Source organism: Drosophila virilis, unplaced genomic scaffold (genome assembly GCF_030788295.1).
Source record: "Drosophila virilis strain 15010-1051.87 unplaced genomic scaffold, Dvir_AGI_RSII-ME tig00001170, whole genome shotgun sequence".
Lineage (NCBI taxonomy): Eukaryota > Metazoa > Arthropoda > Insecta > Diptera > Drosophilidae > Drosophila > Drosophila virilis.
In genome coordinates, this window is record NW_027212828.1 from 338,732 (window position 1) to 627,089 (window position 288,358).

General features: G+C 37.5%; 6 protein-coding genes and 3 long non-coding RNA genes across 26 annotated transcripts in view; 5 read left to right on the forward strand and 4 right to left on the reverse strand.

Moving 5' to 3' along the window:
• Window positions 1–24,388: 24,388 nt before the first annotated feature.
• LOC138911520 (uncharacterized) lies at window positions 24,389–29,878 on the reverse strand. Its single transcript, XR_011417149.1, has 4 exons — window positions 29,634–29,878; window positions 24,833–25,002; window positions 24,594–24,772; window positions 24,389–24,539 (listed from the first exon to the last, which is right to left on the reverse strand). It is a non-coding gene; the product is annotated as an uncharacterized lncRNA (long non-coding RNA).
• A 12,675-nt stretch (window positions 29,879–42,553) lies between these two features.
• Window positions 42,554–226,917, reverse strand: stac (C2 and C2B_Munc13-like domain-containing protein staccato). 5 transcript variants are annotated; one of them, XM_015168274.3, is made up of 15 exons: window positions 226,714–226,885; window positions 172,671–172,938; window positions 128,098–128,438; window positions 127,843–127,890; window positions 125,745–125,904; window positions 80,811–81,622; window positions 66,698–66,912; window positions 66,359–66,639; window positions 66,204–66,294; window positions 66,076–66,149; window positions 48,352–48,717; window positions 48,038–48,298; window positions 43,106–43,275; window positions 42,867–43,045; window positions 42,554–42,812 (listed from the first exon to the last, which is right to left on the reverse strand). In XM_015168274.3, exons 1-15 carry the CDS (start codon window positions 226,794–226,796, stop codon window positions 42,721–42,723), a joined length of 3,441 nt encoding a protein of 1,146 aa, XP_015023760.1. In that variant the 5' UTR covers window positions 226,797–226,885; the 3' UTR covers window positions 42,554–42,720. The 5 variants fall into 5 exon arrangements, with proteins under 5 accessions (XP_015023760.1, XP_015023762.1, XP_070066908.1 ...); XM_015168276.3 differs by lacking the exon at window positions 226,714–226,885 and adding an exon at window positions 180,070–180,285; XM_070210807.1 differs by lacking the exon at window positions 226,714–226,885 and having other exon boundaries at window positions 128,098–128,452; window positions 172,671–172,810.
• LOC26531920 (uncharacterized) lies at window positions 182,269–198,239 on the forward strand. 7 transcript variants are annotated; one of them, XR_011417112.1, is made up of 4 exons: window positions 182,269–182,772; window positions 190,667–190,951; window positions 197,729–197,790; window positions 197,885–198,239. XR_011417112.1 is itself a non-coding variant. In XM_032440819.2 (3 exons), the coding sequence occupies exons 1-3, from the start codon at window positions 190,867–190,869 to the stop codon at window positions 198,057–198,059; spliced, it is 303 nt and encodes a 100-aa protein (XP_032296710.1). In that variant the 5' UTR covers window positions 190,010–190,866; the 3' UTR covers window positions 198,060–198,239. The 7 variants fall into 7 exon arrangements, 1 of the variants encoding a protein (XP_032296710.1); XR_011417111.1 differs by lacking the exon at window positions 182,269–182,772 and having other exon boundaries at window positions 189,945–190,951; XM_032440819.2 differs by lacking the exon at window positions 182,269–182,772 and having other exon boundaries at window positions 190,010–190,951; window positions 197,729–197,771.
• A 12,190-nt stretch (window positions 226,918–239,107) lies between the features above and the next one.
• Window positions 239,108–243,762, forward strand: LOC116652322 (uncharacterized). Its single transcript, XR_004305298.2, has 2 exons — window positions 239,108–239,515; window positions 239,580–243,762. It is a non-coding gene; the product is annotated as an uncharacterized lncRNA (long non-coding RNA).
• On the reverse strand, window positions 242,502–265,294 carry Ythdf (YTH domain-containing family protein). Of its 2 annotated transcripts, XM_002060173.3 has the most exons (10): window positions 265,134–265,294; window positions 265,030–265,076; window positions 264,796–264,814; window positions 264,481–264,576; window positions 264,313–264,420; window positions 245,184–245,302; window positions 244,515–244,664; window positions 243,837–244,447; window positions 242,812–243,775; window positions 242,502–242,736 (listed from the first exon to the last, which is right to left on the reverse strand). In XM_002060173.3, the coding sequence occupies exons 2-10, from the start codon at window positions 265,045–265,047 to the stop codon at window positions 242,698–242,700; spliced, it is 2,124 nt and encodes a 707-aa protein (XP_002060209.2). In that variant the 5' UTR covers window positions 265,048–265,076; window positions 265,134–265,294; the 3' UTR covers window positions 242,502–242,697. The 2 variants fall into 2 exon arrangements, with proteins under 2 accessions (XP_002060209.2, XP_070066910.1); XM_070210809.1 differs by lacking the exons at window positions 264,313–264,420; window positions 264,481–264,576 and having other exon boundaries at window positions 265,134–265,288.
• On the forward strand, window positions 251,350–252,428 carry LOC6636749 (purine nucleoside phosphorylase). Its single transcript, XM_002060174.4, has 2 exons — window positions 251,350–252,282; window positions 252,338–252,428. The coding sequence occupies exons 1-2, from the start codon at window positions 251,467–251,469 to the stop codon at window positions 252,380–252,382; spliced, it is 861 nt and encodes a 286-aa protein (XP_002060210.2). The 5' UTR covers window positions 251,350–251,466; the 3' UTR covers window positions 252,383–252,428.
• LOC138911492 (uncharacterized) lies at window positions 263,829–264,400 on the forward strand. Its single transcript, XR_011417114.1, has 2 exons — window positions 263,829–264,067; window positions 264,146–264,400. It is a non-coding gene; the product is annotated as an uncharacterized lncRNA (long non-coding RNA).
• A 10,005-nt stretch (window positions 265,295–275,299) lies between the features above and the next one.
• On the forward strand, window positions 275,300–276,310 carry bai (Transmembrane emp24 domain-containing protein bai). Of its 2 annotated transcripts, none has more exons than XM_002060175.4 (5): window positions 275,300–275,554; window positions 275,610–275,730; window positions 275,783–275,853; window positions 275,918–276,044; window positions 276,103–276,310. In XM_002060175.4, the coding sequence occupies exons 1-5, from the start codon at window positions 275,375–275,377 to the stop codon at window positions 276,222–276,224; spliced, it is 621 nt and encodes a 206-aa protein (XP_002060211.1). In that variant the 5' UTR covers window positions 275,300–275,374; the 3' UTR covers window positions 276,225–276,310. The 2 variants fall into 2 exon arrangements, with proteins under 2 accessions (XP_002060211.1, XP_032296676.1); XM_032440785.2 differs by having other exon boundaries at window positions 275,305–275,383.
• 5PtaseI (inositol polyphosphate-5-phosphatase A) overlaps window positions 276,052–288,358 on the reverse strand; it is a 14,531-nt gene continuing 2,224 nt past the window's right edge. Inside the window, exons 4-9 of one of the 6 annotated variants that reach the window (XM_032440781.2) lie at window positions 287,449–287,621; window positions 282,277–282,364; window positions 282,059–282,214; window positions 281,756–281,995; window positions 278,565–278,601; window positions 276,052–276,670 (exon numbers count right to left, since the gene is read on the reverse strand). In XM_032440781.2, the coding sequence (XP_032296672.1) occupies window positions 276,414–276,670; window positions 278,565–278,601; window positions 281,756–281,995; window positions 282,059–282,214; window positions 282,277–282,364; window positions 287,449–287,621 (951 nt within the window). In that variant the 3' untranslated portion in view covers window positions 276,052–276,413. The other 5 variants (XM_032440782.2, XM_032440783.2, XM_032440780.2 and 2 more) reach the window with 5 other exon arrangements.

Genomic DNA, 288,358 nt, shown 5'->3' on the forward strand with positions numbered 1-288,358 from the left:
TTTTATCAATGAAGATCATTCGATACTCTCACTCTCGAGTATTAATGTAATGTGCGTTTCAGGCTTGGTGTCTGTATTGTGTTTGTGCAAATTGCAAATGTATGTAACAGGCAGAAGAAAGGATCTCCGACCCCATAAAGTATATATATTCTTGATCAGCAACAATAGCCGAGTCGATCTAGCCATGCCCGTCCGTTCGTATGTATGAACGCAAGGATCACAGAACATATAAGAGCTATAAACTTGAAATATTAAATGTAGGTGCTCCTAGTGCCTGCGCAGATCGAGTTTGTTTCCGATAATCGATAACTTACTCCGTTTTCCAAGCAATCGATAAGAATCGATATCGATATCCTGTTTTTTGGGCAATTTTGGTAAATAATAAGAGCTAGAGTTCCCAAACTTGACATATAGCTTCTAAAATAGAATATATATATGCATTTGATGTTGGAAGAAGAGGGTTCCGGTTATCCCCTAATCGGCAGCCTCTGACTAGAACCTCTTACTTGTTTTTTTTTTTTGGTAGTGTGGCTGTTTAGTAGAATCGACAGCCAGTAATGCAGTCAGTTGCGAGTTCGAACCCTGCCAAGGGAACTTTTTTTTTAAATTTATTTAGTGTTGTAATAAGAGGATTCAGGGTATTCCCTAGTCGGGAGCTTCCGACTAGAACCTCTTACATGTTGGTTTTGGTTTTGGTATCTGGGTGTTGCTGCCGTCTTCGGCGGATATTTGCTCAAAATGGCGTGGAGGTCCGGACTGGGGAGATCCGGGGTAGCCGGGGTACATACAAAATCATCTGGTTTTTTACGTTGTGTAGGCGCGATTTCTTTGTTAAGCAGTGGGGCGGACTTTGTTAGTGTCACTGTCACTGTAATTGTTCGCTTTTTGCCTGTGATGCGTTGAACAAACAAATAAATGTTTTAATAAAAGTTTCTCGCGGATTTTCGTTATAGGACTTTATTTTAGTTATTTGAATATTTAAGAAGCACAAAATCAATTAATTAATTATGGTTTATTAAACACTAGGCCGATACGCCGTAGTAAGTGAGTAAATTTAAGTGCAATGTGCCTCAGTGAAAGCTGATGTGCCTCAGTGAAAGCCGAATTAAAAACTAAATTTACAAAAGATTGATCAAAAATACCTAAGCTATTGTGTGCTTTTCAAAACGGCCGCTAGAATGCTTAGCTTGCGAATCGTGTGCTGCCGTCGTGCAAGACCATCCGGCCCAGAGCTTTATCAGCATCTGTTATTGGTGTTATATTGCATTTTGCTGCCCCTGTTAGATCGTACGAACATCCGGCCCAGTGCTATATCAGGATCAGGAGCTGGTGTCGTTGGCCTCTGTTAAGTGTTCCCCTTTTAACTTAAGGCCGCCCCCGGCCGCTCCTATCTCCGCGATCACCTTCTTAATCTTCTTGGCCGACGTACTTTTTTTAGTGAACCGACGGTAGGTGACTACGATGCAAATTTTTGTGCAACACACACCACCCAACAAGAAGGCTATTACTACGCTGTCGACGGTTCCAACTTCGTCCTTGATTTCCTTGATGATCTCCAGGTTACGTTCATTAAAGCGATGAAGGTAAGGGAGACTCAGCACGTTTTGGTGGCCGGTGACGACCAGAAGGGGAGATGTCGCGATGCCGGGGAGCTTACTCTGGACGTTGTTGCGATTCAAGTACTTAGTTTCGTTGATCGGATCCCAATTATTGAACGTGATTAGATTCGTTCCGTGAACCCAAGTCTCAGTACCGTTGTTAGTGCAAAATTTATCAGGACGGTTATTGATGATCAGAATTCCGTCATCGACCCATGTGATCGGCTGTATTTGGCAGTTTGCCAAGCCACCAACATGCAGCTCTCTGGCACAAGAGCTGGTCGGTGAAAGTTGACAAAAGGTTCCTCTCGGCTTGGAAGTGCAATTCTTAAGGTTAACCACTTGATCTCCGCACTCAGCTATAATGTCGTCAATTTGTAGCACAGCATTCTCATGTGCAACTGGATACACCATTACCTTTCTGCAAGCCATTTTGATTTTCGAGAACTTAATGATAAAGTGAAGGGCATTAACAGATTGTATGACTTTCACGGATGCAACGGACATAAGGTCAGCTATTGAAGTACCTGTGGGTTCATCGATCCAAACAGATTTCAAATCTGCGTGATCTAATATATGTGGGCTTATGATATTAATTATTGCAAGGGTAACAGCGAGAAAAAAATTCTACATTTCCATCAGCAACATTCTATTCCGAGCTAAAAGAGTTTCGTATAAATGACCGGAATTTAGCTGATTCTTTTTTGCAGCTTTTAGTAATGTGTTGACACTTGTAGTGAGTTGGTTGATATGTCCTGAACTTTTGTGTCTGTTAAAATCTAAACTTCTTGCCACCCTATGGTGCACGCCAAGAGCTTTTAATAGATCTCTGAGCTGGGACGCATCTACGCTTAGAAGCTTTCTCATGTGTGACTGCGGAAACATTTCACATAGCTCCATTGTTTCGCTTACCATTATCTCGTACCCAGAGATGTTTGCTGTGTGCCTGACGAAATTGAATTCCTCCCAGACCAGAACTTTGCCTCAACAGTGTGAATATACTTGGCGTGTGAATAATTATTCACACGCGCTGCCGCACTTGCAAAAAATAGAAATAGAAGAAACCCGAAGACAGACAAAACGGACCAAGCTATTACGTGTCTTTCTAAAGGTAATACCAAGTGGCGTAAATATTAAAACTTAAAGGTGAAGCCTAGTGGCTCAAATGTTGAAACTTATAGTTAAATTCAAGATTCATAGAATCGATGTATTATTTGAGCTCTTGCCCTACTTAAGGTTGTCCTTGTGGACCACCCTCCCTCCAATGAGAACGGTCGTGCCAAGTTCTGCCTCTACGATCCGTTCTTCACATAAGGTTAGTTTATTGCAAAGCCGCGTTTTTCTTACTAGCACTTTTTCGCCTACTTCAAAGACTCTGTTCTGTCGTTGATGACTGAATGTATTTTGCCTGTTATACTCAATCGTAGCTAGTATTATGACTTCGGCTGAGTCACTGATGTTTCTCTCCAGCTTGAGGCAACGTTCAAGCTCGGCTAGAGTGCTATGGAAGCGCTCGACTTGGCCATTGGAGGTGCTATGCAGCGGCGGCGCATTAACAATATGGATTCCATAGTTGTTTAACAACAGGGTCTTTATCGTTTGAGAATTCATCGAAGGCTCGATGTCGCAATAAATTGTTCTGGCTCGTGGAAAGAAATTCATGAGCTGGAGTAGTGGAGCCTTTCAGTCCCCGATAGTGCGCGACTGAATTGGTTATTTGACATCAAATTTCGAGAACTTATCAACACAGGTCAAAAAAAAATTTGTTGTCCGTGGAAAAAATATCAATGTGTAGAAATTCGCCAGGAGTCTCAGGGATTGGAGTTTCTTACAGCTCCTGTCTTTTCGGGTGCCTATCGTATTTGGCTGCTGAGCAGATTCTACAATTTTCCGCAATTTCCTTAGCCAACTTCGTCATTTTAGGGAAATAGTATTCTAATAACACTTGCTTAACATTTTCTTGAGCTGCTCAACGAGATTTTCTCTTTTCTCTCGTCAACGTTGAAGACATATTCAACTCGGTTTTAACAGTGCCAGAACCTTGTGCCTGGTAACATGCGAACTAAGCCATCCTGCACCTGTGCTAGCGTGTACAGGTTGCAAAAGAGGGCATTAACAGCATTTGGAAAAATCAAGCCAAAGAGAGCGATCAGTGAAGCTCACTTTATTACGTCCCTTGTCCTCGAAAAGAATGAAGTTGCGTTTGGTGAGGACGTGTGCCTCTTCAATAATAATTTGATTTTGGAAACAAATAAATGGCTTTTCGGTTGACTCAATTGTATAGGTCAACGACAGCTCACTGTGGACTGTGGCTGCGCAGAAATTAGTATTCAGCTCGTCAAGAGTGTTGAGCTCTTGTCGCGATAGCGCATCAGCAACTAAATTCTCCTTGTCTGGCTTATAACATATTCGCGCAGTCGCTTCCCCAATGCGCTCCTTCCATCTTTTAATTTTAGTGTTCGGGTTTGACTCAGAAACGGCAAATGTTAAGGGTTGGTGGTCCGAGAAAATGTTGATGTCTTTTACCCCATATAAGTAGTAATGTAGCTTGCTAAGGGCCCAAAGTATAGCCAAAAGTTCCCGCTCATAGGTGGCGTAGCTCACCTCCGGGAGTTTCAATGTTCTGGAAATCATTGAGATGGAGGGACCCTCTTGAGAAAGCACCTATGCCGTAAGCTTAAGCGTCTCTCGTTAGATTAAACGGCTTCTTAAGGTCAGGGTATCATGAGGTTTTCTGATGACAAAATGTTTCGTAGCTTTTGTTATGTTTGCTTACTTAATATTGAAGCAAAGTCTTTGATGAAACACCTATAGTAACTGGCCAGTCCTAAACATGATTTGATCTCGAATATATTAATTGGTTTTTGAAACTCCAGAATCGCTTGGACTTTTTCTGGATCCGTTGTACTTCCATTACTGGTTAGCTTGCCTGGTACAGTCTCTTTAAAACCCACTCTACACGTTTGACATGAGAATTTTCGTCCTTTGAGAAGACGATGACATCGTCAACATAGACTTAGCTAGATTTCCCAATTTGCTTTCGCAGTTCTTCGTCAACAGTTCTTTGCAAGATGCCGGCCGCATTCTTCAACCCAAAGGGAAGTCGACAAAATTCGTACTTCCCCCCGTTAACTGCAACGGCTCTGATAGCGTGATCTGATGAATTTTATGTTCAATGTCGAAAAGTATTTGCCTTTGCCAAGATTCCCCAAAATCATTGAAATGTTAGGCATAGGGTATCTGTCTGCGATGGTTTTCTCGTTAAGTTTGCGAAAATCCATTACGAGGCGCATATTCTTGTTGCCAAACTTGTCCGTCCCCTTCTTGTCCGCCACATGGGTTGTTTTAGGGGAAACAAATTTTTTGATGATACCGTTCTTCAGAAGGCTTTGAATCTTTTTATTAACGAATTCCGCTGATCCCATGGGATAGGGGTACAGTCGGAAATAAATAGTGGCCACCACTGATGTGTTATAGGGAAGTGCTTCTTCCGGATCCGCGAAGGCCTTATGTTTGCTTTTTAGCATTTTTTGGAATGCATCGGGCGCGTCGGCGCAGTCAACATTGGTAAAGTTAACATCCGCGCACCTGTGGAATTCGATTTGTTCAGTTTCTGCGCCACATTTGAGTTAGCCAGAAGAAAGACAAAGCGACACTCCTGCTTGCGTGAGCAAGTCGAGCCCCATAATTCCATCAAATGTGAACACGTCTGGGAGTAAGAAAAATGTGGCAGTTTTGCCGAACAGAGATATAAGGCACTTAGGAGTGATTTTCGTGGTGCCGTGAATAGAATGGGTAGAGAATTAAGAATTTACTGGGCACACACCTATTAGATTTTTATGTGGCCTGATATAATTGTTGGAGCGCCTGTGTCGATGAAAAATCTAATCTGGATCCTTGTTAATCTCCTACTAATGTGGGGCAGCAGGGAGCTTCACCTAAAAAATTGAGAGTGTTTGAGTCATAGCCGCTACCATTGTCGTCGGCAATTTGATGTTCTGTTGCTCCTGCAGAGCTAGCATACGAACCTGACTCTTGATCAGGCTCGTGAGCTGTGTGATTGACTCTCTGCCTTCTCTGTCCGCTTAAACGCCCACGCGTGACCGTTCTTTTGTAGGCTTGAGGAGCGCTAGAGTTAACGTAGGCTGGCCTGCAATGGTTGTTGAATTTTTGACACAAATGGAGCGACGTCCATTGGTTCCTCTGACCCGCCACCTTTTTCCACCTGCCACTCTGCTGTTCAAATTGACTTTCTTGCTATTTCTGTTGTTTAGTGAAGTGAGGATTTTTGGAGCCGCTGGGTTGCGTACCTCTCATGGTTTGCCTCTACCTCTTGCGCTAGAACTAGGGCCGACGGCAAGTCCTTACGCTTTCCTGCGAACGGCACATCCGTCAGGCTAAGCTTTAGGCCTGAGACAAAAACACGCAACGCATCATCTCTGAACGTCGTACAGAGCCCTTGTGAAATGCTTGGTTCGTAGGACATGTTGACCTGATTGGTGAGTAGAGTAATCGTTTTCCCAACCTCGTCATAGTGTAGTTAAATTGTTAATGAGCCCTGTCTTAGGGTGCTCATCTCTTGCTCTATGAGGTGAATGCCTCTCTTATGGCTGTATGTGAAATCGAGACGTTTTATTATGGCATCAAAATTCATTACTGTGCCTAACTGACCCAAAACGCCGTCAGCTGCCCTTGTAATTTTGGTCTTAATAATACGTACGTTCCTGACACCCCCGTAAATTCTGGTTAGCATTTAACGGCGTCAGATATTCTACCTGCCAATTCTTCTATCCAAGCGTTTAAGGAAGCCTTCAGTTCTGCATTTCTTTGTTTCAATACTGCGCTCTGTGCTTCTAAGGCGGAGGCCACTGCGGCCTGCACCAAAGCCCTAGGCTGCTAAGGCTCCATTCCTATTTTACCCCTGTTGTAAGCGATTTTTTGCGGGACTGCTTCCCTATCTAAGGTGGTGCAGTCATCTGACTCAGATCCCCTCGCAGAGCGGTCCCTCGCTGAAGTCTATGGGTGTTGGTTTACTTCGCTGCCCCAGCCTTGCTCGCTGGTTTGGTGACAAGACGATGCCCGAAGAGCTCCAGCGGCTTCGGAGAATTAAATGGCTTTTTATTGAGCTTCTGCCGCTGATGTAAATTTATATAGGTCAGGCACAGCTTTTATTGTTTGCACTGGTAGGTTGGGTATTGCTTTTGCACAGCGCGAAGTGCGAATTATAGAACAAAATGGTCCGAAAAAAGTTGGGCGCCAATTATTATTTAAATAAAAGGTCCTCGCGGATTTTCGTTATAGGACTTTTTTTTCGTTATTTGATTATTTAAGAAACACAAAATCAATTAATTAATTATGGTTTATAAAAAACTAGGACGGACGATACACCGTAGTGAGTGAGTTAATTTAAGCGCGAAGTCGCTGGGTCGATGTGCATCAGTGAAAGCCGAATTAAAAACTAAATTTACAAAATATTGATAAAAATGACCTAAACTATTATATGCTTTTCACAACGGCCGCTAGAATGTTTAGCTTGCGCCTAGTGCGCTGCCGTCGTGCAAGAACATCCGGCCCAGAGCTATGCCAGCGTCTGTGGCTGGTGTTATATTGCATTTTGCTGACCCCTGTTAGATCGTAAGAACATCCGGCCCAGTGCTATATCAGCATCTCGAGTGTCGTTGGTGTCGTTGACCTCTGTTAACTTACACACATACGGGAGAGCACAAAAAACACAACCGACAAGGTAACTCGGAAATCCAGCAAATCCTTTTGAGCAACCAGCAGTAAAAATACTGGAAATTAACCTAAGTCTTGGTAGTCTTATTAAAGTACATAATCTAAATCCTAAGGAATAATATATTTAATTCAAATATTTGTTAAAATTAAATAACAAATATCACAGGAATCGAACAGGGAACAATAGAGTCAATTGGACAATCGTCAACTAACCTCCTCTTTGATTACTTCTTAATCATTCACAATTTCCTTATAGTCCATAATGAATTCATAAATTTCCGAACCATGCGAAGGAATTCTGGGTCAGACTTCATTCGAAAATTAAATTGTATAATAGATTATCAACTTGATAAATTTATCATAAAATCAAAGTCACTTAATCAAATCATATACCACTATTGCATAATGATATTGACAATTCAATATTATTACCAGCTAGATCAGATGTAATGAGAAAAATGTCTGGCTACCACCAAATAGAACTAGATAAAAAATCTAGAAATATAACGTCATTTTCAACGAGCACTGGCTCTTATCGACTCACGCGGTTGCCATATGGTCTTAACGTCGCATCGGATTCATTTGTGCGAAGGGTGACACTCGTATTTTCAGGCTTAGAGCCTTCATCTATATGGATGACCTAGTAGTTATCGGCTGCTCAGACCAGCATTAAACCAGCATTAAAATTAAACCCAGAGAAATGCGCGTTTTTCATTCACCAGGTAACATTCCTTGGGCATAAGTTCACAGACCAAGGCATCCAACCATATAAAAAAAAATGATGTATTAAATAACTATCTAAAACTAAAACTAACAAATCCTTCTAAGTTCTGTAAATATTACGGGCGATTTATTCACAATGTTGCACAATAGATTGTGCAAAAAGAATGTACTCCTTGGGAAAATTCGACTCAGAACAATTTTTTCAAGGCTTAATTCAGAAGCCGGATTACATAAATTTTCCAACATACAGTTGTCACCAATGAACAAATTTTCGAATTTGTATCATTAAATGAATTTAAATATATAAGCAATAAATATTAAAATATATAACAATTAAGAGGTTCTAGTCGGGAGCTCCCGACTAGGGGAGGGTATCCCCTCTTCTTCCAACATCAAATGCATATACATATTTAATTTTAGAAGCTATATGTCAAGTTTGGTGACTCTAGCTCTCATGATTTACAAAAATTGCCCAAAAAACAGGATATCGATATCGATTCTTATCGATTGCTTGGAAACAAAGCAGGTTATCGATAATCGGAAACAAACTCGATCTACGATCCTTGCGTTCATATATACGGACGGACGGACGGACAGACAGACGGACATGGCTAGATCGACTCGGCTATTGATACTGATCAAGAATATATATACTTTATGGAGTCGGAGGTGCTTCCTTCTGCCTATTTCATACATTTGCATTTTGCACAAATAGAATAAATACTTTTACCCATTTTCAGTGGGTTCTGGGTATAAATATATCTATATCTAAGGTTTTGAAGCGAACAGGGTTCCGAATAAAAAACATTTCAAAAACCTCACTGAAAATAGTCGTGCTGTTTTTCATAACATTTTTCACCTCAGCAAATGTGCAAAGTATCCCAAGAAAGTATCCGTCGTCTTATCGGTCCAAGAATGGATACAATTGCAGCTCTCACTGCGTTTGGGACATTTTGAATTAGTGGAAGGCAACGGAAGTAACTCTTGCGTTGAGGGCAAGTAATCAGCAGACAAAGGACTGCTGCTAATAAGCGTTTCTCTAGCTAAGTATCCGAACAAGTACGAGAAGTAGCAAGTAATGAAGAAACGCGAAAACCTTTCGCACAGCGCAAAAATATTCGATCCAAAAGGATGGCTATCTCCTTTTGTTATCCGTTCCAAGCTTTTTATGCAATAAATGGTAAGATCGTGTCAATTTTACCAAAATTTTCCAAAAAAACGTGATTTCGAGATCGATTTTATCGGTTGCTTGGAAACGGAGTAAGTAATCGATTATCGGAAACAAAGTCGATCTGCGCAAGCACTAGGAGCACCAACATCAAAAACTTTAAGTCTCTAGCTCTTTTAGGTTCTGAGACCCCTGCGTTCATACATACGGACGGACAGACAGACGGACATGGCTAGATCGACACGCCTATTGAAAGTGATCAAGAATATATACTCTATGGGATTCTGCCTGTTACATACATTTGCATTTTGCACAAATACAATATACTCTTTTAAACCATTTTCAATGGGTTCAGGGTATAAAAAATGTACTTTCCCCGGTAGGGCTCAAACTCGCGACAGACCGCACCACTTAATATGCCTCTACTCAGCAGCCACACCAATAATTAAGTTCTTATGATAAAAAAGGAACTAAAATAGCATTACAAAAAATAGTCGCAATTACCATGCTGTAAGAATGCGAAGCAGACGGGCATGAATATGTGTGGGTACATGTATACAGAAATTCTTAAAGATGCTCCTTTATTCAATTGCGGAGTTGCATATAACTTTGGTTTTTTTTTAACCGATCTTTATAAAATCTTCTACAGTATTTTTTATTGTATCATAGAATATTTGTGTCGGACGGATGGACAGACGGACGGACAGACAGGCGGACATGGCTTAATCGACTCGGCTATTGATGCTGATCAAAAATATATATACTTAATGGGGTCGGAGATGCTTCCTTCTGCCTGTTACATACATTTGGATTTTGCACAAACACAATACACGCGTATAGCCATTTTTAATGGGTTCAGGGTATAATCATCGAAAAAGTTTCGATTTTCGCACCGATCTCTATTATGAAAAAAAGCGTGATGTAAGCTTTTTCCATTTAGTCGATTTGGGTCAAAATTTTGGATTTCCTATTTTTGATGCGAGTCGTTAGAGCTGATCCTTACGAGTCAAAAGTGGTATGAAATTGAAAAATCTGACATTATTTGACGGAAATATTTCAAAAAATCATCAAAAAGGTTGAATTTCCGAACGAATCAGTTTTTTGTCAACAGCATTTTTCAACCCATCGATGATTAGTCTGTTTAAATGCCAATTGATGGTAGGGATCCGTACGCATTCAAAAAGGTGTAACATTTTAAAATCAGACATTATTTACCCGAGATATTAAAAAATCGTCGAGAAAGTTTCGATTTTCGCACCGACCTCGATTTTGAAAAAATCGTGATGATTTGGAAGGTCATATCTCCGCGCGGAGTTCTCTCGTTTTGGAACATCATATCTCCGCGCGGATCTATTAACCGAGATATTGAAAAAATCATCGAAAATGTTTCGATTTGCGCACCGACCTCGATTTTGAAAAAAAAAAAAAAAAAAGTGATGTAACCCATTTTTAATGTTATATGTTTGGGCACAAAAGCATTTCGTAATAACCACGAGTTTAAATTTATTTTGCAAACGAATATATTTTTATTACAATTTTTTTCGTTTAATATACCGAGTCGATATAGTCAAGTCCGTCTGTTTGTTTCTATTCAAACTAGTCTCGCAGCTTTAAGACTATCGTTATTCATATTTCCATACATATGTACATCGAAAAAGATTACTATATCATGTACCTACCATATATAAATGCCGAAAATTAAGTTAAAAGATTGTTTGTATTTCATGATATCTTTAGGAAGGCATTTACTAGCCTTAATTTAAAAGCATAAAAAATCAATCTATGAAATATAGTTTATCATAGCACTAGCGGGTATTGCCGGCCTTGCCCGTGGATCTGCGCCGCAGATTCTATACCCTTGCAGACCCAACCTTTTCATAATGCCCGTATCTAAGAAGCACAGGAAAAATAGTTAATGCCGAGTTTGGTCAAGATATCTTGATAAACAAAGAAGGTTATTTAACAAAAATATATGATATAGTAGTCTGCGATAAATACGATTTTACTAAAACGACAGGAGCATAGTGAAATCTTTAAATGCCGTGTTTAATCAAAATATCTTGAATGACAAAAAAAGTTTTCCATACAACAACTTTATTTTCGACCGATCGTTCCTATGGCAGCTATATGATATAGTGTTCCGATCTTAATAGGATTTTGCATATATATGAGGAGCATAGTAAGACTTATAAATGCCGAGCTTGGTCAAAATATCTTAATAAGCAAAATGTTCTTTCATACAAAAACTTAATTTTCGACCTATCGTTCCTATGTCAGCTATTGTTTTGGTTTTGACATAGGTGCGTGCAACAGAAAGAGGGACTTATGCAAAGTTTCATTAAGATAGCTTTTAAAGTGGGAGGATAGTTCGCATAGAAACAGACAGACGGACATGGCTATATCGAGTTGGTTGTTGATGCTGATAAAGAATATATATACTTTATGGGTTCGGAGATTTCTCCTTCTATGCGTTACACATTTCACGAAAAAATTTTAATACCCTCTGTAAGGGTATAAAAAGCATCGTAAAAAGAACCAAATGTTGGAATCAGAGGTTTTCGCCGTTATTAGTCTTGTGGTGAGAATCTTGGGGACGAATAAAAAACTTACGTTTGCAGATAATGACTTTAAAAATGAGTTTGAAACCGATAATAAACTAAAACTTTAATATAAATCTTCTCGCAAAATTTCCTCAGTTTCGGGTGGAATTTTCTTAATCGCTAAGATACGTTTGCATTAAGTTATTATGTAGAGCTTTGAAAATAATTTTGATGTAAATCGAACATAACTTAAAACTTCGCCCAAAAATGTTGTTGAAAAGCTTGGAATTTGTGAAAAGATATAAAGTTTTTTGGAAATAAATTTGAGCACGAAAAGTGATCCACCAAATCTTTGACCCCCATTGCCACCAAGAAAGAATGGATTTTTCGAAAAGTATGAGCCACTTTAAATGAACTTGAACAAAGATCTTTCAAATTGAGTTTAAGGGCGTTTGGATGGTAAGCAAAAAAGTTTCATACAAATGCTTTTCGCGGTTCTTCACAGTTGGGGTTTGAATTTCCCGAAACCCCGTCTTAACGCGCACCTTTATCACATCAGGCAACCACAGTGAAAATTTCAGCTTCCTATCTCTTACAGAATGGACTGTGCGTTGATTACCAATAAGTATAACTTTCTTGAAACTTCGTTGTTAAATACGAAAAATAATTTTAGTCGTGTTTATCACTTTTCGTAAAATCCAAAGCTTTCTCGGAGGAAAGCGCGATTGAAAGATATTTTGGGCCATGTCTTAAGTTTTGTCCGATTTGCTTAAAGCATATTTTCCAAGCTCTTCATAAGAAATGAATTAATACGTGTTCCAGCGATTTCGGAAATTCCATCCACAACAGCGGTTAATTGGAGAAAAACGGTTGTGTAAACATTTTCTGATTACCTTCTGTTCGGCTTCAGAAACATAGTTAAGGATCTTTGTTAAAACTCATCTGGTTGATTTGTCCCACGCTTTGGAAAATCCATCCCTCCTTGGTGGAAATTGGGGTCAATGAAAAATCATTTGAGACCTGTTTCACACTTTTCGCAGAATCCAAACTTCCTCGGTGCGATTGCGATTCAGAGGTCTTTTGTTCGAAGTTTTAAGTTCTGTCTGGCATGCTTCAAACTTATTTTCGAACCCCATATAAGAAATTAATGAATACCATTTTCAGCAATTTGGGAATTTACACCTACAATTAATTGGCGAAAAACGGTTTTATCAAAGTTTCTTGCTTACCATCCAAATAGCTTCCAAATCATTTGCAAAGATCCTTGTAATAAATTATTTAATACGTTAATGGGTGGCAAATGCGGGCTAAAGGTTTAAGATTCTCACCGCAAGCAAATATGGGCAAGACCATTTAGTCCATCACTTGATTCATGACTCCATGACTTGCACTCTTGACTCTCTAATTTCTGCGAGAGTTTCTAATTGTTTTTTATTACAACTTCAATTTGATCAATTTTATTTCAGATCTGCCTGGGATGTCTTTGTCCAAGAATTATAAGTTTTTCTGGCACTTTAGCCCTTTGCACTTTTCGCGGCATTGAAAATCTACGAACTGTAGGGCTTTTGCTGGTTATGCGCCAATTAAGAAAAGTTATTTCCTTTTTTTTCCTGGTGCGGCTGTTGAGTAGAGTCAACAGAAAGTACATCTGTCAGTTGCGAGTTCGAACCCAGCCAAGGGAACTTTTTTTTTTAATTTATTTGATGTTGGAATAAGGGGGTTCAGGGTATTCCCTAGTCGGGTTCTCCCGACTAGAACCTCTTACTTGTTCACTTTGTATTAAGCGGCTAGCGACGACGCAAATCACTCTTATCTCGTATGCTCGCTATATCGGATCTCTTATCGATCGCTTCGCTAAAAATTGTAAATTTTCGCATATTGCCAATACGCTCGCTACAAGCATATAAATAAATCAACCCGTTGCATGGACTTATAAGAAAAAGCGGAATTTGTATAACATCCTTAACTTCTCGCTTTTAAGTGCTAATAAAAAAGCTTGTGAGCCCAATAAATTGGTGACCCCGACGTGATCTTTCTATTTAAAATTATATTGTTGCATAAAATTATTTAAATTAAAATTTAGCTAGTTGTTACTAGTTTCGGCAAAAATAAAAAACCGCTCTTATATATCTATATATATATACATCATATATACATCTACATACAGACGCGTTGGCCCTCGCTATCTGCATTTTACTTGTGTTTTGATTGGACTAACTGTTGCGCGCGCATAAGAGTACAGTGCTGACAACAACCCAACGGTCATCGAACTTTCGTGTGCAGTTTTAATTTGGTTTTTCTTTACCTTTTTCGTTTTCTTTGGTTGCTATTGAATGTTCTAGTGCTGACTCCCTGGCCAAGCCTACAACCAGGGTGTCATTTTTAAGACGCAAGTTGGCTTGCCGCCAATCAAATTGCCAACGTTTTCAGAAGGTTATACGAACTGGTTAGATTTTATCAACGTTCACAACTTAAATCGAAAATCATCGCGAACTCACAAACATTGAAAAAATCAAGCATTTGCGGCCCTGCTTGAAGGACTCTGCGCTGAATACCGTTCGGTCATTGGAAATATCAGAGGCTATTTATTCCAAAGCATTCAATTTATTACCAACAAAATTTGATAACCGTCGATTAGTATTTCAGGCACACATGGTTGAACTGCTGGGGGTCAAGAAGGTAGAGAATGGCTCCGCTCGCATGCTTCGTGAATTGTCGGTTAAGTTTAATGTCCTTATCCTTGTTCAGGTGCTACTGCAAAAACTGGATCCTACTACGCAGGCGAAGTGGGAAGAGAAACTGGATAATACCGCCTTTGCAAATTTAATTCCATCATGGGCACAAATTGCCACGTTTTTGGAGCAACGCTGCAGAACCCCAGAGAGTGTGGATTATGCTATGGGAACATATAAGCCGAGCTCTCAGGTGGGCGAACACATAAAAACAAACTCCAGTAGGACATCACTCATTGCTACTAACTCATTGGCTGCTGTTTGCGTATTTTGTAATGGTGAACAGCATAATATATGGCAATGCCCAAGATTTGGCAATTTGTCTCCAGAGATGCGTCTCAAGATGCAAAACGATTATCTTTATGCCTCAACTGACTTAAAAGGGGACATCTTTTACGAATATGCAATTCCGGAACTTGTCGCAGATGTGGCTCCAAACACCACACACTTCTGCATTTAGACGTTTTTCATTCGATTCCTCACTCTGTCAGTCCTACTGCAGCTTCTTCAGTCCCCACCTCTACCTGTATTGGATGGTGAGACACAGCTACATTCAATTACATCCCGATTCGCTCAACAGCTTCAGTTGAAGAAAAGTCCATCTTCAGCCACAGTTGCTGACCTGGGAAACGCCCCATTCGCTACTGATGGAGGCACTGTGACCGTCAATCTACAACCTCAAACGTCAGAGTATTCTGCAATTATCATAGCCGTTGTAGCTTCCATCGCTACACCGCCAACCAAGCACCGCCCTTAATACAACTAATTGGAATGTGCCTGGAAATATTCGCCTCGCTGATCCTTGGTTTTACAAGCCACAGCGAGTTGACTTATTATTCGGAGCTGGTCTTTTCTACGAGCTTAATGGGTGTTGGGCGAATAAAACTGCTACCGCGATTGCCTTTTCTGCAGAAGATACGCTTTAGATGGAGAGTTGCAGGTGGCGGTTCCCAGCAAGGCGGTACCTCTCTTTTGGCTCTTCGTCTGATACCCGAACTGATTCTGATGGCCGAACCGATAAGTTAATTCAACGATTTTGGAAAGTAGACAGTTTTCTAGACCCTGTTGCTAAAACAACAATGGAAGAGATTGACTGTGAGGAGCATTTTGTTCAAACTCACTCTGGGTCAATTAGGTTAATCTTATCAACAGACATTTCGCATATTTATATCGCTTGAGAGAAAGTTGCATCGTCATCCCAACCTTAAGTCCCAGTATTGCGCGTTCATTCAAGAGTATATGGAGCTTGGACATATGACTTTTGTCCCTCCAGAGTCGTTACGTTTATGGAATAAAGGAACAAAGCACGAGCACCAAACTTCGTGTCCTGTTTGATAGTGCAGCTGTCACTAACATTGGATGTTCGCTGAATGAAGTGTTGATGGCTGGGCCCCTCATACAACCGAAGCTGTTAAACATTTTGATGCGATTTCGCACGTTGCCTGTTGCCCTTACTGGAGACATTGGCAAGATGAATCGCTGTGTCAGAGTTACGGTCCCAGATAACTACCTACAATGCATCTTGTAGCGAGATTCTATTGTTTCTGAAAAAAGCGTCTTCAAGTTGGATACAGTTACGTTTGGCACAAAACCAGCTTCCTTTCTTGCCGTTCGAGCAATGCAGCAATTGGCAGTCGACGAGCAATATTCATTTCCAATTCCAAAATGCTTCGACGCGTTTGCTATGTAGATGATATCTGGCGGTGGCTCGGTCCAAGAGGCAATCGACGTATTAAATCAAATCCTATCTAAAGGTTGCTTTGAACTCAGAAAATGCTGCTCGACACACTCTGCAGTGCTAAAAAGGCATTCCTGACAAGGATAAGCACTCGTTTTTAAAATTTAGCGATGGAAGCGACATTACCAAAGCTTGGGCCTTGCGTGGGATCCTTCAACTGATAAATTAATGTTTTCTCTCACTCCTGCCAGTCAGACGCTTAAAACTTGCAAGAGATCTGTTCTGTCCACTATAACTCGTTTTTACGATCCACTAGGGTTAATTGGACCAGTCATCGTGTAGGCCAAAATCTTTATGGAGTTTCTTTGGAAGAAAAACTTGGATTGGGATGAGAGTCTTCCAACTTCTCTAAATACTGCTTGGCAGGAACTTTGCCAAATGTTCAGGAATGTCCAATTATCAACCTTCCGTCGGTTGGTTTGCAATACAATGTGCGATATAGAGGTTCACGGTTTCTGTGACACCAGCATTACCGCTTGCATTTATGTGGTTTCAAAGGGACATCATTCGAGTTCACACTCATTTTGCTCTAAATCACGAGTAGTTTCACTTAAATCTCGTACGGTACCAAAACTCGAGCTTTGTGGCGCACTTTTGTTAGCCCAATTGATGCAGTAAATGCTTGAAATGAAACTATTTACCGGCACATTCCATTGTTGGTCAGATTCATCAATATGTCTATCATGGATCCGAGATGAATCGTCGAAGTTCAACGTATTCGTTGCAAATCGGTGCAAATATGTCAATTCCTTTTCTGCTATTCAACGAGTATATGCCTATGTGTACAAGTTTATCCATCTTATTCGGCGCCCAGGACTTTTGATCTCCTACATACATTTTGGATCCTTCGTACTTTTACGTAACTTTTAAAGGGGCTCTCTTTGGGATGATATAAAGAACGTGCAACCAACGGGCGTGGTCGCTCGTTCCAGTATGAGTTGGTGGGCGCCTCGAAAAGTCAACCCTCCCTTATGTGGCCAGTCATCCTATTAAACTGCCTAGACAACATCCAGTTACCATCGCCATTGTCACTCACTTTCATGAGCGGAATCTACATGCTGTATCACGAACCTTGTTGGGAGCAATTCGTCTGCAATATTGGCCGATTGGTGGCCGCAAAACAGTGTTCAGCATTGTAATCAAATGCTTCAGATGTTTCCAGAACAAACCCCGCTTGGTGGAGCACGTAATTTCTAATCTTCCAAAGGAGCGATTTTTGAATTTCGAACGTTTGAAACATCTGGTGTAGACTTTTGCGGACCATTCTTCTACAAGCGTGACACTCAAAACAAAGCTAATTTAAAATGCTACATGAGCGTATTTATTTGCTTCGCCACGAAAGCCATTTATTTGGAGTCGGTCAACGATCTGTCTACGTGTGCATTTTTCAATGCTCTAAAGCGCTTTATATACACTCGTGGCAAGCCACGTCAGATTTGGTCTGACAATGTCACCAACTTTGTTGGTGCTAGAAATGAGCTGTAAAAGCTAAAAATCTATTCTTCAGTGGCTGTCATCAAGAGGCTGTGCTCCAGTTTTGTTTGGCGGGCACAATTGACTGGAGCTTCATTCCACCGTGCTCCCCTCACTTGGTGTCCTTTGGGAGGCGGCGATAAAAACTGAAAAACATCACTTCTCTCGGGTTGTGGGATCAACTGTTCTGGGATTCGAAGAGCTTCGTATCACACATAACGGCAGTCATTAATTCCAGACCTCTGCTTCCAATTTCAGAAGATCCAGAAAATCTTGTCCGGTGTCCGGCGGAATTTTTATGACATCGTTAACGTCCCGCTATTCAGTGCTTATTAAAAAGCTTGTTAGCCCAACATATATTTTTAATTTGATTTAAATGGTTTAGGTAATTGCTTTATTTTTATTTAATGTATCTGTTTGGCTACGCAGCCAAAACAGCTGGAGGTACCTCGCAACTGATGAGAGCAGCATCTAAATTTATCTTATAGTACTCGCTCTGCAAAGCAAGTGCCTTAATTTTACTCTTAAGATTGCATTTACATAAAGCTGGCACTCTTTGCTGTAACGATCGCTTTCTTGCCCTAGCATTACTTATGCGAAGGCCTCGATGCTGCGCATTGAGTTAGTCAAGTTCGTTCGCTTCATGCATTTGGTACACATCGGCCACTTGCATTACTCAAAACTATAACTACTCAATTGTCGCCTCACTTAAATTGGAACGTACCAATTCGGGTCTACCTGCCTTTCGTAACTTTAAACAAATATAAAAATAAATTGGAACACATGTAATAAAATAATGTTATTTATTTCCATTTGTGAATGCTATTGAAAAAGCTCAATAGCTCAATAGTATCTTAATGTTAATTGTTTTTTGTTTTAGTGCCCTGAAGAAGGTTGCCGAAGTGCTGCCGAAATATATTGGTTAGATTGAGACAAAATTGAAACTTAGAGCCAGATAAACAAAATATTATAAAATGGAAAGGTCGCCAAACACAACATTAAATACCAACGGCCTTACAACGAGCATGACAACGAGCATAAGTTATGCAAAAAAGAACTAAGTACAAAGTCTTCAGAAAAACCAATAACAAATTTCATAATAAATTAGTTAAGTTTGTTGAATTCAGTTAAATTACTTAAAATTCCTTTTAAATTCAGGAAATCAAACCCTAACCTAATTTAATTAAGTACCTTACAAAACAATTTCCCATTCTGACAACTCTCAACAAAATCCACCCTGACATTACTAAGGCATTAGCTAGACACACACACTTTTACCATACAATAATATTAAGCCTATTTATAAAACACAAACAAACCAAACAGCAAAAATAAACATAGAACAATTAATGACCACAGATGACTTCAAATCGTTTTTTGAGCGCGAGAAGAACATAGAAAACAAAAGAACACAAAACTGAAGAAAACACAAGAGACGAAACACGACAAGATACGGAATAAACGAAACCTCGACTTAGCGGACAACAAGACGCAAACAGAATGGTTTTTAAATAAAACGCAAACAAAAAGCATTCCCGCAGAACATATGAACGCTTCTTGCGAAAGGCCCAAAACTCGCTCTCCCGATAAATAAGAATGAATTAAATCTCTTAAAATACATTGCGGAGAAGAGTTGGTACAGACGATAATCGAAAAAGACACAAGAGTCGGCACTAAATTCTCTTTATTAGTTAAGGAATGCAAAACGAAGAACAACCAAAGCACAAGGGTTCGAGCAATACTGGGCACAGTGAAACAGACACGTAAATTCTTACAATAAAATAAGAATATCAAATTAATATCTTCTGACAAGGGTAACAAAGCAGTAGCAATGGATAGCGACGACTTTAATAAAAAAATGACAAATATTTTAAATGACTTTTGTGCGTATAGAACATTAGGATGGGATCCAACATCAAGATTGCAGACAAAACTTCTGACAAAATATGTAGATGACCTTTTTGCTGCTACTTAGCCACTTTGGTAAACAGTGGGGACAACGCAATCAAAATTAAGTGGTATATGAAACCCAGCCTCTGGACGAATACTTAACCTACATTTGGATTTCGCACAATATCCATCCATTTTTAATGGGTACAGGGTATAATCACCGAAAAAGTTTCGATTTTCGCACCGACCTCTATTTTGAAAAAAAAAGAGCGTGACGTAACCTCTTGCCATTTTGTCGGTTTGGGTCAAAATTTTGGATTTCCTTTTTTTGATGCCAATCGTTAGAACTGATCCTTAAGAGTCAAAAATGGTTTAAGTTTTCAAAATCGGACATCATCAAAAAGATTGAATTTACGAACGAATCCGCTTTTTGTCGACAACATTTTTCAACCCATCGATGATTAATTTGTTTAAATGCCAATTGATGGTAGGGATCCGTACGCATTCAAAAAAGTGTAACATTTTAAAATCAGACATTATTTACCCGAGATATTAAAAAAAATCATCGAAAACGTTTCGATTTTCGCACCGACCTCGATTATGAAAAAAATCGTGATGATTTGGAATGTCATATCTCCGCGCGTATTTCTCTCGTTTTGGAACATCATATCTTCGCGCGGAGCTATTAACCGAGATATTAAGAAAATCGTCGAAAAAGATCCCTGCGTTCATACATACGGACGGACGGACGGACAGGCAGACGGACATGGCTAGATCGACTTGGATATTGATGCTGATCAAGAGTATATATACTTTATGGGGTCGGAGATGCTTCCTTCTACCTGTTACATATATTTGGATTTTGCACAAATATAATATACCCTTATACCCATTTTTAATGGGTTCAGGGTATAATCACCGATAAAATTTTGATTTGCGCACCGACCTCGATTTTGAAAAAAAAACAGTGATGTAACCCCTTGCCATTTCGTCGATTGGGGTCAACATTTTGGATTTCCTTTTTTTGATGCCAATCAATAGAACTGATCCTTACGAGTCAAAAATGGTATGAAATTGCAAAATCTGACATTATTTGACGGAAATATTTCAAAAAATCATCAAAAAGTTCAATTTACGAACGAATCGGTTTTTTGTCTAAAACATTTTTTTTTAACAAAACGATGTTTAATTTGCTTGAATGCCAATTGATGGTAGGGATCCGTACGCATTCAAAAAGGTGTATATTTTAAAATCAGACATTATTTACCCGAGATATAAAATAAAAAATCATCGAAAAAGTTTCGATTTTCGCACCGACCTCTATGTTGAAAAAAAAAAAAAAGTGATGTAACCCCTTGCCATTTTGTCGATTTGGGCCAAAATTTTGGATTTTTTTTTTTTTTTTTTGATGCCAATCAATAAAACTGATCCTTACGAGTCAAAAATGGTATAAAATTCCAAAATCGGACATTATTTGACGGGCATATTCCAAAAAATCATCAAAAAGGTTGAATTTACTAACGAATCGGTTTTTTGTCAACAACATTTTTCAACCCATCGATGATTTATTTGTTTAAATGCCAATTAATGGTAGGGATCCGTACGCATTCAAAAAGGTATACGATTTTAAAATCAGACATTGAATTAAGCACTTATGATAAAATAAGAAACTTAAATAGCATTACAGAAAAAAGTCGCAATAACCATGCTGTTAAAATGCGAAGCAGACGCGCATGAATGTGTGTTTGTACATGTATGCAGAAATTCTTAAAGATGCTGATCTATTCAATTGCGGAGTTGCATATAACTTTAGTTTCTTTTTAACCGATCTTTATGAAATTTTCGACAGTATATCTTATTGTATCATAAAATATTCGTGTATACTGAAAAAGTCAATTGCGCTTAAATTTTGGCTTTAATTGGTTGGCAATAAAAGTTGGGTTATTAACTTTATTTATAGCTCTTTGGAATTAGCGGGGAGGTGGCGATGGGTATAAAATGAAAGATACTTGACAATGTCAAGTTGCGTCGTTAAGTTCAGACCAAGTTCGATTGAACGGGTCTTTAAAATGAACTACTGAAGTTATTCAGTTGAGCAGAATCACTAACCAAACAACATATAGACTGGACATCACGTACAAACAACGTTGTCACAAAAAGTATCGGAGGCATCTGGTCCCAACTCGCGAGTAAGGGAGTGAGATATACATATGATGTATTTTTGAACCGCTTACTCTAAAGGAAAGGGCTTGGCGCACTCTCTTCCATATGATTTGTGCGATAGAACGGCAACGCTGTTAACTTTAATCTCGCTCGCACTTACTCTCACCTCTCAATGCTCTCTCTATGTTTAGGGATCGTTTAAGTGTGTGTGTGTTTGTGTATTTGTCCGACAAGCAAAACTGCGCACAAATTCAATTTTTCTCAAATGCTGAGGCATTTCTACCCTTTTGAAGGCACGGCTAATATGAAATAGAGAAAGGGTTTGCCACGTCGATGCGAAATTCTTGCATTTTAGCTCGCTATCGTTGGTAAGGGTACCCAAGCGTTGACATGTGTGCACTTAAAATATTTTGGACTCGCTATTCACGCATACTTGCATATTTTGTATATGAATAGAAGCATTTATGCGCTTGTGTGCCTGTTGCTTGCCTGCCTACCTGTCCCCGATGCAAATTTAACAAGATTTTAGGATTTTAGTTAAATAGCAAGAACCAGAAACTTCTTTCAAGGATTTTAAATTGGCTGCAGAGACGGAAAACGTAGAGACAACAGCAATTTAAGGAAATGTCTAATAAAATCTGTATGGATGTAACATAGTAACAAAGAATTCACAAAGAAAGAACCATCCGATGTTGTAAAGTTAACAAACTTTATAAAAGAAAATATAAGTATTTGCCCAAAGCATTTACAGTTCAGATCATCTATTGTCAGAAGCACATTAACCCGAAAAGTAACCGAAATGAGGGGAGTAAATGTAAATGTAGAAGAATCTGACAGTAAAAAGGAAACAGAAGTAGTCACTTTCAGGAAATCTATACCAAATATGTTTTTACTCATCAATGCATACACATAATAAAATGTATAACAACAGCCAGGATCGTATTGAATCTGTTCAGAAGCAATTTCTGCTTTTTGCCTTACGAGGTTTAAATTGGGACCCTAATCTTCGGTTGCCGTCCTACTACAGCAGACTACTTCTTCTCAACCTGCCGTTGTTAACCAACCGTAGGACAATTCTCGGTGTTGTCCTTCTACATAAGTTGATTATTGGCGACATAGATTCTCCTTTTCTGCTAGGGCGTCTTCAATTCTCTGTTCCGGCTAGACCAACCAGAAATTATCGCCCCTTATTACTATCTACGTGCACAACAGATTACGCTATGCACAATCCTTTTCGCGTGCTATGTAAAAATTAAAATAGTTTGCATTACGTTTTCTCTACCGAACTGTCTCTACCCCTAATAAAATCGTTGCTTTCAGGATACCTTCGGGAAGTCGTTCACCATTCCCAGCTATGAGCAGGGGCATAGCTTGCCGGACAGGCTGAAAAATTTTCCCCCACCGGGTCGGTGATTTTCCATTACTTTTCTCTTTGTCCTTTCTACTTAACACTCTTTATATAACTTACATTGCTTTACTTTATTAACAATCTTCTTACTTTCTTTTTTCCTATTTATTGTATTTTCTTTATTAATATAGCAAATTAAGATTATTTTTAATTTTACTTGAGATCACTTTCTTCCTACTTACAACCATCTGCTTAGATGTAGGCTCTAATAGCGCCACTGACAAAATTAGCTGTGAAAAGAGGCACAGCTGGCCGGACTGGCAAATAAAACACCTCCATCGGTCGGTGATGCTATTTAGAAAATTGTATCCTTTAAATAGGCTTTTAGCATATAATTCTATTGAACAATCTTTTGAATAATGAGGAAGACACTCGTTTTGTCGACCATTAATAAATAAATAAATAAATAAATAAATAATACACACCCTCTATCTCTTTTAATCATGCTCTTCTGCGATAGAGAGATACATATAAAAATATCTATATCTAATGTTTTGAAGCAGACAGAGTTCCGAACAAAGAACATTTTTAATACCTTTCTGAAAACGGTTGTGCTATTTTTCATAACATATTTCACCCCACTAAATGTGCAAAGTCTCCCAAGAAATTATCCTTCGTCTTATCGGTCCAAGAATGGATGCAAGTTGCAGCTCTCACTGGATACAGGACATTTTGAATTCGAGGAAGGCAACGAGTGTCGACATGAATCTATTGCGGCTTCTTATAAATCGAACATCATAGCATAATACGCGAAATGATCGAATGTCATTTTAGTGTACGTTTGTCCAGCCCAGTCTCCGTACAAGTACGAAAAGTGGAAAATAGGGAAGTATTTGCTAAACGCGAAAACCTTTTGCACACCGCAAAAATATTCGATCCAACAGGATGGCTATCTCCCTCTGTTATTTGTACCAAACTGTTTATGCAATAAATACTAAGATCGTGTACGAGTAGAATATAGTATATATCGATGAACCATTCAATATTTATTGAAAAGTTGTAATCTTAAAAAATTATCTGTAAAACTTATAAACGAATCTGCTAATCTGTTTAATATTCGTCAAAATAAAAAAAAAACAATGCTTAATGTTACCTTTGTTTAAGGTCTGGCCTTTGGTAAAGTCTTTTATATTAATATTGTTTCAAAATATATTTTTATAAATGCGTATGTCTAGTTAAAATAGACTTTTTACTCAAGTATGCGAAAATATATAAATAATACCATAATAACATTTCCAAATAACAAGTCGTTGACTAGACATTCGTCAGTATCGAGAATTAAGAATTTGATTTGCTCTTTAACTTTTTCAGAAAATCCTTTGCTTGCTTATCACCTTGTCTATGCTCCAGAGCACGCAATGCCATGGAATCTTGAAAAAATTAAATATGTTAGCATTTTGAACTTGTAGAAAATAACTGTTTACCTGTGATATCTGGTCTACATAGGCTCATAATAATTTGCTCGCCATTAGATGCTGTGAGATCTGCAAACGTTATATAACATTCTGCTATATATTGACTTGTCATTCCAAATAAATCCTTATCCTTAACACTAAATAAAATCAAGCTATCTTCCATCAGGCGTTGATCCGAATTCAAATTACTAACATATATAAATAATAATTCATATATATGAAGTGATCCAATAGAAAGATTTACTTACAAGTTAAATTGTTCGTCATAGAGTGGAAAGCAATTTTTATTATGAACGGCCGTTTTTACTGGTGTAAGCCCATTAAATCGACCAGTAGGCATTATGTAGACTTTAACAAATGAATCACATAGTCCGTTTTTATCCATAGAAACTAAGTTGCGAGCATTTAATATTTTGAGCTGAAATTTAATGAAAATGGGTAAAAAGGGTATACTGGATCTGTGCAAATATAACACGCAAAACGAAGCAAATAATAACTCCAATTGGCACTACAGACAGCTTTGAGGATGTTTCCGACATGCGATCAAGATCAACTATGCAACATACAAGTTATTAAGAAAAACGTTTGTTCATATTGACAAGCCACGGGACAGTAAGCGCCTAACGTACGTTCTCAAAAAATAATTATAGAATTGCAATTGCAATTGTATTATATATGTGTGCCGCTATTTTTATTATTTGTATACCCTGAACCCATTTAAAATGGGTATAAAGCGTCTAATGTATATGTGCAAATGTATGTATGTCCGTCTGTCCATATGTATGAACGCAAGGATCTCAGAACCTAAAGGAGATAGAGACTTGAAATTTGAGCTGTAGTGCCCGCGCAGATCGAATTTGCTTCTGACCATGTTATCGAATCTACGCATATGTTAAGGTCGATCTGAAAAGCTAGACATTTGTTGTCGTGAACGTACATTGCACAAGAAAATCAACCTTATGTAACTTTGGCGGCGGTAGGGGGTGATATAACGTGTTATGTGCGCTACATACGGAAATATTAACTTCTCAAAGTTTAATCCTTATAAGAGTTCGGTTCATGATTAAATTGTCTGGTTGCTTTGCTTAGCTCGCCGAATGGAATGTGGGATCTAATGGTAAATAATATTCATGGTCAAGACTGGTGCTTATAAAGGTCTAAGAGAAATCGGAAGGATGACATAACTGAGTTTACACACTCCATTTTCCGTCTCTATAAATGGCATGATCCCCGCGTGTGATATTTTTGCAATTGTTCCTTTTGTTACAGTTACATTTTATAACTCCGCCATGACTTTTTCTTCCACACCACTATGCCTCTAATAAAATTTACTTCGCTATATCAAGTACACTTAGTTTAATTATTATATCGACGATATCTCAGCAAATAATAATAAACAATCTTTGCTTCTTTAAAATTGAAGAGATATTTCAGTTTTAAAATGTATGTGCTAGAGGAGCATACAACTTATTGCTGCTCATTGGGTTGTTTGTCCAATATATTCAATATACAATATATGTGAGAGTATTAAGTATTACGCACAGCGAGGCATCCAATTTAAAAAGATCCCATCCAATGCTGTTGGTACCTAGTGTTGCCACACTACCTAAGAACTAATTTCTATTTCGACTAAATTTGACTTAGATAAGAGAAAAGAAAAAAAAACAGTTGAGGCTTTCAGACTGCTAATGTAGACAAATCTAATTTCTTTTTCTACAATGCAGCAATTTCAATACAATGTAATTTTATTTTTATGGTGTTGTTATATGTAATCTTGGTATTTTGAGAGAATTAGAAATAAGGTTGCCTTAACGACAGGTAACTAAATCTGTAATGGCCAGTTATAGTTATTATAAACAGTTCAGAAACAGTCTGAACGAAAGTATCTGTATGCCTCTAAGCTTATGAATTATTAGCAAATTTATTAGTATTTTAGTATCATTGACAATACTAAATAATATAATAATATTAGGAAATTAATATTTGTAATTTAAGATAAAGGAATTAGACTATGAGACGGAATAGAAGTAGAACTCAGATTAGAAAACGGCGCGCGCGGAGTCCGAGTCCAAAATAATTTCCTGCAGTCGAAGTTGAAAGTTTTTCAAGTACTAATAAGGCAGAAGGTCAATAAGCTAATAACATAGAGGAATATCTTTTAAAGAGTTCTTATGATTAATCATAATACAATATTGAGATAGATTGCCAATATGCAGCGGAATTTAGTGGAAGCGTTACGCGTAGAAAGAACTAGACTTTCGTTGAAAAAGTTTAATAACCATCTTAAATTGCCACAATTGCTCGGAATATCGAATATTAGAGAAAATTTGTGTACTGTTAAGAAGCAAGAGCCAGAAGCTCCTTAAAAGAATTTAAAATTGGCTATTACTCGCAAGACAAAAAGAGAATTTTAAATTGATGCGTGTTATGGGGAGAAAATAGCAATTTAAGGAAATTTCTGTTGAAATCTTTATGAATGTAATATAGTAATAAAGAATTAACGACTGAAAGAATCAGCAGGTGTTGTAACGTTAACAAAGTTTTTAAAAGAAAATATAATTGTTCGCCCAAAGCATTTACAGTTCAGATATTCTTTTGTCTGAAGCACAATAACCCGAAAAGCAGATTGCTAGTAAACAAAATAGAAATACGTAAAATAAGCTTAACATTATCACCCACCCAGACAAAATGAAGTTTATGCAGAATACGATTGTATGTTAGAGTAAACGAGGAAAGTAATTCTCCTAGTCCTATGGTATTTGTCTGAAACGCTTGTATTGATTCTCATTGCTTAAAGGTTAAAATGGATTACTTAGTCGATTGAAAGATTTGTACGTCATTTCAAGTATATATCTAAAAAAAAGTGATTTTGCAAACCACAATAATACCCTGAAACTAATACCTTATTGTTTGAGAGTAAGCTTTGTCAATAAAAATCGAGAAAGAAAGGCTAATACCCTTTCTCGTACCTAAGAAACACAGGGAAAACAGGTAATGCCAAGTTTGGTCAAGATATCTTGATAAACAAAAAGGTTTTTTATAAAAAATCTAGTTTTCGACCGATCGTTGCTATGGCAGCTATATGAGATGGTTGTCCGAACTCAATAGGATTTTGCATATTTATAGGGAGCATAGTCAATCTAATAAATGGTGAGTTTGGTCAAGATATCTTGATAAACAACATTTTTTTTCATACAACAACTTAATTTTCGACCGACCGTTCCTATGGCAGCTATATGACATAGTGGTCCGATCCAGCTGGTTTTGGCATATGTGCTGCGTGCAGCAAAATATGGGTTTTCTACAAAGTTTAAGCTTTTAAACTGAGAGACTTATTCGCATAGAAACAGACAGACGTACAGACGGACATGGCTACATCGGCTGTTGATGCTGATCAAGAATATATATACTTTATGGGGTCGGAGATGTCTCCTTCTATGCGTTGCTAATATCACGACAAAATTAAAATACCCTCTGAAAGGGTATAAATAAATACTGTCTCTGAGAAGGTTGAAGATTTCTCAACATGACTGAATATTATAGCCAGTTAATCCAGCATAATGGGCTGCGACGCGTTGCAGGCATTAGGTGCCGTTCTAACGTTATGTGATATAACCGACAAAGAGCACTCTATAGTGTACGTTTCTCAGAAATTCAGCAAGTAAACGGTTCTAGTCGGAACTCCCGACTAGGAAATACCCTAAACCCTCCTATTCCAACAGCAAATAAATTTAAAAAAATAGTTTCCTTGGCAGGGTTCGAACTCGCAACTGACCGCATTACTTGCTGTCGACTCTACTCAACAGCCACACCAGCAAAAAAAAAAATACTTTCCCCGGAAGGGCTTGAACTCGCGACAGACCGCACCACTTGCTATGCCTCTACTCAACAGCCACATCAATAACTAAGTATTATTGTGAAAAAATGAATGATAATCGCAGCAATCGCAATCGTAATGCTGTTGATAGATTTCGAAACAAACACCGAAGATTGTATGTGTGTGTGTACATGTATATAGAAATTCTTGGCATGTGCGGTCTATCCAGTTACGCAGGAAAACACAACTTTAGTTTTTGCTTAACTGATCTTTTTCTACAGTAAATCTTACTGTACCATAGAACATTAGTATATTCTCAATAAGTCAATTGCATTTAAATTGAAGCTTAAATTTGTTGGCAATATAAGTTGGGTTATTAACTTGATTTATAGCTGTAGGCTGGTAGCGGGGAGGTGGCGATAGGTATAAAATAAAAGATTTTTGACATATATAATATACTAGAAGCAACATATTATGTTTGGTGACTCTATCTCTTATTTTATACCTAATTTGCTCACAAAACAGAATGTCGATATCGATTTTTAACGATTGCGTGGAAACGGAGTAAGTTACCGATTATCGGAAACAAACTCGATCTGCGCAGGTACTAGAAGGACCTACATCTAAAATTCTCTAGTTCCTATAGGTTCTGAGATCCTTGCGTTCATAATACGGACAAACGGACAGACCGACAGATTGACAGACAAACAGACGGATAGACATGGCTAGATCGACTGCCGAGTCGATGCTGATCAAGAATATATGTACTTTATGGGGTCGGAGATGCTTTTTTCTGCCTGTTATATACATTTGCATTTTGCACAAATACAATATACCCTTATACCCATTATTAACGGGCTCAGAGTATAAAAAGGACAATTCCAAAAAATCACCCACGGGGATTGGCGTTGCTTTGACCAGATAAATTTGTTATGTCATCCAACTGAGCAAATATGTTGTGTATAATAAGGTTCTTCCATGTTTCTTTTAACACTTTTTAATCACCCTTCTTGACACGTATATTTGTTATTTATTGTTAATAATATTGTTTTGCCACGAGTTTGTTTACCTTAAAACCCATACCCCTTCCGGCGAGCTACGCAAAGTAACCAGACGTGTGAAGCATGAAGCGAACACTCATACAGATTAAACCTTGAGAAGTTAAGTTGTCGATATCGATAACCTTTCGAGGGATCTCATCATAGTCAAGCACACCTCAAGTTTATACTTACTAATAATCCAGAATCTGTAAATTGTCCGGTAATTGTAAGTTGCCCGAAATGTGCTGTGGATTGTTCTCTTTGATTTCTATACTGGTCTAGATAATATGGTGGATAAGATCAGCAGTTTCGAGAGCATGGAGGTCTAGTATGCTTTCAATCTCTGATAAAATTTTAACATCTGATGTTTTTGCGTCTCCAATTTTGAAGCAAGATATCATAGTGCGGAGAGTGTCCCTCAAGTTTTGAAAAGGATAAGCACTTGTTTTTAGAATTTAGCGATGGAAGCGACATTACCAAAGCTTGGGCCTTGCGTGGGATCCTTCAACTAAATTAATGTTTTTTCTCACTCCTGCCTGTCAGACGCTAAAAACTTGCAAGAGATCTGTTCTGTCCACTATAACTCGTTTTTACGATCCACTAGGGTTAATTGGACCAGTCATCGTGTAGGCCAAAATCTTTATGGAGTTTCTTTGGAAGAAAAACTTGGATTGGGATGAGAGTCTTCCAACTTCTCTAAATACTGCTTGGCAGGAACTTTGCCAAATGTTCAGGAATGTCCAATTATCAACCTTCCGTCGGTTGGTTTGCAATACAATGTGCGATATAGAGGTTCACGGTTTCTGTGACACCAGCATTACCGCTTGCATTTATGTGGTTTCAAAGGGACATCATTCGAGTTCACACTCATTTTGCTCTAAATCACGAGTAGTTTCACTTAAATCTCGTACGGTACCAAAACTCGAGCTTTGTGGCGCACTTTTGTTAGCCCAATTGATGCAGTAAATGCTTGAAATGAAACTATTTACCGGCACATTCCATTGTTGGTCAGATTCATCAATATGTCTATCATGGATCCGAGATGAATCGTCGAAGTTCAACGTATTCGTTGCAAATCGGTGCAAATATGTCAATTCCTTTTCTGCTATTCAACGAGTATATGCCTATGTGTACAAGTTTATCCATCTTATTCGGCGCCCAGGACTTTTGATCTCCTACATACATTTTGGATCCTTCGCACTTTTACGTAACGTTTAAAGGGGCTCTCTTTAGGATGATATAAAGAACGTGCAACCAACGGGCGTGGTCGCTAGTTCCAGTATGAGTTGGTGGGCGCCTCGAAAAGTCAACCCTCCCTTATGTGGCCAGTCATCCTATTAAACTGCCTAGACAACATCCAGTTACCATCGCCATTGTCACTCACTTTCATGAGCGGAATCTACATGCTGTATCACGAACCTTGTTGGGAGCAATTCGTCTGCAATATTGGCCGATTGGTGGCCGCAAAACAGTGTTCAGCATTGTAATCAAATGCATCAGATGTTTCCAGAACAAACCCCGCTTGGTGGAGCACGTAATTTCTAATCTTCCAAAGGAGCGATTTGTTGAATTTCGAACGTTTGAAACATCTGGTGTGGACTTTTGCGAACCATTCTTCTACAAGCGTGACACTCAAAACAAAGCTAATTTAAAATGCTACATGAGCGTATTTATTTGCTTCGCCACGAAAGCCATTTATTTGGAGTCGGTCAACGATCTGTCTACGTGTGCATTTTTCAATACTCTAAAGCGCTTTATATACACTCGTGGCAAGCCACGTCAGATTTGGTCTGACAATGTCACCAACTTTGTTGGTGCTAGAAATGAGCTGTAAAAGCTAAAAATCTATTCTTCAGTAGCTGTCATCAAGAGGCTGTGCTCCAGTTTTGTTTGGCGGGCACAATTGACTGGAGCTTCATTCCACCGTGCTCCCCTCACTTGGTGTCCTTTGGGAGGCGGCGATAAAAACTGAAAAACATCACTTCTCTCGGGTTGTGGGATCAACTGTTCTGGGATTCGAAGAGCTTCGTATCACACATAACGGCAGTCATTAATTCCAGACCACTGCTTCCAATTTCAGAAGATCCAGAAAATCTTGTCCGGTGTCCGGCGGAATTTTTATGACATCGTTAACGTCCCGCTATTCAGTGCTAATTAAAAAGCTTGTTAGCCCAACATATATTTTTAATTTGATTTAAATGGTTTAGGTAATTGCTTTATTTTTATTTAATGTATCTGTCTGGCTACGCAGCCAAAACAGCTGGAGGTACCTCGCAACTGATGAGAGCAGCATCTAAATTTATCTTATAGTACTCGCTCTGCAAAGCAAGTGCCTTAATTTTACTCTTAAGATTGCATTTACGTAAAGCTGGCACTCTTTGCTGTAACGATCGCTTTCTTGCCCTAGCATTACTTATGCGAAGGCCTCGATGCTGCGCATTGAGTTAGTCAAGTTCGTTCGCTTCATGCATTTGGTACACATCGGCCACTTGCATTACTCAAAACTATAACTACTCAATTGTCGCCTCACTTAAATTGGAACGTACCAATTCGGGTCTACCTGCCTTTCGTAACTTTAAACAAATATAAAAATAAATTGGAACACATGTAATAAAATAATGTTATTTATTTCCATTTGTGAATGCTATTGAAAAAGCTCAATAGCTCAACAGTATCTTTATGAAGGTTGCCGAAGTGCTGCCGAAATATATTGGTTAGATTGAGACAAAATTGAAACGCAACTTGGGTTTGAATAAATAAGCCCCGGACTTAGAGCCAGATAAACAAAATATTATAAAATGGAAAAGTCGCCAAACACAACATTAAATACCAACGGCCTTACAACGAGCATGACAACGAGCATAAGTTATGCAAAAAAGAACTAAGTACAAAGTCTTCAGAAAAACCAATAACAAATTTCATAATAAATTAGTTAAGTTTGTTGAATTCAGTTAAATTACTTAAAATTCCTTTTAAATTCAGGAAATCAAACCCTAACCTAATTTAATTAAGTACCTTACAAAACAATTGCCCATTCTGACAACTCTCAACAAAATCCACCCTGACATTACTAAGGCATTAGCTAGACACACACACTTTTACCATACAATAATATTAAGCCTATTTATAAAACACAATCAAACCAAACAGCAAAAATAAACATAGAACAATTAATGACCACAGATGACTTCAAATCGTTTTTTGAGCGCGAGAAGAACATAGAAAACAAAAGAACACAAAACTGAAGAAAACACAAGAGACGAAACACGACAAGATACGAAATAAACGAAACCTCGACTTAGCGGACAACAAGACGCAAACAGAATGGTTTTTAAACAAAACGCAAACAAAAAGCATTCCCGCAGAACATATGAACGCTTCTTGCGAAAGGCCCAAAACTCGCTCTCCCGATAAATAAGAAAGAATTAAATCTCTTAAAATACATTGCGGAGAAGAGTTGGTACAGACGATAATCGAAAAAGACACAAGAGTCGGCACTAAATTCTCTTTATTAGTTAAGGAAGGCAAAACGAAGAACAACCAAAGCACAAGGGTTCTAGCAATACTGGGCAAAGTGAAACAGACACGTAAATTCTTACAAGAAAATAAAAATATCAAATTAATATCTTCTGACAAGGGTAACAAAGCAGTAGCAATGGATAGCGACGACTTTAATAAAAATATGACAAATATTTTAAATGACTTATGTGCGTATAGAACATTAGGATGGGATCCAACATCAAGATTGCAGACAAAACTTCTGACAAAATATGTAGATGACCTTTTTGCTGCTACTTAGCCACTTTGGTAAACAGTGGGGACAACGCAATCAAAATTAAGTGGTATATGAAACCCAGCCTCTGGACGAATACTTAACCTACATTTGGATTTCGCACAATATCCATCCATTTTTAATGGGTACAGGGTATAATCACCGAAAAAGTTTCGATTTTCGCACCGACCTCTATTTTGAAAAAAAAAGAGCGTGACGTAACCTCTTGCCATTTTGTCGGTTTGGGTCAAAATTTTGGATTTCCTTTTTTTGATGCCAATCGTTAGAACTGATCCTTAAGAGTCAAAAATGGTTTAAGTTTTCAAAATCGGACATCATCAAAAAGATTGAATTTACGAACGAATCCGCTTTTTGTCGACAACATTTTTCAACCCATCGATGATTAATTTGTTTAAATGCCAATTGATGGTAGGGATCCGTACGCATTCAAAAAAGTGTAACATTTTAAAATCAGACATTATTTATTAGATATTAAAAAAAATCATCGAAAACGTTTCGATTTTCGCACCGACCTCGATTATGAAAAAAATCGTGATGATTTGGAATGTCATATCTCCGCGCGGAGCTATTAACCGAGATATTAAGAAAATCGTCGAAAAAGATCCCTGCGTTCATACATACGGACGGACGGACAGGCAGACGGACATGGCTAGATCGACTTGGATATTGATGCTGATCAAGAGTATATATACTTTATGGGGTCGGAGATGCTTCCTTCTGCCTGTTACATACATTTGGATTTTGCACAAATATAATATACCCTTATACCCATTTTTAATGGGTTCAGGGTATAATCACCGATAAAGTTTTGATTTGCGCACCGACCTGGATTTTGAAAAAAAAAAAAAGTGATGTAACCCCTTGCCATTTCGTCGATTGGGGTCAACATTTTGGATTTCCTTTTTTTGATGCCAATCAATAGAACTGATCCTTACGAGTCAAAAATGGTATGAAATTGCAAAATCTGACATTATTTGACGGAAATATTTCAAAAAATCATCAAAAAGTTCAATTTACGAACGAAACGGTTTTTTGTCTAAAACATTTTTTTTAACAAAACTATGTTTAATTTGCTTGAATGCCAATTGATGGTAGGGATCCGTACGCATTCAAAAAGGTGTATCATTTTAAAATCAGACATTATTTACCCGAGATATAAAATAAAAAATCATCGAAAAAGTTTCGATTTTCGCACCGACCTCTATTTAAAAAAAAAAAAAAGTGATGTAACCCCTTGCCATTTTGTCGATTTGGGTCAAAATTTTGGATTTCCTTTTTTGATGCCAATCAATAAAACTGATCCTTACGAGTCAAAAATGGTATAAAATTCCAAAATCGGACATTATTTGACGGACATATTCCAAAAAATCATCAAACAGGTTGAATTTACTAACGAATCGGTTTTTTATCAACAACATTTTTCAACCCATCGATGATTTATTTGTTTAAATGCCAATTAATGGTAGGGATCCGTACGCATTCAAAAAGGTATACGATTTTAAAATCAGACATTGAATTAAGCACTTATGATAAAATAAGAAACTTAAATAGCATTACAGAAAAAAGTCGCAAAAACCATGCTGTTAAAATGCGAAGCAGACGCGCATGAATGTGTGTTTGTACATGTATGCAGAAATTCTTAAAGATGCTGATCTATTCAATTGCGGAGTTGCATATAACTTTAGTTTCTTTTTAACCGATCTTTATGAAATTTTCGACAGTATATCTTATTGTATCATAAAATATTCGTGTATACTGAAAAAGTCAATTGCGCTTAAATTTTGGCTTTAATTGGTTGGCAATAAAAGTTGGGTTATTAACTTTATTTATAGCTCTTTGGAATTAGCGGGGAGGTGGCGATGGGTATAAAATGAAAGATACTTGACAATGTCAAGTTGCGTCGTTAAGTTCAGACCAAGTTCGATTGAACGGGTCTTTAAAATGAACTACTGAAGTTATTCAGTTGAGCAGAATCACTAACCAAACAACATATAGACTGGACATCACATACAAATAACGTTGTCGCAAAAAGTATCGGAGGCATCTGGTCCCAACTCGCGAGTAAGGGAGTGAGATATACATATGATGTATTTTTGAACCGCTTACTCTACAGGAAAGTGCTTAGCGCACTCTCTTCCATATGATTTGTGCGATAGAACGGCAACGCTGTTAACTTTAATCTTACTCGCACTTACTCTCACCTCTCAATGCTCTCTTTATGTTTAGGGATCGTTTAAATGTGTGTGTGTTGTGTATTTGTCCGACAAGCAAAACTGCGCACAAATTCAATTTTTCTCAAATGCTGAGGCATTTCTACCCTTTTGAAGGCACGGCTAATATGAAATAGAGAAAGGGTTTGCCACGTCGATGCGAAATTCTTGCATTTTAGCTCGCTATCGTTGGTAAGGAGACCCAAGCGTTGACATGTGTGCACTTAAAATATTTTGGACTCGCTATTCACGCATACTTGCATATTTTGTATATGAATAGAAGCATTTATGCGCTTGTGTGCCTGTTGCTTGCCTGCCTGCCTGTCCCCGATGCAAATTTAACAAGATTTTAGGATATCGGATTTTGGACCTCTACACATAGACACACACATACAAATGTCTGTGAATGGGCTGATCATGGGAGCAAAAGAAAATACATTATTGTCACGCGTCTGACGCGCGCACTTCTCTTTAATGATTTTGATGAATAAAATTTGAGTAAAAATAAAAATCTTTAAAATATTTAAATATACCAAATTAAGATAAAGAAATAAGATAAGATAAAGAAATTAGACTATGAGACGGAATAGAAGTAAAACTCAGATTAGATGAAGGCACGGGCGGAGTCCGAGTCCAAATTAATTGCCTGCAGTCGAAGTTGAAAGTTTTTCAAGTCCTAATAAGGCAGAAGGTCAAGAAGCTAATAACATAGAGGAATATCTTTTAAATAGTTCTTATGATTAATCATAATACAATATTGAGATAGATTACCAATATGCAGCGGAATTTAGTGGAAGCAGTACGCGTAGGAAGAGCTAGACTTTCGTTAAAAAAGTTTAATAACCATCTTAAATTGCCACAATTACTCGGAATCTCGATTATAAGGGAAAAAGTGGTTTACTGTTAACAAGCAAGAACCAGAAACTTCTTTCAAGGATTTTAAATTGGCTGGAGAGACAGAAAACGTAGAGACAACAGCAATTTAAGGAAATGTCTGATAAAATCTGTATGGATGTAACATAGTAACAAGGAATTCACAAAGAAAGAACCATCCGATGTTGTAAAGTTAACAAACTTTATAAAAGAAAATATAAGTGTTCGCCCAAAGCATTTACAGTTCAGATCATCATCTCAACCTTCCGTCGTTAACCAACAGTAGGACAATTCTCGGTGTTGTCCTTCTACATAAGTTGATTATTGACATAGATTCTCCTCTACTGCTAGGGCGTCTTCAATTCTCTGTTCCGGCTAGACCAACCAGAAATTATCGCTCTTTATTACTATCTACGTGCACAACAGATTAGGCTATGCACAATCCTTTTCGCGTGCTATGTAAAAATTATAATAGTTTGCATCACGTTTTCTCTACCGAACTGTCTCTACCCCTAATAAAATCGTTGCTTTCAGGATACCTTCGGGAAGTCGCTCACCATTCCCAGCTATGAGCAGGGGCATAGCTTGCCGGACAGGCTGAAAAATTTTCCCCCACCGGGTCGGTGATTTTCCATTACTTTTCTCTTTGTCCTATCTACTTAACACTCTTTATCTAACTTACATTGCTTTACTTTATTAACAATCTTCTTACTTTCTTTTTTCCTATTTATTGTATTTTCTTTATTAATATAGCAAATTAAGATTATTTTTAATTTTACTTGAGATCACTTTCTTCCTACTTACAACCTTCTGCTTAGATGTAGGCTCTAATAGCGCCACTGACAAAATTAGCTGTGAAAAGGGGCACAGCTGGCCGGACTGGCAAATTAAACACCTCCATCGGTCGGTGATGCTATTTAGAAAATTGTATCCTTTAACTAGGCTTTTAGCATATAATTCTATTATACAATCTTTTGAATAATGAGGAAGACACTCGTTTTGTCGACCATTAATAAATAAATAAATAAATAATACACACCCTCTATCTCTTTTAATCATGCTCTTCTGCGATAGAGAGATACATATAAAAATATCTATATCTAATGTTTTGAAGCAGACAGAGTTCCGAACAAAGAACATTTTTAATACCTTTCTGAAAACGGTTGTGCTATTTTTCATAACATATTTCACCCCACTAAATGTGCAAAGTCTCCCAAGAAATTATCCTTCGTCTTATCGGTCCAAGAATGGATGCAAGTTGCAGCTCTCACTGGATACAGGACATTTTGAATTCGAGGAAGGCAACGAGTGTCGACATGAATCTATTGCGGCTTCTTATAAATCGAACATCATAGCATAATACGCGAAATGATCGAATGTCATTTTAGTGTACGTTTGTCCAGCCCAGTCTCCGTACAAGTACGAAAAGTGGAAAATAGGGAAGTATTTGCTAAACGCGAAAACCTTTTGCACACCGCAAAAATATTCGATCCAACAGGATGGCTATCTCCCTCTGTTATTTGTACCAAACTGTTTATGCAATAAATACTAAGATCGTGTACGAGTAGAATATAGTATATATCAATGAACCATTCAATATTTATTGAAAAGTTGTAATCTTACAAAATTTTCTGTAAAACTTATAAACGAATCTGCTAATCTGTTTAATAATCGTCAAAATAAAAAAAAAACAATGCTTAATGTTACCTTTGTTTAAGGTCTGGCCTTTGGTAAATTCTTTTATATTAATATTTATTAATATTGTTTCAAAATATATTTTTATAAATGCGTATGTCTAGTTAAAATAGACTTTTTACTCAAGTATGCGAAAATATATAAATAATACCATAATAACATTTCTAAATAACAAGTCGTTGACTAGACATTCGTCGGTATCGAGAATTAAGAATTTGATTCGCTCTTTAACTTTTTCAGAAAATCCTTTGCTTGCTTATCACCTTGTCTATGCTCCAGAGCACGCAATGGAATCTTGAAAAAATTAAATATGTTAGCATTTTGAACTTGTAGAAAATAACTGTTTACCTGTGATATCTGGTCTAGATAGGCTCATAATAATTTGCTCGCCCTTAGATGCTGTGAGATCTGCAAACGTTATATAACATTCTGCTATATATTGACTTGTCATTCCAAATAAATCCTTATCCTTAACACTAAATAAAACCAAGCTATCTTCCATCACGCGTTGATCCGAATTCAAATTACTAACATATATAAATAATAATTCATATATATGAAGTGATCCAATAGAAAGATTTACTTACAAGTTAAATTGTTCGTCATAGAGTGGAAAGCAATTTTTATTATGAACGGCCGTTTTTACTGGTGTAAGCCCATTAAATCGACCAGTAGGCATTATGTAGACTTTAATAAATGAATCACATAGTCCGTTTTTATTCATAGAAACTAAGTTGCGAGCATTTAATATTTTGAGCTGAAATGTAATGAAAATGGGTAAAAAGGGTATACTGGATCTGTGCAAATATAACACGCAAAACGAAGCAAATAATAACTCCAATTGGCACTACAGACAGCTTTGAGGATGTTTCCGACATGCGATCAAGATCAACTATGCAACATACAAGTTATTAAGGAAAACGTTTGTTCATATTGACAAGCCACGGGACAGTAAGCGCCTAACGTACGTTCTCAAAAAATAATTATAGAATTGCAATTGCAATTGTATTATATATGTGTGCCGCTATTTTTATTATTTGTATACCCTGAACCCATTTAAAATGGGTATAAAGCGTCTAATGTATATGTGCAAATGTATGTATGTCCGTCTGTCCATATGTATGAACGCAAGGATCTCAGAACCTAAAGGAGATAGAGACTTGAAATTTGAGCTGTAGTGCCCGCGCAGATCGAATTTGCTTCTGACCATGTTATCGAATCTACGCATATGTTAAGGTCGATCTGAAAAGCTAGACATTTGTTGTCGTGAACGTACATTGCACAAGAAAATCAACCTTATGTAACTTTGGCGGCGGTAGGGGGTGATATAACGTGTTATGTGCGCTACATACGGAAATATTAACTTCTCAAAGTTTAATCCTTGTGAGAGTTCGGTTCATGATTAAATTGTCTGGTTGCTTTGCTTAGCTCGCCGAATGGAATGTGGGATCTAATGGTAAATAATATTCATGGTCAAGACTGGTGCTTATAAAGGTCTAAGAGAAATCGGAAGGATGACATAACTGAGTTTACACACTCCATTTTCCGTCTCTATAAATGGCATGATCCCCGCGTGTGATATTTTTGGAATTGTTCCTTTTGTTACAGTTACATTTTATAGCTCCGCCATGACTTTTTCTTCCACACCACTATGCCTCTAATAAAATTTACTTCAAGTACACTAAGTTTAATTATTATATCGACGATATCTCAGCAAATAATAATAAACAATCTTTGCTTCTTAAAAATTGAACAGATATTTCTGTTTTAAAATGTATGTGCTAGAGGAGCATACAACTTATTGCTGCTCATTGGATTGTTTGTCCAATATATTCAATATACAATATATGTGAGAGTATTAAGTATTACGCACAGCGAGGCATCCAATTTAAAAAGATCCCATCCAATGCTGTTGGTACCTAGTGTTGCCACACTACCTAAGAACTAATTTCTATTTCGACTAAATTTGACTTAGATAAGAGAATAGAAAAAAAAACAGTTGAGGCTTTCAGACTGCTAATATAGACAAATCTAATTTCTTTTTCTACAATGCAGCAATTTCAGTACAATGTAATTTTATTTTTATGGTGTTGTTATATGAAATCTTGGTATTTTGAGAGAATTAGAAATAAGAAATAACGACAGGTAACTAAATCTTTAATGGCCAGTTATAGTTATTATAAACAGTTCAGAATCAGTCTGAACGAAAGTATCTGTTTGCCTCTAAGCTTATGAATTATTAGCAAATTTATTAGTATTTTAGTATCATTGACAATACTAAATAATATAATAATATTAGGAAATTAATATTTGTAATTTAAGATAAAGAAATTAGACTATGAGACGTAATAGAAGTAGAACTCAGATTAGAAAACGGAGCGCGGGGAGTCGGAGTCCAAAATAATTTTATGCAGTCGAAGTAGAAAGTTCTCCAAGCCCTAATAAGGCAGAAAGTCAAGAAGCTAATAGCAAAGAGGAATATCTTTAAAGAGTTCTTATGATTAATCATAATACAATATTGAGATAGATTACCAATATGCAGCGAAATTTAGTGGAAGCGTTACTCGTAGAAAGAACTAGACTTTCGTTAAAAAAGTTTAATAACCATCTTAAATTGCCACAATTACTCGGAATCTCGATTATAAGGGAAAAAGTGGTTTACTGCTAAATAGCAAGAACCAGAAACTTCTTTCAAGGATTTTAAATTGGCTGGAGAGACGGAAAACGTAGAGACAACAGCAATTTAAGGAAATGTCTAATAAAATCTGTATGGATGTAACATAGTAACAAAGAATTCACAAAGAAAGAACCATCCGATGTTGTAAAGTTAACAAACTTTATAAAAGAAAATATAAGTGTTTGCCCAAAGCATTTACAGTTCAGATCATCTATTGTCAGAAGCACATTAACCCGAAAAGTAACCGAAATGAGGGGAGTAAATGTAAATGTAGAAGAATCTGACAGTAAAAAGGAAACAGAAGTAGTCACTTTCAGGAAATCTATACAAAATATGTTTTTACTCATCAATGCATACACATAATAAAATGTATAACAACAGCCAGGATCGTATTGAATCTGTTCAGAAGCAATTTCTGCTTTTTGCCTTACGAGGTTTAAATTGGGACCCTAATCTTCTGTTGCCGTCCTACTCCATTGGCGACATAGATTCTCCTCTTCTGCTAGGGCGTCTTCAATTTTCTGTTCCGGCTAGACCAACCAGAAATTATCGCCCCTTATTACTATCTAATGCACAACAAATTACGCTATGAACAATCCTTTTCGCGTGCTATGTAAAAATTAAAATAGTTTGCATTACGTTTTCTCTACCGAACTGTCTCTACCCCTAATAAAATCGTTGCCTTCAGGATACCTTCGGGAAGTCGTTCACCATTCCCAGCTATGAGCAGGGGCATAGCTTGACGGACAGGCTGAAAAATTTTCCCCCAAAAAAAATTTTCGGTGATTTTCCATTACTTTTCTCTTTGTCCTATCTACTTAACACTTTTTATCTAACTTACATTGATTTACTTTATTAACAATCTTCTTACTTTCTTTTTTCCTATTTATTGTATTTTCTTTATTAATATAGCAAATTAAGATTATTTTTAATTTTACTTGAGATCACTTTTTTCTTACTTACAAACTTCTGCTTAGATGTAGGCTCTAATAGCGTCACTGACAAAATTAGCTGTGAAAAGGGGCACAGCTGGCCGGACTGGCAAATAAAACACCTCCATCGGTCGGTGATGCTATTTAGAAAATTGTATCCTTTAAATAGGCTTTTAGCATATAATTCTATTATACAATCTTTTGAATAATGAGGAAGAGACTCGTTTTGTCGACCATTAATAAATAAATAAATAAATAATACACACCCTCTATCTCTTTTAATCATGCTCTTCTGCGATAGAGCGATACATATAAAAATATCTATATCTAATGTTTTGAAGCAGACAGAGTTCCGAACAAAGAACATTTTTAATACCTTACTGAAAACGGTTGTGCTATTTTTTATAACATATTTCACCCCACTAAATGTGCAAAGTCTCCCAAGAAATTATCCTTCGTCTTATCGGTCCAAGAATGGATGCAAGTTGCAGCTCTCACTGGATACAGGACATTTTGAATTCGAGGAAGGCAACGAGTGTCGACATGAATCTATTGCAGCTTCTTATAAAGCGAACATCATAGCATAATACGCGAAATGATCGAATGTCATTTTAGTGTACGTTTGTCTAGCCCAATCTCCGTACAAGTACGAAAAGTGGAAAATAGGGAAGTATTTACTAAACGCGAAAAACTTTGCAAACCGCTAAAATTTTCGATCCAACAAGATGGCTATCTCCCTTTGTTATTTCTACCAAACTTTTTATGCAATAAATACTAAGATCGTGTACGAGTAGAATATAGTATATATCGATGAACCATTCAATATTTATTGAAAAGTTGTAATCTTAAAAAATTATCTGTAAAACTTATAAACGAGTCTGCTAATCTGTTTAATAATCGTCGCCCTTGTTTAAGGTCTGGCCTTTGGTAAATTCTTTTATATTCATATTTATTAATATTGTTTCAAAATATATTTATATAAATGCGTATGTCTAGTTAAAATGGACTTTTTACTCAAGTTTGCGAAAATATATAAATAATACCATAATAACATTTGTAAATAACAAGTCGTTGACTAGACATTCGTCAGTATCGAGAATTAAGAATTTGATTTGCTCTTTAACTTTTTCAGAAAATCCTTTGCTTGCTTATCACCTTGTCTATGCTCCAGAGCACGCAATGCCATGGAATCTTGAAAAAATTAAATATGTTAGCATTTTGAACTTGTAGAAAATAACTGTTTACCTGTGATATCTGGTCTACATAGGCTCATAATAATTTGCTCGCCATTAGATGCTGTGAGATCTGCAAACGTTATATAACATTCTGCTATATATTGACTTGTCATTCCAAATAAATCCTTATCCTTTACACTAAATAAAATCAAGCTATCTTCCATCAGGCGTTGATCCGAATTCAAATTACTAACATATATAAATAATAATTCATATATATGAAGTGATCCAATAGAAAGATTTACTTACAAGTTAAATTGTTCGTCATAGAGTGGAAAGCAATTTTTATTATGAACGGCCGTTTTTACTGGTGTAAGCCCATTAAATCGACCAGTAGGCATCATGTAGACTTTAACAAATGAATCACATAGTCCGTTTTTATCCATAGAAACTAAGTTGCGAGCATTTAATATTTTGAGCTGAAATTTAATGAAAATGGGTAAAAAGGGTATACTGGATCTGTGCAAATATAACACGCAAAACGAAGCAAATAATAACTCCAATTGGCACTACAGACAGCTTTAAGGATGTTTCCGAAATGCGATCAAGATCAACTATGCAACATACAAGTTATTAAGGAAAACGTTTGTTCATATTGACAAGCCACGGGAGAGTAACCGCCTAACGTACGTTCTCAAAAAATAATTATAGAATTGCAATTGCAATTGTATTATATATGTGTGCCGCTATTTTTATTATTTGTATACCCTGAACCCATTTAAAATGGGTATAAGGCGTCTAATATATATGTGCAAATGTATGTATGTCCGTCTGTCCGTATGTATGAACGCAAGAGAGTTCAGTTCATGATTAAATTGTCTGGTTGCTTTGCTTAGCTCGCCGAATGGAATGTGGGATCTAATGGTAAATAATATTCATGGTCAAGACTGGTGCTTATAAAGGTCTAAGAGAAATCGGAAGGATGACATAACTGAGTTTACACACTCCATTTTCCGTCTCTATAAATGGCATGATCCCCGCGTGTGATATTTTTGGAATTGTTCCTTTTGTTACAGTTACATTTTATAACTCCGCCATGACTTTTTCTTCCACACCACTATATCAAGTACACTAAGTTTAATTATTATATCGACGATATCTCAGCAAATAATAATAAACAACCTTTGCTTCTTAAAAATTGAACAGATATTTCAGTTTTAAAATGTATGTGCTAGAGGAGTATTTAACTTATTGCTGCTCATTGGATTGTTTGTCCAATATATTCAATATACAATATATGTGAGAGTATTAAGTATTACGCACAGCGAGGCATCCAATTTAAAAAGATCCCATCCAATGCTGTTGGTACCTAGTGTTGCCACACTACCTAAGAACTAATTTCTATTTCGACTAAATTTGACTTAGATAAGAGAAAAGAAAAAAAAAACAGTTGAGGCTTTCAGACTGCTAATATAGACAAATCTAATTTCTTTTTCTACAATGCAGCAATTTCAATACAATGTAATTTTATTTTTATGGTGTTGTTATATGAAATCTTGGTATTTTGAGAGAATTAGAAATAAGGTTGCCTTAACGACAGGTAACTAAATCTGTAATGGCCAGTTATAGTTATTATAAACAGTTCAGAATGAGTCTGAACGAAAGTATCTGTATGCCTCTAAGCTTATGAACTATTAGCAAATTTATTAGTATTTTAGTATCATTGACAATACTAAATAATATAATAATATTAGGAAATTAATATTTGTAATTTAAGATAAAGAAATTAGACTATGAGACGGAATAGAAGTAGAACTCAGATTAGAAAACGGCGCGCGCGGAGTCCGAGTCCAAAATAATTTCCTGCAGTCAAAGTAGAAAGTTTTCCAAGCCCTAATAAGGCAGAAGGTCAAAAAGCTAATAACATATAGGAATATCTTTTAAAGAGTTCTTATGATTAATCATAATACAATATTGAGATAGATTACCAATATGCAGCGGAATTTAGTGGAAGCGTTACGCGTAGAAAGAACTAGACTTTCGTTAAAAAAGTTTAATAACCATCTTAAATTGCCACAATTGCTCGGAATCTCGATTATTAGAGAAAATTTGTGTACTTTTAAGAAGCAAGAGCCAGAAGCTCCTTAAAACAATTTAAAATTGGCTATTACTCGCAAGCTTGGAGAGACAAAAAGAGAATTTTAAATTGATGCGTGTTATGGGGAGAAAATAGCAATTTAAGAAAATTTCTGTTGAAATCTTTATGAATGTAATAAAGTAATAAAGAATTAACGACTGAAAGAATCAGCAGGTGTTGTAACACTTACAAACTTTTTAAAAGAAAATATATTTGTTCGCCCAAAGCATTTACAGTTCAGATCTTCTTTTGTCTGAAGCACAATAACCCGAAAAGCATATTGCTAGTAAACAAAATAGAAATACGTGAATTTAATAAGAATGAATTGCATTCGTTACGTTAAGAGAAGAGTAGAGAAATATATAAGAAAATAGTAAATTTACGAATGGAATAAGAAACTAATATAAGCAGTAAGGTGAATGTTAACAGATCCTATGACAAAATTCAGACAGCTTTCTGACGATATGGTTTATTAGACTCAGGAGCATCCGTTAGTGTATTAGGAGAAAACTGTTTTGAAAGAATTGAAAGAATTGAAAGAATTATAACGGAAAAATATTAAAATAAAACATATTATTATATATATGATGAAACATATTATTTTATTAACCACCAAGTTTAAAAAAAAAAAGTTTAGTTATTTAATTTTTTATTTCTGAATTAGAAGTGCAGCCGCAAAGAGTGTCAATGATTAAAAGCAAATCGATATCGTTTACTCAAACTAAGCAACTTAGGAAATCAATGACAAATTGCCATCGTACCAATTTAGGTATCCATCATATTGATAAGGGTTTATTAGAACCACTTAAGCTTAAGCATTATCACCCACCCAGACAAAATGAAGTTTATGCAGAATACGATTGTATGTTAGAGTAAACGAGGAAAGTAATTCTCCTAGTCCTATGGTATTTGTCTGAAACGCTTGTATTGATTCTCATTGCTTAAAGGTTAAAATGGATTACTTAGTCGATTGAAAGATTTGAACGTCATTTCAAGTATATATATAAAAAAAAAGTGATTTTGCAAACCACAATAATACCCTGAAACTAATATCTTATTGTTTGAGAGTAAGCTTTGTCAACAAAAATCGAGAAAGAAAGGCTAATACCCTTGCAAGCCCACTATTTTCATAATGCTTATAGTGCTTTCTCGTACCTAAGAAACACAGGGAAAATAGGTAATGCCAAGTTTGATCAAGATATCTTGATAAACAAAAAGGTTTTTTATAAAAAATCTAGTTTTCGACCGATCGTTGCTATGGCAGCTATATGAGATGGTTGTCCGAACTCAATAGGATTTTGCATATTTATAGGGAGCATAGTCAATCTAATAAATGGTGAGTTTGGTCAAGATATCTTGATAAACAACATTTTTTTTCATACAACAACTTAATTTTCGACCGACCGTTCCTATGGCAGCTATATGACATAGTGGTCCGATCCAGCTGGTTTTGGCATATGTGCTGCGTGCAGCAAAATATGGGTTTTCTACAAAGTTTAAGCTTTTAAACTGAGAGACTTATTCGCATAGAAACAGACAGACGTACAGACGGACATGGCTACATCGGCTGTTGATGCTGATCAAGAATATATATACTTTATGGGGTCGGAGATGTCTCCTTCTATGCGTTGCTAATATCACGACAAAATTAAAATACCCTCTGAAAGGGTATAAATAAATACTGTCTCTGAGAAGGTTGAAGATTTCTCAACATGACTGAATATTATAGCCAGTTAATCCAGCATAATGGGCTGCGACGCGTTGCAGGCATTAGGTGCCGTTCTAACGTTATGTGATATAAACGACAAAGAGCACTCTATAGTTTACGTTTCTCAGAAATTCAGCAAGTAAACGGTTCTAGTCGGAACTCCCGACTAGGAAATACCCTAAACCCTCCTATTCCAACAGCAAATAAATTTAAAAAAATAGTTTCCTTGGCAGGGTTCGAACTTGCAACTGACCGCATTACTTGCTGTCGACTCTACTCAACAGCCACACCAGCAAAAAAAAAATACTTTCCCCGGAAGGGCTTGAACTCGCGACAGACCGCATCACTTGCTATGCCTATACTCAACAGCCACATCAATAACTAAGTATTATTGTGAAAAAATGAATAATAATCGCAGCAATCGCAATCGTAATGCTGTTGATAGATTTCGAAACAAACACCGAAGAATGTATGTGTGTGTGTACATGTATACAGAAATTCTTGGCATGTGCGGTCCATCCAGTTACGCAGGAAAACACAACTTTAGTTTTTTCTTAACTGATCTTTTTCGATTCTTGACATATATAATATACTAGAGGCAACATATTATGTTTGGTGACTCTATCTCTTATTTTATACCCAATTTGCTCACAAAACAGGATGTCTATATCGATTTTTAACGATTGCGTGGAAACGGAGTAAGTTACCGATTATCGGAAACAAACTCGATCTGCGCAGGTACTAGAAGGACCTACATCTAAAATTCTCTAGTTCCTATAGGTTCTGAGATCCTTGCGTTCATAATACGGACAAACGGACAGACCGACAGATTGACAGACAGACAGACGGATAGACATGGCTAGACCGACTGCCGAGTCGATGCTGATCAAGAATATATGTACTTTATGGGGTCGGAGATGCTTTTTTCTGCCTGTTATATACATTTGCATTTTGCACAAATACAATATACCCTTATACCCATTATTAACGGGCTCAGAGTATAAAAAGGACAATTCCAAAAAATCACCCTCGGGGATTGGCGTTGCTTTGACCAGATAAATTCGTAGGGACCGAAAATTGAGTGTGTAAGCTAAGTTATGTCATCTAACTGAGCAAATATGTTGTGTATAATGAGGTTCTTCCATGTTTCTTTTAACACTTTTTATCACCCTTCTTGACACGTATATTTGTTATTTATTGTTAATAATATTGTTTAGCCACGAGTTTGTTTACTTTAAAACCCATACCCCATCCGGCGAGCTACGCAAAGTAGCCAGACGTGTGAAGCATGAAGCGAACACTCATACGGATTAAACCTTGAGAAGTTAAGTTGTCGATATTGATAACCTTTCGAGGGATCTCATCATAGTCAAGCACACCTCAAGTTTATACTTACTAATAATCCAGAATCTGTAAATTGTCCGGTAATTGTAAGTTGCCCGAAATGTGCTGTGGATTGTTCTCTTTGATTTCTATACCGGTCTAGATAATATTGGTGGATAAGATCAGCAGTTTCGAGAGCATGGAGGTCTAGTATGCTTTCAATCTCTGATAAAATTTTAACATCTGATGTTTTTGCGTCTCCAATTTTGAAGCAAGATATCATAGTGCGGAGAGTGTCCCTCAAGTTTTGAAAAAATGCTGGCGGTCGGCGTTTCTAAAATGAAAATGCATATTATAAGATCCTAGACGGTTTTGATCTATACTCACATCGAGATTAGACTGAATAAGGTCATATATTATTATCGACAATTCTCCCCAAATACCGTCCAAAATTCTGCCAAAGTTGACTTCATTAAGAGTATCATAAAGCGTCGTTAATGACCGTTCTAAGTACATCATCAGCCTTTCCATAGAATTTGAGTCTTTATGGAGTACTTCTGCCCCTTCTGTTAAGAATCTACGTATAGATGGAGACATCTTGCGGGCAACATGTTCTATCATTTCAACAATTTGATTACGCTGTGTATCGAGGGCATTATCAATTACAGCTTTTATCGTGTCGGAGCACCGTTCAGCTTCCAGATTGGTTCTGTATTCTCCTATTCTTCGAATCACATCATCAGCACCCAGTTCCTAAAAAATATATTAATAAGATTTTATTAATAAATTGATTAATATATTAATATTTAAAATTGTTTTAATTTATTAAAAAATAAATAAATATCGATTATTACTAGATTTTCTATTTATTTTTTTTAAAGTATTAATAACAAAACAAGTAAGAGGTTCTAGGCCGGGAGCTCCCGACTAGGGGATAACCTGAACCCTCTGATTCCAACATCAAACAAATTGAAAAAAAATAGTTCCCTTGGCAGGGTTCGAACTCGCAACTGACCGCATTACTTGCTGTCGACTCTACTCAACAGCCGCACCAGGAAAAAAAGAATTCTTTCCCCGGTAGGGCTCGAATTCGCGACAGACCGCACCACTTGCTATGCCTCTACTCAGCAGCCACACAAATAAATAAGTACTTATGATAAAAAGGAGCTAAAATAGCATTACAGAAAAATATCACAATTACCATGCTGTTAGAATGCGAAGCAGACGCGCATAATATGTGTGTGTGTACATGTAAACAGAAATTCTTAAAAAAATTCAATTGTGCAGTTGCATATAACTTTGGCTTTTTCTTAACCGATCTTTATGAAATTTTCTACAGTATATCTTATTGTACCATAGAATATTTGGTTGGCAATAAAAGTTGGGTTATTAACTTGATTTATAGCTCTTCGGAAGTAGCGGGGAGGTGACGGTAGGTATAAAATGAAAGATACTTGATATATCACGATACTAATGACCATAATTCGAACAGGGGACTAGGTCAAGGCCAAAGGCATCGCAAAGTGCATCCGTTTTGCTCACGTGCTAATCTCCTCCTCTGGGCGAATCGAGTAAGTAATATTCAACGCTCTCATATTTTTCCCACATTTCCGCAATTAGAGCAGTAGAACAGTGAGATCGGCGTTGCCACCTCCGCAATTTCCGCCATCCTAAGGCGATTCAGGATATTCGTCGATATCCCGATTCTGACTATCGACTGCCCTTGAGCCTCCCCATGCAAGACTACAGTCGGCAAGCTGGCTCAGCATAAGCAACAGAGCACAGAACTGAACATATCGGTGTGTCGGCACCATGATTGCAACTCTTAGCCAATGCGCAGACTACTAAGTGCAAGAGCTACACGTTAACTTGTAGAAGAAAAAAATCATAAACTTCTATAATAAAGCAGAGACACATCTAAGGCTCCGAAATCCGCCAACAAATTGAAAGAAATACACGTATATGCAGATTTCAAAGAAATTGTTATTAAAACTAAGATACCTTTTACACCCAGCTATTCAATTACGCTTTCCCGATTATCAAAATATTATTCAGAACATAATCACTGAGTGTGAGGCATGCATTGAAACAACAACAACAAAGAAATTCCAAGATCAATCAAGTTGATCTTATAACTTTACTTTATTAACAATTTTCTTACTTTCTTTTTTCCTATTTATTGTATTTTCTTTATTAATATAGCAAATTAAGATTATTTTTAATTTCACTTGAGATCACTTTTTTCCTACTTACAACCTTCTGCTTAGATGTAGGCTCTAATAGCGTCACTGACAAAATTAGCTGTGAAAAGGGGCACAGCTGGCCGGACTGGCAAATAAAACACCTCCATCGGTCGGTGATGCTATTTAGAAAATTGTATCCTTTAACTAGGCTTTTAGCATATAATTATATTGTACAATTTTGAATAATGAGGAAGACACTCGTTTTGTCGACCATTAATAAATAAATAAATAAAATAATAAATAAAATAAAATAAATAAGTATTTGATCCCAGACACAGATCTAAGCCTCCTTGAAGAAAACAGATCATATGGAGCAGAGAGACGAAAAACACTTTAAGCACACAAACAAACAGGGAAAGGAACATAAATTATTATTTATTCAAATGTAATAAGAAGAAAATATTTAGAAGTAAATAACGTACCAGTAAATTACGAATATCATTATTTGTCCGTTTACATAACCAACACAGAAATAACGTATAACAATTAATTTAAAAAAAAAAACTGAATAATAAGATAATCTTGCACAAATCTATAATTCAAAAGAAAACCTTAATAGAGAAATAAATGGCTTAAGAAAAGCAAAGATATGTATAGGGTCCTTCGTGCAAGGATCGTCAAACTCCGCTAAATGAAACTTCGATAAATGAAACCCAACATTATTCTGGCCTTATTGACCATGAGCAACGAATTTAGGTTTATGAGCAAGAATGACACCTAGATCATTAAGTTCATTAGTGGTTGTGTTGACACGCTCGAGTGTTAAGATATAAATAGTGTAAGAAACCATTTTAGGAGGGCTTGTATCGAGCCCTTTTTATACCCTTGCAGAGGGTATTATAATTTTGTCGTGAAATGGTTCACGCATAGAAGAAGACATCTCCGACCCCATATATTCTTGATCAGCATCAACAGTCGATATAGCCATGTCCGTCTGACCGTCTGTATGTCTGTCTGTTTCTATGCGAACTAGTCTCTCAGCTTTAAAGCTATCTTAATGAAACTTTGCAGAAGTCCCTCTTTTTGTTGCACGCAGCACATATGTCAAAACCAGGATCGGACCACTGTATCATTTAGCTGCCATAGGAACGATTGGTCGAAAGTAGGGCTGTTGTATAAAAAAACATTTTGTTTTTCAAGATATCTTGACCAAGCTCGATATTTATTAAATATTACTTTACTCCTCATATACACGCAAAATCCTATTAATATCGGACTACTATATCATATAGCTGCCATAGGAACGATCGGTCGAAAATTAAGTTTTTGTATGAAAAAACATTTTGTTTTTCAAGATATCTTGATTAAACTCGGCATTTATTAGTTTTACTTTACTCTTCATATATGTGCGAAATCCAATTAATATCGGATCACTATATCATATAGCTGCCATTGGACTGATCGGTCGAAAATTAAGTTTTTGTATAAATAACATTTTGTTTTTCAAGATATCTTGACCAAACTCGGCATTTATTAGTTTTACTTTACTCCTCATACATATGCAAAATCCTATTAAGATCGGACCACTATATCATATAGCTCTTTTTCTATTGTACTGTAATTTTGTTCATGATCGTTTAACGTTCTACTTGAGAAACTAATTGGCTTGTTATCTTGTGACAACACAGCTCCTATTGCAAAATTACTTGCGTCGGTTGTTACCTGAAACTTTTTATTAAAGTCTGGACATACTAATATTGGGTCGTTTATAATTTATATTTTTAATTTTTCAAAGGCTTTATTGTATTCAACATTTTTGATATCAATTTTTGCCGCTTTCTTTAGGTAAAGAGTCATGGGTTTTGCAATTTTTGCAAAATCTGGAATGAACTTTCGATAATAACCACATAATCCTAGAAATGATTTAATTTCCTTTGATGTTTTTGGCAAAGGAAATTCTTGTATTGCTTTTACTTTCAATTTGTTTGGCCGTATGCCTTCTGGACTTATAATATGGCCTAAGAATTCTGTTTCCTTTTTTAAAAACTCGCACTTATCTAATTGAAGTTTCAAATTTGCCGGTCTTAATTTTTCAAAAACTTTATTTATTGAATTTAAATGTTCTTCAAGTGATGTGGAGAAGACAATAATGTCGTCCAAATAAACAAGACAATGCTTGTTAATTAAATCACGAAGAACGTGATTCATGCACCTTTGGAATGTTGCTGGTGCATTTTTAAGTCCAAATGGCATTCGAGTATACTCGTAATGTCCGTATTTGGTAGAAAATGCTGTTTTATTAATTGAGTTCCTGTCCATCTCAATCTGATGGAAACCTTTTGCTAAATCTATTGTTGTAAAGTATGAACATCTTCCTAATTTTCCCAAAATCTCGTCCATGTTTGGAATGGGGAATTTATCATTGATTGTAATGTCGTTTAATCCTCTGTAATCGACCACTAATCTAAATTTTGCCTTTCCTGAGGCGTCTGCCTTTTTTGGTACGATCCATAAGGGACTACAATAAGGCGACTGGCTATGCCGAATAATACCTTGGGTAAGCATATCTTTAATTTGCTTTTCGACTTCTTGTTCGAAAGCGAAAGGGTAACCGTATGTTTTCTTGTAAATTGGATTTTCATGATGTGTATTAACTTTTAACTTCTATCCAATCCTTGCCGTTAAGTTCAATTACATTTGCAAATTTTGAATATAAATCAATACATATTAAATAGCTGTGGTTTTTTATTGAATAAATGTCTACTACGTAAGTTTCTCTACAGTTTTCTACTTCTGGTGTAATTTTAAATTTACAAGATGTGTTCCTGTGATCAATTTCAGCTAGATTACAAACTTCACATTCGTTAATTATGTTTTGGATTAAATTTTGATAGTCTGGGTAATAATATGTTTCTTTGAAAAGTCTGACCATCTTTTCGATGCCTGGATGTAAAAGTTTCTTGTGGTTGCTAACTATTATTTCTTTAAATTCTGCATAGCTCCTAATGTCTTTCAGTTTAAAATTTGTTCGTAATATTCGAGTTGTTTTGGGGTTCATTATTTCTTTAAAGGCTTGTTGTATTATCTCAAAATCGGAATCGTATTCAATGTATAATACGCTTGAATTTTTGCAAAAATGTTTTATCAATATCTGTTTAGCTTTTTCAATGTTTAAGTTTAAATATTCGATTTTTATTCCTAATTTTTTAAAATATGGTGCAACTTCTATTTGCTCGGTATCACTTCTAATCATTTCTATTTGTCTTCTAAAATAGTTTAATGGTTTTTCTGTTAAATGTATTAAATTTTCATTATCTTCTTCAGCGCTATGTGCTGTAGCTTGTGTGTTAATATCTTGTTCGCCTAGCATATTTTCTTCAATTTTGATGCGTGATAAAGCATCTGCTACGTGGTTTAATTTTCCTTCTAAGTATTTAATACGCCAACGTTGTAATTTCATGTTGGGTTCTTTAATGTTGTTTAGCCAAAAGAGTGGCTTATGATCGCTTAAAATGTCAAATGGTCTGCCATATAAATATGGGCGAAAATATTTTACTGCCCACACTATTGCTAAAAGCTCTTTTTCTATTGTACTGTAATTTTGTTCATGATCGTTTAACGTTCTACTTGAGAAACTAATTGGCCTGTGATCTTGTATTCAACATTTTTGATATCAATTTTTGCCGCTTTCTTTAGGTAAAGAGTCATGGGTTTTGCAATTTTTGCAAAATCTGGAATGAACTTTCGATAATAACCACATAAACCTAGAAATGATTTAATTTCCTTTGATGTTTTTGGCAAAGGAAATTCTTGTATTGCTTTTACTTTCAATTTGTTTGGCCGTATGCCTTCTGGACTTATAATATGGCCTAAGAATTCTGTTTCCTTTTTTAAAAACTCGCACTTATCTAATTGAAGTTTCAAATTTGCCTGTCTTAATTTTTCAAAAACTTTATTTATTGAATTTAAATATTCTTCAAGTGATGTGGAGAAGACAATAATGTCGTCCAAATAAACAAGACAATGCTTGTTAATTAAATCACGAATAACGTGATTCATGCACCTTTGGAATGTTGCTGGTGCATTTTTAAGTCCAAATGGCATTCGAGTATACTCGTAATGTCCGTATTTGGTAGAAAATGCTGTTTTATTAATTGAGTTCTTGTCCATCTCAATCTGATGGAAACCTTTTGCTAAATCTATTGTTGTAAAGTATGAACATCTTCCTAATTTTCCCAAAATCTCGTCCATGTTTGGAATGGGGAATTTATCATTGATTGTAATGTCGTTTAATCCTCTGTAATCGACGACTAATCTAAATTTTGCCTCTCCTGAGGCGTCTGCCTTTTTTGGTACGATCCATAAGGGACTACAATAAGGCGACTGGCTATGCCGAATAATACCTTGGGTAAGCATATCTTTAATTTGCTTTTCGACTTCTTGTTCGAAAGCGAAAGGGTAACCGTATGGTTTCTTGTAAATTGGATTTTCATGATGTGTATTATTTTCGTGCTTAACAATGCTCGTGAAGGTCAAATTGTCACTTTCTCGATATTGAATGTCACTGAAATTTTTCAGTAATTTTAATAGTTTTGATTTTTCTTCAACGTTTAGATGATCAACTCGGTAATCTTCTCCCGATGTTTTTTCATTACTTATTGCGTAATTAATTTCTAGTGTATAACTTTCTGGCTTTAAATATGCTTCGAAGTTTTTTTCTGAATTTGGATCCCAACCTAATTTCTTCTGATTGAACGATCTCTCGCTAATTATTATTCTGTCATGAGCGTAGTCAATTATGGCGTTGCTTGCCTTTAATAAATTTCTGCCTAAAAGTATATCATAATAAGGTGAATAATCATGTATGTAAAATATCTGATCTTGCCTAAAGAGTTTATTAGGTGCAGTGGATACATAATGGTTTAAGTTTGATATCCCTGTCATGGTTCTAATCGAAGTAGTTAAGGAAGTTTTCCCTCATCATATTTATTGACGACCCAGTGTCAATGAAACAACTGTAGCGTCTGTTATTAATTTTAATTTCTATGTACTGGCTTGTCCCGAGGCTCCAATTGGAAAATTTTCGTCTTTTATTTCATTATTCTGAAACACCTCATATTGGTTGTTCTGACAACCATACTCTTCTTGAACATAGTTACCCTGATAGTTTTCGGATTGTTGATAATTTTCATCAACCTGCATTTTTTGGGAACCACTAGTATTTTCTCGTATACGCTTGTACGGTTGATTTGGTATATATCTACCTTGAGAAATATTTTGATTTATGGGGTTATTTATTTGTGCTTGTTGTAAATTCTGTTTGAATTCTTGAGAACATGAGAGCCTTCTGGTTGCTCCATTTTTTTTATTTATTTTTTTTTTGTTTGTGTCACGAAATTCACTTTGTTGCAACGACCGAATTGGATTTATACGTTGCTTGAATTGTTTTCACACGTTCAGTTCTTTTGCGGATAGCGAATTTTGGAGTTGAAATATATTCGATTTAGTTGTAATACTGTGCACAATTACACTTGTTGATCAGAGAAGACACCAGTTGTATGGATAAGGCTCTCTTTAATTGATCGTATCACTCACAAACTTTAATTTATTTCTTTTCACAAAATGCTATCCTACCGGCTGCGCCAATAACGTAGTTATAAGTTTGGAAATAAAAAACTATATTTCCCGACCGTGAATCTGTATCGGTTTATTATGTTGAATATCTGGAGTAAGACTGAGCTAACAAAATTGGCTTACGCTATATTTAAAGCTAAATAATAATTGGAGTACGTGACTTTTTGCAAAGGGACAGCGGCTGCAGCTTGTTTATGCTAGCGCCTTTCTGTTGATCAGTTTTTGTTTATAAATGATTGTTGACAATATGTGAGCTTGGCTGCAGAAGGCATTCTGCTCTTAGGATTTTTGCTGCTGTTAGCGTTATTTGAATTCGGATGCAGAAGGCATGTTATTGTTATGATTATTCAGTTTGTAAACACACAATGGGTTATGCCATGCAATTAGCTTATGAATAACAGTGGTTCAAAATGCTGTTGTTGTGAATATGTCACTATATATATTATATTATAAAAGCTATATGTCAAATTTGGTGACTCTAGCTCTGATTATTTACCAAAATTGCTCAAAAAACATGATATCAATATCGATTTTTATCGATTGCTTGGAAACGGAGTAATTTATCGATTATCGGAAACAAACTCGATCAGGCACTTGGATCACCTACATCTAAAATATCAGTACTTTATGCGATCGGAGATGCTTCCTTCTGCCGGCTCATACATTTGCATTTTGCACAAACACAATTTACCCTTTTACCCATTTTTAATGGGTTCAGGGTAAAAGAGATTAAAATTGAAACATTTCAAAGTTATGAAATAGGTGATTTAAGCGATTGGCCGATTTGAACTTTAGGCGCTCCGAGGGTGAGCGCACTTATGTATGAGTACACCCGCTCTCTCCCAAGACAATATAAACACTAAAATGAGTAACGCGAATGCGTCGCAAAATTTCTAGCCTGGCCTTTCGTCTGGCCTTTGAGGCTCCGTACGGCATGCCTGCCGACTGGTTGTTCCTTCTCCAAAGACCAGACGAACGAATGCCGAAGTCGCGGCCTGCTGATGCTGACACGAGCTACGTTAGTTAGTCGAGTTAGTCGCCAGCCTGCCTTCAGCAAAGCTGGTGGATGCTGCTTTGCGTCGCTTCGTTTTCGAAGTACATTGAGCGAAAAAGTTTAGAGCTTACGATCGACGCAAAGTGCTTGTGCTTTATCCATGAAATGCATGCTTTATTTAAATGATATATTACCCTAGATATTAACGATTAATTTTACAGGAAAATTTAACAACCTTTACAATATTTACACAAGGCGCTTCTTGCGCAATAACTATGTTAAGAAAATAGCAAACATAGATTGATTTCACTTTTCTTTTTGCGCAGTGTATGCTCGAGAAAAGTTCTTGTCTCAGCCAATAGCGAGTGTGCACCTTTGGTTGCATGCGTGAATTATACATGCATAAGAACTTTAAAGTATGTATGTATGTGTTGTTATTCACTGCTCTGGCTTTAGCTGGCACGAAATTAAATTTCTTAGTTTTCTAGCGCAGATCATGACCTATCCCAAATTTTTGTTGATATATGAATGCATTTTGTGTACTGAGGTTGGCTCCGCAGAATATATGTATTTCTAAGTCGAAGCAAATATTTACATAATTTCTTTAAGTTAAATTAATATTAGTTTTATTCTCCAATTAAGAAATAAAAGAGTGCTAAATAATACAATTACAATTTACAATTTACAATTACAATTTCAAGTCGACTCGTAGGTCATATTTAGTTATGACCCTATTATAATTATAATAACCTCCTCGCGGTGTTCCCTGCGTAGTTTGTTCTTTATAATTCAAACAAAAAATAATAATAAAAAAAAAAAATTAATTAAATGTATCTTTGAAAACAACAAATTTGCACTTTTATTTTACTTTATAATTTAATTAATAATTTCAAATATAAAAAATTACATAAATATTTGCATCGCCTTAAAAATACATATTTTGTACGGAGCCAACCTCAGTCTACGAAATGCATTCATATATCAACAGAAATTTTGGGTAGGTCGTGATCTGAGCTAAAAAACTAAGAAAATTGTTTCTTTGCCAGCCAGAGACTTTGCCAGAGCAGTGGATAACAACACATTCAAATATGCTGTTATGTATGTATATTCACACGCATACAAACATAATTGCTTGCACGGCCCTCATAGAGCCGAAGCTGAGAGCAAATTCTATTTTTAGCTTTTTCGTTCTCTCGGCTGTGAGGAGCGCAATGCTACAAATTTCGTTTTCGTTCTCAATTTTCGAAAAATCAAGCTGCATAGTAGCATTTTGTTGTATGGCGTTACTCGCCTTAGTGTTTATATTGTCTTTGCTCTCTCTATCTCTCTCTCTCTCTCTCTCTCTCTCTCTCTCTCTCTCTCTCTCTTTGTAGCTGTGTACTTATAACAGCATAGCCATATATGTATCCATAGGTATCCAAGTATATCCAAGTACATTATATTGGCTTTGCATACATTTATTTTAAATAAATAAGCATATTGGCACTAACATTCTTTAGTTTCAGAAAAATATATTATTACAATTTATTCATTAATTAATTACTGGAGAAATCGACTCTTCTGTGTTGACCAACATATTAACTGTCTCTAACTGGTATGTACGATTGTGGACGTGGATAGTAGGCAGCAGAAGCGTAGAGTGCTACATGCCAGCATTGACCAGAATAATGAAGAGCGACACTCAGGTCGCACCAAACAGTGTACAATCCGTAATGGATAGCATGCAGTCAGGGACTGCAACAAGTTTAATTACGCCTCTCCGTTAAATAAGTGGATACGTGTAAAAAGGTAACAGCCTTGTTTCTCGGCCAACGACTCCAAGTGGATGCCGGAAGAGGCATCATCCCTTAATCACAATACATCGCAACCTGCAGGTAATATAGTGATGAATACTGGACCAGCGTATCCGCACACAAGGGCACCGCAGCTGGTCGATGGTCAATTGACGCAAAAAAGGAATTTAAGTTGTGTCGATTCGGATGGAGATCGCCTACTATTCTGCATATTGCCAGTGACATTGCAAGGGGCCATTTAGCGGATCGATACGTATGCGCTGCTCAACGAGCCTCGTCTGTAACGATAATCGACAACGATGCAGCGACGTGATGTGTTACAGTGCACGACTTCCAATTATCGCGGGGCGATGGACCATGCGCATCTTGTACTTCCAATGCAAACCATAGGGACCATATTCCGCAGCCACCGAACTTGAATGGGTGGTTTGAACGGCAACGCCATCAATATTATGTCTCCTATGAGTGTCACAGGAGGATGCAATCCAAAAGATGGTAAGTGACTATTTTGATATAAAGAGCTTCGGTTTGAAGCATACGCCACCAGTCGCAGGCAGCGACGATGCACAAGCTCAGAAGATACTCGAAGACACCACTGTGAAAATAGGGAAACGTTACCAGACAGGTTCGTTATGGAACCATGATAATGTTGATTGGTCAACATTGAGAGAAAGATGAAGCTTAACGATCAGCTTAAACGAGCCTATATGAAAATTATGGACGATTATGTTCAAAAGGGATATGCTCGACGATTGAATCATGAGGTTGGTTTAGCCAACAGCGACAAATTTTTGTATCTGCCGGCCTTTGGAATTGAAAATCTAAAAAGGCCCGGCCAGATAAGATTAGTGTTCGACGCGGCAGCAAAGGTCGGTGACATTTACTTGAATTCGGCATTATCCAAGAGGCCGCAGCGCTACAAGTCACTGCCGGCTGTTCTTCCATTTTCTGAAGGTGCCGTTGGCGTTTGTGGAGACATCCGAGAGATATTCCATCAAGTGTTAATTCGACCGCAGGATAGATGTGCCCAGCGATTCCAGTGACGAAACGGCGATGATCGCCGGGAGCCTGACATTTATGAGATGAGTGTAATGACGTTTGGAGCTGAATGCTCGCCAAGCGCCGCGCACTATGTGAAGACCTTTATTGCGCTGCAGTTTCAGGATTCAGATCCTGGTGCGGTTAAAGCTATTCGTGAATATCACTATGTGGGCGTCTATTTGGACAGTATTGAAAATGAAGGCGACGCTTTCGCCATATCAACAAGAACAAAAGAAATATATGCAAATGCTGGATTTGAATTAAGTCAATTAACTTCTAGTTCGCCAACTGTAGCTGACGCCCTGAGGCAACATGTGGCTGCTAGAAGCATCGGATGGGGCAAAGCTAAAGAAAAGATTCTGCTAATGTGTTGAATGAGAGCCATGGATGAATACAAATTTAACATTTGCATTTTGCACAAACACAATATACCCTTTTACCCATTTTTAATGGGTTCAGGGTTAAAGAGATTTAAATTGAAACATTTCAAAATTATGAAATAGCTGATTTAAGCGATTGGCCGATTTGAAGTTTAGGCGCTCCGAGAGTGAGCGCACTTATGTATGAGTACACCCGCTCTCTCTTTAAAGACAATATAAACACTAAAATGAGTAACGCGAATGCGTCGCAAAATTTCTAGCCTGGCCTTTGAGGCTTCGTACGGCATGCCTGCCGACTGGTTGTTCCTTCTCCAAAGAACAGACGAACGAATGCCGAAGTCGCGGATTGCTGATGCTGACACGAGCTACGTTAGTTAGTCGAGTTAGTCGCCAGCCTGCCTTCAGCAAAGCTGGTGGATGCTGCTTTGCGTCGCTTCGTTTTCGAAGTACATTGAGCGAAAGAGTTTAGATCTTACGATCGACGCAAAGTGCTTGTGCTTTATCCATGAAATGCATGCTTTATTTAAATGATATATTACCCTAGATATTAACGATGAATTTTACTGGAAAATTTAAGAACTTATACATATAATTTTTACAGGCGCTTCTTGCGCAATAACTAGCAAACATAGATTGATTTCACTTTTCTTTTTGCGCAGTGTATGCTCGAGAAAAGTTCTTGTCTCAGCCAATAGCGAGTGTGCACCTTTGGTTGCATGCGTGAATTATACATGCATAAGAACTTTAAAGTATGTATGTATGTGTTGTTATTCACTGCTCTGGCTTTAGCTGGCACGAAATTAAATTTCTTAGTTTTCTAGCGCAGATGATGACCTATCCCAAATTTTTGTTGATATATGAATGCATTTTGTGTACTGAGGTTGGCTTCGCAGAATATATGTATTTCTAAGTCGATGCAAATATTTACGTAATTTCTTTAAGTTAAATTAATATTAGTTTTATTCTCCAATTAAGAAATAAAAGAGTGCTAAATAATACAATTACAATTTACAATTTACAATTACAATTTCAAGTCGACTCGTAGGTCATATTTAGTTATGACCCTATTATAATTATAATAACCTCCTCGCGGTGTTCCCTGCGTAGTTTGTTCTTTATAATTCAAACAAAAAATAATAATAAAAAAAAAAAATTAATTAAATGTATCTTTGAAAACAACAAATTTGCACTTTTATTTCCTTAATTTATTATGTATTACTCAAAAATAATAATAATTTAATTAATAATTTCAAATATAAAAAATTACATAAATATTTGCATCGCCTTAAAAATACATATTTTGTACGGAGCCAACCTCAGTCTACGAAATGCATTCATATATCAATAGAAATTTTGGGTAGGTCGTGATCTGAGCTAAAAAACTAAGAAGATTGTTTCTTTGCCAGCCAGAGACTTTGCCAGAGCAGTGGATAACAACACATTCAAATATGCTGTTATGTATGTATATTCACACGCATACAAACATAATTGCTTGCACGGCCCTCATAGAGCCGAAGCTGAGAGCAAATTCTATTTTTAGCTTTTTCGTTCTCTCGGCTGTGAGAGCGCAATGCTACAAATTTCGTTTTCGTTCTCAATTTTCGAAAAATCAAGCTGCATAGTAGCATTTTGTTGTATGGCGTTACTCGTCTTAGTGTTTATATTGTCTTTGCTCTCTCTATCTCTCTCTCTCTCTCTCTCTCTCTCTCTCTCTTTGTAGCTGTGTATTTATAACAGCATAGCCATATATGTATCCATAGGTATCCAAGTATATCCAGGTACATTACATTGGCTTTGCATACATTTATTTTAAATAAATAAGCATATTGGCACTAACATTCTTTAGTTTCAGAAAAATATATTATTACAATTTATTCATTAATTAATTACTGGAGAAATCGACTCTTCTGTGTTGACCAACATATTAACTGTCTCTAACTGGTATGTACGATTGTGGACGTGGATAGTAGGCAGCAGAAGCGTAGAGTGCTACATGCCAGCATTGACCAGAATAATGAAGAGCGACACTCAGGTCGCACCAAACAGTGTACAATCCGTAATGGATAGCATGCGGTCAGGGACTGCAACAAGTTTAATTACGCCTCTCCGTTAAATAAGTGGATACGTGTAAAAAGGTAACAGCCTTGTTTCTCGGCCAACGCCTCCAAGTGGATGCCGGAAGAGGCATCATCCCTTAATCACAATACATCGCAACCTGCAGGTAATATAGTGATGAATACTGGACCAGCGTATCCGCACACAAGGGCACCGCAGCTGGTCGATGGTCAATTGACGCAAAAAAGGAATTTAAGTTGTGTCGATTCGGATGGAGATCGCCTACTATTCTGCATATTGCCAGTGACATTGCAAGGGGCCATTTAGCGGATCGATACGTATGCGCTCCTCAACGAGCCTCGTCTGTAACGATAATCGACAACGATGCAGGGACGTGATGTGTTACAGTGCACGACTTCCAATTATCGCGGGGCGATGGACCATGCGCATCTTGTATTTCCAATGCAAACCATTGGGACCATATTCCGCAGCCACCGAACTTGAATGGGTGGTTTGAACGGCAACGCCATCAATATTATGTCTCCTATGAGTGTCACAGGAGGATGCAATCCAAAAGATGGTAAGTGACTATTTTGATATAAAGAGCTTCGGTTTGAAGCATACGCCACCAGTCGCAGGCACCGACGATGCACAAGCTCAGAAGATACTCGAAGACACCACTGTGAAAATAGGGAAACGTTACCAGACAGGTTCGTTATGAAACCATGATAATGTTGATTGGTCAACATTGAGAGAAAGGTGAAGCTTAACGATCAGTTTAATCGAGCCTATATGAAAATTATGGAGGATTATGTTCAAAAGGGATATGCTCGACGATTGAATCATGAGGTCGGTTTAGCCAACAGCGACAAATTTTTGTATCTGCCGGCCTTTGGAATTGAAAATCTAAAAAGGCCCGGCCAGATAAGACTAGTGTTCGACGCGGCAGCAAAGGTCGGTGACATTTACTTGAATTCGGCATTATCCAAGAGGCCGCAGCGCTACAAGTCACTCCCGGCTGTTCTTCCATTTTCTGAAGGTGCCGTTGGCGTTTGTGGAGACATCCGAGAGATATTCCATCAAGTGTTAATTCGACCGCAGGATAGATGTGCCCAGCGATTTCAGTGACGAAACGGCGATGATCGCCGGGAGCCTGACATTTATGAGATGAGTGTAATGACGTTTGGAGCTGAATGCTCGCCAAGCGCCGCGCACTATGTGAAGACCTTTATTGCGCTGCAGTTTCAGGATTCAGATCCTGGTGCGGTTAAAGCTATTCGTGAATATCACTATGTGGGCGTCTATTTGGACAGTATTGAAAATGAAGGCGACGCTGTCGCCATATCAACAAGAACAAAAGAAATATATGCAATTGCTGGATTTGAATTATGTCAATTAACTTCTAGTTCGCCAACTGTAGCTGACGCCCTGAGGCAACATGTGGCTGCTAGAAGCATCGGATGGGGCAAAGCTAAAGAAAAGATTCTGGTAATGTGTTGAGTGCCAGCCATGGATGATTTCAAATTTAACAAGTAGTACCACAAAGTACCCCGATGTGTGCTAAGTTTGGAGCGAGTCCCTAGAAGAGGGAATTCTTGAGCTTTAGCATGCCAACAGTTGATCTATTGGGATTTTTTTTATTTTTTATTTTAGCTGTCTAATGATAACTGGAAAGTTAAAAATGCGTGAGATCTGGCGACGAAATGTGTAGTAGGATGCACGCTTACCATATGTGATCGCCCGCGCCTTTAATAAATGGTTTCATAACAAGAACAACTTGAAAAGATTTCGAAGCTCGTGCCATTACTTTGAACCCATACTTGTGCGGGTAGTACAACTGCATGTTTTCGACGCTAGCCAGTCAGCATTTGCAGCTGTGGCTTACTTAGAGGTCAGCGAGGTATGCGTCGTATGTACCGAGACGAAATGCCCCCCAATGAAAATGATGTCAATTCCACGAGTGGAATTGCAAGCAGCCGTGTTAGAAAAGAGACTAATGGACACTGTCAAAATGGAACGCAGTATAGCGATCAGCGATGCTATGCTATGGGCTGACTCCAAAACTGTGATGCATTGGATAGGCAGCACCCACGGTCACGATGGTTAGGCAGGCCAACATTTTTGGGGTATGCTGGCCGCACCCCAAACCGGGCACGGAATACTGATCCTGCGATGATGAAGAAGAGATGCCGAATGAATTCGCCTTAGTTGCAGCATTTCAGAGATTCTCTAGCTACAGTCGGCTGGTGAGGACGACGACTTGGGCTCTAAGGTTCATGCGCTGGTGCTGTGGACAGAAGACTAAGCTTGAGAGATTCGGCCTCACCACTACGGAGTGTGAGGACGATGAGAGCTTGCTGATACGGCGAGCGTAAGCGAAGCGTTCCCTGACGAGCTTTGAGCATCGTACAATAGAGAATGATTCGGTCATCTAAGCGACATAAGAGGGCTGGCGCCGACCTGCGTGCGTATGGCAGGAACGATGTCGTACTGTGTATACCGCATAGTGAGAGAAGACTAATAATTTTTTCACACCGGCATGCACTACTACGTGAGAATGAAGCATCAAAAAGTGGATGCACCGATAGGCGACATAAGAGGCAGATTTTGGATAACAAAGCTGCGTTGACTATTGCATACAGTAATATCTAGATGTACCGTGTGCAAGCTACGTAGAGCGCAGCTAGCGCCACATAATAGATACTTTACCAGAGGACAGACTGGAGGCCAATGGATGGCCTTTTAAGTTCACGGGTCCGGACTAATTTGGACTTTTTGTGGCGTTCGGACGTCGAAAGGACGTGTCTGACAGCAAGGGCCATACATTTGAAGTTGGCACATTAACTACCAACTGATTCCTCCATAATCGTGATCAGGAACTTTCTTTGCCAACGCCGGCCTGTACTGAGGTTGTCCAATTACAAAATAACTTTGTTGGGGCCAACAGAGAAGCCAAAAGGATCATAGATGTATTCGAGCCAGAGAAGATTAAGGGTGAGCTATATTCATTGAATTGATCTTTAACTGCCGAACGAACCGAGCTAAAGAAGGAGCCTGGGAAAAGCTGGTGCAATATGTCAGGGGAGGGAATAAGCAACACGTATTGGAGAGTTTAATGATTGAGAATGGTGTGAATTCATGCCCGTTTACTCACTTGTCGGTGTCTACGGACCAGGAAGTCTTCTAATACCGAACGATCGTCTCAAGGGAGTAGCCAATCTGCCTGACCCCTATCCACGAACAGCCGAACGAAAGATGCGCGTCAAGGAAGCAGTGGCGCATAGCGAGGCTATTACGGACCGCTTTTGGAAACGGTGCATCTTGGAGTACCTGCCTACACTTGTGCGACGCGTGAAATGGTGTGTGGGCCTTAAGCCGATGCGCCATTGTGATGCGTTGTTTATATGAGACCCGAAGGAGAAAGGACTGCGGTAAGATTCTGAGTAAATATATATCTAAGTTCTAACCTATGTTATCCGTTCAGAATAAAACACGTGCACCAGCACGTTTTGCATTACGCTGTCTCTATTAAAATCGGAGTAACATGGCCATGGGCCAGGCGTAAACCTACAATATTAAAATTTCAACTCCACCTTCGCTTGACGTTCGACATATGCAAAATAACCCACCACATCAAACAACAAAATTATAATATAAAATATAAATCTTTCAGCAGGCGCAAAGGGTCTACCAAAAAATCGAAGGCAGCGCCAACCCATTGAAGAAAATATCTCTGCCTCGCGAAAAACGCCGGGATTTAATTGTGCGCACATCGACACAATACATACATATGTATGTTTGAATACATTGAAAAGATATGCAGGGAGAAAAAATCTGGCGGTGAGGCAAGCACTTATGGGGCTAATTAAAAATTCTTGATTCGATTATTTTAATATTTAAAGCATCTATATATTGTATGCACTACGTATACCTATCTCTTTAAATAAATGTAGGATGATGAATTTCATATATTGCTACCATTCTCTCGCATTTTCTTTATCGTATTTTATTTTAATGTATTTTAATCATACCTTTATAAATGAGGGTAAGCTCTGGCGGATGTAGTCCATGTTGTTAATAGCCAAACACCACTCTTGCGATAAAACTAAAAAAAAATTTTAAAACTATTGAAAAGAAAAGTTGTATCGTATTTACTTACTAAACATTTCCTCATTATCTTCTAACTTGGTTATGGTTTCTACACGGCGTGACATCCGTTGTGCATAGAAAACGCAACATCGGCATATATCCTTTTAAAGAAGGGTATTTGAAAAATGTATGACATATTATTTAAGAGTGTAGTCATCAACTTACATTTACAATTTTCGCTACAAATGTATACGATCCTTCTATTTCTGGCCAGTCCAATTGTTGCCAAAATATTTTAATCTGATAAAAAATGGCCAAAGTGTCTACTGCAGATGAACTATACTTAACCGTTTCATCGACAGCATGGAGTTGGTCTAAGTCTATAGCTTTCTGAATGCGATTAAGGGCCTTTATTATTGAAATATCAAGCCAATGTGTTACACCCCTTTCAAACCATTGATAAAATTCAGTCATCTCCAATTTACAGTTGGGACATAGTGATTGCCCTATGAAACCAAAAATGAAATTATGATAACCATGCAGATACTTTTTTAAACTCTTTACCCAGAATATTGTATCGTTTGAGAACCAAATAAACTTCAAATAACGTAGTTCCCATATTAACATCATCAATATTTGGTAAGTATTCAAACTGATCATCAGGAACATCTAACATTTGAATGTTTGTACACACGTCTATTACATTAGTTTTACATATCTCCACCAGTTTTGAATCATAAAACAGAAATAGTGTAGTGGAATAGTTAACACGAATTTTGCTGAAAGACAAAACAGACATTAAATGTATTAATAATTTTAGAAGTTAAACCGTTGTTTTAAAATTATCATTTTAAATGGCTATGAGTGTCAGTAGCTCAAAAACCAGGCGTGCCATAACTTGCACGAAACATTTTTAAGATACTACTGCAACTGTATATGAACTATAATTTTTTCATGAAATGTGTAACATATATAAATAAAGAAATAATGTAAAGAAATAAAATATAAATATTTGATTGATTGGCTTGAGGTCCAGAGTTTTTATTCAAGACCATTTATCTTTAAATTTCACCGATATATTTCGTACGCATTAGAAATGTTACACATAATAAACATACCCAATATCAAAAACGCACTCCGAAAATTGTACAGACATTTATTGAACTGCTAAATAGTTTCAGACGTGTAAAACAATGTATGTTTTGAATTGTTTAAGTAATTGTTTGATTTAATTTAATTTTTTTTACCCTTGCAGAGGGCATTACAAATAAGGAGACATCTCCGACACCATAAGGCATACATATTCTTGATCAGCATCAACCGCCGTGTCGATATAGCCATGTCCGTCTGTCTATTTCTATGCGAATAAGTCTCTCAGTTTTAAAGCTATTTTAATGAAACTTTCGAGAAGTCCCTCTTTCTGTTGCACGCAGCACATAGGTCAAAACCGACTGGTTCGAACCACTATACTATATAGCTGCCAAAGGAACGATCGGTCGAAAATTAAGTTGTTGTATAAAACAACATTTATTTCAAGATATCTTGACCAAACTAGGCATTTATTAGTTTTACTATGCTCCTCATATATATGCAAAATCCTATTAAGATCGGAAAACTATATCATATAGCTGCTATAGGAATGCTCGGTCGAAAATTAAGTTTTTGTATGAAAACCATATTTGTTTATCAAGATATCTTGACCAAAGTCGGCTTCTATAAGTTTTACGATGCTCCTCATATATATGCAAAAACCTACCGTAATCGGGCGACATTATCATATAGCTGCAATAGCAATGATCGGTCGAAAACTATGTTTTTGATTAAAATCTTTTTTGTTTATCAAGATATCTTGATCAGCATCACCAGCCGAATTGATACAGCCATACACGTCCATGTTTCCATCTCAACTTTAAATTGTAAAAAAAAAGGTTCAATGTCTTTGGAAAGTTCCACTTGTCCCATACTTACTTGGTGTTGTCCCTATTTGGCCGTCTTCAGCCGTGTCACATATTACAGCCAATATCTGGTTTTTGCCTTCTGTTACGATATTGTCGTTCTGTTACGAGCTGCAGGATGGAGTCACTGTACGCAGCAGCGAAGATACTCCTTTCTACATAGGTATTAACTATACTTTTCATTGCAAAATGTTATTCGTTATTTAAGATGGATTCAAGATTCCATTTCACTTTGTGCTCTGTAGCTTGTAATGTCTTATTGTATAAGAGACATTAAGGAGGTTTGTGGTCCTTCGGTTAGGTTTATTGCAAAAGAAAAAAACCGTTGATTTAATCGAATGCCCTCAAGGATTTGATTTAGACCGGAAATATACATTTCTGTTATCTCGCGCGTGCTAAGTTTTTAGCCTGAGCTGTTTTTTAAGCTACGACCCTTCCTTCAGAAACTCCAGCTTCTGCGATTAGGGCGCTCTACAATGTGGCTAGACTCGGAAGGTTCACGATTAATCTGTATAGGTAAACCGCTTCTTTTACTTGCACTTTTTTTTAATTTGTTTTCTTTCTCAACGGGAGAAAAAATATAAAGACTATTTTAATTGAAATAACTGTATTTGTTTCTCTTAACAACAGCGACGGATAACCAGAGGCAAAGTGGAGCCCCGATTAATTTTATAAGTATAATGTGCATGTATTTTGTATTTTGTGTTTGAGGGCAACGAATGTAATTTTAGTGGTGTTCGCGAAAATATGTGCTTAGCAATGATCTGCAATACATAAGTTGGTTATTATTAACCCAGCTTGAAGCATATGAACATGAGATAAACTAATATTTTTTTTTTAATAAAATCGGCAGATGTAAAAGCTGTGGCACAACGCAAAAGACCCGCGAATACCTATTCAAATGGCCGTCCAATACTTATGTCTGTAACAATGAAAACATAGCAACGGCGATAAAAAGATACCCAATATTAGTCTTTATTTATAAAATTACTTTTTAAATGCAGTTTGCAATTATATTTTGCCATGCAAAATCTCACTCTTTGATCGATTTTTCTAATAGCAATCGGATCGTGATAATATTTGATTCATATATAAGCATACTGATACTCACAAATGCCAAGTTTTGGTCAAGATAGCTTGATAAATGTTATTTATAGAAGAACCTACTTGCAGCTATATATTACACTGTTGAGAATTCTTTTATAAGATCCCTTATGTAATATAGACAGGGGCTTGGGAAATTCCGTCTACAAGAGTGGGAACATTGCATAAACACATTTTTCAAAGAATCCTCTTCGGTAAAAACGGGGCACTTTATTAAAATTCGTTCGAGACGCCTTTCACACTTTTCGCATATTTCAATACTATTGGATGGAAATTCTGGCTAAAGATGCGATGTTGTGTGTCCCTTTAGGTAATCATCTTGGACCCTTACTATTTACTCTGTTTATAAATGATCGTCCCTCAATTACATCTCAGGCCCGTGTACTTATACATACACTAGTCCCCTACATCAATCTCCTCTACAAGATGATTTTAACGCTATGTATCTTTGGTTATCGACCAATCAATTGCATCTTAATTGTTAAAAGTGTAAGTTTATGACCTTCAATCGTACTCCACCTTCCGAGGTTTAAATTGTAACCTTAATTTTCGGTTACCATCCTACTCCTGCAGGATGCTTTATCTCAATATTCTGTCTCGGTGTTGTCTTCCTACATAAGTTGATTGTTAGCGATAAAGATTCTCCTTTTCTGTTAGGGCGTCTTCAATTCTTTGTTTCGTTTACCCCAACCAGAAATTATCGCCCCTTATTTCTACCTACGTGCACAACAGATTACGCTATGCACAACTCTTTTCGTGTACTATGTAAAATTTTAAATAGTTTCTCTACCCTAATAAAATCGTTGCTTTTCAAATACCTGCGGGGAATCACAGCAATGAGTAGGGGCACAGCTTCCCGGACAAGCTTTTAATTTCTCCCACCGGGTCGTTGATTTCCCATCACTATCTCTTTATTCTATTTACTTATATGTCTTGTTTAAATTTTCTGACTTTATTAACAAGTAAGAGGTTCTAGTCGGGAGCTCTCGACTAGGGGACACCCTGAACCAAAGACAATATAAACACTAAGATGAATAACGCCCATACATTTTAATGCGACGCAAAATTTCTAGCCTGGCCTTTCATCTGGCATTTGAGGCTTCGTATGGAATGTCTGCCGACTGGTTGTTCATTCTCCAAGGACCAGACGAACGAATGCCGAAGTCGCGGCTTGCTGATGCTGACACGAGCTACGAAGTTAGTCACCAGCCTGCCTTCAGCAAAGCTGGTCGATGCTGCTTTGCGTCGCTTCGTTTTCGAAGTACATTGAGCGAAAAAGTTTAGATCTTACGATCGACGCAAAGTGCTTGTGCTTTATCCATGAAATGCATGCTTTATTTAAATGATATATTACCCTAGATATTAACGATGAATTTTACTGGAAAATTTAAGAACTTATACATATAATTTTTACAGGCGCTTCTTGCGCAATAACTATGTTAAGAAAATAGCAAACATAGATTGATTTCACTTTTCTTTTTGGATGCTCGAGAAAAGTTCTTGTCTCAGCCAATAGCGAGCGTGCACCTTTGGTTGCATGCGTGAATTATACATGCATAAGAACTTTAAAGTATGTATGTATGTGTTGTTATTCACTGCTCTGGCTTTAGCTGGCAAGAAATTAATTTTGTTAGTTTTCTAGCGCAGATCATGACCTATCCCAAATTTTTGTTGATATATGAATGCATTTTGTGTACTGAGGTTGGCTTCGCAAAAAATATGTATTTCTAAGTCGCTGCATATATTTACATAATTTCTTTTAATTAAATTAATAATATTTTTATTCTCCAATTAAAAAATAAAAGAGTGCTAAAATATACAATTGCATTTCAAGTCGACTCGAAGGTCATATTTAGTTATAACCCCATAATTATATTGGCCTACTCGCGGTGTTCCCTGCGTACTTTGTTCTTTATAATTCGAACAACAAAAAAATAAAATAAAACGAGAAAGAATGGCTATCTTCGGCACGCCAAAGATCTAATACTCTTGCAGACCCAACCTTTGCATAATGCTCATAGTGCTTTACCCCTATCTAAGAAGTACCGGGAAAATATTAAATGCCGAGTTTGATCAAGATATCTTGATAAACAAAATGTTTTTTCATACAACTTAATATTCGAGCGATCGTTCCTATGGCAGCTATATGATATAGTGGTCCGATCTTAATAGGATTTTGCATATATATGAGGAGCATAGTAAAACTAATAAATGCTTGGTTAAGATATCTTGAAAAACAAAATGTTTTTTCATAAAAAAACCTAATTTTTCGACCGATCATTCCTATATCAGCTATATGATATAGTGGTCTGATCTTAATAGGATTTTGCACATATATGAGGTTAGAGTAAAACTAATAAATGCCGAGTTTGGTCAAGATATCTTGTTTTTTCATACAAAAACTTAATTTTCGACCGATCGTTCCTATGGCAGCTATATGATATAGTGGTCCGATCTTAAAAGGACTTTGCATATATATGAGGAGTAAAGTAAAACTAATAAATGCCGAGTTTGGTCAAGATATTTTGAAAAACAAAATATTTTTTCATCCAAAAGCTTAATTTTCGACCGATCATTCCTATGGCAGCTATATGATATAGTGATCCGATATTAATTGGATTTCGCACATATATGAAGAGTAAAGTAAAACTAATAAATGCCGAGTTTAATCAAGATATCTTGAAAAACAAAATGTTTTTTCATACAAAAACTTAATTTTCGACCGATCGTTCCTATGGCAGCTATATGATATAGTGGTCCGATCTTAATAGGATTTTGCATATATATGAGGAGAAAAGTAAAACTAATAAATGCCGAGTTTGATAAACAAAATGTTTTTTCATACAAAAACTTAATTTTCGACCGATCAGTCCAATGGCAGCTATATGATATAGTGGTCCGATCTTGATAGGATTTTGCATATATATGAAGAGTAAAGTAAAACTAATAAATGCCGAGCTTGGTCAAGATATTTTGAAAAACAAAATATTTTTTCATCCAAAAGCTTAATTTTCGACCGATCATTCCTATGGCAGCTATATGATATAGTGATCCGATATTAATTGGATTTCGCACATATATGAAGAGTAAAGTAAAACAAATAAATGCCGAGTTTAATCAAGATATCTTGAAAAACAAAATGTTTTTTCATACAAAAACTTAATTTTCGACCGATCGTTCCTATGGCAGCTATATGATATAGTGGTCCGATCTTAATAGGATTTTGCATATATATGAGGAGAAAAGTAAAACTAATAAATGCCGAGTTTGATAAACAAAATGTTTTTTCATACAAAAACTTAATTTTCGACCGATTGTTCCTATGGCAGCTATATGATATAGTGGTCCGATCCAGCTGGTTTTCACATATGTGCTGCATGCAGCAGAAAGAGGGAGTTCTGCAAAGTTTCATTAAGATAACTTTAAAACTGAGGGACTAGTTCGCATAGAAACAGACAGACGGACAGACGGACATGGCAATATCGACTCGGCTGTTGATGCTGATTAAGAATATATATACTTTATAGGGTCGGAGATGTCTCCTTCTATGCGTTATACATTTCACGACAAAACTATAATACCCTCTGCAAGGGTATAAAAAATAAAAATTAATTAAATGTATCTTTGAAAACAACAAATTTGCACTTTTACTTCCTTAATTTATTTTGTATTGTACTTAAAAATAATACTAATTTAATTAATAATTTCAAATATAAAAAATTACATCAATATTTGCATCGACTTAAAAATACAAATTTTTTTGTACGGAGCCAACCTCCGTACACAAAATGCATTCATATATCAACAGAAATTTTGGGTAGGTCGTGATCTGCTAAAAATCTAAGAAAATTGTTTCTTTGCTGCCAGAGACTTTGCCAGAGCAGTGGATAACAACACATTCAAATATGCTGTTACGTATGTATATTCACACGCATACATAATTGCTTGCACGGCCCTCATAGAGCCGAAGCTGAGAGCAAATTCTATTTTTAGATTTTTCGTTCTCTCGGCTGTGAGAGCGCAATACTACAGATTTCGTTTTCGTTCTCAATTTTCAAAAAATCAAGCTGCATAGTAGCATTTTGTTGTATGGCGTTACTCATCTTAGTGTTTATATTGTCTTTGCCTGAACCCTCTTCTTCCAATATCAAATGCATATATATATATTCTATTTTAGAAGCTATATGTCAAGTTTGAGGACTCTAGCTCTTATTATTTACCAAAATAGCCCAACAAACAGGATATCGATATCGATTTTTATCGATTGCTTGAAAGCGGAGTAAGTTATCGATTATCGGAAATAAACTCAATCTGCGCAGGCCCTAGGAGCACCCTTGCGTATACATACGGACAGACGGACAGACAAACAGACGGACATGGCTAGATCGACTCGGCTATTGGGGCTGATCAAGAATATATATACTTTATGGGGTCGGAGATGCTTCCTTCTGTCTGTTACATACATTTGGATTTTGCACAAATGCAATTTACCCTCATACCACTAACCAAACAATGTATAGACATACCAAATGGCACTTTTAATCGAAACAAGAAAAATCGACCCAAAAAGTTATCATATACACATGCCAGCGATCAGGTATCCTTACCCCTACAACAAGCATGGAAAATAGCAATTTTGCACATGAACAGGCCAAACCCTTTAATAATTTCACACAACTGCTTACTTGAAAGCGTGTGCGTCAATTTTTGGTCTTTTCTTAAATTCTTCGACAAGCCGACGATGAATTACCCTTGCAGAAATACGACTTAGATATTTTTGCATTTTAAGCAAAATAAGTCCCTACAGTAAACAGAAAATAAATATAAATATTTCATTGCGGTCAATTAATTGTGTATTAAATAAAATTTGATCAAATTCTTCTCATCATGCCTGACTGGACGAAGAAATACATGATAGAGCATTTAAATGTGAGTGCCTATTGCTACCACAGGCACAAAAGGCACACAATTGAAGAAATAACATCTGGCTCGTGACAAACGCCGCGATCTACTTGTGCGCACATCCACACAACACAAACGTTCATATGAACGTTTGTAGGTCTCGGGGTTTTGTGGGAAGCTATGCAGGGAGAAAGAGATGAATCCAAGTGCGTGAAGCAATGAGTGAGAGCAAGCCACATGCATACACATATATGTTTTTGGGCTGTAAGGATTTAAAAATGGCATACATACATATATTAAGAAAACGCATCAGCCGCGACGTTGTGCGCTGAGCGAGATGCGGCTTCACACTGAACGTTCGGCTTTTGAGGCCGGCGTTCAGCCGCCACTCTCAGCAGTCTTACTCTGTCTGGCCACACTAAAATGGTCGCAGCTACCATTGGGGTCGCCTCGTTTCGATTTTTCTTGTTTCGATAAAAAGTGCCATTTGGTATGTCTATACATTGTACGGTTAGTGCTTATACCCATTTTTAATGGGTTCAGGGTATAATAACTGCTTCATCCTTTTTTTGCTATTGTGTTTTTTTAATATAGTAAATAAAGATTCATTCTGGATTCTGCAGCAGTCGCATGACCAAATATTCATACAAATATAAAGAGGGGGTGGACACTTAGTTTGGTGAAACAGCTGTTCCTTGTAAACAAGGTTGGCAAGCCACTTTAACACATATCGGAGCTGTAAATGCATTAAACTTCAAATTCTATATCTCACACACTTGTTCTTTTGTTGTTGATCGAAGCGAAGTGAAGAAATATTTCTGAGCCACATAACCAAATAACTTTATGACATATAAATTCGACAAATAAAACTTCTTATAATGTGTTGTTGTTTTCTTTTTCGATTTTCTTTAATTTGTGGCTAATTTTCAAAACAGTTACTGAAAAACATTAGCAGCTCCACCATTAGCGGCCCCGGCGAGATTTAATATTGTGAGATTTAATAAGATTGAGATTTAATAAGTGCATATAAGCAAGTTAAATATATATTGCCGAATTAAAAAAATAAATAAACGGCCAGTCTTCACGTGCATCATAAATTATTGTGACTTCTTATATTTAGGCAACTGCAGAACGCCTATGCTAATAAAATTCGCATATACATAGGCGTCGCTAGTTAACTTTCGCGCTCTCTCTTCTTTACAGTCATCCGCTGGCTGAACTGCACAATTCTTCGCTATGTTTTTATGTGTGTTGCTCTTTAGCCAAATAGTTTTGTTGTTTCGATTTAGTGATTGTGAAAAATAAATCATCCAAGGCGAGGATACAAGTGATATGTAGGCGAACAGGGTGTTTTTTTTAAGCGCACAGCGGCTGCATTGTTCGAGCGAACAAACTTAGTCTGCCTTTAATGCTGCGCATAATTCGCAAACTTTTAATGAAATTTGCAGCATTTTAGGCGATAATTTTGACGAGGTGGTAGCCATGGTTGAAGCTTGCGTTCGCGTAAATATTCAGTGACGTCAATCTAATGCCTCGTCCCATTTAACCTTTATTCGTCATGAAGATTTATAAAGCCCGTGATCGTGGCCAACAGAATGCGCTGCCCGAGCTTAAACTATCTACGCTTTCCCCTGAGTGTTCGGATTTCATCGCGTTATGTGAGTCAGTCGTCGATGAGGTTATTAACAAGTTGCTGTATCACCGCTCATGTTTGTCTGGCGCTGCGTTGGATCCTGTTCGGTCGTTGGAGTTTTCCGGTTCCAATTATGATATTGCGATATTCTAAATAAAAGATTTTGTAACAAACGTCTTTTTCTCCAGGAGCACGAAAATGAGATTCTTGGGCTAAAGAAGGTAGATTCGGAGTCGGCTTCAAAACTGCGTGAGTTCTGTGACAAGCTGCTTCAAAAATTGGACACAGACCAAATGGGAGGAGACCGCACGTAATTAGAAAGCCCAGACAGCCGATGAGTTCTTCGCATTTCTGAAAAGAAGTCACAAGCCTTAGATTATTCAGCCACCTTGGATGCTCTTGTGACTCTAACAATTACTAATAGTCGGCCTAGCTTCATCATCGACATATCGGATTTGGAAATCTCCTTGAACATAAGGCTTGCTGATCCTGCGTTTAACAAGCCACAGAACGGGTCGATCTCTCATTAGAGCGAGTCTTTTCTACGAGCTTTTGTCTGTTGAGCAAATTATGTTTTTGCAAGGACTATCTCTTCTGGTTCGTGACCGGTGGTTTTGAGAGACAGTGAAGTACCTTGTTATTAACTGCTGGCCTTACTCCTAATAACCACGCTGGTCAGTTAAGCGCTCCAATGGGTGATTTGGTTCGGGGTTTTTGGGAATTTGAAAGCTTGGAAGAGCCAGGAAGGAAGAGTTTAAATGTAAGCAGCACTTTGCCAACAACTGCGATTGACTTTGAAGCGGAGTGCATAGCTGCTAGGAGACTCCTATGGCCAGGCTTATCGTCGGTTTCTCAATTGGAAGCGAGGTCACCAAGGTCCTTGGTCTTGCATGGGATCTAGTGATCGACCATTTGCTATTTTAATTTTCTGTTCTGGGGAGCGAGCACTATGGGAGCGAAGCTGTTGGCTAATCTGATGCATAAAGTCAAGGGCACAGGCATCATCGTCAGCCTTTCAAATTCAGTGTTTTCGTGGCAAATCGTGTGGCTGCCATATAAGAACTTAACGCCATTATGTTTCGAAGGGCAGAAATCCAGCTAACATTCTTTCTAGAGTCACAGTTCCCGATGTCCTAGGCTAAATGTTTCAAGGACTATCATATCTATTAGATGTTCACTAAAAAGGCGATGTCTTGTCTTCCTGATAACATAAGCCATTATGGACTCACTGTTGCAGATATGCATTACGGCACTCGGACTCTTCTTGTTAGGAAGATTCTTTCTCTCGGAAATGTGGAAAAATCCAGCTCCATTGCATCTCTTGCACCATTTCTGGATGACGGTGAATTCCTCCGAGTGAGTGCCGGCTTACCCATTCGTCTCTGGACTATGATGCACAACTATGGTGCACAAAAAAAGTTGCAAAAAACTTTAGCAACTCAAGCACTATGTGTTTTCTCTACTAACACACTTCTTCTTAAAAAAAAAAACTCTCTGTTCCGAGAAGGAGGCGACTAGGCCAGTGGAAGGTTTCGTCGACAGGTGCGTATACATCTAATCTGATGTATCGATTTTTGATTCTGTCTGGTAGGGAATGTGCGACGTTATGCAGAACTGAAAACTTTCTTCAAATGATGGCATACGCCATTTCATTTCAGTAGTTGTACAGCTGGTGATTTTAGTCGTCAAATGCTTCGACGATACATAGACTGAATAAGCTTATACACGTAAAACATTTTAAGTATTTTTATCCATTCCTCTTGAATGGCCTTGATTAGATCGTTTTTGTTAATTGGCCTCTGTTTCCTATTCGCTTCTTTAAAAAAGCCCACAAATTTTTAATTGGGTTTAGGTCAGCACTCAGGGCAGCGGTTTCAATGACATTGTTGCAATTGTACTGCAGCCAAGTCCTTTGGGGGGTCTACGAAACCAAACTTTATTGCGCTCCTTGACACTTCATTCTTTAGAATGTCCAAAAAAGTCTCTTTCGTCATCATATCATTGAAAATGCACAGTTAGTATTATATTTTTTGTTCCAGAGCAGTTTTGGGCTTCCTCCAAACATTGCTGGGTCCGCTATGATAGTATAATATTCTTTTTGTCTCATCACCAAAAATAACGTCAACCCAGTACCATTGGCAATAGAACAATTAAGCAGTCTCTGAATATTAAATGCAGACAGTAATGACATCTTTCTGGGTATTTCAAGCAGTACCTGTCCATTTTTAAAACTTTACAAACTGTCTATTGGATCACTGTTTTCTTGCAATCATTTTTAAGTCCGATGATAATAATCAAATAATAAATTGTTTGCAGAGTTTCGTTGTATTTTAATAAATACAGGACATTATCGATAACAAATAGTTTTCGGCAATTACTATTGTGAATGTGCAAGCACTAACCATACAATGTATGGTGGTGCAAGTGTGTGATAGACTCGTATTAAAAACCGTATGTGTGCGAATACCATTCGCACAGCTGATGTGAAATATGGCCTCGACCATTTGAATGAATGAGAATTGAGTAATATATAAAAAAAGCTGAATTGACACCTTGAGCTTTTTTTTACCGTTTTAAAAAACACGAGACAGATCGGGTTGATCCGCAAACACAAAATTAAACCCAAAAAAACAGCTCATTTACCATAGGAAGCAACAACGAATCACTTGCAAGACAATAACAGTGCGCACGAAACCCAATTTGTTCTTCATCTTCCGTTTTGATCAACAAGAGGTTTGGGAGCCATGATGAGAACATAGGAAACATAGTGCAAAGAAAAGGGACAAATAATGTAACTGTGTTCTTTGCGGATTTGCCTGTCGTTTCTATAAGCCAGATGTTAGAAACAACATCAGCAAAATTTGGGTACCAATGTTGTTGTTGCAGAACCGAGTCTCGACGCAAGTAGGTAGATAAAAGGTATGAAAATTTGAATCCCAGCAGGCCATGGCATTCAAATCAAAGGGTTACGCGCACGGGGCACCATCATATATTATGAAGTCACATTTCATAGAATTGTATTTCTTGTGATGATTAGTACACATTTCTAACTTTATAACGTACATTTAAATATCTTATGAATGTGGTATTTTAACGTATATAATAAGCTTTGGACTGTGACGTAACATGTGCAACAGAACGTTGCAATCTTCTTAAATTTATAGATTTCCCTTGGCTTAGCAGATTTGCACCAACATATGAGAGATGAGACACAAATTGATACCCTTTTTTATAAGAATGGTATATAATTTATAAAGAAAACAACTATTATTGATTGTACCCATACTTGCACACTAAATAGGAATCAAATGTATATATAAGAAGGTTTGTGATAATTGGTTATATTGCTTATGAATAGTTTAAATACCCTATTCTGAGAAAAGGTGCCTTGCTGGTCGAAAAATGACGAATTATAAAAATCTGCCGATCTGCGTGCAAGATGAAAGCGATTGGTAAAGAATAAGACATGACTTATTCTTGAGTTAGAAGAGTTGCAGAAGCTAATATTATAGGCTGTAGCCTCAAACAAGAAAGGGATAGAAAGGGCAGATTTTGTGGTGTGCTTTTTTTATTGACAAGTCGTTTGTTTTGAAAATGTTTGTTGTTGGTTCTTATGGAAATGTTGTGTTGTGTTGTGTTTGCAATTTGATTTTGTAACCTCGTTTTGGCTCATGATGTATTTCGAAAAAGAGCTTTTGATCCAAACGCCTGTTCTTCCTGTTCTTATTTCTTTATTCTAAGAATTAATTGGCAGCGCAATATTTGCCTAATTTTATTTTTGTCTGTATTTTATATTTTTGTGTTTTGAGTTTTGGAATTTGTTGCCTTATTGAAAAATACTTACAATAATAAATTATATATGCAAAAAAGTTAAGAAAAATAGTTTAGGTTGGTAAAATATATGAAAGCTTAAGAAAGAATTTGTGTGATGTTTTTCATTTTGCAAAAAATAACTTGAGCTGCAAATATTCCTACTATCTCTATATATAAAACTGTTTGTCCTGACTGACTGACTGAAATTTTTACTGTAGTTGTTACCTTCTGTGATGAAGGTGCACGTTAAGACGGGGTTTTGGGAAATTCCACCCGCAAGTATGGAAAAATCGCGAAAAACGTTTGTATGAAACTTTTTTGTTTACCATCCGATTTGCCTCAAACTTAATATCAAAGTTCTTTGTTCAAATTAATTTGATGGTGTTTCATTCCAAAAATGTATTTCTCTTTGGTGAAAATGAAAAATATGATAAATCATTTGAGACGTGTTTCACATTTTTCACAAAATCTAAACTCCTTCGGTAGAAATGCGATTTAAAGATTTTTTGGGCGAAGTTTTAAGTGGTGTCCGATTTGCTTCATACTTATTATTAAAGGTCTACATAACATAACTTAATGAATTCGTGTTCCAGCAATTTGGAAAAATTCCACCCACAACAGTGGTTAATTAGCGAAAAGCGTTGGTCTGAAACTGTTAAACTGTTGCTAAAATTCATTATAGAGGTGTTTTACACTTTTCGAAAAATCCATTCCTCCTTGGTGGAAATGGGATAGGGGTGTTTCACACTTTTCGAAAAATCCATTCCACCTTGGTGAAAATGGGAGACAAAGATTCGGTGGGTGGCCTTTTTGCCTTCAAATTCGTTTGCATGGATCTACATAAAGAATCACTTGAGACTTGTTTCACATTTTTTGCAAAATCTAAGCTCCTTCGAAAAGTGCATTTTAAAGTAATTTTTTGAGAATTATAAGGTGTGTCCGATTTGCATCAAACTTATTTTCAAAGCTCAATATAAAAATATAATGAAATTCCACTCGGAACAGTGGTGACATGGCGAAAAACGTTTGTATGAGAGTAGTTTGTTTACTGTCCGCTCAGTTTCAAAGCTATTCGAGAACATTGGTTTTATAACATAAGTGCAACGGGCAATGCCGGGCTATACCCGCTAGTTTCATATATTTATACAAACTAATTTTTTACCCATGTACAAATCAATAAAATGCTTGCATCTTATAGTCAAACGATGATTTTTAAAGTAGCCTTTAACACTTATATATTATATTTAATAAAATTAGTATTCATACTTACTGGTAAAACAATTTATCAAAATATTCCATCGCACGTTGTAAATCTGTTCGAACCATTTGTATTATTTTAATGACATTTTGCAATTTATTTTCATCGGATCCACTGTCTTTCGTTAGATTGCTGCCTTCAATAATATGTTCCATCCACTCTTTCGCTCCACTATTTATTGCATCAACGATAGCGGTATCGATGTTGCATGATGCGTTAGAATCCATCCAGCCATAGACTGATTTAGGGAATATTTCAACTGTTGCTGGCACTTCAAAAGTTTTCAGTTTCGATAGAATATCTAATACTTCAGAGAGTGCTTTTAGTATTTTGTTATCACTGATGTTTCTGGAGCGTAGTTGCCGTAATACCGAAAAGCAAGATGGCAGCAGCCTTTTTGCACCTTCCCAAAATATTTTAAGGTCCTCAGAGTCTTTTTGTAAACAGTTAATTACTGAAATTAAAACGTCGAGTATAGAATTGAAGAGTACAAAACTAAGCTTGTGAGTCTCATGAACAGTACTATATGCATGCCATTGACAAAGTGCACAATCGAAGGAAGAGAGTCCACCTTGAACAGCGTGTTGAGTTCTAATAGCTTCGGCCATGGAGCTAAATTTACCGCTCCACCAATAGTTGGCCACTTGGGATGTATCCAACTCATGCATGAGTAACAATTTTAAAAGGTGTTTATGTTCTTGGATAGCTACATTTTTATTTTTTTCGGCACTTATCGCAATGTTCACTAAAACAGATCCGCGACTCTTTGTTTTATTTCCTTTTTCCAGATTATACCAAACTGTGAGTCCAGAAACTGGAATAGACTTTAAAAATGTAAAATTATAAGGGAGTGAAATTATGTCATAATAACTCATATTTGTCTAATTGAAAATTGGTCAAAAGAGGTTTAAAGAACTGATGCAACATATATTTACATCAGTTCCTTAGAGCAGGCAGAAGGATGGAAGACCAAACCCTTTAATTATATTTACTATTGATATTGTATGTCCCTCGAAAGCGTCGAGCCACTCCTATAATATATTTAGATGCAGCATCTAGATGCGACATATTTACCCGTAACATCATTTTTGCATTGGGGCGCAGGAGAGAGTAGTAGTAGAACTCGTTGTATATAAAAAGCCTCATACGAACAGATAAAACAGGTAAAAGTTTCTAGTCAGGAGCTCCCGACTAGGGAATGCCCTAAGCGCTCTTATTCCAACACTAAATGCAGTTCACGCAACGCGCTCGTTTGAAGTAATACACATAAATTAAAAAAAAAAACTGCCCTTAGCAAGGTTCGAACTCGCAACTGACCTCAATACTTGCTGACGACTCTACTATAGAGACAAACCAGCAAAAATCAAGGAAGAGATTCTAGTCGAGAGATCCCGACTAGGGAATACACTGAATCCTCTTAATACAACACCAAATAAATAAAAAAAAAATACTTAAGAGGTTCTAGTCGGGAGCTCCCGACTACGGAATACCCTGAACCCTCGCATTCCAACACCAAACTAATTTAAAACAAGTAAGAGGTTCTAGTCAGGAGCTCCCGACTAGGGGATACCCTGAACCCTCTTCTTCCAACATCAAATGCATATAAATATTCCATTTTAGAAGCTATATGTCAACTTTGGGGACTCTAGCTCTTATTATTTACCAAAACGTAAAGTATTCATATTTCGGTTGAAATAATGATTTTGAGTATAAGTAAATATTTTTAAATTTTAATCCATTTGGACTCTCTATTAAGCTGATCATTAAATTATTTTTTCCGCAATTAGATGGGCCTACAATTAATCCTCTAATTGAGTTTGGTAATATTAGTTTTACTGGGCGAAAAATCAATATTTCTCACTTCTATAATCTTTTTTTGCTTCTTTAAATGCATATTTAATGATTTTATTCTCGCAAATGAATATGATTCACTGCTATACCTTCAACGATTAAGTATCAATTAAAATGCCCATTTATTTTTATAAAAGATTCAGTCTTAAGCCAAACGCCTATTGTGGAGGTAGTCTAGCTAAGAAAATAATTAATAGCCTTCCGATTGAATTACATTTGCCTGGCTATCAATTCTGTGGACCAGGCACGAAACTAAAAGAGCGCCCACAGCGTGGTGATAGAGGTATTAACCCATTAGACGCAGCTTGCAGGGAGCACGATATAGCATATTCAGAAAACAAAGAATTAGCTAAACGGCATATAACTGATATAAAGTTAGCTAATAAGGCTTGGGAGAGAGTCAAAGCGTCTGATAGCAACATTGGAGAAAAGCCTGCTGCATATTTTGTTACGAACGCAATGAAAACAAAAAAAAACATTAGGTATGGGTATCACTAGAAGAAAAAGAAGAAACGTAAAAAAGAGAGGTAATAAGAAAAGAGCAACAATTTGCTCAAAAAAGAAAAGATTTATGCAAGCGGTTAAAGCAGCTGATAAGCTATTGAAAAGGGAAAGATGTTGAGAGTGCAATTAAAATAGCTCGGATATATACACAAATATATACACAAATCGATTGGTTCAACAATAAATAATGAAATAGCAATTCCTCGAGTGATAAGCGTTCCCAAAGTTTGCGGCTTCTTACCGCTAATACCCATCTTAACAGCCCTAGGAGCACTTGGTGGACTTCCATCGGGTGGGGCATCTATTGCAAAAACAATCACAATCGCTAAAAATGCCAGACAACAATTAGAGGAAAATAAACGGCATAACCGCTCAATGGAAGCTTTTGCGTTAAGCAAGGAATTTTATCTAAAACCTTATCGAACGGGCTACGGAATAACAACTAATCATTCTGAAAAAAACTACTAAGTCAGCTACCCAATAAACCTCTCTCAAATATTGATGTAATGAAATTTTCTCGTAGGCATATTCCATATTTCAGAGGTGTTTTTATGAGAGATTCCCTCCCCAAAAATAAGTGGAACAATTAAGAGGTTCTATCCGGGAGCTCCCGACTAAGGGATACCCTGAACCCTCTTCTTCCAACATCAAATGCATATAAATTCTATTTTAGAAGCTATATGTCAAGTTTGGTGACTCTAGCTCTTATTATTTACCAAAATGGCCCAAAAAACAGGATATCGAAATCAATTTTTATCGACTGCTTAGAAACGGAGTAAGTTATCGATTATCGGAAAAAAACTCGATCTGCGCGGGAACTAGGAGCAGCTACATCTAAATTTCCGTCCGTCCGTATGTATGAACGCAAGGATCTCAGAACCTATAAGAGACTTGACATTTTAGTCGTCACCAAGTAATGCGGTCAAATGCGAGCTCGAACCTTGCTATGGGAAGTTTTTTTTTTTTCATTTATATATTTCATTCATCATGCTTCCTTCTGCCTGTTACATACATTTAGATTTTGCACAAATATAATATACCCTTCTACCCATTTTTAATGGGTTCAGGGTATAATCACCGAAAAAGTTTCGATTTTCGCACCGACCTCTATTTTGAAAAAAAGCGTGGTGCCATTTTGTCGATTTGGGTCAAAATTTTGGATTTCCTTTTTTTTATGACAATCGATACAACTGATCCTTACGAGTCAAAAATGGTATAAAATTCCAAAATCGGACATTATTTGACGGAAATATTCCAAACAATCATAAAAAAGGTGGACTTGTTGTTGACTGGTTGACTGTAAACGATGCTTAATTTGCTTGAATGCCAATTGATTGTAGGGATTCGTATAAAATTTTAAAAGCAGACATTGAATTAAGCACGTATGATAAAAAAGGAACTTAAATAGCATTACAGAAAAAAGTCGCAATAACCTTGCTGTTAAAATGCGAAGCAGACGCGCATGAATGTGTGTTTGTACATGTATGCAGAAATTCTTAAGGATGGTGCTCTATTCAATTGCGCGGTTGCAAATAACTTTGGTTTTTTTTTAACCGATCTTAATGAAATCTACAGTATATCGTATTGTATCATAGAATATTTGTTTATACTGAAAAGGTCATTTGCAAATAAATTTTGGCTTAAATTGGTTGGAAATAAAAGTTGGGTTATTAACTTGATTTATAGCTCTGGGGTGGTAGCGGAGAGGTGGCCATAGGTATAAAATGAAAGATACTTGACAAATATATAATATTTTAGAAGCAACATATCATGTTTCGTTACTCTAGCTCTTATTAATTACCAAAATTACCCAAAAAACAGAATAGCGATATCGATTTTTATCGATTGCTTGGAAACGAAGTAAGTTATCAATTATCGGAATTAAACTCGATCTGCGCAGGTACCAGGAGCACCTACATCTAATATTTCAAGTCTTTAGCTCCTATATAGGTTCTGAGATCCTTGCGATATATATAGATCTGAGATACATACGGACAGACAGACGGACATGGCTAGATCGACTCGGCAATTGATGCTGTTCAAGAATATATATACTTTATGGGGTCGGAGATGCTTTCTTTTGCCTATTACATACATTTGGATTTTGCACAAATACAATATACCCTTATAGGCATTTTTTATGGGTTCAGGGTATAATAAAATGTAAGTGGGCCATCATTTGGCACAAACTTTTTCAATTTGCGTGATTTATTGGAAATAAAATCCAAAAACACATAGGTGAGAAATATTAAAATTGCAGTAATTGTGTTCCCAACTTACCTGGAGTAACACAATTTTGCATCCATCAGCAATTTGCAATAAACTCTCCTCTGTCAGCATTCATTTAATTTACTGTTGTTAATTTCCCCTTGAAATTGTGTTGTTATTATTGTTGACTGTATAGTTCATGAACAGCTCGTTTCTCAGGTACAGAGACCGCTCTGCGAGGGGTTCTGGGTCAGACGAGTCCACCTTAGATAGAGAAGCAGTCCCGCAAAAAAATGCTGATAACAGTTGTAAAATAGGAATGGAGCCTGAGCAGCTTAGGGCTTTGGTGCAAGCCGCAGTGGCCTCCGCCTTAAAAGCAAAGAGCGCAGTATTGAAGCAAGGAGACGCAGAACTGAAGGCTTACTTAATCGCTCGGATACAAGAATTGGCAGGTAGAATATCTGCCAGTAGTAAAAAAACATCGCCGGTCCAGGCATTTAAGACGGTGAAAATCAGGAACGACGATCAACGTAATGAATGGACGCCGTTAAATGCTTACTGGAATTTACGGGGGTGTCAAAGACGTACGCATCTTGGAGACAAGCTTCGATAGCGGCATACAACATTTACAAGCCATACGACGGCAGCTCACGCCACTACAAGGCGGTCGTTATTATTAAGACCAAAATTAGAGGGGCAGCTGACGGCGTTTTGGGTCAGTTGGGCACAGTAATGAATTTTGATTCCATAATAAACCGTCTCGTTTTCACATACAGGGATAAGAGAGGCATTCATGTCATAGAGCAAGAGATGAGCACCCTTAGAATGGGCTCACTATCTATTTTACAATACTATGACGAGGTTGAGAAAAAGCTTGCTCTTCTCACCAATAAGGTCAACATGTCCTACAAACCAAGCATGGCACAAGGGCTCTGTACGAAGTTGTTTCAGGCCGAAAGCGTAGCCTCACGGATGTCTTGTTCAAGGCAAAGCCTAAGGACCTGCCGTCGGCACTAGCTCAAGGGCAAGAGATAGAGGCGAACCATGAGAGGTACCCCTTTGCTCCTAGCTTCGCTAAAGGGCAAGATGATAGGGAACGATAAGTGACCCCCAGGCCGCAGGTCCTTCAGCAAGATAGGGGTCAACAGCAGGGGGATCCGCAACACAGCGGCTCCAAAAATCCTTACTTCACTAAACAACAGAAACAGCAACAAAGTCAATTTGAGCAACAGAGTGGCAGGTGGAACAAAGGTGGCGGGTCACAGGAACCAATGGACGTCGATCCATTTGTGTCAAAAATTCTACAACCATCGCCAGCACCAGCCCACGTTTACTCTAGCGCTCCTCAAGCCTACAAAAAACGGCCACGTCTGGGCCTTTAAGCGGACAGAGGAGGCAGAGAGTCAATCACACAGCTCACGAGCCTGATCAAGATTCAGGTTCGTATGCTGGCTCTGCAGCAGCAGCAGAACATCAAATAGCCGACGACGATGGTAGCGGGATTAACTCAAACACTCTCAATTTTTAAGGGGAAGCTCCCTACTGCCCCACATCAGTAGGAGAGAAACAGGGATCCAGATTAGATTTCTCATCGACACAGGCGCTCCAACAATCATATCAGGCCACATAAAAATCTGAAAGGTGTGTGCCCAGTAAATTCTTCCTTCTCTACCCATTCTATACACGGCACAACGAAAATCACTCATAAGTGCCTCGTATCTCTGTTCCGCAAAATTGCCACATTTTTCTCACGCAAGTAGGAGTGTCGCTTTGTCTTTTTTCTGGTCAACTCAAATGTGGCGCAGAAACTGAACAAATCGAATTCCACAGGTGCGCGGATATTAACTTTACCAATGCTGACAGCGCCGACGCGCCCGATGCTGTTAAAGATGCATTCCTAAAAATGATAAAAAGCAATCATAAGGCCTTCGCGGATCCGGAAGAAGCACTACCCTATAACACATCAGTGCTGGCCACTATCAGGACGACTGATGAACAACCAGTTTATTTCCGACTGTACCCCTATCTCATGGGAGCAGCGGAATTCCTTAATAAAAATATTCAAAGCCATCTGAAGAACGGTATCATCAAAAAATCTGTTTTCCCCTACAACAACCCCATTTGGGTGGTGGACAAGAAGGGGACGGACAAGTTTGGCAACAAGAATATGCACCTCGTAATGGATTTTCGCAAACTTATCGAGAAAACCATCGCAGACTGATACCCTATGCCTAACATTCCAATGATTTTAGGGAATCTTGGCAAAGGTAAATACTTTTCGACATTGAACCTAAAATCCGGCTATCATCAGATCACGCTTGCGGAGCCTTTGCAGTTAACGGGGGAAAGTACGAATTTTGTCGACTTTGGGTTGAAGAATGCAGCCAGCATCTTCCAAAGAACCGTTACGACGTACTGCGTGAGCAAATTGGAAAATCAAGCTATGTCTATGTTGACGATGTCATCGTCTTCTCAAAGGACGAAAATTCTCATGTCAAACATGTAGAGTGGGTTTTAAAGAGACTGCACGAGGCAAATATGAGAATCTCCAAGAAAAATTGCGTTTTTTTAAGAAAAGCGTAGGTTTTATTGGATTCGTTGTAACCAGTAATGGAGCTACAACGGATCCTGAAAAAATCAAAGCTATTCAGGAGTTCCCGGAACCAAAGAATATATTCGAGATAAGATCATTTTCAGGATTGGCCAGTTACTATAGGTGTTTCATCAAAGACTTTGCCTCAATAGCAAAACGGTTTTCTGATCGTGCGCTATCGCGACAACATCGCAACGCTCTTGACGAGCTGAATACTAATTCCTGCGCAGCCACAGTCCACAGTGAGCTGTCGTTGACCTATAAAATTGAGTCAACCGAAAAGCCACTTAATTGTTTCCAAAATCAAATCGTTATTGAAGAGGCACGCGTCCTCACGAAACGCAATATCATTCTTTTCGAGGACACAAGGCGTAATACAGTGAGCTTCACTGATCGCACTCTTTGATTTGATTCATTCAAATGCATTTAATGCCCTCTTTTGGAACCTGCACACGCTAGCACAGGTGTAGGATGGCTTAGTTCGCATGTTACCAGGCACAAGGCTCTGGCACTGCAAAAACCGAGTTGGATATAGCTCAAGAATATGTTAAGCAAGTGTTATCAGAATACTATTTCCCTAAAATGGCGAAGTTGGCTAAGGAAATTGCGGAAAGTTGTAGAATCTGCTCAGCAGGGAAATACGATAGGTACCTGAAAAGACAGGAGCTGGGAGAAATCTGATCCCTGAGACTCCTGGCGAATTTCTACACATTGATATTTTTTCCATGAACAACAAATTTGACCTGTGTTCATAAGTTCTCTAAATTTTCAGTCAAACAACCAATACAGTCGCGCACTATCGGGGACTTAAAAGTTCCACTACTCCAGCTCATGAATTTCTTTGCACGAGCCAGAACAATTTATTGTGACATCAAGCCTTCGATGAATTCGCAAACGATAAAGATCCTGTTGTTAAACAATTACGGAGTCCATATTGTAAATGCGCCGCTGCTGCATAGCACATCCAATGGCCAAGTCAAGCGCTTCCATAGCACTCTAGCCGAGCTTGAACGTTGCCTCAAGCTGCAGAGAAACATCAGTGACTCGGGCTAGACTGAACCAGCGACAGAAAAGAGTCTTTAAAGTAGGCGAAAAAGTCCTAGCAAAAAAAAAAACGCAGGCTTTGCAATAAACTCACGCTCTTATGTGAAGAACAGATCGTAGAGGCAGAACTTGGCACGACCGTTTTCATTGGAGGGAGGGTGGTCCACAAGGACAACCTTAAGTAGGACGAGAGTTGAAATAAAACATCGATTCTATGAATCTTGAATTTAACTATAAGTTTCAACATTTGAGCCACTAGGCTTCACCTTCAAGTTTTAATATTTACGTCACTTGGCATTACCCTTAGAAAGACACGTAATAGTTTGGACCGTTTTGTCTGTCTTCGGCAGGTTCGGGTTTCTGCTATTTCTATTTTTTGCAAGTGCGGCAGCGCGTGTGACTAATTACTTACACGCCAAGTATATTCCCATTGTTGAGGGCAAAGTTCTGATCTGGGAGGAATTCAATTTCGTCAGGCGCACAGCAAACATCTCTGGGTACGAGAAAATGGTAAGCGAAACAATGGAGCTATGTGAAATGTTTCCGCAGTCACACATGAGAAAGCTTCTAAGCGTAGATGCGTCCCAGCTCAGAGATCTGTTAAAAGTTCTTGGCGTGCACCACAGGGTGGAAAGAAGTTTAGATTTCTTGGGCACAGCCCTCAAAGTAGTTGCGGGGACACCTGACACCAGTGACTTCGAGAAGATCAAATTCACTGAGTTATAGTTGGTGAGCTATAACAACAGACAGGTAGCTATCAACATAAAAGTTCAGGAACATATCAATCACTACAAGGGTCAACACATAACTAAAAGCTGCAAAAAAGAATCAGATAGATTCCGGGCATTTATACGAAACTCTTTTAGCTCGGAATAGAATGTTGCTGATGGAAATGCAGAATTTGATGCTCGCTGTTACCCTTGCAAAAATTAATATCATAAGCCCAAATATATTAGATCACGCAGATTTGAAATCTGTTTGGATCGATGAACCCACAGGTACTTCAATAGCTGACCTTATGTCCGTTGCGTCCGTGAAAGTATTACAATCTGTTAATGCCTTTCACTTTATCATTTAGTTCTCGAAAATCAAAATGCCTTGCAGAAAGGTAATGCTGTATCCAGTTGCACATGACAATGCTGTGCTACAAATTGAGAGATTGACAAGGTGATCGTGGAGATAGGAGCGGCCGGGGGCGGCCTTAAGTTAAATGGGGGAAAGTTAACAGAGGCCAACGACACCAGCTCGAGATGCTAATATAGCTCTGGGCCGGATATTCTTGCACGACGGCAGCGCACGAAGCTAAGCATTCTAGCGGCCGTTGTAAAAAGCACACAATAGCTTAGGTAATTTTAATCAATCTTTTGTAAATTTAACTTTAATCCGGCTTTCACTGAGGCACATCGGCCCAGTGAATTCGCGCATAAATGAACTCGCTCGCTACGGCGTATCGGCCTAGTGTTTTATAAATAATACTCAAGTAAGAGGTTCTAGTCGGGAGCTCCCGACTAGGGGATACCCTGCGTCGATTGACTATGTCTGAGGGGTAGGTCCTATTCGCCTCCCTGACAGGTTCCTTGTTAGACTGTGTTGGTTATCTCGGTGACACGCTTCTCGAATGTAAGTCGTCTGTCGAGAGTTACATCAAGGCATTTAAGTTCATAGGTCCTGCCGACTGATAAGAGCTACTTCCTTTGCCGTGGGCATGTCGTGTGTGAAGAGGCTATAGAGTGTGGGACCCAAAACATTACCTTGTGGGACTGCCGCTCTTATGCATTTAGTGTGAGAGACTATGCCATCCTTTACTACTTGTCCTCTCGTTTAGGAAGCTGGCAATGATGTTTAAAAGCTGCGGTTTTAATTTTTCCTTTATCTTTAAGAGGAGACCTGCGTTCCTTACTTCGCCGAAGGCTTGCTGGATGTCGAGGTATGCAGCCACCATATACTCCTTCCTGCGAAAGCCATTCAAGGTGGAAAAGACGACTCAATGTAGGGGTACAACCTTCGTCTTGGGAAATCTGTTTACGATGAACTATACGTTATACTATTCAACATCAAGAAGATCACACTCGTCATTATAAACCAAGTAAGAGGTTCCTGAACCCTCTTCTTCCAACATCAAATGCATATATATATTCTATTTTAGAAGCTATATGTCAAGTTTCGGGACTCTAGCTCTTATTTTTTACCAAAATTGCCCAAAAAACAGGATATCGATATCGGAGTAAGTTATCGATTATCGGAAACAAACTCGATCTGCGCAGGCACTAGGAGCACCTACATCTAACATTTCAATAGTTCTTATATGTTCTGAGGTCCTTGCGTTCATACATACGGACGGACGGAAGCACGGACGGACAGATGACGGACATGGCTAGATCGACTCGGCTATTGATGCTGATCAAGAGTATATATACTTTATGGGGTCGGAGATGCTTCCTTCTGCCTGTTACATACATTTGGATTCGGCACAACTACAATATACCCATTTTTAATGGGTGCAGGGTATAACCATCGAAAAAGTTTCGGTTTTCGCACCGACCTCTTTTTTGAAAAAAAGCGTGATGTAACCCCTTGCCATTTTGTCGATTTGGGTCAAAATTTTGGGTTTCCTTTTTTTGATGGCAATCGATACAACTGATGCTTACGACTCAAAAATGGTATGAAATTCCAAAATCGGACATTATTTGACGGACATATTCCAAAAAATCATCAATAAGGTTGAATTTACGAACGAATCGGTTTTTTGTCAACAACATTTTTCAAACCATCGATGATTAATTTGTTTAAATGCCAATTAATGGTGGGGATCCGTACGCATTCAAAAAGGTATAACATTTTAAAATCAGACATTGAATGAAGCACTTATGATAGAAAAGGAACTTAAATAGCATTACAGAAAAAGGTCGCAATAACCATGCTCAATTGTGCAGTTCCATATAACTTTGGTTTTTTTTTAACCGATCTTTATGAAATCTTCTACAGTATCTCTTATTGTATCAGAGAATATTTGTGTATACTGTAAAGGCCATTGCCAATAAATTTTGGCTTAAATTGATTGGCAATAAAAGTTGGGTTTTTAACTTGATTTATAGCTCTGGAGTGGTAGCGGAGAGGTGGCGATAGGTATAAAATTAAAGATACTTGACAAATACATAATATTTTAGGAGCAACATATCATGTTTCGTGACTTTAGCTCTTATTAGTTATCAAAATTGCCCAAAAGCAGGATATCGATATCGATTCTTATCGATTGCTTGGAAACGGAGTAAGTTACCGATTATCGTTACATTAAGTTATATTAACTCGATCTGCGCAGGCACTAGGAGCACCTACATCTAAAATTTCAAGTCTATTATATGTTCTGAGATCCTTGCGTTCATACATTGGGACGGACGGACGGACAGACGGACGGACATGGCTAGATCGACTCGGCTATTGATGCTGATCAAGAATATATATACTTTGTGGGGTCGGAGATGTTTCCTTGCGCCTGTTACATACATTTGTATTGTGCACAAATACAATATACCCTTATACCCATTTTTAATGGTTTCAGGGTATAAAAAGTTAGCCGGAAAAGAATGGACTGTCGAACATATTAACCCATTTTAGAATTAAATCTGAGTACTCTAGACGAACTCAAAAAGGAATTGGAAGCTAAATTGATGAAAGAGAATCAGGGATAAGTAAATGCAATAATATGCGTTACACATTTCACGAAAAAATTATGATACCCTCTGTAAGGGTATAAAAAGAGTTAGTTCTTCTTAAGTGAAATGCCACGATGTGGGTCGCTACATATCAACCCTAGATTTCACTTTGTCCCTTTTGTCAAGCATTTGCTGAGAAGTTTTACACTCTTTTTATTATCTGAAGTTATGGTATTAAATTAGCGGTATGGGTACCTCCTGATTTGCATATAGAAGACATGATTAATCGGTATATTCTTAAATATAGAAAAATACTACCATTTTATAAGAATTTACGCCTGCTTCCCACATAACTCATTTCGAAGTTGCAATTGGCCGAGGAAAAAAACTGTATGGATGATCCACGTTTGACAAAGAACAATTTATTTATTTGTTAACCAATGCTGGTAGCTTCCAGGTTATCTTAAATTAAAAAACTTTACGTTTTATTAATTACCTTATAATTAAACAGAAAACTTGAATCTAACTGAAAATGTAAATAAAATAGTTTTTAAGAAAGAATTCCAGAAGCTTATGTTTAATCAAAACACTATTAGTTTAAAAATCGAAATGCATTTCAGTTGGAAGATTGTAATTAATCTTCTAATGATCTACTTATAGGCTCCTTTCTTCATCAGCAGTTCTATGAGTTTCCACACTGAAAATTGTCTCACAACGATCTTCTACACTAAAGTAGCCGTGTGCTAGAAAGGCCGGGTAGTCAATAATTCCTACAGTTAAATTGATTAAAAAAAGCAGCGTCGCTATCATTCTTCCATCTTACAGAGATAAATGATATATGTTATAATATATATATGTCGAAGGTGGTATGTACCAAAAAGAGAATCAATTAATAATTGTGATAAGACAGCACCATAATATTGTAAGTGGTGTATATGTACGCAAAAAATAAAAAAGAGAAGAACAAATTGTATCCTAGTCTTGTGTGGTGAATTCGTATCACTCAGAACTCGGTGAGAGAGAGAGAGCCATTCTTACTCTTCCTCGCTGAGTGTGGCCCGTACATAGTGTTGGTGTGCATGCAGCTCTTTGGCGGCCGATTCGTGTAAGGTCACGAAGAAAGCGTTGCAAGAAGTAAAAGCGGTTATATCTGGAATTCGTTACGTCGCAAGAACGAAAAGTGGTTATCACTGGCTTTCGCTGCTTTGCAATAACGAAAAGCGGTTACCGCTGGTTTTCGTGGATATTCGTTGAGATGCGAGGAAAAGAATTTATTTGCACAGACGAAAGTAAATAATCGGAGCGAGTACGAGCAAAGTCCCAAAAACTTTGAACTGCTTGAATTTTATCTGGTATCAAATAATTTTTTATTGCCTCCAAAACCTTTTTCATCGGCTTTAATACCGCCTTTGAAGATTTCGAACCCAAAATATTTAATACGGTCTAGCATAAAATCACATTTATCCATGTTTACGATTATTTTATTATCCCTTATCATGTACGAAAATATGTTATTAATAAATCCTTGAAATACTTGAGAGACTGTTTTCAATCCCATGGTCATTCTTAAAAATTCAAATTGTCCTAAAGGGGTCACGAAAGATGTGTATTTTACAGATACCTTCTCAACAAAAAAGTGAAAATCGCCGTTTTCAAATGAAGCTTAGTAAAAATGGTTTTGCCTACAAGCCTATTTGACAAGTCGTCGATTAAAGGCAATGGATAATTGTCTTCAATCGTGATTATTTAGTCTTCTGAAGTCAATACACATTCTTAAATCTCCAGTTTTTTTCTTAACTAAAACAATTGCAGAAGCATATTCGAAGCTACTGGGTGTAATGATGCCTTCTTTAAGGTATTCGTCTACAATTATTTGCAATTTCTCTTTTTCTGTGTACGATAATTGTCTAGGCGAGCAACTAAATGGCTTCGCTTTCTCGACTGTAATCTTTATTTCGTATCTAATTGTAGGGCTGTCTGGTCTCTTAGCATTTATGTATGTAGCATCCAGCATCTGTATACATTTTTTTCTTAATGCATACCCTACCTGCTCTCCAATGCTATAAAGCTTTTCACTAGCTTCTGTATCTGAAACATTTGTAACATTTTTATTTCAAAATCCTCTTTTTAAATTGGAAAATTATCTGTACTAATTGTGTCGTCCTTTGTTTCTTTCTTCTTTTCTAACGATGTATCTAACAGTTTTTTATCTAACGATCTACCGTCCACACTCCCTGTTATTGATTCGTCACCTAACAATTCGTCGTTGACTGCTAGCAATTTATCTTCTAACAATTTACTTTTTAACAATTTATCTTCTAATAATTTACTCTCTAACAATTTATCTTCTAACAATTTGTCTTCTAACAATTCATTTCCTAACAATTTATCTTCTAGCAATTTATCTTCTAACAATTTATTTTTCGTTCATTTTTCTGCTGTCTTTTGCTTTCAATTAATTTTTCCTCTAAAATATACGCGTGACTGCTCATTTACTTTGCTTTCAGTACACTCATGAAATCATTTTCAAGGTTTTTAGGTCTATGTCTAAGTTACAATTTTCCATAAAACCTCTCCCCATTACCACCCCCACCTCATAGACTGGTAAGACACCACTATTAAATTAAAATAAATTTTAATTGCTTCTTTTAAAATATAACATAAAGTGTTTCCATCTGTATTTAGCTGGATTTCACTTAGCCCGAAATATTTAATTGTAAGTGGTTGGAGTTCTACCCCTTTGGGGACATAACCTTTGTTGATAAATGATATAGGGCTGCCCGAGTCTATAAGGCGAGATCAGCGATATCATTAAAAAAAATCCTATACGTCTTACATAATTGTGAGCTCCTTCTTTGCCTGCCCTTGACTAAATCTCTGGGCATTGGGCCCCCATGATTAATTGCACCCCAACCGTAACATGAAGCTTGTGCTCTTTTTGGCTTTAGTCTGCCAGATTGCCAAAATTGTGGAGCTTTGCCTGTATTCGCAAATACTCCGACTGAATGCCTTCGATGACGCCATCCAAAAGCTCCTCGTCGTCCATGTTCAGATCTCGAGCCAATATTGGCTTGGCGTCAATGTACAACGCAAATTTTTCATCACACTGCCAAATTCGTGTTTTAAATTTATGTCGAAAATCGACTTTTGATAATTTGCCGCCAAACGCAACATTGTCCAGCAGTTGAAGCCCATTTGCCGTTTCCTCTTGCTGTGTGGCGTGCTTGCCTAATTTCGCAACAAAAATGTTCGCTGGCGTCGTTACGGCGGGCGTCGCGATCGCTGTCGTCGCCGTGTTCCCTATAACGGTACATTCGCTACTGGCGCTGGATTCGTCTGCTCCGCTTTGCGCGTTGCTGTCGTTTTCCGCTACCTACTGTTGTTTGCCCGCACGGTTATTGCTAACGCTTTGTGTGCGTAAATGCGCTAGTATATTTTGGACAGCCATTATTTCTGCGCGCAAGTTTTTAAGGACACTCCGTGCCCTTGAAGATCTTTTCTTGCTGCTGCAGAGAAAATTTTCTTGAGCTGGTAAGTTGCTGCTAGCCAACTTCTCGTCGTCTAATTCGTCCATCCTGGGAGCACTGCTGCACTCATTTGTTGGCACTGAGCCAAGTCGTGCCAACAACTCGGTTTTTGAGCCCTGGGTCGGCTGGCACAGAATTACTAACCATTTTTCAAGGTAGCCACCGTCACATCAATAATGCTTATCTCCATATCGCGTGTTTCAGTATCCCACTTCTGAGATTTGTAGGAGCTGTTACAATTCAAAAGTCTATAACTTCAGCAAGTCCAAAACGCGTCCACTTTATTTGCTTCTCTGCTAAAGACCTTCTCCAAGCCCTTTTATAATTGTTAAAACAGCTAACTATCGATAGGAAGTGCAGCTGCACTGTTGTGGCGCTAGTAGCCTGGTACAATGTTTACTTTACTATAGGTTTTAAATTTATCTTCATTTTTTTTATTTATAAATAAACAGAGACTTTTCTTACGAATATTTCTTTATTTAACGTCTTACGTTTTTGGCTTCTGAATAGCTAAATTATAAATAAATATTACTCCAAACCTAATTTTAATTCTAAAGAGGGGTGATAAATAATTAGAAATTTGATGGAGTATAATGGCGCCCGACCACCAGAAGCCCAGATAATGCATTTGCATTTTTTTAGAAAATACTATTCAACAGACATAAAAGTGTTGTAAAACATTGCGGGAAGCACAATGGGCATAGTAACAACTTTACATCACCGATGTGTGTATGAGCTACGAAGCAAAGTTTTAAGGTTAAGGGTTACAGACATGCTAAGATAGTGTTATAATATAGCAACATAAATGTCGCTTTGGAATTACTATGATTCTCTAAACAATTTTAGGAATTGGGAAATGCCTTGATAGGCTTTGACCTTATAACTACCGGTTTAAATTGCATTACATTCATTAGGCAGGTAAAGAACTATAAACAGGCAACACAAGGAGTTGTCAGATTGGCTTACAGAACCCCTTCAATTGGAGCCCTCTCAGGCTTATAGCAGAAATAAAACGCTTCAAAAATCTTAGAGAAATTTTTAACGGAGTCTTGTGACTATGAGATTACCCTAGTCAATGGAAATGTGCCTAAACTACTATTAACTCTAAGCCCAAAAATAATGGACAAGGCTGTGGAATAGTATAATCAATTGAGTCTGCCAGTGTCCTTTTCACACTTCGGCTCAACATCTGTCCAGGTGTATTTTTCTATACCCCAAACTAAAAATTAACGATATCTTGGAATTACACTACACAAATGTCCAAATTGTGATCTGACATTGAAAAGGAAATAAACTAAACCTAGCCTATCCCTAATTTATCTCCTTCACTATATCTTTAACATTAGCATCTAAGATATGTATATTCGCCTTGCCACGTTACTTTCATTAGCGCGTAAAGATGGGGTCATGCAAGGAACAGAAAGAGCAATCATCTGGTTTTACTAAGGAAAATGAGCTGCTGCGGTCGGACTTTAGTCCCAATATCACAACAAAGTTGGCGACAATACTTTACAGCAACTCTTTCATCGTCTCTGCGGTCTGATCATGTTGATATTTTGGCGCATTCACAACTTGGACCTGAGACTCACCTCAATTTTGCTTGAGCTGGTTACTGCTGCTAGCACCATTTTGATGGCCACCGCCTACAAGAACATCAATTTTCTTTATTATCTATATAGCTGTCTATCTAGCTATCATGTGAATTGGGGTCCATAAAGTCCATAAAGAGAAAGTACACAAACGATATCTGATAATTTCATCCATAAAGTTTTTGTGCTGGAATCATCAAAATCAATTTGACATGCCTGTTGCCCTATTAAATAATCCATAACGAGTATTTATATTCACCGTAATCATATTATATATTTGGCAGTAGCGCATAGTAAAAAGGACAAATCTGCATTTGCGAAGACCCATTGCTACTGCTTCTCTCTGTCTGCAAACCACACTTAAATGTATAGCTTTAATAAAATCATAAGCTGTAGAAACAGAACCATCCGCAATTTAGTTTACCTTTATCATGTTATAAATACTTACATTTGTACTAAATTGATGAATGGCATCAACCGCTTGTTGACAAATATTTTAATTTGTATTTAATAGATGAATGGCATCAACCGCTTATTGACAATTGTTAATATAATATCTTTCATGTTTCCATTAGTAATAATGCAGCACCACTGGGGAAACATTTAGGCGCCGCCCCACAATGTTTCATCAAAAAAATTTTGTTTAACGTCAATTTACCTTGGATGCATTATATAAGTCCCTCAATCGGACCCAGATTGAATTACTGGCAAGGAAAATATGGCATGAAAGAGTTACGAAAAAAGCGTTACCTGTTGGGACACACAATTGTATTTAAGCATAAGTTGAAGCATGGATTATAAAATCTACAAATGAACGCTTGACTCATCAGTCAAGCCAACTTAGGCCAACTGTAGGGGGAGCTTATTTGCCGAAACTCAATTCGACAATAATACTTTATGACCCTATGATTTCCAAATACGTCGCCTTCCCCATTTTATAAAATAGTTTTGAAACCTATAGCCTTAAGTCTCAAGCCCATAACGAAAATCATCGTAAGCAACAGGGTCAGCTCTAATTAGACAGGTCTTTTTGTCAAAACTTAAATTAGCTAATTCTTCGAAAAAATCTAGAAGGTAAGACCAACGGTTCTCTTCATTTAGTTTCTGCTGTCGAAAAGGGTACAAACAGGTCGCAAGACCAATCTGAATAATGAACAATGTGAATCTGACCCCAGGACCAATAACTATTCTTTGCATGACGATATTGTTTCCTGTTTCCTGGCTTACTGAATTAATATCTTCTAGACTATTTTGCGCATTTATAGAGACATGAGCAGAGCTATTCGTCAGACGAAAAGATCGACAACAACTGTTCATTAAGAGTAATTTAATACTTTCTGTAAAGCCCTCGGTATTGACTAAAAATGTACATCCTAGTTTTCAGTTAAACCCCCTCGGAAGGGTTTCAGATAAATCTCATTAAACCCCCTCGGAAGAGAAGAAACTGCGTTAGACAGATGGTGGTTCATTGACCACTTAGCCCTTTATTGCATTTTGTCGGCCATATCCGTTAGACTTAATGATCAAAAACAAACGAGTGGAGAAATAAACCTTTCTTCTAAAGCCAAGAAGCCTTTCAAACCATCCGGTAGATCTGGAAAATTATGTTATGGAATGCCGTGACTACATGTTTTCCGAAAACTATATTTGTAATTGACAGAATGTTGACTATGGAATATTGACTATGGGCATTAAATATCTGAGATTGCTTCTGCACTAACACCTCACAACAAAATTTGGTCCACTTGATGTAATAAACCATAACGTTTGCAACAAAGGCAAACCTGATCGGGACCGCTGCAAACCAAGCACCTCGTTTTGCACTTTTATTAATGCTCAATTATGTTAAAATGACAAACATCACACTCTGGGATTCCATTAGCAAGTGTCAGTTGTCGTATGTCATATGAATAGTAAAAGTAAATACAAATAAAAGGACAGCTGAATGATCGGTTTGATTTGATTTACATGACCGCCGCAAAGCTTTTCGTCCAAAGTCAAATAATACGGCCTCGAAGTATTTAATGGACTCTTTGTGGGACTTGGGTATCTTTAAGAGAGTGATTGACGTGTGTGCTCTAAGATTTTTATATATTTTCGCGTTTTAATCCTGCTTTTCATTTCTAAATGTTTCATTTTTGGTGCTTTATTGAAAAAGTTATCTGCTGTGAAGCGTAAGCCTGTTAATTTTTACAATTGTAAAACGCGGCGTCCGTATTGTTGTTTATGCCTGCTTTGATTCTTTTATTTTGGTGCTCCCCTATGCATACACTTGTTTGTGCGTGTGTTCGCTGCTGCGTATTTCTGCTTGTGAATCGCGCTGTTGTAACTTTTGCTTATCTTTAAACGCCGGTACAAATTATGTCATATTGTAAGTAGGCTGATGATTCTGCACTGCCGCAATTTATTATTTGCTGGCTGTGTGAAAAGATGATGCATGCTAAATGTGCAGAACTGACTGGGTGTGATTGCGGCAAGATCGCTGCAATTGCCAAAATGCATCGACAAGCAAATTGACTTCTCCAGAGTGTATAATTCTGTGAAAAATCAATTCTTAAAACTGAATGACGTGCCTAAGCAGCTTTCGAGTAATTTTGACACCAGTTTTAGCAAATACAAATTCGAGTCTCCAACCAATCGCCAGTTGGAGCCTCCATTTTTGCAGTTTCCTCTGTCTGTCCAGACACCTACGTTTCTATTGTTTCTGCCTAGCAACTTGGATTCATCTCCAATTTTGTCATTACAACAAAATTACAGGGGTATTGCAAAACTGTCCGCTATTCCTAAATTAAAAAAAAAAAAAATCACTTCGAATTTGCACCATTTCTGAAAATCAGTTGTTTCCCCTGTTCAACAAGGATTCGTAAAGAATCGGGCAACAACCACCAATCTATTAGAGTTTACCTCCTTGCAAAATGCAAACTGATGTCATGTTCACTGACTTCAGTAAGCCGCTTGTCTCCATGACATTTTACTTTTTATACCCTGAACCCATTGAAAATACATCTACACACACACATTCATGCGCGTCTGCTTCGCATTCTAACAACATGGTAATTGCGACTTTTTTCTATAATGCTAATTTAGTTCCTTTTTTATCATAAGAACTTAATAATTGGTGTGGCTGCTGAGTAGAGGCATACCACGTGGCGCGGTCTGTCGCGCGTTCGAGCCCTAACGGGGAAAGTTTTTTTTTTTTTTTTGCTTGTGTGGCTGTTGAGTAGAGTCGACAGCAAGTAACGCGGTCAGTTGCGAGTTCGAACCCTGCCAAGGGAACTTTTTTTTTAAATTTATTTGGTGTTGGAATAAGAGGGTTCAGGGTATTCCCTAGTCGGGAGCTCCCGACTAGAACCTCTTGCTAGTTTAACTTGATCGAATAGGTTTCCCTCAGTCGGCTGAGGTTGACTACCTCTAAACAGGTTCAGGTTACTAGTGTTACTCAAGGTAGTCATCTTTGACCTTTACTTTATCATCATTTTACACCTATCGCCACTTCTCCGCTACCACCAAACTTTTATTGCCAACCAATTTAAGTCACAATTTATTTGCAAATGACTTTTTCAGTATACACAAATATTCTATGATACAATAAGATATACTGTAGAAGATTTCATAAAGATCGGTTTAAAAAAAAAAAACAAAGTTATATGCAATTGCACAATTGAATAGAACAGCATCTTTAAGAATTTCTGTATACATGTACAAACACACATTCATGCGCGTCTGCTTCGCATTTTAACTGCATGGTTATTGCGACTTTTTTCTGTAATGCTATTTAATTTCCTTTTTTTATCATATGTGCTTAATTCAATGTCTGATTTTAAAATGTTATACCTTTTTTAATGCGTACGGATCCCTACCATCAATTGGCATTCAAGCAAATTAAACATAGTTTTGTTAAAAAAAATGTTGTAGACAAAAAACCGATTCATTCGTAAAGTCAACCTGTTTGATGATTTTCTCAGGATCAGTTGTATCGATTCGCATCAAAAAAAAGGAAATCCAAAATTTTGACCCAAATCGACAAAATGGCAAGGGGTTACATCAGGTTTTTTTTTTTAAATCGAGGTCGGTGCGAAAATCTAAACTTTTTCGATGATTTTTTTTAAATATCTCGGGTAAATAATGTCTGATTTTAAAATGTTACACCTTTTTGAATGTTGTTGACAAAAAACCGATTCGTTCGTAAATGCAACCTTTTTGATGATTTTTTGGAATATTTCCGTCAAATAATGTCCGATTTTGAAATTTTATACCATTTGTGACTCGCAAGGATCAGTTCTAACGATTGGCATCAAAAAAAAAAGGAAATCCAAAATTTTGACCCAAATCGACAAAATGGCAAGGTGCTACATCACGCTTTTTTTTTCAAAATAGAGGTCGGTGCGAAAATCGAAACTTTTTCGATGATTATACCCTGAACCCATTAAAAATGGGTATAAGGGTATATTGTATTTGTGCAAAATCCAAATGTATGTAACAGGCAGAAGGAAGCATCTCCGACCCCATAAATTATATATATTCTTGATCAGCATCAATAGCCGAGTTGATCTAGACATGTCCGTCTGTCCGTCTGCCTGTCTGTCCGTATGTATGAACGCAAGGATCTCAGAACCTATAAGAGCTATTGAATTGTTATCGCAGATCGAGCTTGACATTTGCTGAGCAAATTGGGTAAATATAAAGATATAGAGTTACCAAAGTGATATTATATATATATATATTTTTTATATATTTCAAGTATCTTTTATTTTATACATATGGCCACCTCCTCGCTACCACCATCGAGCTATACAGCAAGTTAATAACCCAACTTGTATTGCCAACCAAGTTAAGTCACAATTAAAATGCAATTGACTTTTTGAGAATACACAAATATTCTATGGTACAATAAGATATACTGTCGAAAATTTCATTAAGATCGGTATTTGTTTTGTTTTTCGGTATTTTGACTGTGCACATGTTTCCGAGAATTTCTGTATACATGTACACACACACATTAATGCGCGTCTGCTTCGAATTCTATCAACAACATTGTAATTGCAATTGTATTGATTTCTGTGCTGCTATTAAAGTTTTTTTATCACTGAGACTTAATTACTGGTGTAGCTCTTGAGTAGAGGCGGTGGCATGTGGTGTGGTATGTCACGAGTTAGAGCCCTGCCAAGAAAACATTTTTTTAAATATATCTTTCGTACAACAAAAGAGCGCGTAGCGCGAGCTGCATTTGGTGCTGGAAGAAGAGGGGTCAGGGTATCCCTTGTCGGGAGCTCCCGACAAGAACCTCTTTCTTGTTGATTCTAAGCTTTGGTTCAATCTTTACATAGATAATAAGGCAAAAGGTGTACTTGGATTCATTAAGCGATGGTCTAAAGATTTTACCGGTCATTTTTTTAATGAAACCATGTACATCTCTCTTGGGAGTCTAATTTTCGGTTGCCATCCTACTCCTGCAGGGTGCTTCTTCTTAATCTTCCGTCGATAACCAACCGAATGGCAATTCTCGATTCCGTCTTTCTTCATAAGTTGATTGTTGGCGATATAGATTCTCCTTTTCAAGGGGCGTATTCAATTCTTTGTTCCGCTTAGACCACCCGGGAATTATCGCCCCTTATTTCTATCTACGTGCACAAACGACTACGCTATGCACAATGCTTTTCGCGTGCTATGTAAAATATACAATAGTCTGCATCACGTTTTCTCTACCCCTAATAATATCGTTGCTTCCACTATACCTTCGGGAAGTCACTGACCATTCCCAGCTATGAGCAGAGGTATAGCTTGCCGGACTGGCTGTACATTTTTCTCAACTGGGTGGGCGATGTTACATTACTGTCTCTCTATCCTATCTACTTAACACTCTTTATATCTAGCATAAATTTCTCTACTTTATTAACTATCTTACTTTCTGTTTGCAAATTGAGATTATTTTTACTTTTACTTAAGAGCACTTTTTCATGCTTACACCCTTCTTCTCAGCTGTAGTCTCTAATAACATTTCTGAAAAAATTAGGTGTTAAAAGGGGCAAATGTTTAACTTTTTCCGATTTGCTTAAAACTTTTTTTCAAAGCTCTATATAACTTAATGAATACGTGCTTCATTGAATTGGGAAGTTCCACTCACAACAGTGGTTAATTAGCGAAAAACTGGTTGGATGAAAAGTTTTTGTTTACCATACGGCTTTAAAATCATTTTAGATGATCTTTGTGATAGTTTATTTGATACGTTCTTGGATGCCAAAGGCTGATCAAAGGTCAATAATGAAAGTTTATTATACATTTTCAAGATTCTCACCGCTCAAAATCATAGCCACACACCTAAACCACAAAATTATAATAACAGAACGCAGAAGCCAAAAGCAATACAAAAATTCTCAATACCTACAACAATGAAGGGAATCAAATCATTTTAGGAATTCCAAACTGTGCAAAAATAGCGAAACCAATGACAGCAAAATTGAAAAAGGTGCAGTCATAAACACAAAAGATAAACACTACATCGAAGCGTTCACACACAGATCCCAAGACTATAAACCAATTTGCTATGCCAGCAGAACAATAAACGAAAATGAAATCAACAGTGACAGCAGTCAAAAGGAAATTTTAGATCTTGTTATATATACATATAGATATGAGAAACACGCTGACATCTGGTCCAAATTAGCGAGCAAGAGAGAAATACATATAATTTGTATGGCAGAACAGAATCGCTGTCAGGAAACTGCTTTGGCTTACTCTCTTCATATGATTTTTACGATAGAGCGGCATCGTTGTTTTTTCTTGCTTACTCTCAATGCTCTTTCATTATCCTATGTACCGTTGTACTGTCTATGTGTGTACAAGCAACAATGCACACAAATTCAATTTCTCTTAAATGTCGGAGGCATTTCGTCCGTTATAAAGGGTCAAGCTTTATACAATAATTAAGACTCGAAGATCATGTGTCTGTAATCGGCATATTATGGGCCAAAACGAAAATTTTTATTATTGACACGCGTTTAGAGCTGTGTATAAAACTCGAAATTCAGAAATCACAAAAACTTCAAATCTTGTCAAATTTGCAAGGGGCTAGCAGGCAGGCAACCAATTGGCTCATTTGGTTTAAGGAATCACCTCTAGTAAGATCAAAAACCACAACCCCATTCAAGAAAACAGGAAATCTCAGATAAGTATAACAGATGATAAGTATTTTGAAGAAATCGATAGAGGTAGAAAAATAACACACTACAAATCTTAATTTACGTAGGAAAAATTTAATCTAAGTAAATATACAAATTCCAGATTAAACGAACGTCAAACCCAAGAAAACCAAACTTAATACTATCAGCGCACTTATAATATTTTTCATAACCAAAATCGTCCGAGAAGTCAAACCCCAAAGTATAGAAATAAACCCGACCCAAGTTAAGAATGGCTACCTAATATTTAAAACGAAGTTAGTCGCCTTCAGTAAAGCTGGTCGATGGTACCGTCGCTAGCGTTGCTTCGTTTTCGAAGTACATTGAACGAAAAAGTTTTGAACTTACGATCGACGCAAAGTACTTTTGCTTAATCCATGAATGCATGCATTATTTAAAATGATACATGATATTGTATCTTCTTAGTATCTAGGGTATAGATACCAACAAAAAATGTATTCAGGTAAATTTAAGAATAAATTAATTTTTTTACAAAGCTGATCTTGTGACACAACAATAAATACAATAAATACAAATAAAAGGACAGCTGAATGATCGGTTTGATTTGATTTACATGACCGCCGCAAAGTTTTTCGTCCAAAGTCAAATAATACGCCCTCGAAGTATTTAATGGACTCTTTGTGGGACTTGGGTATCTTTAAGAGAGTGATTGACGTGTGTGCTCTAAGATTTTTATATATTTTCGCGTTTTAATCCTGCTTTTTATTTCTAAATGTTTCATTTTTGGTGCTTTATTGAAAAAGTTATCTGCTGTGAAGCGTAAGCCTGTTAATTTTTACAATTGTAAAACGCGGCGTCCGTATTGTTGTTTATGCCTGCTTTGATTCTTTTATTTTGGTGCTCCCCTATGCATACACTTGTTTGTGCGTGTGTTCGCTGCTGCGTATTTCTGCTTGTGAATCGCGCTGTTGTAACTTTTGCTTATCTTTAAACGCCGGTACAAATTATGTCATATTGTAAGTAGGCTGATGATTCTGCACTGCCGCAATTTATTATTTGCTGGCTGTGTGAAAAGATGATGCATGCTAAATGTGCAGAACTGACTGGGTGTGATTGCGGCAAGATCGCTGCAATTGCCAAAATGCATCAACAAGCAAATTGACTTCTCCAGAGTGTATAATTCTGTGAAAAATCAATTCTTAAAACTGAATAACGTGCCTAAGCAGCTTTCGAGTAATTTTGACACCAGTTTTAACAAATACAAATTCGAGTCTCCAACCAATCGCCAGTTGGAGCCTCCATTTTTGCAGTTTCCTCTGTCTGTCCAGACACCTACGTTTCTATTGTTTCTGCCTAGCAACTTGGATTCATCTCCAATTTTGTCATTACAACAAAATTACAGGGGTATTGCAAAACTGTCCGCTATTCCTAAATTAAAAAAAAAAATCACTTCGAATTTGCACCATTTCTGAAAATCAGTTGTTTCCCCTGTTCAACAAGGATTCGTAAAGAATCGGGCAACAACGACCAATCTATTAGAGTTTACCTCCTTGCAAAATGCAAACTGATGTCATGTTCACTGACTTCAGTAAGCCGCTTGTCTCCATGACATTTTACTTTTTATACCCTGAACCTATTAAAAATACATCTACACACACACATTCATGCCCGTCTGCTTCGCATTCTAACAACATGGTAATTGCGACTTTTTTCTATAATGCTAATTTAGTTCCTTTTTTATCATAAGAACTTAATAATTGGTGTGGCTGCTGAGTAGAGGCATACCACGTGGCGCGGTCTGTCGCGCGTTCGAGCCCTAACGGGGAAAGTTTTTTTTTTTTTTTTTGCTTGTGTGGCTGTTGAGTAGAGTCGACAGCAAGTAACGCGGTCAGTTGCGAGTTCGAACCCTGCCAAGGGAACTTTTTTTTTAAATTTATTTGGTGTTGGAATAAGAGGGTTCAGGGTATTCCCTAGTCGGGAGCTCCCGACTAGAACCTCTTGCTAGTTTAACTTGATCGAATAGGTTTCCCTCAGTCGGCTGAGGTTGACTACCTCTAAACAGGTTCAGGTTACTAGTGTTACTCAAGGGAGTCATCTGTGACCTTTACTGTTTACTCTTTTTATACCCTGAACCCATTAAATCATCATTTTACACCTATCGCCACCTCTCCGCTACCACCAAACTTTTATTGCCAACCAATTTAAGCCAAAATTTATTTGCAAATGACTTTTTCAGTATACACAAATATTCTATGATACAATAAGATATACTGTAGAAGATTTCATAAAGATCGGTTTAAAAAAAAAAAACAAAGTTATATGCAATTTCACAATTGAATAGAACAGCATCTTTAAGAATTTCTGTATACATGTACAAACACACATTCATGCGCGTCTGCTTCGCATTTTAACTGCATGGTTATTGCGACTTTTTTCTGTAATGCTATTTAATTTCCTTTTTTTATCATAAGTGCTTAATTCAATGTCTGATTTTAAAATCGTATACCTTTTTTAATGCGTACGGATCCCTACCATCAATTGGCATTCAAGCAAATTAAACATCGTTTTGTTAAAAAAAATGTTGTAGACAAAAAACCGATTCGTTCGTAAAGTCAACCTGTTTGATGATTTTCTGGAATATTTCCGTCAAATAATGTCCGATTTTGGAATTTTATACCATTTTTGACTCGTAAGGATCAGTTGTATCGATTCGCATAAAAAAAAAGGAAATCCAAAATTTTGACCCAAATCGACAAAATGACAAGGGGTTACATCAGGTTTTTTTTTTCAAAATCGAGGTCGGTGCGAAAATCTAAACTTTTTCGATGATTTTTTTTTAATATCTCGGGTAAATAATGTCTGATTTTAAAATGTTACACCTTTTTGAATGTTGTTGACAAAAAACCGATTCGTTCGTAAATGCAACCTTTTTGATGATTTTTTGGAATATTTCCGTCAAATAATGTCCGATTTTGAAATTTTATACCATTTGTGACTCGCAAGGATCAGTTCTAACGATTGGCATCAAAAAAAAAAGGAAATCCAAAATTTTGACCCAAATCGACAAAATGGCAAGGTGCTACATCACGCTTTTTTTTTCAAAATAGAGGTCGGTGCGAAAATCGAAACTTTTTCGATGATTATACCCTGAACCCATTAAAAATGGGTATAAGGGTATATTGTATTTGTGCAAAATCCAAATGTATGTAACAGGCAGAAGGAAGCATCTCCGACCCCATAAATTATATATATTCTTGATCAGCATCAATAGCCGAGTTGATCTAGACATGTCCGTCTGTCCGTCTGCCTGTCTGTCCGTATGTATGAACGCAAGGATCTCAGAACCTATACGAGCTATTGAAATGTTATCGCAGATCGAGCTTGACATTTGCTGAGCAAATTGGGTAAATATAAAGATATAGAGTTACCAAAGTGATATTATATATATATATATTTTTTATATATTTCAAGTATCTTTTATTTTATACATATGGCCACCTCCTCGCTACCACCAACGAGCTATACAGCAAGTTAATAACCCAACTTGTATTGCCAACCAAGTTAAGTCACAATTAAAATGCAATTGACTTTTTGAGAATACACAAATATTCTATGGTACAATAAGATATACTGTCGAAAATTTCATTAAGATCGGTATTTGTTTTGTTTTTCGGTATTTTGACTGTGCACATGTTTCCGAGAATTTCTGTATACATGTACACACACACATTAATGCGCGTCTGCTTCGAATTCTATCAACAACATTGTAATTGCAATTGTATTGATTTCTGTGCTGCTATTAAAGTTTTTTTTATCACTGAGACTTAATTACTGGTGTAGCTCTTGAGTAGAGGCGGTGGCATGTGGTGTGGTATGTCACGAGTTAGAGCCCTGCCAAGAAAACATTTTTTTAAATATATCTTTCGTACAACAAAAGAGCGCGTAGCGCGAGCTGCATTTGGTGCTGGAAGAAGAGGGGTCAGGGTATCCCTTGTCGGGAGCTCCCGACAAGAACCTCTTTCTTGTTGATTCTAAGCTTTGGTTCAATCTTTACATAGATAATAAGGCAAAAGGTGTACTTGGATTCATTAAGCGATGGTCTAAAGATTTTACCGGTCATTTTTTTAATGAAACCATGTACATCTCTCTTGGGAGTCTAATTTTCGGTTGCAATCCTACTCCTGCAGGGTGCTTCTTCTTAATCTTCCGTCGATAACCAACCGAATGGCAATTCTCGATTCCGTCTTTCTTCATAAGTTGATTGTTGGCGATATAGATTCTCCTTTTCAAGGGGCGTATTCAATTCTTTGTTCCGCTTAGACCACCCGGGAATTATCGCCCCTTATTTCTATCTACGTGCACAAACGACTACGCTATGCACAATGCTTTTCGCGTGCTATGTAAAATATACAATAGTCTGCATCACGTTTTCTCTACCCCTAATAATATCGTTGCTTCCACTATACCTTCGGGAAGTCACTGACCATTCCCAGCTATGAGCAGAGGTATAGCTTGCCGGACTGGCTGTACATTTTTCTCAACTGGGTGGGCGATGTTACATTACTGTCTCTCTATCCTATCTACTTAACACTCTTTATATCTAGCATAAATTTCTCTACTTTATTAACTATCTTACTTTCTGTTTGCAAATTGAGATTATTTTTACTTTTACTTAAGAGCACTTTTTCATGCTTACACCCTTCTTCTCAGCTGTAGTCTCTAATAACATTTCTGAAAAAATTAGGTGTTAAAAGGGGCAAATGTTTAACTTTTTCCGATTTGCTTAAAACTTTTTTTCAAAGCTCTATATAAGAACTTAATGAATACGTGCTTCATTGAATTGGGAAGTTCCACTCACAACAGTGGTTAATTAGCGAAAAACTGGTTGGATGAAAAGTTTTTGTTTACCATACGGCTTTAAAATCATTTTAGATGATCTTTGTGATAGTTTATTTGATACGTTCTTGGATGCCAAAGGCTGATCAAAGGTCAATAATGAAAGTTTATTATACATTTTCAAGATTCTCACCGCTCAAAATCATAGCCACACACCTAAACCACAAAATTATAATAACAGAACGCAGAAGCCAAAAGCAATACAAAAATTCTCAATACCTACAACAATGAAGGGAATCAAATCATTTTAGGAATTCCAAACTGTGCAAAAATAGCGAAACCAATGACAGCAAAATTGAAAAAGGTGCAGTCATAAACACAAAAGATAAACACTACATCGAAGCGTTCACACACAGATCCCAAGACTATAAACCAATTTGCTATGCCAGCAGAACAATAAACGAAAATGAAATCAACAGTGACAGCAGTCAAAAGGAAATTTTAGATCTTGTTATATATACATATAGATATGAGAAACACGCTGACATCTGGTCCAAATTAGCGAGCAAGAGAGAAATACATATAATTTGTATGGCAGAACAGAATCGCTGTCAGGAAACTGCTTTGGCTTACTCTCTTCATATGATTTTTACGATAGAGCGGCATCGTTGTTTTTTCTTGCTTACTCTCAATGCTCTTTCATTATCCTATGTACCGTTGTACTGTCTATGTGTGTACAAGCAACAATGCACACAAATTCAATTTCTCTTAAATGTCGGAGGCATTTCGTCCGTTATAAAGGGTCAAGCTTTATACAATAATTAAGACTCGAAGATCATGTGTCTGTAATCGGCATATTATGGGCCAAAACGAAAATTTTTATTATTGACACGCGTTTAGAGCTGTGTATAAAACTCGAAATTCAGAAATCACAAAAACTTCAACTCTTGTCAAATTTGCAAGGGGCTAGCAGGCAGGCAACCAATTGGCTCATTTGGTTTAAGGAATCACCTCTAGTAAGATCAAAAACCACAACCCCATTCAAGAAAACAGGAAATCTCAGATAAGTATAACAGATGATAAGTATTTTGAAGAAATCGATAGAGGTAGAAAAATAACACACTACAAATCTTAATTTACGTAGGAAAAATTTAATCTAAGTAAATATACAAATTCCAGATTAAACGAACGTCAAACCCAAGAAAACCAAACTTAATACTATCAGCGCACTTATAATATTTTTCATAACCAAAATCGTCCGAGAAGTCAAACCCCAAAGTATAGAAATAAACCCGACCCAAGTTAAGAATGGCTACCTAATATTTAAAACGAAGTTAGTCGCCTTCAGTAAAGCTGGTCGATGGTACCGTCGCTAGCGTTGCTTCGTTTTCGAAATACATTGAACGAAAAAGTTTTGAACTTACGATCGACGCAAAGTACTTTTGCTTAATCCATGAATGCATGCATTATTTAAAATGATACATGATATTGTATCTTCTTAGTATCTAGGGTATAGATACCAACAAAAAATGTATTCAGGTAAATTTAAGAATAAATTAATTTTTTTACAAAGCTGATCTTGTGACACAACAATGTTAAGAAAATAACAATGTATTTTTGAATTAGGCATGCATAGCTACATCAAAATATGTATATAATTAGGTTGTACACGTTAAGTTACTAAAAAAAAATATATTTCAATTTATTATTTTCACTAACGGCTACTTTTGTTGTGTACATTCAGATTTGCTTCCCGAATATGAACTGATTTATCTAACTGTTGCGGTCGCTTAGCAAACTTCGTTTTGAGAGAGCTTGAGTCAAAATTGAGTGAAGTTTGAGCTGAGGTAGCAATTATGCGTGGAATAATGCTCTGATGGGAACATTGACAGTGGCGTGATATTTAGGGTGAATTGTTTATGTCTACCAAGGGGGACAGTTTGATCTTGACCAATGTCGATGTTATCACCAGGCTCTTTGTTTACAATATTAGAAATGTTTATACTTGTGCTTATGTGCTAAGTTATGTTAAAGGGTGGGTGCGACTGTGGATATGTCACTATATATGTGTTGTTATTCACTGCTCTCTGGCTGGTAAATAAACAAATGACCTATCCCAAATTTGTGTTGACATATGAACGTATGTTGTGTACTGAGGCTTTAAGTCGATGCCATTATACAACTTCATTAAATTAAACTAATATTATTCGCAACTTTTATTTCTTAATTTATTTTGTATTACTTTAAAAAAATAATAATTTAATTAATAATTCAATTTAAACAAGTAAGAGGTGCTAGTTGAGAGCTCCCGACTAGGGAATACCCTGGACCCCTTTTCTTCCAACATCAAATGCATATTATATTCTATTTTAGAAGCTATATGTCAAGTTTGATGACTCTAGCTCTTATTATTATTTTCCAAAATTGCCAAAAAACAGGATATCGATATCGATTCTTATCGATTGCTTGGAAACGGAAACTTATCGATTATCCAAAACAAACTCGATCTGCGCAGGCACTAGGAGGACAAACATCTGAAATTTCTCTAGCTCTTAGAGGTTCTGAGATACTTGCGTTCATACATACGGACAGACGCACAGGCGGACAGACGGCCGGATGGACGGACAATGCCTTTTTCTGCCTTTTACATAAATTTGCCCAAATACATTATACCCCTTTTAGCCATTTTTAAAGGGTTCAATGTATAAAAACCAAGAAGAATCAAGTAAGAGGTGCAAGCCGGAAGCTCCCGCCTAGGGAATACCGTGAACCCTCTTATTCCAACACCAAATGCAATTCGCGCAAAGGCCTCGTTTGAAGTATTAAAGGTAAATTACAAATTTAAAGTTCAATTTGCAGGCTTTGAACTAAAAACTGACCGTACTACTTGTTGACGAATTTACTCAACAGCCCCATCAGCCAAAAAACAAATATTTTCCTCGGTAGGGCTCGAACTCGCGACAGACCGCACCACTTGCTATGTCTCTACTTAACATCCGATAATCGATACCTTCCCAAGATTCCAAGGAATCGATAAGTCAAATCTCAAAATAAATCCCGTACGTTTTAGGAGATGGCGTCACTCAACTTGAAATGTAGGTGTTAGAATATGTTTATATTTACTATCTATTTATATTTATCATCCACCACATAGCTATAAATCAAGTAAATAAAGGAATTGGTATTGCCCACCAATTTAAGCTACAAATTTAATGTAATTTTGCGAATACACTACAGTCCAATAATTATATAGTTCAATAAGATCTAATACATCAAATTTCATCAAGATCGCTTAAGAAACACAGAAGTTATTAAAGAAAACGTGTGGCTGTATATATATATATATATATATATGTTGTTTCAGGCCTAATTGACAATGCCGTCAGACAGGCGCTGTCGCAACAGCAATCCCAGTTGCAAGCTCAGTTTAATTCATTAGTCGCTCAGGTGCAGAATTTACAGGTGGAAACACCTCAAATTATTACATACGCAAAAATATCAGTTAGGCCTGATGTCAGATGTGACATCCAGCTGGACATAATCAAGTCCGTCCCTAAGTTCACAGGCATTCAGGATGAGTATGTAGCATGGAGGCAATCGGTCATATACGCTTACAAGCTGTTCAAGCCTTATAACGGCAGCAGCGCACATTACCAAGCTGTCGCCATCATTATAAACAAAATCAGAGGCCCAGCTGGAGTCACACAACACAGTGTTAAACTTTGATGCCATATTGTCCAGACTAGATTGTACCTACTCGGATTAGACATCTTTGCGTCTACTGAGGCAGGGATTAGAAATGGTCAGGCAAGGTGACATGCCCTTAATGCAATACTACGGCAAGATCGAGAAAAAGCTCACACTAGTGACCAACAAGATTGTCATGACACACGAGCAAGAGGGCGCCGATTTGCTCAACTTCGAATAACTTCCGAGGGCCGACGCCCTGCATTCCGTTGTTTCAGGCCTAAAAAAATCTCTCAGAGCCGTCGTCTTTCCAGCATAGACTAAAGACCTTCCTTCTGCGCTGGCTCTGGCCAGAGAGGCAGAGGCTAGTATTGAGAGAAGCGTTTTCGCAAACTCTTACGCTAAGGCTGTGGAGGAGCGGGCTCAAGTTGCTGAAAACAGCAAAAGCCGTTCCCATGGCAAGCCAGGCAGGTTTAGCAAAACAGACCAAAATCAGGATTTTGTCAAGCGCCCAAAGGGAAACCTTCAAGAATAGATATGGAACACTCCCGGTTGACGTTCATCGAGCGACGGTTGGCTGGGAGAACATTAATAATGCTAATCGACACAGGTGCCGCAAAAAATTATGTCAAGCCCGTAAAGGAGCTCAAAATCATAATGCCGGTCACCAAACCGTTTGCGGTGAACTTCACCATTTTTTGTGCTAGACACTTTCAGCTCGTTCGACGCTATCAGAGGCTTTTACCTGTTAACACAGGCCGGGGTTAAGTTGAACTTAGCAAAGAGCACTCTGGAATATCAGGGCATTTCTGACAACTTCAGTACCACATTTGCGCTAACTTTCACCGATGTCAATGATATTGTGGTGCCTGCCTCCGTTAAGAAAGAATTTAAGAGTATGATAATTAAAAGGAAAAAAGCTTTTTCAACAGCTAACAAAGCTCTCCCTTTCAACACCGCTGTCATTGCCACGATTCGGACAGTAGATAACGAACCGGTGTACTCCAGAGCCTACCCAAACCTTATGGGCGTTTCCGACATTGTAAACAACGATGTCAAACAAATGCTAAAAGACGGCATTATCAGGCCCTCGAGGTAGCCCTACAACAGCCCAACTTGAGTTGACGACAAGAAAGGTTCTGACGCTTATGGTAACCCGAAAAAGAGCTTAGTCATCGATTTCAGTAAGCTTAACGAACGAACCATCCCAGACCGTTACCCAATGCCCAGCATTCCCATGATTCTAGCGAACCTTGGAAAGGCGAAGGTTTTAACCAACCTAGACTTAAAGTCAGGGTACCACCAGCTTTACCTTGCAGAGCACGACCGTGAAAAGACATCGTTCTCAGTAAATAGCGGCAAATACGAATTTTGTCGTCTGCCGTTCGGCCTAAAAAATGCAAGCAGCATTTTTCAAAGGGCATTGGACGATGTTCTAATGGAACATATTGGAAAGATATGCTACGTCTATATATATGACGTCATAGTACTTTCAAACAATGAATCAGATCATGTTTGCCACATCGATGCTGTACTCAAGTGTCTAACCGTTGCTAACATGAGAATAAGCCAGGAAAAAACTAGTTTTCTTAAAGAAAGCGTAGAATACCCAGGTTTCATTGTGAGCAAGAACGGAGCAAAATCCGACCCGCAAAAGGTAAAAGCTATTCAAGAATACCCTGAACCGAAAAGCGTGTGCAATGTCAGATCCTTCATAGGACTAGCATGTTACTACAGGGTCTTTATCAAGGACCTTGCCACTATAGCTCGGCCAATAACGGATATACTTAAAGGCGAAAAGGGCTCGGTTAGTAAGCACATGTCAAAGAAAATCCCTGTCGAGTTCTAAGTAATGCTTTCGAGAGCCTTCGCAATATTTTGGCATCAGAAGATGTCATACTTATGTACCCAGATTTTAAAAAGCCCTTTGACCTTACCACCGATGCCTCGGCTAGTGGCATTGGCGCAGTCCTATCCCAAGATGGTAGACCAATTACAATGATATCCCGTACCCTTAAACAAGCAGAGCTAAACTTCGCCACTAATGAAAGAGAATATGGGCTTTGGGAAAATTGCAGAACTTTCTGTATGGGTCCAGGGAAATTAGCATCTTCACTGATCACCAGCCCCTCACATTCGCGGTAGCTGACAAAAACACGAACGCAAAAATAAAAAGATGGACGGCATACATATACCAGCACATTGCCAAAGTTTTTTATAAACCAAGCAAAGAAAATTTTGTTGCCGATGCCCTTTCCAGGCAGAATCTTAACGCTCTGCAAGATGAACCTAAGTCGGACGGTGCAATCGTTCACAGCGGAATGTCACTGATCTAAACAATCGAGGCTACTGATAAGCCACTAAACTGCTTCAGGAACCAAATTGTTCTTGAGGAAGCACGTTTTTCGCTAAATCGCAATCTAGTGATGTTTCGCAGCAAAACACGCCACTTTATCAATTTCACCGATAAGCAGCATTTTAAAGCCTCTTAAAGAGCGCGAGAACACAGACGTCATTAACACTGCGACCTGCCTACCTTAGCAAGCTTCCAACACGAGCTAATTTCCCACTTACCAGCCACCCAATTTCATAACTGTAAAAATTTCGTGCAAGACATAACCGATAAAAATGATCAGTTAGAAGTTATCACAGCTGAGCACAATCGTGCGCACAGAGCGGCGCAGGAAAATGTCAAACAAGTCCCTCGCGATTACTATTTTTCCAATATGAACAGCTTAGCCAAAGAATCTGTACCAAAGCCAAATATGACAGGCACCCTAAAACAAGACAAGAGCTCGGGGTAACACCCATCCCAAGTTACGCTGGCGAAATATTGCACATAGACATCTTCTCGACCGATAAAAAACAATTCCTGACATGTATTAACAAGCTCTCCAAGTTTGCAGTCGTTCAATCGATATTGTCCAGAACTATTGTCGCCATCACAGGTCCCCTATTGCAGCTTGTAAACATGTTTTTTCTAAATTCAAAACGATATATTGCATAATGAGGATGCTTTCAATTCCGAGACAATCACCTCTATGCTCAGAAATAGCTACGGCATTGACGTTGTGAATGCGCCCCCGCTGCATAGCTCATCGAATGGTCAAGTTGAACGTTTTCATAGCACCTTGGCAGAAATCGCTAGATGCCTAAAGCTAGAGAGAAAAATCAGTAACACGGTAGAACTAATCCTGAGGGCAACGGTAGTCTTAGTCACCCTTATGAAACCAAATGAGATTGTTCACGCACAGAAGGGCTAGTAAAAGCCCAAGAACACAACATCAAAATATGCAACAATTCCAGACAAAACCGTGCCTTTGAGGTAGGAGAAAAGGTATACCAAAAGAACAATAGGAGGTTAGGAAACAAGCTGACCCCGTTATGCACAGAGCAAAAAGTGGAAGCAGACCTAGGAACGTCTGTTCTCATTAAGGGGAGGGTGGTCCACAAAGACAACCTCAAATAGGTTCCCCTCTACAATTAGTTAGTAAGTCAGTTTAAGAAAAGTTAAAGCACCCTGTTTCACGCTATACTTGAATTTTAGGTTTTCCCTCACATTGCTTATCTCACTGGCAGCGGCTAATGCACGGATCACCGACTTTTCGCACGCTAACTACATCCCGGTAATAGACGGTGAGGTGTTAGTGTTCGAACATAGGGACTCTTTAAGACACTCAAGTAACCTTTCAGAGTTTAGCAGTATGATAGATGAAACAGAAAAATTGTCCGATTCCTTTCCCCAATCGCATATGCGATATGATACAGAACACCTAAGAACCCAATTGTCCGTTCTTAAAGTACACCATAGATTTGCTAGAAGCTTAGACTTTTTGAGACGACATTGAAGGTGGTTGCAGGCACACCTGATGAAGCAGATTTCTTGAAGATCAGAATCACCGAGACGCAACTAGTAGAGTTCAGGCTCGCCCAAACTCTGGTTCGCAGTTGGTGTGATCTTGAATGTTGGACTTATCGGCTCATTCACCTTTTTCTGGTACTAAGGAGAAGACAAGCCTCTATGGAGATACAGAAGGCCTTTGACAACTTATGCCCGAGGACGGTCATCATACTGAGGATGGGTAGTTAACAGCTAAGTTAAATATTGCACAATGTATCACCCTAGTTTTTAAGTAGCTTTGCATGAAAATGCTGATGCGACACATTTGAGTTCAGCGCTCTGCGCTAAGAACGACCAACAGTGGTATGCTGACACTTCATATTCAAAGTGAAGCGCTGCGCTGTATGGAATGCTAAGTCGGCTTGCCGACCATGACTTTGTGGCGTGATGCATTGTCGCTTAGGGCATAATTTACTTATTGTAAACCCCAATAGTTCAGTTTTAAATGCATCGAGCAACACTCTGAAACTGCTCCGGCATTGCCGATAAAACAAACTTTTTATTATTGTCTGAGCCCAAGCCCAGCAATAGAAGTCAACTTCAAAACATAATCTTCAGTAATATTACTGGATCAAGGAGAACATATTTGGATTAAGGCAACTAACCCAGGATAACATTGTGTGACATCGCAGGACATACATTAATTAATAATTTATATGTACACATACACATTCAGCCGCATCGATATTCAATTCCATTAACATAATTGCAAATGCGATTGTATTGTTTTCTGTACTGCGTGTAGTGTGCTTCTATTTTAATTGTTTTTATTTTTTCAGTATCGATTAGTTGTTGTTTTGGCTGTTGAGTAAAGGCGCTTGCAAACGTCTGAGTCTGATTGAGGAAGCAACTTGTTTTTTGTCAGGGTATTACCAAAGACAATATAAATACTAAGATGAGTAACGCCCATACATTTGAATGCGACGCAAAATTTCTAGCCTGGCCTTTCATCTGGCCTTTGAGGCTTCGTACAGCAGCCTGCCGACTGGTTGTTCGTTCTCCAAAGACCAGAAGAACGAATGCCGAAGTCGCGGCTTGCTGATCCTGACACGAGCTACGAAGTTAGTCGCCAGCCTGCCTTCAGCAAAGCTGGTCGATGCTGATTTGCGTCGCTTCGTTTTCGAAGTACATTGAGCGAAAAAGTTTAGAACTTACGATCGACGCAATGTGCTTGTGCTTTATCCATGAAATGCATGCTATATTTAAATGGTATATTACCCTAGATATTAACGATTAATTTTACAGGAAAGTTTAAGAACTTATATAATTTTTACACAAGGAGCTTCTTGCGCAATAACTATGTTAAGAAAATAGCACACATAGATTGATTTCACTTTTCTTTTTGGACAGTGTATGCTCGAGAAGTGTTTGTCTCAGCCAATAGCGTGCGTGCACCTTTCGTTGTATGCGTGAATTATGCATGCATAAGATTTTTAAAGTATGTATGTATATGTTGTTATTCACTGCTCTGGCTTTAGCTGGCAAGAAATTAATTTTGTTAGTTTTCTAGCGCAGATCATGACATATGAATGCATTTTGTGTACTGAAGTTAGCTCCGCAGAAAATACCCAAAGGTCATATTTAGTTATGACCCCATTATAATTATAATGGTCTCCTCGCGGTGTTCCCTGCGTACTTTGTTCTTTATAATTCGAACAACAAAAATAATACAATAAAAAAAAAATTTATTAAATGTATATTTGAAAAATAATAATTTAATTAATAATTTCATATAAAAAATTACATAAATATTTGCATCGACTTAAAAATACAAATTTTTTTGTACGGAGCCAACCTCAGTACACAAAATGCATTCATATATCAACAGAAATGTTGAGTAGGTCGTGATCTGCGCAAAAAAACTAAGAAAATTGTTTCTTTGCCAGCCAGAGACTTTGCCAGGGCAGTGAATAACAACACATTCAAATATGCTGTTATGTATGTATATTCACACGCATACAAACATAATTGCTTGCACGGCCCTCATAGAGCCGAAGCTGAGAGCAAATTCCATTTTTAGCTTTTTCGTTCTCTCGGCTGTGAGAGCGCAATGCTATTGATTTCGTTTTCGTTCTCAATTTTTAAAAAATCAAGCTGCATAGTAGCATTTTGTTGTATGGCGTTACTCATCTTAGTGTTTATATTGTCTTTGGTATTACCTTGTCAGGAACTCTGGGCTAGAGGTCTTAGCTTGTTATTATACCTAATTTTTAAAAAACGCGCTCAGCTAAGATCTATGAACTGAGCGAGAGAAATCAGAGTTATTTCCCGATTCCTTAATATGGTATAGTATCACGATTTCAGGCCAATCAGTCACCCATGTGCCCAAAAATTTACCCAAAATAAATGGATATCTATATCCATTTTTATCGATTGCTTGAAAAACTGAGTAAGTTATCGATTATCGGAAACAAATACGATCTCTATTGTCCGTTCTTAAAGTACACCATAGATTTGCTAGAAGCTTAGACTTTTTAGACGACATTGAAGGTGGTTGCAGGCACACCTGATGAAGCAGATTTCTTGAAGATCAGAATCACCGAGACGCAACTAGTAGAGTCCAGGCTCGACCAAACTCTGGTTCGCAGTTGGTGTGATCTTGAATGTTGGACTAATCGGCTCATTCACCTTTTTCTGGTACTAAGGAGAAGACAAGCCTCTATGGAGATACAGAAGGCCTTTGACAACTTATGCCCGAGGACGGTCATCATACTGAGGGTGGGTAGTTAACAGCTAAGTTAAATATTGCACAATGTATCGCCCCAGTTTTTAAGTAGCTTTGCATGAAAATGCTGATGCGACACATTTGAGTTCAGCGCTCTGCGCTAAGAACGACCAACAGTGGTATGCTGACACTTCATATTCAAAGTGAAGCGCTGCGCTGTATGGAATGCTAAGTCGGCTTGCCGACCATGACTTTGTGGCGTGATGCATTGTCGCTTAGGGCATAATTTACTTATTGTAAACCCCAATAGTTCAGTTTTATATGCATCGAGCAACACTCTGAAACTGCTCCGGCATTGCCGATAAAACAAATCTTTTATTATTGTCTGAGCCCAAGCCCAGCAATAGAAGAACATAATCTTCAGTAATATTACTGGATCAAGGAGAAAATATTTGGATTAAGGCAACTAACTCAGGATAACATTGTGTGACATCGCAGGACATACATTAATCAGTAATTTATATGTACACATACACATTCAGCCGCATCGATATTCAATTCCATTAACATCATTGCAAATGCGATTGTATTGTTTTCTGTACTGCGTGTAGTGTGCTTCTATTTTAATTGTTTTTTTTTTTTTCAGTATTGATTAGTTGTTGTTTTGGCTGTTGAGTAAAGGCGCTTGCAAACGTCTGAGTCTGATTGAGGAAGCAACTTGTTTTTTGTCAGGGTATTACCAAAGACAATATAAATACTAAGATGAGTAACGCCCATACATTTGAATGCGACGCAAAATTTCTAGCCTGGCCTTTCATCTGGCCTTTGAGGCTTCGTACAGCATGCCTGCCGACTGGTTGTTCGTTCTCCAAAAACCAGACGAACGAATGCCGAAGTCGCGGCTTGCTGATGCTGACACGAGCTACGAAGTTAGTCGCCAGCCTGCCTTCAGCAAAGCTGGTCGATGCTGATTTGCGTCGCTTCGTTTTCGAAGTACATTGAGCGAAGAAGTTTAGAACTTACGATCGACGCAATGTGCTTGCGCCATGAAATGCATGCTATATTTAAATGATATATTACCCTAGATATTAACGATTAATTTTACAGGAAAGTTTAAGAACTTATATAATTTTTACATAAGGAGCTTCTTGCGCAATAACTATGTTAAGAAAATAGCACACATAGATTGATTTCACTTTTCTTTTTGCACAGTGTATGCTCGAGAAGTGTTTGTCTCAGCCAATAGCGTGCGTGCACCTTTCGTTGTATGCGTGAATTATGCATGCATAAGATCTTTAAAGTATGTATGTATGTGTTGTTATTCACTGCTCTGGCTTTAGCTGGCAAGAAATTATTTTGGTAGTTTTCTAGCGCAGATCATGACCTATCCCAAATTTATGTTGATATATGAATGCATTTTGTGTTCTGAAGTTGGCTCCGCAGAAAATACCCGAAGGTCATATTTAGTTATGACCCCATTATTATTATAATGGTCTCCTCGCGGTGTTCCCTGCGTACTTTGTTCTTTATAATTCGAACAACAAAAATAATACAATAAAAAAAAAATTTATAAAATGTATCTTTGAAAAAATAATAATTTAATTAATAATTTCATATAAAAAATTACGTAAATATTTGCATCGACTTAAAAATACAAATTTTTTTGTACGGAGCCAACCCCAGTACACACAATGCATTCATATATCAACAGAAATTTTGAGTAGGTCGTGATCTGCGCTAAAAACTAAGAAAATTGTTTCTATGCCAGCCAGAGACTTTGCCAGGGCAGTGAATAACAACACATTCAAATATGCTGTTATGTATGTATATTCACACGCATACAAACATAATTGCTTGCACGGCCCTCATAGAGCCGAAGCTGAGAGCAAATTCCATTTTTAGCTTTTTCGTTCTCTCGGCTGTGAGAGCGCAATGCTACAAATTTCGTTTTCGTTCTCAATTTTCGAAAAATCAAGCTGCATAGTAGCATTTTGTTGTATGGCGTTACTCATCTTAGTGTTTATATTGTCTTTGGTATTACCTTGTCAGGAACTCTGGGCTAGAGGTCTTAGCTTGTTATTATACCTAATTTTTAAAAAACGCGCTCAGCTAAGATCTATGAACTGAGCGAGAGAAATCAGAGTTATTTCCCGATTCCTTAATATGGTATAGTATCACGATTTCAGGCCAATCAGTCACCCATGTGCACAAAAATTTACCCAAAATAAATGGATATCTATATCCATTTTTATCGATTGCTTTAAAAACTGAGTAAGTTATCGATTATCGGAAACAAATACGATCTCTATTGTCCGTTCTTAAAGTACACCATAGATTTGCTAGAAGCTTAGACTTTTTAGACGACATTGAAGGTGGTTGCAGGCACACCTGATGAAGCAGATTTCTTGAAGATCAGAATCACCGAGACGCAACTAGTAGAGTCCAGGCTCGACCAAACTCTGGTTCGCAGTTGGTGTGATCTTGAATGTTGGACTAATCGGCTCATTCACCTTTTTCTGGTACTAAGGAGAAGACAAGCCTCTATGGAGATACAGAAGGCCTTTGACAACTTATGCCCATGGACGGTCATCATACTGAGGGTGGGTAGTTAACAGCTAAGTTAAATATTGCACAATGTATCGCCCCAGTTTTTAAGTAGCTTTGCATGAAAATGCTGATGCGACACATTTGAGTTCAGCGCTCTGCGCTAAGAACGACCAACAGTGGTATGCTGACACTTAATATTCAAAGTGAAGCGCTGCGCTGTATGGAATGCTAAGTCGGCTTGCCGACCATGACTTTGTGGCGTGATGCATTGTCGCTTAGGGCATAATTTACTTATTGTAAACCCCAATAGTTCAGTTTTATATGCATCGAGCAACACTCTGAAACTGCTCCGGCATTGCCGATAAAACAAATCTTTTATTATTGTCTGAGCCCAAGCCCAGCAATAGAAGAACATAATCTTCAGTAATATTACTGGATCAAGGAGAAAATATTTGGATTAAGGCAACTAACTCAGGATAACATTGTGTGACATCGCAGGACATACATTAATCAGTAATTTATATGTACACATACACATTCAGCCGCATCGATATTCAATTCCATTAACATCATTGCAAATGCGATTGTATTGTTTTCTGTACTGCGTGTAGTGTGCTTCTATTTTAATTGTTTTTTTTTTTTCAGTATCGATTAGTTGTTGTTTTGGCTGTTGAGTAAAGGCGCTTGCAAACGTCTGAGTCTGATTGAGGAAGCAACTTGTTTTTTGTCAGGGTATTACCAAAGACAATATAAATACTAAGATGAGTAACGCCCATACATTTGAATGCGACGCAAAATTTCTAGCCTGGCCTTTCATCTGGCCTTTGAGGCTTCGTACAGCATGCCTGCCGACTGGTTGTTCGTTCTCCAAAAACCAGACGAACGAATGCCGAAGTCGCGGCTTGCTGATGCTGACACGAGCTACGAAGTTAGTCGCCAGCCTGCCTTCAGCAAAGCTGGTCGATGCTGATTTGCGTCGCTTCGTTTTCGAAGTACATTGAGCGAAGAAGTTTAGAACTTACGATCGACGCAATGTGCTTGCGCCATGAAATGCATGCTATATTTAAATGATATATTACCCTAGATATTAACGATTAATTTTACAGGAAAGTTTAAGAACTTATATAATTTTTACATAAGGAGCTTCTTGCGCAATAACTATGTTAAGAAAATAGCACACATAGATTGATTTCACTTTTCTTTTTGGACAGTGTATGCTCGAGAAGTGTTTGTCTCAGCCAATAGCGTGCGTGCACCTTTCGTTGTATGCGTGAATTATGCATGCATAAGATCTTTAAAGTATGTATGTATGTGTTGTTATTCACTGCTCTGGCTTTAGCTGGCAAGAAATTATTTTGGTAGTTTTCTAGCGCAGATCATGACCTATCCCAAATTTATGTTGATATATGAATGCATTTTGTGTACTGAAGTTGGCTCCGCAGAAAATACCCGAAGGTCATATTTAGTTATGACCCCATTATTATTATAATGGTCTCCTCGCGGTGTTCCCTGCGTACTTTGTTCTTTATAATTCGAACAACAAAAATAATACAATAAAAAAAAAATTTATAAAATGTATCTTTGAAAAAATAATAATTTAATTAATAATTTCATATAAAAAATTACGTAAATATTTGCATCGACTTAAAAATACAAATTTTTTTGTACGGAGCCAACCCCAGTACACACAATGCATTCATATATCAACAGAAATTTTGAGTAGGTCGTGATCTGCGCTAAAAACTAAGAAAATTGTTTCTATGCCAGCCAGAGACTTTGCCAGGGCAGTGAATAACAACACATTCAAATATGCTGTTATGTATGTATATTCACACGCATACAAACATAATTGCTTGCACGGCCCTCATAGAGCCGAAGCTGAGAGCAAATTCCATTTTTAGCTTTTTCGTTCTCTCGGCTGTGAGAGCGCAATGCAATTGATTTCGTTTTCGTTCTCAATTTTTAAAAAATCAAGCTGCATAGTAGCATTTTGTTGTATGGCGTTACTCATCTTAGTGTTTATATTGTCTTTGGTATTACCTTGTCAGGAACTCTGGGCTAGAGGTTTTAGCTTGTTATTATACCTAATTTTTAAAAAACGCACTCAGCTAAGATCTATGAACTGAGCGAGAGAAATCAGAGTTATTTCCCGATTCCTTAATATGGTATAGTATCACGATTTCACATTTGTTCTCTCGTAAGTTCCCCTGAGAACCAGGCAGGCCAATCAGTCACCCATGTGCCCAAAAATTTACCCAAAAAAAAGGATATCTATATCCATTTTTATCGATTGCTTGAAAAACGGAGTATGTTATCGATTATCGGAAACAAACTCGATCTGCGTAGGAGCACCTACATCTAAAATTTCAAGTCTACAGCTCTTATATGTTCTGAGATGCTTTCGTTCATACATACGGACGGACGGACAGACAGACGGACGGACAGACAGACGGACATGGCTAGATCGACTCGGCTATTGATGCTGATCAAGAATATATATACTTTATGGGGTCGGAGATGCTTCCTTCTGCCTGGGTTCAGGGTAGAAAAAGGCAGTTCAGGGTTTAAATTGTTTGGCAATAAAAGTTGGGTTATTAACTTGATTAATAGCTCTAGGGTGGTAGCGGGGAGGTGGCGATACGTATGAAATGAAAGATACTTGAAATATCTAGAATATTCTAGAAGCAACATATCATGCTTGGTGGCTCTAGCTCTTATTATTTACCCAATTTGCTGACGGACGGACAGACAGACGGACATGGCTAGATCGACTCAGCTATTGATGCTGATCAAGAATATATATACTTTATGGGGTCCGAGATGCTTCCTTCTGCCTGTTACATACATTTGGATATTGCACAAATAAAATATACCCTTATACCCATTTTTAATGTGTTCAGTGTATAAAAAAAGACATAAACAACATGCTGTTAAGGATATATTCACAAATTAAATTGTTTAATAAACAAAGCACAGCATATACTCGTGATAAGACAACGGTTCCCCAATAAAATAAATTCAAATTCAATATGAAATTAGAGATTTAATAAAGTGTTAAGGGTTTTAATATAAATAAAAAAATAAACAATCCTCATCGGAAAAGACTGCATAATTTTTTTTTCAAATTGTGTTATGATATCCTGGTTACATTTAAGTATTAAAAAAAATAAAGTAGATAGATTAATGAATATGAATACTATACCTTAAGAGAAATCACTGCACGTCCAATAAGTTCGTTATCATGTTTTCCAGAAGAAGCAGTAACGGCAATTTCCTTCATTAGCTTACTAAGGCCTTTGACGCCTTTGACATCCAAAAGTTTATTAAACTTGTCTTTGATAGTTTCCGCAGCATCAAAATCCCTAAATAAATTGTGCCGAATTAATATATTGGGAGTGTTTTTTAATAGCTCTGTCGCAGCTCTATGGGTAACAAGACCAAATGACAGTAAGGTGCACAATTATTATTAACTTAAAACATTTTTTATAACCAATTAAATAAACAATGAGCATCGTATACTCTAATAAATGGCTAACACATCCATGTGCAACTAAACGATATATACCTTGAGAGCATCCATTCTGTCCAGCCACTGCTCCTGATACAATTTACTATTTAGCTTGTAAAGTATATAAATTAAAAGTATATAATATATATATATATATATATATATATATATATATATATATATATATATATATATATATATATATATATATTTTTTTTTTTAATTTGAATTGAAAAATTTCGATATTTAATTTTTGTGATAAACAACAAACAAATCACACAAGGAATGATAAGAAAAATATGATGGCCACTTTTTATGGTTTATTAAAGCAACTAAAAACAAACAAATAATTCACGCTTTTAAATTGTAAGCGGTACTATTCGACTTATAATGTAATACTATTCTATGTGTATGCATATCAAAACATGGGTAATGTATAAAAAAGATATCTAGAAAGTTTAAATTGGTTGTCAGTATTAGTGACTGCTGCATGTCTGGCTCATCATTAAAATAAAATAACAACTATATATATATATTTAAATAATAACTATATATATATATATATATATATATATGTCTGGCTCATCATTAAAATAAAATAATAACGCGCCCTTCTTTTTAATGATTTTGAATGAAATTTGAGTAAAAATAAATATCTTTAAAATATTAAAATATACCAAATTAAAAAAAAAGGAGCGATTAGATATTTATAGTTTTAATAATTTTGGTGATCAGTCACTTGACCTCTATATGCAGGTGCTTGCCAAAAGTTGACCTATTCGACCCAACGAACTGCTGCAGGTAATAAGGGGTCAACATTCAATCATCAAAATCTCAAAATAAGGGCGCGCGTCAGACGCGAGCCAATAATGTATTTTCTTTTGCGCCCATGATCAGCCCATTCACAGACATTTGTATGTGTGTGTCTGTGTGTAAAGGGCCAAAATCAGAAATCTTAAAATCTTGTTACATTTGCATCGGGGACAGGCAGGCAGGCAAGCAACAGGCACACAAGCGCATAAATGCTTCTATTCATACACAAAATATGCAAGTATGCGTGTATAGCGAGTCCAAAATATTCTAAATGCACACATGTCAACGCTTGGGTACCCTTACCAACGATAGCGAGCTAAAATGCCAGAATTTCGCATCGACGTGGCAAACCCTTTCTCTATTTCATATTAGCCGTGCCTTCAAAAGGGTAGAAATGCCTCAGCATTTGGGAAAAATTGAATTTGTGCGCAGTTTTGCTCGTCGGACAAATACACACACACACACATTGAAACGATCCCTAAACATAGAGAGAGCATTGAGAGCTGAGAGTAAGTGCGAGCGAGATTAAAGTTAACAGCGTTGCCGTTCTATCGCTTAAATCATATGGAAGAGAGTGCGCCAAGCACTTTCCTGTAGAGTAAGCTGTTCAAAAATACATCATATGTATATCTTACTCTCTTACTCGCGAGTTGGGACCAGATGCCTCCGATACTTTTTGCGACAACGCTGTTTGTATGGGATGTCCAGTCTATATGTTGTTTGGTTAGTGTATATACGGATATTGTTAAGTCGAATTGGATACTTTTACGAATTTAATTACATTTCTTTTTGTTAAAATAATATTTATTCCTTTTGTAAAAATATAATATTCATTGAAAGTAATTCATTAGTGCAATTACACAGCAATTGTTGGTTTTCATAAACTAAGGATAACAATATAGATATTGAAAACTTTAAAAATAGTTACCCTAGTATAACACAATGCAATATAAGTAAACAAAGACTTATTTAAACTTACCAAACTTCAATAATTAGAACTTCCTCACGAGGACCTTCAATAATTGGCCTATAACAAATTTTAGAAAAAAACAGTTTATTTTGACATATTAGTGAGATTGGTTATTTTAATTTTGATGTTAGAAAAATGTTATCCAACAAAGAGTTTTGTGGCCCCATATTACTATTCTTGAGTATATTTTCATTTACTTTACTAAATCGAACATCACATAAAATTATTTAATTAAAATTATTTATATAACTAAAATAAACTTACAATGAAAAATGTTCCTCCCATATAGGATTCAATGTAGACATTTTTACGGATGAGTTATAACGGTGCGAACTGTTTGATTCCAAGTATAATGTTACAAATGGATCTGATAATCCATTTGAATCCTTTGAAAGTAAATTTTCTGCTTTTATGACTTCAACATTTAGTCTTAGGTTAGGTGGTTCCTTCATCCTGGCAATTTCAGAAATTTCCAAGTGAGTTGAATTAGGTATTTTGAAAACGTCCTGTGCAAACTCCACCAGGCTTTTTGTACCAACATCACTAGTCTCACAACCAATGTTGTTGTAAATTTCAAACAGAACCTCTTCGTACAAGTCCTCAATCTATGAAAAATAAACTGTGAATAATATAAACGTGCTTTCTTAATTTTCATAATTATGGAACCTATATTAAATAATATTTACTAAATGAACTCTGTACTATTTTAACCGTCGGAAAGGACATATCATGATAATCAAACAAATTTCATAGATCCGCTTTCAACAAGTTGTTCACAATATTTTGTTCTGATAATATTTTGTACAGCACCGTCTTAATGTGCATTTATAACTCATAAGAAATCTACAGCAAAAATTACGCTTTTAAGCTCTTACGGATTTAGCTATCAGTAATAACCAACAGCTTTTTATACCCTGAACCCATTAAAAATGGGTATAAGGGTATATTGTATTTGTGCGAAATCCAAATGTATGTAACAGGCAGAAGGAAGCATCTCCGACCCCATAAAGTATATATATTCTTGATCAGCATCAATAGCCGAGTCGATCTAGCCATGTCCGTCTGTCTGTCCGTCCGTCCGTCCGTCCGTCCGTATGTATGAACGCAAGGATCTCAGAACCTATAAGAGCTAGAGACTTAAGATTATAGATTTAGATGCTCCTAGATCCCGCGCAGATTGAGTTTGTTTCCGATAATCGATAACTTACTCCGTTTCCAACCAATCGATAAAAATCGATACCGATATCCTGTTTTTTGGGCAATTTTTGTAAATAATAAGAGCTAGAGTCACCAAACTTGACATATAAGTAGTTTCTAAAATAGAATATATATATGCATTTGATGTTGGAAGAAGAGGGTTCAGGGTATACCCTAGTCGGGAGTTTCCGACTAGAACTTCTTACTTGTTTTTTTCTTTTTTTGATTTAGCGAAAAATTCGAAAGAAGTCCCAAAAGATTTCTTATACAGATTCTTGGAAATAAATTTCAATTCGAGACTTCACCCACCAAATCCATAACTTAAACTTATGCCTAGGAAAAATGAAATTTTCCGAAATGTGTGAGACGGCCCTAAAATGAATATGAACAAAGAACTTTGAAAATGAGTTTAAGCGATAGAATGGTAAACATAAAGTTTTATATATATAATTTGAATAATGTTAGTTATAACTTCTATTGACTTCCATATCTCACCCAGAGTTATGTGAAAAGTTTACAATTTGGACAAATTGCTTAAAAATAAGTTTTAAGCCGGCAGAATGGTAAAAAAATGGTTTTATGCAACCATTCCCCCAAATTTTCCACTTTTGCATTACAACAGATAACTTTAGTAAAAAACTCAGCTTGTTAACCCAGAATGTATATTTTTGTCCAAACGTATCTAACATGCAGAAGGAAGCATTTTCCACCGTATATATATTCTTGATGAGCATCAATAGACAAGTCTATCTAGCCATTTCCGTCTGTCTGCCCGATCGATAACTTACCCCGTTTCCAAGCAATCGAAGAACCCATAAATAAATCCTGTTTTTAATCAAATACCGCGGGTTATAAGATAAAAAGTCACTACATTTGATATGTATATGAATAAAATTAATAAATTATTCAAACTGCGCACCTATTTAAGCTACAATTTTTGAGAATATGTGAATTTCTCTAGTACAATAAGGTCTACATTTACAATATTTAGCAAGATCGGTTATGAAACATATAAATTACATGCGTTACGTATAAAATAAACGTTCTCAAAAAGTTTTGAAAATGATTTTGAAACTGATCGGACGGTAAATAAACAACTTTCATACAAACGTTTTCCTCTAATTTAACACTGTTGTTTTCCATATCATTAAAACACGTATTCATTAAGTTTTTATGCATAGCTTTAAAAAAAATTTTGAAGCAAATCGAAAAAAATTAAACCATCACCAAAAATAACTTTAAATTGCATTTTTATCGAGGATGCTTTAATTCTGCCAAAAATGTGAAACAGGTCTCAAATGATTTTTCTTATGGATCCTTGGAAATGAAATCCTTTACACCCATTTCCACCAAGAAAGGATGGATTTTCAAAAAAATGTGAAATATCCCCCAAATGAATTTAAACAACAATTTTTAAAACGGAGTCTGAGGTTTACAAAAATGTTTCATACCAACGTTCTTCGCTAATTAACCATTGTTGTGCGTGGGATTTCCCAAATCGCTGAACCACGTATTTATCACGTTCTCATGTAGAGCTCTGAAAATAAGTTTGAAGCAAATCAGACACAATTTACAACTGCGCCCAAAAACTCTTTGAACCGCATTTCGACCGAAGGAGTTAAGATTTTGTGAAAAATGTGAAACACGTTTCAAATGATTTTTCATATAGATCGTTGAAAATTTATTTGAGCGCAAAACCTCATCCTCCTCCTTGCCTTCTATTTTCAGCAAGGAGGAATAAATTTTTGAAAAAGTTTGAAACACCCTCCAAATGAATTTGAACAAAGAAGAAGATGGTAAACAAAAAAGTTCCATGCAAACGTTTTTCGCGATTTTGTTTATAATGCACCTTGATCACATTAGGTAAATACAGTTAAAATTGAAGCTTCCTAGCCCTTACGGTTTGGGCTGTGCGTAGATTACAAACAGTCAGTCAGGACAAACAGTTTTATATATAGAGATTAAAGAAAACGTGTGGAAATGTTGGTAATTATGTATGAATTGTAATTGTATCTTATGATATTATAATTTAGTTTATTTTTAACTAAACAAATTTCTTGGTATGCCAGTTTAGTATAAGGATGTGGCAAGAAGCTCGGTCTTTCCCCCTAAAGGGGGAATTTATCTTCTTTTTTACGAGTTCGAACCATAGAAAAGGAATGATATGTAGTTCGAATGTTTCTTTTATCCCTTTACCCATTCTGTGAATGAAAATGCTAAACATCAATTGGTGCAATCGTTCCTTATTCATATATACGCAGAGAAATGTTTTTCCTTACAACTAGGCATACTGGCAGCACAGCAAGTCCTGAATGTCGCTGTGGAGTATCTTCACATGCACGTTTGTGCACTATGATTTGCACGTTCTGAATGTAAGATTTTTATCGACCTCTAGCACACTGTACTGTTAGTAAGCACTCAACACTGAAGGCCAATCTATACGCTACACAACACAGTCGGGCCATGCTAGGCAGAGATAGCTTCTACCATTTCATGGTTTCGCATTTTAAGATTATGGAAGAAATGTCAGAATCTTGTTGCTGTTCTGCTTGAAGCCAATCGTTGGTTATCTCAGCTAGGTTTATGCGCATTTCACCCGTTTTCGCTAAGATTTTATAATTGCCCTCTTTGCGCTCTAGCTTGTGGTTTCATTAGAAATGAAGGAATTGGTGGGAAGTTTAGGTATAATCGTGAACTGTCGCACCTTAGAAGGGGAGTCGTTAACCACTGACTGCCCGCTACCATCGATAATCGCTGATGCAGTGTTGTCGGCGTTCAACGATACACTCACTGGCCAGCGGCGGGCCTAGTGGTCAGCTATAGCTCGATGCATCGGCTAAGAAATTGGTACGCCTGCACGAGGCGTACGTTGCAATTGCGGCAGCCTGCCCAATAATAAACAATTAAATTCAAGTCACTTGTTTCGCGCGGATCGGATTATAAAATTATATATATTTTAGGCTTAGGCCTAACATGTCGGGGTTGTTTGCAAAATTCAGTTGTCGGACAGAATGAATAGCGGAGAAAGAAAATATACGAAGCTGTGTTTCTACGTACCAGACCCTAGGCCTGAGCAAAAACGCTTTCCGTTGGATATGCGTGTAAGCACTTGCGTGCTTGTCTTTCTTCCTTCCTTCCTTTTTACTACTTGGGTAAGTTGCATTATTTTACTGGATTTCATATAATCGTGCGCAAAACTGGTCTGGATTTGAACAAAATGTTTTTTTGTTTGTGTTTGATAATGATACAAGCAAATCGGCGAGCACACAACAAATTTTAGACACCAATCGCTTGGAAAGCATAAAAATATTTATAAAGGCCCCGTTGACACCGATGTGCAACATGATGCGAGTGAAGAGGCATCAGTTTCGTCAATTATTGAAATTGTAATGACATATGGCAGGCCCTTTATGCTTTTGGACAGCGAAGGGGTTCGCAAAATTTTAATCCCAATTTATAGTGCTTTGTCAATGACGCCAATTTCTACCCGTAACATACTGCATTATGTGAACATTAAAGAACAGTCCATCATAATTAAAGATAAAAATTTGTATCTTTAAACATCTTGTGCACTGTGGTGCGCACACACTTGAGCATAGTTGATGTACCCAAGAAAAAAAAAAGGTTGTCGAGAAACTTCATACTTGTCGCAAATTGTGCAAAATTCTGCGTATATATATATATATATATATATATATATATAGTGACATATCCAGCATAAGCACAAGTATAAACATTTCTAATATTGTAAACAAAGAGCCTGGTGATAACATCGACATTGGTCAAGATCAAACTGTTCCCCTTTGGTAGACATAAACAATTCACCCCAAATATAACGCCACTGTTAATGTTCCCATCAGAGCACTATCCAATGCATAATTGCTGACGCAGCTCAAGCTTCACTCAATTTTGACTCAAGCTCTCTCAAAACGAAGTTTGCTAAGCGACCTCAAGAGTTAGATAAATCAGTTCATGTTCAGGAAGCAAATCTGAATGTACTCAACAAAAGTAGCCGTTAGTGAAAATAATAAAGTGAAATATTTTTTTATACCCTGAACCCATTAAAAATGGGTATAAGGGTATATTGTATTTGTGCGAAATCCAAATGTATGTAACATGCAGAAGGAAACATATCCGACCCCGTAAAGTATATATATTCTCGATTAGCATCAATAGCTGAGTCGATCTAGCCATGTCCGTCTGTCTGTCCGTCCGTCCGTCTGTATGGACGCAAGGATCTCAGAAGCTATAAGAACTAGAGACCTAGAGATCTAGAGAGAACTAGAAATTTTAGATGTAGGTGCTCCTAGTTCCCGCGCAGATCGAGTTTATTTCCGATAATCGATAGCTTACTTCGTTTCTAAGAAATCGATAAAAATCGATATCGATATCCTATTTTTTTTGGCAATTTTGACATATAGCTTCTAAAATAGAATATATATGTATTTGATGTTGGAAGAGGGTTCAGGGTATCCCCTAGTCGGGAGCTCCCGACTAGAACCTCTTACTTGTTTTATAGTCACTTAACGTGTAAAACTTAATTATATATATATGACAATATACTTAAACTTGCGCAGACGTAACTTAATTGAGCACAACAAATGCATACCATCACTTGATGTTGTGACAGTGGAATTCCCTATATGTAATGAAAAGTTATTAAATTTAAGGCAGTTCTTTGTCAAGCAATCTATTGATAACAATATTGACAAGGACTAGGTCTGTACTGGATCTGTATACAGATGCATTCAAGGACATACATATTTGGAGTTACCGCAAAACTGCAACGGATGAAACTTGTTTACTGATGCTTTTACATCATGGATGAAGCGAAAAAAGCCAAGCCTACCTAACAAAAAAATAGTAGCGCAACTTACAAGTCGCGAAAGTAAGTTACTTGAAATTAAGCATTGTTACCTGTGACTTATATGGACCCACGCATTAATTTAATCCAAAACTACCAACAAAAAATGTTTGCAAAATAAAATTTAAAAATTATATAACACACCGCATTCTTGAAGTAAGACAACAAAAGTGTGAGGTGCAGGTCCCGTATATTGTCCAGTATTTTATGTTATACAGCAGGCAATGTTTTGTAATTTAGAGTGAATGTTTTTAACAAGTAAATTTGTCATTTTTTAAAAATAATACACTTCACATATGAAAATAATTAAATCAATATATATACATAATATACAACATACATAATAAGGGGAAAGCGACATGGCGGTAGAGGTAGCTGCCAATAACAAAGCCGCCAATGATGTGGACCCAGACGATGTACCATCCACGACGCACGCAGCACGCGCATGGGCCAGCAGGCAGGAAATGGCAAAACAGAAGCGTGCCCTGTAACCTACCCAGTAGGCGCCTCTCAATAAGCAACCCTCTTCCACGGTGCCTAGAATTACGGTGCCAGATATCATTAGGAGCGGATACCTACACAGTGAAAACGCTCAACTCTGGTGATTGCATAGTCTAGTGCCGCAACTCAGACGACTACCGAGAGTTAGCAAGGCACCTTCGCGAGAACGGCTGTTCCACCACCACCAACTAACAGAAAACCGGTCATTCCGCATAGTGTTGAGGAACATTGACCACGAGGACTCTTCAAAGACATTTCTGCCCAACTGGCAGACAAGAGGCATCAAATTGTCCGCATATATACCCCGCGTAGCACAGTCAACAATGAACCAGTGAACATGAGATTTGTTGACCTAAGAACAACCAAATCAAGACAATAAATGTGTTATGTAGACACACAGTATCGTGGGAGAAGCCTCGCAAAACTTTGGGCTCAATCCAGTGCAGCAGATGCCAAAAATACGGGCACACTAAGTCTAACTGCTGGAGACATTACGTTTGCAAAATTAATGGGGCGACAGCCATCCCACAAGTGAGTGCTCACTTGGCAGGGACGAGGATCGTTGTTGTGAATCACACGCAGCCAACTTCAAGGGCTGCAAGAAATGCAAGAAAAAAACCACCCCAAGCAGAGATGCAAGCCGCTCTAGGGATCGCCGTCCGCCGAAAACACCACCTGCCCGGAGCTTCGCTCCCGGCCAACAAACGTTTGCTAGCGTCCTACGCGGTAGCCAGCCCGTCGAACACAGAGCTCGCTCATCGTCGCGAAGAAGGTACACTGGCAGCAATCCCGGTCGATCCCATCCCGTCGCTGACATCTGTCCCAACTCTGCCCTCAGCTCAGCTTGCAGCAAATGTTTGCCAAATTCGACAAAATTATATCTCTCTAGAGACACTACTTCAACCTCTAATAAGTAATAGCGCAGACAAAAGCACTCTTTAAAATGAACTCCCTTAGGGTATCACTGTGGAACGCCAACGGAGTCTTCTCGAAAGCGAATGGGATCGTACACTTCATCGAGCTCCACCAAATCAATGTATTTCTGCACACGGAGACTTATTTCTGCTCCCGCATTACCCTCAGAGTGCCAGGCTACACACTCCACACCGCCAACCACCCAGACAACAGCCAACATAGAGGAGCAGCAATATTGATCAGGTCATCCTTGACCCACCATTCAATTTATGCGTCCCGCCACTGGCATATGCAAGCCATGCTGGTGGGGAAACTACCGTATGTGCCCCCGAGGGAGAACGCTCTTCTCTGCCATTAAGACCAACGGCATCGAGGCTATAGCCACTGGAGAAGCAACGTGCTACCCTTATAGAGCTACTACTGCACTCGACTTCGGGCTCTACAAGGGATTCAGACAGGAACAGCTGAGAATCAGAAGTCTCCTGGACCTGACCTCGGATCACCTCCCACTGCTGTTTGAGATTGAGGAGAGTCCCAAATGGCTTGTGGGCACCCGCAAAATGCCGCGCTCTAACTTGGACATCTACCGGACCTGTCTCGAGGAAGCCCTTCACTTCGAAAATAACGGAAGCTGCCAGACGTGAAATCCCGTAAACGCTGCCCCCTACTCACACCTTCAGAAAATCCCTACTATACGCTGAAATCAGGAGTCTTCTTGCCGCCAAGATACTTCTAAGGCGCCTGTACATCGGTACGTAGATCACTCAGCCAAGGCGGGAATGGTCAGTGCGTCCAACAGGCTCCGATGACTGCTGGATAGGCCCCGAAGAGAAAACATAAACAGTCTACAAGAAACAGTTGGGCATGACGGCAATAGCACCTTCTCAGTGTGGAAACTCACCAGAAGTATTAAAGGGCAAGCAATTTTTACATCCCCGATCAAGGATCATTCCGGCCAATGCCAATGCGCTTGCTATCCACCTTTACGCCATTCTAATTTGCTGATGTTACACAGTGACGCAAAGTGACTAAATCACTCGAAGCGACTTTGCAGACGGCTCGCTCAATAAGGAACATGTCCCCTGCTGAAATCGGGACACAGCTGAAATCGCTCGAGCTGAAAAAGACCCCTACACGCGACGAAATTGATAACAGAGCGGCCAAGGCACTCCCACTCAAAAGCATCATGGCACTCACGTTGATCTTCAACTCAATGCTCAGGCTAGGTCACTTCCCGATGCAGTGGAAATGAGCGAAAATCACCGTGATCGCCAAACCCGGTAAGCCGCTTACTCAGCTGGAACCCTACCAACCTATAAGCCTGCTACCGACGCTCTCCAAAGTCTTTGAGTGACTCCTTTTAAGTCTACTAATTGAGCTCGATGAGGTCACGCGCCTGGTCCTGGACCATCAATTTGGCTTCAGGAAGTCTCATGGCTGCCCCGAACAGGTCCACCAAGGAGTCAACCATGTACTGGATGCATCTGAAAAAAAGAAATACTGCGTTGGATTCTTCCTCGACGTCAAACAGGTGTTTGACAAGGTGAGGCACGATAGCGTCCTCTGCAAAATAAAAGCCCTACTCCCTGCGCCATACTTCCGGATATTGAGCTTATAGCTGGCAGGATGGACCTTCAACGTGGCCATCAAAGACCAAAGCTCAGATGTCAAAGACATTAAAGCAGGTGTCCCACAAGTCAGTGTACTCGGCCCCGTGCAGTATACCCTGTACACAGCTGAACTCCCGACAAGAGAACAAACCATTTTATCCTACATTGAGAAGGCTTCGAAAGCTAGATTGGCTTCTAGATCTTCAAAGCTGCATGTTTCACGAAGTCACTGCTCGTGAAAACGATGATAACGCTTATTTGGACATATGTTCTCCAAGTTTGCGGCACAGCGTCAGCTAATCAGCTGCACCGCATAAGAGTGGTCTAAGCCTGCTGGCCTGCCATGGTACGTGAAAACCGACGCCATCGAAAGCGATCTCCGTCTAACAAAGGTCAGGGACCAATTAGATTTCTTAAGCAGCCGATTCGCCGACAAGCTGCTGCAGCATCCGAACGCGGCCGCCAGGGACCTGGCTGACCCCATCAGAGAAAGGCGCCTCCGAAGGCTACCCCCCGCGACCTAAATACGAGGCGAATCAATTAAACATTCCATCATCCTAAATAACATCCTTGTAAATATCATATAAGTTACATAATACCCAGGAATCTCTTATTCCCTTAGCAAATAAATTAAAAAAAAAAAAGTTGCGTTGGCAGGGTTCGAACTCGCAACTAACAGGATTACTTGCTTTCGACTCTACTCAACAGCCAGACCTATAATAAAGTACTTATGATAAAAAAGGAAGTCGCAATTACCATGCTATTAGAATGTATACAGAAATTCTTAAAGCTGCTGCCCCATTCCATTGCGCAGTTGCATATAACTTTGGTTTTTTCTTAACCGATCTTTATGAAATTTTCTACAGTATTTTTTATTGTATCATAGAATATTTGTGTCGGACGGATGGACAGACGGACGGACAGACAGGCGGACATGGCTTAATCGACTCGGCTATTGATGCTGATCAAAAATATATATACTTAATGGGGTCGGAGATGCTTCCTTCTGCCTGTTACATACATTTGGATTTTGCACAAACACAATACACGCGTATAGCCATTTTTAATGGGTTCAGGGTATAATCATCGAAAAAGTTTCGATTCAATATAAGTAGGGATATTAACTTAATTTATAGCTCTAGGGTGGTAGCGGGGAGGTGGGGTAGGTATAAAATGAAAGAAACTTGACATATATATAATATTCTAGAAGCATCATATCATGTTTGGTGATTCTACCTCTTATTAGTTGCCAAAATTACTCAAAAACCAGGATATCGACATCGATTTATATCGATTGCTTGGAAATGGAGTAAGTTATCGATTATCGGAAACAAACTCGATCTGCGCAGGCACTAGGAGCCCCTACATCTAAAATTTTTAAGTCTCTAGCTCTTATAGGTTCTGAGATCCTTGCGTTCATACATACGGACAGACGGACGGACGGACAGACGGACAGACAGACAGACGGACATGGCTAGATCGACTCGGCTATTGGTGTTGATCCTGAATATATATACTTTATGGTGTCGGAGATGTTTCTGCCTGTTACTTATATTTTGATTTTGCACAAATACAATATACCCTTATTCCCATTTTTATTGGGTTCAGGGTATAAAAATCGATTGTTCGCCGATATGCAAGGATACACATTTATCACTTTGGGTGTAGATCCGTTGCCAATAAATGAGTCTGCTTTATATAAAATGTCACCGAAGAGTCAGCTTTTGGAGCTCTTCAGTCGAAGATAGTTTCAATAAAGTGATTAAGCCGCTTCATCATTCACCGAGTGTTCTAGCAGCAGACGAGGCCAGCGCTGTAAAGAAACTGGTCGAAAAAGAATCGTTCGCAAGTCTCCTTCAAGTAAAGCAAGTAAAGTTATCTTAAAAAAGAGTACACACTGCGAGTTTGCGTAGATTACAGAATGTTAAACAGCATGGGATTGGTGGATTGTGTCCTTGTGCCATTTTTATGCCAACCCTTGTGCCAATCATGGACGCCATATTGGAGGAGCTTGAGAATGTTTTTTTATAGTGCCCATTACAGAGCAAAGCGTATACAGCCTTCGGTACAAGAGAAGAGCTTTAGAGTTTAATAAAGCGCTTTTCGGCTTGGACAACTCGCCAGCCAAATTTATTCGGTTAGTAAACTGAAGTTTTCATATTCATTTTCATTCATATTTTAAGATCTGCTAAATTTGATGCATCTTTTATAATAAACCGTTTTCAGTGAACGAAAACAAAGTCGAGCAAGTCTAAAAGCGTAATTATGACTAGAAACATCTTGCCCAGAACGGCAATAGAGTGGGAGACCTGGTAGCAACCAAGAAAACGCAGTTCGTCGCAGTATGCATGTTGGGCAGCGAATATATAGGTCAGAATTAAGTAACCAATGTAGAACCAAAGACAATATAAACACTCAGATGAGTAACGCCATACAACAAAGTGCTACTATGCAGCTTGATTTTTTGAAAATTGAGGACGAAAACGAAATCTGTAGCATTGCGCTCTCACTGCCGATAGAACGAAAAAGCTAAAAATAGAATGTGCTCTCAGCTTCGCCTCTATGAGGGCCGTGCAAGCAATTATGTTTGTATGCGCGTAAATATACATACAGCATATTTGAATGTTTTGTTATCCACTGCTCTGGCAAAATCTCTGGCTGGCAAAGAAAAAATTTTCTTACTTTTTTGGCGCAGATCACGACCTACCCCCTATCACAAGCGCAATAATCTAAATTGAATCAATAAAATATCTAACTAAATATTGAATCAAAAGTCATATTTATTTATGCAAATAAACATGTTATTGTATTCTTTAGCACTTTTTTATTTCTTAATTGGAGTATAAAAAAAAATTTTAATTTAATTTAAAGAAATTATGTAAATATTTGCACCGAGTTAGAAATACATATTTTCTACGAAGCCATCCTCAGTACACAAAATGCATTCATCTATCAACACAAATTGGGGATAGTTCATGATCTGCGCTAGAAAACTAACAAAATTAATTTCTTTCCAGCTAAAGCCAGAGCATTAAATAACAACACATACACACATACATGCTTTAAAGTTCTTATGCATGTGTAATTCACGCATTCAACCAAAGGTGCTTGCACGCCATTGGCTGAGACAAGAACTTGTATGCTATTTTCTTGTCGTAGTTATTGCACATGATGCGCCGTGTGTAAATATTATTTAATTCTTAAATCTTCCTGTAAAATAAATCGTTAGTATCTATGGTAATAAATCATTTAAATAAAGCATGCATTTCATGGATAAAGCACAAGCACTTTGCGTCGACCGTAAGTTCTAAACTTGTTCGCTCAATGTACTTCGAAAACGAAGCGACGCAAAGAAGCATCGACCAGCTTTGCTGAAGGCATAGAATATTTGTGTAAGTTAACCACTGACTATTGGTATGTGCTGACCCAGCGTTCTGGGGAAGCCAATGACCAGAGTCATTTGGCGACGGATATGTCGCAACTTTGTCACCGGCCGCGACGGTCATCCGACACCGCACACGAGGCGCTAACGCTGCACTTTTGCAAGAGCGGCGGCAGCGGTTCTACAGCAGTAACGGCGGCTCTGGGGCAGCGACGGCGGCTCTGCAGGCATTGCTTAGATTGATAAAGATTGTATTTTTTAGTCTAAGTTAGGAAACAAGAAAAGCGCGACGTATCGTCCCTTAAAGTCTCCCGTTAGTTAACTCATTTTTTATATGCATTTTTAAATGCAACCGGCAAACCCAAAGTTGCAGACATAAATGCACTAATTGGCGCCCAACCTAAAAAACCCAATACAAAAAAAAAAAAAACGCGATAAAACGGTTTTAAAACTCCAGTTGTGACAGCAGCGGTGGAATTCATCAAAATACACAACAATAGAATCATGTAAGTGATTTGTGAAGTGAGAATAGAAAATTTTGAAAACAATTTTTTTTTTCGAATACGCACAAATTAATTTTGTTAAAGTAAGAAAAGGAGTGTCTATTTCTGATTGAGGAAAAAATTTATGAGAATTATTTAAAAAAAAAAAAAAAAAGAAAAATAAAAATCCCATTAGCTTAACCTTTTATGTGCTGTTCGGTTTCATACAGAGGTTTAAATTCGAATGAGCGACTGTGACTCCGACGTAGATGCGCATGAACACTACGATAGCGACGACAGTATTTTACCGAGGTTAATAGGGGGATTTGGAACATTGCAGGTATCAGGTTGTGTCACCCCAACTGAACATAATACAGAAACAGACTCAGTTATGGACCCAGAGCAGTTGCTTGCGATAATTGAGGCCGCAGTGCGGAGCGCACTCACAGCGCAGGCGCAAGAATTCGCGAATAGGGAAGCTACGCTAAGGCAAGAGCTTCAACAACAAATTGCGCAGGTATCGAATAAGCTAAGAAACACACAACCTTTAGTCCCGGTAGTAAAGGTTTACAGGGAAGTTGAAATCATAGACGGGGTGGAATGTAATGAGCCGCTCGACGTGGTAAAATGTCTTACCGAGTTCCATGGGACTCAAGGCACTTACGTGTCCTGGAGGCAGGCCGCGAATGCCGCCTATAAAATTTTCAAAAAATACGACGGTAGTTCACGTCACTACCAAGCCACCGCAATCATTAGGAGTAAAGTGAGAGGCCCGGCAGACGCGGTTCTCGCCTCGTTTAACACGCCGTTAAACTTTGAGGCCATCATAGCGAGGATGGACTTCACTTATAGTGATAAGCGGCCTATCCATGTAATTGAACAGGAAATGGGTACGCTTAGGCAGGGCGGCATGTCCATTCTACAGTACTACGATGAGGTTGAAAAGAAACTCATGTTACTCACAAATAAAGCCCATATGTCATAGGACAGCAATCTGGCAGCGGGAATGTGTGAAAAATTCAGGGGTGACGCACTTCGCGTATTTATCTCTGGATTAAAACGCAGTCTAACCGATGTGTTGTTTTCGGCTCACCCCTCGGACCTACCGACGGCACTAGCGCTAGCCCAGGAGGTCGAGGCTAATCACAAGAGATATGCCTTCGCGACAAGTTTTGCTAGGGGGCAGGAAGAGCGATCTCGTCCAGAGCAGCGCCCACAAGGGCGCCAGCAACAACAACAGCAAGAAAAAAAGCAATTCTTTCAGGGTGGCCAGGGCAAGAATCCTCATTTCAAGAAGCAGAACGGCCAATCCACAGACAAAGCCCAGAATAGAGCTGGGCCGATGCCCCAGTTCCCATGGAAGTCGACCCTTCTTCTTCCAGGTTTAGGCAACCCACAAGCTTTTCGAATTCCCAGGGCTCGGCTAAGTTTAACGCCAGCCAAGGTCAGGGAAATAAACGCTCCGCCGGATCGGAACGCGCGACAGGCCAAAGGAGGCAAAGGGTAGACCACATCCAGGCGAGCGAGGCCGAGAGCGCAGGGTACACCGACGCGGCACAAGAGGCGTCAGACGAACAACAAGACGAACATAGCCCTGATTATGATAGCGATAGCGCTAATTTTGTAGGGGAAGGTCCATTCTACCGCTCATTCGACGGAGAATAGCGGGGGTAGATATGAGATTTTTAATCGACACGGATGCGTCAAAAAATTACATCAGACCGCACAAACGCCTTAAAGGCGTCGCCCCGGTCGAGTCCCCTTTCGTTGTCCACTCCATTCATGGGTCCAACAACATCGCCGAAAAATGCAAGTTATCCATGCTTGGGTGCGACACATATTTTTTCCTACTAGATTCTTTATCCACTTTTGATGGAATCATAGGGCTGGACCTGCTAAAGCAGACGGGAGCGGTTTTATGCCTAAAAAAAGGTATGTTAATATTTGGTGCGACTTCGGAAGCGTTGCAGTACCACAAATGTGTGAGCGTTAATCACACGAAAAATAAGGAAGTAGAGGCACCACCTGAGGTGAAGGCACATTTCCTGCGAGTACTTCATCGAAACAACAAGGCTTTTGCGGACTCCAAAGAGGCCTTATAACACGGCTGTTGTGGCCACGAAATGTGGTCTACTCAAAGCTATACCCCTACCCTAGGGGTGTAGAGGATTTTGTCGTTTCAGAAGTCAACGAACTACTAAAAAACGGTATAATTAGAAAGTCGAAATCGCCCTACAACAATCCACTGTGGGTGGTCGATAAGAAAGGCACAGACGAGGTAGGCAATAGAAATAAACGTCTCGTAATAGACTTTAGGAAGCTCAACCTCAAGACGGTTGCCGACAAATATCCAATGCCAAGTATCACAATGATACTGGCTAATCTGGGTAAAGCCAAGTACTTCACGACTCTCGACCTAAAGTCAGGTTATCACCAGATTACGCTGGCGGAGCAGGATCGTGAGACGACGGCCTTTTCGATCAATGGCGGGAAGTACGAATTCTGTCGACTTCCCTTCGGCTTGAAGAATGCAGCAAGCATTTTTCAGAGAACCATAGACGACGTCCTGCGGGAGCAGATTGGAAAATCTTGCTATGTTTATGTAGATGACGTCATCGTCTTTTCGGAAAACGAGTCGGACTATGTCAGACAAGTCGACTGGGTATTAGGGAGCCTTTTAAATGCGAACATGCGCGTGGCGCACGAGAAGTCACAGTTTTTTAAAGAAAGCGTCGAGTACCTCGGCTTCATAGTGACTAAAGACGGTGCAAAGTCAGATCCAGAAAAGGTAAAGGCCATTCGGGAATATGCTGAGCCGACCACGGTGTTTGATGTAAGATCCTTTTTGGGGCTGGCAAGCTATTACCGCTGATTTTGCAGCAATAGCGAAACCAATCTCCGACATCCTGAAAGGGGAAAACGGATCCATTAGCAAGTACAGGTCTAGAAAGGTCCCTATACAATTCAACGATGCTTAACGCAACGCGTTCCAGAAGCTTAGGAACATATTAGCGTAGGAAGACGTCATACTGATGTACCCGGACTATAAAAAACCATTTGACTTGACCACAGACGCTTCAGCCTATGGCATAGGTGCTGTCTTGTCGCAAAATGGTCGCCCCATTACTATGATATCCCGGTCCTTAAAAAATAGGGAAGCAAACTTCGCTACCAACGAGCGGGAGTTGCTTGCCATCGTCTGGGCATTGGGTAAGTTACGGCAGTTCCTTTACGGGGTTAGGGACATAAATATCTTCACTGATCACCAACCTCTCACGTTCTCGGTATCCGAGAGCAATCCCAATGCAAAAATAAAGCGCTGGAAAGCGCGCATTGATGAAACAGGGGCTAAGCTTTTCTATAAGCCTGGTAAAGAGAATCATGTAGCGGACGCGCTGTCGCGCCAGAACGTGAACGCCCTGCAGGGTAGCCGCGATGAACCAGAATCTGACGCGGCCACGATTCACAGTGAATTGTCCCTGTCTTACACAACCGATTCGACGGAGAAGCCCTTAAACTGCTTCCGAAACCAGGTTGTATTAGAGGAATTTCGCTTTCCTTTAAAAAGAAATTTCATACTTTTCGGCGAGAAAACCCACCATTTGATAAACTTTACCGATACGGTCGCCCTCATCGAAACGATAAAGGCCATCATTAACCCAAACGTGGTTAATGCGTTTCACTGTACTCTCCCAATCTTGGCCAGTTTCCAGCACGAGTTGGTAAGAGCCTTTCCGACTACGAAGTTTTGGTATTGCAAAAACTTCGTGGCCGACGTGTTCGAAGTCAGTGATAGAAGAGAAATCATCACTAGGGAACACAACCGAGCCCATAGGGCGGCTCTGGAGAATGTAAAACAGGTCAATACGGAGTACTATTTCGCTAAAATGACCAAAATAGCAAATGAAGTGGTGCTTACCTGTAGAATTTGCACGAAAGCAAAATACGACAGACACCCAAAGAAGCAGGAACTCGGCCAGACGCCACTTCCCTCACAGACTGGAGAAATGTTGCACATTGACATTTTCTCCACGGACAAAAAGTTCTTCCTTACTTGTGTTGACAAGTTCTCGAAGTTTGCGGTAGTCCAGCCTATCGCGTCTCGAACGATAGAAGACACGAGACCACCTCTGCTGGTCTTAATGAATATTTTCCCTTCGGCTAAGCAAGTGTATTGCGACAATGAGCTCGCATTCAAGTCAGAGACTATCAGGTCTCTGCTATTGAATAACTACGGCGTAAGCGTGATAAATGGGCCTCCCCTTCACAGCACGTCCAACGGTCAGGTAGAGCGCTTTCACAGCACTCTTCTGGAGATAGCTAGGTGCTTAAAACTCCAAAGGGGTATAGTTGACACAGTCGACCTTATCCTGCAGGCCACTATCGAGTATAACAATTCCATTCACTCAGTGGTTGAGAAGAAGCCTAAGGACATCCTGCTTGACTCGCTTCCGGAATCCACCCACGAGGTTAGAGGCAGGATAGAAAGGGCCCAAATCCAGCAGAACGCTAGGGTTAATAAAATGCGTCGGAACAGAGTCTTCGAGGTAGGAGAAAAGGTCCTGGTAAAGACGAACCGCAGACTAGTCAACAAGCTATCGCCTTTGTGCATTGAAAAAAGGGTTGAAGCGGACTTGGGGACAACGGTCCTCATTGGGGGGAGGGTGGTCCACAAGGACAACCTCCGTTGAATTGAAAGCACAGTTTTTTTCATTACCATTCCGATAACAGTAGTTTCAACATTTTAGGATTACGTTCACCATACTTTCAATCATGTCCATGACAACGGCTCGGGTGACGGACTACTCGCACGCGGACTACATACCGATTATGGACGGGGACATTCTACTTTGGGACAGTTACGGATACTTACGTCACACTACCAATCTCACGGACTATAGGACAATGGCTGAGAAGACCATGAAGCTGACGGGAATGTTTCCACAATCCCATATGAGGAAATTGCTGGAAATTGACACTGGACATGTACTGGACATGTTGTCCGCTCTCGATGTGCACCATCGCAAGGTAAGAAGCCTTGACTTCATGGGAACAGCCCTTAAGGTTGTAGCGGGCACCCCGGACGCAAACGACTTCAGGAAAGCAGAACTGACTCAGATGCAGCTGGTCACTGCAAGCAACAAACAAATTTCTATAAATTCCAGGATGCAGGAAAAGATCAATCAACTGACCGACACCGTTAACAGAATAATTAAGTCCTCAAAAGAAAAGCAGGCCGACACTGGCCACCTCTTTGAAACCTTAAGCACACGCAATAGAATGATAATAACAGAAATAGGGAACCTTATGCTTACTTTAAACCTAGAAAAAATTAACGTAATAAACCCAACAATAATAGATCATTCTGATCTTATGAATATTCTCACTGACCAAATCACAGGGACCCCTATCACTGACATATTGAAAGTATCTAATATTAAGGTAGAGCGTTAGGATAATGTAATAAGTTTGATAATCGAATTCCCTGTAATAAGTAAGCAATGCAGGAAGATAACAATTTTCCCAGTCGCCCACAATGGTTTTGTGCTCCAACTCCTCGACAATCTTGCGGCTGATTGCGACGGACAGATGTTGGCCGTAGCCAATTGCTCACAAACTGCGACTGCCACATTCTGCAAGCGTTCCAAGAGCATCAGTTGCGCACAAGGCCTCCATGCAGGGGGTACAGCCCATTGCCAAACGCAGCCGAGTCATCTTGCCCCTGTCACCATAGTGGACGACGGCATCATCGTCATTAACGATCGTAGCGCAATACTCACCTACGACGATTGCACTGCGATGAAGATAGATGGGACAAACATCGTAACCTTCTCGTCTTATGCCACCGTAAATGGCACGCGATACTTCAATCGCAAGAGCGTGCAAAATCGGTTCCCGGTGGTAGCGGCATCACCGTTGCTTAACATCAGCGGCCATGACTCGATACTCAGCCTTCCCTACATTCACCGCCTGAGTGAAAACAACCTTAACTTCATCAAAGAGGTCAGAGACAGTATTGCAGTCGGAAATACATTGGCGATTTCCTTCGGCATAATGCTGTTGGCCTGTGCTGTGGGGGCTGGAGTCTACTGGCTCCATAGGCTGACAATCAAGCGTCGAAACTCCCGGAAAATCTCGAAGATATTGGAAAGCTTAAATGCGACCGAGGACGGTCGATCCTCGAGAGGGGGAGTAGTTAACCACTGACTATTGGTATGTGCTGACCCAGCGTTCTGGGGAAGCCAATGACCAGAGTCATGTGGCGACGGATATGTCGCTATGTCACCGGCCGCGACGGTCATCCGACACCGCACACGAGGCGCTAACGCTGCACTTTTGCAAGAGCGGCGGCAGCGGTTCTACAGCAGCAACGGCGGCTCTGCGGCGGCGACGGCGGCTCTGCAGGCATTGCTTAGATTGATAAAGATTGTATTTTTTAGTCTAAGTTAGGAAACAATAAAAGCGCGACGTATCGTCCCTTAAAGTCTCCCGTTAGTTAACTCATTTTTTATATGCATTTTTAAATGCAACCGGCAAACCCAAAGTTGCAGACATAAATGCACTAATTTGTATACTGAAGAAGTCAATTGCATTTAAATAGTGGGTTAAATTGTTAGGCAATAAAGGTTGGGTTGTTAACTTGATTTATAGTTCTGTGGTGATAGCGGGGAGGTGGCGATAGGTATAAAATGAAAGATACTGGACAAATATATAATATTCTAGAAGCATCATATAATTTTTGGTGACTCTAGCGCCTATTATTTACCCAATTTGCTCAAAACACCAAATGTTGATATCGATTTTTATCGATTGCTTGGAGACGGAGTAAGTTATTGATTATTGGAAACAAACTCGATCTGCGCGGGCACAAGGAGCACCTACATATAAAATTTCAATTATTCTAGCTCTTATAGGTTCTGAGATCCTTGCGTTCATACATACGGACGGACGGACGGAGGGACGGACAGGCAGAAATGGAAATGGAAATTCGACTCGGCTATCGATGCTGATCAAGAATATATATACTTCGTCGGAGATGCTTCCTTCTGCCTGCTACATTCATTTGCATGTTGCACAAATACAATATCCTCATTTTACCCATTTTCAATGGGTTAGGGTATAAAAACAATCTTCTTACTTTCATCTTTCTTATTTATTGTATTTTCTTAATTAATATAGAAAATTAAGATTATTTTTAATTTTACTTAACAACACTTTTTCCTACTAACACCCTTATTCTTAAATTTAGGCTCTAATAGCATCACTGACTAAATTACCTGTGAAAAGGGGCACATTCCATCATTCTAAATAACATCCTTGTATATATCATATAAGTTACATAATGGTAACTACCCTGTACTAATAAATATTCGCTTGGTAAAGATCAGAAGACACTGATAGATTTCAGGGCATGAAATATAACAAATTTTTGAAAAGAAAAAGAGTAGCTATCGTTTCTCGATTCGTATGTGAAAGTTTTTTTGGGTACAGTCTCGCATTAGATCAGTTCGCGATATCATTTGCGACATTTTCGTCCGCTGACACTCCAGTATTGCCACTTACCAAATAACTCGAAATACATAAATCAGAAAAACTTCAAATCTTCAAATCAAATCAAAGAGCCAAACAGAATCTGTTGCGTACAACGCATTAAAATGTTTCGTCCTCGGTCCTAAATACATTGATAAATCACATACATTTAAATGGCAGAAGTTAACACTTTTCTGTAGATTAACATTTATCTAACTTCGATCTATCGATAAGCTAGCGATATATAAGTTAACCAGAGTCAACGATCGGTTGGCCAGAATATGACTCCGACCACAATTGCTGAATAAGCATTGTGCCGGATGTCGTTGCATAGCCGGCAGACACAGCATATTTGCGTGGCCGCTATGAACGAAGAAAAAATTTAAGAATCATATTCTGTTAGCTTTAAGCCCTAAGAATTGTATCGCATGTTTTTAGCTCTGAAATAAACCACGTTAGCTCAACACGTCAGTACTCAGGCACCAAGTCGTCAGCGTAAACCATAATTGCCAAACGGGCAACAAATAAATGTAACTTAATCAATACACTCAAAAGATTTATGATTGGAGTCCAGCTAGTGGTAGCTACGATTACCCACGCGATTGCAAAAAAAAAAACAATCGTACAAAGCGAACATTAAGTCGCGGTCACACCAACAGTGCCGTGCAGTGAACATTACTAAAATAAAATAATAAAAAGAATAAATTAATCACTAATAATAATAATAGTGACAGTGAGTTAACAAATGCAGTTGCGCAGTGAGCACTACAACAAGAAGCAATAAGCTGCAGTTACAGTGAATTAGCGATCATAATCTCGTGATTCACAAAGGTGCGCTCAAGCGCAGTGCGATTTACATATATTTTTACACTGAAGCCGCTGGAGCGCTTCGGGCAGCGGAGACTGCGGCGAAGGGAGCGACTACGAATAACAAGTGTGTGACTGCGGCGTTGGACCCGCAAGCGTGGCTGGTGTAATGACTAAAATAAATCATAAAAATCATGAAAGTGGGCACTTTAGCCAAATCTGTTATTAAATCTGATCGAATTTAAAAAAAAAAAAATAAGAAACAAAGAGAGGAGAAATCTTGCATGCGCTATATTTTGCAACAAATCATCTGCTAGAGTAAAAACAAAAGTTTTTGAGAATTCGATTTAACAGCGGTAAACAAATTTTGTAAAAAAAAAAAAAATAAATAATTACTTTGTGTTACTTTTTATGCCACTTTAACAATTGTACTGCAAGCGCACATACTTTATTGGTTATGCGATTGTCGTGGTTCAGAGCTGAGGCGTAATTCGACCCATATTTCGACTTTCTGTTTTGTTTTTGCGTCCGCTAGACCGCGCGTAGATTTATTTGTTTTTGCTTTAAATGCCCATGAAATCGTCTTTCGGTCAGTAAAGGACCCCCTGCAAGAACTCTAGCGACTCGGATTCTGACTGTGATAGCCGCATCAGAATCCCAGCTCCACGAATAAAATGGATTCAGAGCAACTTAGAGAGATAATTTAAACGGCCATAAGCAATGCCCTAACAGAACAAGCCAATGCAAACCAGCAAAGAGAGCAGCTATTAGTGCAGAGAATTAATGAATTATCCGAACAAATGGCAGCAGCAAGCGTTGCTGCCCCACAATTAGTAGCGTATGCTGCTATTGAGATTAGAAATGACATGCGCTGCGACGAGCCACTAGACGCCGTCAAATGCTTACCTGAGTTTGCAGGAATACAGGAATCTTATGTTTCTTGGAGGCAAGCGGTTTTAGCCGCCTACCACATTTTTAAGCCATAAAATGACAGTTTTTGGCATTATCAGGCCGTTATAATTGTAGGAAGCAAAATAAGGGGCCCGCGGATGCGGTGTTTGCCTCATTTGGCACTGTGTTAAATTTCGATGCGATAATAAATCGCCTTAATTTCACATACAGTGACAAAAGGCCGATCCATGTAGTTAAAAAAGAGTTAGGCACCTTGAGGCAGGGTGTCTTGCCCCTACTCCAATATTTTGACGAAGTGGAGTAAAAACTAACCCTACCGACCAACAAGGTCAATATGTCTTACGAGCCCCTTATGGCAAAAAGTCTTTGTGAGAAGTTCCGTGACGACGCGTTGCGCGTTTTCGTATCGGGGCTTAAACGCAATCTCACGGATGTGCTCTTCGCAGCCAAGCCTAGAGATTTGCCTTTGGCACTGGCGCTTGCTCAGGAGGTGGAGTCAAACCACGAAAGATATGCTTTCGCGGCTAATTTTGCCAAAAGCCAAGAAGAAAAAGAGCGTAGGCCGAATACAAAGACATAGGGCCGACAGCAAGATAGACATTCTGAGCCACAGATAAATGACGCAAAAAACCCTCACTTCAACAAACAGCAGAAACAACCGGGTCAGTCCGATCAACGAAGTGGTCGGCAGCAAAACAATAATGGTGGAAAGGAACCCATGGAGGTAGATCCTTTATTTTCAAGGATCCTCCAACCGACACAGGCACCGGGGTATCTGAATAGAAAACAGGCAACATCTGATCACACGGGCTTTCAAAAAAAGCAACAAAGGGTGAATCATGTAACGCAGGACGCGGAACAAGGATCGCAAATGTATGCTAATACCGCCTCTAGCGCAGAGGCGCAAATTGAGGATGATGTGAGCGCTAGCTATGATTCAGATGCTGTTAATTTTTTAGGGGTAGATCCCTGTTACCCATCATCGGGCGAAGAGTAGCAGGGGCCGATATGAAATTCCTCATAGACACGGGCACATCTAAAAACTTTATCAGACCACATGAAGGCTTAAAAGGCGTCCGTTCACAATCCACTCAATTCATGGTACAACTAGAATCACGCAAAAATGTTTTGTCTCAATTTTCAACATAAAGGCAACATTTTTTCTTTTATCGGACCTGTCAACTTTCGATGGAATAATAGGCCTCGACCTGTTAACACAGGCAGGGCCATCGCTTTGCTTAGCGTCAGGTCAGCTTAAATGGGGTTCGGAAACTGAACAAATTTCTTTTCACGCATGCACTCATGTCAATTTCACTAACGTAGATTGCTCAGATGCAGCGCGATTAGTAACGAACAAATTCCTGATTAAACAGCATGGGATTGGTGGATTGTGTCCTTGTGCTATTGCTTCTTTATGCCAACCCTTGTGCCAATCATGGACGCCATATTGGAAGAGATTGAGAATGTTTTTTTATAGTGCCCATTACAGAGCAAAGCGTATACAGCCTTCGGTACAAGAGAAGAGCTTTAGAGTTTAATAAAGCGCTTTTCGGCTTGGACAACTCGCCAGCCAAATTTATTCGGTTAGTAAACTGAAGTTTTCATATTCATTTTCATTCATATTTTAAGATCTGCTAAATTTGATGCATCTTTTATAATAAACCGTTTTCAGTGAACGAAAACAAAGTCGATCAAGTCTAAAAGCGTAATTATGACTAGAAACATCTTGCCCAGCACGGCAACAGAGTGAGAGACCTGGTAGCGACCAAGAAAACGCAGTTCGTCGCAGTATGCACGTTGTGCAGTGAATATATAGGTCAGAATTAAGTAACCAATGTAGAACCAAAGACAATATAAACACTAAGATGAGTAACCCCATACAACAAAGTGCTACCATGCAACTTGATTTTTTGAAAATTGAGGACGAAAACGAAATCTGTAGGATTGCGCTCTCACTGCCGAGAGAACGAAAAAGCTAAAAATAGAATGTGCTCTCTGTCTCTGGCTGGTAAAGAAACAATTTTCTTACTTTTTTGGCGCAGATCACGACCTACCCCCTATCACAAGCGCAATAATCTAAATTGAATCAATAAAATATCTAACTAAATATTGAATCAAAAGTCATATTTATTTATACAAATAAACATGTTATTGTATTCTTTAGCACTCTTTTATTTCTTAATTAGAGAATAAAAATAATATTAATTTAATTTAAAGAAATTATGTAAATATTTGCATCGACTTAGGAATACATATTTTCTACGGAGCCATCCTCAGTACACAAAATGCATTCATCTATCAACACAAATTGGGGATAGTTCATTATCTGCGCTAGAAAACTAACAAAATTACATTCTTTCCAGCTAAAGCCAGAGCAGTGAATAACAACACATACACACATACATACCTTAAAGTTCTTATGCATGTGTATTTCACGCATTCAACCAAAGGTGCTTGCACGCCATTGGCTGAGACAAGATCTTGTATGCTATTTTCTTGTCGTAGTTATTGCACAAGATGCGCCTTGTGTAAATATTAAGAAGCAAAGAAGCATCGACCAGCTTTGCTGAAGGCATAGAATATTTGTGTATACTGAAGAAGTCAATTGCATTTAAATAGTGACTAAAATTGTTTGGCAATAAAGGTTGGGTTGTTAACTTGATTTATAGTTCTGTGGTGATAGCGGGGAGGTGGCGATAGGTATAAAATGAAAGATACTGGACAAATATATAATATTCTAGAAGCATCATATAATTTGTGGTGACTCTTATTATTTAAAATTTAATTTCTCTAGCTCTTATAGGTTCTAAGATCCTTGCGTTCAAACATACGGTCGGACTGAGGGACGGACAGGCAGAAATGGAAATGGAAATTCGACTCGGCTATCGACGCTGATCAAGAATATATATACTTCATGGCGTCGGAGATGCTTCCTTCTGCCTGCTACATTTATTTGCATGTTGCACAAATACAATATCCTCATTTTACCCATTTTCAATGGGTTAGGGTATAAAAACAATCTTCTTACTTTCATCTTTCCTATTTATTGTATTTTCTTAATTAATATAGAAAATTAAGATTATTTTTAATTTTACTTAACAACACTTTTTCCTACTAACAGCCTTCTTCTTAAATTTAGGCTCTAAAAACATCACTGACAAAATTACCTCTGAAAAGGAGCACATTCCATCATTCTAAATAACATCCTTGTTAATACCATATATGTTACATAATGGTAACTATCCTATACTAATAACTATTCGTCGCTTGGTAAAGATCAGAAGGCACTGATAGATTCCAGGGCATGAAATAAAACAAATTTTGAACAGAAGAAAGTAGCTATCGTTTCTCGATTCGTATGTGAGAGTTTTTTGGGTACAATCTCGCATTAAATCAGTTCGCGATATCATTTGCGACATTTTCGTCCGCTGACACTCCAGTATTGCCACTTACCAAATAACTCGAAATACATAAATCAGAAAAACTTCAAATCTTTTCGAAACTGCAAGGGACAGGCAACCAACAGACACACAAGCGCATAAATTCTTCTATTTATAAACAAAATATGCAAGTATGCGTGAATAGCGAGTCCAAAATACTTTAGGTGCACACATGCCAACGCTTTGGTACCCTTACCAACGAAAACGAGCTAAAATGCAAAAATTTCGCATCAGCATGTCAAACCCTTTCATTATTTCATATCACTCGTCCCTTCAAAAGGAAAGAAAGCCACCGACTTTTGAGAAAAATTTAATTTGACTTTTCGCTTGTGCGGACACATACACACACAGACAGTACATCGGTAAATACACAAATTAAAAGAACACTGAGGGTAAGCCAAAACAGTTACCTTAAGTATGAGGGAATAAGAAAGAGCAGCGATGCCGTTCGATCACACAAATCATATGTATTTCTTACTGTCTTCCTGCCTGAGCGTGCGAGCGTGTCTCGAACCCGCATAAAAACGAAGGCGACTTTGCCATAGCCGAATATCAAAAGCGTGGCCTTAGCCCCTCCAACTGAATGTCCAGTCTATATGTTGAAACACGAAACAGAAAACACAAGCGCACCGAAATAATGTGTTCGATGAAGAGCCAAACAGAATCTGTTGAGTACAACGCATTAAAATGTTTCGTCCTCGGTCCTAAATATATTTATAAAGTACATACATTTAATTGGCAGAAGTTAACACTTTTCTGTAAATTAACATTTATTTAACTTCGATCTATCGATAAGCTAGCGATATATAAGTTAAGCGGAGTCAACGATCGGTAGCCCAGAATATGACTCCGACCACAATTGCTGTTAGCTTTAAGCCCTAAGAATTGTATCGCATGTTTTTTGTTCTGAAATAACGTCGTTAGCTCAACACGTCAGTACTCAGGCACCAAGTCGTCAGCGTAAAAAATTATTGCCAAACGGGCAACAAATAAATGTAACTTAATCAACACACTCAAAAGACATAATTTATACACACATAGAGGTAGACAGTCGTCTGTCGTCTGTTGGGCTACATAGTCGGTTTTTGTCTGCAGAAGCGTTAAGTTGAAATCATCTAGACTATTATTTTCAAACATTATTACTGGAGCAGAAAACTACACAAACTCAGCCTAAGCGTCACAGTTACTACTTAGAGGTCATAGCAGCATACCTCGCAGTGATGAAGTTTCGAACTATCTGTTGGGGATCCAATTTAATCTTGCCACTGACTTGGTCGCGTTTAGACAGGCAACAGCTAAAGCAGGCATGCCGTAAGAAGTTTCTCAGTCGTACATCGTCTATGTGTATATTCGTTACGACAGAGTTATCAGCTCAAATAAGGAGGGTCCAACAAGATGACGACTTCATCAAAGCCGTTATAGAGATGTTCAAGCAACGCCCATACCAAGACTGTAAGCTCAAGGGTGGTCTTCTGTATAAAGTCGTCGATGGCAATGAGTTGCTTGCTGCTCTGAAACTAATAGAACGAGAAGTGATTCAAAGGTCGCACGAAGATGGTAATTTTTCAATGGCCAACACAATGCACTCGATCCAGCAGCAATTCTGGATTCCGCACCTTGAAAATGAGGTATCTAATTGTGTCAATTGTATTATTTTTAGTACTAAGTTGGGCAAAAAAGGTGGCTATCTTCACCGCATAGACAAGGGTGACACGCCAATACACACGCTGCACATCGCTCATTTGGGACTAATGAACGCAACAGCTAAGCCATACAAATACATTTTTGCTATGGTAGATGCGTTTTCGAAATTTGTATGGCTGTTCCCAACTAAATCAACAGGTCACGAGAAAGTTGTCAAGAGGCTTAGCGACTGGTCGTTTGTGTTAGGTTTACCCAAGCGCATAAACAGCGACAGAGGAGCAGCGTTCTTATCCATCGCTTTCCTTGCGTTTCTCAACGAGAAGAAAATTGAGCATGTGTGGACAACGACTGGTGTTGCGAGAGGCAATAACCAGATTGAGCGAGTAAACCGTTCAATTTTGAGTATTATCGCGAAGTTGTCAAGCCATTAGTCCACAAAGTGGTACAAGTATGTGCCCCAGATCCAAAAGGCGATTAATTCGCATGTGCAATTCGCAATTCGAGGTTATGTTGGAACTAAAATGCACAGCCAAGCTGAAGATCGACTGTTAGAGGTACTCAACGAAGAGTTAGTTGTGCAATTTAACGACGAGCGCCAAAAGCTGCGTGACCAAGTGAAGAAGAACATGGAGAAGGCGCAACAAGTCTATAAGCGCAATTATGATAAAAAAAAAAAAACGTCGAGATGAGCACGGATAGAGAGTAGGATATCTGGAACCGATCAAGAGGACGTAAGTTGTCATCTGTGACAGATGAGGACGATCAGGAGGGTCAAATGTAAAGGCAGGAGTTAACACAATCCTGTTAATTAAAATACCTCGATTATTCGATAAGCTAGCGATATACACGAATCGTCTGTCGTCAAGGGAATCGGCTTTGGTCCGCAGCAGATGAAGTGGCGCACTAGGACTATTATTAAGAAACACTGTTTACTTTGTGCTATGACTTTTATTAATTAAACAAACAATACAATATTATAAATCTTACATGTATATAAATGGTCTTGCTATAAGACACAAGTAGAAGTATGCTACTTAATTCCTTTAGAGAATTTCTAGAAATTTTTTAAAAGCACATCTACGCAGCTCGGTTTTGGACATATAACAACAAAACCAAATAAATGAAGAAGTTGGAGTAGACAAATTGCAGACTAGAAGTTTTAAGAACCCAGTGCGATTACGATGCTCTGTTGGGGCATGATTTTATAAAGAATCAAGTAAGAGGTTATAGTCCGGAGCTCCCGACTAGGAAATACCCTGAACCCCCTTCTTCCACCATCAAATGCATATAGATATTCTATTTTAGAAGTTATATGTCAAGTTTGGTGACTCTAGCTCTTATTATTTACCAAAATTGCCCACAAAACAGGATATCGATAAAGATTTTTATCGATTGCTTGGAAACGGAGTAAGTTATCGATAATCGATAAAAACTCGATCTGCACAGGCACTAGGAGCCCCTACATCTAAAATTTTTAAGTCTCTAGCTCTTATAGGTTCTGAGATCCTTGCGATCATACATACGGACAGACAGACGGACGGACAGACGGACGGACGGACAGACAGACAGACGGACATGGCTAGATCGACTCGGCTATTGGTGTTGATCCTGAATATATATACTTTATGGTATCGGAGATGTTTCTGCCTGTTACATATATTTGGATTTTGCACAAATACAATATACCCATTTTTATTGGGTTCAGGGTATAAAAATCGATTGTTCGCCGATATGCAAGGATACACATTTATCACTTTGGGTGTAGATCCGTTGCCAATAAATGAGTCTGCTTTATATATAATGTCACCGAAGAGTCAGCTTTTGGAGCTCTTCAGTCGAAGATAGTTTCAATAAAGTGATTAAGCAGCTTCATCATTCACCGAGTGTTCTAGCAGCAGACGAGGCCAGCGCTGTAAAGAAACTGGTCGAAAAAGAATCGTTCGCAAGTCTCCTTCAAGTAAAGCAAGTAAAGTTATCTTAAAAAAGAGTACACACTGCGAGTTTGCGTAGATTACAGAATGTTAAACAGCATGGGATTGGTGGATTGTGTCCTTGTGCCATTTTTATGCCAACCCTTGTGCCAATCATGGACGCCATATTGGAGGAGCTTGAGAATGTTTTTTTATAGTGCCCATTACAGAGCAAAGCGTATACAGCCTTCGGTACAAGAGAAGAGCTTTAGAGTTTAATAAAGCGCTTTTCGGCTTGGACAACTCGCCAGCCAAATTTATTCGGTTAGTAAACTGAAGTTTTCATATTCATTTTCATTCATATTTTAAGATCTGCTAAATTTAATGCATCTTTTATAATAAACCGTTTTCAGTGAACGAAAACAAAGTCGAGCAAGTCTAAAAGCGTAATTATGACTAGAAAAATCTTGCCCAGCACGGCAATAGAGTGGGAGACCTGGTAGCAACCAAGAAAACGCAGTTCGTCGCAGTATGCATGTTGGGCAGCGAATATATAGGTCAGAATTAAGTAACCAATGTAGAACCAAAGACAATATAAACACTAAGATGAGTAACGCCATACAACAAAGTGCTACTATGCAGCTTGATTTTTTTATTGAGGACGAAAACGAAATCTGTAGCATTGCGCTCTCACTGCCGATAGAACGAAAAAGCTAAAAATAGAATGTGCTCTCAGCTTCGCCTCTATGAGGGCCGTGCAAGCAATTATGTTTGTATGCGCGTAAATATACATACAGCATATTTGAATGTGTTGTTATCCACTGCTCTGGCAAAATCTCTGGCTGGCAGAGAAAAAATTTTCTTACTTTTTTGACGCAGATCACGACCTACCCCTATCACAAGCGCAATAATCTAAATTGAATCAATAAAATATCTAACTAAATATTGAATCAAAAGTCATATTTATTTATACAAATAAACATGTTATTGTATTCTTTAGCACTTTTTTATTTCTTAATTGTAGGATAAAAATAATATTAATTTAATTTAAAGAAATTATGTAAATATTTGCATCGACTTAGAAATACATATTTTCTACGGAGCCATCCTCAGTACACAAAATGCATTCATCTATCAACACAAATTGGGGATAGTTCATTATCTGCGTTAGAAAACTAACAAAATTACATTCTTTCCAGCTAAAGCCAGAGCAGTGAATAACAACACATACACACATACATACTTTAAAGTTCTTTTGCATGTGTAATTCACGCATTCAACCAAAGGTGCTTGCACGCCATTGGCTGAGACAAAAACTTTTTTCTGTCCAAAAACAAAAGTAAAATCAATCGATGTATGCTATTTTCTTGTCGTAGTTTTTGCACAAGATGCGCCTTGTGTAAATATTATTTAATTCTAAAGTCTTCCTGTAAAATTAATCGTTAGTATCTATGGTAATAAATCATTTAAATAAAGCATGCATTTCATGGATGAAGCACAAGCACTTTGCGTCGATCGTAAGTTCTAAACTTTTTCGCTCAATGTACTTCGAAAACGAAGCGACGCAAAGAAGCATCGACCAGCTTTGCTGAAGGCATAGAATATTTGTGTATACTGAAGAAGTCAATTGCATTTAAATAGTGGGTTAAATTGTTAGGCAATAAAGGTTGGGTTGTTAACTTGATTTATAGTTCTGTGGTGATAGCGGGGAGGTGGCGATAGGTATAAAATGAAAGATACTGGACAAATATATAATATTCTAGAAGCATCATATAATTTTTGGTGACTCTAGCGCCTATTATTTACCCAATTTACTCAAAACACCAAATGTTGATATCGATTTTTATCGATTGCTTGGAGACGGAGTAAGTTATTAATTATCGGAAACAAACTCGATCTGCGCGGGCACAAGGAGCACCTACATATAAATTTTTCAATTTCTCTAGCTCTTATAGGTTCTGAGATCCTTGCGTTCAAAAATACGGACGGACGGAGGGACGGACAGGCACAAATGGAAATTCGACTCGGCTATCGATGCTGATCAAGAATATATATACTTCGTCGGAGATGCTTCCTTCTGCCTGCTACATTCATTTGCATGTTGCACAAATACAATATCCTCATTTTACCCATTTTCAATGGGCTAGGGTATAAAAACAATCTTCTTACTTTCATCTTTCCTATTTATTGTATTTTCTTAATTAATATAGAAAATTAAGATTAAGACACATATTAAGACACATACACACACAGGCAGTACATCGGTAAATACACAAATTAAAAGAACACTGAGGGTAAGCCAAAACAGTTACCTTAAGTATGAGGGAATAAGAAAGAGCAGCGATGCCGTTCGATCACACAGATCATATGTATTTCTTACTGTCTTCCTGCCTGAGCGTGCGAGCGTGTCTCGAACCCGCATAAAAACGAAGGCGACTTTGCCCTAGCCGCATATCAAAAGCGTGGCCTTAGCCCCTCCAACTGAATGTCCAGTCTATATGTTGTTTGGTTAGTGGTATTGCTTAACCAGAAACACGAAACAGAAAACACAAGCGCACCGAAATAATGTGTTCGATGAAGAGCCAAACAGAATCTGTTGCGTACAACGCATTAAAATGTTTCGTCCTCGGTCCTAAATATATTTATAAAGTACATACATTTAAATGGCAGAAGTTAACACTTTTCTGTAAATTAACATTTATCTAACTTCGATCTATCGATAAGCTACCGATATATAAGTTAAGCGGAGTCAACGATCGGTTGGGCAGAATATGACTCCGACCACAATTGCTGTTAGCTTTAAGCCCTAAGAATTGTATCGCATGTTTTTAGTTCTGAAATAACGTCGTTAGCTCAACACGTCAGTACTCAGGCACCAAGTCGTCAGCGTAAAACATTATTGCCAAACGGGCAACAAATAAATGTAACTTAATCAATACACTCAAGACTTATAATTTATACACACATAGAGGTAGACAGTCGTCTGTCGTCTGTTGGGCTACATAGTCGGTTTTTGTCTGCAGAAGCGTTAAGTTGCAATCATCTAGACTATTATTTTCAAACATTATTACTGGAGCAGAAAAACTACACAAACTCAGCCTAAGCGTCACAGTTACTACTTAGAGGTCATAGCAGCATACCTCGCAGTGATGAAGTTTCGAACTATCTGTTGGGGATCCAATTTAATCTTGCCACTGACTTGGTCGCGTTTAGACAGGCAACGGCTAAAGCAGGCATGCCGATAGAAATTTCTCAGTCGTACATCGTCCATGTGTATATTCGTTACGGCAGAGTTATCAGCTCAAATAAGGAGGGCCCAACAAGATGACGACTTCATCAAAGCCGTTATAGAGATGTTCAAGCAACGCCCATACCAAGACTGTAAGCTCAAGGGTGGTCTTCTGTATAAAGTCGTCGATGGCAATGAGTTGCTTGCTGCTCTGAAACTAATAGAACGAGAAGTGATTCAAAGGTCGCACGAAGATGGTAATTTTTCAATGGCCAACACAATGCACTCGATCCAGCAGCAATGGATTCCGCACCTTGAAAATGAGGTATCTAATTGTGTCAATTGTATTATTTTCAGTACTAAGTTGGGCAAAAAAGGTGGCTATCTTCACCGCATAGACAAGGGTGAAACGCCACTACACACGCTGCACATCGATCATTTGGGACCAATGAACGCAACAGCTGAGCCATATAAATACATTTTTGCTATGGTAGATGCGTTTTCGAAATTTGTATGGCTGTTCCCAACTTAATCAACAGGTCACGAGAAAGTTGTCAAGAGGCTTAGCGACTGGCCGTTTGTGTTAGGTTTACCCAAGCGCATAAACAGCGACAGAGGAGCAGCGTTCTTATCCATCGCTTTCCTTGCGTTTCTCAACGAGAAGAAAATTGAGCATGTGTTGACAACGACTGGTGTTGCGAGAGGCAATAACCAGATTGAGCGAGTTAACCGTTTAATTTTGAGTATTATCGCGAAGTTGTCAAGCCATTAGTCCACAAAGTGGTACAAGTATGTGCCTCAGATCCAAAAGGCGATTAATTCGCATGTGCAATTCGCAATTCGAGGTTATGTTGGAACTAAAATGCACAGCCAAGCTGAAGATCGACTGTTAGAGGTACTCAACGAAGAGTTAGTTGTGCAATTTAACGACGAGCGCCAAAAGCTGCGTGACCAAGTGAAGAAGAACATCGAGAAGGCGCAACAAGTCTATAAGCGCAATTATGATAAAAAAAAACGTCGAGATGAGCACGGATAGAGAGTAGGATATCTGGAACCGATCAAGAGGACGTAAGTTGTCATCTGTGACAGATGAGGACGATCAGGAGGGTCAAATGTAAAGGCAGGAGTTAACACAATCCTGTTAATTAAAATACCTCGATTATTCGATAAGCTAGCGATATACACGAATTGTCTGTTGTCAAGGGAATCGGCTTTGGTCCGCAGCAGCGTGAAGTTGGCGCACTAGGACTATTATTAAGAAACAGTTTTTACTTGTGCTATGACTTTTATTAATTAAACAAACAATATAATATTAAAAATCTTACATGTATATAAATGGTCTTGCTATAAGACACAAGTAGAAGTATGCTACTTAATTCCTTTAGAGAATTTCTAGAACAAGTTTGATATGTATAAGCGTTTGTCCATATCCGAGAAAAAGAACAACATAGAGCAAATGTCAAACCGAAAAGTGAACAAGGCAGTAAACAAGATTATTGCTTTAACTGTGGCACAGGTGATCACAAGCGCAAATATTCTACGACTCAAATGAAATATATTGGGTGTTATCAATGTCGTCACATTTCGCGCAACTATCCTGAACAAGCTAATAAAGTTGATATAGTTCGCGCCAATAGTGAAATGAGTGTCTCGTGGATACAGGTTCAGACGCACATCTACGCAGCTCGGTATTGGCCATATAACAACAGAACCAAATAAATGCAGAAGTTGCAGTAGACAAATTGCAGACTAGAAGTTTTTAGAACCCAGTGCGATTACGATGCTCTGTTGGGGCATGATTTTATAAAGAATCAAGTAAGAGGTTATAGTCGGGAGCTCCCGACTAGGGGATACCCTGAATCCCCTTCTTCCACCATCAAATGCATATAGATATTCTATTTTAAAAGCTATATTGGTGACTCTAGCTCTTATTATTTACCAAAATTGCCCATAAAACAGGATATCGATATCGATTTATCGATTGCTTGGAAACGGAGTTAGTTATCGATTATCGGAAACTATTTCGATCTGTGCGGGCACTAGGAGCACCTACATCTAAAACTTCGAGTCTCCAGCTATTATAGGTTCTGAGATCCTTGCGTTCATACATACGGACAGACGGACGGACGGACAGACGGATAAACGGACAGACGGACATGATGCTGATTAAGAATATATATACATTATGGGATCGGAGATGCTTCCTTCTGCCTCTTACATACATTTGGATTTTGCACAAATAAAATATACCCTTATACCCATTTTAAATGGGTTCAGGGTATGAAAACAGCATACTTTCCATCTACGTTACAGTATAAAATTTTGCAAAGAATATATGAACGATACCCAGACAACATTAAACTAGGAGAAAACTTCACTACCATTTACAAAATTAGCAATAGCTAAACCACTAGAAACCAGAAGCATTGAGGCCATCAGAAAACTATTAAGAGAAATTTTGTTTTATGTTGGACCACCAAAATCCGTTATCACCGATAAAGAAAACTCCCTTTATTCACAGTCAATCAAGATCCTCTATAAATTCATACATTCAATTCAAAAGTTTTTAGCTCACCACCGTACAAAAGTACAATCAAGTCGAAAGGATCCCATGTCCACAAAACTCATATAGAAAATTGGAAATAGGAAAAAATTGTTCTTTCTTGTACTGCATATGAAATTTTAAATTATTCCAAATCCGAGATTCTCTGTATTAAAAATGAAACCAAGCTAATTAACTTTAAACAAGGACATAATAGAAAAAATTTATAAGATAATGTAATAATTGAAACTTTTAAATATTTTAAATATTCTAATTGCAAAATGTTCTTTCCACACAAATAAAATGTAAACTAGATTTATTTAAAGATATGTGTGATATAGTAAATACTTTTATAACATCCGAAGAAGAAACTCCATATTAATTAACATTCAATTTTCCATTTTCATCCCAAAATCAGATATAGAAATTTGTAATCACCTACTTTTAAAACTATTAAGAAAACAGAAATGTAATTAAAATACGATATGGTAGTGTTTTAAAATATAAATATTCAGTCTATTCTATTAACGATCAATGTAAAAATATTAAAAACGAGAAAGAAAGGCTGTCTTCGGCACGCCGAAGATCTAATACCTTTCCAAAATCGTATTTAAGAAGCACAGGGAAAATACTTAATGCCGAGTTTGGGCAAGATATCTTGGTAAACAAAAAAGCGTTTTGATCAAAATCCTAGTTTTCGACCGATCGTTCCTATGGAAGATATATGATATAGTAGTCGGATGTAAACAAGATTTTGCACAAATGAACGGAAACCTTTAAATGCCGTGTTTAATCAAAATATATCTTGAATGACAAAAAGTTTTCGATACAATAGGATTATGCATGTATATTAAGAGCAAAGTCAAACTAATAAATGCCGAGAATGGTCAAGATATATGGATAAACAAAAATGTTTTTCATACAACAACTAAATTTTCGATCGATCGTTCTTATCGCAGCTATATGATATAGTGGTCCGGTCTTAATAGGCTTTTGCATATATATGATTGGCATAGTCAATCATTATGTTTTGACATATGTGCTGCGTGCAACAGAAAGAGGGACTTCTGCAAAATAGATACTGGTAATATATTTCTTAACGACTTTAATGTTTACATTTTGATCGATAATGAATCAAAAATATAAATGTAATTAAATTTAATATCTTTACTTTATCCCGCATAAAAACGAAGGCGACTTTGCCCTAGCCGCATATCAAAAGCGTGGCCTTAGCCCCTCCAACTGAATGTCCAGTCTATATGCTGTTTGGTTAGTGTTATTGCTTAACCAGAAACACGAAACAGAAAACACAAGCGCACCGAAATAATGTGTTCGATGAAGAGCCAAACAGAATCTGTTGCGTACAACGCATTAAAATGTTTCGTCCTCGGTCCTAAATATATTTATAAAGTACATACATTTAAATGGCAGAAGTTAACACTTTTCTGTAAATTAACATTAATCTAACTTCGATCTATCGATAAGCTACCGATATATAAGTTAAGCGGAGTCAACGATCGGTTGGGCAGAATATGACTCCGACCACAATTGCTGTTAGCTTTAAGCCCTAAGAATTGTATCGCATGTTTTTAGTTCTGAAATAACGTCGTTAGCTCAACACGTCAGTACTCAGGCACCAAGTCGTCAGCGTAAAACATTATTGCCAAACGGGCAACAAATAAATGTAACTTAATCAATACACTCAAGACTTATAATTTATACACACATAGAGGTAGACAGTCGTCTGTCGTCTGTTGGGCTACATAGTCGGTTTTTGTCTGCAGAAGCGTTAAGTTGCAATCATCTAGACTATTATTTTCAAACATTATTACTGGAGCAGAAAAACTACACAAACTCAGCCTAAGCGTCACAGTTACTACTTAGAGGTCATAGCAGCATACCTCGCAGTGATGAAGTTTCGAACTATCTGTTGGGGATCCAATTTAATCTTGCCACTGACTTGGTCGCGTTTAGACAGGCAACGGCTAAAGCAGGCATGCCGATAGAAATTTCTCAGTCGTACATCGTCCATGTGTATATTCGTTACGGCAGAGTTATCAGCTCAAATAAGGAGGGCCCAACAAGATGACGACTTCATCAAAGCCGTTATAGAGATGTTCAAGCAACGCCCATACCAAGACTGTAAGCTCAAGGGTGGTCTTCTGTATAAAGTCGTCGATGGCAATGAGTTGCTTGCTGCTCTGAAACTAATAGAACGAGAAGTGATTCAAAGGTCGCACGAAGATGGTAATTTTTCAATGGCCAACACAAAGTACTCGATCCAGCAGCAATGGATTCCGCACCTTGAAAATGAGGTATCTAATTGTGTCAATTGTATTATTTTCAGTACTAAGTTGGGCAAAAAAGGTGGCTATCTTCACCGCATAGACAAGGGTGACACGCCACTACACACGCTGCACATCGATCATTTGGGACCAATGAACGCAACAGCTAAGCCATACAAATACATTTTTGCTATGGTAGATGCGTTTTCGAAATTTGTATGGCTGTTCCCAACTGAATCAACAGGTCACGAGAAAGTTGTCAAGAGGCTTAGCGACTGGCCGTTTGTGTTAGGTTTACCCAAGCGCATAAACAGCGACAGAGGAGCAGCGTTCTTATCCATCGCTTTCCTTGTGTTTCTCAACGAGAAGAAAATTGAGCATGTGTTGACAACGACTGGTGTTGCGAGAGGCAATAACCAGATTGAGCGAGTTAACCGTTTAATTTTGAGTATTATCGCGAAGTTGTCAAGCCATTAGTCCACAAAGTGGTACAAGTATGTGCCTCAGATCCAAAAGGCGATTAATTCGCATGTGCAATTCGCAATTCGAGGTTATGTTGGAACTAAAATGCACAGCCAAACTGAAGATCGACTGTTAGAGGTACTCAACGAAGAGTTAGTTGTGCAATTTAACGACGAGCGCCAAAAGCTGCGTGACCAAGTGAAGAAGAACATCGAGAAGGCGCAACAAGTCTATAAGCGCAATTATGATAAAAAAAAAACGTCGAGATGAGCACGGATAGAGAGTAGGATATCTGGAACCGATCAAGAGGACGTAAGTTGTCATCTGTGACAGATGAGGACGATCAGGAGGGTCATATGTAAAGGCAGGAGTTAACACAATCCTGTTAATTAAAATACCTCGATTATTCGATAAGCTAGCGATATACACGAATTGTCTGTTGTCAAGGGAATCGGCTTTGGTCCGCAGCAGCGTGAAGTTGGCGCACTAGGACTATTATTAAGAAACAGTTTTTACTTTGCGCTATGACTTTTATTAATTAAACAAACAATATAATATTAAAAATCTTACATGTATATAAATGGTCTTGCTATAAGACACAAGTAGAAGTATGCTACTTAATTCCTTTAGAGAATTTCTAGAACAAGTTTGATATGTATAAGCGTTTGTCCATATCCGAGAAAAAAAACAACATAGAGCAAATGTCAAACCGAAAAGTGAACAAGGCAGTAAACAAGATTATTGCTTTAACTGTGGCACAGGTGATCACAAGCGCAAATATTCTACGACTCAAATGAAATATATTGGGTGTTATCAATGTCGTCACATTTCGCGCAACTATCCTGAACAAGCTAATAAAGTTGATATAGTTCGCGCCAATAGTGAAATGAGTGTCTCGTGGATACAGATTCAGACGCACATCTACGCAGCTCGGTATTGGCCATATAACAACAAAACCAAATAAATGCAGAAGTTGCAGTAGACAAATTGCAGACTAGAAGTTTTTAGAACCCAGTGCGATTACGATGCTATGTTGGGGCATGATTTTATAAAGAATCAAGTAAGAGGTTATAGTCGGGAGCTCCCGACTAGGGGATACCCTGAATCCCCTTCTTCCACCATCAAATGCATATAGATATTCTATTTTAAAAGCTATATTGGTGACTCTAGCTCTTATTATTTACCAAAATTGCCCATAAAACAGGATATCGATATCGATTTATCGATTGCTTGGAAACGGAGTAAGTTATCGATTATCGGAAACTATTTCGATCTGTGCGGGCACTAGGAGCACCTACATCTAAAACTTCGAGTCTCTAGCTCTTATAGGTTCTGAGATCCTTGCGTTCATACATACGGACAGACGGACGGACGGACAGACGGATAAACGGACAGACGGACATGATGCTGATTAAGAATATATATACATTATGGGATCGGAGATGCTTCCTTCTGCCTCTTACATACATTTGGATTTTGCACAAATAAAATATACCCTTATACCCATTTTAAATGGGTTTAGGGTATGAAAACAGCATACTTTCCATCTACGTTACAGTATAAAATTTTGCAAAGAATATATGAACGATACCCAGACAACATTAAACTAGGAGAAAACTTCACTACTATTTACAAAATTAGCAATAGCTAAACCACTAGAAACCAGAAGCATTGAGGCCATCAGAAAACTATTAAGAGAAATTTTGTTTTATGTTGGACCACCAAAATCCGTTATCACCGATAAAGAAAACTCCCTTAATTCACAGTCAATCAAGATCCTCTATAAATTCATACATTCAATTCAAAAGTTTTTAGCTCACCACCGTACAAAAGTACAATCAAGTCGAAAGGATCCCATGTCCACAAAACTCATATAGAAAATTGGAAATAGGAAAAAATTGTTCTTTCTTGTACTGCATATGAAATTTTAAATTATTCCAAATCCGAGATTCTCTGTATTAAAAATGAAACCAAGCTAATTAACTTTAAACAAGGACATAATAGAAAAAATTTATAAGATAATGTAATAATTGAAACTTTTAAATATTTTAAATATTCTAATTGCAAAATGTTCTTTCCACACAAATAAAATGTAAACTAGATTTATTTAAAGATATGTGTGATATAGTAAATACTTTTATAACATCCGAAGAAGAAACTCCATATTAATTAACATTCAATTTTCCATTTTCATCCCAAAATCAGATATAGAAATTTGTAATCACCTACTTTTAAAACTATTAAGAAAACAGAAATGTAATTAAAATACGATATGGTAGTGTTTTAAAATATAAATATTCAGTCTATTCTATTAACGATCAATGTAAAAATATTAAAAACGAGAAAGAAAGGCTGTCTTCGGCACGCCGAAGATCTAATACCTTTCCAAAATCGTATTTAAGAAGCACAGGGAAAATACTTAATGCCGAGTTTGGGCAAGATATCTTGGTAAACAAAAAAGCGTTTTGATCAAAATCCTAGTTTTCGACCGATCGTTCCTATGGAAGATATATGATATAGTAGTCGGATGTAAACAAGATTTTGCACAAATGAACGGAAATCTTTAAATGCCGTGTTTAATCAAAATATATCTTGAATGACAAAAAGTTTTCGATACAATAGGATTATGCATGTATATTAAGAGCAAAGTCAAACTATTAAATGCCGAGAATGGTCAAGATATATGGATAAACAAAAATGTTTTTCATACAACAACTAAATTTTCGATCGATCGTTCTTATCGCAGCTATATGATATAGTGGTCCGGTCTTAATAGGCTTTTGCATCTATATGATTGGCATAGTCAATCATTATGTTTTGACATATGTGCTGCGTGCAACAGAAAGAGGGACTTCTGCAAAATAGATACGGGTAATATATTTCTTAACGACTTTAATGTTTACATTTTGATCGATAATGAATCAAAAATATAAATGTAATTAAATTTAATATCTTTACTTTATCCCTCCCACTTTAAACCACTACCATCCATGATCCAACTATTGAGACCCTTAACAGCAATAGAAGAGGTGTTGTCACTGCAGCTGATGAATGACCTCCATACCATCACCAATCTCGGAGTAACATCCGGATTACTTTCGTTGCCTATACAATAAAACTGAAGCTGTGCAGGCAAACCATTACTATTGGAGTAACAGCCTCTCCCACTAGCAATTAAGAGCGAATTCCAAAAACTCCTATTCATTAAGTTATTATCTAAGGCAAATTGGACAGTCTTATTATTCATAGAGGAAGCATGGCTTCTACTAAAAGTGTAAAACACCTCCCGAATGACTTACATATGGAAATTACTTTGAACGAGAAGCATAACCCACCAAATGATTGACCAACATAAACACATAAAGAATAGAATTTTCTAAATTTTCTGAAGCATCTCTTAAATGAATATTAACACTCGAAGATTACGTTTTTATAAGCGGAAGTATCTTAAAACCGAAATACTTTGTAGCATTTATAAGCTGATGATCGAAAATCAATATCTTAACTATCGCTTTTTATTAACACACTTGCAAAATAAAACGTAACCTTTTAACCATTTTCAATGGGTTCATGTGCGCAATAAGCGTTCAAATTATACTTACTGTCATTGAATGACAAACTACTTTAGTGTGAGATTCCAATAAATGCTTGTGAACACCACGAAAATGCTGATTAGAAATACTTCCATTTCTGTTAAGAATTCGTTTACGTCGCTCCGCTGTTTCATTTAATGAAAGAGTAGAATATACTTTTGTAATTTGACGCATCTCATGACCAGCGGAACGGTTTAAACTTAGAAAGTTTGAATTTTTGTCGGTGAAGTTTCGAGAACTGATATTAGATAGAACACGGGGCAAGGATAAAGAACTCATTTTTAAACACCAAGTTGTCAATCTCTGTGTAAATAATTTTTTACAATTCGCACTTTAGTGTGTACATGATTATCATAATTTTTCTGTAAATATTTGTTTTTATGTCACAGTTGATTTTGGTATCGAACTAAATCAGTATGCTCTTTTCTCATGTATCTTTACATTTCACGATTGTGTAAAAAGAATAACCCATTAACAGTGTCAATGCCGGGAACTAAAAATTTTCATATTAATCGCGTTGACCGTGGGCTGATTTTGAGTGTGTATGAGCAGCATTCGAATTCGATATTGTTTTCCAAGTATCCCACAAGATAAAGAGAAAAGCATTAAATCGTAGAGCTTTGAGCACATACTTTATTTATAGAATTAAAAAAAAAGCTCAATGATAATGAAAGACGTATTTCGTAAAGTATGTAGGAAAAGCTATGCAGAACAAGTGAGTGAATAAATAATTTTTGTGTACATACAGAATATGTGTACACGAAAACAATCTATGTATGTATGTAGACACTTAAGTAGATACGAAAGCAAACAAGTTTGTAGACTTATTCAACGTTTTTTTGGGATCGAGCTAATTTGTTTTCAGTTCTTTTCTATGATGAATTTAACAATAAGACAATTAAGATTTTATAACAATAAGACAATTAAGATTTTATAATGCCGTGGTTGTTGTTTTTATTGTTTACAATTGACGATTTTATGTATATACAAAACAAATAAATATATCTTTATTTGAAGCACTTTGGAAATGATAACAATTGAATTTAATTTAATAAGAATGCTTTGTTTTTATACCCTGAACCCATTAAAAATGGGTATAAGGGTATATTGTATTTGTGCAAAATCCAAATGCATGTAACAGGCAGAAGGAAGCATCTCCGACCCCATAAAGTATATATATTCTTGATCAGCAACAATAGCCGAGTCGATCAAGCCATGTCCGTCTGTCTGTCTGTCCGTCCGTTCGTCTGTCCGTATGTATGAACGCAAGGATCTGAGAACCTCTAAGAGGTAGAGACTTAAAATTTTAGATGTAGGTCCTCCTAGTGCCTGCGGAGATCGAGTTTATTTCCGATAATCGATAACTTACTCCGTTTCCAAGCAATCGATAAAAATCGATATCCATATCCTGCTTTTTGGGCAACTTTGGCAAATATTAAGATTTTATTAACATATAGCTTCTAAAATAGAATATATATATATATGCATTTGATGTTGGAAGAAGAGGGTTCAGGGTATCCCCTAGTCGGGAGCTCCCGACTAGAACGTCTTACTTGTTTTATCAGAAGTATTTAATTATTGGTGTGGCTGTTGAGTAGAGACGACAGCAAGTAATGCGGTCAGTTGCGAGTTCAAACCCTGCCAAGGCAATTTTTTTTTTTAATTTATTTGGTTTTGGAATAAGAGGGTTAAACAATATTGTTGATGGTATGCATGAAATAGCCACACGGCAGATTAATCGGCTGCGCAATTCAAGAAATATATCTCTTTATCTGATCTTCGTTTTGAATTCTATCGACAGTGTACACAGAATTGACACTTTCTAAAGACCCTTTTCATGCAAATCTGGATATGATTATTAATCTATCAACCCCAGTGCCTGTCAAGGAATCAGAGTTAGCTGTTTCTAAATCGATTGGTCCCAACTGTACAATTGATGTTGACATTAAGCTCTTTTATGATACCTTGTACTCGCTCTTTGATATCTGCGTTTCTCTGGAACGTAAAGACGAGGTATTATAAGAAGTTTGAGAAATCGGGAAATCACTCTGATTTCTTCCTTTATGCAGCTGCCAATTCAAAATGTTCTACTTAAAATTCCATATGCTATAAGAATTACTTTCGCCGTTGTCGCCTCCAATTTTTACCAAACCCTAACCAATTTTTAACTTTGTGAATTCTAAACGTAAGACATTTATTTTGCCTTCTTCGGTTAAGTGCAGATGAGAGCACGAATACTGATCCAAGCTTTGCCGATCTGTTTGCAAACTTTTTTCAAACTACCTTATCAATAACAGAGGTTGTTGGCGACCTTAACACAATTAAGCCGGTTTACTTACTGTGCCCTGATGGTGTTCCTGCTTGGAAGGAATCATACATCATTCCTCTATGAAGGTATTACCAAATTGTCTGCTATACCTAAAGCTTTTGAGATAATAAAACATCTCAACTGACACATTAATGTAGTTTTATTATTTCATCTTCTCAGAATTGGTTTATAAGCGTAAATCTACAACCACTAACTTTCTTGCGTTTACTTTGCTTGTAATTTATAGATTTAAGAAAAGAATGCAGACTGACGCCATCTTTACTGATTTCAATAAGGCTTTCGACTCAGTCAACCATTCCCTACTGCTTCATATGTTATGCCTTCTCGGCTTCCGGCTTCAGTGAATCACTGGATTTCAGAATATTCGTGGAACAGAACCCGAAAGATTATTTTCTGAAAATCGGCGTCTAAACGTATTTTGGTGACTTCCGGAGTTCCTCAAGGTAGTCATCTTGGCCCGCTACTCTTTACTATTTTCGTCAATGACCTTTCCTCGATACTGTCTCACTCTCGAGTATTATCTCGAGTATGCTATTTATGTGGAATTATGCCTTACATATAAAGATATGACATCATGTTATCTATCACAAGCTGACATTGATGCGTTTCAGGCTTGGTGTTTTGCCAACCTCTTAAATTTAAACTGCTCCAAATGTAAGGTAATAAATTTCAACAGAAGCCCTCCCTAATTGGTTTCTTACCGCTCAAGCGTATCACCAGTACTTGAAATTTCGTGGTTTTTAAGGCCAGAGTTATTTTGGGTTTCATCAAGGTTCTTTATAAATCTTTGGTCACCACAATATTATACTCTTCAAGACTAAATATGTGCAGAAATAATTATTGTTGTTTGCGCTTTATGGTTTGAATTGGGATCCTCGTGTGCGGTTACTGTCAGCAGACTTCTGATTATTAATCTCCCTTCCTTAAGTAATCGTAAACAATGCTTGGTGTAATATTTAAAATAATTGCTGGTTAAATCAACTCTTCTATGCCGATTAAATTTTTTTTATTCCTACTAGACGAACACGTAATTTTACACCTTGCCTTGCATGAATCGTTGTAACATTACAGAGTATTCTGCTCGGAGTCTTCTCTTCTTCGTATAAAGTCTTCTATTCTAAATTATTTAGCAAGTCTTAGTCTTTCAGTTTGTACTTGTAAAAAGTATAGTAATATTACTTTATAAAGATCCAATTTACTTACATTCATACAAATTGTTGTATCAAAAACATTTTCTCTTATATTTTCCACGAATAATAAATCTGGCACGCTACCCAATAGCGCATTATCATAATATTTTGTTTCCACTGCAGTGTCAGCGTGAGATCCAGCATCAACCTTTGTAGTAACATCCTCTTCTTCTTCATGATATGGAGCCAGTGAAGTCTTAAAAATATTTTCATCCAATTGTGACTTTTGTCTTAAAAGCGATCCAAACTTTTCAAAAAAGCTATCGTCAACATCCTGGAGCCTATATGAAAAAATTTAAAATATCATAATTTGTAATAAGTTAATTAATCAATTCCTTTCAAGACTGGGAGGCCGAGAAGGTATACTTTGCAGCAAGAAATGATTTAATGTCAGTCTGCATTCTTTTAGTAGAGAAGAAAGCTCAAGAAGGCTATAGTAGGTTTGAATAAACCACCTTACAAACCATGCTATAATTATGCGTAACTGTTACAGTCTATGCGGCAAGCATATAACCACAAGTACCACCATACAATATTATTATATGTTTAATAGGTGATAGGGACTTAATTCAAAAATTTGCGTCTGTAACATTCAAGATACGAAACAAAAGAAGCTTAAAAAATAAATTTAAGCATAACGACTATTATTCGCATTATGCTGATTGGTGCCTCAACACTGTCGCGAGAACGCAACCTTAACTTAAAACTAAGTAATAGGTTCTAGTCGGGAGCTCCCGACTAGGGGATACCCTGAACCAAAGACAACATAAACACTAAGATGAGTAACGCCCATACATTTGAATGCGACGCAAAATTTCTTACCTGGCCTTTCATATGGCCTTTGAGGCTTCGTACGGCATGCCAAATACATATTTTGTACGGAGCCAACCTCAGTATACTAAATGCATTCATATATCAACAGAAATTTGGGGTAGGTAGTGATCTGCCCTAAACAACTAGGAAAATTGTTTCTTTGCCAGCCAGAGACTTTGCCAGAGCAGATATGCTGTTATGTATGTATATTCACACGCATACAAACATAATTGCTTGCACTCATAGAGCCGAAGTTGAGAGCACATTCTTTTTCTAGCCTTTTCGTTCTCTCGCCTGTGAGAGCGCATGCTACAGATTTCGTTTTCGTTCTCAATTTTCAAAGAATCTGGCTGCATAGTATGATTTTGCTGTATGGCGTTACTCATCTTCTTCGAACATCAAATGCATATATATATTCTATTTTAGAAGTTATATGTCAAGTTTGGTGATCTTATTATTTACCAAAATTGCCCAGAAAAAAGAATATCGATATCGATTTGTATCGATTGCTTGGAAACAGAGTAAGTTATCGATTATCGGAAACAAACTCGATCAGCACAGGCACTAGAAGCACCTACATCTAAAATTTCAAGTCTCTAGCTCTTATAGGTTCTGTGATCCATATACGGACGGACAGACATGGCTGGATCGACTCGGCTATTGATGCTGATCAGGAATATATATACTTTATGGGGTCGGAGATGCTTCCTTCTGCCTGTTACATACAATATACCCTTTTACCCATTTTTAGTGGGTTCAGGGTATAATAATAATAATTAAATAAATAATTTAATTTAAAAAAATTACATAAATGTTGGCATCGACTTAACAAAAAAAACATATTTCCCACGGAGCCAACCTCGTTACACAACATACATTCGTATGACAACACAAATTTGGGATAGGTCATGATCAGCGCTAGAAATCAAATAAGAAAATAGTACCGTCGAATCCCGATAATTTGATATGGCAAGGGGATAATAACAAAACAACTGACATTGACTTGAAATTGACCGTAAATTCCTTTATTTGGCTTCAACTAGGTCTTCAAACAATTGCGTAAATTGCAACACCTTCCCGGTGTTACACTTAAGGTACACTCATTAGAGATTTTCGGGTTCTGTGTTACATCAAATCCAGCTTATGGTGGAGCAATTTTTGTAGCGTTATTATTTCGCGTTGTTACTGCCAAATCCATACTCATACCGAAGCTCCAACCAGTACTTTACTGTAAAGCTTATTGCAAGGGTTCTCACTTATTTATATTCATCTTAAGGTTTTGCGGGCACAATATATTTTTTAGCCTTTTAGTTGTGCGAATTCTACGAACGGTTTTAAACATAAAATTCTTTGAAATAGAGTTTTATACCGATCGAATGGTTAATAAAAAACTTTTGTGCAACTGTTGTGCGCCAAATTTCTAAAATCAATGAAAAGAGTTTTCATTAAGTTTTTATGTTGGGCTTTGGAAATATGTTAATCAGTCAATCAAACAAAGCTTAAAAATATACCCAAAAAATATGTGATCCGCATTTTTCACAAAGAAAGATATTTAAAAACGTTTCAAATAATTTTTCAGAAAGATCCTTCATTATGAATTTGGATCAGAATCTTTGTACCACGCTTCCACCAGGAAGGAATCGATTTTCCGAAAACTGTAAGTCACTCTTCAAATTAATTTGACCAATAATCTTTAAAATTGAGTGAAAACGATTGCTTGTTAAATAATGATAGTATATTCTTTAAAAATATAAATATGTTATAAAGCTAAGGCAAACGAGCTTGAAAAGATTAAGCTGCCTTATTGTCTTGGAATACGTATAGGTACAGGGTATCCCCAATAAGGCACTTTACTACTTGTTTTACTTGTTTTTTATAGCAAATATGGCCGTGCCGTAAGTGACAATGATATATAACCGTAACTATAATAAGCTTGAACAGATGAACATTAAAAGAAAGTTTTGAAATGGCCTGCTTTTAGAAGTGAAATTTGTGTGGGAAAAACATGGTTTCTTGAGAAAATCAAGCAGAAATCGGTGGATACGCTTCTGGATTGTATTATTCTAAATGAACATTAATTTTTATACCCTGAACCCATTAAAAATATATATATATATGTTAAGTATCTTTCATTTTATACCTACCACCCCAGAGATATAAATAAAGTTAATAACCCAATTTTTATTGCCACAGGCTGACAGGATGGATGACACAGCTAGCGAAAATATCAAGAATTTGTGTTTACATATACACACACATTTAATGCGCGTCTGCTTCGCATCTTAACAGCATGGTTATTGCAACTTTTTTCTGTAATGCTATTTGTATCATAAGTACTTAATTATTGGTGTGGCTGTTGAGTAGGGACGACAGCAAGTAATGCGTTCAGTTGCGAGTTCGAACCCTGCCAAGGCAACTTTTTATTAAATTTATATGGTGTTGGAATAGAGGGTTCAGTGTATTCCCTTGTCGGGAGCTTCCAACTAGAACCTCTTACTTGCTGTACATAATAAATTAAGGAAGGAAATGGGACTAGTGGTAGATATCTCCATGTGTAGTAGTAGCAATATCAACAATGGAAACAAAAGAGGGTTTTAACAACCAAACATAACTGCTTAGATAGCATGAGTACGTGAATCTTTTATACATCGATATAGTGTTATTTTACCTACGAAGGCTATATCCATGATTGCTTAGTGATGGTTTAGTCTATTTATAAAATATTTATATACGGTGCAGACATCATAAGCAATGTTTGTCTTCCAATTATTACGATGCCAGTGGTAATATTTGAAGTCAGAATATACGTCATCATTAAACACAAATAATAATAATACATTTTATAAAAATGCATTTTTCGTTTTCTCTGATCATCTTATAACTTCTTTGTCCATACATGTGTTCCAAATTAAATATTGTGTTAAATAATAATCTAAAGGACTCAATTACTGAATATAAATAGTCTTAAACAATTGAAATGACTGTGCCGTCAGCTACTGGGATACTCCAAGCCGGCTACAGGACTAAGGACGGACGGTTGCCCTCGCTGTCAATAGACACCCGCGATGTATCATTAATGAATTGACTGGCAACAGTAAAAGCAGAGTGTGTACAATTGAACACTTAAGACCAGTCGAGAACATTAATCGATTAGGTTTTTAACACTAGCTGTGTACTTGATATGCGAAAACGTATAGTTAAGTATACTTACGAATGAGAAAAGTTTTAGTTATTTAACTAAAAATAATTTTTTTTACATTTTCAATTTTTGGATTAAAACACTTTTACGTATTGAAATAAGAAGCAGGTAACTGCAAGTAAGACTGCTGCTACGGGAGTGTCCGACTAAGGGATACCTGAAGACGGTCGCGTTCGGGAATGTCTACAAAAAATATTTTTTGGACACAAAATTTGATAATATTATTGTATGATAATATTATTATTTTTTATATATAATTTGTTAATATGACTATTTACCAAAAAAGTTTAATAATATTGGAAATCATAAGAAACACTAATCAACAACGTCATTCTGTCGCACAAAGCTTTTGAATTTTTAACTCTCGCTTTTTGAGCATTAAGTTATTGAGTAATAAAGAGAAAGAAATGAAATGACACTGATCTTTTTTACCGTTTTAAAATTCATGAGCCGTGGGTCGGGTGGGTCCGCAACGCAACATCCCAGAGAGTAGTAAACAGATAAAGTGCGGAATATTCACTCCGAGCTTTTATCACCGTTTTAAAACTGGCACAAACTCAAAAAATAAAGCTCCTTCAACATAGGAAGCAACAACAAATCAGCTATAAAATAACAACAATGCGCATGATAACCAAATTTAGGTGATAACCAAGTAGGTACAAAGTTTAAATGCCAGCAGGCCATGGCACTCAGATCAAAGGGTTAAGCGCACGGCGCGTTAAAATAAGAAATTATGACGTCACAATTTATAGAATTTTATTTCTTGTATTGACGAGTATATATTCCAACCTTTATTATGTAGATTTAAATAATTTGTGAATAGGGTCTTTTATAGTAAATAATGGATGGAAAATATGTAATCATTTTAAATACGAAATGATCGCGCATAAAGTCTTGGGCTGTGATACCGCATGCACAACAGAATGTAGCAATCTTCTTAAATTCATAGACTTCCTTGGCTTGACAGACATATTCATATCTGCGGATGTGCACAAATATGGCTGAGATGAGACATACAAAAACAATTTGGCGCGTTAAGGCATAAAGAAAACAATTGTTATTGATTGTACTAATAGTTGCACACTAAATATTAAATTAAATTTGGGTGGTATTTGGTTACAGCACTGATCAATAATCAAAATACCCTATTTTGAGAAACGGTGCCTTGCAAACGAGAACTTTATCTCTATATATAAAACAGTTTGTCAATAAAATCTAGGAAGCTTAAATATTTACTGGTGTCACCATATATGATAAAGTTGCAGACAGGGTTTTGGAAAACTCCACAAGCACATTTTTAAATATAAATGTTAAAATGCATTAACACATTACGTAAAATCCATCCATTCTATAATAATATAAATAAAGTAAAGAAAAAGAGCAGGTGTTTGGATCAATAGGTCTTTTTTGAAATACCATATGGGCTAAAACGAGGTTGCAAACACAAACATAAAACATAAAACCGATGCCCAAAATTCAGTGACAACTTAAAAATATTTTCCATTAAAACCAACAACAGCCGTAATCAAAAAAAAAAAACAACTTAACAATGGAAAATGCACACCATAAGTTCTGTCCTTGCTAACCCTTTTCTCTTTGAGGCTACAGCCTATGATCTTAGGTTCTGCACCTTTCTAACTCATTGTTGTGGTTTCTAAGCACTGCTATGCCTATAATCCGCAAGGTCATGTCTTCTTATCCATTCGCCTCCAACTTGCAAGTATGCATATATATATGAATGTATTAGAGAGCTGCATGGCTTCACTCACAACATATGTTATATTGAACGGACTCGAATTAAATTAAATTGAGTACCAATGTAAGTGCGTGAGTTACCGAATATACCATACAGGGTATATATGATTCGGTTCCACCCGCCAAGCCGCCAAAAAACTGCGGCGGTAGCATAGCATTGTGACACTATGTTACAATGCTGATACAGAAATTTAACAGGATATTGGTTGCGACAGTTCTCGTGCAGACACATGAACTGCTGCAACGGCAATATGTCAGATACATGTTGCTAGCTTTTAAGAAAACCATTGTATACATTTAGCTTTACTGAAGCTCGAACAAAACATTTAGTTCAGTTTGGAACATTCAAAGAAAACGAGACAGTGTTTATTGAATTCTTATTTCATTTACATCAAATCAATATATATATACATATATCCGCTCTACGGACACAACTATAATCCCGAGGACAAACCCAAAACCAAGGACTAAGGATGAACTTTACACTACGTTTAATTTTGTAAGTAGTCGAGATCACAATATGTTCTCACTTTGTGAAAGTGCGGTAAAAGTTGTTGAACAATATTTAATAAGTAAGAGGTTCTAGTCGGGAGCTCCCGACTAGGGGATACCCTGAACCCTCTTCTTCCAACATTATATGTATATAAATTAGGTTTTAAATATTAAGTCCTCGCGGATTATTTTGATAGAACTTTATTTTAATAATGATTTATAAAACACTAGGCCGACACCCCCTAGTGAGTGAGTTAAATTATACACGAAGTCGCTGGGCCGATGTGCGCCTCGTGCGCTGCCGTCGTGCAAGAACATCCGGCCCAGAGCTAAGTCAGCATCTGCGGCTGGTGTTATGTTGCATTTTGCTGACCCCTGTTAGCGCGTAAGAACATTCGGCTCAGTATTATATCAGCATCTGGAGCTGGTGTCGTTGGCCTCTGTCAACTTATATATATTCTATTTTAGAAGCTATATGTCAAGTTTGGTGACTAGATTTTATTATTTACCGAAATTGCCCAAAAAGAGAAATTGAGTAAGTTATGGATTATCGAAAGCAAACTCGATCTGCGCAGGCACTTGGAACTCCTACATCTAAAATTTCAAGTCTATAGCTCTTATAGGTTCTGAGATCCTTGCGTTCATACGTACGAACAGACAAACAGACGGACATGGCTAGATCGACTCGGCTATTGATGCTGATCAAGAATATATACACTTTATGGGGTCGGAGATGCTTCCTTCTGCATGTTACATGCATTTGCATTTTGCACAAATACAATATACCCTTATAACTATTTTTAATGGGCTCAGGGTATAAAAAGCTGTTGGCCCCAGCGGCCCCAGTTCAATGCGAAACATCCGCTTAGCAATTGGTTATCTGCTTAGCAATTGGTTATTGGCCAAAGCGCAGTGCACCCTAGATTCTCAGGTTTAGTTTTAGCGTTTGCATTCCCTGTTTTTAAGTTTTAATCTGAATACGATCCAAGCTGACCCAATTAATAAATGCAAACGTATAAATACATATGCAACAATATAAACTAATGAGACATACATGTATGTATGTATGTCTCTACATGTATATATCAACTACTTAAAATATTTTGATTCATTTACCACTTACGTACATATATAAGAACAAAAATTATATTACCTATTTCCCCCACAAATTAATATAGACTGAGCACACTGTTGTCTAATATATTTTATTCGGTTGCGCAGCTTCATTTTGTTTCAATATGAAATCATATTTGAATCTATGTATACAACAAACTTCTGCATTTCATAAAATAATTCAATCAATTGTTCACAAAAAAAACAAACAAATTTTTAGTTACACAGAAGATAAATCAACTAAATAAGACAACAGTTGTTTTAGAACTGTTTGAAAAGTAAAAACTTCCCACGTTAGTAGCCAAAGAAGCCAAATATATACATATATATACATATAAATATATACATACATACATATGCACAATACCAACATTTTATTTACATACTTAGAAATTGACTTCATGGTTCATGAATTGACGACATATGTACCTACATATGTATACAAAACGAGAAAGAAGGGCTATCTTCGGAACGCCAAAGATCTAATACCCTTGCAGACCCAACCTTTTCATAATGCTCATAGTGCTTTGCCCCAATCTAAAAAGTACCGGGAAAATAGTAAATGCCGAGTTTGGTCAAGATATCTTAATAATCAAAATGTTTTTTCATACAACTTAATTTTCGACCGATCGTTCCTATGGCAGCTATATGATAGAGTGGTCCGATCTTAATAGGATTTTGCATATATATGAGGAGTAAAATAAAACTAATAAATGCCGAGTTTGGTCAAGATATCTTGATAAGCAAAATGTTTTTTCATACAAAAACTTAATTTTCGACCGATCGTTCCTATGGCAGCTATATGATATAGTGGTCCGATCCAGCTGGTTTGCACATATGTGCTGCGTGCAACGTAAAGAGGGAGTTCTGCAAAGTTGCATTAAGATAGCATTAAAACTGAGGGACTAGTTCGCATAGAAACAGACAGACGGACAGACGGAAATGGCTATATCGACTCGGCTGTTGATGCTGATTAAGAATATATATACTTTATGGGGTCGGAGATGTCTTCTTCTATGCGTTACACATTTCACGACAAAATTATAATACCGTCTGCAAGGGTATAAAAAAATACATACACAATTGTATGCATTTATATATTAATCGTATACAAACTGAACCCCAAACTCCATTTTTATGACTTCGTGTGCTGCCAACCCCCTATTACAACAAACACCTTATATATACATACAAATATATTATGGTATTAACAATCGTGTGCGCTTACAGTCGTAGGGATGTACATACATACATACATACAAATATGTATTAGCTACGACACCGAAACAACATACACGCGTATACATACATGTACATACGTAATTTATGCGAGTGTATGTCCAAAAAACTTTACATGTCGTTTGATCGATTCGTGTGTTCAGAATTCGGCAGGTCGGTTCATATTTAGAGATTATACTCATGCAGAGAAGATAATATACATACATACACTAACCATACAATGTATGGTTAGTTGTACATACATATGTACATACCAATGGCGGCCATACCAAATATTAAATATAAGAAAAATATGCCATTTCAGTGCTTTAAATTAATTTAATTATTACTTATGCCAAATCTGTAAACAATTGTTTGACAATGAAAAAACCGACTATTTTTTGTTTTTGTATTATTTCTCACTTATCATTCTACTTTCTATTACCATTTTTATGAATTCTATTAGTTAATACCATAAGCAACTATAATAAATTAAAAAAAAATATTTACAATATTTGAAAGTATTTATTTTTGCTAAGAAAGTCGAAAAATCATTTATTTTTTTCTAATGTAAAAACAATTTCTTGACATACTGTATGTATGTACATATTTTCAACAACAGGCGTGGCTTACTGAAGGCAAGAAAGCGGTAACGCAGTGACTTTGTTTTTTCATTAAATGGAAAGATACTTTTTAACTTGTTTTTGATAATTTACAGTTAGTGCTGCTAATTTAATAAATTAAATTAAAACAAAAAAAAAAAACAATACTAGTAAAAGGCTTTAAGTCGTGATTTCCTGACTAGTGGATGGTCCGAACCAAAGACACTAATATCCTCTGTCCACAGACCACATTTCTGAAAATGTCACATTTTTGCAAAATGTGTGAAATGCGCTCAGTGCGTTTCACTTAAGAAAACACATTTCACGCATCTTTCAAAAAAGCCTCATTTATGAAAAATGTGTAAATTCGCCCCGAACATTTCGTGTTTTTTTTTTCGATCATTTATCCAGATTTCTATCGATGTATCGTAAACATCAACAGCTGATATATCAACGAAGGCAAGCGACAACTTTATATAAGAAATTTAAAATTAGAATAGCCCCACAGTTTTTAGAATTTAAACATGGCGAAATGTCGAAAAGAGTACCTGAAGTGGAGCCATTACGTCGAGAGCGCAATTTTTGCGTTTTAGAAGAAAAACTTTACGGTGCCTTTGTAAATTAAAGCAACTTATGTAAATTATACAATCAGCTGTTTATTTAAAGAAACGATAGTTTTCCTACTCACATGTTACCGACAACCGATGGAGCACATATATGTGAAACTTGAAAATGTGACATTTCTTAAGCCAGTGGAGAAAGGCTACAATAAGATGAGTAACGCCATACAACAAAATGCTACAACAAATGAATTTTTAAAAATTGAAAACGAAAACGTTCTCACAGTCGAATGAGCGAAAACGCTAAAAATGGAATTTACTCTCAGCTTCAGCTCTATGAGAGTCGTACAGGCAATTGTGTTTGTATGTGAGTAAATATATATATATATATATATATATATATATATATATATATATATATAATATATATTGGAGCTCCCGACTTGGGGATACCCTGAACCCTATTATTCCAAAATGTTCCCTTGGCTGGGTTTGAACTCGCAACTTACCGCTCTACTTGCCGCCGTCTTCACTCAACAGCCACAGCAGCCAATAAAAAAAAATATTTTCTTCTGCAGGGCTCGAACTAGCGACATACCACACCACATGCCACCGCCTCTATTCAACAACCGCACCAATAATTAAATCGTAGTGAAAAAAATTTAAATATCAGCACAGAAAACAATACAATCAATTACAATATTGTTGATAGAATTCGAAACAGACATGCATGAATGTGTGTGTACGTGTATAAAGAAAATCGTGGATAAAAGTCAATTGCATTTAAGTTGGCTTAGCTTGGTTGGCAATACAAGTTGGGTTATTAACATAATTTATAGTTTTGTGATGGCAGCGGGAAGGTGCCAATGGGTATAAATGAAAGATACTGGATATATATATAAAATTCTAAATGCAAACGTATCAAAAATATCGTTTTATGACTTGCTCTTAGCTCTTAATATTTACCACTAACCAAACAACATTTTGTTTTGTTAGTGTATTTACCCAACTTTCCCAAAAAACAGGATGTCGATATCGACGATAAGAATCGCCTGTTTGGAAACTGAGTAAGTTATCGATTGTCGGAAACAAACCCGATCTGCGCAGGCACTAGGAGAACCTACATTCTAAATTTCAGTCCCTAGATCTTATGGGTTGCGTTCATACATACGGACAGACAAACAGACGGACGTGGGTGATCATGAATATATGTATATACTTTTTGGGGTCGGAGGTGCTTACTTCTGTCTGTTAAATACATTTACATTTGTATAGGTACAATATACTATTTTTGCCCATTTTTAATGGGTTCAGGGTATAAAAATTGTTGAGTCCTGCATCTCTGCAACAACCACAAGATTATATGCGAAATAGTAGCTTGTTGATGTTCCGGAAGAGTATGGAATTTGGACACCATCGACGTCATTAGTTTGGCAGCTTGAAGATATTGAGTCACATAGATACAAGAAAGAGAAAAAGGAAAATAGGAAAAGTCTAGAACAACCTCGAGAGTATAGACCACGGGGCAACAGATCCGTAGGAAACTATCATAACAATCAATAGAAAAAATAATAACGAAATACGCTGTGACAATCGCAGCCATAACGAAAGTTATGACACACAATTTTAAACTAGGAAGGAAAAAAAAAAATTCTTGCAATCATGTCTTAGGAAAGCACTTCCGACCAACAATATAACAATCGAAAAGATACCCAGGAAATTCGCAGACTAAGAGTTGCATGCGTAATGTGAAGGAACAACATGATCAACTGCATAATTATAACGTGGACGCAAAGATCCTCGACGTGGCACGAAACAGAATACTTAATAATAAAAAAAATTCACCATTACCACATACCCTGGTATTATCTGGTAATCCCTCCAAGTTTTAAATTAACATTAATGCAACATGTTATTTTATTAGTCCTAAACTGGTACCACAAGCAAATCAAGACAACAAACGCCAATAGCGATTAAAACAGTACTGAACGTACACCAATTATATAACAACGATTCTCCCACTTTTTAAAGAATTTTCAAATCATTTGCTTTATTGTTACCTATATTCCAATTCCAACCATTGGTTTGATTGGAATACATATTCTACAACAATGAGAAGCGATTGTAAACATTCCACACCGATCTCTTCAAACAAAAACTTTCAACATGCAGATCAAACTCATAGATAAAATAGTGTCAAGCTTACACACTATAGAGGAAGAATCAAAGGAAATAACACAACAACCCGTTAATATCGAAAACGGCACATTCGGGTGCTAACCAACAACCATTAGCAAAAACTTATTTATACCAGGAGGACTGTATTCTGCCAAAAACACCTTAAGTGTTATGGCAGTTTAAACCCTTTCAAAAGAGACGCAGAAATTTTGTTTCGATACACGACTTGAAGTCGAAAAGTATAGGAAACAAGAATATTTGAAAGCCAAGCTTATATTAGAGCCCAATAATGAAACAATCTGCAAAAAACAAGTAATAAAAATCTCTTTAAAATTTCCAAACTTGTTTTACATAGAGTCAAGACAACGGACGATATACCAATTTACACCAAACCATTCCGATGAATGATTGGATCAGGATATCAGTAAACACCTTTTGGGTACCAAAAAAGGTGGTTGTTTCTAATGAAAAGAGATGTAGACTAGTAATAGTAATAAATCCTAGACAAAATAGGCAGAGAAAAGTATTTCACTGCTAGCGGATACCATCAAATTGAGATGCGCCCGAAAGATATTGATAAAACAACATTTTCTTCGGAAGGTGGCCACTTTAAATTTGTTCAAATGCCATTCGGGGTTACCATCACCCCAGCCATGTTTCAAAGGGTAATGGACAACGTATTAGCCGATTTGAATAATGAATGTTGTTTGTTTGGCTGACATCATTTAAGGCTGTATTTGACAAACTCAATAACATAAATTTAGCCCTGCACTAGCCGTATCAAAGCTCCTAAGAAAATATATAGAATACTTAGGACACGTCATAAAAGACAAGGGAATTAAGCCCAATCCAAAAAAGGTTGACGCTTTCAAGCTTTCCTCGATCCCAAAGACAAATAAGAATCAAGTCATTTCTGGGTTTATTAGGGTAATACAGAAAATTTATTAGGGACTTCGATAAGATAACAAAACAACTGACACAACAGTTTAAAGGTACACCCTTAAATGAAAAACCGTTATCTTTCGCTAGTCGAATATTAACAGACACCGTATTAAATTATTCGAGTGTAGGAAACCAAATATTTCCGTTCTTACTTGTTCGAACTAAGATTCAAGATTGTCACAAACCATAGACCACTCATTTGGTTAATGAATTTATTGATTTATTAAGGGTCGACAAAACGAGTGTTTTTCTAATTATTTAATAAAATAATTTTATAATTAAATTTAATGCTAAAAGCCTAGTTAAAGTACACAATTTTCTAAAAGCATCACCAACCGATGGAGGTGTTCTTTAGTTTAAATTAAAATCAATTTTAAATGACTATATTAATTAAGAAAATACAATAATTAGGGAAAAGGAAAGAGAGAAGTTCTTAATAAACTAAAGGAATTAAACAAGATATATATAATGTTATCTAGATAGGAAACAGAGATAGTAATTGGAAATCACCGACCCGCTGGAGCGAAATTTATAGCCTGTTCGACAAGCTATGCCCCTGCTCATAGCTGGCTGGGAATGGTCAGTGAGATCACAATAATAATTCGTATAAATGACACCTCCCAAATTATAACTACATCCGCTTAGGGATGTACATGCATACATACATACAAATATGTATTAGCTACGACACCGAAACAACATACACGCGTATACATACATGTACATACGTAATTTATGCGAGTTTATGTCCAAAAAACTTTACATGTCGTTTGATCGATTCGTGTGTTCAGAATTCGGCAGGTCGGTTCATATTTAGAGATTATACTCATGCAGAGAAGATAATATACATACATACACTAACCATACAATGTATGGTTAGTTGTACATACATATGTACATACCAATGGCGGCCATACCAAATATTAAATATAAGAAAAATATGCCATTTCAGTGCCTTAAATTAATTTAATTATTACTTATGCCAAATCTGTAAACAATTGTTTGACAATGAAAAAACCGACTATTTTTTGTTTTTGTATTATTTCTCACTTATCATTCTATATTCTATTACTATTTTTATGAATTCTATTAGTTAATACCATAAGCAACTATAATAAATTAAAAAAAAATATTCTTGCAATCATGTCTTAGGAAAGCACTTCCGACCAACAATATAACAATCGAAAAGATACCCAGGAAATTCGCAGACTAAGAGTTGCATGCGTAATGTGAAGGAACAACATGATCAACTGCATAATTATAACGTGGACGCAAAGATCCTCGACGTGGCACGAAACAGAATACTTAATAATAAAAAAAATTCACCATTACCACATACCCTGGTATTATCTGGTAATCCCTCCAAGTTTTAAATTAACATTAATGCAACATGTTATTTTATTAGTCCTAAACTGGTACCACAAGCAAATCAAGACAACAAACGCCAATAGCGATTAAAACAGTACTGAACGTACACCAATTATATAACAACGATTCTCCCACTTTTTAAAGAATTTTCAAATCATTTGCTTTATTGTTACCTATATTCCAATTCCAACCATTGGTTTGATTGGAATACATATTCTACAACAATGAGAAGCGATTGTAAACATTCCACACCGATCTCTTCAAACAAAAACTTTCAACATGCAGATCAAACTCATAGATAAAATAGTGTCAAGCTTACACACTATAGAGGAAGAATCAAAGGAAATAACACAACAACCCTTTAATATCGAAAACGGCACATTCGGGTGCTAACCAACAACCATTAGCAAAAACTTATTTATACCAGGAGGACTGTATTCTGCCAAAAACACCTTAAGTGTTATGGCAGTTTAAACCCTTTCAAAAGAGACGCAGAAATTTTGTTTCGATACACGACTTGAAGTCGAAAAGTATAGGAAACAAGAATATTTGAAAGCCAAGCTTATATTAGAGCCCAATAATGAAACAATCTGCAAAAAACAAGTAATAAAAATCTCTTTAAAATTTCCAAACTTGTTTTACATAGAGTCAAGACAACGGACGATATACCAATTTACACCAAACCATTCCGATGAATGATTGGATCAGGATATCAGTAAACACCTTTTGGGTACCAAAAAAGGTGGTTGTTTCTAATGAAAAGAGATGTAGACTAGTAATAGTAATAAATCCTAGACAAAATAGGCAGAGAAAAGTATTTCACTGCTAGCGGATACCATCAAATTGAGATGCGCCCGAAAGATATTGATAAAACAACATTTTCTTCGGAAGGTGGCCACTTTAAATTTGTTCAAATGCCATTCGGGGTTACCATCACCCCAGCCATGTTTCAAAGGGTAATGGACAACGAATTAGCCGATTTGAATAATGAATGTTGTTTGTTTGGCTGACATCATTTAAGGCTGTATTTGACAAACTCAATAACATAAATTTAGCCCTGCACTAGCCGTATCAAAGCTCCTAAGAAAATATATAGAATACTTAGGACACGTCATAAAAGACAAGGGAATTAAGCCCAATCCAAAAAAGGTTGACGCTTTCAAGCTATCCTCGATCCCAAAGACAAATAAGAATCAAGTCATTTCTGGGTTTATTAGGGTAATACAGAAAATTTATTAGGGACTTCGATAAGATAACAAAACAACTGACACAACAGTTTAAAGGTACACCCTTAAATGAAAAACCGTTATCTTTCGCTAGTCGAATATTAACAGACACCGTATTAAATTATTCGAGTGTAGGAAACCAAATATTTCCGTTCTTACTTGTTCGAACTAAGATTCAAGATTGTCACAAACCATAGACCACTCATTTGGTTAATGAATTTATTTATTTATTAAGGGTCGACAAAACGAGTGTTTATCTAATTATTTAATAAAATAATTTTATAATTAAATTTAATGCTAAAAGCCTAGTTAAAGTACACAATTTTCTAAAAGCATCACCAACCGATGGAGGTGTTCTTTAGTTTAAATTAAAATCAATTTTAAATGACTATATTAATTAAGAAAATACAATAATTAGGGAAAAGGAAAGAGAGAAGTTCTTAATAAAGTAAAGGAATTAAACAAGATATATATAATGTTATCTAGATAGGAAACAGAGATAGTAATTGGAAATCACCGACCCGCTGGAGCGAAATTTATAGCCTGTTCGACAAGCTATGCCCCTGCTCATAGCTGGGAATGGTCAGTGAGATCACAATAATATTTCGTATAAATGACACCTCCCAAATTATAACTACATCCTCTTTAAAAAAATTGAAGAACAATGTTAGAGACCCACTTCGATTAGGACAAAATATCCCAATTTTCGTCCACTTTCAACACTTTCAACGTTATAATAGAAACTCTCCAAGAATACTTCCTACCCACAAACCTACACAAAATTATTAAATGTACAATAATGTTGGAAGACGAAACAGACTCAAGTAAAATAGAACAAGAAGTTTAGAAATGTCACAAGGATAGCAAGCACAGGGGGATAGATAAAGCAGAAGCAGTAGTAGTTAAGGAGAACATTTAATCACCCCTATTAAAAAAGTAAAGTGCCAAGCCATTATCAATTATTGCGAAATTTGTCTTATACTAAAATATGACAGACAGCCTTAAAAATAAATTTACCAAGAAACCGAAACTGAAGCAATGCTTGCGTTGTCGCAATCCACGGTGAGCCAAGAAGCTCATGTGTGATGGACAACCAAATCCCTAATCCAAGGGCATCTCATCTTTGCTTTGCTTTTACCAGCTTTTTATAAAGTTAAGAGGAAAAGAGGAGAAGGTATGCGCCCATAATAATATTTTTCAGACCGTGAAAAATAATATAGTGTTATTCTATAGAGCCTGATTATTTCGATCATCCTCATCCGAGTCGTTGCTAATGCTCCATAAGATAACTATGAAAAACGAGAAGGAAGGGCTATCTTCGTCACGCCAAAGTTCTAATACCCTTGCAAACCCAACCTTTTCATAATGCGCATAGTGCTTTGCCCCTATCTAAAAAGTACCTGGAAAACAGTAAATGCCGAGTTTGGTCAAGATATCTCGATAAACAAAATGTTTTTTCATACAACTTAATTTTCGACCGATCGTTCCTATGGCAGCTATATGATATAGTGGTCCGATCTTAATAGGATTTTGCATATATATATATAAATGCCGAGCTTGGTCAAGATATCTTGAAAAACAAAATGTTTTTTCATACAAAAACTCAATTTTCGACCGATTATTCCTATGGCAGCTATATGATATCGTGATCCGATCTTAATAGGATTTTGCACATATATGAGGAGAAAAGTAAAACTAATAAATGCCGAGTTTGGTCAAGATATCTTGAAAAACAAAATGTTTTTTCATACAAAAACTTAATTTTCGACCGATCGATCCTATGGCAGCTATATGATATAGTGGTCCGATCTTAATAGGATTTTGCATATATATGAGGAGTAAAGTAAAACTAATAAGTGCCGAGTTTGGTTAAGATATCTTGAAAAACAAAATGTTTTTTCATACGAAAACTTAATTTTCGAACGATCGTTCCTATGGCAGCTATATGATATAGTGGACCGATCCAGCTGGTTTTCACATATGTGCTGCGTGCAACAGTTTCATTAAGATACCTTTAAAACTGAGGGACTAATTTACATAGAAACAGACAGACGGACAGACGGACATGGCTATATCGACTCGGCTGTTGATGCTGATTAAGAATATATATACTTTATGGGGTCGAAGATGTCCCCTTCTATGCGTTACACATTTCACGACAAAATTTTAATACCCTCTGCAAGGGTATAAAACGGTGCTGCCCCAGCCAACCAGCATAATTCTGGGTTAGGGGCTAATTTTCTGGCCACCAGAGTGCTAATTCTCGAAGCACGTCTGCAGTGCCAATTGGAGCAGCCGACGGGTCTAGGAGACATTGAAGCTCATGGCGATCTCATCAACCCCATTCGGATCCCCATCGCTAACTTAGGCAAAATAGAACGCCAACAAAACTACCGATTTATATGCAGAAAAAAAAAAATAAAATAAAATTTTCTAAAATGATTATGTGCAGTGCCTTAGGAGTTAAGCCCTCTAGCAGGAAATTATAAATATTGAATAAATGTTGAAATTTTTTTATTCAATTTTTTGTGTGTGTACGCAAGCAAATGTGTTAAAAGCAAGTCAGCAGTGCTCTCACGCAGAAAATCGAAATCCCGCAGCAACAAGACAAACAAATACAAAGATAAAAAAAAAAAATAAATAAATAAAATAAAATAAAAATATATATGCATAATTAGTTAACAAACTTTTAGTGCACCCGTGATTAAAGAAAGAAATAAAAATAACGAGATCAAGAAGATCTATGGTCTGGTATGGTTACCAACCCACAACTCATGAACTTAACAACACCGTCGCCAGCGTTGGAAGGCCTTTCACCGCCGATGCATGTAAGTCACCACACTTCTTTTTTTTTTCGTCTATTACATTTATTGAGCGTGTCAGCGTTCTGAAAGTTTTCTCGTTGCGTCATCGCATCTGCAAACATCCATATGTCCATACATAGAGCTTTCAGCTAAGTGAGTGTGTAGGTGCCGATCGCGCTTGGACAATGCTTGTAAGCGAGAGAGCTTTCGACCACGCTTTTTGTTTGTGATTTAATTATGCATTCAGATATACATATATAACGTAACATAATAACAAAACAGCTGATCAGTAACAATTAATCGGGCATATGCTTAGAATCCCCTTTTACGCTTCGAGCCCTCGCATAACTCGAAAGTTTAAAGCGGAGGAACGTAGCATCAACTGCTGATTTGCTTTGTGACAGTAATTAATAAAAGTATGCGCCGACTAGTAATTTTTTTTTTTTTAGAAAAGAAAACTACATTGTTGTTAGGACTTTAATCCCGATGTTTGTTCCATATATAATACGTACCCCGACTAACGTCGTACAGCATCGATTCGTTTTTTTTTAATTATACAACTGGCACGACATATGAAACAATTATAAGAATAATAACGGCTAGTAGGAAGCGATATGAGGAAAGGTCGTAGTTTTTCTTGCTGGTTAAAACTTCATCAAATAAACGAAAATAAATGAAGCCTATATATTGTTTCAAGGCACAATGAACGCTTAAGTTTTCAATAATGGGCGGCATAGTGACCTAATGTTATAGATTAGTTTACGCTAGGGAATCTCTCGAAAACTGGCATAAGAGATTTATGGTTGGGTAGGTAAAAGAACGCCAGGATCGCTCTTCACCTCAGATCCTGCAAAAAAAAATCTGACAGTTGTCTAGTTGTAAGAAGCCTCCCCCAATAAGTTGCCGTACACAGTTAATACGCTGTAAGTTAGATTTTGGTTTCCTTTTGTCCACTTTTGGTATGTTAAAAATGGAAGTTTAGCTTCCTCAAGTTAGATTCAGCAGGGACTCTATAATAATTAAGTTTATGTATCGATGGCCTGCGGACACAGCCACCCCACCCCAAACCCGGAAGAGCTAGGGTATTAAAGAGTCCCGACCGCTGCTGTGCGCCTAAGGTCTACAGAAAAACCAGTAGTAAAGATTGGTGGGAATATATACGACCATTCGCCCTCCGACTTCACCGCGAGACCACCCCTTTCCATGTGGACCCTCTAACGAAGGTTTCCTTCGAAGTCTTCTTGAGGATCGACACAACAAAACTTGAAGTAACAATTTTACATTACAACACATGGCAACGCTTGGGTACCTTTACCAACGATAGCGAGCTAAAATGCCAGAATTTCGTATCGACGTGGCAAATCCTTTTTCTATTTCATATTTCTTGTGCCTTCAAAAGGGTAGAAATACCATAATAGATAACAAAATGCAAATTAGAATTAAAAAGGTAGAACGTCGAGAGACACGACCCAGATATATTATTAGCACAGGACATCTTTAGACAAGAGAATGAGAACCATAAAAAACTAAATCAAAGATAAGAAAATGCATTAAAAAATAATTATAACAAAGGTTTTTTTTTTAAAGATAAAGAGGTCCACTAGACGGTCTTGGTAGCATGATTAAAGTTGTAACGGCAATCAAAAGATACCAAAAACATTGACGCAAGATAAAACGCAATTAGGGAAAATGAAGAAAAATTTTTTAAAATCAAATCAACAAACTCTATTTAGAGAGTAGCTTTAAGATTTACATTGCCGAGCTTATTAACGAAGAACAAGAACCCACAAACATCTTTATAAACAATTATAAGAATAATATATGTAGGACTCTAAACGATAAGCTATTAACTGAACAAGACATTGTAGTATAATCAGAAGAACATTTGTATAGACTTTTAACACTAGAAGCCTATATACAGGAAACAATTGTTATGTTTAAAATTAGGCTACCAATATTTGACAAGAACAAATGCAAACTGGTACACATTGTCCCATTACTTGAATATGAATCAACAATTTTATTTTAACAAACTTTTTTACCTATAATCAAGCTGGCCATACTAAATATTTTTATAACAAATGTCCCAAAGCCCATCAACCTACATCTGCGAACACGTCGTAAAAGGCATACTCTCAAATCAAAAAAACAACGTGAGATCTCAATGAATGTGTAATGAACAGACTATCAGAGAAGTGGGCAAAGGCACATTTTAATCTTTAAGACGGTGAAACCTGCAAAAACCTAATCATGCAGCAAACCTCGAACTATTGAAGAATCAGCTATTGTTGGATATAAAGATTGTACGCTGATAAACGGTGATACAGAATTTAAATAGTAAGAAAGAAGTTAACTTTTAATACAAGCATTTGAAATTATGACGATCAACAACACCATCGTAGACCTAAATCTACACAAACTCCACCTTCAAACCCTAATTACCACCACCTTTACCACCTTTTTATAGTTGTGATTATCACTAAAATAATAGGCGCAAAATGGACAAGTAATTCAAAGAAAATTTTGTTCGCTCCGATGGATATGCTATCGATTAAAATCTCGGCTATACCATGCTTATGGCCATCACTCCGTTCTGGGGGGGGGGGGGGGGGGGGGTGTTGGACGACGACTTACTGTCACAGCCCCTCTTGAGATGACACCCCCAAGCCACCGGGTAAACCAACGTAGTCAATCCTCATTATATAGAGCGACGTTAGTCAAGACACTCTGTAGTTGACATAGTAGCACCAAAGACAATATAAACACTAAGATGAGTAACGCCCATAAATTTGAATGCGACGCAAAATTTCATCTGGCCTTTGAGGCTTTGTATGGCATGCTTGCAGACTGGTTGTTCGTTCTCCAAAGACCAGGCGAACGAATGCCTAAGTCGCGACTTGCTGATGCTGACACGAGCAACGAAGTTAGTCGCTAGCCTGCCTTCAGCAAAGCTGGTCGATGCTTCTTTAAGTCGTTTCGTTTTCGAAGTACATTGAGCGAAAAAGTTTATAACTTACGATCGACGCAAAGTGCTTGTTCTTTAGCCATTAAATGCATGCTTTTTTTAAATGATATATTACCCTAGATATTCACGATTAATTTTATAGGAAGACTTAAGAATTAAATAATTTGTACACAAGGCGCATCATAGATTGATTTCACTTTTGTTTTTGGACAGAGAAAAGTTCTTGTCTCAGCCAATGACGTTCAAGCGCCTTTTGTTGAATGCGTGAATTACACATGCATAAGAACTGTAAAGTATGTATGTGTGTATGTGTTTTTAGTCACTGCTCTGGCTTTAGCTGGCAAGAAATTAATTTTGTTAGTTTTCTAGCGGACCCCATAACTATCCCCAATTTGTGTTGATAGATGAATGCATTTTCTGTTCTGAGGTTGGCTCCGTAGAAAATATGTATTTCTAAGTCTATGCAAATATTTACATAATTTCTTTTAATTAAATTAATATTATTTTTTTTTCGCCAATTAAGAAATAAAAGAGTGCTAAAAATACAATAGCATATTTATTTATTTTAGTTAAATATTTTATTTATTTATTTATTTATTTATTTATTTATTTATTAATGGTCGACAAAACGAGTGTCTTCCTCATTATTCAAAGGATTATACAATAGAATTATATGCTAACAGTCTAGTTAAAGGATACAATTTTCTAAATTGCATCCCCGACCGATGGAGGTGTTTTATTTGCCAGTCCGGCCAGCTGTGCCCCTTTTCACAGCTAATTTTGTCAGTGACGCTATTAGAGCCTACATCTAAGCAGAAGGTTGTAAGTAGGATAAAAGTGATCTCAAGTAAAATTAAAAATAATCTTAATTTGCTATATTAATAAAAAAAATACAATAAATAGGAAAAAAGAAAGTAAGAAGATTGTTAATAAAGTAAAGCAGTGTAAGTTAGATAAAGAGTGTTAAGTAGATAGAACAAAGAGAAGAGTAATGGGAAATCACCGACCCGGTGGGAGAAAATTTTTCAGCCTGTCCGGCAAGCTATGCCCCTGCTCATAGCTGGGAATGGTCAGCGACTTCCCGAAGGTATCCTGAAAGCAACGATTTTATTAGTGGTAGAGACAGTTCGGTAGAGAAAACGTGATAGGAACTATTATAATTTTTACATAACACTCGAAAAGAATTGTACATAGCGTAATCTGTTGTGCACGTAGATAGTAATAAGGGGCGATAATTCCTGGTTGGTCTAGCCGGAACAGAGAATTGAAGACGCCCTAGCAGAAAAGGAGAATCAATGTCGCCAATAATCAACTTATGTAGAAGGACTACACCGAGAATTGTCCTACGGTTGGTTAACGACGGAAGGTTGAGAAGAAGCAGTCTGCTTAGTTCAATTTAGATTATTGCGGTTCGGATAGGGGGTACGTCGTGATCTGCACTATAAAACTAAGAAAATTGTTTCTTTACCAGCCAGAGACTTTGCTAGAGCAGTGGATAACAACACATTCAAATATGCTGTTATGTATGTATATTCACACGCATACAAACATAATTGCTTGCACGGCCGTCACAGAGCCGAAGCTGAGAGCTGAAAATTCTATTTTTAGCTTTTTTGTTCTCTCGGGTATGAGAGCGCAATGCTACAGATTTCGTTTTCGTTCTCAATTTTCAAAAAATCAAGCTGCATAGTAGCATTTTGTTGTATGGCGTTACTCATCTTAGTGTTTATATTGTCTTTGGTAGCACTATGTTGCTACGTCAACATAAAAACGGTACATCAGCAATAGGTAGAATACTGTTGTATGTAAATGGAACACCGTCGACGACATCACCTTGGCAGTTGAGAGTTTTTAGTTTGGATAGAACATTGAAACAAAGCGGTTGCACTCTTTATTTGAATCTTTATCTTTGAACTGGAGGAATCCACCACCACCATAAATTACAAATAACAAGAAGGAAGACATCATCAACATACATTCCCTTTGGTAACTCGGGCCCTCGGGCCCATTCACAAATTATTATGTGTGTGTCTGTGCGGAGAGCTTGAAACTTAAAAATCCCTAAAGCTTCAAATCTTTTCAAACTTGCAAGGGACAGGCATACAATCAACCACCAGGCACACACATTCACACAAATGCTTTTATTCATGTACAAATTATCAAAGTGTGCGTGCATAGCAAGTCCAAAAATGGTAAATGCATACGCGCCAACACTTCGGTATCCTTATCAACGATAACCTATGCCGTTCTATTACATAATTCTTACGGATATGGATATAACAGAAATCGATGCCGTTCTACAAGACAAATCATATGTATTTCTTACTCTCTTGCTCGCTGAGCAAGTGTCAAAAATATGGATGGTCCTATTATTTTAATATAGTTGCCCAGTTTATATGTTCTATGGCTGGTGATAGAATTGAATAAAGCCGTGCATGAATGTATGCTTGAGTACATGTATGAAAAATTCTTGCGATTTGCGCCAACTACTACAAAAACGTGTTAATCTTCTGTGTTTCTCAACACCTCTTCATGCAATTTTCAACAGTTTTATTGTGAGACTTAATATTCCTATATTCTCAAAAACACAATTGCATTCACATTGTGGCCAGTCGAAATTGTTTTACTTATATGATTTGTAGAAGCGAGATGGTGGCGGTAGCTATAAAATGAAAGATAATTTATGTATATATTTATATACTACTATTCAAGAAGCTACATGTCAAGTTTGGTGACTACCTCTAAAAACCTAAAAGATGTTGTTACGAACTGCTTGTTTCCCTTTGGGCCGCGCCGGCTGTCTCATCGGATTCTTGTGAGTTGTCCCATCCCTGGCCCTCAGTCCACACAATCAATATCAACAAAACTATAACTTTTGTAGCAAGCCAGACCTACACAACACTATCCAAAAAAACACATAATCGATGTACAACAAACAGCCGGAACTTCTAACAAATGAACAGCGCTACTAGCTGTGACAACAAGTAAATTTAAACAACAAAGGTGGGACGCTAATATAAATTTACAAAAAAAAAAAAACACTATTAATACTTTCAAATGTGATCACCGTTTCTGCCCATATGCACAGCTGCATATTTAAGTCAACGGCCCAGTTGTAGGCCAAGGGAATTACCAAGGGCATCCGATCTGCTCATTACCCTACGAGCGATTTGGGCGTGAAACCGACTGTACTCTCTCAGTTTACTTTTCCAGATCGGACCCAGCGTACCCGCCCTACCTGAAACGGTACCCCTCATTGTCAGTGGTAGTTATGCCCCCTCTCCTCATGAATGGAAATTCGCCGAACATTTCTCTCTTCAGTATTTGTATTTAATTGATCGCATTTCTCATAATGATAAATGTTGTTTCATATTTCATAATCTCTTTACATGATATCTCCTCTGTGTTATTTATAATTTCGAAAAAGTGGACATTGGTATTCATCTCGTCAACAGGTGCATACTTCATTTTATCTTATAATTGTTAGCAATGGGTATTAGTTTCAATATAGCAAAACAACAACAAAGGTACGACGTCACCGAAAGCTATAACCTTATAACATTTATAAATCTCTTATTGTGAGCGATTGGCTCCCCCACACCTTCATACACGTATGTATATACATGCGTTAACAATCTGAAAAAATGTTGTGCTAGAAAAATTCTTATTGTATATTTATGAATATATATTAAATTACTCGTTTAAATTCAATTAGCCTACCTAAAGAGCTTTCTGTGGTGCTATGAGCGATGTACATATTTTATTTATTTTAAGTATATGTGTATATACAAATGGACGGATGGCACGGAATCAAAAACTAAACTTTTCCTTTTTAGGTTCCCCTCGCACTGGCCGTAACTTTTGGGTCCTGCTTTCGGCGTAAATATATGCAATATATGTATTTTCCTTTTTTACCAATTAATTTTAAATTATATAGAAGGCAAAAAAAAAACTAATCTTTATTATGTAAATATCTTTTCTCCGCTTTACAGCAACCTAGACGGGACAAAGAGTCGGACCGCCCTTCGGCTTCTCTTTTGCTCGTACGTATGGACTTACGTGAATATCGTCGCCCTTCCCGATGTTGGTTGCCGTCGGCTCGCCCGCCGCAGCTTGGCTTTAGGGCCTTCTCTCTTCCTACTGTTGGACGGCTTACACACTCCCTAGGCCCAGAAAATGTATCTACCGGCCTAGCGCCGTCGACGTGAGCTTCGACCTGGTCTATACTGGCCTTAGTCCCATTTTTTCGCGTTTAAGGTAAAGTTTTATTGCGGAGTTTTATTTACGGACTAAGATTTTGTGTGGCCCGACACTTTAAAGAAAATAAAATTGTTGCGCTGCTCGATCTTCAAGTCTTTGTTTTCGGCACAAATAATAAAAAGAATATGCCTCTTTTACTTCTTGCGGCATAGCAACGCTACTTTATATTTTCTTGAAAAGTTATTGTTAAGGTGCGCTTGCGCACAACACGCCAGCCGTTAACCGCTAACCAAGTCGAACTCCTGCTGTACATTTGAGCAGCAGCATCAAAGATGAAGAAATTTAGCACACGCATACTTTCAAATATGGTCACTGTTTTTGCCCATATGTACAGCTGCATGTTTAGGTCAACGGCCCAGTTGTAGGACAAGGGTATTAGCAGGGGTATCCGATCCACTCAGTAGCCTACGAGCGAATCGGGTGGGCAACCGGCTGTCACCTCTTGTTCGCTCAAGGCGGTGGATCCTGCATCTGCAACATTTGGGGCGCTCTAAGGAGTTTTGGGTACGCACCGATATATCGATAGACCTTGGCGACTCCCAATGCAACAATTTGCTCAAGTAACAAGATTTCAATATTGAACTCAATCGAAAATATAAAAACATACATACATACATGTACGGCGGCGGCACTACGTTTAAAATTTCAAGTCTCTATCTCTTGAAGGTTTTGAGACTCTGTACAAATATTACTCAGTTTGGCAAGCATCAAAAAACTCTACAAATTCTTATTATATCCTGACCTGTATAGCTGCACAAAAATTCCTATGACATCTATATGACATAGTGGTTAGATCCGGCCAGTTCTTATATATTTACTGCCTGAAACAGAAAGGCGGATCTAAGCAAAGTTTCAAGACAAAAGCTTTCTAGCAAAGAGATTAAATGGAGAGAGAAAGATTTTTCAGTTTGAGAAAGTCTTGTTTAAATTGTTAAGTATTTTAGAGCTTCTAATGATTTTTTTTGAAAATGTATCTTTTATACTCTAATTAAAAAGCTTTTATTTCTTGCGCAAAATTCTATCTGTTGTGCAGTGTAAGTTTATCAATTATTGCAGTTATCACGCGCTGCTTTTGTTTTGTTGTGAATATTTGTTTTGGCGCTCTCCGGTGCATACACTTGTTTGTAGGTGTGTTCGGTGCTGCACATTCTACTTGTGCATCGAGCTCTCACAAATTTTGGCTTCTGCCTATTGCTCCAAACAAAAAATGTTTGTGTACGATGTTTGAATTCGAGCTTTGGCTTGCACTATTTTTGTTCACCGTATAATATCTATAATTCTGTGAGAAATCCATTTTTTGTACCTAATAATGTGTTTAAGCAGCGCTCGAGTAACTTTGATTCGAGCTTCGAGTTGCTTAGCAAATATAAATTTGAGTCACTTACTAATCGCCGGTAAGAGTCTCAATTTTAAAATGTTCTCTCGCAAATGGTGTCGTTACCGCCTTCTCTAAGCAATTGTCCGAATATCACCCTTATGGTATCCTCTGGGGTAGTCCCTGTAGACCCTATATTAGAGCCTGCTCATTCAGCTCAGTCAACTACTGGTCCTAGATTGTTAAAAGCCCACCAACTCCTATTTCATCTACAGCCCCAAGCTGATGGGTCAAAATAGGAACTGTCCTATTTTGATTATTGTTGCCCCTCTTAAGCCAGTTTTGTGTCCCTTTTATCTGATACTACTTGCGATTCAGTGACTACTTATATTTCTAGAAAATCCTTTGAAGCATAACTAAATCTCGATTTAATTTCTTCACTCCTTGTGAAAAATCTTTATTCAAAATTGATATTGCACACGATTCATTCCCAATCATTTGTGATCCTAAATTTTGTTCTCCTCACATGATTGTTCACGAGTTTAACCAAAGTAACGTTCTCTTCTATGTAACGTCCGACTGTTACTGCCACAAAAAACTAGCCGCGACATCCGCACTAATTTCTATTCTTTTTCAGAATATCAGAGGCATTATTATCAAGCTTAAACATCTTTTTATAGCTAGAACTACCGTCGATTGGGTATAATCGGATATCCAGAAACATTATTAAATTCAACCATGCCATCGGCCGACACGAGGCCTGCTGCCGCTGAGATTGCCTCAGTTGAGGTAACTTTTCTATCACGCGATATTTATATAACATGCTTCTATCATTCACCTTCTTCTGACATTCAAGTTTATATACAATATATAACTTATATTTATGAAGTTTTTACACATGTGCGTGATAATGATTTATTTATCGTGTTGAGTGAACATCTCTTGGTCATTATTCACCGACAAATATTATCTTGTACCCTCAGCACAGCGTGACATTTGATTCCATGCTAGACTTTTCGTTGTTTCAAATTAATTTCATACAATTTAAATGGAACAGTGGATCTTGTATTTGTCAACTATTACCTTATTGGTAATGTGTCCAGGTCCCTTCCTTTCTCTATTCCTGTTCAACTGTAATCCTCTTATTTCTTTTTCACTAGGTATCAACAAGCCCCGCCGTTGCTTTCGCAAAGGAATCTATTCCTTGCTTAATCAACGTATTCATGCAACCGACTGGTCAATAACCTGGACATAACCAAGTAAAATTTCTTCAATTCAATACTCAGCGTTAAGAATTAGATTACTCCTTGCAAAAGGCAATTTACACGAAATATGAGACAGTTTTATAATTTCGTAAAATTAAAGTGTAAATTTTTAATATCGCCAATTTTATGAAAGCTAGCAAAGCTAACCTTGTTGCTCAATATATCCAATTAACTTACTCCTCTGTCTGTCCTAATAATAATATTTACCCTAATACTTTCACATTAGTTCTATAATAGCTCCCATTATTTCCAATTCCTCTGTCCTTTCTGATATACTCCGAAACTATGGGGTATTGTCGATTGTATAACTGACAAGTTAAGGTGAAACATATACTTTAAATAATTTAGATTCAATTGATAGGGCAACACTAAAGTTGCATAGCGTTCAAATTATCTTGTATACGAGTGTGATGTAAGGAATCAATAAATGAAAGAATAAGTTTCCGATCGTCCGCATACACAAGTACATTCTAATGGTAAATACCATACAATACACGGGCACGTCTGTGCCGTTTGACTTTAGTTTTCAGAATGTTTTATTCAATATATTATATATGGCTAAGACCGCATAGCTGCGCTGCCGGTTACGTCAGCAGCGGAGCGGCATCATACATATTTTGTCTTATCAGCATAATCGAGAGAGAGAGTCTTATGTACATATATGTATATATATATATATATATATATATATGCTACAAGTGGTCAGCGTGCTGACTTAGCTTAGCTCATAAGCGGGTGATCATGTTACACGATCACCTAAAATGGTTTTGTTTGTGTACTGCAACAATGTGTTGCTGATATATTTATGCTTAACCGATGTTACTTTATTGGTACAGTGTACCCTCAATATATGCACATACTACATCTCCCTCCTTTTGAAAAATAACATAACTAACTTTTTTTTTTAATTTGAAGATTTATTACATTGTAATGTATTTATAATGTTTTAAATGTATTTTAAATTATTATTTTTTTAATATATATATATGTAGATATTTGCATACCTTCTATAATTAATTTTTGTTTTGTGTGTCCGTTATGAATTAAAGAGTGTTCATTGACAAATTTTTATTCTTAATATATTTGAATTTACGTTTTATTTTATTTTTAATTTTCGTAGAAGAATAAAACATTTTCTTTTTGGTTTGTTTTTTTAGTGTTTTTTAGGTTGATCAGACCATTTTTTTCATGTACCGTTTCATTGAATATATTTTTTATACCCTGAACCCATTAAAAATGGGTATTAGGGTATATTGTATTTGTGCAAAATCCAAATGTATGTAAGAGGCAGAAGGAAGCATCTCTGACCCCATAAAGTATACATATTCTTGATCAGCATCAATAGCCGAGTCGATCTAGCCATGTCCGTCTGTCTGTCCGTGCGTTCGTCCGCCCGTCCGAATCTCAGAACCTATGAGATCTAGAGACTTGAAATTTTAAATGTAGGTGCTCCTAGTTCCCGCGCAGATTGAGTTTATTTCCGATAATCGATAACTTACTGAGTTTCCAAGCAATCGATACAAATCGATATCGATATCCTCTTTTTTGGGCAATTTTGGTAAATAATAAGAGCTTGAGTCATCGAACTTGGTACATATAGCTTCTTGAATAGAATATATATGCATTTGATGTTGGAAGAAGAGGGTTCAGGGTATCCCCTTGTCGGGAGCTCCCAACTAGATCCTCATACTTGATTAGCCTATCCTTATGTACTTTTTGTTTCTTAACTTTAATAAAAATGTCATTGTCTTCTATTTTCTCTACTATATATGGTCCTAAATATACTGAGTCTAATTTGTGACCTTTTTCGTACTTTATCTCCTACTTTTATTTCAACATTTTTTGATTTTTCATCATATGCTAATTTCCTATAAGCCTTGGCTTTTTCTAACATAATTCTAGCTCTTTTGTATGCTATTTCTAATCTAAACTTTATTTCTTTAGAGTAGTCATCTAAATTATAAATAGGATCTATGTAATTAGTTTTGTTTAAGTCTATGAACTGTTTTGGTAGTCTGCCAAATACTAGTTCGTATGGACAACACTCATGCGTTGCTGATGGTGTCGTGTTGGAGCAATAAGTGAAATATTGAATTCAGACATCCCAGTCAGTTTTGCAGAGATGTATGAACGAATGTATTCATTAAATGTTCGATGACTTCGTTCTATTGTCCCTAATGTTTGATGATGATATGCAGTAGAGGTGAGATTCTTGATCTTCATATACTTGCATAAATCAGTTAAAATCTGGTTTTTATACTCTGTTCCCATGTCCGATATGAACGTCTTCATTGGTCCAAACTTGAGTTTGAAATTTTCGAATATAACTTTTTCGACATTATTTGCGCTTTTGCTTTTTATTGGAATGGCTACTAAATATTTTGTAAGGTCACATATTAATGTGACTATGTATTCATTGCCATTTTCGGATTTAGGTAGCGGACCAACTGTGTCGTCTATCACTATATCGAAAGCATTCACAGGTGTTTCTGTGAGAGTCAAAGGAGTTTTTGTGTGTGTCTTTGTTTTAGACATTTGGCATTCTTGACATCTACGTACGTACTCTTTTATATGACGTGTCATATTTTTCCAGTAGAACTGTCTTTTTATTTTCGCTAGCGTTCTTGTTATGCCACTATGACCTCCTTGAATTGGGTCGTCATGGTATGTAGACAGTATTTGTTGTCGCTTTTTAATCGTTTATTTGGGCCACCGGCTGGAGTAGCGCTACTCTTAAAGATTTTAATATTTAATTTTTAAAAGAATCTATTGTTAAAACTGATTCAAAGATCTTTTCGCTCGGTGCCACTGGCTGATTTTTAATATACCGGCTCCTGTTTCAAACCTTTGGAAGAACTGACCTAAGTCGAGGATTCCAAGAGTATATAAATCGCTAACTTCAATTCTTGCGATAATTTTATTTCCATGTTTAAATAAACATTTAGATTCTGCTATGCGCAAGGTCACTACTTTTCTTACTTCATCATTGGTAATGACTTCATGTACGTTGGGCTTAGATACATTTGTATGACTTTGCCTTGGCAGAAGTTCATTATTTTCTATGTACAGTTTTTATTTTGTCTACTTTGCCGCCTGGAAGTGACTTTCAGGACTCTATGTTGCATATCTTTGAGTTATTTTATATTTATACGCGAAAATGCATCTGCTACGAAATTATCTTTCCCCTTTAGGTATTCTACTGTGAAGTCGTATTTTACAAGTTCTAAATGCATGCGAGTTAACTTCAAACTGGCATAAGTCATAGAAAAAAGATATGTCAATGGTCTGTGATCCGTTTTAATAGTAAAGTGTTTGCATAAATATATGGTCTAATATGGGTAATTGCCCAATGAATTCCCGCTAACTCTTTTTCTGTTGTGCTCTTATTGCTTTCCCCTTTGGCAAGTGAACAAGATGCATAAGCTTTTGGGAGCTGAATTCCGTCACGATTCTGAGTTAGAACCGCTCAGCAAGCTTGTTACTAGCATCTGTTATAATGCAAAATTCTTTGCGAAATTCAGGATATTGTAATAATGTGGGGTGCATTAGTTTTTCCTTAATGTATTGGAATGCACATTCTTTTTACATAATCTAGTGAATAATCGGCGAAGTTTGTTATAAATCGACCATAATAATTGCAGAATGCTACAAATCATCTCGCGCTGTCCGCATCATGAAGGACAGGAAAATTTTTGATTACGTCAAATTTCTTGTCATCTGCCAATACTCCTTTGTCAGTGCATTTGTGACCTAAGAATGTCACTTCATGCATAAAAAATGAACGTTTTTCTGGATGCTACTTTAGGTTATATTTCCTGCATACATTAGAAACATCAATTAAGTTTTTAATCATTTGTTTTTCGAAACATCCTATCACCATTAAGTCATCCATAAAAAGGAATGCCTGAGAGGGCTCTAAACCCGATAATGCTATAGTTATCATTCTCTGAAATGAATTTGGTGGTATTTTAACACCAAATGGTAATCGCGTGAAGCGATGTGACCCATTGCTCGTTAAAAAGATGGTATATTTCTTTGGGGAGTGGGAATTTGTCAGAAAGTAGTTTTTTGATGATTTGGCGATAGTCAATTACTAATCGCCATTTCTTTTCTTCCGAATTTGGTAATGATTTGTTCGGAGCTAACAATAGTGGGCTGTTATACTGGTAGACAGATGGTTCTACGATTTTGTCATTTATTAATTTCCCTACTTGTTTTTGAATTTTTTCGACGTGGCTATGTATGCGGGCTTCTGTAGTTTTTAATATAAATGGGTTCATCATCTTTAAGTCTTAATGTTTGTTTATAAAAATTATTTGTCGCTATTGGTTCGGTTTCCAGTCCGAACACATCACTATACTTGGTGCATAATTCTGATAGTTGACTTCTGAATTGTTCTGGAAAATTTGTGTTTAATTTGAAAGTATGTGTTAGCTTCTATTTTCTGGATTATTGTTATGAATGTCATAATCTGTTAAATGTCATATTGGATTTTGTTTACTTTGACCAGTTGGTCGAAATTAGTAGTATTTAGAAGGCGAATATATACATGTTTGGATGCTGCTATTCCATTTGCAACATAAATTCCATTATGTATTTCTTGATAATAATTAACTGTATTAATGTCCATTTTTCGAATTACTTGGGATCTGGCTGGCAGAAGAAGTGTATTGTCGCCAGCACTCTATATTATAAATATATAACAAAAAGGATAATTTAAATTTTGAGGTCTAATTATAAACCAGTCTTCACTTGGATTGATCTAATTGACAATTGAATTTTTTAATAAAGTCGTTGCCTATTATTTCATAACACGATATTGAAAAATCTGAATCCACTAAATGAAATGCGTGTTGAATAATATATTTTGTTGATTGTAGTTCTATTGAAGTTGTTCCTCGAGATTTTATCACACCTTGGCCTATGCCTTGGATGTTTATAAATTTTTCTTCTTGAATTTTAAAATTATCTGAGTTTATTTTTAAAAGTGAGATATCTGCACCAGTATCTATTAGGAATGTGAGTTTATTTTGAGTTGAATGATTTTAAAATGCGACAAATATATTAAGACTGTAATTGATGGAATGAACTTTTGCATTTACTGGTTGTTTCCTGAAGGGTCCTGAGAGTTTCCGACGTACTTTGCGCCACTCTCACATTGTTATTATTACCTTGGTTGCAATTACATTGGCCTCTTTCACGATTTTGGCCTCGTCTTCCTCCACGATTATTGAAATTATATTGTTGTTACCGCCTCGGTTGTAATTGTTGAGGTTGTAATTTCTGCCACAATTATAATCTCGGCCTACTTTATTATTGTTGTTTGCACATTGTCGATAATACAGGACAGTGTTACTTTGACCTGTTATCTCCGTGCATATTTGTGAATGCGGCTGCCTGCATGATAAGTTTTACCTTATCAATTGAACAATTTTGGGTCATAGCTTTTACATCTGTTGTAGTGCTGTATTTATTTGCAAGTGGTTGGCTAAGACATTTACTGATATAGGCGCCTTCAAGGGCCTTTGCCAGTTTTTCCACCTCTTGGGTGTATTGGTTAGCCGTTTTATTTTTCTGTTGCAGATTTAGAACCTTAGCAGATACAACTTTTACCGATTCTCCTTTTACTGCATTTGATAGTTGCGTAATGATTGCAGCAATTGTCTGCTCATTACTTATTAAGCTTCTCGTATGGCCTTTTAGCTTTGTTTTTATTAGGCTTATGGCTGTTAGCTCATGTGTGCCTTTTAAGGTTTCTAATAGATTCAAAGAATCTAGAAAACTTACTGTCAAACTCTGGTATCAGAGATGTGGCTAGCTTGATAAATTCTACAATTGTTTGTGCCATTTCAGAGATTGTTATTATTTTCAGTTTGGTTTCGATTGGATCGCTTTCTTCTAGTGTTTCAATTCGGGATCAAACTCCGCCAATTGATTTAGACTTTCTGGCACGTTTATCTGAATATGTCGCCTATTGGTGACAGTAATCAATCTTGGAATTTTATTACCCTTAAACATTTACTATTGTGCTCAGATGTGAATTTATTTTCATATCTATTTACTAAGGTAAAGATATTATTGTATTCCCTTACTAATATTTCTACATGGTTTTTTAGTGTTTCCGCTTTTATAACAGCATCTTTATTGATGCATTTGTAAGATTTATCAAATTTGTAACGAAATGCGTCAATATGTTTCGTAATTTCGTTCCATTCCATTCTTTTACTGGACTTTTCTTACTTTTGCAAGCGTTCTGTAGTTCTATACCAAAATATGGGTCTTATTTTTCTGTTAATTTTACCCTGACATATGGTAGTATCATTGCCTTTTATGTTGTATAAGTGGGCTACAGATTTTAATTTTCTCCTTATTCATTTTTAGATCTTATCTAAATTATTTGCCCTACTCATGTATCTTTTCTTAATAATTTTATTATGCTTAACATAGATTGTAAGCAGAAATTGCAAAACTGACACTATCGTGATAATTAATAACAGGATCCACAACGATTTTATATCGTCTGTGTGATCTTGACGTTGTTAACAACGTTGGCAGTATTGTCGTTTTCCTCACTAGAATTACTAAACCACCCATTATGTAATTTAATTATATTTTTATATATTCAATGAGAAAAATTAATTTTTTTTTCGTTTATGAAAGAAAAGGTAAGGTTTTCTATTGAAGCATTTATTTTTTTTTTGCCTAATTATACCCTGAACCCATTAAAAATGGGTATAAGGGTATATTGTATTTGTGCAAAACCCAAATGTATGTAACAGGCAGAAGGAAACATCTCCGACCCCATAAGCATTAATAGCCGAGTCGATCTAGCCATGTCCGTCCGTCCGTCCGCCACCTCTCCACTACCACCCCAGAGCTATAAATCAATTTAATAACCCAAGGGGGATTACATCACGTTTTTTTTTCAAAATCAAGGTCGGTGCGAAAATCGAAACTTTTTCGATGATTTTTTTTTAATATCTCGGGTAAATAATGTCTGATTTTAAAATGTTATACCTTTTTGAATGCGTACGGATCCCTACCATCAATTGGCATTTAAACAAATTAATCATCGATGGGTTGAAAAATATTGTTTACAAAAAACCGATTCGTTCGTAAATTCAACGTTTTTGATGATTTTTTGAAATATTTTGACTCGTAAGGATCAGTTCTAACGATTGGCATCAAAAAAAGGAAATCCAAAATTTTGACCCAAATCGACAAAATGGCAAGGGGTTACACCACTTTTTTTTCAAATAGATGTCAGTGTATGTAACAGGCAGAAGGATGCATCTCCGACCCCATAAAGTATATATATTCTTGATCAGCATCAATAGCCGAGTCGATGATCTGGCCATGTCCGTCTGTCTGTCCGTCCGTCCCTCCGTATGAACGCAAGGATCTCAGAACATATAAGAGCTATAGACTTGAAATTTAGGATGTACGTGCTCCTAGTGCATGCGCAGATGGAGTTTGTTTCCGATAACCGATAACTTACTACGTTATACAAGCAATCGATAAAAATCGATATCGAACTCCTGTTTTTGGGCAAGTTTGGTAAATAATAAGAGCTAGAGTCCTCAAACCTGACATATAGCTTCTAAAATAGAATATTTATATGCATTTGATGTTGGAAGAAGAGGGTTCAGGATATCCCCTAGTCGGGAGCTCCTGACTATAACCTCTTACTTGTTTTTAATTGTGGCATTACGTAAAGAAAGAAAAATATTTTCTTCTTTGAAAATCAAAAATAAAATTTAAGGTGATAATTTTTATGAAAAGCTTTTTTTTTTTTAAATTTATCATTTGACAGATGTTTTATTGCAGCTGAGTATAAAGATACTCAGCGCCGGATAAATGAAAATATAAGATGTAATAGAATGTTGGCTCACGTTTCGGTTTACAATTCACTTTTTTTTTTTTATATTCTTCGACCACAGTTGTTAGTGTAAAGCCTATTAGTGTTTAGTATTTTTTTCAATCAGCGGTTTCCCGCATAGGCTTGAAAATAGAACTTAATGTTAAAGCAAATTGTTGTTGCGAAGCTGCTCATCTAAGTGGTGAAGACGCTCTGTATAGCGTTGTCGGCCTTCCAGTCCAACGTTGCTCATTTAATTCTCGGTATCTGCTGCTGCTGTCCGGGGCCTATGGGCTCAGGTGGTGCCGGTGCTGGTCATCGCACAGGCTGTCTTTGGTTTACTCGTTCGTGTCATCTGTTAAGTTGCTTCCGTTGTTCTTGATAGATTTGAAATTATTTTTTCGGTTGTTGTCGTTGATTCAGATAGATAGATTCTGTAGATTGTCACTTTCGACTTATAAGACATGTTACACAATGTTTATTGCAATTTTTGTTCATATTATTAATCTATCTTTGTTTTTGACGCACTCGCGGTATCCACTATTATTCATTTTTTTTTTTTTTTTGTTATTTTCCGCACAACAATTTCAATATTTTAATTCTTATTCATTATTAATTTTTTTTTAACACAAACGGCAAGCCACTGTCACGGTCGCCATGTAATGGTAAATGTAATTGGATGGTAGTGGATGGTAAATAGATTCAAATAGTTCAATACACGGGCACGTCTGTGCAGTTTGACTTTAGTTTTTAGAATGTTTTATTCAATATATTCTTATGGCTAAGACCGCATAGCTGAGCTGCCGCAGCGGAGCGGCTTCATGCATATTTTGTCTTATCAGCATAATCGGGAGAGAGAGTCTTATATACATATGTATATGTATATATATATACATATATGCTACAAGTGGTCAGCGTGGGACTGTTGACTTAGCCAAGCTCATAAGCGGGTGATCATATTACACGCTCACTTGAAATGGTTTTGTTTGTGTACTGCAATGTGTTGCTGATATATGTATTTATGGTTTACCGATATTACTTTATTGGTACTGTGTTCCCTCAATATATGCACATACAACAACATGGGCATGTAAAGTAAGAGAGAAGAGGCCATTTATAAAAAGAAATTCATACAGGTTGGAAGTAATTGAAAATCATCAAAATCATAAAAATGAAGGGCGCGTGTCAGACGCGTGCCAATAATGATATGTATGTACTTTCTTTTGCGCCCATGATCAGCCCATTCACAGACATTTGTATGTGTGTGTCTGTGTGTAGAGGTCCAAACACAGAAATCCTAAAATCTTGTTAAATTTGCATCGGGGATAGGCAGGCAGGCAAGCAACAGGCACACAAGCGCATAAATGCTTCTATTCATATACAAAATATACAAGTATGCGTGAATAGCGAGTCCAAAATATTTTAAATGCACACATAACAACGCTTGGGTACCCTTACCAACGATAGCGAGCTAAAATGCCAGAATTTCGCATCGACGTTGCAAACCCTTTCTCTATTTCATATTAGCCGTGCCTTAAAAAGGGTAGAAATGCCTCAGCATTTGAGAAAAATTGAATTTGTGCTCAGTTTTGCTTGTCGGACAGATACACACACACACACATTTAAACGACATAGAGAGAGCATTGAGAGCTGAGAGCAAGTGTGAGCGAGATAAAAGTTAACAGCGTTGCCGTTCTGTCGCACAAATCATATGGAAGAGAGTGCGCCAAGCACTTTCCTGTAGAGTAAGCGGTTCAAAAATACATCATATGTATATCTTACTCCCTTACTCGCGAGTTTGGACCAGATGCCTCCGATACTTTTTGTGACAACGTTCTTTGTATGTGATGTCCAGTCTATATGTTGTTTGGTTAGTGTATGTATATTGTATGTATGTACATTTACACGCATACAAACATAATTGCTTTCACGGCCCTCATAGAGCCGAAGCTGAGAGCAAATTCTATTTCTAGCTTTTTCGTTCTCTCGGCTGTGAGAGCGCAATGCTACAGATTTCGTTTTCGTTCTCAATTTTCAAAAAATCAAGCTGCATAGTAGCATTTTGTTTTATGGCGTTACTCATCTTAGTGTTTATATTGTCTTTGCCTGAACCCTCTTCTTCCAATATATATATATATTTTATTTTAGAAGCTAAATGTCAAGCTTGGTGACTCTAGTTCTTATTATTTACCAAAATTGCCCACAAAACAGGATATCGACATTGATTTTCATCGATTGCTTGGAAAACTGAGTAAGTTATCGATTTTTGGAAACAAATTCCACCGGCGCGGGATCTAGGAGCATCTTCATCTAAAATTTCAAGTCTCTAGCTCTTATAGGTTCTGAGATCCTTGCGTTTATACATACGGACGGACGGACGGACAGACAGACGGAAATGGCTTGATCGACTAGGCTCTTGATGCTGATCAAGAATATATATACTTTATGGGGTCGGCGATGCTTCCTTCTGTCTGTTACATACATTTGGATTTTGCACAAATAAAATATACCCTTATACCCAATTTTAATGGGTTCAGGGTATAAAAATTACATAAATATTTGCATCGACTTAAAAATACATATTTTGTACGGAGCCAACCTGAGTACACAAAATGCATACATATGTCAACAGAAATTTTGGGTAGGTCGTGATCTGCATAATTGCTTGCACGGCCCTCATAGAGCCGGAGCTGAGAGCAAATTCTATTTTTAGCTTTTTCGTTCACTCGGCTGTGAGAGCGCAATGCTACAGATTTCGTTTTCGTTCTCAATTTTCAAAAACTCAAGCTGCATAGTAGCATTTTGTTGTATGTTACTCGTCTTAGTGTTTATATGGTCATTGATATGGTCATCAGCGATGCGTTTAGAGAGACCTACATCGTAGGAGTAGCTGAGTTAGAAAAGACATCCGGCGTCTACCGCATTTAATGAGACGTGTTTGCATTAGACTATGAATGAATAGTGTATAACCCCTGTGGAGAAAGTGAAGCTGCCCACGGTTAGGCTGCCAACTTTCAGCGGAAAATTCATAGATTGGCTGGCATTCACGGAGGTGTTCCCATCGCTTGTCCATCACTGTCGGAGACTTACTGACTTACATCGTTTCCATTATTTAAAGGATTCGCTATCAGAAAAAGCTACTAAAAAATAAAGAGCCCTTGACTTTGATAGAATCGAAATGCCAGTGGAATGGAGAATGCAGTTGAATTAATATGACAATTAAAAAGTATTATTTTAACATTACATGGATGTTTTTAATCATCAATTGGCAGTTGAACATGGAGACACCGAGTGTCTAAGGCGGTTTGTGCAGACCTGCGAATTTGTGCAATGGTGCCGAGCGGCACCATACTCTACTCCACCTGTATAGGACGCATGGTCAAATGGATTTCCTTGGGCAGGGTTTAAACACGCAACTGACCGCATTACTTGCTGCCGACTCTAAACCAAAAAAAAAAGGAGTTTCCTCTCAGGGGCTCAAACTCGCAATAGACCGCTCTACTTGCCGCCGACTCTAATCCACAGCCACGCCAATAATTAAATCTTAATGAGAAAACAACGAATTAAAATAGCAACACAGAAAACAGTAAAATCGCAATTGCAATGCTGTTGATAGAATCAAAGAAAATGAACACAAATGTGTATTTTTGTGTACATGTGTACAGAAACTCCTGCAATTTGCGCTAGATACCCAAAAGTCGAGGCCAGCATAAACATGTTTTATTTAATAACTTACGTGTTTCTTAACGCATCTTAATAAAACTTTTGGCATCTTATTGTACTATAGAATATTTGTGTGTTATTAATATTCAATTGTATTTAAATTGTGGCTTATATTGGTGGGCAGCATAAATTGGTTTATTAACTTAACATATAGATATGAGGTAGTAGCGGGTAGGTGGCGATAGGTATAAAATGAAAGATACTTGATATACATATAATATTCTAGAAGCAACGTTTCACTCTTGGTGACTCTAGCTCTAATTATATACCGAATTTGCTTAAAAAAACAGGATTTGAATAGCGATATTTATCGATCGCTCGGAAACGGAGTAAGTTATCGATTATCGGAAACGATCCACGCAGGCACTAGGAGGACCATATCTTAAATTTCAGGTCTCTAACTCTTATAGATTCTGAGATCCTTGCGTTCATACGTACGGACAGACAGACGGACGTGGCTAGTTCGAATCGGATATTGATGCTGATATATAATATATATAATTTATGGGGTCAGAGACTCTTCCTTCTGCCTGTTACAAACATTTACAAAAATACATAATACTCTCTTACTCATTTTTAAAAGGTGCTGGGTATGCAAATAAGTGGTTTAGCGAATGTAAGGTAAAGCATAAGATATTTGCGTATATCCTACCCATGGTAAGTCAAAGAATGCCTGACAGAAGAATATCGACAACGCAGTGGCTACATCTAATGGATCTTCGTATAGCCAATCCTAATTATTTTATTCCACAAGGTGTCCACATTCGCTCGGGTGCGCTATTTATGATGAGCTGATGTTAGGTGAAGCATACCGAGGACCAACAAGTTTACCTTTAGCACAAAATACGCATTTGGGCTAAATTGTGTCTGGAAAGAACTATGAACGCGAGTCATTAGGGCCATCGCACACTTATGATGCAAATGATGAGCTCGACAATGTTTTACGCAAGTTTTGGGAACTAGAGCAATTAGACAATGAGTCTCCAGATCGCTTACCGGAGGAGAGGTGGTTCAAGACCTCTTTGTCAATACTCATCGTAGCCTATCTTGGAGAAAATATTTTGTATATAAATTAGTGCATTAATGTATGCAACTTTGGGTTTGCCGGTTGCATGTATAGATGCATATAAAATATGAGTTAACTAACGGGAGACTTTAAGGGACGATACGTCGCGCTTTTATTGTTTCCTAACTTAGACTAAAAAATACAATCTTTATCAATCTAAGCAATGCCTGCAGAGCCGCCGTCGCTGCCCCAGAGCCGCCGTTGCTGCTGTAGAACCGCTGCCGCCGCTCTCGCAAAAGTGCAGCGTTAGCGCCTCGTGTGCGGTGTCGGATGACCGTCGCGGCCGCTGACATAGTTGCGACATATCCGTCGCCACATGACTCTGGTCATTGGCTTCCCCAGAACGCTGGGTCAGCACATACCAATAGTCAGTGGTTAACTACTCCCCCTCTCGAGGATCGACCGTCCTCGGTCGCATTTAAGTTTTCCAATATCTTCGAGATCTTCCGGGAGTTTCGACGCTTGATTGTCAGCCTATGGAGCCAGTAGACTCCAGCCCCCACAGCACAGGCCAACAGCATTATGCCGAAGGAAATCGCCAATGTATTTCCGACTGCAATACTGTCTCTGACCTCTTTGATGTAGTTAAGGTTGTTTTCACTCAGGCGGTGAATGTAGGGAAGGCTGAGTATCGAGTCATGGCCGCTGATGTTAAGCAACGGTGATGCCGCTACCACCGGGAACCGATTTTGCACGCTCTTGCGATTGAAGTATCGCGTACCATTTACGGTGGCATAGGACGAGAAGGTTACGAGGTTTGTCCCATCTATCTTCATCGCACTGCAATCGTCGTAGGTGAGTATTGCGCTACGATCGTTAATGACGATGATGCCGTCGTCCACTATGGTGACAGGGGCAAGATGACTCGGCTGCGTTTGGCAATGGGCTGTACGCCCTGCATGGAGGCCTTGTGCGCAACTGATGCTCTTGGAACGCTTGCAGAATGTGGCAGTCGCAGTTTGTGAGCAATTGGCTACGGCCAACATCTGTCCGTCGCAATCGGCCACAAGATTGTCGTGGAGTTGGAGCACAGAACCGTTGTGGGCGACTGGGAAAATTGTTATATTCCTGCATTGCTTACTTATTATAGGGAATCCGATTATCAAACTTATTACATTATCCTTACGCTCTACCTTAATATTAGATACTTTCAATATGTCAGTGATAAGAGTCCCTGTGATTTGGTCAGTGAGAATATTCATAAGATCAGAATGATCTATTATTGTTGGGTTTATTACGTTAATTTTTTCTAGGGTTAAAGTAAGCATAAGGTTCCCTATTTCTGTTATTATCATTCTATTGCGTGTGCTTAAGGTTTCAAAGAGGTGGCGAGTGTCGGCCTGCTTTTCTTTTGAGGACTTAATAATTCTGTTAACGGTGTCGGTCAGTTGATTGATCTTTTCCTGCATCCTGGTATTTATAGAAATTTGTTTGTTGCTTGCAGTGACCAGCTGCATCTGAGTCAGTTCTGTTTTCCTGAAGTCGTTTGCGTCCGGGGTGCCCGCTACAACCTTAAGGGCTGTTCCCAAGAAGTCAAGGCTTCTTACCTTGCGATGGTGCACATCGAGAGCGGACAACATGTCCATTGTCAATTTCCAGCAATTTCCTCATATGGGATTGTGGAAACATTCCCGTCAGCTTCATGGTCTCCTCAGTCATTGTCCTATAGTCCGTGAGATTGGTAGTGTGACGTAAGTATTTGTAACTGTCCCAAAGTAGAATGTCCCCGTCCATAATCGGTATGTAGTCCGCGTGCGAGTAGTCCGTCACCCGAGCCGTTGTCATGGACATGATTGAAAGTATGGTGAACGTAATCATAAAATGTTGAAACTACTGTTATCGGAATGGTAATGAAAAAAAGTGTGCTTTCAATTCAACGGAGGTTGTCCTTGTGGACCACCCTCCCCCCAATGAGGACCGTTGTCCCCAAGTCCGCTTCAACCTTTTTTTCAATGCACAAAGGCGATAGCTTGTTGCCTAGTCTGCGGTTCGTCTTTACCAGGACCTTTTCTCCTACCTCGAAGACTCTGTTCCGACGCATTTTATTAACCCTAGCGTTCTGCTGGATTTGGGCCCTTTCTATCCTGCCTCTAACCTCGTGGGTGGATTCCGGAAGCGAGTCAAGCAGGATGTCCTTAGGCTTCTTCTCAACCACTGAGTGAATGGAATTGTTATACTTGATAGTGGCTTGCAGGATAAGGTCGACTGTGTCAACTATACCCCTTTGGAGCTTTAAGCACCTAGCTATCTCCAGAAGAGTGCTGTGAAAGCGCTCTACCTGACCGTTGGACGTGCTGTGAAGGGGAGGCGCATTTATCACGCTTACGCCGTAGTTATTCAATAGCAGAGACCTGATAGTCTCTGACTTGAATGCGAGCTCATTGTCGCAATACACTTGCTTAGCCGAAGGGAAAATATTCATTAAGACCAGCAGAGGTGGTCTCGTGTCTTCTATCGTTCGAGATGCGATAGGCTGGACTACCGCAAACTTCGAGAACTTGTCAACACAAGTAAGGAAGAACTTTTTGTCCGTGGAGAAAATGTCAATGTGCAACATTTCTCCAGTCTGTGAGGGAAGTGGCGTCTGGCCGAGTTCCTGATTCTTTGGGTGTCTGTCGTATTTTGCTTTCGTGCAAATTCTACAGTTAAGCACCACTTCATTAGCTAATTAGGTCATTTTACCTGTTTTACATTCTCCTGAACCGCCCTATGGGCTCGGTTGTGTTCCCTAGTGATGATTTCTCTTCTATCACTGACGTCGAACACGTCGGCCACGAAGTTTTTGCAATACCAAAACTTCGTAGTCGGAAAGGCTCTTACCAACTCGTGCTGGAAACTGGCCAAGATTGGGAGAGTACAGTGAAACGCATTAACCACGTTTGGGTTAATGATGGCCTTTATCGTTTCGATGAGGGAGACCGTATCGGTAAAGTTTATCAAATGGTGGGTTTTCTCGCCGAAAAGTATGAAATTTCTTTTTAAAGGAAAGCGAAATTCCTCTAATACAACCTGGTTTCGGAAGCAGTTTAAGGGCTTCTCCGTCGAATCGGTTGTGTAAGACAGGGACAATTCACTGTGAATCGTGGCCGCGTCAGATTCTGGTTCATCGCGGCTACCCTGCAGGGCGTTCACGTTCTGGCGCGACAGCGCGTCCGCTACATGATTCTCTTTACCAGGCTTATAGAAAAGCTTAGCCCCTGTTTCATCAATGCGCGCTTTCCAGCGCTTTATTTTTGCATTGGGATTGCTCTCGGATACCGAGAACGTGAGAGGTTGGTGATCAGTGAAGATATTTATGTCCCTAACCCCGTAAAGGAACTGCCGTAACTTACCCAATGCCCAGACGATGGCAAGCAACTCCCGCTCGTTGGTAGCGAAGTTTGCTTCCCTATTTTTTAAGGACCGGGATATCATAGTAATGGGGCGACCATTTTGCGACAAGACAGCACCTATGCCATAGGCTGAAGCGTCTGTGGTCAAGTCAAATGGTTTTTTATAGTCCGGGTACATCAGTATGACGTCTTCCTACGCTTATCTGTTCCTAAGCTTCTGGAACGCGTTGCGTTGAGCATCGTTGAATTGTATAGGGACCTTTATAGACCTGTACTTGCTAATGGATCCGTTTTCCCCTTTCAGGATGTCGGAGATTGGTTTCGCTATTGCTGCAAAATCAGCGGTAATAGCTTGCCAGCCCCAAAAAGGATCTTACTTCAAACACCGTGGTCGGCTCAGCATATTCCCGAATGGCCTTTACCTTTTCTGGATCTGACTTTGCACCGTCTTTAGTCACTATGAAGCCGAGGTACTCGACGCTTTCTTTAAAAAACTGTGACTTCTCGTGCGCCACGCGCATGTTCGCATTTAAAAGGCTCCCTAATACCCAGTCGACATGTCTGACATGGTCCGACTCGTTTTCCGAAAAGACGATGACGTCATCTACATAAACATAGCAAGATTTTCCAATCTGCTCCCGCAGGACGTCATCTATGGTTCTCTGAAAAATGCGAAAAGGCCGTCTTCTCACGATCCTGCTCCGCCAGCGTAATCTGGTGATAACCTGACTTTAGGTCGAGCGTCGTGAAGTACTTGGCTTTACCCAGATTAGACAGTATCATTGTGATACTTGGCATTGGATATTTGTCGGCAACCGTCTTGAGGTTGAGCTTCCTAAAGTCTATTACGAGACGTTTATTTCTATTGCCTACCTCGTCTGTGCCTTTCTTATCGACCACCCACAGTGGATTGTTGTAGGGCGATTTCGACTTTCTAATTATACCGTTTTTTAGTAGTTCGTTGACTTCTGAAACGACAAAATCCTCTACACCCCTAGGGTAGGGATATAGCTTTGAGTAGACCACATTTTCGTCGGTCGTACGGATCGTGGCCACAACAGCCGTGTTATAAGGCAGTGCCTCGTTGGAGTCCGCAAAAGCCTTGTTGTTTCGATGAAGTACTCGCAGGAAATGTGCCTTCACCGCAGGTGGTGCCTTTACTTCCTTATTTTTCGTGTGATTAACGCTCACACATTTGTGGTACTGCAACGCTTCCGAAGTCGCACCAAATATTAACATACCTTTTTTTAGGCATAAAACCGCTCCCGTCTGCTTTAGCAGGTCCAGCCCTATGATTCCATCAAAAGTGGATAAAGAATCTAGTAGGAAAAAATATGTGTCGCACCCAAGCATGGATAACTTGCATTTTTCGGCGATGTTGTTGGACCCATGAATGGAGTGGACAACGAAAGGGGACTCGACCGGGACGACGCCTTTAAGGCGTTTGTGCGGTCTGATGTAATTTTTTGACGCATCCGTGTCAATTAAAAATCTCATATCTACCCCCGCTATTCTCCGTCGAATGAACGGTAGAATGGACCTTCCCCTACAAAATTAGCGCTATCGCTATCATAATCAGGGCTATGTTCGTCTTGTTGTTCGTCTGACGCCTCTTGTGCCGCGTCGGTGTTCCCTGCGCTCTCGGCCTCGCTCGCCTGGACGTGGTCTACCCTTTGCCTCCTTTGGCCTGTCGCGCGTTCCGATCCGGCGGAGCGTTTATTTCCCTGACGTTGGCTGGCGTTAAACGAGCCCTGGGAATTCGTAAAGTTTGTGGGTTGGCTAAACCTGGAAGAAGAAGGGTCGACTTCCATGGGAATTGGGGCATCGGCCCCAGCTCTATTCTGGGCTTTGTCTGTGGATAGGCCGTTCTGCTTCTTGAAATGAGGATTCTTGCCCTGGCCACCCTGAGAGAATTGCTTTTTTTCTTGCTGTTGTTGTTGCTGGCGCCCTTGTGGGCGCTGCTCTGGACGAGATCGCTCTTCCTGCCCCCTAGCAAAACTTGTCGCGAAGGCATATCTCTCGTGATTAGCCTCGACCTCCTGGGCTAGCGCTAGTGCCTTCGGTAGATCCGAGGGGTGAGCCGAAAACAACACATCGGTTAGACTGCGTTTTAATCCAGAGATAAATACGCGAAGTGCGTCACCCCTGAATTTTTCACACATTCCCGCTGCCAAATTGCTGTCATATGACATATGGGCTTTATTTGTGAGTAACGTGAGTTTCTTTTCAACCTCATCGTAGTACTGTAGAATGAACATGCCGCCCTGCCTAAGCGTACCCATTTCCTGTTCAATTACATGGATGGCCTATCCATCACTTACTATCTTATCACTATAAGTGAAGTCCATCCTCGCTATGATGGTCAAAGTTTAACGGCGTGTTAAACGAGGCGAGAACCGCGTCTGCCGGGCCTCTCACTTTACTCCTAATGATTGCGGTGGCTTGGTAGTGACGTGAACTACCGTCGTATTTTTTGAAAATTTTATAGGCGGCATGCGCGGCCTGCCTCCAGGACACGTAAGTGTCTTGAGTCCCATGGAACTCGGTAAGACATTTTACCACGTCGAGCGGCTCATTACATTCCACCCCGTCTATGATTTCAACTTCCCTGTAAACCTTTACTTCCGGGACTGAAGGTTGTGTGGTTCTTAGCTTATCCGATACCTGCACAATTTGTTGTTGAAGCTCTTGCCTTAGCGTAGCTTCCCTATTCGCGCATTCTTGCGCCTGCGCTGTGAGTGCACGCAACTGCTCTGGGTCCATAACTGAGTCTGTTTCTGTATTATGTTCAGTTGGGGTGACACAACCTGATACCTGCAATGTTCCAAATCCCCCTATTAACCTCGCCAAAATACTGTCGTCGCTATCGTAGTGTTCATGCGCGTCTACGTCGGAGTCACAGTCGCTCATTCGAATTTAAACCTCTGTATGAAACCGAACAACACATAAAAGGTTAAGCTAATGAGACTTTTATTTTCCTTTTTTTTTTTTTTAAGAAAAAATAATTCTCATAAATTTTTTCCTCAATCAGAAATAGACACTCCTTTTCTTACTTTAACATAATTAATTTGTGCGTATTCGAAGAAAAAAAAATTGTTCTTGAAATTTTCTATTCTCACTTCTCAAATCACTTACATGATTCTATTGTTGTGTATTTGTGTATTTTGATGAATTCCACCGCTGCTGTCACAACTGGAGTTTTGAAACCGTTTTATCGCGTTTTTTTTTGTATTGGGTTTTTTTGGTTGGGCGCCAATTAGTGCATTAATGTCTGCAACTTTGGGTTTGCCGGTTGCATGTATAGATGCATATAAAAAATGAGTTAACTAACGGGAGACTATAAGGGACGATACGTCGCGCTTTTATTGTTTCCTAACTTAGACTTAAAAATACAATCTTTATCAATCTAAGCAATGCCTGCAGAGCCGCCGTCGATGCCCCAGAGCCGCCGTTGCTGCTGTAGAACCGCTGCCGCCGCTCTCGCAAAAGTGCAGCGTTAGCGCCTCGTGTGCGGTGTCGGATGACCGTCGCGGCCGGTGACATAGTTGCGACATATCCGTCGCCACATGACTCTGGTCATTGGTTTCCCCAGAACGCTGGGTCAGCACATACCAATAGTCAGTGGTTAACTTATATATCTGCATTGTCCCATTTGGGTCAAACTACAGAGATTGGTTTCATTTCAACATCATTAACTACAAAGGTTCGAATTGTGTTCGACGGCTCGAGCAAGACAAGCGATGGGATCATTGAATGATATTTTAGCAATTGGGCCAATTATGTTTGGAACTAGTTCAACACCCTATTTATCTGGCGCCCTTGTGGGCGCTGCTCTGGACGAGATCGCTCTTCCTGCCCCCTGGCAAAACTTGTCGCGAAGGCATATCTCTCGTGATTAGCCTCGACCTCCTGGGCTAGCGCTAGTGCCTTCGGTAGATCCGAGGGGTGAGCCGAAAACAACACGTCGGTTAGACTGCGTTTTAATCCAGAGATAAATACGCGAAGTGCGTCACCCCTGAATTTTTCACACATTCCCGCTGCCAGATTGCTGTCATATGACATATGGGCTTTATTTGTGAGTAACGTGAGTTTCTTTTCAACCTCATCGTAGTACTGTAGAATGGACATGCCGCCCTGCCTAAGCGTACCCATTTCCTGTTCAATTACATGGATAGGCCGCTTATCACTATAAGTGAAGTCCATCCTCGCTATGATGGCCTCAAAGTTTAACGGCGTGTTAAACGAGGCGAGAACCGCGTCTGCCGGGCCTCTCACTTTACTCCTAATGATTGCGGTGGCTTGGTAGTGACGTGAACTACCGTCGTATTTTTTGAAAATTTTATAGGCGGCATGCGCGGCCTGCCTCCAGGACACGTAAGTGTCTTGAGTCCCATGGAACTCGGTAAGACATTTTACCACGTCGTGCGGCTCATTACATTCCACCCCGTCTATGATTTCAACTTCCCTGTAAACCTTTACTTCCGGGACTGAAGGTTGTGTGTTTCTTAGCTTATCCGATACCTGCGCAATTTGTTGTTGAAGCTCTTGCCTTAGCGTAGCTTCCCTATTCGCGAATTCTTGCGCCTGCGCTGTGAGTGCGCTCCGTACTGCGGCCTCAATTATCGCACGCAACTGCTCTGGGTCCATAACTGAGTCTCTTTCTGTATTATGTTCAGTTGGGGTGACACAACCTGATACCTGCAATGTTCCAAATCCCCCTATTAACCTCGCTAAAATACTGTCGTCGCTATCGTAGTGTTCATGCGCGTCTACGTCGGAGTCACAGTCGCTCATTCGAATTTAAACCTCTGTATGAAACCGAACAACACATAAAAGGTTAAGCTAATGGGATTTTTATTTTTCTTTTTTTTTTTTTTAAGAAAAAATAATTCTCATAAATTTTTTCCTCAATCAGAAATAGACACTCCTTTTCTTACTTTAACATAATTAATTTGTGCGTATTCGAAGAAAAAAAAATTGTTCTTGAAATTTTCTATTCTCACTTCTCAAATCACTTACATGATTCTATTGTTGTGTATTTGTGTATTTTGATGAATTCCACCGCTGCTGTCACAACTGGAGTTTTGAAACCGTTTTATCGCGTTTTTTTTGTATTGGGTTTTTTTGGTTGGGCGCCAATTAGTGCATTAATGTCTGCAACTTTGGGTTTGCCGGTTGCATGTATAGATGCATATAAAAAATGAGTTAACTAACGGGAGACTTTAAGGGACGATACGTCGCGCTTTTATTGTTTCCTAACTTAGACTTAAAAATACAATCTTTATCAATCTAAGCAATGCCTGCAGAGCCGCCGTCGATGCCCCAGAGCCGCCGTTGCTGCTGTAGAACCGCTGCCGCCGCTCTCGCAAAAGTGCAGCGTTAGCGCCTCGTGTGCGGTGTCGGATGACCGTCGCGGCCGGTGACATAGTTGCGACATATCCGTCGCCACATGACTCTGGTCATTGGCTTCCCCAGAACGCTGGGTCAGCACATACCAATAGTCAGTGGTTAACTTATATATCTGCATTGTCCCATTTGGGTCAAACTACAGAGATTGGTTTCATTTCAACATCATTAACTACAAAGGTTCGAATTGTGTTCGACGGCTCGAGCAAGACAAGCGATGGGATCATTGAATGATATTTTAGCAATTGGGCCAATTATGTTTGGAACTAGTTCAACACCCTATTTATCTGGCGCCCTTGTGGGCGCTGCTCTGGACGAGATCGCTCTTCCTGCCCCCTGGCAAAACTTGTCGCGAAGGCATATCTCTCGTGATTAGCCTCGACCTCCTGGGCTAGCGCTAGTGCCTTCGGTAGATCCGAGGGGTGAGCCGAAAACAACACGTCGGTTAGACTGCGTTTTAATCCAGAGATAAATACGCGAAGTGCGTCACCCCTGAATTTTTCACACATTCCCGCTGCCAGATTGCTGTCATATGACATATGGGCTTTATTTGTGAGTAACGTGAGTTTCTTTTCAACCTCATCGTAGTACTGTAGAATGGACATGCCGCCCTGCCTAAGCGTACCCATTTCCTGTTCAATTACATGGATAGGCCGCTTATCACTATAAGTGAAGTCCATCCTCGCTATGATGGCCTCAAAGTTTAACGGCGTGTTAAACGAGGCGAGAACCGCGTCTGCCGGGCCTCTCACTTTACTCCTAATGATTGCGGTGGCTTGGTAGTGACGTGAACTACCGTCGTATTTTTTGAAAATTTTATAGGCGGCATGCGCGGCCTGTCTCCAGGACACGTAAGTGTCTTGAGTCCCATGGAACTCGGTAAGACATTTTACCACGTCGTGCGGCTCATTACATTCCACCCCGTCTATGATTTCAACTTCCCTGTAAACCTTTACTTCCGGGACTGAAGGTTGTGTGTTTCTTAGCTTATCCGATACCTGCGCAATTTGTTGTTGAAGCTCTTGCCTTAGCGTAGCTTCCCTATTCGCGAATTCTTGCGCCTGCGCTGTGAGTGCGCTCCGTACTGCGGCCTCAATTATCGCACGCAACTGCTCTGGGTCCATAACTGAGTCTCTTTCTGTATTATGTTCAGTTGGGGTGACACAACCTGATACCTGCAATGTTCCAAATCCCCCTATTAACCTCGCTAAAATACTGTCGTCGCTATCGTAGTGTTCATGCGCGTCTACGTCGGAGTCACAGTCGCTCATTCGAATTTAAACCTCTGTATGAAACCGAACAACACATAAAAGGTTAAGCTAATGGGATTTTTATTTTTCTTTTTTTTTAAAAAAAAAAAAAAATAATTCTCATAAATTTTTTCCTCAATCAGAAATAGACACTCCTTTTCTTACTTTAACAAAATTAATTTGTGCGTATTCGAAGAAAAAAAAAATTGTTCTTGAAATTTTCTATTCTCACTTCACAAATCACTTACATGATTCTATTGTTGTGTATTTGTGTATTTTGATGAATTCCACCGCTGCTGTCACAACTGGAGTTTTGAAACCGTTTTATCGCGTTTTTTTTGTATTGGGCTTTTTAGGTTGGGCGCCAATTAGTGCATTAATGTCTGCAACTTTGGGTTTGCCGGTTGCATGTATAGATGCATATAAAAAATGAGTTAACTAACGGGAGACTTTAAGGGACGATACGTCGCGCTTTTATTGTTTCCTAACTTAGAGTAAAAAATACAATCTTTATCAATCTAAGCAATGCCTGCAGAGCCGCCGTCGCTGCCCCAGAGCCGCCGTTGCTGCTGTAGAACCGCTGCTGCCGCTCTCGCAAAAGTTCAGCGTTAGCGCCTCGTGTGCGGTGTCGGATGACCGTCGCGGCCGGTGACATAGTTGCGACATATCCGTCGCCACATAACTCTGGTCATTGGTTTCCCCAGAACGCTGGGTCAGCACATACCAATAGTCAGTGGTTAACTTATATATCTGCATTGTCCCATTTGGGTCAAACTACAGAGATTGGTTTCATTTCAACATCATTAACTACAAAGGTTCGAGTTGTGTTCGAAGGCTCGAGCAAGACAAGCGATGGGATTATTGAATGATATTTTAGCAATTGGGCCAATTATGTTTGGAACTAGTTCAACACCCTATTTATCTCTGCGAGTCATGTAACAGTTAGCTGCGGACGAAAAGGAGACATTTCCTGTGGATGTGGTGAAACATCAGAGCGGGCAGTGTTTCAGAGGCGGAAGCTATCCAGAGTCAAGTCACGTTACGAAGTGGCACATTCGAGTTGAGAAAGGATACCTATCAAATTTTGAGAAACGAAGCGATAGTTGCACCTTGATGGCGACGATACAGTTCGCGAATACACTGTAGCCCCGCGGAGGATGAATTTTAATTTCATTTAAATTTTGCACTATCAGCAGGCTTGCCTGCAAAGCAGTCAATTCTGTCAATAGTTGCGTGGTTATTCGATCCTTTGGGATAGCTGAGTTCGACAGTTGTAAACGAGAAAATACTGATGCAGCGTCTATGGAAGGATAAGAATGGCTAGAATGACATATTGCCAGCAGCCGTTAGTAAAAAATGGAAAAAGTTTTGAAAGGAGTTGCCCAAAATTTCTAACATACGCATACAACGATTTATAACATGGGGATTATATAACGCAGCAGCAGAAGTTCACAGCTTTTATAATGCATCATCGCCTGTTAAGCCACAATTAACTATACCCAGAGCAGAATTGTATGTTGCTCTCATGTTGCGAAAATTTATAAGTATTCAAAATAAATTGATTTAAACTTCTACTGTATTATTTTTTGGTCTGACTCAATGATAACCATCAGTTGGATCCGTGGAGGATCGCATAAACAAAATTTTTGAGATCTCGAATTGAAGACAATAGAGCCATGTTCCCCCAAATGATAATCCGACCATCTGAGTCGAGGAATTAGAGTATCTAAGTTGACATCATGTGAACTGTGGTGGTGCAACCGCAGTGGTTAAAAGGGCCGGAAGAAGGATGGTCTTGCAATAACATTGATCAGCAGTCACTCTCACATGTGAGCTTGACTTGCCACAAAATATCGCTCCTTTTTTAATTTGGTATATTTTAATATTTTAAAGATTTTTATTTTTACACAAATTTCATTCAAAATCATTAAAAAGAAGGGCGCGCGTCAGACGCGTGCCAATAATGATATTTTCTTTGCGCCCATGATCTGCCCATTCACAGACATTTGTATGTGTGTGTCTGTGTGTAGAGGTCCAAAATCAGAAATCTTAAAATCTTGTTAAATTTGCATCGGGGACAAGCAGGCAGGCAAGCAACAGGCACACATGCGCATAAATGCTTATATTCATATACAAAGTATGCAAGTATGCGTGAATAGCGAGTCCAAATTTTTTTAAATGCACACATGGCAACGCTTGGGTACCCTTACCAACGATAGCGAGCTAAAATGCAAGAATTTCGCATCGACTTGGCAAACCCTTTCTCTATTTCATATTAGCCGTGCCTTCAAAAGGGTAGAAATGTCTCAGCATTTGAGAAAAATTGAATTTGTGCGCAGTTTTGCTCGTCGGACAAATACACACACACACACACATTGAAACGATCCCTAAACATAGAGAGAGCATTGAGAGCTGAGAGTAAGTGCGAGCGAGATAAAAGTTAACAGCGTTGGCGTTCTATCGCATAAATCATATGGAAGAGAGTGCGCCAAGCACTTTCCTGTAGAGTAAGCGGTTCAAAAATACATCATATGTATATCTTACTCCCTTACTCGCGATTTTGGACCAGATGCCTCCGATACTTTTTGTGACAACGCTGTTTGTATGTGATGTCCAGTCTATATGTTGTTTGGTTAGTGGTTACAGCACCGTTTACAGGAAATCGAAAAATATCGATAGCGAAGTCCTGATATTTAAGTATATCTCGAAGCTTATAAGAGCAACAGACGCAAAATTTAGTGTGAAATATTATTCTTAACTGCCTTTTTAATAAACTATCGGTTTTGATTTTACAAATCCATGTGTAAGCAAATAACAAGGCCCACACAAACATATGTTGTGACTTTTTTCCAATCCGAATTATGTTACGAAGAAAATAACTACAAACTTATATGTATATACTAGTGAACTAATGTACTTATGTTCTTTAAGTACGTAAAATGTGTTCTTGACTCTATTTAGATTTGAAAAAGATAATCGATAATCTGTATGTACATTTGTACTTCTATTTGAACGCAATTTCGTTACTAATGAATATACAGAAGAAACTGGGACTGTATACGTACATACATATGTATATATTTGCGGAGGTATCATCATATAAATGACGATACTAAATGAGTCATTTTTTAGATAAAGCAAGATCATGTGTACACTCATGCGTATGTATTGGCATACATTACGTGTTTCATATTTCAATACACATGAAGTGTATTGTTTTACTTTGTACAATTTCGTAATATTTACATCCATACATAGGTAACGTAAATAGACTATTGTGATTCATCTGTACATGCAAGTACAATAAATGTGAAGTAATTTAATAATGAACATTATGTTTACTTACTGATGTTCGTGTTCTGTAGGAGGGTTCATTTTAATTTCTTGTACTTTATTAAAAAACCCTTTCCACATCTTTTCCTCATCCATATTTAACTTGATTGCAAACGAGATTACGAAAAAAAACTAGCGAGCAGCTCAAAGCGCTGAGACAGTTTCGAAAGAACTGATGAGAAATCTGCGTCACCATATCGCTTCTCTTAAATTTTATGACGCACCATACACATGCATACACACGTACATAGAAGAATAACATTAGTAACGAGTTTAAACTTCTATATCAACAAATTTATTATTAATGCACTCCCTCTTCATAATTTAACCTACTAATAATTTTATGTTTACACATCGCCTTGCATATTAACGTAACATGTATTAGAGTTTCCTTAGAATAGTGAGATTTAAGATTAACATCGGAAGTATCGCAAGCCAAGTTCGCAAAAATTATGATGTGTTGAACGAGTCGTAGACTATTATGTTTTTTACCCGACAAGTTCGTTTTCAATGCATTGTAGGTAAATATCGTTTATGAAATAGGGTTCAGTGTGTATGGGAAAAAAATATTCCACCTTTTGACTTATTCACTAAGATTTGCCATAGTAGAATGATGGACTAGGAGAATCTTGCCTCAAGCTCACGGCCGCAAAACTTGGTGGAGTAAACGCTGAAATTAGGCGTCTTTTTGGTGGCGTCTTCTGGTGGATTTTAGAACGTAAGCTGTATGCTACTTCGAAAACAATCTCGTATTGCGCGGGCACTACGTGAATAAACGTTCTCAGGTTGACGCGTTGATACATACGGACAGTCACGGGGTCGATTATACCCGTCTTAGCCATTTTCAATGGTTTCAGAATATAACAAGTTAGAGGTTCTAGTCGGGAGCTCCCGACTAGGGGATACCCTGAACCCTTTTCTTCCAACATCAAATGCATATATGTATATATACTTTTTTAGAAACTATATGTCAAGTTTGATGACTCTAGCTCTTATTATTTACCAAAATTGCCCAAAAAACAGGATATCGATATCGATTTTTATCGATTGATTGGAAATGGAGTAAGTTATCGATTATCGGAAATAAACTCGATCTGCGCAGGCACAAGGAGCACCTACATCTAAAATTTCAAATCTTTAGCTCTTATAGGTTCTCAGATCCTTGCGTTCATACATACGGGCGGACGGACGGACAGACAGACGAACATGGCTAGATCGACTCGGGTATTGGAGTCGGAGATGCTTCCTCCTGCCTGTTATATACATTTGGATTTTGCAGAAATACAATATACCCTCATACCCATTTTTAATGGGTTCAGGGTATAAAAACCCTTTCCCATCCAAAAACTGATTATTTGACCGGTTTCGTTGTTTGCATTTTGCTGTTATGTGCAGAGCATCGAATTACACGTATTTACCGACATTAATTAATATAAAAAGTTCACATAAATATTTTACGCCCTGAAAAGAATGTTAGAGTGTGGTAGAATACTTTTTGTAAAAGGAAAAGAAATTACATTGTATAACGAAACCTTGGCACGCCGAAAATCTAATCTAAATCAGACCCGAATCTTGATATCTTGATCAACAAAAATGATTTTTAATCATAAACCTAGCTTTTGACCGATCGTTCTTATGGCATGTAAGTATATAAGAATAAGATTTTGCAAAAATGAATATATCTTGAATGACAAAAAACTTTTTCCTTACAACAACTTAACTTTCGACCAATCGTTCCTATGGCAGCTATATGAGATCTTAATGGGATTTGCATGTTTATGGAGAGCATACTAAAACTAATAAACTAATAAGTTTGGTCAAGATATCTTAATTAACAAATTTTTGTTCATACAACAACTTAATTTTCGACCGATAGTTCCTATGTTCTATGTATTCTGCAAAGTTTCATTAAGATAACTTTAAAACTGAGAGACTAGTTCGCATAGAAACAGACAGATCGACATGGCTATATCGACTCGGCTGCGGATAAAGTTCAAAAATATATGGGATCGGAGATGTCTCCTTTTATGCGTTACACATTTCACGACGCGATCTCGAGACAGCTAGATACTCAGCTTTATCAAAACCAGAAAAGTTATTAATACATGAATTTAATTTTCGACGGATCTTTTCCATGGCAGCAACATTTATAATACCTACTGGTCCTCCAACAGAAAAGCGGATATCAGCTAAGCTTAGTGTCGATAGCTCTAAAACTGAACTTGCATAGAATCCGACGGAAACGTACACTTTATTCCTAATTTTGTTGTCTCTAGCTAGTTAATTATCCAAAACAAACTAGTTAATTATCCAATAAGATTAAAGATTTGGTCGCCTCTTACGAATGGGTGTTCAAGCCTTTGTAATGCCAATTTTGAGACTAACGAGTTTATCATGGGGATGTTACTGCAAGATTCCATTTAGGATACAGTAAGTAATCTTCAAACCTACGAAAAAGTGGTTGACATTCTACCATTATTATTTTTTCCATGAGTGCTTGCCTGCGTTTTATTATGTCCAGTTGCTAAATATATTAAATGATTATAATTATAAAATATAATAAATATAAGGAATTATTAATTATTAAGGGAAATCACAACAAAAAAACAAACAAGAGCATGCATATTGCTCTACCTTGTCATTTTGCGTCTGTGAAATCTAGAAATTTTCCTAGTTTTTTTGCTCCTCATCAACTCGTAGGGACGAGCATTGATCTTTAAAGTTGGGCTTACTACTTACTACGGTATTCAAATATGCCACATTTGTGATGTACAGCGGGCCGAAACAAAGTTAGGGAAAGCGCCCCTCAGGGACACTGCATGCACAGTATCTTTTCGCTATTAAATTGAATGCGTGTAAGTCCTACTTAATGACGGGCGAGGGGCATCACAATCCTTTGCTGGTCTCTGGGAACAGCACCTGGTTGACACGCAACTCTACGCCATGTCAAGACTTTTCCTACATTGGGATTTTTAAAACACAGTAGAAGCTACTCTCCAGTTTTTTTCCAGACTAGCGCGCATGGCTACATCGACTCGGCTACTTATGATGATTAAGAGTATATATATTTACTTTATGACATGGAATCAGACAACCGTCTTGCTATACCCTTATTATCCTTTTTCAATGGGTTCAGGGTGAACCTGTATGGGCCGTGTAACAGTTTCGCGCTGCAAAACTGTCCTTCATTCGTGCTCTGTGCAGGGCATTTCCAACCTCATCAACGATCAAGGATCAAAAATTAGAAACAGTTTAGACTTTCGACTCCCACCTAGTCCCACCTAAAAAACCAAAAGACGACTTTTCCCAATATAGAGGCGGTAACCAAAGAAAAAAATAATAGTGTAAAACACTGAGCTTGAAAAATATTTTTATGGCATATAAATCTCTATATATAAAACTATTTGCCCTAACTGATTGGTGATCATCGCACAGCACTAACCGTAAGAGCTATGAAGCTGAAATTTTCAAATTGGTTATCTTATGTGGTGAAAGTGCACACGATTTCGGGGAATGCTAAAGCTAAAAATGGAATGTACTCTCAGCTTCGGCTCAATGGGGGCCGTGCAAGCAATTATGTTTGTATGAGTGTGAATATACATACATAGCAGCATATTTTAATGTGTTCTGGTAAAGCCTCTGGCTGGCCAAGAAATACATTTTTTAGCTTTCTAGCGCTGATCATGAACTTTTCCAAATTTGTGCTGACTTATGAATGCATGTTTTGTACTGTGGTTCGCTACGTAGAAAATATGTATTTTTAAGTCGATGCTAATATAAACATATACAATTTCTTTAAATTAAATAAATATTATTTTTATACTCCCATTAAGACTTATTAATTACTTAAAAATAACAAACCAAAAAAAGTAAAAAAAAAAAAAATAAAATAAAATTTATCTTTAATAGCCTCTGTCCACTGAACACATTTCTCACACATTTCTGAAAATGACACATTTTTGCAAAGTGTGTGAATTGCGCCTTGGGCGTTTCCCCTAAGAAAACATAATTCACGCATCTTTCAAAATAGGCTAATTTTTGAAAAATGCGTAAACTCGCCCTGAACATTTCGTGTTTTTTGCGATGATTTATCCAGATTTGTGATGTTGTGAAAAATGGTAAAGTATCGTAAACATCAACAGCTGATATATTAACGAATGCAAGCGACAACTTTATATAAGAAATTTAAATTAGAATAACCTCACAGTTTTTAGAATTTAAACATGGCGAAATGTCGAAAAGAGTACCTAAAGTGGAGCCCTTACGGCGAGAGCGCAATTTTCGAGGTTTGGAAGAAAAACTTTACGGCGCCTATGCAAATTAAAGCAACTTATGTAAATTATGCAATCAGATTTTTATTTAAAGAAACGGTAGTTTTTCCACTCACATGTCACCGACAACCGATGGAGCACCTATATGTAAAACTTGAAAATGTGACAATTCTTAAGCCAGTGGAGAAAGGCTATAATAAGATAAGTAACGCCCTACAACAAGATGCTACAACAAATTAATTTTTAAAAATTGAAAACGCAAACGAAATCAGTATTATTGCTTTCTCACACTCCAAAGAGCGAAAACTCTAAAAATGGAATTTACTTTCAGCTTCCGCTCTGTGAGAGTTGTATAGGCAATTGTGTTTGTATGTAAGTGAATATACATAACAGCATATCTAAATATGTTGTTATTCTCTGCTCTGGGTTTTGCTGGCAAAGAAATATATCTCGCTTGTTTCCTACTGCAGACTTTTCTAGTCGATGTAAACGATGATTTATATAATTTCTTTAAATTAAATTATTTATTTTCTTATCCCAATTAGGAAATAAGTATGCAAATCTTTTCATTTTTAATATACATTTTAAATATTTTTTTGGGAGCGTAGTAATAATTTTCCATAATAAATAGCAGTGTTAGGAAAGCCAAATATTTCAATCTCTGAGCCTGCCCATGACGGGTTGGCAGCAGCCAAAAGTCCTATTTGAATATAAATAAAAGTCTATATTTTAAAACACTTATCTATAAGTTTCAATTATTTATTATTCAATATTTACATATATTTAGATACGACGATATGTCAGTACAGTATGTCAGACAGTATCTCAGACGCCACATCGATTTTGTTTCTTCATTAAATGGAAAGATACTTTTTAACTTGTTTTTGATAATTTACAGTTAGCGCTGCTAACTTAAAAAAATTAAATTAAAGAAAAAAGAAAACAATACGAGTAAAAGGATTTAGTCGTGACTTTCCGACTAGGGTATACCCTGAACCCTTTTCTTCCAACATCAAATGCATATATGTATATATACTTTTTTAGAAACTATATGTCAAGTTTGATGACTCTAGCTTTTATTATTTACCAAAATTGCCCAAAAAACAGGATATCGATATCGATTTTTATCGATTGATTGGAAATGGAGTAAGTTATCGATTATCGGAAATAAACTCGATCTGCGCAGGCACAAGGAGCACCTACATCTAAAATTTCAAATCTTTAGCTCTTATAGGTTTTCTGATCCTTGCGTTCATACATACGGGCGGACGGACGGACAGACAGACGAACATGGCTAGATCGACTCGGGTATTGATGCTGATCCAGAATATATATACTTTATGGCGTCGGAGATGCTTCCTCCTGCCTGTTATATACATTTGGATTTTGCAGAAATACAATATACCCTCATACCCATTTTTAATGGGTTCAGGGTATAAAAACCCTTTCCCATCCAAAAACTGATTATTTGACCGGTTTCGTTGTTTGCATTTTGCTGTTATGTGCAGAGCATCGAATTACACGTATTTACCGACATTAATTAATATAAAAAGTTCACATAAATATTTTACGCCCTGAAAAGAATGTTAGAGTGTGGTAGAATACTTTTTGTAAAAGGAAAAGAAATTACATTGTATAACGAAACCTTGGCACGCCGAAAATCTAATCTAAATCAGACCCGAATCTTGATATCTTGATCAACAAAAATGATTTTTAATCATAAACCTAGCTTTTGACCGATCGTTCTTATGGCAGATATATGATATAGTAGTCCGATGTAAGTATATAAGAATAAGATTTTGCAAAAATGAAGGGAGCTTTGTGAATTCTTGAAGTGCCGCGTTTTATTAAAATATCTTGAATGACAAAAAACTTTTTCCTTACAACAACTTAACTTTCGACCAATCGTTCCTATGTTCTATGTATTCTGCAAAGTTTCATTAATATAACTTTAAAACTGAGAGACTAGTTCGCATAGAAACAGACAGATCGACATGGCTATATCGACTCGGCTGCGGATAAAGTTCAAAAATATATGGGATCGGAGATGTCTCCTTTTATGCATTACACATTTCACGACGCGATCTCGAGACAGCTAGATACTCAGCTTTATCAAAACCAGAAAAGTTATTAATACATGAATTTAATTTTCGACGGATCTTTTCCATGGCAGCAACATTTATAATACCAACAGAAAAGCGGATATCAGCTAAGCTTAGTGTCGATAGCTCTAAAACTGAACTTGCATAGAATCCGACGGAAACGTACACTTTATTCCTAATTTTGTTGTCTCTAGCTAGTTAATTATCCAAAACAAACTAGTTAATTATCCAATAAGATTAAAGATTTGGTCGCCTCTTACGAATGGTTGTTCAAGCCTTTGTAATGCCAATTTTGAGACTAACGAGTTTATCATGGGGATGTTACTGCAAGATTCCATTTAGGATACAGTAAGTAATCTTCAAACCTACGAAAAAGTGGTTGACATTCTACCATTATTATTTTTTCCATGAGTGCTTGCCTGCGTTTTATTATGTCCAGTTGCTAAATATATTAAATGATTATAATTATAAAATATAATAAATATAAGGAATTATTAATTATTAAGGGAAATCACAACAAAAAAACAAACAAGAGCATGCATATTGCTCTACCTTGTCATTTTGCGTCTGTGAAATCTAGAAATTTTCCTAGTTTTTTTGCTCCTCATCAACTTGTAAGGACGAGCATTGATCTTTAAAGTTGGGCTTACTACTTACTACGGTATTCAAATATGCCACATTTGTGATGTACAGCGGGCCGAAACAAAGTTAGGGAAAGCGCCCCTCAGGGACACTGCATGCACAGTATCTTTTCGCTATTAAATTGAATGCGTGTAAGTCCTACTTAATGACGGGCGAGGGCCATCACAATCCTTTGCTGGTCTCTGGGAACAGCACCTGGTTGACACGCAACTCTACGCCATGTCAAGACTTTTCCTACATTGGGATTTTTAAAACACAGTAGAAGCTACTCTCCAGTTTTTTTCCAGACTAGCGCGCATGGCTACATCGACTCGGCTACTTATGATGATTAAGAGTATATATATTTACGTTATGACATGGAATCAGACAACCGTCTTGCTATACCCTTATTATCCTTTTTCAATGGGTTCAGGGTGAACCTGTATGGGCCGTGTAACAGTTTCGCGCTGCAAAACTGTCCTTCATTCGTGCTCTGTGCAGGGCATTTCCAACAATTAGAAACAGTTTAGACTTTCGACTCCCACCTAGTCCCACCTAAAAAACCAAAAGACGACTTTTCCGAATATAGAGGCGGTAACCAAAGAAAAAAATAATAGTGTAAAACACTGAGCTTGAAAAATATTTTTATGGCATATAAATCTCTATATATGAAACTATTTGCCCTAACTGATTGGTGATCATCGCACAGCACTAACCGTAAGAGCTATGAAGCTGAAATTTTCAAATTGGTTATCTTATGTGGTGAAAGTGCACACGATTTCGGGGAATGCTAAAGCTAAAAATGGAATGTACTCTCAGCTTCGGCTCAATGGGGGCCGTGCAAGCAATTATGTTTGTATGCGTGTGAATATACATACATAGCAGCATATTTTAATGTGTTCTGGTAAAGCCTCTGGCTGGCCAAGAAATACATTTTTTTAGCTTTCTAGCGCTGATCATGAACTATTCCAAATTTGTGCTGACTTATGAATGCATGTTTTGTACTGCGGTTCGCTACGTAGAAAATATGTATTTTTAAGTCGATGCTAATATAAACATATACAATTTCTTTAAATTAAATAAATATTATTTTTATACTCCCATTAAGACTTATTAATTACTTGAAAATAACAAACCAAAAAAAGTAAAAAAAAAAAAAAAAATAAAATTTATCTTTAATAGCCTCTGTCCACTGAACACATTTCTCACACATTTCTGAAAATGACACATTTTTGCAAAGTGTGTGAATTGCGCCTTGGGCGTTTCCCCTAAGAAAACATAATTCACGCATCTTTCAAAATAGGCTAATTTTTGAAAAATGCGTAAACTCGCCCTAAACATTTCATGTTTTTTGCGATGATTTATCCAGATTTGTATCGATGTTGTGAAAAATGGTAAAGTATCGTAAACATCAACAGCTGATATATTAACGAATGCAAGCGACAACTTTATATAAGAAATTTAAATTAGAATAACCTCACAGTTTTTAGAATTTAAACATGGCGAAATGTCGAAAAGAGTACCTAAAGTGGAGCCCTTACGGCGAGAGCGCAATTTTCGAGGTTTGGAAGAAAAACTTTACGGCGCCTATGCAAATTAAAGCAACTTATGTAAATTATGCAATCAGATTTTTATTTAAAGAAACGGTAGTTTTTCCACTAACATGTCACCGACAACCGATGGAGCACCTATATGTAAAACTTGAAAATGTGACAATTCTTAAGCCAGTGGAGAAAGGCTATAATAAGATAAGTAACGCCCTACAACAAGATGCTACAACAAATTAATTTTTAAAAATTGAAAACGCAAACGAAATCAGTATTATTGCTTTCTCACACTCCAAAGAGCGAAAACTCCAAAAATGGAATTTACTTTCAGCTTCCGCTCTGTGAGAGTTGTATAGGCAATTGTGTTTGTATGTAAGTGAATATACATAACAGCATATCTAAATATGTTGTTATTCTCTGCTCTGGGTTTTGCTGGCAAAGAAATATATCTCGCTTGTTTCCTACTGCAGACTTTACTAGTCGATGTAAACGATGATTTATATAATTTCTTTAAATTAAATTATTTATTTTCTTATCCCAATTAGGAAATAAGTATGCAAATCTTTTCATTTTTAATATACATTTTAAATATTTTTTTGGGAGCGTAGTAATAATTTTCCATAATAAATAGCAGTGTTAGGAAAGCCAAATATTTCAATCTCTGAGCCTGCCCATGACGGGTTGGCAGCAGCCAAAAGTCCTATTTGAATATAAATAAAAGTCTATATTTTAAAACACTTATCTATAAGTTTCAATTATTTATTATTCAATATTTACATATATTTAGATACGACGATATGTCAGTACAGTATGTCAGACAGTATCTCAGACGCCACATCGATTTTGTTTCTTCATTAAATGGAAAGATACTTTTTAACTTGTTTTTGATAATTTACAGTTAGCGCTGCTAACTTAAAAAAATTAAATTAAAGAAAAAAGAAAACAATACGAGTAAAAGGATTTAGTCGTGACTTTCCGACTAGGGTATACCCTGAACCCTTTTCTTCCAACATCAAATGCATATATGTATATATACTTTTTTAGAAACTATATGTCAAGTTTGATGACTCTAGCTTTTATTATTTACCAAAATTGCCCAAAAAACAGGATATCGATATCGATTTTTATCGATTGATTGGAAATGGAGTAAGTTATCGATTATCGGAAATAAACTCGATCTGCGCAGGCACAAGGAGCACCTACATCTAAAATTTCAAATCTTTAGCTCTTATAGGTTTTCTGATCCTTGCGTTCATACATACGGGCGGACGGACGGACAGACAGACGAACATGGCTAGATCGACTCGGGTATTGATGCTGATCCAGAATATATATACTTTATGGCGTCGGAGATGCTTCCTCCTGCCTGTTATATACATTTGGATTTTGCAGAAATACAATATACCCTCATACCCATTTTTAATGGGTTCAGGGTATAAAAACCCTTTCCCATCCAAAAACTGATTATTTGACCGGTTTCGTTGTTTGCATTTTGCTGTTATGTGCAGAGCATCGAATTACACGTATTTACCGACATTAATTAATATAAAAAGTTCACATAAATATTTTACGCCCTGAAAAGAATGTTAGAGTGTGGTAGAATACTTTTTGTAAAAGGAAAAGAAATTACATTGTATAACGAAACCTTGGCACGCCGAAAATCTAATCTAAATCAGACCCGAATCTTGATATCTTGATCAACAAAAATGATTTTTAATCATAAACCTAGCTTTTGACCGATCGTTCTTATGGCAGATATATGATATAGTAGTCCGATGTAAGTATATAAGAATAAGATTTTGCAAAAATGAAGGGAGCTTTGTGAATTCTTGAAGTGCCGCGTTTTATTAAAATATCTTGAATGACAAAAAACTTTTTCCTTACAACAACTTAACTTTCGACCAATCGTTCCTATGTTCTATGTATTCTGCAAAGTTTCATTAATATAACTTTAAAACTGAGAGACTAGTTCGCATAGAAACAGACAGATCGACATGGCTATATCGACTCGGCTGCGGATAAAGTTCAAAAATATATGGGATCGGAGATGTCTCCTTTTATGCGTTACACATTTCACGACGCGATCTCGAGACAGCTAGATACTCAGCTTTATCAAAACCAGAAAAGTTATTAATACATGAATTTAATTTTCGACGGATCTTTTCCATGGCAGCAACATTTATAATACCAACAGAAAAGCGGATATCAGCTAAGCTTAGTGTCGATAGCTCTAAAACTGAACTTGCATAGAATCCGACGGAAACGTACACTTTATTCCTAATTTTGTTGTCTCTAGCTAGTTAATTATCCAAAACAAACTAGTTAATTATCCAATAAGATTAAAGATTTGGTCGCCTCTTACGAATGGGTGTTCAAGCCTTTGTAATGCCAATTTTGAGACTAACGAGTTTATCATGGGGATGTTACTGCAAGATGCCATTTAGGATACAGTAAGTAATCTTCAAACCTACGAAAAAGTGGTTGACATTCTACCATTATTATTTTTCCATGAGTGCTTGCCTGCGTTTTATTATGTCCAGTTGCTAAATATATTAAATGATTATAATTATAAAATATAATAAATATAAGGAATTATTAATTATTAAGGGAAATCACAACAAAAAAACAAACAAGAGCATGCATATTGCTCTACCTTGTCATTTTGCGTCTGTGAAATCTAGAAATTTTCCTAGTTTTTTTGCTCCTCATCAACTTGTAAGGACGAGCATTGATCTTTAAAGTTGGGCTTACTACTTACTACGGTATTCAAATATGCCACATTTGTGATGTACAGCGGGCCGAAACAAAGTTAGGGAAAGCGCCCCTCAGGGACACTGCATGCACAGTATCTTTTCGCTATTAAATTGAATGCGTGTAAGTCCTACTTAATGACGGGCGAGGGCCATCACAATCCTTTGCTGGTCTCTGGGAACAGCACCTGGTTGACACGCAACTCTACGCCATGTCAAGACTTTTCCTACATTGGGATTTTTAAAACACAGTAGAAGCTACTCTCCAGTTTTTTTCCAGACTAGCGCGCATGGCTACATCGACTCGGCTACTTATGATGATTAAGAGTATATATATTTACTTTATGACATGGAATCAGACAACCGTCTTGCTATACCCTTATTATCCTTTTTCAATGGGTTCAGGGTGAACCTGTATGGGCCGTGTAACAGTTTCGCGCTGCAAAACTGTCCTTCATTCGTGCTCTGTGCAGGGCATTTCCAACAATTAGAAACAGTTTAGACTTTCGACTCCCACCTAGTCCCACCTAAAAAACCAAAAGACGACTTTTCCGAATATAGAGGCGGTAACCAAAGAAAAAAATAATAGTGTAAAACACTGAGCTTGAAAAATATTTTTATGGCATATAAATCTCTATATATGAAACTATTTGCCCTAACTGATTGGTGATCATCGCACAGCACTAACCGTAAGAGCTATGAAGCTGAAATTTTCAAATTGGTTATCTTATGTGGTGAAAGTGCACACGATTTCGGGGAATGCTAAAGCTAAAAATGGAATGTACTCTCAGCTTCGGCTCAATGGGGGCCGTGCAAGCAATTATGTTTGTATGCGTGTGAATATACATACATAGCAGCATATTTTAATGTGTTCTGGTAAAGCCTCTGGCTGGCCAAGAAATACATTTTTTTAGCTTTCTAGCGCTGATCATGAACTATTCCAAATTTGTGCTGACTTATGAATCCATGTTTTGTACTGTGGTTCGCTACGTACAAAAAATATGTATTTTTAAGTCGATGCTAATATAAACGTATACAATTTCTTTAAATTAAATAAATATTATTTTTATACTCCCATTAAGACTTATTAATTACTTAAAAATAACAATCAAAAAAAAGTAAAAAAAAAAAAAAAAAAAAATTAATAAAATTTATCTTTAATAGCCTCTGTCCACTGAACACATTTCTCACACATTTCTGAAAATGTCACATTTTTGCAAAGTGTATGAATTGCGCATACATAATTCACGCATCTTTCAAAATAGGCTAATTTTTGAAAAATGCGTAAACTCGCTCAGAACATTTCGTGTTTTTTGCGATGATTTATCCAGATTTGTATCGATGTTGTGAAAAATGGTAAAGTATCGTAAACATCAACAGCTGATATATTAACGAATGCAAGCGACAACTTTATATAAGAAATTTAAATAAGAATAACCTCACAGTTTTTAGAATTTAAACATGGCGAAATGTCGAAAAGAGTACCTAAAGTGGAGCCCTTACGGCGAGAGCGCAATTTTTGAGGTTTGGGGAAAAACTTTACGGCGCCTATGCAAATTAAAGCAACTTATGTAAATTATGCAATCAGATGTTTATTTAAAGAAACGGTATTTTTTCACTCACATGTCACCGACAACCGATGGAGCACCTATATGTGAAACTTGAAAATGTGACATTTCTTAAGCTAGTGGAGAAAGGCTATAAGATGAGTAACGCCCTACAACAAGATGCTACAACAAATTAATTTTTAAAAATTGAAAACTCAAACGAAATCAGTATCATTGCGTTCTCACACTCCAAAGAGCGAAAACGCGTAAAATGGAATTTACTTTCAGCTTCCGCTCTGTGAGAGTTGTACAGGCAATTGTGTTTGTATGTGAGTGAATATACATAACAGCATATCTAAATATGTTGTTATTCTCTGCTCTGGGTTTTGCTGGCAAAGAAATATATCTCGCTTGTTTCCTACTGCAGACTTTTCTAGTCGATGTAAACGATGATTTATATAATTTCTTTAAATTAAATTATTTATTTTCTTATCCCAAATAGGAAATAAGTATGCAAATCTTTTCATTTTTAATATACATTTTAAATATTTTTTTGGGAGCGTAGTAATAATTTTCCATAATAAATAGCAGTGTTAGGAAAGCCAAATATTTCAATCTCTGAGCCTGCCCATGACGGGTTGGCAGCAGCCAAAAGTCCTATTTGAATATAAATAAAAGTCTATATTTTAAAACACTTATCTATAAGTTTCAATTATTTATTATTCAATATTTACATATATTTAGATACGACGATATGTCAGTACAGTATGTCAGTATCTCAGACGCCACATCGATTTTGTTTCTTCATTAAATGGAAAGATACTTTTTAACTTGTTTTTGATAATTTACAGTCAACGCTGCTAATTTAAAAAAATTAAATTAAAACAAAAAGAAAACAATACGAGTAAAAGGATTTAGTCGCGACTTTCCGACTAGTGGATGGCCTGAACCAAAGACACTTATAGCCTCTGTCCACTGATCACATTTCTGAAAATGTCACATTTTTGCGAAATTCGTAAAATGCGACCTGTATGTTTTCCCAATGGAAATCACATTTGCGATGATGAATCGAGATTTTTATCGATGTTGTGAAAAGTGTGAAATTATCAAAACCATAAACAGCTGTTATATCAACAAAAGCAAGCGGCAACTTTAAATAGGAAATTTAAAATAGAAATAATCCCATAGTTTTTAGAATTTAAGCATGGCGAAATCTCGAAAAAAGTAGCTAAAATGGAGCCCTTACCTCAAGAGCGCAATTTTAGAGTTTTACAAGAAAAACTTTACAGCGCTTATGTAAATTAAAGAAACTCGATCAGCTGTTTATTTTAAAAAGCGGTACTTTCGCCACTCACATGTTACCTCCAACCGGTGAAACACCAATATGTTAAATTGGAAAATGTGACATTTCTTAAACTAGTGGACAGAGGCTATAAACCACAACAACCAGAACTTTTCTAGAGCATACACTGTCCAAAAACAAAAGTGAAGTCAATCTATGTGTGGTATATTCTTAACATAATTATTGCGCAAGAAGCTCTGTTTACAAATTATATAATTCTTAAATTATCTTGTGAAATTAATGGTTAGTATCTAGGGTAATATATCATTTAAATAAAGCATGCATTTCATGGATAAAGCAAAAGCACTTTGCGTCTTCTTGTACCCCGAAAACGAAGCGACGCAAAGCACCATCGACCAGCTTTGCTGGAGGCAGGCTGGCGACTAGCTTCGTTGCTCGTGTCAGCATCAGCAAGCCGTGACTTCGGCATTCCAACAGCCAGTCGGCTGGCATGTCGTGCGAAATCGTAAGGGCCAGTTTAGGATGCCAGGCTAGAAATTTTGTGTCGCATTCAAATGTATGGGCGTTACTCATCTAGTGTTTATATTGTTTTTGGTGGTAGGGTCAAGTTTATCTCCAAAGACCTATACGATCAGTTTTCGCAGAATCCCAGCTTCCTCGTACAAATGTGATTGAAAGAGTTTTGGGCTAAGTTTTAAGTTTTGCGCGATTTGCTTCAAACCTAATTTCATGTTCTTCATAAAAACCTGTTTGAGCAAAATTCCCCCCACAAGTTAATTAGCGAAAAACGGTTGTATGTACGTTTTGTGCTTATCATCCGATCGGCCTCAAAGTCATTTTCGATGATCTTTGTGAGAAATTATTTAATAGCTTCTTGGGTGGCAAATGCGGGTCAGAGGTTTAATAAACGAAAGTTTATAATGGAAAGGTAATATTAAAAAATGTTCCCACAAAATGTATCACTGGCAAGGGGTGGCAATACTCGTATTATTATTATAAAATTCGATTCCGACATTTCTATTTTTTAATTTTCGAAATAATCGCAGAATTAATAACGTATCGTTTCTTTACCGTGTTTGGCTATAGAAGCTCTACTTTAGTAAATTTTCCGGCGAGTATTTGATCGTGTTTCAAAACGTTAGTTTTGTGTTTGTTTTGGCTCGTGCATTTAAAACTCGGCCCGCAATTACCTTCTTTTTCAGAATATAAACAAGAATACACTAGATATTAGTCATTTTCGGGGAACACTTTTCCCATTTTTTTGGCCTCAAAATCACTTTAAATAGGTCACGAGACATAAAAGACCGCTCTTCCATAAAATTCTTAACTTTGAAATTCACTATGAAATATTTTATTATCAGATTATTTAAGTTTTTCTTGTACATATTAATATATAAATTGATATCAGTGCTGTTGAGATTGAGGCAACAATGGGTATAATGAAAATTGAAACTGTAATTATTTCACATACTCAGTTTAGACTTTATATAGATGAAATAGGTTAAATAAATATTAGCAGTGCAGCTACAAGGAATGAATCAAGTAAACTCTTGACTTTAAATTGTGTACAAATCGATTGAATTAAATTCGAATGAACCGTTCAATGAAAGCGTCGATCGATTTATATAATAATAATAAATTACATAAAAATGTTATCATATTATTGTATTTATACCTAATTACCGGTTGTTGGCTTTATTTTCAGCTTAATTTTATCTTTCTGGTTAACTGCTTGTACACAGAATTTTAAAAAATCTTAAACATGAAATCAGCGAATCTTAGGTGCACATTGGCATGAGGATTCTATATAACGTTCATCAGACGCATTTCAATTGTTTGTTTCCGCAGCTCAGTCCTTAATAGTCATTGTTCCGCATTCTATCATTTTCATTTATCTGCAACGCAAAATTGGTTAACATGTATATAAAATTATATGTAGATTTTTAGAGATTTTCTAGATTAATGCATACTTTTGGTAAATCCCTGGATGTGGGCAGTTCAGTTCTAAATCGCACGTCACTTTTTATTTGCTCAGTATTGAAATCCCGCTTATTTAACCTTGCCTTAGTTGAATGGCTGTGTGAATGTTCGTCCCGTCGATTATTAGACCCATGATGTTTTCCAAAATGATTCTCTCTATCATTTTGCACATTTTCCCTTTCCTTCGGCACATAATCCCCGCTTATTGTTCGCTGACAATCGAAACCCCGTCTATGGTCGCTATAGCTGCAGTTATAGTTTCCGGGTCCTGTGACACTTTTGTGGACCGAATTACGCTCACGGAAGTTACTGCCACCGCAAAAAAAATTCTTTTGATTCATATTAATCGTTAAGCTACGACTGTCTCGCACATCTCTTTCCCTTTCCCTATCGTCGTTTTCACGGACATAATGTCGGTTAATTGGTACTTGAGTTTGGCTAATGGCATCTGTTACATGAATTGTTGGTCGCTTAGACGAAACTTCCTCTTCCTGTTTCTTTTCATAATGGGAAAAATCATCAAAAATGGATGTTGAATGCCTATATGAGTGTAGTATCTGTAAGACCTCTATGCCTTTCGTGTTTGGTATTTCCTGTGTATCTCTTGAATGCGTCACTGATTTATTGTCATTATTTTCGAGCCGAATATGTCGAAGCTTTCCGTTAGGCACGTCTTTCACATAAATCCATTTAACTTTAAACTTTCCCTTCCATTTGTCTTGAGACCAAACGCTGGATGTAGAGTTATAATCCACCGATGTCATCATTTGTGCCATGCCACAAAAATGGCCAGAGCCATTTACCGAAAAGAAAAGCAGAATATGGCCGCCCCCTTTATGTCGTTCTTTAAAAGCGTCATCCAAGCGCTTATTGCCGTGATCTGTGGAACACCAAATCTCATATTTTATACTGCGATGAATGTCATCTTCGGAATAAGATTTTATGACAAAAAATCTAAATAAATAAATTAGCATTCATTATTAATTTGATTAATATTACATTCTAACTTATTTACCGTGCGGCTGTTGCTTTTTCTAAGTCAATTTCTGAAGGGTTATAATTATTCTTGTCTTTCAACTCGTCCAATAGTATTTGCGGGTCAGCAGTGACCTCTGCAGTTATATACGAACTTTGTGCAACAAGGGGATTATTTTCATCACGACATTCGTATTTCAAGTTTTTATCATAGTCGTGGCGAGCAAAATTTCCTTTGCGTTCGTTAAATCGATTTTGTGGGCCGGTAGGGGTGGTTCGTCGGATAGCTTGCACAGAGGTTCCGCTAGCCTGTCGTGTATCTTGTTGGTGAGCTAGATGCTCTGCAACCCAGTTTTTGCGGTGTTGACCGTTCGAAGAAGGTCGACCGCTTCCAAAATTACTGTTGCTGGCCAATCTGACGCAATCATCCTTTTCAGATCGTGTACCCGGCGATGGTTCTTCGCTAGTCGATACAGAAAAATTATGTTCCGAACAGGACAATTCAATTGGTAAAGGCGGGGATGGTACTGGCGGTGGATTACTGTTTGGCAATTCCCATACATTAACATCTAAATTATGTTTTCCCGGTACCATTGGAGGTGGTGGCATGCCGGGACCCTTCTTTTTATGGCTAGAAGCAGTATATGTGGTCTGCGTGTGCAAATAAGGCAAGATAATAGTTATAATATTAACTTTAATATTAATTTAATTTACTTACTTTCGAAGTTGGTTTTGCTGGCTGCGAAGCTATAGATGCCCATGTTGTCTTTTTTGGTGCAACACTTACTGCGTGTATCTTGATTTCATCTACAGATTCGCATGTGCGATTGTCCAATTTAGATGATGGCCCATTATCATTTGGATTATTCTGCATATATACATTAATAAATATAAGTCATTCTGTTTTACATGTTAATACCAAATGAATGTCGATTATATTTTTTTTGCATTAAATTGTTAACTGTCATTCAATCAAAAGATTCTTTAAACCGCTAAATATGACAAAGGATGTTTTGAACGAAAAAAAAATTTATTCAAATAATTATATTATTATTAGATTTTAATAGTCCAAGAATCAAATATTGTGGCACAGGGAAAGGTGCCTTATAGTTAGTTGCTGTAAGTGTCTTGGCTAGTATACTCTTACAGAGGGAATTATATCGTTAGAAGGTTTGTTATATAATATGAAGATCCACGCTCCAATTTTAGTAGCATAGGAAAAATAATTAAAATAATTATTCTCTTCTAAAGAACAACAAGTTATTTCTTAGATGTCCTTGCTTTCAAAAGGGGGATTTATTTGAATTGTAAATATCATACGGAGTTGGCTATATGGACTTGTCTATTCTATAAGCATTATTCCAAGAACCATAAAATCACAACATACCCGAACAGAAGGCGTAGAATTTTCCGATAAAAGTCGTCTTGAACTCCAGGCATTTATCTGGCTATCGTCACGCTTTGAATTGTTGTAAGAACCTGAATTTCCATATTTTTTCTTTGTATCTGGGAAGTGTCAATTAAAGAATTTTGTTGGATCATTTATTTATTTACTTATTTTTTTTTAATTTTATTAAAATATAAAATGTCAACCTTGTCGAATATTTATTATAGGTTTATGAAAGTGTGTAGAGATCTATAAAAACGTTATATAAATATAATAATCAACAAACAAAGATAAAGGAACACCAACAAATGAGCTCTTTAATTAAGTATTTAAAACATTAACGACAAAAATTACAGCGTGCCTAAAGACACTACTTTCTGTACATTTTTCCCTAGGGCAACAAACTGTGTTGGTCCTTTATCAACTTAACGGCCGTTCAGCTTAATTTTATCTCTCTGATTTACTGCTTGTACACCGAATTTTAAAATATCTTAAACATGAAATCAGCGAATCTTAGGTGCACATTGGCATGAGAATTCTATATAACGCCCATCAGACGCCTTTCAATTATTTATTTCAACAACTCAGTCCTTAATAGTCATTGTTTCGCATTTTATAATTTTAATTATATATGAAGATTTTTAGAGAGACTAGATAATGCATACGTTTGGTTAATCCCTGGATGTGGACAGTTCAGCTCTAAGTCGCACGGCAATTTTTTTTTTTGCTCAGTATTGAAATCCCGCTTATTCAACTTTGCCTTAGTTGAATGGCTATGTGAATGTTTGTTCCGTCAATTGTTAGACCCATCATGTTTTCCAAAACGATTGTTTCTATAATTTTGTACATTTTCCCTTTCCTTCGGCACATAATCCCTACTTATTGTTCGCTGATAATCAAAACCCCGTCTATAGTCGCTATATCTGCTGATATAGTTTCCAGATCCTGTGAGTTTTGTGGACCGAATTACGCTCACGGATGTTACTGCCACCCCAAAAAAAATTCTTTCGATTCATATTAATCGTTAGGCTACGACTGTCTCGTACGTCTCTTTCCCTTTCCCTATCGTCGTTTTTGCGAAAATAATGTCGGTTCATTGGATTGGTTTGATCATTTATTATTATTATTTTTTTTATTAATTTTATTAAAATGTTTGGTCAACCTTGTTGACGACTACCTCTTATAGGTTTTTCAAAGTTTGTAGTTCTATATAAGCGTAATGTAAATATAATAACCAACAACAATGAGGTAGGAACATCAAAAAATGTCCACTTTCATTAAGCAGCTTCGTATTTCAAGCAGTAACGACAAAAATTACAGCGTGTCTAAAAGACACGACTTTCTGTATATTTTAGCCTAGAGCATCATACCGTGTTAACAAAATAGCTTGGCCCTCTATCAACTTAACCGCCGTTCATTTATTTACATTTTAAAGATGGTGTGTATGCTAAATAGGTACCAACCTGCTTTGCCAGTGATAAACATTTTAGATATTACTTTTCACTCAGTTTCCGCCCGCCGAAAATTCTTTCCGAACTATACTGTATTCCACCTTTTATTAAATAACAAGAGGTTCTAGTCGGGAGCTCCCGACTAGGGAATACCCTGAACCCTCTTATTCCAACACCAAATGCAGTTGTTGCAAAATTGCTCACAAAACAGGATGTCGATATCGATTTTTATCGGTTGCTTGGAAACTGATATCGATTATCGGAAACAAACTCGATCTACGCAGGCACTAGGAGGAACATCTTGAATTTCAGGTCTCTAACAATTATAGATTCTGAGATCCTTGCGTTCATACATACGGACAGACGGACGGAAAGACAGACGGACATAACTAGATCGACTCGGCTATTGATGCTGATCAAGAATATATATACTTTATGGGTCGGAGATACTTCCTTCTGCCTGTTACATACATTTGCATTTTACACAAATACAATATACCTTTTTCCCGGGTTCAGGGTATTAAAATATATCAATTCTTTTCATTATGCCTGACTGGACGAAGAAATACATGATAAAACACTTGACTGTGTGGGTCTTTTGCTACCACAGGCACACAACACAAACATAGTTATGTTTGTGGATTTCGTGATTTTTTGAAAAGCCATCCAAAGGGAGTGAGAATGTACACAAGTGCGCAAAGCATTGAGTGAGAGCGTGGCACACTGTGCACATGTTTTTGAAAAAAAACATCAGCCGCTGCGAACTTATGCGCGGAACGAGATCGTTCCGATGCCGGCGTTCGGCTGCCACTCTCATTAGTCTCACTCTCTCTGGGCATAATAAAATGGTCGCAAGCACCCTTGGTTCACTGGCATCGATTTATCGTGTTTCGATTATTTCGCTGTTTGACGTATCTATGCATTGTATGGTTAGTGATATACGAATCGAATCTTGGGATGTAATGTTACTGCTGAAGGAATTTTAACGAATAATGAATACTACGGTTATTCAGGATTCCCCAGAGCCATGTTCGTTATTGCAAGCCATTGCACTCGTGCGTAGGTTTAATTTCTACTTTCGCAAGTTCGTTGCGAACTTTTGTCGAATTACGCATTCCTTGACTGAATTATGAAAGAGAAGTGATAATTTTTCCATTTAAGAGCAGGAGGTATTCGTTTGTTACACTGAGATTAATATTTAATCGTAGCTTTAAAACAGTTGAATTCCAATGCCGGTTCAGCGACAGTCTAATAAATTACATCTTGTTTTTTTTTTCTACTCCAAAAAGGAAACGCCAGCCTAGTCTTGTTACCATAGCTTTGCTGCTTATAACTTTTCGATAGCCCACCGACTTGGTTAAAATATAGGACCCACGTAGACAATAAGAAAACAAACTGAAGAAGGCGACTGACTCGTGTGTAATACCATCTGATCGTTAAATGGAGAAATTTGAGAACCTGTGCCAATACCTAGCGAACGTATATTGCGTGAGAAATCAGAGAAATGTTATGTTGCTGTTTTGAGTTAGTTGACGGTATAGTGTATATCAGAAAAAAATGTTGGCTTTCCGCAGAAAACTGCACCAATGATATGATAAGAAAATTCTTGGCCAAATTAGCGGCATATATTTGAAAGTGCTTGTACTGTATTCCATATTCCGTCTCGATAACAGTCCACAAGAGAACAGTACACAGCATACTAAAAAAGCCATTTGATACACTTCATATTAAGCATTCGGAATATTAACCATTTATATGTCTATTTAAGTGACTCTAGCTCTTATAACTTACACGAGATTAACGAGATTTGTTAACAAAATAAACAAGATTTATATATGTCGATTTTTTTCGATTGCTTGAGACCTGACAAGTTATCGACTATCGGAAACAAACTCGTACTGCGCGGGCACTAGGGCACTATTTCAAGTCTCTAGCTTTTATTGGTTCTGAGATTGTTGCATTCATACATCGAACGTCGAACGGCGGACGAACATGACTCGGCTTTTGATGCGTATCAAGCATTTATATACTTTATGGGGTCGGAGGTGCTTCCTTTTGCCTGTTACAAAAATTTTCGCAATTCCATAATTTCCTGTTTAGTAGGGTAAAAAAAAAAAAAAAAAAACAATGAATACATACATATAGACACATACCCATAGATTAACTATGCCGCAAAGACCTTAAGTTGATGTTTATAAAATGTTTCGTGCTTTATAATAGCAGCCAAATATATATTTAATTATTTTAAAAATATTTTTTCTAATTTTGAAAAGCTGTATCCAAAAATTTAAATATGCTGCCTTCTTACCGATCGTCAATATCAGATCTCTCGTTATCATCTCCAAAAGGATAATGCCATTTTCATTTTTATATCTAAGCTTTAAAATCTTAATAGCTTGCACTTTCTCTGATGCGGATACAGTCACATTTTCAGAAACATGGCTAAATTATACCATATCTGATGGCGAAGTTTTTCGAACAACAGTGATCAACCGTCTCGATTTGGTAGTGTATTAATTGCCGTTAAACCATTTCTTCATATTGAACCTTTTTGTTTAGCTTCGCTTACCAATGCTGAGAATTTCCCAGTTTAAATTACTTACCCTTCACGCGCTATTATCATCAACTTTTCCTATATCCTTCTTCTTCTGACATTCAAGTTTACATGAAACATGTAACTACTATTAACTACTATTAACATGTAACTACTATTTTTACTAAGGGGCGTGATAATGAACTACTTTTCGTGCTGGGTGATTTAATTAAAGGAACGTCTCTTAATTATTATTCATCGACAATGTTTAGTTTGTACTTTTGTTGTTTTAAATCAATACAATTTCTTTTAATTTAAATAAAACACGACCTTGTATTTATCAAAGATTACCTTAATGACAATGTCCCCAGGTAACCCCATTTATCTTTTTCTGAGGATGCATATGACCCTACTTTTGAGGTTGCACTGCTCAATTGTAATCCTACTCCTAAGTCATTAGTGACCAATAAGTCCGTTCGAAAAGAAAACTTTTCCTTGCTTTATCAAAGTATTCTTGCCACTGATTGGTCTTTCTTTCTGAATTCCCTTTTAGGTGCATGTATTCCCAATTAAATCCCATCGTTTGCTTCTTTTTAGCCATTTACTCCCAGACGAAAACCTAAAAAATATTAAGTCTAAATATTTCAAAAAGTGTAATGCCAAGTCAATCTTCCTTTTTATGAATTCCTAATGCTACAGGAATTACCTATCTCATTGAAAAGGCAGTTTGTCCAAAATTCGAGATAGTTTCATGATTTTGTAAGCTTGAAGCCTAAATCTTCAAGTTTGCCACCTAAGGCTAGCAATGATTCTCATGCTGCAAACCGCTGTGCTAATTTTTTCCAATCAACTTACTGCTTTGTCTGTCCTAATAATAATACCCTAATACTTTCCTATACCTCATACTTCCTTCTATTATTTCGCATTCCTCTCTCCTTTCTGCTCTACATTTTTTTAAATCCACTAGATGTCTACTCAAGGAGTACAGTGCTTGCCTTTTTCGTCTATTCCTAATGCTTTTAAATCTATCCCTTGATCTTGATCTTCTGTCTTTGCATTTAAGTTATTTTCTTTAACATTGGATTTCTTCTTATTTAAGGGGTATGACCAAATAAGTCGTTCTGAGGCTGAATACCTAGAAACAGGTTCACGTTATTTCACGGGTACCTCAAAATAGTCATCTTGGACCTTTAGTCCCTTCTATTATAACTCACATGATCATATACTTATGTGCGCAGAAGATGCGAATCTTATACTTTCATGCACTCATTCTTTAAACCACTCTTATCTAGAAGATTGTTTAAACCCGTTCCACATCTTGTGTTTGGCCAATTAAGTGCATCTAAATTGTTCAAAGTGTATGCTTATGACCTTCAATTGTACTAGGCTTTATCGGTTTAGCTGCAATACAAACATGGCAATAATTCTTGGCAACAAGTGCTAACAATTAAAGATATAAGGGTTATATTTAATTGTAAGCTCTACTTTTTATACCCTGAACCCATTAAAAATGGGTATAAGGGTATATAGTATTTCTGCGAAATCCAAATCTATGTAACAGGCAGAAGGAAACATCTCCGACCCCATAGTGTATATATTCTTGATCAGCATTAATAGCCGAGTCGATTTAGCCATGTCCGTCTGTCTGTCCGTCCGACCTCTTACTTGTTTAATCTAAGCATTGCTAACATTGATAATAAAGCAAATGGTGTTCTTGGTTTTCTAGAAAATTTAACGATTCCGTCATAACCAAACTTCTCTACATCTCGCTTGTTCGAGCTATACTTGAGAACTGCTCATGTGTCTTGTCTCGGCAGTGTAAAATTTATCAAGATCGCATTGAATCAGTTCAAAATCAATTTCTAATTCTGCCTTACAAGGTTTAAACTGGGACTCCAATCTTCGTTTACCACCGTATTCCAATAGGCTTCCTCTACTTAATATTCCCTCTTAAGCCAACTGTAGGTAATGTAATTATTATTGTTAGGGCGTCTAAAATTCTCTAATCCTTCCAGAAGCACAAAAAATTATCACCCTTATTTCTACCTACGTGCACAATAGACAATGACTACAATGACTTAACTCTCATAATGTGCACATACATATACACATATGTGCACATGCAGAACGTAGTCTATTACTTTATATTACTTTATATTTAATTTAATTTTTAGTTTAGGATAGCTAAGCATGAGAAGTCAATTTTTTATTGTGAAAATGAGGAAATAAAATAAACTGTTTATAATACATTTCCAAAAACAGATTAGGATTTTTTGAAAAACTCCAAAATTACCGCATTATGGAACACAAAATTGATGAAGGGGAAGAGGTCAAAATTGGAATTATTGGAGAATCTGGCCTCGATACACCTATTGTACTAAGCGATAGAAGGGAATGCGCTGTATGTACGCCATTCGGAAAACCTTCAGATATTATAATTGAGGGAAAAATTGAAGATGTCAATTGTGCCCTTCTATCGCGAAATGGACGACTTCATGATATAATGCCTTCTAACATTAATTACAGAGCTAACATTTGGGCCATGCGTAAGTTGGGGTGCACACATATCTTAGTTACGCACACCGTCAGCTCGCTGCGTGAAAATATTCATCCTGGAGACATTATTGTTCCACACGATTTTATTGACAGTACAACAAAACGTGCTCAAACATTTTATGACGGCGCTATTGGCAGTCCTTTTGGCGTATGCCACCTTCCCATGTACCCTGCATTTTGCGAACGTACGCGTTTTCACCTCTTGAAAGCAGCCAATGAGCTGCACCTTCCTATACACTCTAAAGGAACTGTAATAACATTAGAGGGACCACGTTATTCTACTGTTGCAGAAAACAACGTGTACCGCAATTGGGGAGCTGACCTCTTGAGCATGACACTTTGTCCAGAAGCAGTATTAGCCAAAGAAGCCGGTATACTTTACGCCTCTTTGAGTTTCGTGACCAATAAAGAGTGTTGGTGCACTAACCAGCCAATAGCAACTACTCACGAAATAATATATACATTCAAAAAGCAGATTGAAAAAGTTCAAAGAGTTCTAATTAAAGCTATAACAAGTATAACACAGGAAGACTGGACAGAGGATATATTAAGAGCTAAGGTAAATTGTACTAAAGATATGCACAGCTCTATTCTAATTAAATTATTCTTTGCAGATTTTGGTGTGCAGTAATTTTTCGAACCGCAACGAGTTGGTCTAAGTAAATTACAACCCTGAAAATTAATAAATATATATTTGTCTGATAATATGAACATAGTTGTTCATTTATTGCCTTCAACCTCAAAAAAAAATCATATACTCATACTGTCAACTTTAGTTGATTCTAACCGACTATACAATACATAAGACAAAGTTAAATACTTAGATAAGATACGCCCGTATATTTAAATGCGACACAATTTTTTTTACCGTAGCATTTTCAGGGAGTTTTTTACTCTTCAAACGGCACGCTAGGCGAGTGGCTTCCCACTTTCTAAAAACAACACGAACGAATGCCGATGTCGCGGCTTGTTGATGATACGTGCAATTAATTCAGTCACCAGCTTGCTTTTAGAAAAGGTCGATGCTAATCTGTATCGTTTCATTTCAGCAGAATATCTTATTATCAGCCATCGTCCGCAGCCCCAAATAAACAAATTAAGCCGATTCATTGCTACACTTGCAGAAATGCAAGTGTGTTAGGATTATGCCGGCATCACCGCTGGATTGCAACAGTAGAATGAGTAGGGTCTGAGCTTAGGAAAATTTTTTTTTTTTTAAATGGTCTAATGTCTAAGAGAGGCAATAAACCAACAAGTGATAACTGTTTCTTGATTCAATTCCATACTGGCGGGATAAGCCGAGGAGTTTTAAAGCCTCTAAATAAGGCAGGACACATAATTATCCTAATTTGTATATCTCAAGAAGACAACAGATTTATAATTTTTGGGTTGTTTCAATTGATTAATTTATTTCATTAAAACTAAAGGATGAAGGCGGCGTAGCGATAGCTATAAAATGAAGAATCCACATGTCAACTTTGATGACTCTAGCTGTTGAGCCCAAGAGACTTTCTAAAAAAAGCATTTCGACAAAAAAAAAACCATCGCTAGGTTGCCTGTTACATATACATACATATTTCATGGGCTCAAAGTTTCTGGGTAAATGTTTTAAATAATCAAAGGTAATGTCAGTGAAGTTTCGGTTTAAATTCATTTGTGAAGATCTTTAAGAAAAATCATTTGAGACGTATTTCTAACTTTTCGCAGAATCTAAGTTTAAGAGAAGTTTTAAGATTTCACCGATTTGCTTTTTTAAGCTGTACATAAGAATTTAATAATACGTGGTTGAGCGATTTGGAAATTCCTCTCACAGCAGTGGTTAATTAGCGAAAATCGGCTTAAAAATATTTTCATAGATATTAGTGAAAATTCATCTAATGGGTGTTTCGCACTTTTAGAAAAGTCCTTGTTGGAAATGGGGGTCAAATATTTGGTGTGTGACGATTCGCGCTCAAAACAAAATTCCAATTGGGTCGAGTTAGCTCTTCGTCTTAATTATTTTTTGACTGGCTGACCAGTAATTCATTACACAAGTTAACAACAAATAAATTCATACAGTCCCAATAAGAAGCATTGCAACATCTCATAAGCATCAAAATGATGACTTGGTGTCTGTGTCATTTCATCCACGCGCCGATTGGCAACCGCCAAAAATTCCAAGAATTGCCCAAAGCAACAGGTTACTAGGCTAACTGGCGGCCGAGCAGGGACCGGCTCGTGTTACAACAGAAAAAAACGCTTCTACGTGCGCGTTAGTCGGTTATACGCGAAAATAAATCCAGTGCAACTCTCGTCGATTAAATTCTACGATTGGTGAAATTCCCGAAAGGCAATTGGAACTTAATTGTTCAATTTTGCCCATCGGTGGACAACGTATCAACGTATCAACGTATCAGGATACTCTCAACGAAGACTGATCTCAGGACCCCCAGTAGATACCCAAAGGCTTCAAAAAGGATGAAATCCGGACCGGCAGGGGAGGTTGCCACATCAGGAATAGTAATGTAAGTTAGAAATTAAGTGAAACACACATTGGACAGAGTTCCGGACATAGTTAAAAGCCTCAGAGAATTCTCCGGTAATCCAGCGGAACATCGTATACTTTCAGCCTATGCAGCTGAGGCAGGTTCGCCAAAATACTTTGGCATATTGCATACAGTGAGAAACAAAATCACTGGCAATGCTGACACGGTTCTCGAGTCGTATAATGTTCGCCTAAATTGGAGCGCTATCTCCAAATGTCTCACGCTGCACTATACAGACAAAAGAGATCTGGGAACATAAGAATATCAGATGACGATGTTAGTGCAAGGTAACAACCAAACAGTAGAAGAATTCTACCAATTCTACTTCTGCACCAAAGCCCCAACCACGTCCTGACCCTGGACGTGGACCAAAGCATCCGCACGAGGATGATAAATTACATTAAGTAGGGAGAAGACCTCCACCACCAACAAACGCCACGGACAAAAAACAAAGAAATTTCAACATACAAACAGGAGAAGAACAGACCGAAAACACTGACAGCTATGTGACCATGGAAGCATACGTACAATCAATGCTAAATTACGAACAGCAGACTGAATACGAGCAGCCATTTAACGAATACGCCCAACAAATTGAAGAAACAGATGACGGACAAAATACCCAATACGAACACTCAGATATTAATATATTAGGATAAAGAGCTCCTGTCTTCCTTACATAGAATGTAAGATGGGGAGCGGAAAATTACTCAAAATCCTAATAGATACAGGATCAAACCGAAATTACGTCCAACCAAAATTCGTGTCCGAGCCTATTCCAAACGAAAAAACCTTTGAAGCCGTCACAGTCGGCGGAAGCATTAAAATTATACAACACAAGTTCGCTAATCTTTTCAATAGAAACGATATAAAAATAAAATTCTTTCTCTTACCCACCTTAAAATCATTCGACGCCATATTAGGTAACGATTAGGTAGTCTAAAGGAACTAAACGCTGTGATACAAAGCAGCAAGAATCTACTAATAATCAAGAACAATATTCGCATACCCAATAAGCAGAAAAAATAGATGCGGTCAACACGGTAATACCATGAACAGAACATAGTACAAACGAACAAAAAATGAGCCTTAATTAACTAGTTAAAATGCACCCACACCTATTCGCCAATCCGAAGACGAAGTATACAACCAAATCAAAGAACTTTTAGAGGACGGAAGCATTCGACCCTCCCGATCCCAATACAATTCACCTGTGTGGATTGTTCCGAAAAAATTAGATGCCTCCGGGCAAAAGAAATATCGCATGGGAACAAGGAACTAAATAAAGAAACTACCGCAGACAAATACCCTATACCCGAAATCAACGAGGTACTAGCACAGCTAAGCAATAACAAAGTTTTCTCTGTCTTAGATTTAAAAAGTGGCTTTCATCAAATACCCCTTAAGGAGTCAGACATAGAAAAAACTGCCTTCTCCGTTAACAACGGAAAATACGAGTTTACACGACTCCCATTCGCTTTGAAGAATGAGACCTCAATTTTTTAGAGAGCTCTTGACGACATCCTTCGTGAGTATATTGGAAAAATATGGTTCATTTATATTGACGTTATCATTATCTTTAGCAAAGATGATGAATCGCATGCGCAACACCTTGCCGCCATATTCAGAACTCGACAAGAAGCCAATTTGAAATGTCAGTTGGACAAATGCGAGTTCTTTAAAAGCAGAGTAGAATTCCTGGGATTTGTCATCTCAGACAAGGGGTTAGAAACTAGTCCAAACAAAATTGAGATAATAAAGAAGTACCCTTTTCCAAAAACTCTCAAGGATTTAAGATCGTTTATTGGCATGGCCAGCTATTATAGGAGGTTTATAAAAGACTTCGCAAAGCTGGCAAAGCCCCTTACCTCTCTTTTAAGAGGGGAAGATGGGCGTGTGTTCAAAAATCAATCAGCTAAAAAGCTCATTAATCTCAACGAAGAAGCGATCGAAGCATTCAATAAAATAAAAAATTCCCTAGTTTCGAATGAGGTAATACTCCATTACCCGGACCTCAGCAAAGAATTTCGTCTGTCAACAGATGCATCCAACTTTGTCATTGGGGCTGTCCTATCCCAGAACAAGCGACCCATTTGTTTCCACTCTAGAACCCTCTCTAAAGCAGAGTAGAACTTCGCCACCAATGAAAGGGAAATGGCAATAATTTGGGCCCTAAAAGCCCTCAAGAATCACCTCTACGGTTAAGCGAGTGTAAAAATATACACCGATTGTAAAATTGGTCGATTCACCGACCAATTCTAAAAGGAATAGGGAGACTACAGACATCGACAACACGAATCGTACAAGTCATAGAGCTAGAACAGATTAAAAACGCATTAGATAATCTCCTTTTTTACACCGAAAAAGACTTAAGAACCAATACTTTATACTACACTTTCCGTCACTAAATAACGCAAGCTATTGTCACTTTCGACACAATATCACTTTTCCATAAACGAAAGACTAGAGCGATCAACATTATAGGCACAGCTTGAAAATATGAAGGAGCGCAGCCAGGACAATGACGACTTAATAATTCTTACCGACAACATAAACAAACTTATAGAAAACGACAATAAACAGCTTATCATAAACAGACAATTAGAAGATCGAATTTATAAACTGACGAAAATCTCAAATGATTTAACCAATAGCATAAGAAAGGAATCTCTCATAAGTGACGAGATAGCTATTATCTTACAAAATCGAATTGGGCTCATAAAAGAAGAAATAGTTAATATTAAGTACGCTATACAACGTGCGAAATTTAATTCAATAAATACATTCCTACTTGGCGAAAAAGAGATAAGAGTTAGTAAACGATAATTTTAATAAAAGTATCATGCCACCTTTAAATATTGAAGAAATGCTCGATTTCGCAAATGTCTCCATTTTGCATAATGGAACAACTCTGTTTTATATTGCAAAAATTCAAAATTTAGATGAAATAGAATGCAATACCATAATAAGGCCAGTAGTGAAACACAAAAATATACTTAATTTAAAATTGAACGAACTGTTTCATACCATAATATTAAAATTTGTAACAAATCAAAAATTGTAAACTTGCACACAAATATTGTATACCTAACTTAGTTAATGGAGAGCAAGCGCTTTGTGGTTTTAGCAATACAGATCATATCCCGGAGATCGACGAAATCGACGATGGAGTCATACTAGTGAACGACTTCAACGGCACTATTGGGTGGCAAGGGGAGAAGAAACGCGTGAGAGCCACCTGCATGATTAACTTTTGGAACGAAACCATATTCATAAACAGACAAGAGTTCAGACACTTAGAGGTCACAGTCATGACCCCAGGAAATCCCACTATACAATAACCCCAATAGAAAACGAAAGAATTTAGATTCTTTCTCTGGAAGCACTAGAAGAAGTCATATCAACAACATAAAAATCATGCAAAAAACTTTAGACGCACTCTATAGCAAATAGAGTCGGTTTCATAACTCTGTTCACAGTTGCCATCCTTCTTACCTGTGTATTACACGTTATGAAGAAAAATAAGAAGAATATAATACTGCAACTGAACAAAGAACAAGAGAGACCTTTGGGTGTCTTTTTTTCTTTTTTGAAAGAACCAGCACATATCCAAATACAAAATATAGATGCCAACAACCTCACGCCGATGCCAACACCGCTGCCGCTAAGCCACAGGTTACTAGGGCTAGAATTGATTTAAGTTTAGTTAATTGCAAATTAACATCAAATAAAGGAAGTCTTACTTCCATATAAATTATATTTTTTTCATCGTTTAATAAACCTTGGAATTAACTTACATAATCAATACTGGTAATGTATAATGTAAACGAAGGTGCGCTGCAATGAATATATGGAAGTAGAACTCCTTACCATACCATTTGAGCACGAAGCTTCACGCACAAAATCTTTTAATATTCAAAACTTCATTTTCCGTTCATACGAACAAAAAGTTAGACGTGGCTAGATTTACTCGGCCATTAATGCTGACCATGAATATATACACTTTATTTTTTTATTTGCACAAAAACACTGAACTCATTGAAAATGTATGCATAAGTAACAGGTAAAGCAAATATAAACATCTGCGATCTGCGACCCTGTAAAGTACACATATTATTAACAAGCAACAATATGCAAGGCATTCTAGCGGTCGTCTGTTTTTTCGTTCATCCCTATAAATCAACACGTCGATCTCGGAAACTATAATATTGATGTCGAATTTTGAAAGTAGGTTTTCAATTATCGAGAACCTGCCCTGTTTCCATGAAGTATGTCAAAATCGCTATCAATATCCTGTTTTATGGATCTTAAAAGAGCTAATCCGTATTAAGACTCGCGAAAAGTATACACAGCTCTAGGATATTTCACTTTATAAACCACCCCCATTTCCATCTAAAATTGAAAAATAAAGTAAAAATATTTTCTTTTACAAACATTTAGATGTCATGTCAGCAATTTTTATAACGTGGGGTTGAGAAAAGAATCACCTCATTCGCAGAGTAGCTGTGGTTTGTTCAAAGACAATATAAACACTAAGTAACGCCATACAACAAAATGCTACTATGCCGCTTGAATTTTTGAAAATTGAGAACGAAAAAGAAATCTGTATTATTGCGCTATCACAGCCGAGAGAGCGAAAGCTCTGGCTTTATGAGGGCCGTGCAAGCAATTATGTTTGTATGCGTGTGAATATACATACATGTGTTGCTAATCATAACTTTAGCAGTCTCTGGCTGGCAAAAAAATAATTTTTCATAGTTTTCTAGCGATGATCATGACCTATCCCAAATTTGTGTTGACATATGAATGCATGTTATGTATATTTTGTATATTTGATGTACTTATTTATGCATAATTCACGCATACAAAGGTGCTTGAACACTATTGGCTGAGAGAAGAACTTTTCTCCTTCTGCCCAAAAACAAAATTGAAGTCAATCTATGTGTGCTATTTTAATTTTTATTGCACAGGAAGCGGTTTGTGAAAAAATTACTTAATTCTTAAATTTTCCTGTAAAACTAATCGTAAGTATCTAGTTATAATTATTTAAATAAAGCATGCATTTCATGATTAAGCAAAAGCACTTTGCGTCAATCGTAAGATCAAAACTTTTTCGATCAATGTATTTCGAAAACAAAGCGACGCAGAACACCATTAACTAGCTTTGCTGAAGGCTGGCTCGTTGCTCATGTCAGCATCAGCAAGCCGCGACTTTGGCATTAATTTAGACGAAATTAACAACAGTATGTTGCCATGTCGTGCGAAATTGTAAAAGCTAGTTTAGGAAGCCAGGCTAGAAATTTTGCAAATGCTTGGGCGATACTCATCTTAGTGCATATATTGTCTTTGGTTTGTCCATGTATGTATAAGAGAAAGCTTGAACGACAACTCAAACGGGGGTTCAAGGAATCTCTTAATCAGACTCTCTCAACTATAGAGCTTTTATTCGTTTTATTTCTGAAGATGTACGAGTTCGGCTTTCGGCATTGTGGAAATAGGGGGGTGGCGATAGCTATAAAATGAAGGATACTTGTACATATGTAACATTCAAGAACCTTCATGTTAAACTTCGTGATTCTACTTTTTTAAAACTTAAGCGATTTACCAAAAAAACAAGAATTTTGTCATCGATTGATTAAAAGCGGAGCATGTTATCAATTATCGGACACAGACTCGTACCGCACGGGCACTAGGAGGACAACTGTTCCAAATTTCTCTAATATAGTTATTAAATCCAAAAGTAACGTACGGCTATATTCGGCACTCCTGAGATTTATTAAATTTGTACCCCTTTCGGTTTTGCAAATATGTGAGAATATTAAAGCTCGTAAATGCTGAGTTTGCTACAAGTATCTTGGAAAACTGAATATTTTTATATACAACAAATAATTTTCAAACCTATCCTTCCTATAGAACTATATAATATAATAGTAGAAGCATATTGTGCTTTGGTAAAAACAGCTCGATAAAAAACAATAAGAGGTTCTAATCGGGAGCTTCCGACTAGGACATACCCTAAACCATCTTACTCCAACAAAAATTCAGATCGCGCCACGACCCCGTCTGCTTTCAAATTAATTTTAGAAAAAAAGAATCCTCGTTAGGGTACGCACTTGCAACTGACTACATTACTGCCGCCGCCTTTACTTAAAAGCGACTCCAGTCCTAAATGAAAAAAAAAACCAATTAAAACAGCAGCATAGTAAACAATACAATCGCAATGGCAATGCTGTTGATATAATTCAAAGAATATGCACATATATGTCTGTGGGTACATATATACAGAAATTCTTGCGATTTGCGCTTGTTTCTTTCTTGTTTCTTTCTTTCTCAACCAAATTGAATATTTTTAAATGTTGTAAATATTTTTTTTAATTTATAGTTGTTTATAGTATTTACTAATAGAATTCATTAAAAAAGTCACATAAACAAGTAAGAGGTTCTAGTCGGGAGCTACCGACTAGGGGATACCTTGAACCCTCTTCTTCCAACATCAAATGCACATATATTCTATTTTAGAAGCTTAATGTTAAGTTTGAGGACTTTAGCTCTTTTTATTTACCAAAATTTCCCAAAAAACAGGATATCGATATCGATTTTTATCGATTTCTTGGAAACGGAGTAAATTATCGATTATCGAAAATAAACGGACATGGACATGGACGGACATGGCTAGATCGACTCGGCTATTGATGCTGATCAAGAATATATATACTTTATGGGGTCGGAGATGTTTCCTTCTGCCTGTTACATACATTTGGATTTCGCACAAATACAATATACCCTTATACCCATTTTTAATGGGTTTAGGGTATAAAAAGGAAGATATATTTTTCATATTTTATGGCCACCATTGACATTATTGACTTCGTGTAGGCGCTTTTTCATTGAATGAATAAGCTTTTTAAAACCATAATGGCTCGGTGAATGCTGCCACTCTTCAAGTATAGCAGTTTTAGTTGCTATTCATTTCTTCGGATGCCTATTGGCCACTCTTTCCTTTAACAAAGCCCCTTATACTTTGTCCTGATAAAATTTAAAATTCGGAACGTGATTATTTATAAGCCCAAATTTATTCGCGCTGCTTCTGAACTGGTTCTTTAAAATGCCTAACTATTGTTTTGCGTTCATCGTGTTTTGAACTAAATCTCCGAATCCTTGGCTTGAAATGTACCTTTAAATCATTATGGACAATTTACCAAATTTGACTGTCGGAATGATGTTTCGATTTTCTAAGGAGGTTAAGGGCTTACGCCACACTTTTGTTGGTCCATCTTTATATCATTTTCGTCTCATCGCTGAATATGACGTCATTCCCATATTCGGCAGGTTGATTGCGGTACATTGTGGCAAAGGACAATTGTTTTCCAACATTAACATCAGAGAGCATTGGTCACTTGCAAGCAGCTCTTGATTTGTACTCGTGTCATAGTATGGGCTGACGTACAGTTTCCTGGAAAACATCCAGATCCAACTCTTCCTTCAGTTCTCTTGTAAGAGTTCTCGTCGAAAGCATCGGATTTTGAACGTTTTTTTACCAATGCGCGCTCTGCTCGTTTCTTTATTTTTTGATTGCGACCGGCTCCTTTATTGTGCTTCAAATACCCTGAACCAAAGATAATATAAACACTAAGATGAGTAACGCCATACAAAAAATGCTACTATGCAACTTGATTTTTTGAAAATTGAGAACGAAAACGAAATCTGTAGCATTGCGCTCTCACAGCCGAGAGAACGAAAAAGCTAAAAATAGAATTTGCTCTCAGCTTCGGCTCTATGAGGGCCGAAGCTTATGTTTGTATGCGTGTGAATATACATACATAACATTATATTTGAATGTGTTGTTATCCACTGCTCTGGCAAAGTCTCTGACTGGCAAAGGAACAATTTTCTTTTCGTTTTCTTTTCTTAACCTCAGTACAAAATATGCATTCATATATCAACACAAATTTGGGATAGGTCATGATCTGCGCTAGAAAACTAACAAACTTAATTTTTTGCCACCTAAAGCCAGAGCAGTGAATAACAACACATACATACATACTTTAAAGTTCTTATGCATGTATAATTCACGCATACAACCAAAAGTGCACGCACGCTATTGGCTGAGACAAGAACTTTTCTCGACCATACACTGTCCAAAAAGAAAAGTGAAATCAATCTATGTGTGCTATTTTCTTAACATAGTTATTGCGCAAGAAGCGCCTTGTGTAAAAATTATATAAGTTCTTAAATTTTCCTATGAAATTAATCGTTAATATCTGCGGTAATATATCATTTAAATAAAGCATGCATTTCATGGATAAAGCACAAGCACTTTGCGTCGGTCGTAAGTTCTAAACTTTTTCGCTCAATTAACTTTGAAAACGAAGCGACGCCAAGCAGCATCGACCAGCTTTGCTCAAGGCAGGCGACTTACTTCGTAGCTCGTGTCAGCATCAGCAAGCCGCGACTTCGGCATTCGTTCGTCTGGTCTTTGAAGAACGAACAACCAGTCGGCAGGCATGCCGTACAAAGCCTCAAAGGCCAGATGAAAGGCCAGGCAAGAAATTTTGCGTCGCATTCAATGTATGGGCGTTACTCATCTTAGTGTTTATATTGTCTTTGCCTGAACCCTCTTATTCCAACACCAAATACAAAACGCGCTACGCGCTCGTTTGTAGTAAAGATAAAAAAATAAAGGTTCTCCTGGCAGGGTTCGAACTCGCAACTAACTGCACTGCTTGCCACCGCCTCTACTCAACAGCCACATCAATAATTGAGTCTTTGTGAGCAAAAAAACCAATTAAAACAGTATCACAGAAAACAATACAATCCCAATTATAATTCTGTTGATGGATACGAAGCAAACGCGCATGAATGTGTGTGTACATGCACACAGATATTCTTCGAATTTGCGCTGGTGCCGCAAACACGTGTTTCTTAACCTTCATGAAATTTTCTGCAGTATATCTTATTATATTCTCAAAGTCAATTGCATTAAAATTGTAGCTTAAATTGGTGGGCAATACAAGTTGGGTTATTAACTTGATTTACAGCTCAGCTGTGGTAGCGGGAATGTGGCGATAGGTGTCTTTGATCACTCGATATATATATCATGCTTGGAGACTCTGGCACTTATTATTTATCAAATTTGCTCAAAAAACAGGATGTCGATATTGAGTTTTATCGATTGCTTGGAAACGGAGTAAGTTATTAATTATCGGAAACCAACTCGATCTGCGCAGGCACTAGGAGGACCTACAGCTATATTTCAAGTCTCTAACTTTTATAGGTTCTGATATTCTTGCGTTCATACATACGGACAGACTGACAGACGGACATGGCTAGATCGACTCGGCTATTGGTGCTGATCAAAAATATATATAATTTATGGGGCCGGCAATGCTTCCTTCTGTCTGTTACATACATTTACATTTTGCACAAATACAATATACCCTTTATACGCATTTTTATGGGTTGAGGGTATAAAAATATATACAATATTTAAAAGTATATAATTTTGATGAGAAAGTAAAAAAATGATTTTGATTGTGAAAACCATTTCTTGACAGATGTTAAATGACAGATGACAAATTTATAATACTCAGAAGAAGGGTATACATTTGAGCACTTATAAAAGCACAAGTATTTACTTATAAGTTTAAATGGGACTCAGGCGTCAATTCTTTAGGAAGAACAGGGTGAGTTTTAATCTTGCTTCTAATTCGATTTTGAAAACAAGGGTATATACAAAGTTATGATATCATGCTTCCAAAATTCAAATTGAAATAGTTTTCAAAATTGAAAAATGTATACAAACAGAGAAACATGAATCAGGTAAGCTCCTCTTCGTTATAATGACTTTTTATATTCGTTTCCACAAATCCATAATACATAAAGGTCATACATACATAGGTAATATTGAATGTTGAAAACGACGGTGCGTACCCACGAATATTCGGAAGAAGAACTCCCTTTAACATGCCGCATATAAAATTTCTTACATTATCCATATCTTTACATATTTTTGTAGTGTTTAAACGTAAATTCTTTTTAATATATGCCAGTATTGCTCTACATACCATGATTGTGAGATGTCCTACGTCCTTTCCCCGGGTTAGTCAATGAAAAACTATTATTCTCTTTTACATTAAATGGCGGAAATTGAAATTGCATTGAGCTTTGAATACCTGTAATATTTGGATTATAGCAGAGAGTATAGTTAAGTCTTAAATGTGTTTAAACACTACCAGAGCTATCATCGTTGGCTGGAGAAGATAGGTTTTCATAGAAGGCCTCATCAACTTGTTGGCTCCATGGTATATTACGCTCCTCGACAGATTTTGCTAGTGAATGCATTGTTTTATAGTTAACAAGAATATATAAAAGATAAACATAATCTTGAAAGTGGTAGATATAGATTTTAAACAAAGGTGGAGATATTTAAAGTAAATATTAATAGTACACTAATATACATTAGCACATATATATGTGTGTGTATCTATGTGGAATTATATATTTATATATTAAATAACTAGAGAAGTGCGGATTAATGTTGCATGTACCTGCAGTTCCGGTTATGTTCTGAAAGAAGAAACATTTATTACTTTGTTTCTAGCGGATTTAAGTTGCAAATAATATATATGTACATATGTGTATTCAAATATATAAAAATGTACATGTTTGTATATAATTTAACACATTTTCTGTAAGCCTTTTAATATATAATGAAACACACATGTATATTTTATGAGCATAAATACATGTACATAAATGTCTATATGTATAAATGCTATTACCTGATCCACGCCTGACATTTGCTGCCGAATTCAGCTTTCGTTGTTAGCTGCAAATATTGAGCATTTTAATATAGATTCCTATACAAAATTTGCATATGGCTCACCAAAAAATAATAAATAAATACAACTGAGGTAAAACTTGCTGTCAAAAACGCTTTAGTAATTTATAGTATGTATTTTCCACACATAGAACTCACTCTTTACAAATGTACATGTAAATCACATACATACACGCAAAACACAAATACACACTTGAGCATAGTATTTGACGCATCAGAAGCCAGTATTTTATTTAGCGCCGTTGCAAATTGCATGAGGGTTGTCATGTTCTATAGAAAATTATGTCAACGAAAAGAAGCAAATGTATTCATTATATTTACATATATGGTTGTTTATAACCAACAAATATCAATGATATTATATAAAAACCATTTTTAAATTAAAAAAAAATAAACGTTATAGATTTATCGATAAGCGATTTCAGCTACATACACATAAACTCTTTACATGTAAATGCTTATTGTTCTATAAATAGATTTATGGTAATACATTAGTTAGTTAATCAATTCTTCTTAGTACCGCTATTGCAAAGTTTTACATTGCTCATCCGACAATTTTTCAGTTGTATCACGAACTATAAAATGCGTAGACATGTTAAGCACCAGAATAATCAGAATTATCGTATTTCGATAAGTCGCAACGAGGAAGCCCCTAGGGCGACTGAGACCATTTTAGTGTGCCCGAATAGAGAATGACTTTTGAGAGTGGCAGCCGATTAACGAATAACGTGTTTAATGAAAATATCTATAATGACCAAAATGTTTTCCATACAACCTAATTTTCGCCCGATTGTGCCTATGGCAGCAATATGATATAATGTACCGATCTTAATAGGATTTTGCATTTATATGAAGAGCATAGTAAAACTAATAAATGCCGATTTTGATCGCAATTCCTTGATAAACAAAAATTGTTTCCATAAATCAACGTAATTTTCGACCGATCGTTCATATGGCAGCTATATGATATAGTGGTCCAATCTTAATAGGATTTTGCATTTATATGAGAGGAATAGTGAAACTGATATAAGTATACTTTGGTCAAGATTTGCTGATTTCCATATATCAACTTAATTTTCGACCGATCATTCCTATGGCAGCTATATGATGTAGCGGCCCGAATTTAATAGGATTTTGCTATTATATGAGGATCATAGTAAAACTAATAAATTCCGAGTTCGGTCAAGATATCTTCATAAACAAAAATGTTTTTCATATAAGAACGTACTTTTCGACCGATTGTTCCTATGTTAGCCACATAATAGTGGTCCGATCCAGCTGGTTTTAACATATGTACTGCGTGCAACAGAAAGAGGGACTTATGCTAAGTTTCATAAAGAAAGCTGTAAAGCTGAGAGACTTGTTTGCATAGAAACCGACAAACGGACATGGATATATCGACACGGCAGTCGATACTGATCAAGAATATGTATACTTTATGGGGTCGAAGACGTCTATTTCCATGCGTTACACATTTCACGACAAAATTATAACGTGCTCAGCAAGGGTATAAAAATAAACGAAATCATTTTTCTCCAAGGGTAATACATCGTCGGATTGTAGAATAATTCTAAGAAAAGAACAAAGATAGAAAATGTTTGAACTTAGCGACTTGCTACTTGTGCACACGCACATTCTTTTGAGGGAGCAGTCATGTAATATTGTAATAGGGTTTGGACTGTTCATGTTCAAAATAGCTATGCTTGTTGCCATGGTAGGGATACCTTGCTTGGCCGGCCCAAAAGGTTATCATCAGAGAGAGTGGATTGTTTTCATAAAGTGCGGACGCGTTTTTTAGCTGAGAAAATTATATTATTATTATAGTTAGTGCACGTGCGCAGTGAACTGTGAACCGTATAGAGCATTCCTGGGGTGGCTTCTACAGCTCCACGATCCAGGCGAGGGAAGTGGAGGCGTCTCCTTAGAGTGTTTTTTGCGCCATTGTGAGTTTTACCACTCAACTTTAGAAGCCGTCTCGCGAAGATATTTGTGCAGGTGGCTGTATTCACTCTAACAGCTGTTAGTACTGTTGGCTTGCGCATTTCACAACCAACTGATCGTGCAGATCAACTATAAGCTGTCCAAGATAACTGGCAAAAAGCACAGCTTCCCCAACCGAGCCCTGAAATTGGCCATGTGCCTACAGGCCGTGCAGAATGTACAGCTCTTCAACATGTGCCTTAAGGAGAGAACTTTGCGCTCATAATGGAAATTCCAAACACTGGTCTTCTTACCGAAGCCAGGTAAGCCCCCAGACGACCGATCATCATACAGGCCGATTTGCCTCCTGGACACGGGCAAAGCGCTGAAGGAGCTAATCTGCACCAGGCATGAAGCAGTTGTCGAGAACAATGAGGAAAACGAACAATGAGCAAAATTTGGCTTTACCAAGGCAAAGTCGACAATAGACGCTTTTGAAATAGTCGTCGGCATAGCAACAAACGCCATCCAAGGATCGAGATGGAAAAGCGGCACAAAAAAGTACTGCCTCATTGTCATTCTAGATGTTAAAAACGCCTTTAACCAATCCAGGTGGGACAATATATATGATGCGCTATCAACGCATCCCGTATTACCTTCAGGAGATGATACACAGCTGTTTTAGAGGAATACAGCTGCAATACACACCGCTGGGGTGCTCCAAGGGTCAATTCTAGGGTCCCTCCTCTGGAACATCATATACGATGGCATCCTCCGACTGGAACTTCCGATCGATAGGAGTATCATCGGCTTCGCGGACGACGTGGCCCTTGTAGACGGCGGCAAGGAATTGAAGGACGTAGAGGAATCGTGCAACTTTAGTATTGACCGTGTACACCAATGGCTGGCAGCAGCTGGACTCGACTGGCTGCCCATAAAACAGAAGCAGTGTTAGTCAATACCCGGAAGTAGGTGGAAACACCGCACATAAGAGTTGGCAGCGTGGTAATAGAATCAGCGAGGGCGTTAAAGTACCTGGGCGTCATGCTAGACACAACGATGTCGTTCAGAGAGCACTTGGAGTATGTGCACAAAAAATCAGCAGAGTCTTTTCGAGCGCTATCCAGGACCAGCAGAGACGCCGTCTTTTCATGATCGTAAACAAAGCGGTAATAATGTTCTGGAGACCCTTAGTGGTCTATGGGTCAGCTGGGCATACTTGCTACAGAGCTCTTAATGGGAACAGCACAGCAAACTCGGTTCGCACCGCAGCAAGGATGCAAAGCATGGAATGAGGGCAAGCACGTTGGGATCGCTCACCTAAAGGACGTTGGACACATAGGCTTATCCCAAACTTGGACGCCTAGATAAACCGCAAATATGGAAACACTAACACTAACTTCGCCCGCCTTTATGTATGAACGCAAGGATCTCGGATTCTAATAGAGCTAGAGACCTGAAATTTTAGATGGAGGTCCTCCTAGGGCCTGCGTAGATAAAGTTTGTTTCCGATAAACGATAACCGATATCGACATCCGGTGCGTGCTTGGCCGGCCCAAAAGGTGATCATCAGTGAGAGTGGATTGTTTTAATAAAGTGCGGACGCGTTTTTTAACTGAGAAAATTTATTATTATTATAGTTAGTGCCAGGGCGCAGTGAACTGTGAACCGTATAGAGCATTCTTGGGGTGGCTTCTACAGCTCCACGATCCAGGCGAGGGAAGTGGAGGCGTGTCCTTAGAGTGATTTTTGCGCCATTGTGAGTTTTACCACTCAACTTTAGAAGCAGTCTCGCGAAGATATTTGTGCAGGTGGTAGTATTTACTCTAGCAGCTGTTAGTAGTGTGAAGCAGGCAGGGCTCACGCAACCCTAGGCAGCCCTGCCAGCCTATACCCAACTGATCATAACGGCTACACAGAGAGCTGGCCAGCAGTCAACAACGCAAGCGAACGCAGAAGCGTCCCAGAGCCGACGCCATTTCAGCCCACGGAGTGGGCGACTGCACGTATGCTGATATGCTCGTGAAACGCGACCCGGCCATCAAGCACCTAAGTGGCAATGTGCAGGGCATTGGCAAGACCGCGAAAGGCGATACTCTGCTGCGCTTGAATAGGAAGCCGGAGCAGTCCACAAATACTCTACAAGGAACTGTGGGAAAGGGTGACCGGGCAGAAGTGAGCACGTTGCCTGAGACCTACCAGGTAGAGATTAGGGACCTGAATGAGTTGGCGACTAAGGAAGAAGTGCTCGAAGCGGTTCAAAATGCCTTAAATGACGAAGTGATCAAATCGCTGCGACCAGTATTTGGTGGACAGCAATAGGCCTCCCAGCGCCAACAGCCAGGAAGCTTGGTGAGAAGGCCAAGTTAAGGATCGGATGGATGGTCTGCCGTATACGTGCAATAGACCAAGCAAAGCGGTGCTTTAAATGCTAGGGCTTCGGGCACATTGCGGTGGACTGCTCCAGCGGAGACGATCTGAAAGGAGCATGCTTCAGATGCGGGGATACGGACCAAGTAGTAAAGAGCTGCTCCAAGCCACCAAAATGTAGCCTTTGCACACGGAAAGGAGAAATATCTACGGACCACGCTACAGATAGCTATAAATGTCCGGCGTACCGCGAGGCAGTACGCAAAATAAAATGTTAAGGTTACTTCAATTAAATCTTAACCACTGCATAGCTGCGCAAGCCCACCATAGAGAGACCAACTGCCGAGATTATGTACCGCGGATCAGGACGGAAAAGCTGCGCTTTGGATGTGTGGCGAACTTTCGACGTCGTTGGAGAGCAAAAAGTCCTTTAATGGGTTTGCACGCGCACAATATGGCAGCCTGTGGATTTACAGCTGCTACCTATCCCCGAGCATGCAGCTTAGCGACTTTCAAGCTGCATTAGTAGACGACGCGAGGGGGCAGAGGGTCGTGCCCTGTCGGAGAGGTTTGAACTAAACACCTCTAGTCGGGGTGATATCGTATCAATAATAGATCTTACCTTCGCAAGCTCGTCACTTTTCGGCTCAACAAAATGGGAATTAAGTGACGTATATACCGTATTTACTCCACAATAACATGCACGCTTGGTGAAAGAACTGCAGCCAGATCGAAAGGACTAAGTCGAAAACCCTACCGCTTGGATACTTTCGATCCCGTGGACTTTTCGAACGCAGTCCAATCGCTTGCCAACGCAAAGAATAGAGCCTCCCAAACGGCTATTCAATTATAAAGTACCTGCGATGAAACCATGGAAACTCGGAAAACGTTTCGGCATCACCACGTACCCACAAAGTGGTGGAACGAGAAAATTGCCGAAGCACGATGGGACTGCATCCAAGACAGAAGGAGATACCAGCGGGCTCGAGGTAGACCCAACTACGCCGAAGAGCAACTAGGATACCAGAGCGCCAGAAGACTGCTTGGGAAGGCCATTCGAGATAGCAAGCGAGAATACTTCTTGGAGCTATGCGACTCAACGGAAAACGATCATTGGGGCAAGGCGTTTTAAATTGTTGTAATGAGACTCTACACCGAAAAGCAAACGCAGCCTTCTAATCCAAGTGATTTGAAGCTGATTGTGGGAACGCTTTTCCCAATCAGACCCGACAAATTACATACGCAATCCCGCCCATCGAGCCAAGGAGCAGCCACGCCGGTGCAAATCGACTAAGTTTTAATCATTGAGATGCTGACGATCACCAGAAGCGTGAAGCCCGAGCGCTGAAATTGGCGATGTGCCTACAGGCCGTGTAGATTGTACAGCTCTTCAAAATTTGCCTTAAGGAGAGGACTTTCCCCTCATAATGGAAATTCCAAACACTGGTCTTCTTACCGAAGCCAGGCAAGCCGCCAGACGACCGATCATCATACAGGCCGATTTGCCTCCTGGACACGGGCAAAGCGCTGGAGGAGCTAATCTGCACCATGCATGAAGCAGTTGCCGAGAACAATGAGAAAAATAAACAATGAGCAAAATTTGGCTTCACCAAGGCAAAGTCGACAATAGAAGCTTTTGAAATAGTCGTCGGCATAGCAACAAACGCCATCCTCCTCATATACGATGGCATCCTCCGACTGGAACTTCCGATCGATAGGAGTATCATCGGCTTCGCGGACGACGTGGCCCTTGTAGACGGCGGCAAGGAATTGAAGGACGTAGAGGAATCGTGCAACTTTAGTATTGACCGTGTACACCAATGGCTGGCAGCAGCTGGACTCGACTGGCTGCCCATAAAACAGAAGCAGTGTTAGTCAATACCCGGAAGTAGGTGGAAACACCGCACACGAGCGCTATCCAGGACCAGCAGAGACGCCGTCTTTTCATGATCGTAAACAAAGCGGTAATAATGTTCTGGAGCGCCTAAGTGGTCTACGGGTCAGCTGCGCATGCTTGCTACAGAGCTCTTAATGGGAACAGCACAGCAAACTCGGTTCGCACCGCAGCAAGGATGCAAAGCATGGAATGAGGGCAAGCACGTTGGGATCGCTCACCTAAAGGACGTTGGACACATAGGCTTATCCCAAACTTGGACGCCTAGATAAACCGCAAATATGGAAACACTAATTTCCACTTAACGCAGCTCCTATCTGACCACGGAAACTTCAGGAGCTACTTGAAACAATTCGGCCACGATAGCACAGATGAGTGTTATTGGCGCGGCAGTGGAATCACAGAGGACGCCAACCACATCATCTGTGAATGTGGAAGGTTCTTAGCGAACAGGCGGGAACTGAAGCTAAGGAGAGTTGAGCGCAACAGACGAAGAGCAGAGGAAGTTAAATAATATCACACAACTGCTTGCTCCAAAGAGTGTGCGTATGCACAAATAGCAAGTCTCAAAAATTGAACTCTTTCAATTTGTAGTCCTTTCATAGAGCTTTTCGACAAGTCAACGATGAATAGCCCTTGCAGAAATACGACTTAGATATTTTTCTATTTTAAGCAAAATAGGTCCCCACTTTGTAATTAATTATCTAATTAATTCTTTAAAAGAATAGATTAATAAAAAAATGGTCAATAGTTATACCCTGAACACATTGAAAATGGGTAAAACTGTATAATGTATTTGTCAAAACGTAAATGTATGTACCAGAGAGAATGAAGCGTCTCCGATCCCATAAAGTACATATATTCTTGATCAGCATCAATAGCCGAGTCGATCTAGCCATGTCCGTTTGTCTGTCCGTCCGTCTGTCCGTCTGTACGCCCGCCCGCTATAAGAGCTAGAGACCTGAAATTTTAGATTGAGGTCCTCCTAGTGCCTGCGCAGAACAAGTTTGTTTCCGATAAACGATGAGCGATATCGACATCCTGTTTTTTGTTTAGCAATTTTGTTAAATATTAGGAGCTTGAGTCACAAAACTTGATATGTTGCTTCTAGAATATTATATATATATCAAGTTAATAACCCAACTTATATTGCCAACCAATCTAAGCCACAATTTTAATGCAATTGACCTTTTGAGATATAATATAATGAGATATACATTCATGCGCGTCTGCTTCGCATTATATCGCATTCTAACAGCATTAAAATTTTTTCTGTAATGCTCTTTTAGTTCGTTTTCTTTTCAATAACACCTAATTATTGGTGTGGCTGTTGAATAGAGGCATAGCAAGTGCTGCGGTTTGTCGCAAGCCCTATCTGGGAAACCATTTTTTTTTTTTTGCTGGTTTGTCTGTTGAGTAGAGTCGTCAGCAAGTAATACGGTCAGTTGCGAGTTCGAATTCTGCCAAGGGAACTTTTTTTTAAATTTATCTTTAAACCTTGAAATGAGCGCGTTGCGCATATTGCATTTGGTGTTGGGATAAGACGGTTCAGGATATTCCCTAGTCGGAAGCTTCCGACTAGAGCCTCTTACTTGTTATTCTTGTTATTTGTGTTTTTATAACATTGTATGAGGATATAAGGGTATGATTATTTGACGATGTATTGTGTAACGCAGAGGCATCTCCGACCCAATAAACTAATTTATTCTTAATCAGTATCCAAAGCTGAGTGAATATAGCCTTGTGCATCTGTCGGTATATCATTTTTAAACAAAGGTTGCAAATAACAGAGTCAAAACATATTTTTAATGCGATCTTTACTCAAGCAAAACAAAACGAAAAATATTCGGTTTTGCCTTTCGTCGAATATTTTATTTTATTTTTGGTTGACCAATACACCCGTTTCAGTCTTACAATAACTTTTTTACAGGACATATGGGATCGGTAGCACAGAAAATGTGTACTTGTCGAAGAGCATAACGAAAAAGTGAAAGCAAAAAGTATCTTTTTATGTTTTAGTGTATACATAATACAGTTATGTATATGCGCTAGGCTATTTTAAAAACATATTTGTATGTGTACATGCATATATTCAAACACCCATTAAATTATTTATAGTTTCCGCATTCATTGCTACTTTAATCGTATTATAACCTTTTCACGGGTACCCTTTTCAAAATGTGTAATGCATAGAAGGTGACATCTCCGACTCCATAAAGTATATACATTTTAATGTTCTTAATAAGTATTAAAAGCCGACGTGATACAGCTATGTCAGTCTGTCTGTTTCTATGCGAACTATTCTCTCAGTTATTGTCATGAATCTTTGCATTCATCCCTCTTTCTGCTGCCATGGGAACGGTCGGTCAAAAAGAAGGTTTTTGTATGAAAAACTTTTTTGCTTATCAAGATGCCTAGACACAACAAAGCATATATTAGTTTTATATCTTCACCAACTTCGGCATATTTAACTTTCACTATGCTCCTTATTTACTTCGGAGCTCTATATTATATAGATGCCATAGGAACGACCTGTGGAAAATTAAGTTGTGTGGAAAAACCTTTTATTTTTCAAGATATCTTAACCATATTCGGCATTTACTATTTTCCCCGTGCTTCTTAAATACGGGCAAAATAATATGAGCATTATAAAAAATTCTTTCTGCAACGGTTTTCGGCTTGCCGAAGGTAAAGTGAAGAGCCGAGAATGCTCTTTCAAGCGACTCCTGAGTTGATGGTGTTGCCAGCACAACCTGTCAAAGCTAACTCAGAAAAGGTGATTTTAATAAATTTTGTTGGTACAAATCCAATACATTTCTCTCAAATGGTAAACGACCATGAGCCATAAAGAAATTTTCGATTTCTCATTATGTTGCGCCAATTTTTCAGGCATTGGCTATTTTTGGTTTTGTGTTGCTACCCCATCCAAATATGCAGAAAACAGTGATATTTTTCCTGTAGCACTTGTATCAGTGGAGGATGATAGTTCTCCCATTGACCTCTAAAATAAATCTGCATTCATTATTATGATTTAATTAATTACATGCATATATTAAATGTGTTAGTTTAAAAAACAAAAACAACTGTACTTATTAAAAATATTTATTCTAAAAAACGAAACATTGACTGCTATATAATATAAAACACTAGATGAGAATATACGGGACCTGCACTCCAATGACACTAATACACACACAAATTTATTGTCTATTATAGTCTCTGTCCACTGGTTTAAGAAATGTCACATTTTCAAATTTCACATATTGGTGTTCCACCGGTTGTCGGTAACGTGTGAGTGGCAAAAGTACCGCTTTCTTAAAAAACGGCTGATCGAGTTTCTTTAAATTACATAATCGCCGTAAAGTTCTTCTTCCAAAACTAAATATTGCGCTATCGAAGTAAGGGCTCCATTTTAGGTACTCTTTTCGACATTCGCCATGTTTAAATTCTCAAAACTGTGGGATTATTCTAATTTTAAATTCTTATTTAAATTTGCCTATTGCCTTCGTTGATATATCAGCTGTTTATGTTTACGATATTTTACCATTTTTCACAACATCGATAGAAATCTCGATTAATCATCGCAAAAAACACGAAATATTTGGGGCGAACTTGCACATTTTTGACAGATGTGCCTATTTTGAAAAGTGCGTGAAATGTGTTTTCTTATGGGACAAAAATGTCAAATGTGTCCAGTGGACAGAGGCTATTCTTCAAAAATGCGAGCTGCATTTTTATTTTAATTTGGTTTTGCCAAAATTTGTGATGGTCTTTTAGGATTAAATTAATGCGTGGGTCCACTCACATGCTAAAGACAATACACCAATACAATATGTGACATTTGAAAATGTGACTTTTCTTAAGCCAGCGGAGAAAGACTATTATTACCACTAACCATAGAATGCATTGTATGGTTGGTGCTATTACCCAACATCTTGATAGAAGTTGTTGGATGTTGCTCAGTGTGAATTGACTACAAAATGTTAAATATATCGATCAAAATAAACACCGTGATATATCGATTTTTCGGCCATCCCTTCGCCAACTCATCTTTGCTGAAATTGTCAAATTCGCTTTAATTTCTGTGTATTAAATCTAGAAAATGCTAAAGGTACTTTATGTTATTTTCACAATCTTCGGATATATTTGGCCAATTTATAGTGTCATGTTCCACTTGACACCAAACACACAAAAATGTCTCAAGGAGGATATACAAGCTAATCAATTAGTAATGGGCGAATACGAAGTTTCGGATGTGCCTGGTCAAATTATAGACTATATAGTGAGGTTTAATTTTTTATAATTTAAGAGAAAAAGTAAAACAAACTATTTTATAGGCTCGGGACACTAAGGGCCATATACTTTCACAAAAGGAACATATAACCAAAGGAAAATTCAGCTTTATGTCAGAGGTTTATGACGCGTATGAAATTTGTTTTATTTCAAAAGTGCCACCGCGTAAGTAAATTGTTATATACAATTAATATCAAACTGACACTTGTAATAATAGATCAACGTGGAATAAGTCAAGAGGTCTCCCTTGTAACGAAAAAGGGTGTTGAAACTAAAAGTTATGAAGGAGTAAGTTATACAAGAAAATTAATTAAAAAGGATTATATGAGTTTTTCCGAAACTGCCTTTATAGATAGGCGAGGCCTCGAAACTGAAGCCCCTTGAAGTGGACCTAAAGCGCTTAGAAGACCTTTCTGATTCAATAGTTCGAGACTTTGCTTTAATGCGTAAACGAGAGGAAGAAATGCGTGATACAAATGGTGACAACTGAAATACATGGAAATTTCAGCCTTAATAACATTGACTTGTTTATTTCAGAAAAAACTAATAGTAGAGTACTATTCTTCAGCATTTTTAGTATGTGCTGTTTGCTTGGCCTGGCAACTTGGCAAGTTCTATACCTTCGCAGATACTTTAAGGCAAAAAAACTCATCGAATAGTTCCATAAATACTATATTTCAAACAGCTCGAGTTTTACCGCTTTTTTCTCAACGCCTTTAACAATAAAGTGTAGCAAATTAATAAATTATCTATTTTTATTTTATTCACACAATGTTATTAAGAATAGGTATAATACTTGGGATTTGGTGTATATATTCATTTGGTAATATCCATACTGCTGACAATCTCTAAACGGTTGTCTCTTTAAGCAGCACACCTCCATCAGTTTCTAGCTTGCCCACGCAAGTGTCTTCATTAGGCACGTTCAGATTTGAAGATATTGCCTTAACTATAACATAGTGGGAATTGGATATCGGTTTCCCCGGAATACTACCGTCTGCGACATTCGATTGTGTCATCCAGAGACTTTCGTTTACCAAGGTTTCATTCATTAAAGTCTTTAATGAATAGAGTGTTTCGACTAAGCGTGTTTTGTTTGCCGACTCTACAAGAATATAAAATAATTTTTAGTCCATATATTTTATTTAAAGTTTAGTAATAAAAATGAGCTGAAACAAAATTACTATCCAAGCGCTCAAAAATAAAAACAATGCAGTTAATCAGATAACATCAACTATTTTTGTGTATATATTTATAAATAATAAAATACAAAAAAATTAAAGTAAATATACATATAAATATAAATGTAAATATATATATACCTATTCTGAAAAATATTTATTTTGATATTTTTATTTGACCAAGTTTTGTTTCTTAACCTTTCTTAGTTTCTTTACAATTCTGTAATATTACTAATGTACAGACGGATAATTCTTTCTCTTTATATCTACTATGTGCATAGCCAAATCCACCCTTTTTTCGGCGGTAGGGCAATGTTTTTTTTTTTTCATTTTTCTTGGCTAAACTTTTATATTAAGTTTACCTAGCTTCAAGGCGACTTTAATATGTAAGCATAGGTTGCGCAAATCGTAATTTTACAAACCAAAATTGTACAAAATAATATAAGAAAAGAACACTATAAATAAAAAATGAAAATACTTTTCAACCAACGTAACGTCATCCTTAAAATCATTATATAATTACATATATGTAACTAAAAGCGACAAACATAACACTTTGAGTCCCAATCAATCATGAAAGTATGGATGCAGCTTGATCGTGATATGGGGTAATTAGGGGGGGATATTATGTACAACACAATTTAATTTCGATTATATTAACTCTGTTGCATATACGAAATCACAGTAATGGGTCAATTATGGCTATTGATATATTTATCTTTGGTGTGAACTTAAGTAATTTTATCTTCGAAAACTTTCAACTATACGTAAGCTTTACATCTTTTATTAATATTAATAAAATAAAAGACATTTTTAGTGTTTCAGAAATATAGCAACAAAACAGTTAAAAAATAATTGAAATATTTATAAAAACAAAAACTTACAAATACTGATAAAAAATAAAATAAAAACTTAAAAATTAGTGAATACTGCAACACATAGAAAAAAAACTACGATTGCGATTTCTACTGTTTGAAAGAGATTTTGGGGAGCTAATAGCTTCAACATTATGAACATCACCCTTCCCAAAAGCAACTTCATCTCTATCTGAAGTAAACATTACTGTTCGCTGAAGGTCCTCTAATCGAGATTTTAACTGCACAGGTGTAACGGTAGCTCTTGACTGTTTCTCTGTGATTGCATGGAGTGATTGTAAAGAATATAAGTCGTCGTCATTTTCATTTTGCCCAGAGTATTGCTTTTTATGATCTTCATCAGTGGTTTCCATAAAAAATTCTATTTTGCAACTTTTGCTTTGGGAAGTTGTTGGTATGTTCCTAAGCTCAAGATATGGGGAATTGGATTCATTGCTTTCTGGAGTATACGGGTCCAGGTGCGACCTTTCAATATAAGTATTAAGGTGTTGTGTATCGATTTGATTTACTATTATATTTCCTGAAAATACAACACTATTTGATAATAGCCTGTACCGATGCTCAACAGGCTGCCCTTTCGTTATATTACTGCATATTGGGCAAATGCCACTTTTAGGCTGAGTCTCAAGTTTAGCTCCGCGGGAGTCCGCATTATATGTTTGTGTACACATACAAACATATATATTATCGGAATCAATTATATTAATGCTAATGCTTGGGTAGTTTGATGTATCGTTTTTTATATCTTCGTGGCATCCAACTTTTAAATAGTCTAACGGAAGGTCTTGTGATTTACTGCCTTGGCTTAGAAGTTTACCTTCTTTTATAACTTGATTATATACTTTTTCTAAATAGGGACAAGTCTTGAATTTAACAGGTGATATTAAATTGTTGTTATTAATATGGATAGCTGAACAGCTGCAGTCACATGATCTATAAGTACCTTTGTTTGGCTTTAGATGAACAGTTAAGTAAATGGGCTACATGGCAAGAAAAGAAAAAAGGTATTAGAAATATCAGCAGTAAAAATGGTACTATAAATGAAATATTTATAAATAGTTAATCAATTATCAAGTATTATCAATTTATAAATAGTTCAATCAGGTAAGAGAGTCGGGAGTGCCCGACTAGGGGATACCTTGTAAATTCTACGAACACCAAATGCAGCTCGCCCAACTCGTTCGCTTTGGTAGTAATAACAAGTAAGAGGTTCTATTCGGGAGCTCCCGACTAAGGGATACCCTGAACCCTCTTCTTTCAACATCAAATGCATATATATTCTATTTTAGAAGCTATATGTCAAGTTTACCAAAATTGCCCAAAAACAGAATATCGATCTTGATTTTTATCGATTGCTTGGAAACGGAGTAAATTATCGATAATCGGAAACAAACTCGATCTGCGCGGGAACTAGGAGCACCTACATCTAATTTCAAGTCTCTAGCTCTTATAGGTTCTGAAATCCTTGCGTTCATACATACGGACGGACGGACGGACGGACAGACAGACGGACATGGCTAGATCGACTCGGCTATTGATGCTGATCAAGAATATATATACTTTATGTGGTCGGAGATGCTTCCTTCAGCCTGTTACATACATTTGGATTTCGCACAAATACAATATACCCTTATACCTATTTTTAATGGGTTCAGGGTATAAAAATAAATTTAAAACAAGTAATAGGTTCAAGTCGGGAGCTCCTAAGTAGGGGATACCCTGAACCCTCTTCTTCCAACATGAAATGCATATATATATATTCTATTTTAGAAGCTATATGTCAAGTTTGGTGACTCTAGCTCTTATTATTTACCAGAATTTCCCAAAAAAACAGGATATCAATATCGATTTTTATCGATTGCTTGGAAATGGAGTAAGTTATCGATGATCGGAAACAAACTCGATCTGCGCAGGCACTAGGAGCACCAACATCTAAAATTTCAAGTCTCTAGCTCTTATAGGATCTGAGATCCTTGCGTTCATACATAGGGACAGACGTATAGACGGACATGGCTAGATCAACTCGGCTATTGGTGCTGATCAAGAATATATATACTTTATGGGGTCGGAGATGCTTCCTTCTGCCTGTTACATACATTTGGATTTTGCACAAATAAAATATACCCTTATACCAATTTGTAATGGGTTCAGGGTATGAAAATATAGGTCCCCCAATTATTTTCAAGCTTTTAACAGACCACACAAATTGCTTACGCTTTTAATCAACACCCATACAAGCAATTCAATTTCGACAAAAAAAATCTACCTACAGAACAGAAAGCAATACAATCACAATTGCAATTCTGTTTATACAATTGAATAAAGACGTGAATGAATGTGTGTGTAGATGTATACAGAAATTCTTGTGATTTGCGTTAACTGCCGCAAATACGTTTTGTGTTTCTTAAACGATCTTGTTGCAATTTTCTGCTGTAGATCTTATTGTGGAAAGTTTTGTGCTACAAATTTCATATATTACCATCCCACTAAGTATCTCCACTTCTATTTAAAAACATGTTTAAAGTGGATTGGATAAAGAACCAAATTTTGGAACCAGATATTTCCGCTTTTATTAGTCTTGTGGTAAGAACCTTGAGGTCGAATAAAAAATGTGCGTTACTCTTACTCGCATTTTCCATCCAATTACAAGTAACTTTGCGGAAGCGTGAAATCAAATGTTCTGATAAAAAAATTTGAAAATGTGTTTGGAACCGTTAATTAACCAAAAAGTTGAGTAAAGTTTTCTCGATAAATTTCCACAGATGCGGGTGGAATTTTGAAAGTCGGCGAAACACGTATTCATTAAGTTTATATGTATAGCTTCGCAAATAAGTTAAAAAACTTAAACTTTCGCCAGAAAAATCTTTGAATCGCATTCCTTTTGACGAAGCTTAGATTCTGCGAAAAACGTGAGACACGCCTTAAATGATTCACTGTATAGAACTTTGGAAGGTAAACAAAAAAATTTCATACGAACGTTTTTCGCGAATTTCCCATACTTGCTCATGTAATTTCCCAAATAGCTAAAACACGCATGCATTAAGTTCTTATGTACAGCATTGAAAAAAAGTTTGGAGCAAATCGGACGAAATTTAATTCTTCTCTTAGAAAATCTTTGAATCGCACTTTTCACCGAGGAAGCTTTGTTTTGAGAAAAATGTATATCAAGCCTCAAATTTTTGCATTTAGATCGTTGGCTATGAATTTGAGCGCGAAACGTCAACTACCAAATCTTTGACACCCATTTTCACAAGAAAGGAATGGATTTTTCGAAAAGTGAAACACTCCTCAAATTAATTTAAGCAAAGATCTTTCAAAAATAAGTTTGAAGCCGGTCGGATGGTAAACAAAAAAGTTTCATACTAACACTTTCCCGAAACCCCGTCTTAACAGTGAAAATTTCCGCTTCTTACAGTATAGGCTGTTCATTGATCACTAATCAGGCCATCAGTTTGGACAGACAGTATTATATATTTATAAAACCTAAGAGATATGCTCAAAAACAAGACTTTAATGTAGGTTTTTTTCGATTGCTTGGAAACTTACAAATACATATACTTTTTAATGGGTTAAGAGTAGTAAAAAGTGTACATATGTGAGTGTATGTGGAACTTAGGCCCTTGCCTTCGCAGTACCAGTATGTTTGAAAATATCGGAAAATTACCCTGCCTTAAAGCAATACATAAAAATTAATGTCGTCGTAAGGTTGTTGCCAAGTTTGTATATGCTTGAGTCAGCAAATTTGATATCTAGCTTATCGTATAGCTCCACGTATATCGTATATTTCCACGCCACCACCTCATAGATATACATTTTTCATTTAAAGTGAATTGTTGGTATGTCTGTCAAGTAGAGGCGGTGGCAAGTAGCGCGATTTATTACGGGTTCAAGTCTTATTGAGGAAAACATTTTTTTTATTTTACTTTTATTACTGCTAAAGTAGACGAGCTCGTAACTCGAGCTGCATTTTGTGTTGGTAGGAGAGGGGTATCTCCTGGTCAAGAGTTCTCGACTACAGCCTATTACATGCATCAATTTAAGAAATACTTAAATATGCAAAGATAATGGAAAAAGTTAACATTACACACTGCGTAACATATATTGATGTACATTGAACTTTGAAAAAATTGTTACCTTATGGTCGCCCATGCATACAGTTTGTCCTATCATATCATATTTCCACTCATCACTTTTAATTATGTCTTTGATTTGTGGAGCCATTAAAATACGATCACACCATGATGGACACCTGGTTGACATATAATCAGTAGGCATTTCGGGATCTTCTTCAAAAGGATATGATGGAATAAAAGATATTGGATATTCGACCAAAATGTCCCGAAGTGGCTCCAATTCTTTATCATAGTCTTTTAACTATTACAATAAAAACGAAATGTATGTTGTAATATATACATAATATATGCACAATTATATTACCCAAAATTCTTTGAATTTAAGTTGATGATCGGCGTGACAAAATTCTTTTTTACCAACAGTAAGTATATTATTGCCATCTGAATTGCGGTAATTAATTTTAGTGTTTTCATTCTTTACACTTTGCACGCGATGAGCAGTTAAATTTGCAGTCAATTCCTATTAAAATATAATAATTATAATTAAAATTTAATAAGGTATAACATGTATTGTGAACTTACTTTCACAACGCCTGCTGTGTCACATCTGAAATTGAAATCTCCAAATATAAAAAAAGGAACGGATCCATTTTTTTCATCTAAATGAAATCTGATTAATAATAAAATGCATCAATACAACAATAAAGGAAATTTGTCAGTATTCCTATGTTGGATTATATGTTAAAATATATTATACATACATCGTTTTTTGCATCACCACTGCCACACTCAAACAAGAGTAAGAGTGCTCTAGTTGAGAGTGCCGGATTAGGGGATAGCCTAAAATCCACCGCAACAAACATTTGAACTTATTTTCTCTCGCACAAATATATATATATATATATATATATATATATATATATATATATATATATATATATATATATATATATATATATATATATATATATATATATATATATATATATATATATATATATATATATATATACTTAACGGTTTATATTTTTGTGCGTGAGTGCGAGAAAAAGGAAGTTAAGATCTATATATATATATATCCTGACTTACTGACTGTTTGATTGCTGATCAACGCACAGCCCAAATCGTTAATGCTAGGTAGCTAAAATTTTTACGGCGGGGTTTCGGGAAATTCCACCCGCAAGTATGGAAAACGCGACAAAAAGTTTGTATGAAACTTCTTTGTTTGCCATCCGATCGGCCTTAAATTCAATTTCAAAGATCTTTGTTCAAATTTATTTGGGGGTCGTTCGCACTTTTTAGAAAATGGATTTCTCTTTGGTGGATATAGGGTACAAGGATTTGGTGGGTGACGTTTCGTGCTGAAAATCAATTCCAAAGATCTGTATAAAAAATTATTTGAGACATATTTTACGTTCTTCGCAGAATCCAAATTTCTTCGGTAGAAATGCGATTCAAAGATTGTTTGGGTTAAGTTTTAAGGCTTGTGCGATTTGCTTCAAACTTATTTACAAAGCTCTATATAGGAACCTAAGGAATATCTGTTTTAGCGATCTGTCAAATCCCACTCTCAACAGTAGTAAATTGGCGGAAAATGATTGTATGAGAATTATTTGTTTATTGTCCGATTAGTTTCAAAATCATTTTTCAGGCTTTTTGAGAACATTTATGTTATCCGTGCCACGTGCATCGCCGGGTTACCCGCTAGAGTATATATGAAGTTAATAAAGAAAAAAAAATTTTGGCTATATATAATAATATATATTATATACAATTTGTTAAGTAGTTGTGTGCAAAATGAAAAACTTCACACATATTCATTTACAAACGTTTTTATTCTTTTCAAACTTTTATTATAAGTAAAAAAACAGACAAAATTAAAATTCGCAAATTTTCGCCGAAATACAGCCGAAGCTATCTAACGGTACTTCCAATTCGAAGTAAATTGCAACAATTTTAAAACAGATCATCAATAAACGCCAAATGAGACTGAGGCAATTGTCATTGGACTTAAAAATGAGTGCAAGAAGACAGTGAGGCATGAGCCATTCGTTAAATTTTAAAAATGCATAGGTACCCCTCCCAACTACCCAGAAATAAGCCTTTACTATCTGTAGCAAATATTCAGATACTGCTTCATTAATTCATTTTTTTACTGCCAATGTCAACAAACCCGTGTAGTACTAGAATGACGTTATATGTTATACCATCATTTGAGGACCAAGCAGAGATTGGAGGAAGCCCAATACAGTTTTGGAACAGAAAAATATAATACCAACTATAAAGTTTGGCGAGCTGATGTGATGACGAAAGAGATTTTTTTGGACATTCTAAATGAATTGTCAACGAGCGCAATAAAGTTTGTTTTCGTAGACTCCCAAAACCCCAATGAACAGAGGTACAAGCTTTAACAGGACAACGACCCCTAACACAAATCATCTCTGGACAGTCATTGACACCCCTGCCCAGAGTCCCGACCAAGCTATAATAAAAACGCTCTCATCAGGGCCATTCAAGAAGAATGGATAAAAATACTTGAAATGTATGGCCTTTATAACCGTATTCAGTCTATGTCTCGTCGGGTGCAGTCTGTAATGAATGCTCATGGCCAATATACCAAATATATGTACTCAAATAACTAAACAAGGTATGTAAAACAAAAAAAAATCTTCAAACTTTATTATACCCTGAAAATGGGTACAAGGGGTATACTGTTTGTTGTGCAAAGGTATGTAACAGGTAGAAGAAAGAGCATCCCCAACCCCATAAAGTATACATATTCTTTATCAGCATCATCTCAAAACCTAAGGACTTGATATTTTAGCTATAGGTCCTCCTAGTCCATGCGCAGATCAAGTTTGTTTTCGATTATAGATAACTTACTCAGTTTCCAAGCAATCGTTGGAAATCGATATCGAAATCCTGGTTTTTGAGCAAATTGGGTAAACAATAAGAGCTTGAGCTTTTTTTGTGGCGGCTGTGGCTGTCGAGTAGGAACGGCGGCAAGTAGTGGGGTTAGTTGCGAGTTCGAGCTCTGCAAAGGACTCTTATTTTTATTTTAAATTTATCTTTGCTACTACTAAAGCAAAAGAGCACGTAGCGACAGCTGAATTTAGTGTTGGAATAAGAGGGTTCAGGCAAAGACAATATAAACACTAAGATGAGTAACGACCATACATTTGAATGTGACGCAAAATTTCTAGCCTTGCCTTTCGCCTGGCTTCGTACGGCATGCATGCTGTCTTCGGCAAAGCTGGTCGATGCTGCTTTGCGGTGCTTCGTTTTCGAAGTACATTGAACGAAAAAGTTTAGAACTTACGATCGACGCAAAGTGCTTGTGCTTTATCCATGAAATGCATGCTTTATTTAAATGATATATTACCCTAGATACTAGCGATTAATTTTATAGGAAAATTAAAAAATTTAATAATTTTTCATGACACATCTTGTGCAAAAACTACGTTAAGAAAATAGCATACATAGATTGATTCCACTTTTGTTTTTGAACAGTGTATGTTCGAGAAAAGTTCTTGTCTCAGCCAATGGCGTGCAAGCACCTTTGGTTGTATGCGTGAATTATACATGCATAAAAAGTTTAAAGTATGTATGTATGTGTTGTTATTCACTGCTCTGGATTTAGCTGGCAAGAAATTAATTTTGTTTTTCTAGCGCAGATCATGACCTATCTTAAATTTGTGTTGATATATGAATGCATTTTGTGTACTGAGGTTGGCTCCGTAGAAAATATGTATTTCTAAGTCGATGCAAGTATTGATATTTTTATCGATGGCTCGGAAACGGAGTAAGTTATCGATTATCGGAAACAAACTCGGTCTGCGCAGACACGAGGAGCATCTACATCTAAAATTCCAAGTCTCTAGCTCTTATAGGTTCTGAGATCCTTGCGTTCTTACATACGGACAGATGTATAGACACATGGCTAGATCGATACCCCCAAAAATGAAGAAAATAAAATAGCACCATTAGACCTTTTCTTAGTGAATACTCGTTATTTCGCGGAATGCCCTTTGCAGAATGAACGTGCCTATAAGTTTTGACTAAGATACCATTTTTCTTATCATAAAAGGTAATAATAATCATTATAATGGAACGTGGAAAGCACTGCACTGCAGAGAATCGCGATCTTATCAAAAAATTGATATTGGACGGAAAAACTTACAGAGAAGTTGGTCAATTTGTAGGATACTCCAATAAAATAATTAAAAACGTCTTAAACTATCAAATAAATATTGAAACACGCGGACGATAACGATCTATGACTCATTTTCATGTCAAAAGACTGATTCGTCAGAACACGAAGGATCCCTTCATGCCTGCTACCGAAATTAAAAAAAAAAGCTTAACATAAATGTGAAGGAACATACAGTTCCCCAATATCTTAGGCAACCTAAAAATACCGCAAACCAAGAAAGGTACCACTTATAAACGCGACACCTATTACTAAGCGTATGAAGTTTGCCCAGGGATCATGCAAATTTGACGGCCCAACAATGGAGGAATATTCTATGGTCAGATGGGGCTAAGCTGGCTATGATTGGTGGAAAGAGATCTCGACCATACCTTAGATGTCCAAGGAACACAAAATACAAACCCCAGTACACAACAAAATCCATCGCATGGACGGTGTAGTTTAATGGTATGGGCCTGCTTTTATGGAGTAGGTCTAATACATTAAAGAAAACCATCATGGATCAGCACGTGTATGTGCATATCATGGAGTCAGTTATGCTTCCCTTTGTAGAATACGAAATGCCCCTCGTACTGGTCTTTCAACAGGACCCAAACACACCAGCAAGAAAGCAAAGGAATGGTTTAGGGCAAACTCTGGGAACGTTTGGAGTGGCCTGCTGAGTCGCCTGACCTGAATCCGATCGAAATTCTGTGGTCCGACGTCAAGAAGGCTGTTGCTGCTTCCAAAACATCCACTATCGGAAGAAATTAAAGAGTCCTGGTCCAAAATTCCCCTAACATTATGCCAGGACTCGGTTGATTCCATGCCCAGACGCTTTGCAGTTGTCATTGCTAATAAAGGACACTGTACTATATATTAAATGATGAATATAGACTTAGAATTAATAGTTTAAAATTGTTGACTTATGAATTCCTCACTTATTATCCAGTTTTTTTATTTTGAATCGATTTTTGAAAAATGGTTCTATTGTTTTTTGCGCCTAATTTAATCATTTAATTAATTAATCAATTAATTAATTCAACAAAGTTTCTTAAATAACTGAAGAACATTAAATTTCCATGTTTGTAAGTGTCTTCCCTTTCTAAAAATGTGCTTCAAATTTCCTTACTGTTAAAAATGTGGGTGTGGCAACTATTTAAAAATTGCTGGTTGTAGTGGTGCTATTCTTTTTTTCTCAACTGTTTCTTGAACTAATAAAAAAAGGTCGACTTTTATAAAAAAACGTGGTTATATAGCTAACTTAGCTAGGTTTTGGCCGATTTATCAAAAAATATTACAAGTTTTATCATTATTTGCATAGTTATTATCAGCAACGTGCGGCATTTCTTTTAAAAAATATATTTTGACTCTTCTTCGGAGCAGTTGAAATATAATGGCTTAAAAAATATCAACTTTATCTAAAAATGAAATATATCGATAAACGACCAAATTTAACATTATTCAATGTTTAAGGCATCAGTTTTCAGTCTTAAGCCACCAAAAAATTGTTTATATCGGTTCGAGTGGATTCTGCCAGTATTATGTTTCATTTAATTATTTACCTTTCAATAGTATGTACCAGGGCTCTTCTCCTTGTTTTGCAGTATACAGAAGGAAAATCTTTACATGCATCCAAATTAGATGCATCATGAAAAAGATGTATATTGACTAGATCAACGGCAGTGCCATTAATTTCCCATCGAGTTCGCATAAATCCTTTCCGAGACCATTTACACTAGGGTAAAGTATAAAAAAAGCTTTTATTACTAACTTAAACTTTTCTTTGTCATGTTATAAGGTATGATAAAGTAATCAAGTCGAGGTGTGTTCAAATGGAAATCTATATAGCCCCAAGCGATAATAAGAAAAATTATACGAATAGATGATGATGCGCTGCATCAGTTTTAAAATGTTGAACTATGAGGTTTGGCGAACTACTAATTCAATAAAATCGCCATTTAGCTCTTAGTTTAATTTTTTGATATCTTGGTATTAAGGATGACATATAGCTTTAAATAAAAAAACTACATGAAAGTCACAATAAGCAAGTGCCATGGACAGAATACTACGACTATTTAAAAGACAATACCTTATAATGGTGAGCTAGAACACGGGTCAGCTTTGAAGCAATTGTACACAAACACTTGATTTTAGCAGTTACTACTAACAAAAAAAGATTAATTTTACTGTTGAAAAAATAAAGTACTAGATTTGGGTGTAAATACACACATGTGTAACAACCATGCGCAAAAACAAGAGCTAATTTTTCTGATAAATTGGTATCTGTCTTCATTTAAAGACAACATAACTGCACGAAACTCAAAAGTTTATTTGCTGCTTGGCAAGTAAATACATATATAACAGCTTTTTAGAAATTTGCTCCTAATTAAAGATAACGAACGTTTACTGAGGGCCCCAACATTTTCAGGATCTATTAAGCAAAATATCTTAAACTCCTATTTTGTTTTTATG

Coding starts and splice junctions, on each gene's coding strand:
- bai (XM_002060175.4), top strand. CDS start 275,375: ATGCTAAAGGTACTTTATGTTATTTTCACAATCTTCGGATATATTTGG. Junction 275,555..275,609: donor GTCAAATTATAGACTATATA/GTGAGGTTTAAT, acceptor ACTATTTTATAG/GCTCGGGACACTAAGGGCCA. Junction 275,854..275,917: donor AAACTAAAAGTTATGAAGGA/GTAAGTTATACA, acceptor CTGCCTTTATAG/ATAGGCGAGGCCTCGAAACT.
- stac (XM_015168274.3), bottom strand. CDS start 226,796: ATGGATGAGGAAAAGATGTGGAAAGGGTTTTTTAATAAAGTACAAGAA. Junction 128,439..172,670: donor ATACAACAATTTGTATGAAT/GTAAGTAAATTG, acceptor TATTTTTCATAG/ATTGAGGACTTGTACGAAGA. Junction 125,905..127,842: donor GTTCTAATTATTGAAGTTTG/GTAAGTTTAAAT, acceptor CAATTTATTTAG/GGATTTTGATGCTGCGGAAA.
- LOC26531920 (XM_032440819.2), top strand. CDS start 190,867: ATGGTCTGGTATGGTTACCAACCCACAACTCATGAACTTAACAACACC. Junction 190,952..197,728: donor GCCTTTCACCGCCGATGCAT/GTAAGTCACCAC, acceptor TTTCCTTTTTAG/GTTCCCCTCGCACTGGCCGT. Junction 197,772..197,884: donor TTTTGGGTCCTGCTTTCGGC/GTAAATATATGC, acceptor TCCGCTTTACAG/CAACCTAGACGGGACAAAGA.
- Ythdf (XM_002060173.3), bottom strand. Junction 243,776..243,836: donor GAAAAAGCAACAGCCGCACG/GTAAATAAGTTA, acceptor TTATTTATTTAG/ATTTTTTGTCATAAAATCTT. Junction 242,737..242,811: donor CATCCAGGGATTTACCAAAA/GTATGCATTAAT, acceptor TTTGCGTTGCAG/ATAAATGAAAATGATAGAAT.
- LOC6636749 (XM_002060174.4), top strand. CDS start 251,467: ATGGAACACAAAATTGATGAAGGGGAAGAGGTCAAAATTGGAATTATT. Junction 252,283..252,337: donor AGGATATATTAAGAGCTAAG/GTAAATTGTACT, acceptor TATTCTTTGCAG/ATTTTGGTGTGCAGTAATTT.